General features: G+C 39.8%; 2 protein-coding genes and 2 long non-coding RNA genes across 8 annotated transcripts; 2 read left to right on the top strand and 2 right to left on the bottom strand.

Annotated features, from left to right (window-relative positions):
- Positions 1-48,972: 48,972 nt before the first annotated feature.
- On the bottom strand, positions 48,973-110,384 carry dph1 (diphthamide biosynthesis 1). The gene is made up of 12 exons (XM_044354195.1): positions 110,277-110,384; positions 106,204-106,353; positions 95,343-95,406; positions 72,753-72,874; positions 68,412-68,566; positions 66,065-66,186; positions 62,779-62,847; positions 61,933-62,089; positions 58,818-58,918; positions 52,901-52,979; positions 50,169-50,303; positions 48,973-49,798 (listed from the first exon to the last, which is right to left on the bottom strand). Exons 1-12 carry the CDS (start codon positions 110,347-110,349, stop codon positions 49,718-49,720), a joined length of 1,308 nt encoding a protein of 435 aa, XP_044210130.1. The 5' UTR covers positions 110,350-110,384; the 3' UTR covers positions 48,973-49,717.
- A 1,271-nt stretch (positions 110,385-111,655) lies between these two features.
- Positions 111,656-276,965, top strand: rtn4rl1b (reticulon 4 receptor-like 1b). Its single transcript, XM_044354897.1, has 3 exons — positions 111,656-112,500; positions 272,933-273,384; positions 274,061-276,965. Exons 1-3 carry the CDS (start codon positions 112,488-112,490, stop codon positions 274,952-274,954), a joined length of 1,359 nt encoding a protein of 452 aa, XP_044210832.1. The 5' UTR covers positions 111,656-112,487; the 3' UTR covers positions 274,955-276,965.
- Positions 140,362-142,618, top strand: LOC122984439. Of its 2 annotated transcripts, XR_006403894.1 has the most exons (3): positions 140,362-140,822; positions 141,162-141,559; positions 141,692-142,618. It is a non-coding gene; the product is annotated as an uncharacterized LOC122984439 (long non-coding RNA). The 2 variants fall into 2 exon arrangements; XR_006403893.1 differs by having other exon boundaries at positions 141,162-142,618.
- LOC122984438 lies at positions 199,285-210,136 on the bottom strand. 4 transcript variants are annotated; one of them, XR_006403891.1, is made up of 8 exons: positions 210,058-210,136; positions 209,341-209,354; positions 208,582-208,685; positions 208,201-208,288; positions 207,509-207,616; positions 201,204-201,276; positions 200,824-200,913; positions 199,285-199,867 (listed from the first exon to the last, which is right to left on the bottom strand). It is a non-coding gene; the product is annotated as an uncharacterized LOC122984438 (long non-coding RNA). The 4 variants fall into 4 exon arrangements; XR_006403892.1 differs by lacking the exon at positions 209,341-209,354 and having other exon boundaries at positions 210,058-210,128; XR_006403889.1 differs by lacking the exon at positions 210,058-210,136 and having other exon boundaries at positions 209,341-209,740.
- Positions 276,966-279,814: the final 2,849 nt, after the last annotated feature.

Here is a 279,814-nt window from a genome sequence, read left to right as displayed (position 1 = left end):
GATTTAAACAGCGAGACTACTAAATGAGAGCATACTGTATCAACCTATGTATACAGGTCTTACTGTGTACATATTGTATTTAAATCTACACTATATTTTCTAATTTGCAGGGTAGAGTTAATTTATTACAGGGCACAGCTGTCCAAATCCTGATGGCAAACATCCCCTATGCTGACATGTCCTTGAGCAAGACACCGAATCCCTCTCAGTTTCATGTGTGCTGCTCTATAGATAAAACTGTGCTTTCATTTTGCTGTTGTGGGTGACAAGTAAAAAGAGACTTTTCATGTTGGTTTAAGAAAGTATCAGATAATATATGGATTATACATTTATTTTACATTGTAGAAGTTCAGAACTTTAAGAATTTTACTCCCCTAAACAGCAACTGGAGCTCTGCCGGCTGCCCAGGGACTATCATTGCCCAATTTTAAGCCACATTATCTGATAGAATCAGCCTACAGCCTTCAACTGTTCTGTAAGTGCGTGTCATGGCTCAGTGCCACTTGGTAATTTTGTAGTGAATTTCGTAGGAAGACCAGAGGAGCTATGAGGGCAGCTAAGGAGGACAGCATGAGTGGCCTAATAGGAGTGGACCAACACCCAGCCTAATACATCGAAGCAAAGATACACACACACAGACACACAAACTGGCTGCCAGTAAACACTAACAAGTCCAGCAGTTCTTCCTGGAACAGTACCATGAAGCAGCTGTGAGTCCCAGCAGAGCCTGACGCTCCCACTCACTGGGCCTCTCACACACAAACACACACCCATGCCCTCACACACTGATATGCATACCACACACTCTCGCACAAAACCTCACACGCACTTTTCATGTTGCTCATTGGATTTTCTGCTAGTTCCAGTTATGGTTAAAAATACTTCTTTCATTCTCTGAAATTCATTTGTTTCAGTTTGAAGGACTGTGTAATCACACAATACATGTACCTATTGTAAAGCTGCCTTTCAGACCCGATCAAAAAGACACATGCGAAATTGAAACTTCACATATTACAAAGACCCTACCATAATGATATACATAAATAGATACTGTGTGCAAGTTCTAGCGAGGTGAAAGTAAGTGTGACCTAACACTAACCCTAAAACCAGCAGGCCATGCCAAGAGTCATAAGGTAGTTTCAACAAATCTTAACAATCAAACCAAACCATCACCATCCAAGGAGCCTATCATTAACTCCCGGATCTTCGTTTAGTTGATCTCAACCAAATCTTTTAGTCAACTAGCCTTAACCATAACTTTGCAATACTTTGGTTACCATAATAACCATCTTTCCATAACCTCAACCTTCTCAACCCGGGAGCATTTTAGGATCTTATTCACTCTATCATCTGGATTTATGGCTTACCCCATTTTCAACTTTTTCTTTCACCTCAGCCCTGATGGATATATGTCTAACCATACAGTAACGACTAAAGTCTCAGTGTCTGTATGTGGTTGAGGATCATCACACTGACACATCTATTCTGTAAGTCAGTGTTGGCCAAAGCGTTGCAGATGGCTTGACAAAACTGCAGAGTTGGCAAACAATGTGGGGAGAGTCATAAGTTATAATTGAATTCACATGACTAAAAAGCTTTGACTTTTTAAAAAAAAAATCCTTAAACCTTTTGACCACTAGGGGGCAGCAGAAAAAATCTATGAATGTTCCCTGTTACATATTAACACCTTTTAAGTCGATATGGCGAACTTGTTAGCAACAAGCTATGATGCAACATTAGCATTCATACCTAATGAATGTAAGTTAATATTCGCTCTCATTCCAGCTCTGTTTTTTTAAATTTTTTTTATTTCACATTAACTGAACCATTAGCTAACAACATGACAAACATCTCACATCTGATTTATGCTACTTTCATGTATTGCATCTTGTTGCACAATGCAGCTTCTGGTGCATCAATTATTTTTTTGCACAACATGTAATCGACACGTCAAACTAACTTTGAAAATTTATGCGAACAGAGTTATAAATATGCACCTGATCACACATTGTCCACAAACAGACGTGCATAAACACACTCTGTTAAATTCAGATAATCATGTGAGCAAAGGTGAAGAGGTCGGACAACATACATACAATTCCCTGAACCTGCATCTTACTAGCTGTGAAAATTTTATGCAAAGAATTTTTTTAAACAAAAAGTGAAGTACTGTAAGTTGTATAAAAGTTGAATTGAAGAAGTGTGCCCAATCAACTGTGAAAACACCTAACATCCTGTTTCTGGAACACAAACTTGAAAAAAATGATAGCACACAGTTTACCAGATTTTGTGTTATTTCCAGATCCTGACACTTTCATTGTTGACTCATAGTGATTTGAGTATTCCAAAGAAAACACCCCATAGTTCTGCTGTGTGAACATTTACAGTAGCTTTCTTCTTTGACTTTTCACATGAGCTTTACCAAAATATCTCCTCTGTGCACTTCAGTGTAGGATGAATGCATGAGCCGTATAAGTAATCTGTATGAACCAACCATTTTTTAAATTGCTGAATCAAAGGTTTCTCACGCAAACCTTTATCCTAACCCCTTTAAAAGTTGTGAACTAATACTGTTAATCCAGATGTTATAGTTGAATCATCAAACAAATTAAGCAATTATTCAGCTGCCTTAAATTCCAATATTCTTGTGGTTACATCCTCCTGCTTTTAATAAAAAGTCCCAAATTTCATTATCCTGAGGCAAAGTTAGGGATTTATTTGAAGAAAAACAAATAACAATTGCAACACTGACCTACAGGCAAGCATTATAATGCTACTAGCGCTGAAAATATAGGTTTCATTGGGTGCACAATAGAGAAAAGTAAAGACAGGATCTGTTTAAAAGCAGGGATAAATGTTCAAATGTTTCTTTACAATACACAAACAGTTTTGAAGAGGATGTAGATTGCACTGCTGCACTTTCAGTGACACAGTTTCCCAGGCTTTGCTCCGGCGTGCGTCTTGCGTCACTACTTCTGGTCTCATGTGGTTTTTCTGTGGTTGCAACTGCTCCAGTTCACAGAGCGAGCACTAAGCTTCTAAAACAGACTCATGATCACAGATCCATCCTCACATACTTACTCGCTGTAACACATTAGAAAAGCAGCACTGGTAGAGGCTACCAATCAGAAAAGAAATCCATAACAACTGAGAGAGATGATTCCAGTCCCGACATTCCAATCTGGGAAATCTCCTCCAGATTTCCCTGAATGAAGCCTCGAGCCACTTGGAAGCCTTGGGTTCGGACTTGGGCCCAGTCTGAATGACCTTAGCAGATGCTTCAGTAGGAATGCTGGAGTCACTGTGGTACTGTCTTGTGCTCTGACCCTCCTCCAAACTGATGTGCAGCCGCAGCCATTTCATTACATTCCCTCTATGCCCTGTGGGACGCAGACCTAAGGAGCACATGAGTGATGAAACCTGCTAGGCCCCCAGCGTCTCTGCCCCCTGGCCATACTATGTGTGGATCCAGACCTTCAGGTTAAGACAGTTAGCAGGCAGCGATGAAACAATCCTTTGACTCTGTGGTTCAAGATGGAAGAAAAATGGTAATACTTAAGTCTGCAGGTTCTTAAGTTTCTCCACTGCATTTCTAAATCCAGATCAAGATGTGGAGAGACATTTCAATTTAAAATATGGAACCTACAGCTACAACTTTGGTCTGTTGAACTCTATCTGCTGAAACATTTTATAGATTAATTTTGTGCATGCAGGAAGAGTTACTTCTGAGTATTTTTTTGTCCGCTGACACTGTAGATACATAGATGTACAGTATATTTGTGCGAATACATGTATAGATTACTATGATTGCTTTGGTGCATGTCATATATTAGTTTGTGTGTGGATGGATCTGTACATACTCTAAGATACATGTATCTGTGTATTGTATGTATGTTCACTTTTATTATTTTTTGGCCCATTGACTTGAATGGTGGGTTAAATGGTAGGGTTTTGGAGTTTGAGTAGAAACGATTTGCAGTTGTGGTTACAGCATGATGTAACAAAAGTCCTTAAATACACTTAAGTGGTATACTTAAGTGTACTGTCATGCATCCACTTACTCATACAAAAACTCAATAAAGAAATAATAATAATAATAATAAAAAAACCCGGCATGAATTTACTTTTGGCCATGTGGGGATAGTGAAAACAAGCTGAAACCACAACATTGACATATTATCGCTTTAAAAAAAATATTGAAAATTTTGATTTGTGTAATGTGTTAGAAAACGGTTGCCTATTTAGAAATCCAGCAGACATGGAGCAACAACAGCATCCATTTTGAGTCATGTTTCTGGTCACTTGATGAATGTAAGTCCAAGATTCACTCTCCTTTTACCTTTAACCAACTCTAATATCAGGCTCTTACACCGTTAAATTAATAAAGCCCCCTGAGGCAAATTTGTGCTTTGTGATATTGGGCTATACAAATAAAACTGACTTGACTTGACTAACTATGAGAACTGTGTTCACCTGCTGTGCTCTACTGTTTGGCTCTGGGCAGGTAGCATTCAGTGAGTTTATCAGAGCTTTGCTGTTGAAAAAAAATGCCCACTGGAAGATGCTGATGAGAGTGGTGAGAGTGAACCATATCAGTAAAACCAAAACAATGAGCTGAAAGACTCTTAAATGCTCCATACAGCTGAGAGGAACTACAGAGTAATTCTTTGTAGGTTCATCACTACAAGCAATACCTTCATCACACATATCACACATAGTCATTTGATCCATTGAAAAATATTGATTAAAGCAGCTTTAAAGGAAATATCAAACAATAATTGATTGACTGATGGATAATGAAAAAAAGATGTTTCCTGCAGCCCTGTTATAAATAAATGTTGAGTTAATTTCCTGCAATTTAAATGACTGAGTAGGGATCAAGAGTGGGATGTACTGAGGAAAAAGCTTCTCTCTTGAGGCAGGCTAAACAATAACGCTACTGTACACACACACACACACACACACACACACACACAAATGCACACACACACACACACACACACACACACACACACATACAAATGCACAGAGTCAAGCACCACCTGCTCTGACAGCCAAACACCCATCCAGGATTAACTGTAAACTGTTCACTTGATGAGTTCTCTGCCATACCTATGTGTGCATGACACACACTTCAGATAAACCAAGAATAAACATAATAAAGGTGCACCTCTGTCTTTCGTAAACAGCTCCTCTAACCTGGGCGCCCATTCAGACGCGGCAGTCAGCCAGGATGAGCTATAACTCTGCTGAACGAGCCCATCCACCAACCCATGTGTCTGTCCCGCGCAGTAAAGAGAGCAGTGAGACTACCCAGTGACCGCTGGTTTATAATCAGTCAAACACAGGCGTGTCAGCCCTGCGCCCTGCGACACTGTGCTATGCACACTACACAGGGCTGGCGGCCCAGCGAAAGCCCACTGAGCTCTGACATTCTCCCTTGCCTTTTGCTAAATTGAGTCAATTCATTCTCATGACCCATGGCAAATCAACGTGACCCATTTACGAGGCTGTCTCAGCCGTTCCTGTCAGCGCAGCCCCTCTGGTACATCAGGCAGAGATACAGGTCCTGCAAGAGATGACAGTGTGGAATTTAAACATTTCAAACCATGGAAAGTGTAATATTCATTTTTCTCGTAACTTGGGCCATATGGGATTTGGCACATTCATCACAGGGACAGTAATGCAGCTGTGGCATGGTGCTTATCACAGTTTAGATTATTATTGGATCCTGAGACAAAACCCTGGATTATATTTTAGTTCTCTTCATGCTTGTAATGTAAAACTTTGATTGGATGTTGAAGATCAAATCAACAGCCATTTTCTTACAATGTAGATCATCTGCTTTAGACACCTGCAAGCGCAGATATTAGTATGATCAGGTTACACTCCCTGCAGGCTGTAAATGGTAAAACTGACCTCACTTGACAGCTTAGGGCCTAGTTTAAATATCCAGGCATCAATCAGTGCCTAGCAGAAGGACGAGAGGTGGAGATAGCAGAAAGTGAGTGTGAAAAGGAGTGTGAAAGATAAACACAGTTAATGGGATAGAGCAGAGAGGGATGAGAAGAAGGAAATTGCAAATAGAACAGAGGATGGCGACTGAGGGAGAAGAGGTAATTTATAATGGAAAATCCCTTTCTGTCTCCCAGGTTGATTTTCTGACGTGCTGAAGGGCAGATGCAGATGTGTTTCTCATGTCATAGCTAGAGGTAGCTGCTGCACTTGTTTGTGTGTGCCTGAACGCGTGTCAGACAGGTTATCTGCTTGAATGGAGGGAATTATTTAAAAGGAAAAACTGCACAAAAAAAGTAGCATGTAGCCTGGCCCTGATGTGCTGATAAAAACTATACACGTGTACAACTCCACATCTTGGAATAGAGTTAAGAGACTCTCAAGAGGAAACAGTGTGCACTGTACACACACACACACACACACACACACACACACACACACACACACACACACACACACACACACACATATGCATGTTGCAATGTCTATGAGTGTTGTCTTGTGTGTCTGACTGATTGAGAGAGTTGTGTTGTGCATTCATGTGTGTGTGAATATGTGTGATTAAGAGGGGGAAGGTTTTGCAGGTGGCTTGCTCCGGTGTTCTGCCAAGAAAGCAGAATACCCTGGGGTGGTGTGGAATAAATGAGAGTGGGAGAGGTGAAGGAGTGGAGGAGGAGTGCAGCAGGGGAGGAAAGGAGAACGGAGGGGACTTGATTTAGATGGTGGTTATCATAATCGATTAAAAATTGTTTTCTCTTCAGTCTCAGCGCCCTGTGTCTCTCGTCGGGGCTCGGGTGGGGCTTCCAGAGAAGGGCCAGACCAGATGACTTCATTGCCATATGGTATCTAACCTCCCAGTCACACTCATTTACAACAATACAGTGCATACCCATTCTCCAAACACTCCCTTTGTTATGCAGCACGCAGTAATTCTGATAAAGCCATGCCCATACACACTGATCACTCAACTTAGGGGGAACTTACAGTACAGTAAATGGCCTATAACCACAGTCAGCCTCCCTGCTGTACAACGATTACTGGTACCTCCTATGAGTGAACATGCACAGATGATTCCTCATGAATCAGTTTCCCAGCGCTTTTGCAATCTATTGTTTATGAAGTCATATTATTAGAGGACTGTTTGATCTCATAAGCAAAATATGCTGATAGTCTGAAATATTTTTTTGCTGATGTTGAGCCATGGACAGATTAACCTATTAGAAGGCCCTGCGGCAAAAGTATGCTATTCGGTTCCCCTACTGATCCCTACATATCCTGTCCTCTGTGCATTGCGTTTGTACCCTATAGCTGTCAATTTCCTATTATGTTCAGTACATATAGCCTCAGAAACCACCTAGAACTCCAGTGGTGGAGGAAGTGTGAAAATCAACTGGAAGTGAACAAATCGAGTGACATCACCGCTTGTTGCGCTATGTGTCTCAATGCTGACAAGTTAGCAAGTAGTTTACTTGTTTGCTGACTTAATGTAAATAAGCCATCCTATGATGTTCTCTAACAATTTAAGTGATATCATGACAAGCAGACTTTGATTTTGTTTGTGTCTGCAGTCTTGGAGGAAATATATTTAGGAATATGCACCATGTGAGCAAAATCTAAACTAAAATAATAAACTTCTTACAAATAGACGCAAGGATCCAAGAAATGATGAGGTAAAATTGCAGGTGGTTGGTTGATATTGTACTTCAGTGGCACAGATTATCCAACAAATTTGCAATTAATCAAATTATCAATAGGAAACGGAACTACCAGGGGCTTGGGAGATACAGAGAACTTGCACGTATTGCCTTGTGTAGAGTCCAGGCTGAGTTGACAAGTCAAAAGTCAAAAGTCACTCCTATCCTCAGCGGATTTAATGTCTCTGTTTATTTCGTTAGGACCTCTTACCATCCAGCTGGCTATTGGCATCCATTCAACAGCTGATCCAACAGCGTTATCTTCACCATGCAAGACTGTTTACACCAAAACAAATAAAACCGCATAATTGTACAGCACAAAGTTTACCTGAACGGCTATGACCAAACACAGCGCCACATATCTAACCCAAATTCCAACAACGGCCTCAACTGCAGCCATAACCCCAAACCAAAAGATCCCAGTGTGACTGAGTGTGCAGTTAAGGCATCACATATTTCTGTAATTACTATGTGTTTTAAAGAAAATGTTGCCTCTATAGAAGTCAATAGAATTAGAGGTTACAGTAGGCTGTGGGTATTGACAAGCTTATGGAGAGAAAGAAAAGAAAAGACTCTTTTAAATGCTATAGTGAGCCAGTGAACTCTTGCTGGTGACGGCACAAAATATGGAATGCATTACGGAAGTGACAGAGTTGAGGGCGAAGACAAACAAACACATAAATCCGCCATAGACAGACACATAGACGATTGCGGAGACAGACAGGCACCCTCTGCCATAGCTATCTTTCTACATCTGCTCAGTCTCTCCTTCTTTCTCTGCCTCTATCACACCATCTTGCAACCTTAACCCTCACTTCCTTGGCATTGCTCTCTCTCTCTCCCCTTTGCGCCCCAAATCATCTATCAAGCCGTTCTTCGGTTTCCGTCTCCAGTGCCCAGGGTGGACCGTGTCCCACTCCTCCAGTCCATCTTCCTCCTCTTGTTTTCCAGCCTGAGGCCCAGAGAGAGAGGCAGAGAAAGTATTTGCCCTGTCTCTCCCTCTCTCTGGCTGTGTCTTGGCTGCTCTATAAAGGTTAGTGAGAGCATGGTGTGGGTGTTGGTGTCTCAGGGTGAGTTATGGGTACTACAGCCAGGGGACCCCAGAAAGAACAGAATGAGTGTACTGTTGGGAGAAGGATGAAAGAGAAAAAGAGAGAGGGAGGGATGGAGGGAGGGCAATTTAAGGGTTCAGAATGCCAAGTGCTGATGTGTTTGTTTTCCATCACTGCTGTTCCGGGCAATGACAGAGAGAGAAAACAAACGGCAACACTGATATATTACATACAGACTTTCAACTCTATTCTCAAAGCAATAATTCTACAAAGAACGTGTCTCACTTATCGCCAAACCCCAGTTATCTCTTCATATCAAATCTTCACACGTGGAATCTTGCAAACAGATAACTGACTTCAGAACGATGTCATAAGTTTTGCTCGCATGAAGAAACCAAGAAACATAAACAATGTATGTATTGTATAAGAAAGTAACTCTGGGTGTCTCTTCACAGTGAACTCATCATCACATAAACTCACTGTGCAGCTGCTGAGACGAACATGAACAGAATGGTGGTGTTGGTTACATTAACCATCGCCGTGACTTGACCAGAGTGCGCATATTCACGGGATGGCGTCCGTTCAAAACAGTGACTTTTACTGTATCATTTCAATGGTGTCTGTCAACTTTTACACTGTGCAGTAGCGCTTTATGCTAAGTGTGAATACCTGTCTTTATAAGGTAGTGTGTTGCTCCTGTTGCGTGCAGAGACAGCTCCAGGCACGCTAGATTGTCCAGCCCCGGCACTGTAAGGTAACATATGGGACAGATCGGAGGGCGGAGGAAGAGGTGGAAGAAACACTGGAGTAGGGACGGGGAGAGAAGACGGCGACTTGGCTCCATCAGTCCCTGACAAGCATGCGGACAGAGAGACATGAGCTGTGCAGCTGGATGCAGGAGAGGGTGGAGGTAAAGAAATGAGGGATGAAGGAACAGGAAAGGTAAAAAGGAAGAGAGAAACAAGAAGGTGAGGGTATATAGCCTCTTAAACACATTCTGTGCAGCCAAACATTGTTTACACCCACACAAATTTGTTTTTAATTATAGTGGAAATCCCAAAGTTTCCAAAAACACCAAATATGGCGGGCCTAATTTTGAGATAATGTGTATAAAATGATGCAAAATTGTTGTGTTTGAATATTTCATATGGTGTAAATATTGTATAGTTTTAAAGAAGATTTGGAAGAAAACAGTTTTTATACTGTTTCCAACTTTGAAGCTATTTTAAGGGGGTATTAAAAGGAGAGAACATAGTGTAAAGAGGAAAGAGGAGATGAAAAAGCAGAATAAAAAGTCAATGGGACAAGGAAACAGAGGAAAGGGAAGACCCCCAGCAGCCCACACAGACCTATGTGCTGTCTGACCCACAACATTTCTTATGAATGGAAGGAAATTGTCTCCTTAAAAAGCCCATTTAAAGAGCATGAGTAATAATAATAGAATCAAGCCAGCTTCTGAAAGGACAGGACACAATACAGGAGCAAGAAGAAGGAGAAGGAAGAGAAAGAAAGGACAAGAGATAGAAAGGTAGAAGGACAACAAGAGAGGTTTATTTTATTAGCCTTTAATAAATATCTGACAGCTTTCCTGAGGAAATATCGCAGATCACATGTAAAATAGTTTAAGACTGATGTCAACTGCAGCAACATATGAAATCTATTAGCGAGGAGCCACAGCAGACACAGGGTGAGAGGGAGTGAGAGAGCAACAGAGGAACAGAGTGAGAGAGAGAGAGAGAGAGAGAGAGAGAGAGAGGGAGCACTGCTGAAAGTCATGCAGGAGAAAAAATCTCACAGCCTTTCCAAATTCTTCGAGAGGTAAAAAAGTCAGCCAAGACGCAAAATCAGAAAAAGGAGGAAAAAAAGAAGAAGAACAGAAGCACATGCCCGCGCTCATGCACGCACGCACACACACACACACTCACACACACGCATGCACGTACACACACACACACACACACACATACACACACACACACACTTAAGCACTGATCTCCACATCCTGCTGGGTTCAGGGCCAGCAGTGAAACGAGTGCCCAGACACCGCTGCCAGCCCCAGGGAGGGATGGAGAATGGAGACACACACACACCCACACACAGAAAAACAGAGAAGGGAAGAAAAAGGAAAGAAAAGGGTTGGCAGGAGGGGTAGCCTGCCAAGAGTGCTACCATCTGTAAAATAACATGACTTCAAGGCAACTTCTTGAAACTCACCTCTTCATTCTGGTTAACCTCTTCACCTACTGTTGTTTGCCTGAAAATTAGAGCTCACTGTCATCATCTCAATTTTCTTCCCCTTAGGAACTGATGCATGTCTGTGTTTGTAATTCTGAATGAAGCTTTTTTTAATTGAGGTGTACAATCTATAATAAGTGAATGCAGCATACAAGAGAGGAGGAGTTGTTTTTTGTTTTTTTTTTGTTGCACATGTCTAAGAGATTCAACATGCAAAACACGTAATTATATCTGTGAGAAAGCTCATCAGTTTAAGAGAAAGATACTGAAAGCCACACAGGCAATCGCTAAATCTTATGATGGTTAAGACATACACACAAACAAACACACATGCACACACACACACATACACACACTCACACACATACACACACAAACACACACACACACATACACACGCACAGAGTGGCGGTTCCGTATTTTGGAAAGAGGAACTTGTACTGGCTCAGTGGTGCCAGTATGTCTGTGGCAGTGTGGCAGCCATGGTGTTCCACCACCCTCACCCTCGCTCTCCACCAAGACCCAAACCACAAGCCAATACCCACAAGCCAGAGAGGCCTGGATGAATATACCCACTACCACACACACACACACACACACACACACACACAAGCATGCACACATGCACACATGCACACATGCACACAAACACACACACACACACACACACACCTCACACACACAGCCAACCAACCACACATACCAAGTAAAGAGGTAGAGTTCTGGAAAATGAGAATGAGTGAGGTTTCTGTCTTTCTCTGTCTTCTCTTCCCCCTTTTTAATCATCCAGGCCTGAAAGGGCACAGAGAGTTCAGCGGGGACAAGGAGGCTTGTAGGCGGGGAGGTGCCGCTACAGAGATGAGCAACAGTCTTACTACATACTACACTGCCTAGCCTGGGAAACAGAGGTGATGACTGGTCTGAAATACGTCTATCACAGAACACAAGAGTGAGTGTGTGTTTGTGCGCATGCTCAGTCGTCCTCTTCATCAGAAAGAATTTAGATCTACTTAGAGTAAAAGTAGTAACACCTCAGTGTTACTTCACTGCAAGTTAAAATGAAAGTGCATACATATTTGGCTCTTAAATCCACAATGTGTAAAGTTAATTACTGCAATTTTTAAATAATGCTGATAATTAAAAAGTTTTTATATCAACAAAAGTTTGTGTTGATTTTTGTTGGGGTGTCTCTTCTGACACCACTGGGTGGTGCCAAAGTCAGAAATTTTACCTGACACACATAGTGGCTTTAAGTAAAAGTAAAAATACTTTATAACAAGAAAAAGTCCTGACTTCAAGATTTTTATTTCAAATCATAATCTTTAAGAATGTAATTTAATCAAACCCAATTTTTGATCCTCAACACACTCAATGTACTTGTATTTTTTATTGCCTTTTTACTGGTATGTAGTAGTTTTATTGTTTCAGGAAGATTCAGCAGTGAGATAAATGTAGAGAAAAGTGTCAGTATTTGTCCCTGTCCACTATGGTAAAAAGGGTAAAAGTAAAAAGTATCAATAAACTTAAGTACAATACTTGAGTAAACTTAGTTACTCTGCCACCTCTGCCTCTTGTTTGAATATGTTTATAATAAGCAGAGCAGAGTCAAATCTGCCTGTAGCAAAAGCATCATTTCACTTGAGTGTGGAACAGAGCGTACACTACCCAAGGTGTCCGTTTAAATCTTACACCCAGAGCTCCACATCTCACCACGTAGTGTGTATGTGTGTGTGAGTGTGTAAACCAAGTGTTGAAGGTTAGGGTTCCTGTATGTGTTCCCCCAGTTGTGTAATGGCCCAGCGGAGTAGAAAGTGATGAGAAGCCGGTGTTTGAGCCCAAAGCAGGCCCTTATATGGAGCGCTGGAGCTGTTTTCTCTCCTCTCCGCTGTCTTGCTTCTCTCCAAAAGTGCTACAAGGTCGGAAGAGAAGAGGACATCCTTCCAAGTCAACATATTTACATATTTGCAGCGATGTGGGGATATTCAGCCGAGTGTTGGCAGGCGAGGCAGTGGTCAGCCAGGACAGCTGAGAGTGGACATCTGGGCCTGGGCCTTGGCTGCAGCTCACTCCCTCGCCCTTATCGCCCTATCTCTTGCAGACGAAACATTACACATTTGACAGCTTTGTACAGCTCATTGGACATCTAAAGATTTTATCTTTTATGAAAACTTAGAGTGAACTTGCACATGTAGAACCAGACATAATATATATTTATCATCCATAATATACTGCAGAGATACAGAGGGCATATTTTATGTGTCATCCCATTTGCTGTGATGTAGCAAGTTTTACAACGGCAAAGATTTTCTCTCATGATCAACGCACCAGGTCATGTCATGCCTTGTCATATCTTATACATCTTTTGGCGACGGCCCAGGGAAGTGCCCTAGGGAACCCCTTGTCTTCTTCTTCACCTCCACGCACGCACACACGCACACGCACACACATACACACCTTCTTCCCTCCTCTCTCGCCCCCATAGCTCTTGCAAGGAACACAGTACCATGTTTCTTTTGGCAGAACTCTGCAGGTTGTCCCTGCGTGCCTGAAAACCAACGTTCTCCCCCTCTCTCCCTGCAGCCAACTCGCACATTTCTCACATTTTCTGCCTGCTCTCTGTGAACAGTTCACTTCAGCCTCCTCACATCATCCAGGCTCTCAGGCACAGGACAGGGTGGGACAGATACGTCCTCTCACTTACATTACATCCACATCCTCCCTGTCTCTCTTCCTTTGTCTCTAATGTCTCTCTATAATTCACTCTCACTCTATCCAAATCCCTCTCTCTGGTGGTTACTTGCCCTTTTCGCTCTGTCTGAGCGAGCCAGCTCAGTGCAGGTGTGTGGGTGTATGTGTTACTGTAAAGAGATTCAGGAAAGCTGTTAATATGAAAGTGTCTGAGCTAATGGGGAGGAAACTGGGTGTCTGGCAGGCACTGTCTCACAGACGAGTGTCAGTTAGGGGGCACACAGATGTCACAGCCAGTTAAGAAACTGACTCTAAGATTAGTCCAGCTGCACAGGTGCAAGATAGAATACGAGTCAAATACAGGAAGTGGCGTACCCACTACAATAAAGAGGGTAACCTTATAAGAGTTAAATGAAACACAGAGAGAGGAAGGGTGAATGTGTGGTCGACTCAGACTGCACATATGAACACATTTGAGATGAACTGGGCTTGATTCAAACAGCTGGAATTGAATCCATTTGCCTTCAACTACAGAGGATGGACGTTTAACCTCCATCCCACACACCGGGCTGTTTGGCAGCAGATCACCATTTGTATTTATTATTTAATTTATTTCTTCTAAACTTTAATTTAAACTTTATTTCCTCTGTGAGTCTGGGGTCTGGGCATTGCTACATAAATGAGCGTTCTCAGAAAACAGGGAGGGAAGGGGTGGGGGGGGTTGGGGGGTGGGAGGAGGAGAAGGAGAGGAAAAAAAAAAGAAGAAGAAAAAAAGTGCAGCCTGTCTCTTGGGTGCCCTTTTTGCCATCCCATTTCCTATGCATCTGGTCTGTGTTTGTGCGGAGAGGGAGAGGGGGAGCAAAAGGGGGACTGCCGTCTGGGGCCGATTAATAACCAGTGATTTATAGGAACTTTTATAGAATAATACAATAAAAATGTGTGCGTACGTGTGTGCGAGTGCATATGTGTGTGCATTCATTTTGTATGTGTGCTCGCCTTAGTGAGAGTGTACACAATACTTTTCTAATTCTGGTGAATCAAAAACAAATTATCGGGAAAAAACACAGACCGTGCTCGAGATAAATTGGGCACAGATGGAGGCAGGAAATAAAAACGAGCAAAGAGAAGACACTCAGCGTACAGGAGGACAGGAGGATCACGAGGGAAGAAGGGGGTACCAGAGAGAGTGACACAGTGAGGGCAGGACAGGGTGAGCATGTGATGGAGAGAGGTAGAGAAGAGGGAAGAAAAAGGGAAGGAGAGAGGACAAGAGGAGAGAGGGTGAGCAAAAGGACAGGGATGATGTGGAGGAAGAGAGGAGAGTGGGAGGAGAGAGATCAGGGGAGTTCCCATGCCCTGTGCAAAGGAAATGGGCTTAAGAGAGGGGGTTAGCATGTGTGTATACTCTATGTGTGTGTGTGTGTGTATGTGTTTAAGTGGGCAATGAGATGAGCAGACCCCTCTCTGGCACAGAGCAACATTTCCTTGCCAAAGTGCAATCTGCCCCCCCAAAATCCCTGTTCATCCCCATCCATTCTCATCACTCTGTGACACACACACACACACACACAAACGTGATACTGTACACATTTGCACACACACTCGCACATACCCATAAGACCTCAATAACTGCCTATTGGTGAACTGATGGGTACATTTGTCACACCCACATGGCTTTCGCATAGTTCATTAGACTTGTTATTGCACCGCTAACTGCTAACAACAACGACTGCAGCAGCTCAGTTTGCAGCAGCAGAGCTTGTTGCAAGGATTGTGTCAAAAAAACAATTTACCATTCACTAGTATCATACCCAACGAAATGCCAAACACTCTAGTTAGTGGACTAATGGTGAATATGGTGAACAGTTTTGGACACAGACTGATACCCCCCAAACTGGAGCCTGCGTGCCAGATATTATCAGCTGTTTTTAGCTTATAATAGATTTATTAATATCGATGTATAGGTTTGCAGATTAGTAACAAAAAATGTGTAGCACTTTACTTTAGTCCCCCTATTTAGCATTTATAAGCAGTATATGAACAGCTAACAAATGGTTTATAGCAAGCTATAATGTAGTTGTAAGTAATATAAGTGTTCATTAATGTATTTGTCAACAACTATAACTCATCCTGTCGGCATCCATAAATGGATGCTGGTGTATAAACAGAAAATGAATGACAATATAGTAAAACACAGTTGTAATAATATGAATATGTCGCAGGAGAGGTTAAAAAAATGTTGATAAATACTATACATTAACAAATACTTAAAATGTCCTTATATCTGCTTATAACTAAATTATGGTGTGTTAAAATCCATTTTTTTAATTTATGCTAAAGTGTAATCAGAAATAGATGTACAGAAATGCCACAGATGTTGTATGTTTGAGGTTAATTAGAAACATAAGTTCATCTTCCAACAAATATTCTTTTCAGTACATATCTTGGTCACAATTGTATTATAACCATGTTTTTATGTTGAAAAAAAAAAAGTCATATTTTAAAAAAAATATAGATTTTCATCAGCATCAAAATTCCAGTATTGGTCAGGCTCCACTGGAGTGTAAAAAGAACGAGAAAGGAACTAAAGCCTGCACATTTCGCACTTATTTACAAGTTCATCATGATCTTATCAAAAATGCAGTGTGTATATTCCGTATGTCATATTCAGGCGTTTTTTCTGAGCTCATTTGTCACAGGATCATCCACAGTTGGGTAACTGTAAGCTCTGACTGTGCTCTGGAGTGGACAGTGGGAGCCGGCAACAAGCACTTCCCAATATGAATGACTTCCTGTGCTGTGGGCCTGGACTGTGGCATCTGTCAGCCCTCCACCCCTCCCTGCTCCATCACTCCCTCCGCCTCTCCCCTACGCTCTCTGTGCAGTCCACCAGGACTCCCTCCCCTCATGCTTTCCTCTCCTCCTCTGTGCCCTCTTGCCCACTTCCCCCCCCCTATGACTGGGGCCTGAATCACACAATGTTTCACTCGATTTGCTGGTAAATCCTCCCTTTCCCCAGGCCTCTGGAGTGCCCTCCCACCTTCCTCTTCTTCCTCTCAATTCCTTCGAACCTTCCCTTGGCACTGCCACCCACACACCAGTTCCTGTTGATCCCTCTGACCCCCTCACTGCCCCCTGGGCCTAATTCTGGTTGCCCCCGGGTAGGGGCTAAAGCCAGGAAAGAGAGAGGGGTTGGTGGTTGTTGGCAGGGCAGCAGAAAACTGAGACGACCTTCACTGGAAACTCCATCAGAGGCTGAATCACTCTCAGCTGCGCTTTACTAAGGAGTAAAAAGCTGGCCATGCACTTCAAGAACTGTCTTTCTGTGCAATTTTGATATCTTCATCTTCATCCCAATGAATATATATGGTACAGAGAGAAATACTTTATTCACTTACTTTGAAGAGAATGATCCTGCTTTGGATTGTATTGATCCATTTGGAGTGTGAAAACATTCAGGATGCTCGTACACTCCTAATAATAAAAATACTATTAAGTGTAACACATTCTAGTGTTGTTTTGTGATAAAATGCATCGTCCCTCTCTTGAGAGTGCATATTCCAAAATGAATAAACAATCCCTCCGTTGTTTTTTCCAATCTTTTTAAAAATCAAGAAAGGCAGACATACTGAAAATATCTTGTGACAATATTGTATTGTGGCCAAGATCTCCTGTAAGATTTAATATGGTTGCAAAATGGTAAAGAAGTTTCACTTGGATTCTGAAGTGTGATGTATATTGTCAGTGACAGCTTAAAATGTGAGCAGATTTGCTGTTTTTGTTTCTTTTTATGCACTTATTGCATTTCAAAGTTTAAGGTTCAGTTCCTCATTGACCAAAACTAATTACATAAGACATAAAATTGTTTCAAAAACAATTTGAAACAACAGGAACACTTTCATTTTATCAGACTTCATTGCACCTGTGCTGGAAATATTTTGGGATAATGTCATGCCATCTATATTTGACCAATTAGCTGCAAAAGTAAAAAAAAAAAATGCAAACAAAAAAAATGCCCCTTAATGACAGTTAACAGAGTTAAGGGTGTTCAGGCAAATTTATACTTTCAAATGTCTATGTAGACTGCCCTACAGCATGTGCATGTGTAATTAGATGAATTGAACTTCGGTCAACAATTTCGTAAAATGACTATCAAAATCCGCCATCTCATCTGGTTTCTAAGAGCAACACTGAAAACAAACATTGATGCAAAGGACTTCAATCAACTGTCATATTGCACTTTAGGTTAACTCAGTATTACAGTTTCATAATGAGAATATTTTCTCTTTCGCTCTTCATGACGTGTGAAAAAACTGTCTTCTTTGCTCTCACACTGATAGAAGCCAATGGACATGTCTCATTTCTCCTTGCAAACCACAAAGACACATGACAACTTATCTTTCTGTGAACAAAAGACATGTCAGGCCTAAAAGTGAACTTGCTTTCATAATCGCCTCCACTCACAGTTAGTGTATTTGTGAGTATGTGAAATTGGACACATGTGCCTTCCCATGAAAATGTGACTTCTACGACAAAGTGGCAAAGGACAGAACGTGTACAAATAAGGTTGCATACGTGCCGACCTGCCCTATGTGAAAGTGTTTGCATATGACTTTTGGCCCCAGTGTGACTGCAAAAGAGTGCGTATATGTGACCACACAGAGGTGAACATGCCCGCCACAAATGGAGAACAAAAAGAGAGGCAGGCGTCAGAGGTGCAGTAGAGTGCCGTCTGTACAAATGTGGGTATGAAAAGACACACACATATAGGCACATGTTTAGAAATACACACAGTGAGCTGACACAAAGCCACACACCCACATGTTTCACTTCTGCCTGGTGTGGCAGCACTCTTGAAACACCAGTGCACCAGGGTTAAGGTTCATGTACAGGTCAGGGCACACACACACACACACACACACACACACAAACACACACACACACACACACACACGCCACACACACACACACACACACATGCACGCGCGCACACACAGTTGTGTTTCCATCACTTCAGAGGACATTACATTGACTTACATTCATTTCCTGGAGACTTTCTCAGTACAAGAAATTTATACAAGGTAGCAAATTAACATTACAGTAGGGTACAAGTACTGTAGCTGATATTCTGCAATTATTAGTCATTTTAATGGCATATTATTAAGCATCTGTAAGGTATGATTGAATAAATGTTGGTAAAAGAGAGTGAGAAGGACATCAAAAGAAGTACACACAAAAAAAAGCACACATGAAAACCACCAGAGGAGCGTGTCACTGTGCCAGCGTGTGCACGTCGCTCATTATTCAACAGGAGAGCAGGTCTGTCACATTTAGAGTTTGAGAAACAAAGCTGGTGAGAGTGCTAAAACTTGCCCACATTGCTACAGGGGAAAAAAGCACATGAGAAAATGTGCTGTGGTGACGAACAGAGTTATACTGAGATGGGGAACTTGACCCTGGGAAACGAGCAAGGGCTGTGTTATGTGTCATTTGCATGTTGACACTATCAGACTATTTCTTAATCAATCCACAATGCTTATCTTTAACCCTATAACCTCTAGCTATGGAAATTGATTAAAAAATGTCATAGAATACCTGCCTTTTGCTTTAGATTAGTTGATGACAGTTTGTGTGTACGCGTATGTGCTTCTGTTTGTGTTCAGCGCATGTGACAGACTAAGTGTGTGTGTCAGAGCGACGGCAGGGGTGAGAGCAGCGCTGGTTAGGGGGAGAGGTTGCGGGTGTTGGAGGGGTAGGCAAGTCTTTCTCATGGCCCCTGAGCCCTCTCTGGACCCGGTTCTCGTCTTGTGATTGGTTAACTCCCAGACACTGTCACTGAGATCAGACACAGCACACACACACACACACACACACACACACACACACACACACACACAAGCACACGTATCTTAGAAAGAGTGAGAAGAAGACCAGAGGAAGAGAGAAACAGAAGAGAGAAAAAGCAACAGGCGAACAGGCAGGCAGAAAAGACTGACACAAATGCAAGAAGACAGAAATAGAGAAAGTGAAGCACATAGACAAAGTGGGTTTAAATGAATGTGACACTGAATGTCAATGTGTCAATCAGTGTCACAGTTAATGCAGCAAAGCAGCTTGTTACTGCAAACACCACCAGACAGGCTTTCTGTCGTGTTAAAAGGAAGAGTCTGCCCTCTGCTGACGACATTTTTCAACTACATATGTGAAGTCAATGAAGCTTGATGTTAAACGTGAGACAAGAGAGCCTGTTCTCATGAGTGAAGAAGCTATAAGCAGAAGTAGCAAACACAGGAAGGACTTTGTATCTCAGACATCAAACTCTCTCAGAAAACTGCTTGCTAGACAAGACAGCTCCCCACAAACACACTCACACACGCACACACACACACACACTCCCACATGCACACACACACACACACGCACACACACACACACACACACACACACTATTTTTAAGATTATGTGGAACTATGATGAAAACTAACATTTAAGAACATGAATGCAGCACAATAAGGTCACAATTTGTGATAGAGTTTATCAAGTTATTGAACTATGTGTATGCAAGTCAGTATTTGTTAGGCTGAGTAGTTGTAGTCAATATTTGTTAGTTTTGAGTTTTTATACCCATTTGTGTCACAGGATGAGAAAAACATTTGTTGAAAGACCAAATTTGGTCAGACTTCCACATGGGAAGATTTTTCTTCTGGCTGACGTAGTGCTGTCTGCTACAGCAATTCTGGCGAGAGTGATCAAATCAAATAATACCAGTTGTCACTCTTACACACACACTCTTTAGTAAGGATAGAAAGAGTAGTAAAATATCTAAATGACCACAGCAAAAGTGTTTATAGCTGTTCCGAACAGCCAAACGCGAAGGCATAGGGAAAAGCCAGCCATCACAGAGAGAGACGAGAAGTGATAATCGATTAAAGATGGAGATAACAGCACTTATTTTCATTTTCTCATGGAAGGCATGCGTGGTGTTGCACAAGTGAAAAGTTACAGAAATAGTTGTGCAATGAATTAAACACAAAAGCCTGAGAGAGAAGTTAAATTGTTGCACACTTTCTCACCTCCGCACAGCCAAACACTGTGTGAAGAGGGTGTGAATGTCATACCGTCAGTTTAGTTACCTAGAAATTGCTGGACACAGCCCCCTCCCCTCCCCCCATGATGTTGGGGGAGGGAGCTTCCGAAGATGTTCGATCATCTGACAAGAAGGTCTGATGAAATATACTGTATTGTGAAATAGCAGTAGATTACCCTGTGAATACAGTCTTTCCAAAAGTATTGGAGTACAGTACTTGACCCAAAATAAAAATGTACTTAAACATCTACTTAGACATATTCAAAAAAGCAGCCTCAGCAGTGTAAATACAATGCTAGTCATGTGTCGAAATGCCCTCCTATTAACAAGACAATCTCTCAGTAGACCTAACTACAAGCAGGGCAGTCTTTAGTGATAATACTGCTCCTTTATGTGTGGGACATCACTGAGCCAAAGCTGCGTCAGGAGACAGGAGTCTGTTTAAAGGTAGCCTCGGGCACAAAGAACCAGCCATTAGTCAAAAGCTAATGGTTGTCTTTAATATGCAGAGTCATATAGACAGACATTAACAAGGCACTGACCCAGAGCAGACAGGATTAAAACAATAGTTTATACAGTAGTCTCTGTTGAGCCTCACATAAATCACCTTCAGTATCAACACACCATAAGAGTGTTTCTATAGATTATACACACTCACTTGTAGGTGTGTATACAGACGCCCTCCGGCAGGTCTGCCACTTTAGTGTTAGCACAAGTGATGAGGTTGTTTATCCCACAGTCAGCTGGTAATCCCTCTGTTAGGCTAAGTGCTGCCCTTAGAAGTATGAGATGCACACACGGCCGTGTGGGCGAGTGTTTAAAATATAGTGAGGGGGTGCATTATTCACTTCTAAATACCATTTTGTTTAACATGAGTGGCTTTATCTATATTTCTCTTGTTGTCAGTAAATTCCATGAAAAGATTAAACCAACAATGGTGTAGTCCATCAATGAATACAATAGTTTTTGGCTTTTCCTACCCTGTCTGTGGCTCTCAGCCCCAAGTACATTTGTGTTCCAACTGAAGGCTTAAATCTTTAAAAATAGCTTTTTTAAAGCTAATTTTTAGCTACACTAATGGCTTGGCTCCAAGGATAGCAATGTCAGTCTGTTGGTCAGTTGGTAAATCCATCACTTTGGTTCTGACTGATATATCTCAATACAATTTTGAACATTCATGACACATAGATAATGTATCCACATTTGGTGATCCCCAGGCTTTTCCTAAAGCTCCACGATGAGGTTCACATTTGTGGCTTAGAGTGAGATGTTTACTGGATAGACTGCTATGAACTTTGGTAGACACATTCATTACCCCCTCTCAGGATGATTTATAACAACTTTGGTGCTCGCTTAGCTTTTAATAGTGCTATCATCAGGTCAAAAATTTAACTTGTCCACCCATGTTTAGTAAACTAAAACAGCTGGGTACTGTAGTTTTTAGTAAATATTTTTCTCACACAGAAGTAAATGATGCATTTGTTAGGGACTACTTTATGCAGCAGATTCATACACAGTTGGTTAATATTTACAGAAGCAAGACAGCGTATGTGAGATTGACTCAAAATAAACACTGTTCATATTCATTGTATTGAAGAAATGTGTTGCCCAATGGCTAAACAGATAATACTTGTTTGTAGAATTATTGTTGGTCTTTTCATGACAATGTTGATAATGTTGTTGTTGTTGACAATGAGAAAAATATAGAATATCGTCTACTTCCTTTAAGTGCTGCCCTCGGAAGCATTTGATGCAGACAGACAGACATCTTATCAGGACCTTCCACTGACAATATTCAGCCTAAACCTTTAATTTCTAACAATGACCTCAACTATCACTGCCACAGGCCTAACCTTAACACCTTCATTCTTACCTCAGCCTAATGTTGTGTAATTGTGCACCTCATTTCGCAATTATGTCCTCATTTCAAAGGCATATAACTCAGAAGAATATAAGAAGTACAAACACAAAATTATGTGCAATACAGGCAATGACGCAGCACAACAACAGTACATTAACAGTATTTCAAGGGTTCTCCAGTGTTCAACCTGTACATTTTAAGAAGTGTACTGGCCTTGCCTTTGTAAGTGCACTGCTTCTGTGTGCGTTTGCCAGTGCTGACAAGAGGCGGTAACCGTAGCAACAGCTGCCGAGGTGCTGCTATCTCTTCTCCCTGCCCACTGATACCCATCGCTCGCTCTTGCTCTCTCTACCATTCTCTCTCTCGCCTGTAGTGAGTCATGATGGTGTTCATCAACTTCCTGTGAAAGAACTCACACTGATCACCCATAGTGCGCCAAGGATGTGTTTTGTGTCGGGAACGTTTGTAAACATGTGCTTGTGCCACAGGTTTAAAACTTTGTTTTAGATGAGTTGATATTGTTGTTGTTTTATTTGGGGTTTTTTTTTTTAAAGCAAAAGAACAGTTTGTTTACTTAAACTGGCTCGAACAAGCTTTTTTAAGCTGGAAAAAACACCTTCTTGGTGAATAAAGTCAACCTCAGACGTTGTATGCAACATCACTTTTACTTCTAATGTGGTTTTCATTGTCTGTGACATTTCCTACTAGGTGACAAGTGTTACGTGTCTAGAGGTGTGCGTCTTATATGTTTCCGCTCCCACGCAGGCCAACATATGGTCATAACTGTGATTAAAATAGACCACGTCAAAGCTTGATTTTTTTTATCACAGAAGATGTGATAACAATGGAAAAACGTACTTGTTTGAACATCACAGCTAAACTTAACACTCACCTACACAGCTAATTCCCATGTATGAGTTTTAACACATAAAATATACAAACATGTGTGAACACATATTCTCTGACTCTTAAAGAATACCTGCACGGCTTTAATCGTTTTTTCTACTTACCTTTCCAGGACTTTTCCCTGTTGAGTCCAGCTGTCCGTGTGTGTGTGTGTGATACATGTGTACAGGTGGAAGATTGTTAAATTGTTATGAGCCAATGCTGTGATCCATGGGCTTCCAGCATCCGATATGCAGAGAAGATAAGGTCTGTTTAAAAGGCTAGCCACTATGGTGAGCCAAGACCCATTCATGGCCAACAACAGCTGGCTTGGCATACACACACCTTCATCTGTCTGATCTGGCCCCAGACTCTGACAGCAGATCATAATCACATCCATTCAAGATTCAATCACTGTTTCTGGAACAGTGAGAAGAAGAGTGAATGAATGGGAAGTATGCATCTTGGCTGAAGCATATGTGTTTCATTGACGTTGAATGACTTCTTTGAGCAAAGTGTACTTTTTATTGGATGGATACACGGATACAAATGCAATGAAAGTCATGATCATTGGTGTAAGTATGTGTGTGTGCACGTGTGTGTGAGAGAGAAGCCTACTACCGCGAAGTGTGAGCACAGTTCAGAATAAAAGCAAACCACAGTAAGGCAAAAACAGGTCACCAAATGCAACCAAAGATAAGCGCAACACACAAAACCAGATAGAGATGCCAAATAGCAGAACTGCTTCTCTTTGCTCTAAGACGCCAAGAGATAACAAAGCGCTTGCTGTAAGAATCTAAATCCACACCATGTTCCTGTCAATACTATTTATACGTGAAGAAGTTAGAATTTTTTTTGTTGTTGTTGTTGTAGTTTTAATGGCTTTTATAATGTAATGTTTTGCAAAGTATCAGTCTTGGTATGATTTGCTTTGATTTACTCCTGTTGATTTTCAGTGGTTAAAAAAAAGCAATGTCTGAATCATGAAAATACATAGAAGGGTTGTTATTATTATTTTTGAGTTTTATCCACAGAAAGGAAAAACCTGTCCAGACTTAATTTTCAGAACAAGTTGCTTTTGAAAAATCAACAATAGTTGATGGATGCTGACTGATGTTAGTATTGACAAGTAGGACAAACTTTTCCTATTCACCTAACAAGAGATGGACATTTGATGTTAAATGAGGTAAAAAATTACAAAGCTCCATTAGCTCATTCATTAAGTAAAACCATTGTTTATCTTAGCAGAATCAATGCACTCCAACATGATATAAAATGTTAATAGACCGACTTTCATGTGGACTCAAGCATGAGCGTGTTGCACTTGGAGTGGGAGAAAAGAGGAGGCCTTGCTGTAGGTGGAGTGTAATTTATATTTTGGTCCATGGATGATGTGTTCAACAACTACCTAATACAAACATTAACATTAATTCATCATTTCAAACTATTGCAGTGTCAGCATCATGATTGTCTGATACAGAACATAATCTCCATCTTTTCACAGATATAGAGAACTGAGAAAATGCACATGATACGTTCCTACTTGGACGTAGATTTAGGTATGGACGTTCGTGTGGTAGCCCAATGGGAGGGTTACTTTAACCTTAGGACTGCAGAATTATCATATAGGCCTAGCCTAATTCTTATAATTTTGATTTAATAGAACTGCTATTGAATTACTATTTTAAATGGTTAAAATAGTAATTCTTAGTTTTTCAAAACACACCGCAGTTTTGACAGTATTAACATTACCTTGAATTATGTAACTGTAGCAGCTGAGTGCAGTGCGGTCAGTGCAGGTTCATTTCCTCAATCACATTACCTGCTCCACTCGCAGGTTACACCAAACACCTATAGTAAAAACTATATCTGTAGTCATGTCTCAACTAAAATATTTTGTCACAGAGGTGGCTTGGTCCGGGGATGTATTTTCCGCAGCATAAAATGCTACTGAAAGATCATGGAAATATTATAGGAATATTATAGGAATACCACAGGCAGCAGTGTGTCTCTATGATCATTTGACATTACATCTAATTTCAGGCTTTAGGTGTTGTTGCTCATTTGTGATTGTTGCTCAGACATGCTATTTAATTAAACAACTTTATTAGTGTTGGTGAAAATTCCTCCCCAAAGCAAATTAAGACATCTGGTCCTTTTTAAAGAAGAACCAAAGTGTCAGTAACAGTTGAGCTTAGTTAATAAGAATGTTCTGTAATCAAGCCAAACATTAATCTTTGCAATTAGGTGGAGACATATTTATTATTTAATTCCATCTCTTCCCTTTTCCATGAGTGGATCAGGGGCAGAGTTATTATTGTATATGTGTCATTAAGACATGGATATTATTTATCAGCTAAATTAGCCACAACTTGTCCAGCTGATCTGTTTGTGACTGTCAGGCATAATTTCTTTATGAAAATCCTGTCAGCAGCAGCCTGAGCAGCACACAGACAGATGAGCTCTGATGTCATAGTGAAAGATCTAGCCATAAGTTCGGGAGTTGAATGAAAAATGATACAAATAGAAGTTTTTGAGATGATTTAAAGAAAGGTTTGAGCATCACCGTGGCTCTGTCATGAAATTTTGAGTTGTGTCGCCCAAATCCACAAACTGAAAGACTGACAGAAACTCAGGTGAGGTTTGAAAACCTTCCAGCAGCGAGTTATAGAACAGCACATTGCCTACAGGTTTCTATACATTTATTGTGACAGTCTATGATATGTATTTTTAAATATTAATTTTGGTCTCAGATTTATAGTTAAGTGGTGTATCAATAAAATAAAATTTAAAAATCAGAGAAAAAAAAAACATGATACATGAAGTCCAGTTTCAGGGAAGTAAGGAAATGCATATTCAGTAAAGTAAACATTTTGCAGAGTCAGGCTTTTTATTAGTGCATATGTGTGCATATGTGTGCATATGTGTGCATATGTGTGCGCACACGTGCCTATGAAAGAGAAAAGAGTGATAGAGAGCAAGTACATGTACAAAATTATTTTGGCTGTCCAACAAAAAATGTCCCTACCAAAGTTAAAACCAAACCTACGCTCTTGCATTCCTACCAAACAATACTTGACAAAACTTCAACACAACCTTTTCCACATGACGTGTCAATCTTGCATCTTAAAAAGTTAATAAATATGTATATTTTCTGAAATATAAATATAAAACTGTAATGAACACAAAGTTTACTGTCAATGCGGCATTATTCGCTATTCATTAGAGCTCCCTGATGATCCTCATGTACAAAATGAAAAGGCAAACACATAGAAAGAGGCATAATTCACACAATTTCAAACAGATTCCATCTTAAATATATATGGTCCTGACTACATCCTGTGGAGAAAAAAAAAACATATCACAGAGAGAAAGAAGGTGCAAGAAGATGCTGCTGCTGATTTTAGGTTATCTCATTTGGCTCTTGACTGCAGGTTCATTTATCTTGTGAAAGAGGTCTGTGACATTTACGGCAGGAAGAAGGCCTTCCAAGGGTTTGAGGGCATGGCAGAAGCACAGAGAAGGAGACTGCAACTGAGGCCAGGACAACGCTGGAGTTGACTGGGTTTGGGACCTCTGGGGATTGGTGAAGCCCTGTGGAGCCAGTGGTGGCTTAGGTTTCTGCCCTGACACATTCACAAACACTACACAGACATACACACAGACAGATACACACACACACACACACACACATACACACATGTAGACGTGCAAACAACCTTACCACGTGGTGTCATTGTTGTACTTGCACATGAGTGAATAACACACATAGACAGAAAGAGACACACATATTAAATTTAAACGCACACATGCACACACACACACACACACACACACACAGACAGAGCTCATGTCAATATGTCTAACTGTGAATATATGGATGGGTACAGTCAGGTCTCGATTTAGCTTCTTCACTTCATAGAAAATGAGACCTGTCAGCGATGAGTTACACTTGTGGTGCAGTGTTCCATGGACTGTAATGATGCATAAAACATCCAACAACCACTGATTTACTTTTGCTTTTAATTATTGCTTGGCCCATACAGCATTTGCGTGTGTTTATGTGTGTGTGTGAAAGTGTGGGAGCGAGACCCACAGAGTGCACTGACAGGGCAAAGGTACTTCCACCCTCACTTGTGCAGCGCAACATAACAGCAAACCACAAAGTCACTTCTGCTACTTCTACTGGAACAAAAGGTCAAAAATGATCCTTAACTTACTTTCAGTCATGTCCAGTTCCCTTTTACTACAGCTCTTGTATATTGGATGTATAATTTCCCTTTTATGAGAGGTTTTATTTATAAATTTGTTACTTGCAGATTCTTTGTGATGATTTTAGAAGGATGTAGCATACATGCTCACAAAAACTGCGACAAAGCGAAGCAGCAAGTCCAGCAAAAAACATGACTTTATACACTAGAATTATGCACCCCATTACACTGTTTAAATTATTAACTTCATTACATTTGTTTTCAAGTTTAGCATTAATATTTTAATCCAATTGGGTTGTAATTTATTAAAATTTTACCATGTTTTCCCTATACATATTTCCATTGTATGCTTTCATTTCCTACACATTCATTAACAACCTTGATATTGGTGCAACAAGGTCACAGAAACTTTTAAATTTTAGATCCAGTGACATGAGCAAAGATTTCTCTCATAATAATTCCTGTCTTGGTAAAGCAGGTGAAGTGAAACTGGGTGCAGAGACAGAACACCACAGTCGCCAAAAGCTAAAGGTCCTGACCTCAGGTCAGCTGAGTTGCAGCATGTGTGGGACTGAAAAAAAGCAGCAGTAAGAGAAGCTCCTGACGTTGGCTGCCTGTGTGGCTTCCCCATCGGTCGCTGCTTCCCTGTCTGCAGGGGAAGCAGGACAGTGCCAGGGTGCAGTATTTTATGAGCTGGTCTCAACCGAACTCACCACATTCCCACAAGCATTGCAGTGAAGGACGTGACTCTGGCCACGCAGCTGCAGCAGCCAGACCACAGGGAGCGTGCACTGTGCATCAAAACACATACACACACACATACACACATACATGTACTTACATTTACATGCACACTTCAAACTCTGGCAGAAAGAATGACTCACCAGACTTTCCATAAGAAACATGTGTAATTGGACTACTTCTGTTGAATTAATGACAAATAATCATCAGTTCTTTGAACCACTGGATTGACACTAGATAGCGTCATAAACTAAATCATTTATATATATAGTAAAATATGATTATCTAGCCAGGTAACAGTTGAGATTTCCTATGTTTTCAGAACATTTGTATGCTCATTTTTTGAATCTGCTTTACGGCCTTCTTCTAATTCGGATTATTTTATTTTTTTGTATGGTCGTCACACTTTTCACAGTTTTTCTCAACACCTGCATGTAACTGGTTGCTTTCCAGACTGTTGACTGACTTTCTGTTAACATCAAAAAAACTAAAGGAAGAGAATTATTCCATTTCCTATTAGAGGTTTTTTTTTTTAATTGTACACAGGTGGAAAGAACTCTACAGTAGATCATGTTATGTATTACAGAACTCCATACGTTTGAAAAAGCAAAATATAAACAAAAATATCAATTCTTGAATAGGATATCTGTTTGACTGAAATACGTAATTTCCTATGATCATATGCTGTGCTCTGCTAACAATCAGATGGCAAAAAGTAGATATTCGAGTGAAGTGTCACTTGTCTGTGTGGTTCAACTCTTGCATGATCACTCATTTTTATTCCCAAACTGGACCTCGTCATGAGATTTACATCAAACCACACAATGAACAGCTATAAAATAATTTTCACACTCCTTTGAACAACACCTAAAAACTCTGTGCACATCTTTTTGAAATATTAAATTATTTGATTGACAAACACCTAAACAAAATATGATGCTTATTGAATTCTCTAATTTCTTTGAGCTGTGTTTACTACCTAAAGTTTGCGCCCATGTCTGTGCTCTCTGGTTGAGAAGAAGACCTGGTATTAAGAAAATGTTGGCCCCTTCATCATGTAAGAAACCTCTGAACTCTGAGTCTGGCCAAATAATGTTCCCTACTCACATAAACTAGTCTACAAATCTATGAAGGGTGGACATGTAGGATTCCAGTGGCCTTTCCTAACTGTCACACAGTCAAGTGCCATAAGTACAATAAAACAAAGATTTCCATGTTCTGCTCCAGCATGGCACCCAAAGACAAAGATAAATACTTGATAGTGCTGTGAAAATCACAAGCTCAAATCACCACAATCTTCCCCCCGTGTCTCAGATTGCAGATTATAAAGCAAAATTTGAAAAGGAAGGCATTCAGTGGGTTTCAAGTGTGTGTTGGCATATCCTGTGTGAGGTTGACCAGAGATAGATTACACACCCAGAGTGTGTGGTGACCTGTGTTGCAGCCAACCAGCAGTGGTTAAGATTGTAACACTAAATCATTTCATATCACAGCCATATCTGCTCTTCCCATGGCAGTTAGGAGCCGCAATCTTAACCGAGACAGTTGCTACAGGAATGTACAATGAAACAGACTCAGATTTTAACAAGTTAGCAGATTTAAATGATTCACACATTAGTGCATGATAATGTATGATACCTCCGAATAGCAGTTGGTTACACTGCTGACACTATGACATACTGTAGAAGCATACACCTGTGTATTATTAAACACAGATCAACATGAAAGTGGCATGCTTTGTACTGCAGGTGCTGAGAGAACAGAGGTTTCGAAAGATACAACCATATATTACCCTGCAGTTGTTCATAGTCGAACATACAGTAATACTGAATAATAGATGTGAGCAAGCAGAAGCCAATAGCCTCAATTTATTAAATCTTTATCTCCGAGACGAGTGAGAGGAAAGACTGGAGCTCTCAAAGTCAGGAAGAAGAAGCATGACTTGTGGCAGTGAGTCCCAGTAGAAGAGGGATAAGAAGCTGTATAACTAATTTAAATCGGTTTATGTGTTCCCCTGTTACCTTATTGGGGTATTTGTTTGACAGGAATGTATTGAGGCTCAATGCTCAGTAGCTCAGTAAAATTTTGTCAGACCAACACTGACATCTATTGGTGGTCTGAGTTACATCACGGCTTTTTCATATACAATCAGTCATATTTATTTGGGGAAAGAGCAGTTTTATTCTAAAACACAAAATCTAAATGAGTATAAGAAGAAAAAGACTCACTCAGTGAACTGAGTATCCAAAGTGTTTTTAAAACATGACAGTATTTGACTTATTATATCTGATCTATTTTTAATAAACAATATGTTATGTAAAATATGTTAGAATAATGGATCATTTGTCCAGCGTTTTTCAGCAGTTTAAACAACATGGAATCATGTTTTAGAATAACATTCAGCACATGGGAAACATATTTTTGAGTTTGAATACACATGGTTAAAAAGTACCAGAATTTCATTTGTGGTGAGCAGTGAATATTGAATACAGATGCCCAAACAGACTACACTTAAATAAATGAAACTGTTACCATTTGGAACAATTGACACCTGGTAATGATACTTAATAGCACCTAATCTGACTACGTTCAAAGGATTGCTGGTCTGGAGAAAAGCACATTGTGTGCTGCAATTAAAGGTCTGGATCATCTTACAAAAAGGTTAGATTTTTGAGGACAAAAATGTGCGACATGTCATGCGTCACTGGAGAGAAAAACACTTTTGGTGTAAACATATTGGTTTAATAAAAGGATTCACATTGTGTCATGTTAGATCTTGGTCGCACTGTATATTTGACTACCTAAGCTATTTTTAACAGGGTGATGTTTGCGGATACATTTATAAAAATGCTAATATTTTTTGGGCCTGGTCCACGGGGCACTTATGTAAAACATGGAGGTGGCATAAAGCAGATCCCCAGCTACGTCTTACCAATACCAGCACCTTTCTGTGTTTCTCTGTCAAGGTTAGCCAGGGGAGATAATACAAAGATGTGTGAGCGTGTGCGTGTGGGGGAGGGGGGGGAGGTGGAAAGGGGGGTGAGTCATCTGGATGAGTCATGTGCAGTGTGTGTGGACAGCTCAGGGAAGGATGGATAGGAAGAGGAAGGCTGGGGTGTGGAGGCCAGAGTGGAATAGCTGAGGTGTCACGGTGCTCCATGTGACTGAATTGAACAATAGTTAAGAGAACAGATGTGTTAAGTTTCTGTCTGACACTGTTCCATTGTCATAAATCAACATACTGTAAAAGCTGCTGCTACTGTACGGTATGTATGTCTGATACATTTTTAATGTATTCCTGAGAGACAGAATGACGAATACAGTTTAATATCATTCATGAGCCCCAGTTTGCAGTATGTGTTTATAACCAGCAGGGGGCCCCTCCATGTACAGATTCAAGGCAACATCTCAAAGGGAGCCATACAGTAGAGGAACAAAAAGAGTCTGGGGATTGTGAGAAACTTTGATTTTTTTTTTAAAAAAAGGCAACCATATAAGAAAAACAAAGTTTGTTGGTTTTCAAGAGAAGCTGGAAATGTTCATGGGAGCATTTTATTGAGACCTGTAACACAGTATTTCATTCAGAGCTCATCCTCTCACTCTCACTTCCTCACCCCCCCCCCTCCCTTTTCTCGTCTCTGTCCCTTAGAGAATAGGTTCACATCAAAGACTGCTGCTGTACTTCCTCGATGCCTCTGTTCTCACTTCCCATCTCATCCTTATAACCTACAGTATAGTATACCACTTGCACACACAGCACACTTCAGATTACCTGACATATTTACATTCATGAAAAAGGAGAGTTTCTAATGAATGGCAGGGAAAGCAACAGTACTGAAGTAGCTGCCAAAGTGTGCTACTTCGAAGAATCGTGATCAGCTGAGTCAGACTAACGACTTTGTCCAAATTTATCTGATTTATATGAGTCAGTGGAGGACTTCAGGTCTATACCTAACTATCAAACTGTCCTTTTGCCTTTAAACAGCCAGTGATGAACATACTGTATCTATGCGCACAAGGCAGGGCAGCCTTAACTAAGCTGCATCTGACTGAGGAGAATAAGTGAACATCAGGCATTATGATGCACCGGCTGGTTTTTCGAACGAGCTACAAAGACCTTTTTTTATTTCAGTGCTCACACCTGTACCGGTGAACGAACAGTCACGTCTGGTGGAATCAAACTGCCTTCGGGTGATCCTGTTTAATTAATTCTCACCCACTAACACTGGCTTTCCATCGGGGAGGGGGGTGAGGGAGAGCAGAGGAGAGGGAGGAGGAGGGGGGGGGGGGGGGTAGTTTGTGATGAAAGATTCATGAGCAGTGGTGATGTTAGAATGAAAATCAGGGTTTTATGTCAATGTAAGTGAAAGGGATGCTGTAACCAAATGAGCCTGGGATAAATATGCATGGGCACCAAATATGCATCACAATACATATACCATAATTCAGAGGAATGAGCATGTGAGACAGGAGGTACTGGGGAGAAAACCCTTATTGCTTTGCTTTATTGGTGCACTGAGCAAAGGGTAATTCCCTATTTTGACAATGTACTGTAGCACCACTGTTGACATGGCTCCAGGCCCTCACTTCTAACAAGCTGCAGATTGGAAACCAGGCTGAATCATTGTCGATGTTGCACCTCAGTATATGTAAAACTATGCAGCTGTGGTAGGATGAGGGACAGCAGAGGAAAGAAGGAGAGAGAGTGACTGAGTGGGAAGGAAAGAGGAAGAAAAAAAAGAGAGGGGGGGGGGGGGTGAGCAGGAAGAGTAAGAATGGTAAAGCAGAATACTGATTAGTGGAGAGAGAGAGAGAGAGAGAAAGAGAGAGAGAGAGGATAGGAAAGAGAGGAGGAGAGGTGAGACATGAGCAGCATTCTGCAGGTGAATGCTGCTGAGCCCTGTGGGGTCTTTCTCCTACTCTCCCTATCTGCAAAATGATTCTCATGTAGTCGGCACACAGACAAGATGCAGACCAGATGGGAAGAGATGTGGAAATAGATGGAGACAGAGTGAGAGGGATAGCGAGAGAATTAAAAGATGGTACAGTGGGGAGGATCACTTGCATTTGCAGAATAAAAATGACACAAGGGATCAGACAGTGTGTACAGACATTCCCTGGACATCAAAGCGGCATCCCCCGATCCTCCCCTCCTTCTTTATCTGCAGATATCTGTCTCTTTGCCTTTTTTCTCTCTCTCTGACAGATGCAGCTGCTGCAATGGAGAGCTGATTTTTTTTTTTCTATTATAGAGAAGAAGTTAAAGCAGCAGAGTTGAGGGGGGCTGGAGATGATACTCCTGTACAACGTAAGAAAGAAAGTGTCTGAAGAGAAGAGTTGTGAAATACAGCCTTAGGGTAAGAATGAGGGGTAGAGGGGGGGTGAAATGAGCTTAAGAACATGAGGTGCACTGAGATTTTCAATCCCAGTGACGTATCACTTTTTCATACTTAATTCATGATACCCCTGTGAGAACATTGATAGCTGGATTCTAGCATTTGTGAGAGTAAGAGTACTGACCAACGCTACCTTTGATTCTATATGACTTATTCATGTTTGACTCATTAGTTTGTATAACTCATCGCATCTTTAGGTCTCTCTTCTACTGATGACTTTCTGGACCTCTGAGAGATGTGCTTCAGGATTTAATGAGCATGTGGAGAGAGGTGTGTAGGTGAAGGGATGGTTTATATAAAAACTAAAACTAAATTATTGATACTATTAAATCATTAGTGGGATCTTGAATCATATTTCACTAAGTGTAAGAGAGTTTTTGGTAAACTGCTTATGACGGCGTTACAGGGTTTTAGCAAATCTTTGAAATATTGATTAAAAAAGGTGGAAGTGGAAATTCTGACGGTGAATAGATCACTTTGTGGACACTTGCCTTTGGGAGCCAGTAAAGATCAACAGAGTCTACAAATGTAGCCATGTTAAAGTTGAAAAATAACAGAATAACAGAATGTAACAACTGCAAGTACTACATTACATTTATGGAGCTTATACTATTCAATTTGAGACTGTGTCAGTGAGGCGGTCATTAAACTATAGGCTACTACAGATTTTGAAGCCAAAGATTGTTGTAGGGCACTAATGATAATGTCAGTTGGTTGCTTGATCCACCACTTTGATCCTGACTGAAATATCTCAATAACTTTTAGACAGATTGCCAGGAAATTTCATACAAACATTCCAAAGCGACTAGAGTATTTATCCCACTGACTTTGGTCATCTTCTGTCTTTTCCTGCACCGCCACGAGGGTGACATTTGCATGAGATTTGGTTCAGACATTCATGTGCCCCTCAGGATGAATTGAAACAACTTTGGAGCTCCCTTAACGTTTCTTCTAGTACTATTATCAGATCAAAGTTTTGCTGAAAACTTTGGTTCATGACCTGCAAATGTAATGACACTCATTAGCTTCAGCTGAACCTTGTTTTAGTGCTAATTAGCAAATACTAGCAGAGTAACATGTTAAATTAAGACAGTGGACATGCTTAACATTGTACCTGCTGAGCATCAGTATGTTAGTATTGCCATTGTGAGCATGTTAGTGTGCTGTTTTTTTTATTTTGGCTCAAAGCATTGCCGTACCTGAGTACAGACTCACATGGCTGTAGACTCTTATTGTCATTTTGTAAGGTTACCCATCTCCTGTATATCATGTCACACAAGATAATCCATTTAACTCAGGTGAAGGGACAGCTGCCCTGGACATACTGTTAACATGATTATCTGCAGGCTTAGGAGCTCCATATGATGAACTCATAGACTTCCTGTTAGTCACACAGTGTGCCTATGGCCAGTGTTTTTCTGTCAACCCCACAACTGCTTGTCAAGCAACATGTCTCTCTTTGATATTAAAAAAAAAAAAAGTCTATGTGCTCTTTGGTGATGAGCCCATTCTGTGTATCTCTTTATTCTTCATCCTGTAGATACTTACCTCCCCCTTGTCACTCTCCTGCTTGCACTACACGTGAATCATCACTGTCACGCCCTCCCTCTTCCATTAACTGCAGTTTTCTCACTTGTACACTCACACACGGAAAATCAGCCATCAACAGCCAATCAAAGAATACCACCTATGAGAAGGAAAGATGTTTGTGAGAAAAGCAGAATAAAAGAGAAAAAAAGATATGACAAGGACATAAATGAGAACAAATGATCAGGGATCGTCATACGATTATATACTTTTATACAAGGTTTACCATTTACAAGCTATTTTTAGTGTGAATAATGCCTACCTTGTAACCATCATTAATTCCTATATAACTCCTACATACTTCTAGAGTAAAACAAATTTCAGGAACTTAGTGTTTAAGTTTATATGTCTGACCTGTAATGGTGTTATACTGTATGTTGGTGATATGGTAAAAAAAAAAATATGTTGAAACTGCTATAATTTTAATTATAAACAATATTTTCAAACAAATATCCAACTGCAGAAGATGAAATTATTTGAATGATTTAAATCAGTGAGCCCTTAAAATATGTTAATATCTACTTGTAACCCCTCATGAATTGTGAGAAGAGGGATTTTCCTTCTCTGATTCTTTCATTTGAAGGATTTTAAGAGTTCTGGTGAGGTGACATTATTATTATTATTATTATTATTATTATTATTATTATTATTATTATTATTATTATTATTATTATTATTATTATTATTATTATTATTATTATTATTATATCCAGTATTTCACTAGAAAATGCTTTTTTAAACTAAATTGAACAGTGACACAACAAAGTATGGGCGTTCTCTTGTATCAGAAAACGTCTGCTGCAAAAAAAAGTGTCAAAACAAAAGGACAGATTTTTTGAGGTGATGACAGAGTCTGAGTGTGTCGGAGATGGAGGTGACAGTCAGAGTGAAAAACAGAGACAGAGTAAGAGTGAAAGAGCCAGCAATAAGATCAAAGTTTACCTCTGAGTTTTGGTTCATGTGTCTCTATTTGCTGAATTATATATTTTAAACTACATCCTTCTGGCAGCCCCAAGATTTTGCAATTGAATGTGAAACTATAGCTGAAGAAACTAAAATATTTTATGCAGTTAATATTGTTCCATAACTGCATAAACTATTGAACCCTGGTGAGTTCTAGGTTCTGACTTAATGATGAGTTTCCACAAACAAACAAGACAGAAAACAAATTTAGACAAATTTAAATTAATATTTTTTTAAAAAAATATGAAAAGACCACAGTGGAGAGTTGGACTCATCAAACACAGGTGCAAGTGATAACTTTAATTAGGCTGAAACCCAAGTGGACAAATGGAAAATATCAGAACACTCTGACCTGAAAATAACAAGTCAAACAGTTTACAAAAGTCTTATCAAAATTAGCTGAAGAAAAAATCTCCACTCAAGGCCCACTTACTCTCGCTCGTTCTGAAGCTTTTGACGATGTCTCACCGTGTTAATAAGCAGATAAACTTTGCTCAGTTGGAACTTTCCATTCTGAGCACTTCTCATCCACGTTGACTTAAAGCTTGACGTTTAATTTTTGATTTTGGAAACAGCAAGTGACAAAACTATCTCCACTCAAGGTCCTCTTACTCACTTACTCACCTTTTCTTGGGCTTCTTTTCTCCAGCTTCTGAAGCTCAACTGTAGAAATACAAGAAATACTTACAAAAAATGCCTCCGAAGACCACGAGAGGAAGTTTTTGACTGATCTGGAACTGATCAACCACTGTATCTGCCTACAGGTGAAGTAGATACACTTGGTTTAGTATTTGCTCTCAGCTGCTTCTCACATACATCAGAATTTTAGAGGGGCACTCCTCTCCACTCCAGCTCAATTTACTCATCATGAGAAGTACTACTCAGCCAGGAAAACATCATGTCCTCTGTAGCTCTGGAGGAGCTGTCTAAAGTCTGAGAAAATAATTCTGATGATGATGATGAATACATGAGAATCCAAATTTCTGTCAGAAAGCTTGGCTGGGGTGTGAACTTTAAAAGATGTGGGCAGTTCAGATGCAGTATGGGAAGTGTAAGATCCAGGGTTTTTACTCATAGGGTCTAGAAGTCAGCTGTAGTTGCTTTTAGTTTGACTGTTATTTTTGGTACTGTTTTTCACAACCTTGCCCCCAGACTTTGAGGAGATTTAACACTAAACTGTTGGCCTACAACTTTTAAACCAAGATATGGCCGATACAGTGGAGTCCCACAGCTCCACACTGCCTCCCAGAGATAATCCAAGAAAGACATAGAACTGTTTGATCCACGTAATTATTCTCTGATGAGGAGAGGAGAGGGCACTGATTAGATAACAGGTTAAAAGTAGGAAGTGATACTTGGCTCAAACACACAGTACAGGCTTATACATAGAAGTAGAGTAGACAAACAGTTTAATACGCCAACAACAGGAGGGTCCAGGTGACTAATTTTTCAGTTTACTTTTCTCTGCTTCCTCATCTGAGAATTGTTGCTCGTGTCTCACTTTGGCACACAGGCCTGGACGCCTCTTAAGCATTTTCCTCAGGGACAAGTCATCCACTGGTCTGAGACGTGCTTGTAAAATACAAGTGGGACTACTGGGTAGCATTATTGTACCAGAAAAAAAAAAGAAGCCAAAGACTGTCCCCAACACCCACCATCCACCCCTTTGTCATGCTGCCTTTTCCTCTTCCCACCCCCCTCTTACAACCCCCCCCCCCTCACGGAACCCTGAGCGTCCTCCTGTTGACTAAATCTCTTCGATGACGTAAGAGACGACGTACATCGTCCATGTAGGTGATGCTTCTGAATGAATGAGTGTCCCCTCCCATCTCCATTACTAGTACTACGGGGTGTCTATAAGAGCAGATCACCGGGACAGCCCGCTGAATTTCATGAGATACCGAGGTGCAGGAGCGAGATGCGTGATTTAGAAAATTAAACACAAATCGAGCCGCTTTTTGCTGAAACTTACGCACCAGTGCTGGCGGTGAGGTTAGATAGGATAGGACTGTAATATATGATACATTTTGCCGCCATCAAGTATAATTTAACGAGGTGGAAAATGTTAGAACTATGCTTTCTTTATAGTTTTATCAAGTCGTAAACTGAAGCAATCTCAGCTGGACCGGCGAAGATCAAGAGGTAAGTTTTCCTTTTCATTGTTCCCATTTTTTTGTCTCCTAGAAATGTAGAATGATTACAATAGCTGTCCTGATCCACGTGCAGCAAGAAATTACAACAACGATGGGCTCGTTAAATCAGTCTAAGCTCACTCTTTTCCTGTAAGCGAATTTTCCTCTGCGTGTCATTTCGTGAATCTACGGTAGATTACAGCGGCTGGAAGTTACTGCAGTGTGAGTCACTTTGGCGCACATGGGCAGTGACAACTGTGAAAAAAAAGAGGAGAGAATGTCTTGTTGGGTGTAGGCTACGCTGACTGCATGTTAACCAGGCTGCATCCCCGCAGATAGTAACCGAATCACGACTTGCTGTTGCTTTGGTTGAGGGGAATCAGTCAGCCTATGTGGGACCTAACACAGTTAAGGTATAGTGTAGCCTATGTAGTCAGTCTGTTATGGGACAACTCATGTATTGTATGGCTGAACCAAATCATAAGACACACAGCTCATTATCAACCATAAATCCATCTACTCTGTATACAAGCTGCTGGAGAGACCTACTTTAAATAAAGTGACCCATCATTTCTCGCTTTGGCAGGCAGACATCCTCCCCCTAGTTCGCCAGTTTTTTCTCCCTTTTTTTCATGTTGAAATGACATCGTGACGCGTTCCTGAGATGAAGTCAATTTTGCGTCATTCCTGCGCACATGCAGACGACTCCCAATCACCCATCAGAGGGCTTTAAAGACACAGTGCGAGTCGCCTATATACGTCTATAACCTGCATTGCGATGTGTCTCCATACTAGGTGGAGAAAATGAGGGGGTGGGAAGGCCTGGGGGTCTGATGAAAACTCCCCAAGGTAACTCCTGGAGGGGGTCTCTGACCAGAATCACAATGAGCGTGGTTCAATAACCTCTCCCACTGTTTTTAGCATTGATGTCCGACTGCGCGGGGCAGTATCCACATGGGCTTTAAACGACTTGGCAGAGCCTTGGAAACAATATGAGCCATACAAATGATCGGCAATACTCTTTTGAAGATGTTTCAAAGAACTGAAATAAGCAGGGGCTCCCTGAAGCCGCGTAGCGCTGTCCATGGTGCTGAACGTGGTCTGAAGGCTGACCTGCATGGAGCTGGATTTAGACATTTTGATAAACTGAGAGGTTGCCGATTTTCTGATACACATGTACTAACAACTTAACTCATGTCAGCTACGTTTAAGGGGTCAGTAAAACCTCATTCAAATTTTTTCAAATAATAGATATTGTATATTTTTTTTTGCCTGGTTTTGCCGATGGTTCAATCTATCCCACATGTAAGTTCCTCATGAGTTCGATAGTAACATAGCGAGAATATTTTAAACTCTCTGACCTCTGTCTAACATGTGTATGTCACTTACAAATAGAGAGGCGCATCTCTAGAGATATTTACGGCTCACACAGTAGGGTTTGTCGGTCAGTGGATGATGTTCAGGACCATGGATAGAGACAGTCAAAATACTCCGACACAAAACGAAAAAGCCCACTTACATTTATTTAACATTACAAAGATTGTTGTTTTTTAAAAAAAACAAACAAACAAACAAAAAAAAACAAAACAAAAAAAAAACAACATTTATTCTATAATATGGCCTGGGGCTATGGGTAGATCACTTTTACTAATGTTAGCACTTATGTGAGTAACTGAGAGTAAAAGTACTGGACATACGGACAAAAACATGACAAATCCAAGTCAACTGTACCCTCTGGTGACAATCTGGTGGCAACTTTTGCATTTGTCCACTTAAAACACTCCTTCCGTTGCTTCCTCACCTTCCCAGATTCCTTCAGAAGAAAAACTGAAATGAAAAATGCACAAAGCAATACCATCAAGCACTTTATACAGCTTCAAACAGCATACACAGCCAGTATATAAACATCAGATGAGCGCCTGAGTGTACTCAAATTTCCTGACTGCTGACGTCAGTTCCAGAGTTACTCAGTTGAGCTTGCATAAGCTACCAATCCACCCTGTGCTCCTGTCCGTCCATATCCTGTGGCTGACTCATAGATAATCAGCATGGAAATCAATACTACAAACACAACAAGTGGGCTATATAAGCGCCAGTCTGGCCACATATAGCCTGAGGCCTCTGACAGGAAGGGCTGTGATGTGTGTTACTGTGAGCACTGTGTCATACTATATGATCTAATTTGGCTAAAACTGTAAAGAGCACACAACTCCTCCCTTTCCTTTGCACTTCACGCCTTGATTTGTTTATGTAATGCAATTGTAGATGACATTTAATTGTTGATCAAAGGGAAACGTCACAGTGTCTCTCTCACTCTGCACCTCCCACCTCTCTTTCTGCATGTTGTTATCAGCTTGTATGTTTTCTTACGCTCTGCAGTCAGATTTAATTCTATGCTCCTGCTCTGTCTGATCAGTCAGTGCATCAATACCTTGGCTCTAGACTGCTTACTGCTAAAACTCCTCCAAAGTACAGTAACAGTCTACAGTCATGGCTACTGACGTCTGGCAAATCTCTTCTAAGTATGATAAAATTCACCTCTGTGACTGTAAGAGTTAAGATGAGTGGGAAGATGCTGCTGTACTGTATGAAGTTTCCTTTTCGGAGCCCAGCACTACTGAAGGCTGCATCTCCAACATCATCAAACCACTGAGGACGTCAGTGCTTACCACAGCCAATCATATTCCTCCCACTGTCTCCATGGTGACCGTGGCATTAGATTGTTACTGTAGCAACAGCACCACTGGTAACAGTCTACAGCCATGGTCGCTAGGGGGCAAAACACACATCTGAACCAGAGTGGTGCAAAAGAGCAAAGAGGGGAAAAGTGACTAAAGAAATGATAAAATGATTTCAGCAGGGTAGTTTTTTTTTAAATCCCAGAAATAATTTAATGGCACATTTTACAGCACTTGGAGTGTGTCATTTATGTAAAACTGTACATGTCTGAGATGCTATCCAGAGGACAAAATATTTGAACATCGTTAAAAAAGCCTTCACGTATCTGCTGTACATTTGAGAAGGAATATTTTAGCCATATCCTGGAGGAGGAAAGACTGACTTCTTGGCTCGTGGATCAAAGTCTTGGGCGTTGAAGGAGGTTTATAAGAACAGCAGTGTGAGGCAGAGGCTTCATGTCCACTCTTGATGAAAACTGATCCAATCCTGTCAGGAAAAGAGCTCAGAGAATATTTGGAAACCTCTGTTAATCCTTATTTTTTAATGTTTGGTAGCTCTACCTGTCATTCAGTTTTATTTTCTTATAAAAGTTAGTTTTGTATGCTTGAATTATACCCATGTAATGTATAATTTCCTATCAATAAATGAATTAATCATGCACACGACTTTGTACCTTTGTCAATAATGATGATTTGAAATATTTTTTTAAAATATGTAGTGAAAGCTCAGGGTCAGTCACTCGGCACTGAGCTTGGACGTGGCAAAGATTCAATGTCTTGCTCAAGGACACTTCAGCAGGCTGGTCAATGTGGATCTACTAGTTTGAGAATTTAATTAAATTAAACAAATCAAAACCTCACCATGAGTTTTTAATTGGCAACATCTGGGCGATGAGTCACCTTTGTCTCTGCACTGTAAGATTCTACATGCTGAACTCGATTTCAGCAGCACGTAAACTCTTACTGTTCAGAGACCAAGACTCAGATCATGAAATTGACACAGTTGCTGGTTATAATGATGCTGATTCATTTATCTTTGGGCAACATGGTAACAAAAAGTTCCAATATTATAATACATTAAATTACAAGAGGTAAATACTTAAGAGGTAAGGTATAATGCAAAGGTATAAAAAAAAGTGTGAGAAGAAGTAACATGCAGCAAAGAAGCCTATGTTTCTTTTTTAATTCATAGAGTTAAAAAAAGAAAAGTTAAACAAACGAACAAAGCCTCATGCTGCACATTCAGTGCTAAATCTTATGTGAAAAAACAGATATGATATGTAACTCAATAAATAAAGCTTCTTTCATGGTTTTAAGTGGCCAGATACTTAGGAGAAGTTTCACAATGGTGAGTGTTCTACTTATTATATGGTAGTCTGGAGGTAATAAATATGTTTAGCCTGAGCATTCCCTGTAAAAATGAGGAGGTCTTGAAGACTTAATCCCATATCTACAGTAAACGGCTGTTGCCTTTGAGCCAAGCTGTTCATGGAAATGACAAATGGCTCAGCAAGTTCATATTTTATTTTTACTCAAAAAAAAAAAAAAAAAAAAAGCTGGCATTTCAGACACACCAGTATTCTAGGGAAAGAAAACGTTCATCACTTGCTACCTACAGTATAAACCTGTTGCCCTCAGAGGTTTCATGCATCATAACTTTTATGCCATGACATTTACACAAACTGACCATACCCAGTAAAGACAGGAACTCCCTTTAACAGTGTTTGATTGGAAGTTGGTGGGTGGGCAAGTTCATCAGAATACAAGAGAGAACATTTTACTGAAAAATAACTGAAATTCTGTGATCTTGATTGTCTCCTCTACCTGAGAAGAGAAAGAAAACAAAAATCACATTCAGTATTTGACCCAAAACTTCAGCAACACTTTAAGAATATTAACGAGTACCAAGAAAACAATGACTGATGACTTAATGAGCTCAGAATTAACTATTATTCATATTTATTATCATATTTGAGTAAGCAATTACTGGTATATTATAATAATCTAAAACAGATTAGTACATCAATAATAATGGCATTAGATAATTTTCATTTATAAGTGAAGAAAATCTTAGATAATATATACAATTTAAAACATTAACTGCTGCTGGTAATAAAGTAATGGCTTTTGTCAGAACAACAATAGTTTTGCATAACGTTGACGTAGTGACTGTGTAATGAGTTATATTTACTGCACCTTCAGATTAGGTGTTGTTAGATATTTACACATTTAATGTTATTAAATGTATATTATAATATTTATTTTAGAGTAAATGCATTGCTGCACATTTAAATGTCAAGAGTTAGTGTTGAAAAGATTTGATACAGTACAAAGTTACAGCAAAGTTACAAATTAGGGAACAGATCGGGAAAATAACTGCTTGTAAATATATGAAATAAAATAATAACAAATAACAAACAAATAGTATTGTAGGTACTGATACATTTCTTAAGAACAGCCTGTTACACATTATGTTAATGAGTAGTCCATAATTACCTGTGAATCTGGATGCAGACCACTTTTTTAAATGATTTACTCCTGATTAACTCTGAAGCAGGTGGTTACAAAATGTCACAAAACCTTTAATCATCACTACTGTAGTAGAAGTTTTTCTTGGAAAGGCATCACTAGCTCATGAATGACGCTTAAAATCAATGAATCATGTTCAAAACAAATTTGACTTAATATTCACAATCATATGCCATCTTATGAGCTAACGTCACCACACTAGATGCTGGTAAACTGTCGTGCGGTATATTGTGGTGAGCTATGAGTCCATCATGACTCACATTTCCTCCTCGCTTTCACCAATTTAATTTTTAACAGCTGCATGGTTATAACAGCTTTTTAACAATGAGTCAGTGGCTGCTCATCCCTAATATAAGTCAGCATTATTAAATCTACTCATTCAGAAAGGGTCAATATGCAGAGTCACAAATATCCAGCAACTAATGATTAGATACTGATTCATTAACATACTATAGTCTGCTCTCAAATAGCGTCGTGATTTACAATTACATAAAAGTTAGTATTCAGGAACAAAATTGACATTTGGCAGTGGACTGAGCTGCCTGGATGTGTGGGGAATTCCCAGCAAATACATAGATAATATGTATTATCTGTAAAATACATGAAATCTTCATCATAAAACTACAAATCCCCCATTATTATAACACCTTTAATATATCAGGAAGTAGCAGATCACTACAGCTAATAAACTTTAATTTAAAATTGCTGACCAAAAGATGAATGTCTGGAATTTAGAAAGAATTAGCTATTTAGAAACTTTTATTTTTAGACTGCAGTTTAACAGCCGTCACAGGATGAATTGCATTACAAACAAACAACGATAAAACCTTCAAGTCAAGCAATAAATGAGAATCATTAAGCCCTCAAGTTGACAGGTTTTCCACTTAGCTACGTATCATTAAACTGAGTAAGAGAGGACCAAGATAATTAATAAGAACAGGTAGATGACAGAATGAGAGGAAAACACTGACGATCCACGGCAGGACAGAGTGGGTTGAGGAGGAAGGTGACTTTGTGACAGCCCTGTGCTGGGGTGGCTCTTGGCTGGATGATCAGGGACAGGCTGACCTCCCACGCAGAATTAGTCATCTCTTTACACCACTTATTTTTTTTTTCTCCACTAAAGACTCTTATTCAACCCTCTAGCAACCTTCCTTCACATTGCTGTTTGGCCGCCCAGGCTTCTTCTCTCCCACACACACACAGAGTCAGCAGCCTCTAGACATGATCATTTATTGTTCAAATTTCCACAGGGATCTGGATCAAGGGGTTGTTAAATACATAGCTGCTAATTTCCAGCGATATTAGTATTCCCCTTTCACCTTACTAAATCAAAAAAAAAAACAAAAACACTTCGAATTAGACATTTTTAATATTAATACCAAAGGCTGTTTGGTCACTGTCAAACTTAATTTTCCTCTCTTCAGTCATATTTTCCTCTTAAGAGACTTGCAGCTTATAAAAATGCTTTTATGTACTAAAAAGTCTCATTTGCTTTATTTTTTTTCTTCCATCTAGCCAGGTGTTGCAGCAAATATAATATTGCAGATTAGTGGTACAAAAGCTAGTCAGAAACACCTGTCCAATCACATTTTTCTCAAGAACAGACTACTTTTATTATAGGAAAGATATACGTGACAGTAAACAGTAACAGTGAAACCTGCATGGACCATGCCCCTTCAGAAAATATTCAGTAAAATATCCAAATCATGCAGTAACGACTTGTACAGACATCATGCAGCTCTCCTCAGGCCCTTCTGAAATTGCACATACATTGTCACATCAGACATTCATTATTTTTGCCATAGCGCACTCAAAGAAATCTTGCAAACACCATTCCTATGCAGCTGAGCATTGATTTTTTTTCCCTTCATATTTTCCTCTAAACAGTTTCTCACCCACCTACAGAGTGTCTTGACAGATGTAAATACAGGCGAGTTAAACCCAATCAGTCTTCTTTTGTTGTCATTTCTGTTAACTTATAATGTAATCCAGGGGACATGAAGAAGGAACAAAAAGAGAAAAAACAAGAAAGAAATACAAAACAAGAGAAGCAGACACTGAAATACAGACTTCTGTTGACTCAGTTTTGGATCTTATATACATGTGCTCAACTGCCACTCCTTCCCCTGCACAGCCCCAGTCACATGTGGCTGTCTGAAGTCACACTGCCTCAAAGCTACACAGATGGAGGGGAAAAAAAAAAAAAAGAAGCAAAAACAAACTTGCAAAACAAATCTCCTCCTCTTATGTTTATTTTTGTTATAATGCCATGAGTCATAAAAGATATCTCAAAACTTCTCTTGTGCACTCATGCCTGATTTCCTTTTTGGACTTAAAAGTCCAGTAAACACAGGAAACATATGGAAAGCAAATTAATGCTACAGTAGACTATGATAAAAGCTTGAGATAATGCATTTACTTGGAAGAGGGTAAATGTAAAGTTTCCCAATATGCAGGAAGGTGCACAGATGGGGTCAGTGACAGTGAAAGAGAGGAGGGGACTCAGCTGTGACTCAGCCTTTCCCTGGACAGAGAAACAAACAACTCAATACTTCACGGGTGCGGACACATTTTTCCTGCTCGTAGATACCAGACAAAGCCAAAAAATATGACATATTTACTGAAAATATGTTATTTAAATCAACCTTTTTTTAGATGTTTGATGATGTGTGGTTGTTGAGGGTGCATTAGCTGATGGCTTTTGAGTCATATCACTGCTTACTGCTGTAGGCTATGCAAACAAGCGCTGGGTACTAATAGCAACCAGCTGACCATGCAGTGAGGTTATATCGATATCAGTATGAGCACTACGTGACTGGAGCACCTGTTGTATTTAGCACAGGCTCAAACCTGCCACCTCTGCAGAATCATAACACTCATAAACCTGTCACAAATTCTCTGTGGCCAGCCATACCCTAAGGACAGGAAATTGGGTGTTGGTGGCAGAGGAAATGTGATGGCAAATATTCAGAGCAGGGAGGGTGCGGGGGAGAAGGGAAGAGATGGGATGCCAAGGAGGATGAAGGAACGTGGAGTCAAATTTTCAGCACATCTGGAAACAATTGCTCACACAAGTTACAAAAGTACACCGGGTACTCGCACTCTGCCAAGCACACTCGCTCTAATGCCCAGGCTCTCCACAGTGAGAAGTGAGTGACTTTGAACTCCTTACAGGACTGCAAATAAGCTGTGCAAACAGTGCCACCTAGTGGTCAATCAGCTGTAGGTGTAGCTGGTAATGAAGCTGAAAGAAGAAGACAGACTGACTGGGGTTTACATGACTCACACAGCCGTCTGTCTGCGGCTGGCAGAGTTAAAACAGATCTGTGGATCAGAGCCTCATTAACTTTCAGGTCTGACTCCCCTATTAGTTTGCTTCCATGAGCCAAATCAAGTACCCACAGTACGCTTTGAAATAGTTCCATGCGAGTACTTCAAAAATTCACTTAAAGTTTAGGAGGGTTGGGTGAAACTCTCAATTTGAAACAAACTGGGCTAACTAGACAGATTTTTTCCTCCCCAGTTTCAACAGTAGCTTTACTTTGTCCGCTATCTGAAAGAATTATTCTTATGTAAATGACTTAATTGTTTTATTATTATAATAGGAACAAACACTGCATCATATTTAACAAAGGCAAGGTGGTGTCTAGACTATGCAATAAAAAGTGTGCAGAACCAGGTCTCACTGGGATACTCTGTAATACTTAATATATCAAGAATATTGTAAAAGTTCTTTTAAAAAACAACCACAGGTTTGCATATCTTCCAGAGGTTATTCTTGAAGATATGGTTGCAAAAAATGGCAAAATAAGTATTGTTTGAAGTACAGATGTTCAAATGAATTGGAATATATATATTTTCATTTTCCTTTTTACCAGTCAGTTATTCTATTTATTATTTTGTATGTCATATATTTAGTTTTGGTGTCATTTTATCAGGCTGGGGATATTGTTTTAAAGGTCATTGATCAATGACATAATTATATACTATATATAGTTTAAGTATAAACATTTGGTGATTATCGTGTATATACTGTATTCTTACACTATAGACTTTTCAACATGTATCTATGGATGAGTCGTGGTTGCCGAGATAACAACTAATTGGGATCCAAATAAACAACAATAAAGAATAAAAACGAGTGAGAATAAGAATTATACTACATTGTTCAGAATACATTTACAAAAATTGTTATATTCAACCTGATCATAACTACTATAAAATAAACTATGAATGACTTGTCCAACTGAAAGTCCACAAACATCAGTGATAATAATTTCAATTGGAATTCTTGTCGGTACGTTTAATACATCAGACATACTGACAGGAATATCATTAGTTTTGATTGTGGTATGCATTCCAGACCTATAACGGCCATGTAATAAGGGTTCCCTTTGACTGCAATTATGATATTCAAATATCCATTAGTTCCATCTGTTGTGTCCATAATGGTTAAATTTTAAACTATGTCACACAAAAGGTTTGTCTTGCTAAGCCAGGACATCTTTTAAAAAACATCCACATTTACTGATGTTCAAACCGGTAATTAATATTTAAAGCAAAACAAATCTTTAGGCTGAGAGATTAAAAAACAGCATACTTTAAGATGAGAAGAGGATTTATTAAACTTCTCCCCTGATACAGTGCTCCAAAAAAATAAACATCAGCTGAGAGAGAGAGCTCTGCCGGCCAGTAATTTATTCTTGACACTGTACTGTAGCAAGTACTGAGCTCTTTAATATAACAACCACTAGTGGGACACGTGAGACACATCATGAGAAGACGGACATGTGGCGGGACCGGCTGCATCACGCTGGCCCCTGTTGCCAAGGAGATACGATGGTGCAAAGTAGAGGGAGGATCTGAGTTCCAGGCAAATAACAAAACTCACAGAAGATCATATATGCCTGAGACAATGTACTGCAACCTGGGGAAGGTTCGTAAGTTCTCAGGGTCAGCTGAGGCCACAGCACGCTGCTGTCAATCAGCTTCTGCTGTGGCAGCCAAACTATGAGCAATGAGAGTGTTTATTTATTTATTTATTTATTGACAGACTCCCCTATCAATAAATAATGAGGATGGAGAGCAGTCGTGACTAGCACTGCACGCATCTAGGAACTCATACCCCTCAGCCTTAAAAACATCTCATCGCTTCAGCGTGGTGCTGCATATTTTTTTTTTTTTTGCATTTATCAAAAACACTCAAACAAAGAGGAAAGGTTTCATTTCAGATTTATTTTCTCATAATTTGACTAGAAAAGTGTGAGAGAAACAAGGTTATGTCATGACATCGCATTTTTTTTACTATCTGCATTTCGGTATAATACTCATACTGTACATCAAATAAAGTGCTTCATACAATACACTTGATTTCCACAGGGGACTGTCTCTGGAACACAGTATGAAAGGAAACTCATTTGAAGTGTCCGACAGCATACAGTGTTTTGTCCAAGGACAAGTGGATTGGGTTTGACTAAAGCCACCCACATTAACAGACATTTTAATTCCATACAATGTGCTCAAGGTCATCTCGTGCTGTTTCTCTCTAACAATCACAAAGGCCGTGCCTGCTTTAGAGTAAGACCCACACATGTCCTCTGTGCAGGAAGAGTTCCTTTCTTAGCAGTTCCTTCATTGAAATCTGACTCACATGAACATGCATGAGCTCTAACATATGAGCCGTTCTTTCTGTTGCATATATCCGGAGCTCAGAATACACGCAGAAAATGTGAACGAGAGCGATGAATTTGGTTTTATCTGCTGTGTTGTAAAACGAGGGATTATTTATTGCTGGTAATCTATTTCCAAAGGGGCTGTGGGCTCTTCTGGCTTTACTCGCTGATAGACTGTCTTTCTGGACAAATACCCACTCTCCTTCTCTGGTCTGACCTCCTTCCAGCCGTTAACAGAGGCACTGGCAGGCACGGGGACGAGTCAAAGACAGCACCGGCCGTGGTGTGTCATTCCCCTTTGCAGCCACAGGGGGCGCACTGGCTCTGCCCACACTGCTTGGCAGGGAGGGCTGGCTCCGAGGTTTGCTTCTGCAGGCAGGCAGTGGGATAGAGTTAACTCTTGGAACAGTCACAGTATACTTTAGATAGATTAGTGGTAATATGGTGCCTGTAAGGTTTATTCAAAACAACAATTGGATATCTAATTGTCTTCTTTTTATTTATTTTTTTAATAAATGAGAATATTTGTGATGCACATCAAGGTCAAGGTCACAACCACGCCTTGAGAGTGAGATGTCAAAATACATGTCTTGTTGTCATTGTGCCACTGGGTGTCAGTATGGTGACATACTGATAAAAGCCATCAAACACATGCTAATCACTGTGTGGTTTCACTCTTTACCAGCTTCCCCTCCCCTCTGTCATTCATTCTTTTTATCTCCCAGCCCTGCCTGCTCACCTGGGTCTGTCTGCGAGAAGGCCTCACAGGTTGGTTGTCAGGGTGGTTGGGCGCCCATGGCCCCAGGCTCTGATTGGAGTAGAAGTCCATGGGGTAGACTTCCTTCCAACCAATCTCCTGCAGAGCCACAGCTGCCTGAGAGATACATAACAAGACAGTTAATCACAAGTAACATAAAAACAAAGAAGAAAAACAGCTTAAAGTGCGATATCAGTGCCCTGTTATCTAAAGTAGGACTGTATTCGCAGTTTTTGGGGCAAAACGCACTGCGGGGAACAACAGAGGGATGGGAAGATGCAACAGACTGACTATATAGACAAGACAGGTGTCATAATATTAAGCTTGGATAACAGGCAGAGTTGTCATGTTATCCCTATGCAGCTGCACTGCATGACACAACAGCTGTTAGAGGAGAGCAACAGCACTGGCATGACAGTACTGTGACATAAGTGCAGACTGCTCCATATGGAAGAGAAGTGCCTGTGAATATTGATTGTGAATGAAGGAAAGAGCACTTGAATGACTGAACAGATGAATAAACAAACGGTCTGAATGAAAGAACAAATGATTGCTCATTTATTAATTGATGCAAGTATTCATTCATCTTCCAAACAATTTCCATGCTAATTTGGGCTTATTTAGAACATGTATAACAACATATAACAATAAAGCAAGTCATATTAAATCATAACCACCCCCCCCCTCCCCTAAAGAAAACAGAAGAAGACATGAAAGAAGCAGCTTGAAAGTGATGAATTTTCTCTTTTAGTGAGACATGGTGTGTAACAACGCTGACAAGGGAGTGCTCTCTTACATACCCGCTGTATCTCTAAACAAACCAAAATAGAAACACAAACACAACCCTCCCCTTAAAGTGATTTTTCATGCCTTTACATAAACAAGACACATTAAAGGAAAACAGCAGTAGAGGTTGAGATATGGATTTTCTTGAGGCAAACAAATACTGGAAATGAAGCAAATGTAGTTTATTTGTATTACTTATAGGTTTGTCACAAATACTGTGCTGCGCAATTTGTATCGATGCTTATGTGCTGTAAAACACATATGTTTTGCATTTATTCAAAAAAATATAATAAATAAAAAAACATGCAAAATAATAACTTTCTTCAGTCACATCCAGCTTTCTAAAAAAAAACAATATGTGGGTCAACTGAATTCCTCCTGGACAAACAAACTGAATACTGGAATTCTTCACCATCTTATTTTTTTGCCTCTCCTTCCCCCCAAAGATCCTCCCGCTAGAGTCTTCTTCGTTTTCTCCTTTTCTCTGCCCTTATTCCTCCTCCTCCTCTCGTTCCTCTAGCTGCTACCCGTTGCTCTCCTCCTCTCACACCAACTGCCTCTCTCTATGGAAGCTAGCTTCTCTTGCTAATCCCTGCTCTGACAGGAGAGCCAAGTGTGTCTTATTGACTATAAATATAACATGAGACGCACTGAAAATAAATGCTGCCCCCCTCCCACCCCCCCCACCACTCTCCTCCTTGCTCACTCCACCCTCCCATCTCGCTCCTCTTCATCTTCATTATAAATGCCATAGTGAAAAGCACAGCGCACCCGAGACATATAACACTCACAGGTATGAGATGGCGCTGAATTAAGACTTATCACAAAAGCACACGAGCGCACGTATAGACACGAGTGCAGATGCAAATGATTTAAATGCACAGACATTGTTCCCAAATAGCTACCGGGGGGAGAGCAAAGCCAGCTCTAATACAAAGGGCTTAAGAAAACAGATTGCCACTTTCCTCATTACAGTGGGGCTACTTCACATGCACCGTTACTGTATAGACCTCAGTCAAAAACAATAAAAAGTCGTCATCACTTCGAAGGTGTGTGCGGTCATCGTTCTTAATGGCCTCATTGTGAAGTGTACTGTATGTGCAGCAGGAGCGGCATGCATAAAAACGTGTAGTCAGAGGAAAAACAGCAACCATTTCAAATCACAATCCAATATTCAAGACAGCAATTCCCCCTCGCAGCCATTTCACAAGGATTCAAATCAGCAGCACGTCTTTGAGGGAAAAAATCACTGAGTTAACTAATAGGTGACATCAGATGCAAACCAGCCAAGTCGAATAATAGCACATAACTGCCAAACCCATCACAGAGCAAGCCTGTTTTTAGGTTTGTTCTTTTTTTTTTTTTTTTTTCTTTTTTTTTCAGGCTCACTACACCAGCTGCAGCGGCACACAAACAAACACTCGCTTTGAAATGGATCTTTATGGGTTGCTGACCGATCTATCTCCCTCCATTTAGACAAACAAGACAGCTGCATGGGTGGGAGGAGGAAAGAGGGGAGGGGATGGGGGTGGGTGGGGGGGGGGAACTGTGTGGTCCTGTAGCCAGTAGGGGGTGCTAGTCCGCTGTTGATGCTGATCTGTGTGGCTCTTTATGGCAGGAGAAAAGGGAGAGGCGGAGGAGGAGGAGTATTCCATCTCCAGCACAAGCGGGCCTTGATGAATTCTATACAAATTCGCCTCCTTTTCAAACACTTTCCTATACTTAACATTGTTGTTGTTCCCTTACCTGTGTGCACTTTGATGGAGGTTTCAGCATAACATCTACCGAGGGGTTGGGTGTACTACCTGCTGGAAGGTCTGTGTGTGTTTATGTGTGTGTTTGTGTGTGTGTGCAATGCATTATCAGCCTCCTCCGGTAAGTGAGTGACAGTTGTAATCTTGCTGAGAGACTATAAGGTGCATGTTTACCTCATATGGAGACAGCAGGGGTTTAGAGAAGGCTGTGCCCCAATCGATGGAGAGGCGTGGACAAGCGATCTGGACCCACCTGTGGGAGAAAAGGCACATGTTTTTTTTTTTTGCACAAAATGTACATCCTTGAGTGGGTGCAAATGCGTGTGCAAAACAAACAGCCAGAGAGGGCGAGAGATTGAGATCCTATTAGACAGGCAGGGCACATCTGCGACTGCATGCTGCATGTGGATATGTGATGCAATGGGTTGTGCGGGGGAGCCTCCCTCCACCTGATCTCCAGCATCTGTTGGAGAGATCTGTCCTGATTTGCAACAGCTCTAAAGACAGCCACACTACACTGTCTGAATGCATAGCCAGCCAGTGAAAGAAGGAGGTTGGTAGTGGTGGTGGTGGTGGTGGAGGGGGGAGGGAGAAAGGGGGTGGTTGCAGGAGGCATAAACAGAAAAACAGGGAACGGAGTGAGCAGAGGTGAAAATAGAAGAAATGCAGTGAAAGAAAAGAGGGAGAGGTTAGGTGAGTGTGAATAAAAAAGCCGCACCAGCCCGGTCTCCACGGAGGTAGCCTACATAGCTGGCAGACAGGGTGGTGGAGAGAGGGAGGGTGAGGGATAAGGGGGGGGGGCTGTGTATGAGAGAGAGATTGGGAGGGGGGGTGAGAAAAATAGAGAGGACACAGATATACAGCGATAGGGAGAAAGAGCAATGAAGACAAAAACAGGGGGGGTTTTGGGGAGGTGGGGAAGGGGGGGGGGGGCGCTGGTGAAGAGGCACAAGCAAGAGCAGAAGAGGAGAACAGAGAAGGAAGATTGGCAGGGAGAAAAGTGTTTACTCTGGAAAATGCATGAGAGAGGGATGAGGAGGGCGTGGATGTAAACAACTGGAGGGAAAAATGAACAATGGGAAAATGGAGACGGAGAGAAGCGTCCGGGGCTACTGGGGTTAGCTTTCACAGATCAATGCTATCCACAGCTCCATCTCCACTGAGGCAGCGGACCCTCCCTTGTCCCTAATCCTAATGATGGAGCTCCTTCAGAAATATTGACAAATATGAATTAAGCTGCAGTGCATATCAAAACCCCGGAGATAGTGCTGAATCTAGGTAAATGTCAATAAGAATACATCTGTTTAAGAGTTAAGCAGTAAGTGTACGAGCGAATATAGAGGCATGGATGGAAAACACATGAAAGACAAAAAAAAAAGAAGTTTTATTGTAATTGCTTGAATACTTTCTTGTCAACGCCGCACTGTCAAATTCCCCATCTGTCTATTCTTCATTTTCAAACTTCCACACAGTTTCTCAGCTGCAGAATTGATTGCACTGTTGACTCTCGCTCCACTCTGCTTTCTGTCACAGAAATATTCTACCCCCTCTGGGCAAACGCATGGCATTTTCTCATTTTCAAATAACACTTTAAAAAAAAAAAAAAGAAAAAAAAAAAAAAACAGTTTCCCCCCAAAGACTGAATTCTTATTCATCCTCCTAATTTGAAAGCCAGCTGAGTCAGACATATTTGCACTAAGCACCAATCTCCTCAGACCCAAGTTTGCTGAGTTGAGATGGAGAAGTGGAATCTGAAATATGACCTTTAAGCCCATCAGCTGCTTCTCATAACCGGAGCCCTTTACGTAGCCAAACTCTGCACATGTATCAAAATCGTCTTAGCTGATACACACAGGAAGAAGAAACTAATTACAGAGGGCGAGTTTGACGGTGTGCGTGAGTGTGTGTGTGTGTAGAAATGTATAGGGCGCATAGAATGATGCTGTATCTGTGTCTATGTATGTACACATGTGTAGTATGGGCTGAAAAGAACATTAGGAGTGGTTAAAAAGAGGTAGAGTAATTAATAAGCATACCAACTCTTCCACTAAATCCTTGGGGCTACCGTTGAGAGTAAGGTCTGAGAGGAAAGTAAGACAGAAAGCATGAAAGGGAAGGCAGAGAGAGAACCCCTCCTGAGGAGCGCATAGCTGATTGGTGCATGGTGCCAGAAGGGATTTTTCTAACATTAGCACAGAGTCTGACTGAATGGTGCAGTTCAGTAAAATGCATGGTGTCATGCCAGGTACTGCCCCCTGAACGCGGCCAAAATTGCATTTCCAGGCCATATCTGGCCTTCAATCTACCCGGCAGAGAAGAGATCCCACATCACAGGGGGCAGTAAAACAGAGAGAGAGAGAGCTGGAGGAAAGAGGAGAGGGAGGGATGCAGAGACAAAGGAAAAAGGTGGGCTTTTGTCTTATCTGTAAAGTCTCGTTTCCCAACCTATTGCCAAGAAAAAATTAACTGAAATAAAGAAATAGAAAAGGTGTTTGATGGAAACCGTGTCTCTTCAATTCTTCTGCAAGTAATCTGTGTAAGTCCGTCAGAAAGAAGAACCCTTAAACCCAAAGAGACTAGGATAAGAAGAAAAAGGATGCAGGACTGAGGAGGGAGTTGCTGTGATATATAAAGCTGAGACCACATGACATTTAGTGCTACTATGCAATGTGAGCTCCAGCTCTTGTCTCGCTGCGTTACTTGCTGTGGCCCATTACACCCTGACACTGTTGGGAGAACCTCCACCTGCATGGCTTCTCTTCAATTACACGCGCAGTCTTGACCTGCCGAAAGCAAAAACAATTAACCTTTCAAAGCTGCGGGAGAACAGAATGTGTTCACCTTTAAGGGTAAACTTAATTGGATTAAAACAAACAATTTCATTCCGGTGGTGTCAAAAGTTTTAATTCAAATAGAAAGATAAAAGGCTGCAATGAACTGGGTGGTATTTGCGGTCTGGTTGAGATAAGTGTGTGTGTGGTGCAGATATCTGTACAATAGTTTAAAACCTGCTTGGGGACAGCCTAATTACACACTTAAGAGCATATGCTAATGGTGTCTCTTTCTTTATATGAGTGAGTGTGTGTGTCTAATGACAGAAAAAGCCCAGGGGTGGGCTCTGTACAGTGTGACGTGTCGGCTAGTGTTGAGCACTAATGCGTCCTCCTCCACCCCACTGGCTATCTCTCAATCTATCTCTCTTTGCTTCCATCCCTCCCTCAACACATGTGGATTCAACGCAGCATGAAACACCTGATGGTTTGTAAAGTCTATTGTAGTCTCATGTAGGATGCCTGTGCTGATTAACTATTTGGAGCAGCAAGGGGAAAAAATTAAAGTAAACAGAGGAAAAGTAAAATGGGTGATAAATATACAAAATTACAAGTGGAGCTTATCAGAAAGCCCACAATAATTGCAGACGAGACCCCCCCCCACTGCTGTCCAATCTCAGTCTGAACAAACAAATATAGCTGTCAACAGGTCTTATCTTCCAAAGTGAACCTTCAATTTTCGTATTTCATTTCTAACCTAGATTCATTAAGGAATACAAAAAACAACCGTTTTTAACAAGGACAAAGGGACCGTTATAAAAAATAAATAAATGCAAAGGTCTCCAATTGAGCTGGAAATTGAACTTTAATACTTTTTTGGCATCGACCGAAATCTGACAAGCACCGAGAGCTGGTACTGAATTTTTATTCTTTGATAAGACAGTTTCTGATTACACTATTTTATTTAAGCACCACTCTTGTATGAAGAATATTTGGCTTCTTTTGTGAAATGAAAAAAAAGTATTTTGTACAAAAACATATCCCCTTAAGTAAGATATCGAAAAAAGTTTTGTTTTAGGATCAGTACAGAAACTAAGGTATTGAGTCAACACTAGTATTGATTTTTTTTTCAGAACGATACCCAGCCCAAGTCCTAAATAGTACAAAGACAAAATTATTGCATTGCATTTTGATGTTTATACTCACTTACTAGTTAATTGGGTACATAATGCTAAAACAAATGCAGTATAAAACAGCCCTGCAATAAGTCCTAAGTTAATGAAGGTTATAAATGTTTTTATTGAAGTTTTTATTGAGACCGTTTCAGAGATGTGTTGATTCAACTTACTGGCGTTTTTGGAGGCTATAATTTGTGGCACTGTTGAATTGCAATGGATTGTACTGAAAGGTGTTATATATAATATTAGAAACACTTTTCATTATATGGACTTTTTGCAGCTAGATGCACCTATAGTAATCTGAGTATAAAAGTACATACATGTGGGCCTTAATTTTGTATTCAAACACTTTCCTTTTCCTGACATCCACACCATAAATGCTACTGAAATAGACCTTGTTGAAAAGCCTTTCTTCTGTAATGAGGGTTTGTTTTGGTCGGGTGAATCGTGCCTGACTTACATAATTTTGGAGTTGCACTCATACGTCACTTGGAAGAGGAGAGCCAAAAACAAAGAAAAATATTGCTTTTACCGTGATCGCTCGCTTTGCAACACAGCCCCCTCAACTACCTCTGCATCTCTCTATCTCTCTCTCTCCAACTCACTCTCAATCTCTCTCAGACCTTCTGTCCTCTCACCCACTCCTCCCTCACACATCACACCTCTCATTACTCCACAGTGAGAGGCCAATCTGAGGGAGTGTGAGAAGTGTTGTGTGTGTGTGTGTGACTGTGTGAGTGCCTGTGCGAGTGTGATTGGGACTGTTGCACACCAGTGTCTCACTAACCCCTTGTCAATCTTCACCTCAGTTCTTCTGGTTGGAAGTCAGATAAGACGGGAGAAAGTGCACTCTGAAGCCTGAGCACTTGATATTTCATTGAAGAAACTTGATTTTTTGAAGACATTAATGAGTGCTGCCGGGATGGATAACAGCGTTCGGTGGCAGAGCATGAATCGGCACCTGCCGCTGTGATGATCAGGAACAAGTCATGACAATATCCATGTGTGTATCAATAATGTTGCACTGATCAAATAATTTATTTTGTCTAATGTGTTCACGGTTTCCTTAGGTTCAGGTAAGAAAAAATATTTTTAGACTCATAATAAAATGATTAGAATTAAACTAAAGCTAAAATACCTAAAGGTAAAATATAAAAAACCATCCTGAGCAAGGGCAAGGGTAATTTATTTTTCTAGTTTTGATCGTACTCCGACCTTAATGCGGAAGTAAAAGAGAGAAAAGTTAACACTTAAATAGATTATTCATATATTAATTTCCTATTTCCATGCCTCATGTCTCGAAGCTGTAGAAATTGTCTCAAGCATCGAAGTTGGTTACACTTGACTATTTCTTTTTGCTATGATGGCAAAACTATGGAATCTCACCAAGACATGAATGCCAATTATATTTATGAAGCTACTGTATACACTATAAACTAGCGTTTGTCAGCTCTTGTTATGGTGTGCACTTGGAAATGATGCTGACTCCTCAATTATGTGTGCAACAATGCTTACAGAATACATTTCAAATGTTGTTGATTGCAACTTTTAGGTGTCTATTTGCTGATCATAATAGTTTTGCCAGGTTCCATGATGTGAAAGATAAATAACACATTTTTCATGACAAAGAGACACAGCGGTGATTAAGAATTTGCAAATGAAGAAAACTACGAGCCAAAGGAGAAAAGTCTTTGGTGATGAGTGGAAGACAATGAAATTAATCACAACTTAAATGTTGCAGTCTTCATGCGTTGTGGTATGGCTTAAAAGCATCAGGGGTGTTGTCAGGGGGAAAAGACCAAAATGACACTGCGAACCAGATACAGCCACAAAGTGAATAAGACGCTTAATTCAAAGTCGCCTCAAATTGTCATCATCTTATAAACCACTCATCAATTTTTCGCTCATTGACTGGCTCTCATCTGCTGGCTCTCAAATTATTCTCAATAAATATTTTCTACACTGATGATTTTTAATAAAGACATAGCTTTCAAAATTCGAGCTGGCTCCTGCAAGGCTAGAAGAATATGTGGCCATAGTTGCCACTTTATCTGCTGCGGAGTAGCAATTATGATTCATGAAAAGCATGTGTCCCACTTTGGGTGCACATTAGTGTATGTGTGTGTATATCTTAATACTCACGCATCTACATCTGGCATCAGATCCAGCTTGCTGGGGAAAATCTCAGACAGGAGCACTCGAGTTAAGGACTTGCCCAGTGACTGCAGCCTTGACTCCAGGTGCTACAAAGAGAAGGGAGTAAAATAAAGAGACTGAGGTTTGCAATCCAAACATCAAACACAATTCTCTCTAGGGCTGTGAAACTCTACTATACTACACCATAACAAAGGATAAGTTACAAATCTGACAACCGATGACTTCCACCCACACATACAATTTAAGGTCGTCCAGAAGTTTGTGCTACTGTTAACAATTTCAACAGGAAGACAGTTTTATCCAGCTCTCAGTTTCTGAAGCCTCATCGATCCATCCATCCATTTTCTGCTGCTTATCCAATTCTGTATCGTCTGACAGCAAGTTAAGCAAGATAGCTGACACATCCTTCTTCCCAGCGATGTCCTCCAGCTCCATCTAGCTATCTCGGGCCAAATGGGACGTGAAATCCCTCCAGCATATTCTGGGTCTTCCTCTGGGTGTCCTTCCTGTTGGCACTGCCCAGAGTACCTCCACGGGGACATGTCTTGATTAGGTACCCAAACCATCTCATCTGGCTCTTTTCAAAACAAAAGAGCAGCTGTTCTACTCTTCCTGCTGGCAGATGTCCAATCTCCTCAACCTGTCACTATCTGCCCAGACAAACAGTGAAGAAAACTCAGTTCACGTGTTTGTAGCCATGATCCTTTTCTTTGAGTCTCCACCCAGAGCTCAAAACTGTAGGAGAGGAATGTCCAGCAAAAGACTTGTTTATGCTGCTCCAACCCACGTGTCAATCACACACTAGATCATACACTCACTCACGGACAAGACCAAAGACAACACTTAAACTCCTTCACTTCTGGCAGCAATTCACTCCTAACCCAAAAGAGGGGAATCCAGTGTTTTCCAGCAGAGTATCACACCCTCAGACTTCACACTTAAACTACTAACAATGACTGTTTGTAACAGTCTGATTAAACCAGCAGAACTACATCATCAATAAAAAGCAAAGATGCAATCCTGAGGTCACTGAGCTGGTGTCTCTCCACTCCTTGGGCACACCTACTGTAGAGATTTTGTCACAGAATCAGTGGCACGGTAAAACCATAACACAACTTTACAATATATCTTGAGGGCAACAATCATAAACCTTTTTAAAGTCCACGAGACAAATGCAGACTGAACAGACACACTCCCATGACCCTTCCTGGCAAGCAAATGATCTGAGCCATTGTTCCACAACCAGCTGTAATAAGTAACTCTAGCATTACATATCCCAAGAGCCAGTTTTTATAGGCATAGTTCAGCAAACCACGGCAAACCACAGCTTTTCCTACTGCACAATTCACAATGCACCAGACCCCTACCCTTACCCAGAGGGTAGTGGGCTCAGGTGACACTGATCCCACTTTACTCCCTCAGGCGGAGCTAGATTGGGCCACTTGGGCACAAGACCAGACACCAGGCCTCATATAAGATCAATAAATTAAACTGTTTAGCCAGTGCAAAGAACTCTGCTCCCTTACTTACTCTGCATTTAAAGTTTTGTGCATTGGTATTTGGACTGAGGTGTTATTCAGGGATGCAGAAGGCAGCTAAACCAAGTGAAGAAATCCAGTAAATGTTCTTTTGGTGAGATAAAGGTATGAGTGTTGCTGATATCCACTGTCCTTGGGAGTATCGCAAGACATTTCTATGACTGTGCTCTTATCAGAGATAGTTCTGACCCCTTACTTAAGAGGTTATCTGATACTCCACTTCTTAATCTTGACAGATCGCTATGGGAGAGCTGGTGGGTCTATTCAAATCCCTTTTTAAAAAAAAAATCCATCCTACCCTGGCGCCCTAAAGTGAAACTTTTCCCTCACTGGGTGATATTTTTTACATCAATGCTAATGTCATCAGTCAAGTATGTATACTTATCAACAGTAGAAGTACACCAAAATATGCCTGAGAATGTATACAGAGTGATGAAACGTGGGTGTGATGGTTTTAAACTCTAGCATTCAAGTGGAGGTATGTGTATGCTACCATACTTCGAACACTTATACTAATTCAGATATGATGATGTGAGGAAGGCAATACTACTAAACAAAGTCAATCACACAACTGTACAGCAAAAACAAAACGTGGGCATTTCAAACAAAAGAGAGAATAAAGATAATAATATGGAACATGCAGTGGAGGGGAAAGCAGCAGGAGGAGCAGCTGTGGGTTAAGAGTGACCGAGAGGGCTTCTTAGTCGATCGATTAGTACCCCCAGACAGACTTGTGTGCATGCTAATGCATAATAGCTCGTACTTGCAAAGACTTTCAGTTTCTCACTTATGGGTCTGAACCTAATGGACCAGTATGAGTGTGTGTGCAGATACATAGGATTTGTGAATTCCCAGGACATCAATTCTATCTAAGCTACTCTTTTCAGTGGCTGAACTTAAAGCGAATGTTGATACAGTTGAGATGAGTTGTTTGTCCTGAGAGCAATCTTGATCAGAGCCAATGATGCGGACACGCCAAGAATGGTTTCAATATGACAAGATCAAAGGTGTTCCCTGGTATAACAATGTGCGGGTGGTTTGAATGGGTTAGGATTTATTTTAATTGCACTGAATGGTTATCTGATTTAAAATAATTTGTTTTCATTAATTTTTTTTAATTTACAGATTTACTTCATTTGCGATTCAAGCTCTTAATTTAATGGGGCTATGTTATGTTTTAAAAAACTCTTTGATTGTGGACAAACATGGATTTGTACAATACTTTTGAAGCTTTTAAATATTTATTCATTATTCATAATTTAAGTTGTTGACAATCGATAAAAGAAAGTGCTTAAAATTTACATCCCCACCAATAACACATACAACCAACTTTGAAGCCAGCAGTGGGCTTCAGGATAGGGTTTTCTATGGCTGTTTGACTGCATCATCCTAAATGTGAACTAACAAGCTCTCAGTGTGAAGACTGCTTGTCCTATTAGTACTTCATGTCACCAAACCACTTGTCAGAGAAACTTGCACTGAAAAATATTACAAACCATTGCACAAGTGGCTTCAGAGCATGAGGCCACTGTGACTGTTGAAATGATGATGCAGACTCTCACCTCCAGGACTTTGGGGCTGCCCTGCCGACCCAGCGTGCCCATGATGAGGCCCCATCTCTGGGCCGAACGAGCCTTGTCAATAGCCTGAAGCCTTAAGGAACGCATGGCCTCGTGGTCATAGTGCTCCCTGGAGAACACCTTACTGTAGGGGTCATATCTACAAACAGCATACAGCATGGATTTAATGTATACACAAACGTAACCAGACAAACCATATTACACACATTACCGTCTATTGTTCAGGTATTTATCTTGAGGACAGAAATGCAAGAAAAGATGAAAAAAATCCAATCATGAAAAGCCATCAAGTATGACAGGAGTTAGTGTATCTTAGGGAAAATGGAGGTATTTCTGAGCATCTAATCTCCTTTTCATCGGTACAAGGGCTTCACTTGAGATTAGAATCTTGTTTATGAGAGAGACCTGTGATCTGCGCGGCAGTGCATATGTCTATAACAACACAATTTCACTTTGCATACAAACACTTCATCAAAACAGAACTTTATCCTCACAAAACGTTATCATGACACCGCAATGAGGCGAGTGATCATAACTGCAAGGGATTCTTTAATTTGAATAGCATTGAGTAGCATTATAAAATATATTTTCTATGCTGAAAACATTCTTCTGAGTATTTCAATCATGTATTTAACATATGTACACACACACATATATATTGCTTTCTTTTCTCCTTAGTTTCCCAACTTTTACATACATTTTAACTTCTGTGAATAACATAAGAGCTTTAACACTGATTGACTACAATAAACATTTTATAGATGATTTCTGTACATAAATTACAGAGAGGAGAAAACATTTGATAACAGTTGGTTTCATTTACAATACCTGTAGGCAGGGATGTCTGGGTTTGCGATCATAATTGACTCCAGGTGAAATCTTCCATCTCCCAGATAACTAAAGAAAAACACCAATCAATTCACAGTTAGCGGTAAAGAGAAGAAATGAAGAAAAATAATTTGTGCAAAGGAAACTCCCTCTAGACGATCATACTCAATGTGAAACCACAATAAATAGCATTTCTATTATTCTCCTATTGACTCCGCCGGCTTTCTCTCTCGTTCTCTTTTTAAATCTCTCTGCAGCCTTTTAACATCAGATCAAAGTGTTACCAGGCAGAAGGCCTGAGGCTGGGGTGGAGGGTCTGCCCATCTCTGCTGTCTGGTACATGACCCCAACGATTGCAGCATGCTGTTTACAGAGAATGCAAGCCCTTCCAATTAACCCAGGGTCTGTTGCTGGGGATTCACCGGACCCCGAGCGGAGGCAGAGTTCACAAACCATAAGTACATGGAGGCATGTAGGTGCCTGAAAAGACAAGCTCAGGCAGAACTCTCTAACACAACCCCCTTTCTCAGGGTCGGGCTGAGAGAAGTCCTGCTGTTAGTGTGAGAGGGCTCAGGGCGGTACCCCTGTACCCCTTCATGCACAGTCTAAGTGGGCCTCCTGAGACAGGACATTCAATTAAACCCACTAATTGGTCAGTATTTAGAGCTGCTTGGAACAGGCTGTGGGTGGCTTGCCATATAGGCTACCTGGAGACGTGTCTAGCCAAGACTTCATTTGTAAGTGTGTGTGTTTGTGTAAAAGCACACACAAATGTCTCTCTGTGCGTGTGTGCATCACAAATAACATTGAAAGCAAAATTAATTCAAGCAGAGCCTCTGTTGCACTGCTTCTCTTTGCTTAGCAACATCCAAGGTCCTCATATAATTATGTTCCCAACAATAAGCCTGCTGCACTTCAGCCAAAGTTGTCCTCAGCTCTCTGTAGCTTTAAGAGGCTGGTGTGCTAGACTCACTCTCTATACGATCACAGTCCTTCCATCCACATTCCATTGTTCTTAGTAAAAGTGCTCTCGCTATAATGGTAAATGTTGTGCATCTTTGCGTTATGCAACGCTGTATCTTCACATTCACATCTTCATATTGTTCTCGTGAGCGAGAGTGAGAACAGAGGCGCCAGGCAGAAATGGTCGACTCATCATTTCTTATACAGTGGCTCTTTTCAATGCACTTTACAGCTTTAAAAAATATTTTTCTTCATTTGAGAAATGAGACAGAACAGGTCTTTTCTAAAGCTTTTCTAAAGACAAATCTGGCCTCAAAGACTAATACATCACTGCCCATTCTTCATAATGTTCAAGTAGTTCAAAGCTGAGGTAAAATGTAATTCAAATTTGTGCATATAACATTTTTTGGAGCAGTGAGTCATTACTAATTAATCTAAGATCACCCAATATTAAGTATGAATTTAAATGTATTACACTATTGCAGGTATGAAGATGAATAAAATCATGCATTTTTTAAGAAAAGCTTCTGTTCTGTGCTGTCTTTCTAAGAGATAAAGAACAAAAAATTGTATCAAAGCCTTTATGATAATTCGTAAAGAGAAGCTTGTTAATAAACTATATATTCGGAAATTAAAGTTTGGGTAAGGCTGTCAATTTTTGAGTCTCTGGAACAAAACAATGCATAATAAAAACATTTCCTCAATTTAGGTTTATGATTACAATTGTACACTCTGTGGAGGAATGAGCCTTGTCCTACACCAGTGACAGGGAGGATGGGAGGGATACGGCCCACTTCACGTGGGTTGAAGTCCTCACTACTTCTGCATGTTGTACAGGTGTATTGCATGTACGTGTGTGATGACAGAGAGAGTGAGAGACTGTGAGACAGTGGAAAATAGAGAACACACCCTAAACCTTCCACTTTTTTCACTCGTACAAGAATATAAACACACACACACACACACACTCCGCTTTTGTCTCCCATAGGGCTTGGCTTCTGCATACAGCAAAGGATGTCTGTTATGTGTCATTCTGTGTCCTGTTACTGTTTTGCTTGTGTGTGTGTGTGTCTGTTTTATGTCTTTGTGTTCTAGGTGCAGCTCACTGATGACTGACTGAGGGCACATGTGTGATGATGTGGGCTTGGTCTATATAGGTGGCTTCTTCCTCTGCCTACACTCTCTCTCAATTCCCTGACACAACAACCAGTTTTTCGTTTGTTCTCTTACTTTATCCTTTTTTTCTTTTTAATAAATGTATTCTTTTGCATCTAACCCGGTATCTTGTCCCTCCTTATGTTGCGGCTTTCGATTCGTTGGTCATAACACCGTCCTCGTGCAGCCATTTTAATCTAATGCACCGGGAGATTTTAATCACATGGACTAACGCTAGATCAGACATACTGGGTGATGCACCTAGGCGTAATTATACTCGGGGAATTACCTTATCTCACTGTGCACCACAAAGCATAGGATTCTCTCTACTGTAGAGCGGCGTGAGATGTATAGACACGCAAAGTGGCTGCGAAGGTGTAGGTTGTTGCCTGCACCTGTTATATCGCCAGAACACTCTCCTCCCTGCAGAGCAGGCAGGATAAGCATGCACAGAAATGTCTCACATGAACAGCTATGTTGTTGTAAAAACACTGAAGAGCCAACCTTTTAGGACACATGCTGCTGCCTACCGGATTCATCATTTTTTTCTGGTTTAGAGGAAATGAAGAGGAAAATAAGAACTTAAAACAGGCAATCACACAAAGATGAAGCAAATTTACCAACAAACAGTCACATGTTGCACAGTTTATCATTTGCCACCATGAACGTGCCCGCAGTAGGAGTCATACTTTGTGAAAACATTTTCTTAAAACATGGAAAATTGGTGAGCAGCTGGATGTGTTGTGGTTGGTTTGAAACAGTCAAAAGTGTCTGTGTCTGTCTGGCTTTATAAAATTCAATGCTTTGCACAGTGTGAATGTATTTTTAGTCGTGCCGTTCTGGATCAGCATCTGGCTGTTTCTGGCTGGATATATAATAGAATCCTGATCTGAAGCACACAGACATAGCTACTTGTCACAGCTAGCAATGTCTGATGTGACTGGTGTGATGTCATACTGATTATTCCTCATGTCACATTGGTGGCCATGGCAATGGCAAGGGGTAATTATGGTACCTAACAGGGGGTGTGGGTAGGTGGTGCAGTAACTGGATGAGTCAAGGCTGGATATCTTTGGCTATCTGGATATCTCTGCTAACTACCAGGAAGAAAGGACAGGACCGAGCCTGAAAGTGTGAGATGGAAGACAAGAGATGAGAGGTTTCTTACATTATAGCATTGACATTGCGGTCCAAGCGAGGGGAGGTACAGCCCAGAATTTCTCCCGGTGACAGAGGTCGACACTGTGGGACCAGCACGTCATACTCTGGCTTGAGGGCTGCGCTCACAGCCTGCAGCATGGCAGAAGGGAAAAGGAAGGATAGTTAGAAATTCACAGGTCGTGTCCAGCTCACTCTTAAACCCTTCCTTTGTTTTGACATGGCTCTCCAGAAAGAGAGATATGAAGGATAGTCTTTAAGTAACTTCACTACAGAACTGGATGTCATTCATGACTTGAACACATCATTAGAAGTTTAGAGTGAAATACAGAGACCATGTATTAAAACCAGGAAAAATAAGTTAAATTAACAGCAGATCATATCCAGCAAAGAGCCATACAGAGGAGAAGTAAGAGAAAGAATAGATAATCACGAGAAACAGCTGAAAAAAAACAGATCAAATATAATACAAAGAAAACAAAGTGGAGCTGTAAAATGCAGAAAAGTGAGAAAATTGTATACATTAAATATGTATACAAGAAATAACCAAGAACCACAAATACAATGATAATAAAAAAAATCCCTTAATGGGGGGACTAATGCAGTGCCTCCCCAAAACATGCCAGTCCAGAACAGGCCGATCATCCAAACAACTTCACATTCAACTCTGCACTTCCTTGGGTCCTCAGCAATACATCTGCCAAGTGTGAAGTTGAAGCATGTACACAGAGTTCAGGTATGTTATTGAGTTTTTGTAGCGAGTTCATGTCTGAATACATGAAACTAAGAGTATTATACTATGTAAAACATTATGATGTTGCTGATTCTGTATAGATACAAAAACAACACTTGTTTGGCTGCTGTATGTTGAAGCTATGCGTCTGTGCAGCCGCCATATCAGAGAGGTCAAGTTACGCTAGTGAACGAATGCAGTACCGGTATTTATGCTGGTATTTGCGGCCGCTAAATGTTCTCTTTTAATGATATCTTTAACGTTTCTCATCCAAACAACTTCACACTCAACACTGCATTTCCTTGGGTCCCCAGCAATACACCTGCCAAGTGTGAAGATAGATCAGATGAACGGTTGTTGAGAAAAGCGAAGAACAGACAGACAGAGACTTCTTCCTTTGTAGTTAGATAAGGCAACAACACGGGCAGAAGACACAGATGGGTGCAATTGAGGCAGAATATATGGAATATGTATGCAGAAGGAAAAAAATATGAAGGATTGAAAGAGAGCAATGATGCAAAGAATGAGAAAGGTCACACAAGATTACACTGAACATGTGGCCCTAAAGTGATTCTGAATGGGTCGTGCTAGAGGTATAACTCCCAATGCGGCCCCTCGTGGTTGAATGTATGGATTCATGAATCTGCGAAGAAATAAACTATCATGTGGTATATTATGCTATCAATAAATAATAACAAATATGTGAATAAAAACAATATGAACACAACATTCACAAGGGAAATAAATATTTTCTGACAAGAGTGCTTCAATATCTCAAGAAAAATAAACTCTTCCAAACACCTATATTCATTTAAGCAAAGGGAGAAGATGAGAGAGCAAACAATTACAGCAAAGGGGAAAAAAATGAGATAGCGTGTTAGGAGGTGGAAGGATAAATTGAACGATTAAAAGCTAATTTAAGTGGGTCTATAGGGAATAAGGGTGAACTACCGGCTTCTCTCGCCCATACTGTATGACCTCAACAAGCCTACACACCGTAACATGAGTGAGATGGAGGCACACATGCATACAGTACACAACTACAAACACAGATACATATGCGCACACATGCACACATGGATGCACTCAAACTCCCCAACATAAAATATGACCCACACGGGCAGAGTGTGGTTTAAAAATAGTGGTGGTTACATTAGTGAAGTCCTAGAGTGGTGTTGGTTCAACATAGCAAATGAAAGCTGTAGAAGGCATTATAGAATGGAGGGTGAAAAAAAGGGTGTTAAAGCACAATACTATAGCTGCTGCTTATATAAAGTGAAGAGAGCCGAGCACGACGCTGAACTGAGAGGCCTTCCGAGTTCATTCCACCTTTCAAATCCAAAATAACTTCTGCCGGATTTCTAAAAACCCACACTTGAACTAAGCTTAAGTGCGGAGTGTGAGTTTGTTCATAAAAGCGGCAGGAAACACAAAAAAGTATTCTGTACAAATGCAGAGAAGTATTTATGTTTATGTCTATACCGCACAGACACAAATACTTGGGCAGAATAGTAAATACTAGCACATGGGGGAAAAAAATTATTCAGGTAAAAATACACAGTCACTCCGCTTTAGCTCTATCTGACAAAACAAAAAAATCAGACAGATCCCAATGCTTCATCACCTGTAGTGCTGCCACGAACTGAATAGTGCTGACGAGTGCCAGAGATTGTCCAGGAGGAAAGTTGAACTTGACTGTGTCCAGGAAGTGTGCATTGTCCATCTGGATATCCACAAACACATACAGCATCTTAATACCTGCTGTGGAGTCTATGGGGACTGCAGAGAGACAAAGACAAAAGAAAGACAGATGAATAATTCACTGTGTTATGTCAGGTAAGCCTGCGGTATATACACTATTGATGCTGCCTCAAACATTAGCGCGCAGCACATGTTCAGCAATACAAGCTATATGGGTGCATGTACATATATATAGCTCGCACTCGGTACCCTTGTGATGTGACTGAAACTCATTTGGCGCGTGTCTCCGGCAAACGCAGGAATTGATGCAAAGACCTCAATTATTTAGGGAAGGAGAGGGACACATGCGATTACTATTAATACCATTAATTTCACAGACCATTTACTACGCATCCGGGCCTAGGAGAGGTACCTAGAGATGTGCTGAGCTAGATGCTGAACGAAGTAGGTCCAAGAAAAGAGGGGGAGAGGGCACGGATAAGAAAGAAGAATCATCATTTACGTTGATCATCATAATTATTCTTCCTCTTGTGTTACAATTAATTTGCAGATCAGGATTGAGGGGACTTTGTTGTTATGATTAAGCAAATCGCCCCATTAGGGTGTAGATTTTTTATGAGCGAGTGCAGCTCACTTGATGGCCTAGATTAAAGCAACATTGAGAGAGAGAGATGGGGGGAACAAAGCATGACAAAAGAGCAGAGGGGTGAATAGAGAAAGGGGGACCGGGAGAGTCCAAAGTGCAGTAAGATATACATCTTTACAAAGGACTGGAGGCAGATGGGATGGAAACCGGGAATGAGGCAGGAGAAATTCCTATGAAGGTGGGTTGGAAAACACTGGAATTCAATTTGAGGGTTAGGGTGGACGATTTAATAATGTACTGTATAAATTCCAAAAGATAGGGCATGGAAGAAAGGAGTGGAAAAAGTAATGGGATACTGTGTGAATGTGGATGTGTGTTCGAGGGCTGGGGGTGGGTTGTCAATTAACTGGCAGCAGAAGTGATGAATGGGCTCACATCTCAGCAGAGAGGGAAGGGAAGGAGATGGATCGGGATTGAAAGAGGTGGGCTTTGCTGCAGGCCACATGTTGAGTGGGAAACCAAGGAGTTAAATATATCATGAGGCTAAAAAGAATTGGAGCGGTTGAGTAAAATCCAGACTGAGACTTACAGCTGTCTGTTGCTTGTTTATAGCCACTCCCAAAACATAAAGGGCAAAGAAAAGTGACATCGATCCGTGTTCACATTAGCATGGTAGCCCGAGAGCACTTAGACGCTGCAATTAGAGAAACAGTCAATGAGATGGACAGGACTCACTTACTCCATCAGTGTTTTTATTCATCTATGTGTTATAACTATAAGGTCACCCGCCACAGCTGCTTATTAGTGCCCCTGTAAACAAATACGCAGAAATATCCATGGTGAGTGGGACTGAGAAAAGGTTTGAATTCATGGTATCCTGGCTTCTTTACAAATGGCTTGGTTAACAAATCAATACGTAGAAATAGCTTTCATTCTAAATTGTGCTTGCAGACAATTTAGTAAAAAATACAGTAGACTATTGCAACAAATGCTTGTTTTCATTATCAATTAATCTGCTGATAATTCTCTTGATTAACCGATTGATCTATGAAGAGTCAGAAAATAGTGGAAATGCCTGTTACAATTTCCCAAAGTCAAAGGTAACGTCTTCAGATGTCTGTTGTTTTGTCCGACCAACAGTCCAAAACCAGAGGATATTCAATTTACTATCATTTATGACAAAGAAAAGCATTATATCATCACATTTGAAAAGCTGGAACCAGTAATTTTTAAAAAAAAAATTTCTTAAAAAATAACTAGTTGCCAATTAATTTTCTGTTGATCAACTAATCATTGCAGCACTAAAGGAGTCATTTGGGCCTTTTAATATGTTGTCCTGAATTGATTCCTGTGTGATTTATGGCAGTAAAACCTCAACAGTCAATATTAGAAGTCATGAAAATTTTACTTCATTCTAATGTAACATTTGTAGTAAGGCTGAGCTGGCACTTGAGAGATGATAGAGGACAGTGGTAATGGAGGTGTTCAGTGAACAGAAACAAGATGTTACACCCCAAAACTATTGAACTTTTTTATATAGAAACTGGATCATACACACAAACTCTGCAGACTAAGTATTGAAGTAAGTGATAATGCAAACTGAGATGTTCTGATATAAGACATTTATAGTCATTGTTATTATTATTATTATTATCATTATTAATATATGATGAGAAAGCAATTAGCAGTGTTTTGTGACAGCACTACCTGTAAAGGAGTGTGACTGTATTTCATTAATGTCACGCTGTACACATTCTGATCTTTTTCATCTTCAAGAGTTTAAATCTGTAGAAATTCAATTTATCAAACAATAAAAATCCAGATTCAGATCCAGATTCATGTGACCGTAATATTAGATTATAAATTATTCTCACATCTGATGGGGGGTTTTACTGGATGGCCAATTCATTTCTTTTAGACAATTAAATATAATGACATCATCATTGAGCTGTAGTGCTATAGATCATTTGATGTGATAAACACCGCTTTGAGCCAGTGAAGCAGTGTCATGACATAATTTGTAATTATTTAATTCAGTGCAGCTGTAATTTTATTTGTATGTTCTGCATGAGAATTCCAGATATTATGTCTGTTACTGCTCTTTTAGCCAGTTTAGAGGGTTAGGGTTAAATCTGAATAGTATTAACAAATAATAATCTGGTCACAAATATCTAGAGATGGAACTGTCAACTGACCTGTTATTTAAACTCAAATTTCCTGGTCGACACTAGCTGAAACTAAAATTGGTGTGTTAGGTAACCTCTGCTCAAAAAAGCACTTCTCAAATGAGTTTTGTCCCCAAATTAATGAGAATCTGCTTGTGATGTGAAAGAAGGTCCACTAATACTTACAGCCACGGCAGCTGGCCTGGAATTATCTAAGCAAGGCTGCTCTGTCTGTGCCAACAGTTTTTTTCTGGTGCAGTTTTTTTTTGCTTTCATAAATACAACAACAACAATGCGAACAAACCGAATAAAGTGAAACTTCATTTTGGTTTCTCTAATTTGCTCAGCCTCTTGCCTTAGTCATTCTTTCTTTCTTTTTTGGCTTTTTTTGTTATCTTTTTCCAAAAATCCTGTTACAAAACCATTTAACCATCAATAATGTTAAATAAAAATTGGATCCCTCACATCAGCAAATATCATTATAACATTAAAACATGCAAAAACATGGTTTTATGATACTGTCTAGATGGAGGAGCTTTATGATGACAAAATACAAGATGACATCAGTATTCAAAAGGAGATTCAGGAGAGAGTATAAAAGGGAAATAAAGGAGAGCAGGAGAGATGGTTTCTCTAAGAGTCAGTCAGAGCAGTGTCTTTACTCTTCCACAGGTGTCTGACATCTTGGCAAACAGTGCAGAGGATGTCCTCATGATTGAATGATGAAGGTCAGGAACAAATACACACTGTCACCTGTACACGCGCATTCTTTGGGAATCTTTAGTTCAGCCAATTTCTTTGAAAATATCTTCCGTTAATTAATATCTGATCTAACTTCACGACCCACGAAGAAGTGATCTTTGGTGCCTTTATTGGGTTCTTCTGCGCTTAAATGGAAAATGTATAGAGATCCTATCTCTTTTGTAAACATACAAGCCTGCATTCACATATAATTCCATGTATATCATGTGCACACAAACCATACACGCAAAGACAAACAAGACACGAAAAGAGCATTTCAGTGTATTGAAATTCTGTTGGTCATTTCTGGTATTTGGAATAGGTGAGGTTGTTCTGGCAGGGATATATCAAAACTATCGATTTAGCATTTCCTCCCATGTTCAGCAAGAGACAAACAATGGGGGCGAGGGTGAAGGTCCTAAGGAACTGCTTGAGGTTTTCAAAGGACGGCTCTAATGCATGTTCCCCATTGATCTGCTGGGTAAATGTGATGTCCAGGCTCCAAAGGTCTGATATGCCTTCCATACTAGATCTGGGGCAGGGTGCACTAGTTGCATTTTCCGTTGATCAATAGCCGTGTCTGTTTGTCTGTCTGTCTGTGCTCTGCCTTCATTTTCATGCAGCCCACTCTTAAGTAGGTGGGAGTCCTTGATGCTTGCTCACTTCACGCTTCTGTGAGGCACCATCTGCATGCAGAGAGATGGAGAGACAGACAAACACACATGCACGTGCACATACACACACACACGCACACACTGGTAAAGAGACTCACTCAGACAACTGTGGCCATAGTGCACCATGAAATCAGCTCCAAGGGCTCGGGCGGTGAAGTCGTCCACACAGCAAGCCCCGTACGTCACGTCCCCCATCACAATGGTATCTGCCTCTGTGAACCTGGGATGCACGCACACACAGACACTAATCAGTGCAGTCACAGAACATATGCACCTCCTGTTGTTCGTTACCATAGCGATCAATACACATAGCATGCCAGGCACGGTGTGATTATGAGAGAGCTGAATAAGATCAATCCCCATTCACTTGCTCCAGATAGAGTACACTATATAGTATGTGACAGAAGTCAATGACTGACTCACAGCGTATCAGGGTGACACACTGCTGTTCTCTCTCCAATGGCTCGAGTGCAGCACAAGCTGACTGGTAGTTAAAGCCCTGCTAGACGAGGGATAATAGGTCATCAGTCAGCCTGACCCAAAGAGCAGGGGAAGAAGAGGAAGGCTAGGACTGGTACAAGTAAGCAGATTAGAGTTTGCAGGGGTCTTGGCCAGTCTATCTACAGCCTGGATTTACAGCACATCTGCCTGGGAAACAGAGGACACAGCCTCAGTGAGAGTTAGTATGTGCAGCATTACAATAAACTATTCAGACTAGATGCTTTATGCCACGAGCAGGTGGTGAGAGTGCAGTGCAGACCGTGTGGGCCTAAGTTCCACTTTGAGACTGTATTAGAAAAAAAAAAATCATGGCCATCTTGAGAGAAAAAAAACTACCAAATTACACAAGCATCTGTGGACCTCGATCTGTTAGAATGAATTGCTGATCTCGCTACAGAAAAACAAGCTTTCTTTTATCGCCCTTTATGGGCAAATAAAATTCTAAGTAAACCCATAAAGGCTAAGTAAAATGAATAAAGGCTGAGAGTAACAGGGTGGAAGTGCAAATGAACAGAAGCTCGGGGCCCTGTAGGAGAGGAAAGATGGGTAGACGAGGGGGTGGTTGTAAACGGAGGTTGTTGCCAGGTATTTGTGGCTGTATTCTGACAGATTTAGGCTAGACAGAAGGGGTAGAATAGAGATGAGACGGAGGGCTAAGGGAGAGGAGAAAAGTGATAAACAGACATGGCTGCACACAGAACAGCATCTGTAGCAAGTTACAGACTCTTAGTAATATGTCTCCTGCTGCCCAATCTTTCAAGCCACATCCACTCTGTTTATTCCAGGGTCTCCTCCTCACAAGAGGCTTCAGAGCGAAGTTTCTATTTAGCCTTTCCCCCCCTCATTTTCTCTGATGTAATCTTTGACTTGCACTCTCTCTGGGCTCCTCATCATCGTCTGCTAGTTTTCCCTGTCTCTCTTTCTCTCTCTCTCTCTTTCTCTCTCTCCATTTCCCTTTCCCCTCTCCTCTAATGGCTGCTCTCAAGTGAAGGGCAGCACAGGCCAGCTGAGCCCAGGAAAACATAGACAGAGCAACTCATCTGGTAAATAAATATTTGCCTTTGAAGATTTGAATCAATTACTCCCTCCCCTGTCAAGGTTTTTGGTTTTGTCTGTGTGTTTCTGTTTGTACTGTGTACACGTGCACATGAAGCTGACAGCAGGACGCTGATTATGGGTTACAAAAAATGATATAATCACACAGGTAGTTTGAGGTTTGTGGACTCCTGCACTAGTTTGCTCATTCACTGCGGACCATTGTTTTTTCATCACAGTCCGCTGACTTTGTTTTGGAGTTGCATAAACGTGCACCAACCTTTCAGCTAAAAATACACAGCCTGCCCACCAGAATATAGAGAGACTATTCCCTGCAATCCACGGCAGACCACGCAGAACAATCTACAATGCAAAACACAGCACTACAGAAGATTATTGTATCTAATCAGCCATCTATCTGCCAGAAATACCATTATCACACTATCTCCATTGGCAGTGCAGTGCATATCTAGTTATTTCCAGAGTGCCTATACTGAAATTGCATGGTAATAAATGCTAAGAATCCGATTAAGAGGCCCATATGAGACATGTGATGCTACTGGGACATGGGCAGAGTAATTACTGGGCCACATATAGTCCCATCCCACTGGGAGAGAGGAAGAGAGGGAGGTAAGAAGACAGAACGAAAGAACGTTAGAGAGGACGATCAAATGAAACGTGTATCAGCGTTAATCAAATCCTTCCCCTTACACACACCATCTAACGCAGAGCATACTGTATGATTGGTGGGTACATATAAAGCATAAATGTACAAATTCAATCCCTCCTCCATTTATTCCTCTTTCCATCTCCTCATCTATTCTTCCTTCCTTCCATTCCTCGTCTCTAACGTCAGCCGCTTTCCAGTTTCCCCTCTGTATATCAGCACTGGTTTTGCCTCATCTCAGTTCAGCCATTCCAACTGAAATGTCATTAAGATCTAATTAAGATGTCAGAGAAGCTTGTGAACTCCGTAACAGCCCTTGTTAATTAGCTCTTTAGCATACGGCTCAATATGTGTGAGAAATTGCTGACTGATTTGAATCTTTGTTATAAAATCCACCGCGCTGGTGTATGCCACAAACACAAGTCTGGGACCAGACTGGAATATATATATATATATGCACACACAAGCGCCAGCATGAGGGCAGACACACGACTGTGGATTTAGTGCAAGCTGATTGTATTACTGTTTATCAACAGGTTAAGTAGCTGATATGTTGTATATAAATAGCATTCCACTCAGCTCCATTATTGTCCTATAGCGTGGTAGGATAGGCATGAAAGCAGATTAATCTTTTTGCTCCTGTCTTCTAGATATGATATCCTTCTCTGACTTTGACTGAAATTTCTTCTGATGCCGGCATAAAACAGGAACTTGTTGGCGCCAGAGCCTCACAGCTCGAAGATGTTGCAGCAGACAAAGAGAATGGGAAAACTTCTCCTGTCTCCAAACCATCCCATTAGCACTGCCATTCTGTCACAGTGGCACTTATCTGTTGATGAAACTAACTACACTGAGTAAAACAGGCTTCCGCCATCTTTGGGTTTCTGTCTGTTTGGATAACTGTTGATTGAAGGTTCGCTGTGTTTTTCACTCTGACACTCAACTGTGCTTTTGGGCAATCAGCTAGACAAACCATTGGAGTTTAAAAAGGACTCTTTGTTTGACATCTATATTATCAACATGGCATGGAAAACTACAGCTATGGAATAAGGCAATTATGCATTTTACTGCACTTACATTTTTTCAGTTGTGTGTGAGTGTCTGTGGGGACATTCCTGTGAATAATAGATTTTTTTTTGTTCAGGGAAAGTGGACTGACTAGACTTCAACAGCAATGCAAACACGTATTACCTGGAAGGTATCAATATCAAACAATGGTTGTAATTTAGAGATTCCCCAAGTAATAAAAATCATGAATAAATGAATGAATTTACTGATGATGTGTTAGTCTACCAACTAAAGTTGCCTCTGCAACACACTGTTGCTGCAAGAAGTAAGATGATCGTCCTCATATACACAAGCCATCCTCTTCAATGTCTGGATTATCTTCTAAATAAGATTGTCATTGCACTCCATGCTAATTTGTTTGAATAGTTAATCAGTCTACCTGTTTGGCTATACTGTATCTACAAAACTCTTCTCAAACTTCACCCCTAAGATTAAATACTGTGTGAATACACAGACTACAAAAGCCATATTCAAAACATTGTGACACAACAATCAAATCAGTATTAAAGTACTAAGTCAAAAATATTGCGATTGTGATGTCATGTTTAGTCTTAGGTTCATGTATGCTTATATTTTCATTTTTCTCTATATTTTCGTTAACTGCCTTGCTCAATGGCACTGCAATAATGATTGTTGGGAGAGGATGAATGTTACTGCTTGATTTCCCGACCACCATATTTTCCTGCTAGTTTGCTAATGTAAAGGAAGCAGCTGTAAAAAATCTCTTATGACTCTGATGATGCTTCACTGTACTCATGTGCAGAATGTAATCAAGCCTATTTAAGAATAAAATGCTTTCAATGAGCTGCATTAGTACTGCTTCTCCTGTTTTTATGCATTTATGAGGCAAGTGTATAGATGGTCAACAAGCCTGAGACAGACCAAAATAAACCTATTCATAAAACCTGGTAACAATTGAACTTTTCACACTCATCTGCTATCATCAGGTAGGCTAATCCAATTTGCAAATTTGCATGCTTCCTTATTTCCCTACTGATGTGATTTAATTTGTTCAGCAGTAACTTTGCTAACCAAGTGCAAAATAGGTGAGAAAATGATCATGATCCTTTTCAAAGCTTTCAGGTTTTTAAAGCTTTGCATCCTTTGGTGTCAACCGTAGCCATCACAGCACTTTTATGTCTTTTTAAATGGTATTTTTCATGGTTTCTAACAAGCGTTGGCATCTAATTGAGTCATTAAATAATATAAAGCTGTGACAGGGAATACCAGCATAGGAAAAACACATTATTTGTCTGTTGAAATGATACAACTGCATAGCTGAACTTAGATCCTCTCACATCAACCACATGTTATTCTGGTAGTTTTGCACTGTTTTCTCACAAAAGAGAGGTCTGGGTTTGATCCTCAGCCAAAGCCCTTTCTATATTAGGTTTACATGTTGTCTCAGTGGGTGTGTGGGTTTCCTCCAGGGACTCTGAGTTTTCTCTCATACTCCAAACACATGCAAATGGTTTTGTGACTCTAAATTGCCTTGTACGATTGTGAATGTGTTGACCCTGATGAATTGGAAATCTATCCTGGCGGTTTCACTGCCTTTCACTCAGTGCATGCTGGGATGGACTCCTGCCTGCCTCAGCTTTCTCTGGAATGTACAATACATAGTGCTACCATGTGTTGCTTCACATATCAGGCCAGCCTTTTTCATTATCCCAGTTCTGTTATCTACACTAAGACTTAATAACATAAATCTCACTTTATATAGGATTCAATTCTTGATACCTATATGAGAATATCCTGCAAAATACATCTGGATTTTCACATTATAGCTCATCAACAGCTGGTAGTAGGCAACAGGTGACTTTCACATGCAGATATTAGTATTTACAATATATCATCAGTGGAAGTAATTACAGTGAGGTGTCTGCTGATGAAGGTGGCAAACAGGCATATGTTAGATAATTTGCTAACACTAGCTGTACATAAAACACAGGTGCACATTACATCAAACAGTATGGTCTGAGCTTTCACAGGTTTCTTGAACAACAGTAAGTAGCAGTCTTTCATTCCAGGTTAATATTATTTCCAACATTATCCAGCACTCATCTGGCTTGCAATTACAGCATCTTACAATTCAATCTTTCATACATCTTTTGGTATTTATACCCTATATTGCAAAAAGTTCTTTGTAATTAATTAGAAGCCAATACCAATCAGTGCCTAATTTATCAGAGTATATGTTGTTGCGTTTTTTTATGTGTCACCCTAACCCAAACTAGTAAATATGTCTTTTTATTTTCATTATCTCCATCAGCTGTAAGCCTGGAGGGGATCATGCATTACGTCGTGTGTGTGCATGTGTCCATTTGTGTATCTCACATACTACGGGACCCATCAGCCTAATATTTTTGTGCACATTTCCAGCTGTATGCTCAAGGACATCTTTCGGTTGTAGTGATTCACAATTTTTGAAAAAAATATTTTATAATACTATTGACTGCTCTGTTTTAAACCGCCATTGACTGCTGACTTCTCACTCCTCTCGACTGGTAGGGGCTGAAAGTGATCAACAACTGCCTCAGTTTGGAATCTTGTTTCCGATAGGGACAACCATTCCAATAAATATCGATAATATTACTTATGCACCTATCGTAAAGCTTGGACTTTCATCACTTCAGCAGTCCTCGCCATTTTACGGTATGTGTTACAACATAGAAAAAGGCATTTCTGGCAATTGGCTAGGCTAAAAACAAGGCTTACCTTGTCTGTTGCAGGCCACATTTTGGCTCATTTTTCCTTTTTCAGGTTCTGACGATAGCCTGCCAGAACTTCCTGTAATTGGTCTGAAAGTCCTAAACATCCAAAAAATGTTTTCACACTAGAAACAAACCGAACCATGGTTCAGTTTGATCTGGACCGAGACCATCTCTTTTCGTTGGACCAAGGTTTGGCTGTTTGGTCCGGGGGAAGTTTCACACCTGTAATTTTGGTTTGGATCAAACTGAAAAGTCCGAAAGTCTAGACCAAACAAGGTAGGAGTGAAAGGGCCCTTAGAGCAGGATATGGGATTTTTTTTAAATATGTCACTATGCATCATAATGTGAACATTCTTTTACCACTGACATTGAGTCCAATTTATTTCCTTATACTTTAAACTTTATTCACTGTTTATACATAGCAGGACCTTAGACAGCTTCATGTGTTATGTTAGGGAGACCTCAGTGAGCATCGCAGCTCATTTTTGGTGTAAGCTGATTGCTACAGCAGGGCAGGAAAATGTGAACTCTTGAGATGGGGAGAATCTGATGTGCCAAACTTATGTGGGCAGAGTTAGATTATTACTTTAGCTGCTCCTCCTGCGCTTATTAATGATATCATGAGCAAAGTCAGAAGTTTCCAAAAGATCTACAGAGCTACTCTGAACCAGTTGGCTGAACTTCAGAGAATTTTGATCCTCTCTGCCAATGCTGGGAACCCATAATAAAACCGATATCTTAATTATATGTTTTTAACTATGGCATTACTAAAGATCCGGGCAAATCCTTATGCTAAGCATCCATGAGGATTCTTACTGCCATGTTCATTTATGTTAGGAAAAAAAATGTTTAGCTGTAAGACGTAACACAGTGGGACAGCTGGGGTTACTCAAGCTACCTTTTAGTGTGTTTGTGTGTACAAATTTGTGTAAATGAATGGGGCAGAAAGAAAATAAGGGAGTGCAGTGATTAACAAGGGAAGTAGCTGTTTTTGTGTTTCTTGTGTTTTTAGTTCTTGAGGATTTCATATATTGTCTATGCATTTGTGCATTCATTGTTTCAAATTGATACTGTCTGGTTTGATGTACATTGACTAACCCTGGTAAATATACAGACAGGAAGGATTAAACTAGACTAGACCAGAGGCACTGTTCTTATTCCAAAGGAACAAGGACAGTCTTACTGTCTCCTGTCAGTCTAAGAAGAAGGCTGCAGTACACTCTACAATAGGTTGTTTGTCTATATGACTGTGCTGCCAGTGAAACTTTTACATTTGAAGTCTAATAATAGCAGAGGTAGCAGACTGGTCTCATAGGAAACAAAGTGACAAGCGGGTCAGCAAGGTGGCTACAGGTGCAGCAGCGCTGCTCTTGCACAGTTGCCACTGATACACTGTGGGCAGACAGCTCAAATGAGCATATGTGGTGCGATTGCATACCAAGTTAAACCATGCACACACACAGACACACAAACACATACACAAGGACACAAGATCACCATTCCCTGTACACAATATATGTCTGTGGAATATTTCCTACATCTAGTGAAGGCTCATCTTTTATTCCATTACATTTCAGACATCAGCCCCTATCAGCCCATCATGTGTCTGTGAGTGGGCTTTGTCACAGGGCAGAACAGATTTGTCCAGGAAGAGAGGATTCTCCCATAGTAGCAGGGTAGCTCAGTTGAGATGAACCATTGTTATTACCGTACTTAAATGAGTTTAGTTTAGGTAGATGAGAGGAAAAAAAAAAATCAGAAAGAGAAGAGCACAATTTAAGTTTGGTGAACGAGCAAATGTAAGGATTGGGAGATGATACAGAGGGGAAAACAGACAGAACAGGAGAGCTTCAGGTGTGTTTCTTACATAAATAAGACTAGAAGAGAAAAAGAAGGAAAGGGGCAGACAGAGAGGGAGAAAGGGAGAGAGGGGTGAGGATGACAACGAGGAGAGGACAGCCTACGTGAGACAGATGAGCTGTTTGCTGCTGGGTTTGTAATATTAGCAAATCTGATATCTATAATCTGCTTTCCGCGCACATAACATAGAAAATATCCTGACAAAGTACCCCCCCTCCAAAAATAAATTTGGCAAGGGGCACTGGGCAGGAGGATTAAATGATCTCCACTCCTTCTCATGTTGTATATATATCTTCCACTCGGTGTATCTCCCTGACTATTTCACATCACTTCGTTGTCATATTGACACAGGAATCCTGGGCTGCCCGTCTTCCACTGTGAACATTTGGAGACAAAAACCCCTGTAAAATATGACAGTCTAACTGCAGTCACTGAACATCTGCCAAGAATGAGTAAACAGAGAGACGTGAGGCAGCGAGTACGGGATGATGCTTAGACAGATGTTTTCAGTAATACCATTAGATAATCCTTTAACTCCCCAAAAAACAAGATCATTACTGCTATTTCTGTGAGTGTATCTCATCTATTTGTCATGGCATTTATTCAAAAGCCCATTATAGAAAAGCCTACAGCTTTATCAAGATAGAGCCCCAAACTGCACAGCATAGCAGAGGATGCGTAAAAGAGCCGCAATCCAATTTACTAAACAAAACAAAATGGTGATATGGCAACAGTTATTACAAGTGACTGATATTGTGCTGATATTGCACTTGGAGGTGAAAACTAAGGGCTAGGCCCACAACCAGGAACAGATCTAATCTCTACGGATCTCAAAAAATAATAATAATACAGAACTAAATCTACTTTGGCACAGTGGTTATCAGATCTGTAAGGGTGTAAAGACAGGCATCACGATAAGGGACCAAAGGGGACGGATCATGGGGGTAATAAGAGCTTTTGTGCCACAATAAAGACCAGAACACTTAAGTTTCCTTGAAGCTGCTGCTGCTGCTGGGGTAAACCATGTATTCACTATTTATTCACTTCTTGTTCAGCCTTAGATAAATTAATTATACCATAAGGGGTCATGGAAAGCTCACGTGAATTCTAGTTCAAGTTTAACTTTATTTTCATGTTTATTAAAAATACAATGAAATACTTGTGCCCTGGCTCTCTGCCTCAACACCAAGGACACACCATCCCGAAAACAACAACAAAAAAATACTATAGACCTACATAGACTATGCACACAGTGCATTCATACGTGTTCATTGTAAACACAATATACAGTACACAATAACATTGCAACAACAATGTGAGGTGCACATGGGTGTCTCAGTTGTTTAGCAACCTGACTGCCTGTGGAAAGAAGCCGTTAATACTATTCTTAGGGACTACATTAAGCTAGCTAATGAAAACTAGGTCTTATGTAGCATACTATGTCTCTACATCATCAGATATTCATGACTAAATAAGCAACAATCTGAGTGTGATTTAGGACAAAAAACATCCTTAGTTATTATTTTTTAGAGTAGCTGTGATTAATCTTTTTTATAATGAATCATGTGTAAAGTAAAAGGGGACACTCATACTGATGAACCCACAGAGAATTATCCCCTGACTCAGCAGTACCCGGAGGTGTTTTGAATCTCTTAGCTCATTGTTTTGGTTTTTACGGCTCATAACGTTACTGTTTTGGTTCACTCTCATGGCTCTCATTATGTTGTTTTTGGCCACAGCAGCATGGCTTTATGGATGGCAATGTCAGTCTGTTAGTTGGTCCATCAATTTGGTCCAGATGGAAAGACAATCTCAACAACTACTGGATGGATTGTCATGAAATTTTGTACAGACATTCAGGGTGGCCAGAAGATTAATCTTACGTTGTCTGTCTTCATCAAGACAGCGCGAGTGCGGTTGATCAGATTTGACTGACACTGCTGGCAACATTAGGGGAAAATCCCACAATTGTCATCAGATTTTGCATCAAATGTTGCAGAACTCTGGTTTTAGGAAGCATGTGAGGTCAACCTTTTCCAACTAGGCTTCATCGATCTCAAACTAGTGAGAAAAGCAAAGACAAAAAAAAACATTACATAAATCTCATGTGAAATTACATCAACTCTTTGGCAGAAACTCTAACTTTGGCATGAATTGTACATTGGACCTCATCACTAATAGCATGACGCTGACTGAGAAAATTGGTGTTGAGAGCCTTTAAATTTTTCCAGGTACGATTAAAAAAAAAAAGAGCCAGAAGTAAAAATTTACATGCTGCCTGCACATTCCGGTTTGGACAACAATATTAATCAAACACAGTACTTTGCCGCCTTTCTAGCCACAATCCTCGACATAAAAGTCAACTCTGAAAAATAACGATAATAAAAATCTTTTCTTGTAGCGATTGATGAGGTCACATCTATCTAATCCGTCTTTCATTCACCCCTAAGGCTTCTCTCCATCATCTGTCATTTGGCGCCCTCCAGTCATTTCACAGTCCCTCTCCTCTCTCTTTATTTTCTCAAGCTTTTTGACTCCTTTTCTCTCGTCTTATGCTCCTTGTCATAATTTCTCTGAGCTGCTGTCTATCATTACATTTATCACTTAATTTTTGGGAACGCCCACTCATTAGGATTTCTCTCAATGCTTGATGAATCTAGGTGAGTCCCCTTGATTGAGTTGTCCTTTATTTATCCTCTAACGAAAAAGGACATCTCTGTGCTGCTGTTCTCTCTCCGTTTCTCTTAACAGGAGTATACAGCATCTACGTATAGCTACAGTAATCCACTGTAGAAAATGATTAACAAAATGAGAAAATAAGATAATTATGACTTAAAAGACATGTTCGTATTTTCAAAATAGGATTAGAAAAGTGTTGACCTATCTCTAGTCATAGGCTGAGCTGTGTTCACAATCCACAATGTTGTTTCACAAAAGACAGTGAAACACAAATTGCAGTTCTCGATCCTATAAAACAGAAACACAAAAACACAAATTACCCTTTCATATGTTTTTTTTTTTGTTGTTTTTGTTCTTTCCAATTTGCGTATTGTGGAACCCCAATTTGTGTCCTTCAACTGCCACAGCAATGTCAGTGGAATTACTGTGAAAGGACATTTTAAAAGCATATGTAATATTCATCCAATACGTTCTTTCCTTGCATAATATTACACGGCTTTCTGTGAGTGCAATTACATGGACATGTGCCTGGGACTGTGCCATCCAAAATCAGAGTGATTATGGCAGGTTGAGTGGTGGTGTTGGAGAAAGAACAGAGGGGAAAAGGGGGGCTGTAACCTTCAGTATTAAGCATTGCTTATCTCTTCTACACACTGCTGAGAAGAGGGAAAATGTGTTTGTATCAGTGCTTCATAAATAAGAAGTATCCAGCCTGAGATAACACCGGTGGTCTCTTCAGCAGTGGAATGAGCAACTACTGCTTCACCCATGTGTTCTCATTACCATCCACATTTTTCCTTTAGAAGTCAAAGGCCAGGCATTAAGATGATTAATGCAGATAAACACACAAAACCTCCATCTGGCTTTCCAAGTCTTGTCCAAGTTGCAGCCAAAGTGACAGTTTTTTTCTTACTGTATCTCTAAAGGGAATCAATTGTACTTTCACGTAAGCTCAGGCAATTTCCAAGGTGCTATCTGTCAAGATATCATATTACACAGTGTCAGCAGCTATCAGGATTTCCAGTCTGCCTGGATATGATGTCCCCCTAGATGAGATGTGATTAAGATTAGCAAAGACAGAACCGATAGGTACCTTGGTGGTCCTCCAGGCCTTTGTCTGTGACATGCTGTGGGACAAAGGTGTGGCTGATTCACTTTACACTCTCCTGTATCACTACCTGACACTACAATCTAATTCACCTGAGAAAGCACTAGTGTATCGTCATTGCCAGGGGGTCACCAGTAACTACTCTGACAAAACTACCTGGGGTAGTTATGATTGTAGCCTGACTGATACAGGATTTTTGAGGCTGACAGAGAGATTCATATTTAAGATTTTATAAAACACAACCAACCTAACCCATAACATAAAATAGCATTTTTGATAAGGTTCCCTTAAATTTGTTTTTTTAATACTTCCGACCAAGAAGCATACTGAACAGGATGTTTTACAGCTGAAAAATAAACTTGTCAGTATTCTCTGGTGGTCAAACTATAGAATTGTGACACTGTTTCAAAACATATCTTTGGCATTTATGTGATTCAATTTCCTGTCACTTCTCGGCCGACATATACACTGATACAGATAGATCTCTAATGAGCCAATATGGGCCTGGCCAATTTATCGGTCGTGCTCTAGTTAGGATGACAGTCTTGAGTTTCATTCTTGAATATTTGCCTTCTCTTTTCCTGCTCCTGACTTATATATCACATTTAAAAGGAGGAGGATGAGCGGAGGATCAAATATGTAAGTCAGAGGGAAATATATCTCGACAAAGTGCTCAACTCCAAATACAAATTTGGCAAGTGGAGCTGGGCAGGTATTAAATGTTTCTCGTTCTCTCTCAATTTAACTTACATTTCATGTCTCCGTTTCCATCTGTATAAACGGTACGAGACGACACATAGAAACAGGAAACATGACTGACAGTGACAAGTCTTTACAGGGTTGGAGGGTGGTCGCTGATGAGATGTTGAATTCAACATAAGCTTCAGGTAGGCAGTAAGCGTGCGCCTGGTAGAGCTAATTAGACAGCCCATGGCTGTATGGTTGAGCTGGAAGCCCATATATGAGGATCTCATATAGCCGAATTAAGAGACAGCACAGACACATAACCCTGCAGCAAAGTGCTCATATGCACGAAACACTCACATAGGCTTATACATACATGCTGGCTCATAGATATTCAGTCACACTCAGATCTGTTGCTACAGCTCAGCTGTGCTGTGGGCGCTGTGAAGACTGTGACGATGTAAGGGCAAGGAGGCGTTGCAGGTTCCTACAAGGCTTCTTCCTAATGGTAGAGTTGACATTTACCCTGGGAAGCTGTGGCTGCTGCTCCCACAGAAATGATTCAACCTGCCGTGAAGAATATAGAGAAATCTATTCTGATGGATGAGACGACTGCGGTGCCGGTGACGGACCCGGAGATGTCTGGGGGCCATGTGTGCATTCTGTACCTTAATTTACCAACACACTGCATCTGACATGCCTGTTACTTGAGTCACCCAGGGTCTATGTTGACAGTTATCTAGAATAGTACATGATGGAGCGAGACAGAAAACAGGTACAGCAGGTCAATGGGATCGTTAAGTGAGCATCTTCCATCACAGGTTTTGTTGAATCATACATATGAGCACACGACTCCTCCAGAAGGCTCGACAATGAGCATTTCAGAACCAACTGCCTCCACACCAGCTCTCGTCACCGATAAGACCTGACTGAATCCTGCTCTTGTTCTGACAGTCATGTTATTGCTGGTCACACGTTTTTTCCAGACATTCATCCTTTTTTTTTTTTTTTTTACCTTTATCCTTTTTTTTTTTAGTTTTTCAAAAGGTCCACAGAGTGTTAAAAACCTGCATCACAGAAAGTCTGCCAGTCCTGATAAACTGCAAAAACCTTGATAAAGCTTGTTAAAACACTGTAGTCATAAACAAAGTCTTGCACATTTGAAAATCTACCTTTATGATCTCTTTTAAGAAATAAAACAAGTAATTATTGACATAACCTGAAAATGTCCTTGCTAAGCTAATTTAAAACCACCAAGGATTTGACTGAAGAAAGGCATTTAAGAAGGTTTATCGTCTAATCATCGTTCAAGGCAGTTGACAAAGACTATGCAAATATAAATGAAAGACATTTAAGCATACAACAACAACTAAACAGAATGTAGACTGGAGCTGGTGTCTGGTTTCAGACATTGTAATGGATGGCTACCATTTGTTTAGACTTGTCAAGCTAAGACTAAAGCTGGAGTGTTCTTTCACAAAGAAGTTTTTTTTTTTAGCCTAAGGAAGTGTTTTTGCCACAATTTACTATTATGGTGATTTGGTGTGACTCCATCAGCTCAGTGTCTTTGGATGTTAGACACCATTTATTATGGTGTTTTCAGACTGCTACAAATAGCAAATCCCTGACTCATCCCTGTATATTGAATGCTGTGGCTGAATGGCCATCCCTGTCAATGGCTATCTCTGTCAATACAGCTTAGTCACTGGTGTATCTTTACATATATATAAGGCCATTTTTAGGAAAGCTTCCTTCCTACTCTTGCTTCTATATTAATCAGAAATGTGGGCCTCATTATACTTTAGTTTGAAGACCTATGATATTTCTTGTCTGTTATTTTGCAGAAAGACTTGAAATTAAAAGGAATTGGTAACTGGTGAAAGGGTTTAGGGTAACATAAAAATATTCTGGTGACTGTCAATGCTTTCAGTAAGATATTACTCATACTTTTTAATGGACCAATCTCTACTTGTCTGTGACCTGCTAGCCTCCTCTCATTCCTACTTCACTACTTTTTAGTACATGATGTTTTATTATATTCATTATATTGAATGCTTTTTTGAGGTTCTGACCTGTCTATGACACTCAGCGCCACTATCATCTTGACGAGGTCTCAATTGACATTCTAAACATAAAAGCTATATAAAATAAATACAAAAACACCATGAAGTGACACCTATGACACTCTAAATGTATCATCCAGTCATTTTAGATATCACCCTAATCTTTAATGTTATACTAGTGCAACACTTGAGCTGTCTGATCTGAAGTAACCGACCAAACAGCCCTTAATCACATTGGTTATCGATCTAAAAGTAGTTAAAATATATATAAAAAAAAAAATTATGTTTGTTGTTGCCTTTATTTGGTTTTAATCCTTAATAATTGTCACTATGGTTGTGCAGTCATTCTGTATTTTTTCAAATCATCAAATGAATTCAATAATCACCACAGATGTGTCAATTATGGTAATTTAGTACTTTGGTGTAAAGGCTCTATTCCCTGAGAAACACCACCAGTAACAGTAGAAATAGAGTGAATGTAGCCACATTTAACACATGTTGTTATCCGTACATATATGACAATAATGAAAATATATTAAGACTGCATTTCCCAATTTTAATTCATTTTAGACCAGAAAGTGCAACCTTCTCTAAAACTACCAATTAACTGCCAGTTAGATAATCTCTGAAGGTGCTAATTCATGTAATTTTTTGTATAAATTTCATCTGTGCTTCGTTAACTGCAGTGCAAGTTTTGTTTTATAATAAAACGTCTATTCAATCCACTTTAATTCACCAATACTGCAATTCAGGGAGTCCTGTATACATATATTAAGAACAAACAATTAGACAGTTATAACATGTATACTGTCTGTTACTGTATGATCTATGATGAATCAAGAATCAGTCACTCCTTTCAGTCAGAGGAAAGAATGTTTCATTTTTCACTATTGTCTTTTGCTTCAATACCAGGAGCTCTTTGGCATTGTGTGCTCAGTGAATTTGTCATTCAACCACCAAACATCAGAGAACAAGAGCTCGGATTAGGTTACAGGCCAGCATCTCCATGCAGAGGCCCTGGGTTTCTGTGCCAGGAAAACAGTGACAGAACATTAAATGCTAGTGCTGTCCTCAGGATTAGGACATTCAGGCAGCTTCACACACCCTGCTCTCTGCTACTCGCATTGTATTGCTCCATTGTCACAAAAACAGCAGCAGCAGCAGCAGCAGTTGTAAATACTGAAATAAATTCATGAAAGTATTTCTGTAACACTTGCTATGATGCCCATGTCTATAATGCATTGTTAACATACTTATGTGTTAAAATCTGCTTATAGCATCGCATAATTATAATTATAAACACTCATAAATACCCATAATGCTTTATAACAATAATCATAACACATAAAGAATTTCATAATGACTTGTAAAGGTCAAGTGTCATAGTACTTAATAATTGCTGACATTTTTTGCAAGGATCATAGAGTATCATAATTTTCATAATGCATTATAATCACTTACAAAGTTTTTTTAAGGAGTCACTTTTGTTGATTATACATTTACATAAAAGTAAAATATACAGCTGCAGGTAAAGTAGAAATTGTTTCAGGAATTATATATAATTTGAGTCAATTTAGTGTTTGGAGTGAGTTTTTTGGGTAACGAAACATTAATGAAATGTAAATGTCCATCATTCAGTTGTTTTAAATTGGAGTACCTTACCAGTGCTCAGTTTATTGTATATTATGACCTGTTATATACAGCTACAGGTAAAGTAGTAGTAGTCATTGTCTATTATGACCTGTTAAACAAATAAATTAATTTTACAACATTTTGTGTTGTTCTTGCATAGATTTAATGATATTTTTTTCACTTTACTTAAAGCAAACAATGACCACTTAGAGTAACTTATAATCACATTATAATGCATTATAACAGTGATTATAATGCATTATAAAACCATTATTATGTATTGCAACTACGAGAATTATATTACACTATGATCCTTGCAAAAACATTGTCAGTGAGTGACCAGCAATTATTAAGTATTATGACACCTGACCTTATAAGTCATTATAAAATGCTTTATAATGTGTTATGATTATTGTTATAAAGCTAATGAATATTTACAGGTACTATAACTATAGAGTGCTACAAGGAGATTATATCACATTATAAGTTTGTTTATAATGCATTATAGACATAGGCGTCATAGAAAGTGTTACCAGTATTTCTTAAAGCTAAAACAAGAAAGCTGGAATGCCATCAAAAACAATAAAACATATGGTACAGTGACAGCTAGGGGTGCAATGGATAGCGAACTCACTGTTCAGATCGTATCACGGTTTTGAGTAATGGACCGGATCATTTTTCAGATCAGCAAAAAAAAAAAAAAAGGAGACAAATATAACTATGCTTTCCATTTATTCTGTAAAACACTTAAAGCAAGGAATTTTTGCTTAGATGAAAACAACATTCCAGATGTCCAATGTTTGAATAACATCTTAAAATATATAAAATATTCAATACTCCATTGTTATATTAAACTGCATTATGAGGCACTATATCTTCTTCTTTTAAACAAGCTAGTGAGTGAAACAATATCATACCATATATACCATATCACCAAAACTTGATGATAACTTACAAACATGAACACACGTCTTGTCCTGCAGCTTAGCTTGTTGAACGAGCCACCAAACAAACATTCAGTTAGTAGCTAGATAGCCGATTAGCTGCAGCACATTACACAGTGTGTAAACATACATGCAGATGTCACTTCAGACCCGTCAGATGCTGGTTTGGTCAATGCTTCAAAACCCCTGTTAGCCACACACTGTCTGTCCATGACTTGTACTTAAAGCCGTTTGTTTACTTTGTCTCCAAGGAGACATTAAATTATGCAGTTATCTGCGGTTCACATGCGTGCTGAACTGTGGGGGGGCGATCTGTACAGATCAGGGATCAACTACGTTCCATTACACCATTAGTGACAGCACATACATCATTGCTTGCCTTTATCAATTATTTCCTTTATTCTGAAAGCTTTTTCTCTTTTGTTTACATGTAAAAGCGGAATTCATGAATCTTTGAATTACTATGACAATATCAACGGTGGGAGAATAAAAGAAAGGAATAAAAAGGTGTAAAGGGAATCAGATGAAGGGTTGGCAGTGAAATAAATTGACTTTATACATTAGAGCGGTTTAGTGTACAGACCAATCTAATTTAAAGCACAAGAAGGACTTCCATCTGACAGTGCTCAGGTTTCTGTAGCATCAATCAAAAAGCACTATATAAACTGACATGATATGGGTGAAATAATACATGTGCATACACTCATTTGCAAGTCCTTAGATACATCTACCTTAATATAATGCACTTTAATACATTTATAAACAACTTCATGGAGAATATCATATATGGTGTTTGTTGAGAGTGTGTCAGAGAAGTGTTAATTCAACTTCATGGTCATGTTGGTGGATATAGTTTGTGGTGTAGTGGAATTGTGTGTATGTGTGAATCAGGATTTCCTCCTGGTTGTTGGTGTGAATGGAAATGAAATAGAAAGATAGGAAGAAAGAGGGAGGGACAGATAGAAAGATGGACAAGCAGAGGGACAGACAAACAGAGAGAGAGAAAACATCAAATAGCACTGCATTGCCTGCATCACATTAAAGATGGTGACTGTTTGAGAGTGACTATATATGGGGTGTGTGTTTTAGCCTTAGTGTATTAACTGCAGCGTGGCCATAATTCGGACCAGCTTGTCCTCATTAAGACTTAGCAGTCTATCCCACTGAAGCTCCTTACTTTGAGGGCAGCTTAGCCCTTTCATCCCCATTTTGATATGGACCTCAGCCCTGTCTCCTGGGTACACGGGACTGTGGTAGTGGCGGTGATGGCAGCCCAACTCCCGTGACCTCTGATAGCCCTCAATATAAGCTGGGTGACACAAGGTCAGATGCCTGCTATGCCAACACCCAAAGGTTACTGTCATTCACTCTGTCCAAACTCTACTCTCCGATCCCATGCTAGATGCACTGCTTCCTCCATTTGCTAGATTTTCATCAATGCAACAGCTGGCTGGGTTGTTGCCACAAAAAGACTGTTCTGAAATGTCAGCTGCTGTAAAGTCTGGTTTAAATATTTCTCATTCTCTATCTTGATGGTCATTGTTAAGTTTTACATGTGATACCTACTGGGAGTTATCTTATTTACTAATTTTCCAATGTTTGTTAGATAGAACTGTTAAAAGCCTTCTCAGCACAACAGTCTGGTTTCTCTCCAACAAGCATACCTTATGTTTCATCTGAGGGTAGGTTAAACTTGCAGACATCAACACCTTTCATGCAAGTTAAGCCTTTGAAGTGATAAACTGAATTCTGAGCACTTGTGTTGAGATTGTTATCAAGAATATTCTGACAGTACAGTATGAAGTGTAAACAGGCTTAAACCAAGACCTTTAAGGTTCCTTTAGTTCTTCCTTACAAATGCTGCAATTTTATCTCCACTTCAGCATCAAAGATCATACAGTGAAGGGCCACCAGATGGTGTTGACCTTATATTCACTGTTTGTTCCTGTAAGCCCTTACCAAAGGCATACGTGATGTGACTGTCAACTAAAACTGACATTCTTGTTGCCATCAAATAAGCAAAGTGTCTCTCAGCAGATTCTCACGCATCCAGGTCACAATATCTACACAAAGTAAGTCGAAGGCAACTGGAGTTTTTGGGGCCATTAAATGCAGGCTCTTGGGCTTTAGCATACACATCAGCTTCCCTAAAGTATGTAAACTTTGACCAAGACCTTCTGCTTTGTGTCTGAGGCACAAATACTCACTGTGACCCTGTTTTAATGAATCAACCATTGTCTTACATTCTCTATGGTGATCAGGAAGGATGAAGTTTAAGAATTCTTGTTATCAGAACTTGCATATTTGGTAGTTTTGGCTATTATTTGCATGGGTAATAACATTTTTTAAACAAATTATTGCGCAGATCTGAGAACATGTTGACATTGCGTAAAATGGCCAAAAATCTGACAGGCAAGAGAAACATTTTACAGGTGTATAAACACAGGCAAACCTATGTAGAAAAGAAAATGAAAGTGAATCTTAAATGATTACCAAAATTGCCCATTGTGAACATCCATCCTAGTTCATAGACCTGCAAACAGACCATCCTGGATTAACGTTGAACAACTGTACTTACCATAAATGTGCACATACACTGTTTTCCCTTGAAATGAGGGATTATTGATGACAGTTCTGTTATACCTCCAAACAAACTGGTTTAGATAAAATGGCAAAACAGTTGATTACGACCTGTTTGATCACCTGACTGCTTCTTTCTTGCCACGAGACTTTGTTGTAGCCATGTCAGAGCAAAGTGTTATACCGACAAGAACGATGGCCAACATCCAAAAATAAGACTCAAGTGGTACTAAAATGTTGACTGCCCTTTGTATGATTCTGGATGACCGACAGGTTTGTTGATCATCGAGAATAACACAAAATTTGTTATTTTTTTTAGGGTGACAACAGTAGCCATACTCAGCTTTCATTCAAGGCCTTGAATAGCTTCACTGTGTTCAGTTTTAATACTCAACTTGCCTGTGCAAAACATATTCATAGCTACACAGAGACTCTGATGTTCATCCAGGATTCAAAGAACCCATCTGTTAGTCTGAAAAGACTGGGATTGCAAAGAATGTTTTTACATAGTAAGGAAGCACAGACTGAAGCAATATGGCTTAAGGGAATCTATATAGCAGGAGCTAATAAAGGGAAACCGTGAGAACCATCGTCTCTGCCGCAGTCTGGGGGAGAAATCATGCGGATGGTGAAAAATACAGAGACATGGGCGATATAGGACAAGGTTTGAAGGCAGTGAGAAAAGCAATTGGTGTCCACTAATTGTTCTCATTAGAAGAGATGGGACTGATTTAGCAGCCTCCATGATGGACATGGCAAATTTAAACATATAAATGTGGACTGCATGGGTGTGTGGTTTGAAAGCAATGGAGCACATAGTGGTGGCTCTCACTCTGATAGCAGCAGGACTGATAAGACCAGACCCTATCATCAAATCTTCACTAACATCTTTCTTGTGATAAAAAGTAGTTAAGATGAAGAAATGAGTGTAAAGAGAGTGACAGAGATAAAGCGATAGAGGTGTGACACAGCTGGAGTAAATGATGAACAAAATGGTGGAGTAAAAAGAGAAGACAGATAAAACAGTTGAGGCAAGGGAGCAATACAAGCCCCTGCCCGTCACCAAAGTTTTATCTTTTAAAAATACATGTCTTGACATAGTAACCCATTGTTTGCCATGCAAAGACTCTACTTGGGCGGCCCGCCCAGGTAGATTAAGACCTGGTAGATAAAATAAGAATTCAAAGCAACACAGATTTGTACTTCTGTCTTGGTATTTACTGCTGTATTAGTTGGATTCAATGAATGAACGAAAAGGAGAAAGGCAGAGGAGGAAAAAAAACTAATAACTGTTTCCACAGTTAATCGTCTGTTGAGTGTTTGATGGCTATTCATTTCTGCTTTAGAACGTAACCGCAATGAAACAATCAGAAAAAAAAAAACGTTTTATTTCTCATTCACAGGTTCTTGCTACTGCCACTCCCTTTCCTCGCTTGACCACCGTCAGGCTGTCTCTCTCTCGCTCACGCTCTCAGCTCGGTCGTGCTCTCTCTTTTTCTCTCATCTTTTTTAAAACTCATCAGGAATCAATACTGAAGCACTTCCTTGTTTTGTGAATGAAGAGGTACACAAGTTGAAGCAGCCGCGCTGTGTGTGTTTGACAAATCAGTGATGATCATCCCTGCAAATCCTCCCCCTGAAGTTCATGTACTTTTGGAAAGTACTACCCCTAGAGCAGGGATTTTTTAGTGGGTAAAACAATCTCTCTAGACCTTGGTCCCTCCAGTGGAAACACAGGTAGAGATACTGAGTTCCTCAAAAGGTTCTTAGTCCTTGGGGAAAGTTCCTGCGGTTGAAACGCAGCTACAGTGGGAATCTCTTACATGGTTGAACTGTCAGAACATCTAACCAGAGTGTTCAAGTCTCAAGGAATCAGCATTTACCACAAACCATTCAATACCATAACGTTTCTGCTGGTACTCTAAAGACAAAACTCTCCTGAGACGAAGACTGGAGTGGTGTATGACATCATCATGACATCACATATGACAGCTCTGGGGAGCACTACATCAGTGAAACAGCAAGAACCCTCAACAAGAGGCTGAAGGAACATCACAAACAGACATCAGCTGTCTGAACAAACTCTATCCACTAATGAAGGCCAAAATATGTGGATAAAAGCTCTAAAAATGTCCCTAATAAGATGACTTTGAGTGCTTTTTAATTTTTTCTATTTTCCTACAAAGAACTCTGTAACCTTTGTTTGACTAGCTTATTACTGAACATGCTTGTCACACGTCGCTCCACCAAGCACCACAAGTCAATTTTCAATCTGTGGGAAGTACTGTAATGTCAATCACACTAATACAGTCAAACTGATGTGTTGCAAAGTTCCTGTGCGAAATCAAATATCTGCCCACGCTGAAAAGTTTATGGCAGCTCCCGCCACTCTATTCTTCATCTTGTCCATCTCATAAGCGGGTTAGTATTGACTAAACACCTATGAGAGGAATCCACTTTGGGTGTTTAATGACGGCATCAATTTTCTTTGAGAAAACACTTAGCAGATGGTACTCCAGAGAAACAGAAACCAACTTAAGGTGAATTAAGAATACTGAGACAACAGCCAGGGAGAAAAATGGTGGAAAATAGAGCAGATTTTTTATTTTACCTCATAGCGGCCCTAAGTGTTTTTTCAGAATGTGTGTTTCTATTTACTAAACACTAAAGTACATTTTTTTCATTTAGCACAGTGTAGACCAAACCACAGTGTAGCATAAAAGACAAACTATTAGGTCTAGACCACATTAATGCTGAAGCACTTCTCACTGCAGGAAGAAAAAAAACAAAAAAACTTTGTGGTGTCTGTGTGATGGAGTGCTGGTGTGCAATAGGGCATATGCAGACTGAAACAAGATGTAATTAACAAGAATAATATCTCTTCCCTCCTCCAACTGTGAGCAAGAGAAGCTGTGAAATCTGCTCTGTCCTAAAACAGCATAATTGTGTCTCATTTTCTGCTGAACCCCTGATTGAATCGGAGGCGGGGAATTACGATAAAGCTCTTGCTCTCCTAATGAGTACCAAGTGGCCACGGCAGTTAAAGTTCGTCCGCTGCTGGCTTGACTTCTACGCCTGCTACTCACTCACAGACTCTCAAATACCTTAAGCCATCAAAATACAAACTCTCTCTCTTTCTCAGTTGCATCTTACCTCTCAATGATGTCAGCGATGACACAGGCAAACATCTGCAGGCCCTCTGGAAGCTGCAGAGCCACTGAAAGGAGTAGAAAATGCAAACAGAAAAGTTACACACTTGTTTTTGAGTGACGGCAACATGTTCTTTAATAAGTCCAAGGCTGCAAAGCTATACATATTCCAGAGTGCTTCAACGACAGCAAATGGTGACGTTTCAGGTCAATTTCCCCCCTGCCACAGAAGTGCTGTTGGTTTATTTTAGCGGGTGACGGGCTGTTGGAAATATAGTGGAAACCAATCACTACAGGTCTATCTCTACAGCTCATGGCTTGTACAGAGCCATTAAACTGTCTCTTTTTCCTGTCACTCTCCATTCCTGCCACTGGCTCTATGAGTCAAACTTTTACTCTCTCTCTCTCTGCCACTGAAACAAACAAAAACTCCCCTTGCCTCATGCAAGTTCATGTCTCAAAGCTAGAATTAAATATGGGCAAACTGAGGGAGCTACTAGAAATTTTAATCAAGCAGCCAATTAACAAGCATTGATTCTGCTGATGGTGTTGCATGTTGACAACATGAGACCTACTGATCTATTGATATGTGACACCGACTGAGATGAACTGATGGAAAAACCTTGTTTAGGGTGAGATTTACTAAGTAGTTTGTGCCTCGTTTCAGAATCTGCATTAAGAGATAGCCATTTTTTTTTTTTTTTTATCAAACAGGCAGAAGGACCTGGAAGCACAGTTTGCCTGTCATCTCCACTGCACCCTGCCTGCAGTCAGTGAAGTGCCGCTCTTTCTGTTATGCATATTAATTTAAGGAAAGATCACACAATCATGTGTGGTTGCACATTCTGCTGGATTTACTAATGTAAATGCAGAGGTCAGTGTTGCATGAAAGATTCTCCACCTGTCAAAAGCAGGTGCCACTTTACTCAGGTATATTAAATGGTAGGTTGTAGTGGGGGAAAAATGAATTTTAACTAACCTGATTTGTATGTAAACCTCAGTGGGTCTCATTCACAAACAGTACGGACACACAAATCTGTGCTTAAACCATGTGTACAAATGTTTTAAGCACAAATCCGGGATTCATCAATATGTTCCTACCTGAATTTGTTCTTACTCTGCAAACAAATTTAGAACTGCCTTAGACATGCATATGCACGAATCATAATGTCCCATGGTCTTAAAAAAGACCAAAAGACCACCAAAGGGGGAGCAGAGTTGTGGCTATGTGGCCTGAACCTTAAAATAGCAGCAGTTTAAATTCTTCTTTAAAACTAAGTTTTGTCCTTTGAATCTTTATTCCATCAATTTGATATTTAAACCATACTGAACTGCTTTGAACTGCTCTATAAATAAAAAGGTATAAGGCAGCAATTAATGCTTACTTTTCTTATTGATTAATCTGACGATTATTTTTATGATTAATCCTTTAGGCTAAAAAATTTTGAAAAATAGTGATCCCAACCCACAGCCTAAGGCGACATGTTTAAACTTCTTGTTTTGTTTAAACAAACCAGAAAAACTCAAATATATTAAGTGTTTGATATTAATTAGAGCAAAACATGAAAGTCTTGCATTTGAAAGGCTGGTAAATGTTTGGCATTTTTCAATGATAAATGACTTCAACGATTAGCCTAATTTATCATCAAAACTGTTGACAACTACTTTTCTGTTGATCAACTAATTGATTACCTGACTAAACATATCAGTGCTAAAATGTATAATGAGGCACTAAAATTACCTTTTTAATACATAAACAAATGTGCATATTGCATCCACATGTGGGATTCCAGGGATACATTATTCCTGTGAAAACCATCTCCAACCTTGTCCTATTGTGGTCTGAGTATCTGCTGAGCCCGTAGCTTCTTCTTGATCAGGTAAACCAGATTGTGATGTCTTGTATTTCTTTATAAATAACCTTTTGATGTACATCATTCCATCTGTTGTTTTCCTTTCCTTAGCAGATCATTTAATGTGACTTTGCTTGCTTTAATTTCACATTTCTATAAATAAATATAATTAAGTTTTACATTTGTTCAATTGCAGCCAAAATATTACTTCACTACTTTTTTTTAGCTTTGTATTCTCAAACAAACTGAACTGCAGCTTTTAAGACGTCCTCTCAAGATAATATCATCATGTTTTCTTAGAATTCATAGTTAGATGAAAATCCAAATGTCCTTTAGGGATTTCTTAAGATATAAGTCTTGTGGTTTTTGCATTAAAGACCTTATTTTATTTGGTAGATCAAGAATCTGTGATTTAGTATACATTAATCCCGTCAACTCGTCATCAAATAAACATGATGACATCTTGGTATCAGAGACTACTAAGATATTGATGATGTCAAGTATAAGCCCTAAAGGAATAATAGAGCAGGCATCAGAGTATGAAGTGGATGAGAAGGGAATGACAGGGGTGACAGAGAGATTAGGAAGGAAAACAAATATGGTGCTGTAAAAAGGCACAACCTTTAAAAATAAAAAATAATACAAAACAATTAGCCTATTGAACATTTTTCCTCATTTTGGAATTTAAAAATGCATAGAGTGAAAAATGTCATACCAATTAGGGTTGAAACAGATGATTATTTCATTATGAATTAATCACTTGATTATTCTTTCAGTAAACCAATTCCTCAATTGTTGACTGATTGATAAAATAATAATAATAATAATAGAAAAATGTTCATCACAATTTCACAGTGCCCAATGCTTGGTTAATATGACAAACAGTCCAAAATCAATTGACTTAAATGACCAATCAATTATCGAACAACACAGTTGGTTTATTATTTCCTGTTGATCGACTAATCGACTGACACATCAATTCATAACTGATTCCAATGAACAAATATGTTTTTCAAGAGAAAAAAGTAGGGTAATAATATATATAACAATAAATAAATTTAGCTTTCTAGCAACAAGTGTCAATATTTAAAGCTTAATCAAAAAATAAAATTAGACATAATATGAACATCACTTGTACCAAGATAATTAGTCATTTTAATCAGGAAAACATGTTTATCTGCATTGGAAACAAATGATACCTTTTACAGATTCCTTTCAAATCCTTTGAGATATCAAGATGTTAAATGAATCACTTGTTTCCAATGCAAACAAACATATTTTTGGTATAGAAAACTAAAAAATTAACAGGTTATGAAAATAGTTGACTCATGTTTCACAAAAACTCAAAATTCTGTTTCATGGCAGACTTAAGACAGGATTTTTTGATTTGTTTTTGATTGACTAGAATGAGTGTCAGTATGTTTTTGTTGGTTTGGAATTGTGTGAAATGTGGGGATTATATTGTTCATTGTTTTTGCTGTTTGATGTTTCAGACTACAGCCTTTGTGAGGCAGTAATTTACTTATGCTTCATGTAGATTTGAGATGATCCGTTTACAAGGTGTTGTGAAGTCCCTGCCACAAAGTCAGACACACAGAGATAGAACCTGGCTTTGTGCCTTTGTTTCAATCAACCATGACATTTTCTCCCAGTCCAACTCTGTCACACCTTACTTCAATAAATCCATCAATGTCTCAGTGGACACTTAAAATTCAGAGACATCGAATTCGGCACACCAACGTTTCTACATGACTACGCCTGAAACAATTTCAAGACTGCAGTGCCCGACAGCATTAAGCAATAAAAGCTGGGACAGACAAAAGGCCAAGAAGGTTGAGGCAGGATGGTCATGAGATTGAGTGATAGATGGAGCGGTACGAAGAGGAGGAGCGAAAGCACCTCTTACTGATGAAAGGTTAAGGGATCACCGAGCTCCCCTGCAGACAGTGAGAGACAGGTCATTACCTAGAAAAGGGCAAGTTTATTAACAGAGAAAGGTTTCAGAGCACACCTCTGCCACAGCTGACAGAGGCAAAGAGCTTTCTCCATCTACTGCCCGTGGCGAAAGGTGAGTCAGATGCTGGAAGTAGGACCGGCTGTTTGAATGCACGTTTGCACGTAAGCATTAGAAGCTACCTTTGGAAGTGCACGCATGCCCTCCAAAAAACAGAGCACCTAAACCACATGGACATAAAGAGAGATAAAAAGAGTTCATTTAATTGCTTCGGCTTTTTAAAATTTGCAGTGCCAAAAAGTTTAATTTCGGTTTACGTGAACTATCAATCATCAATCTAATCATGCTGTTATATGAGCCTATTATTGTATTGCTAATGGCTGTACAGGTAACAAAAAGCTACATGTGGGATTATGTTAACAATCAAAAACAAGAGGTAAACTAAGAAAGTGCTGGAAAGACCAATTTATCAGTGGACAGCAGACAGAACAGGCAAAGCCAGGGGATTTCTCAGAATTTACAACAGGGTTATGGTTAGGAAAACTAAAATAAGCCTATAGACAGATTTCAGGCTGTAGTCAAATACATTTCTGGTGTGAATGCACAACATTTAGGGCTAGACGTGGCGAATTGTCAACTGCACTGTGATAACAAAAGTAGGAGTAGTATGTGTGCGTGTGATGCATGTCTGAAACTGTTTTAGAGGTGTGGATTCAACTTTAGGAGACTATTCAGTGCGGTGCACATTTGTAATTTTAAGTCCAACCTCATTTACATCAAAGCAGATCAATTAAATATATATTAAATATATAAATTAACCAATTAATTCTGAGATAACTGAACCTTTTTTTTTTTAAACTCAACTCATTATCATGACTTAATATTCAATATTTTGGAATTGTCTCTATATTTGGAAAAGTTTGTACAGTATGTGTTCACATATCACAAGCAAATGATATACAGACTATGAATATAGACATGATACATGCACCCACTGTGTATGTTAATGTATGTATGTATGTATGTCTTTTAATGAGGCTGAATTCAGCTAACACATACATGTCCAGTCTGTAGATACTACTGACTATGATCTGCTTGAACTTTACACTGGCAGCCAGCGCTCTCACTACTGTCATGTTTTCTATAAAAGGAACACGCTGTTCAGACAGAGGAGAAAAGGCCATCTTGGACTGCTTATAGAGGACTCATTTTTGTATTTTGGGGATGAATGAAAACAGCAGCTCTATTATTGTGAGGTACACAAAGAGAAAAAAAACTTAAAAGTACTTCTAGGTCACCATCAATGGTAGACTAGAATTTACTGTCAAACCGAACTTGTTATGATTTTCTTTTTTAAATTTGTGGTCTGAAGATTGTGTAGTTAACATTGGTACAATTTGCAGCTATTCTTTTTTTTTTTTCGATTTTTCTACTTTTATGCCCTATGGAGCATGAAAGTATCATAGAAAAACTTTGGAGCAACTAAAAGGAGGAACTGAAAGCTCAACATGGCGCTTATTTTCTTGCAGGCCAAGGAAATATCTAACGAGAAATTGTCAACTGCACTAATCTTTTGATTGTCTGTAGATTAGTTGTGAGAAGACCTTGGAAAACAGAACAACTCCCCAACCATTTCACAATCCCCGCAAGGAAGCACTTTCATGGATTCAAGGATCCTTGAGACACTCAAGGCCGTACTGTTCTTTATCTCCATGTCTTGTCTCATTTTTTTTGTGTTTTTCCGAGTGAGATACTGTAGTCGAATGCAAAGTTGAACAACTGTTGTAGGCTAGATTAAAATGGTAGGAATGAATGTGACCTGAGCTCAAAAACAGCTCAGACTGTACATGATTTCAAATCCAAACTAGTGGCCATAACTCTACATATGGCTGTAAAAGCTTTTATTTTAAACTAAACACCACAATCTTTACGTGGAAACACAAATGCTAGTTTCAATTAAAGCTTAACTGATAAATCTGGGTCACAATTCTTTAAAAAACAAATTTAGGATTATTTAAGCAAGTCTAGAAAAAGCAAACCTGCCTGTATGTTCTGCATTTGCCATCACCTGGAAAGCTAAACAGTCGTTTTGATGATATGACTTCTAACTCTGCGAATAGACCGGAACAGACTGATGGGAGACTCAATGCAAAAAAAGTGCAAAAAAAACACTGGTATCTACCAAAGGTACATAATGTTGTAAGTTAACATAAGCCATATGTTCACCGAAACGTGGATAAATACACTACTTCCATCTCAACTGTCACTGGCTAGCCTTGTGAACCCACTTCTGGCTCATTTGTTGGTCTGCATTACAGTTTACTGATTGGCTCACAGGCATGTTACTCGAACGGTTTCTTCCTCTGTAAACAAAACACTTGACTAACGGCAGCTCGTTCTTGTCACCTAATTAAATTTTCGTTCACTTGTCTTTATCTGCACTACATGTGCAATGCACACAAGACAGCAGACAGCCAACAGCAGTTACCAAAACTCTGAAAAACTGAGTTGCTCTTGAAAACATTTGAGATCCACATCACAGTATATCAAAACATTCAATTAGATTAAAATGAGAAAATGAGGCAAAACAACGATGCACTGCTCGTGACTATTTATAAACTCAGATACAAATGATGGGCAGCCAAAAATTCTACTGTATGTTCCTCAGTCCTCTATTTCAAAGGCACAGTGTCTGAGATTCAAGAGGAGTTCAAAGGATGACAAAGAAACAGATGGACACAAAGAGGAACAGAGAGAGACGGAGGTGATAAGGTGAGTGATGCTCTCAGTTCAGAGAAAGAGGGTGAGCTCTGATAAAAAAAAAAATGTTACACAACAAAAAAGCGAAGGCATCAGGCTGTGGTAAACCACATGCTCCCAATAGGGACATCTAAAAAAAAAAAAAAAAAAAAAAAGATTTCCTTTTGGCATGTTATCTGAATATTTACACCCAAGGCAGGAGCAACTGAAAGATTAGACATTTTTACATTTACATTTGTGATTTTTCTTAGACTGAAGCACACCATTGAAGCATTAAACCATGAGCTGTTTCATGAGGAACTCCAAATATACGGAAGAGTCTAAATAAACATTAACAATGTTTTAGTTGTCAGTTTCTTTCAAAATAAAAACTGACAATTGACATGTAAAATTAGCACGGTTGATAAGTTTTGAAGTGTTAAAAGACACACAGAACTCATTTTTGTATAATTTTATTACACCAAAAGACAAAAAAAAAACATTTGTAACTAATTTACTTAATTGTTAATTTCATGTAAATGAGAGCATCACACGGACACAGAATAATTAACACCTGAAGAGATAAACCAAAAGTGGTCTTTGCTCACTTGTACTTTGTAAATAGAAGAAACAAAAATCTCTGACGCACAGTAAGTATCATTTAGATTTTTCTAAATGGGTAGGGTACAGTACAACAGCATTTCAGTTATTTGAAATGGGTTGGCTATATGAAAAGACAAACAAGACGATACATGAATACTGATTCAGGGATGCGTGTTTATTACAAGGTCATGTAATGAGAAGTTAGAAGAGGTGCAGAGGAACTCTACAGACTAAGTCTAAGCAGTGCACATGTTATAGAAGGAGAAGCGGAGGTGTTACAAACATTAACAATGGCACTGTTCAAGTGTCCCAGGAAGTCGTGACAGTGTAACAGTGAGCCAGCATGCACAATACCAGGACCCTGACACTGAAGAAGCCAAATGAAATTCAGCCTCTTTAACATTATTCACAGCTGTGCTTTTCTGCTGTGATGTGTAAAAACACCATTGTTGAAAGAAGCCTGATGGTCAACATAGTTAAACAGACAAAAAAAGTGTGCAACCAATAGAAAAAATAGGTAATCTGTGACTGGTGCAGGAAAATACACCGCAGCAATGACTACGTATTACAGAAGAAGTTGCCATAATTTGAAAAAAAGACCTATTCAATTTAAATGGATTAATGGATTAATTGATTTATTGTTAAATGGATTAACAATAAATACTGACTTGAAATAAGTTGCAGGGATACATTAGCAGCATTTTTCCTATGGTGCATGCACACAGGTGTTTTCACTTTACATGCTTGATTAGACCTCCTCTGAGGACTGTGTGGGCATGCTGAGACTATGATTGACATTTCTCTTACCCCCCCCAATTAGTTTTGTTGTACCTGTTTGAGGTTAAAAGTTCATCTTTATCATTTTTAGCGGTTCATGTAGTTTAGTGAGCTCTTCCCTCTGCCAACATGAGCAAAAGTCTAATCAGCCAAATGAAGTGCAAACACCTGTGTGGGTGTGCAGGGCCTTTAAGGAACAGTTTTTGTCATCCAGACAGCTTTTAAGTGATATGTTTTTGAACCCTAGTCACTTTATAAAGACGCTTGTGAGCATCTGTTCTGTGTGTGAAGCCATGCATAAATACATAATTGTATGCATTTTAATTAACAGGTTTTTTTTAATTCATGCTACTCCTGGTAAGTCATTTACAGTGTTTTTACACTGGAGGCAGCCATCCCTTGCTTATTAAGGGTGAAATTTCATCTCAAGCTACTAGAAATTCTGTAGACAAATGTTAAAGTATGTAAGAAAATACATATTACATATTTAGAAAATGTATTGTATGTTATTGCAATCTCTTCCAAACAGTCAGACTTTTGCTGATCTCTGTTAACCAGGTGCAAAATGGAAGTAACACTACTGATACAGGCATGAAATACTACCATACACACTCAGCCTTGCTAACAGGATAGTCAAACAATGTAATATTAACTAATGTTAAGAAAGGCTATTCTGAAACAACCTTATGCTTTGCCTGTTGCCATATACCACTACATATTGACGTCGGTGAAGCCTCTTACTCTGCACACACTGCAGGCTTTTGCTACTCTATTCAACGCTTTTGCTCAGATCTGATTATTCTGTTTGACTCTACGTTTTTTTTTTTAAAGTAACACATATCCTTTATCAGTTTTAATAACCTCCATCCTGAAATAACACAGATGAACAAAAGATATCACAACAAAAGATATGACGTCTGAACAGTCTGTCAGAGAGACAGCCAAAATTGCTGCTTAATTGTGTTTTGATAAATTGATTTTTTTTTTCCCCCTCTTGTGTTTGCTGATTATGAGTTCTGCTTTCAATATGGGTCAAATAAAAACAGAAAAAAAAAAATCATCTAATTTCTTGCATTTGTTTTTACACAGACATCTGTTTTGCATCAATGGGGAGAAATTATTAGTTTGGCCACTCTCACAGCTGTAGTGTGAGTGTAGCCTTCCATCTCTGTCTATGACACATAAGCACGATTCCTGAGGGAATTGTCTCCCCCCCCCCGAAGATCAAAGAAGGCTAATACATCCACCTCATAAATTGAGTGTTAACCGGCTCAAAACACACTAGACATGAAGTGCTTGTGGAGAGCATCTTGAGTACGCGACAAGGAAAACACAATATATATTTGTTATTTCTGAATCACGTCACTACAGAGGCACAAATAAATTTAATCTTACTGCTTTATTTACGGTTGTTGCTGCTAGTTATTTTTTGCACACAGAGTTCTAAATGTTACAGTCATTGTAGGATGACCTGAATTTTAGACAGCAAACCTTTTGTAAACTGGGTCTGTTTTTTGATATGTCACAGTGCTGAATAAACCTGCGTGGTTTGCACAGGTTTTTTTTGTACAATAAAGTCGTCAAAGTAGGTCAAAGCACAGATGCACAGCATCTTGAATGAATACTAACAGACATTGTTTTTGAGTACATGATTCTTAATACTTTGTAGCCTGAGTGATCATATATTCACTGCGAACTGATAATCAGTTGTTAATGAGGTCTTAGTAAAAAATTAAAGGAAGATGCTTCAATGCAGAGTTGCTTTATAAAGCTTTAGCTTATATTAGTTGCAACTTTGGGGGAAAATTCAGGACATATAATAAATATGTTTTCTCATACAAGCTAACCAAGGGCATGGTATCACAGTGTCTCTGGGTTTATGGATGAAGATCATTTAAAGGGGACATATCATGCATATTTCCAGGTCTATATTTATGTTCTGGGGCTCTACTGGAATATCTTTGCATGATTTACAGTTAAAAAAAACTTCTTATTTATCTTATACTAGCCCTTAATGCAGCCCCTCAGTTCAGCCTCTGTCTGAAACAGGTTGTTTTAGCTCTCATCTCTTTAAAGTCCCCCTTTCAATGAGCCTGCTCTCTTCTGATTGGCCAGCTCCTGGAAGCTGCATCTTGGCAGACTTCCTGCAGCTCAGGAGGCTACAAACAAAGAGTAGTGGTAGGATTTCACTTCCTTTTCTCCTTATTTACCTAAAATGGAAACTTCTCAAATACATCCGTACATGTTCGAACCCAAATCAAATCTGAAATATGCGAGTGGACAATGCAAACAACCCATGGAACAACTTAAGCAACGAAGACTACAGAACGGACGGCCATTTGTGGGCATGAGCGAACAATCTGATGTCATCACAAGGAGGAAGCAGAGGTAACATTGCAAACGAAGCGTTCAAAGCAGACTGAAGCCTGACTTTTGACTTGCAGGGAACCCTTTTTTCATACGTACTTTGACCATGTTTAACATAAGACATCCAACATCATGACAGTTTTAAATTGACAGAAAATCACAAAAAGAATATGTCCCCCTGTCCAAAAAGCGTACTTTGTACTCAGGAGAGTGGTATAGCATAGTGTGTAAAATACTGTAGTCCAGTCCCTGTTCAAGTACACTTAATATAACTTTCTTCAAAAGTAAGTTGTACCTCCACCACAAGCACTATAGATTTCTGTGCATCTGTGTGTGGACTTCAGAGTTCACATGATATCCATGTGGTTTTGTTGAACAACCGATTTTCCTAATGGAGTGCCACCCAGACTCTATTTTGTCCTTTCCATACAGTTTATTCTGTCATTTGAAATCTGTCATTTAATTAGTTCAAATTCTAATTATATGAGTGACTGTCTCTGTTAAAAGCCTAAATATGAGGTTCCTATTCATGTGCCAAATGAATCATGAGCTGTAAAAACATTTGAGCTCACCTCTCGTAGCCTTTGCCTGTCTCACTCGCCAAACTGTCTTGGGGATCTCAAAGTTGTAATTTGCAGGCAGGGCTTTGATCGCCTCCTTTAATTCTGGGTCTTGCAGGATCTCATCTGGAATTTGATTGGCTACCCGCCGTGGTCCTCGGACTAAAGAGAAAGTTAAATTACAAAACTGTTAGCAATGCAGTGAACACAGATTGAGGTATAAACACAAGATCCAACAAACTAAGTCTATATTCTTCAGACAAGCTGGTCACACATGTGAAACGATTATGCAAAAGGTCACAGTCAGATAAAATTGTGAATACGTTATCAGCGGGGTTATTCAGCTGTATTCAGCCAACTCCCAGGAGTGCTGATGGGAGCAGTCTGAATCACAAGTCACTCTGCACCAAATCAAGCTGAACGTATGCTTTAAAACAAGCTTCACATGTTTTGCAGATCAGACTGGCCCTTGGAGTGTGGAGGGGAGAGAGGACAATTCAGAAAATTCGCTCTACATCCTCTTCAAATGTGTCTCCCACATCTGCAGTGGTAGACCACGTGTTATGATGTATGAGAAGTGGGGGACTTCTGGGAGCACCAAAGATCTGTCTTTGTAGCATCCTCTCAAATAAGTTTCTACAAGCTACTGGGTAGCTTGAAATGGCAGCTGAAATAGGAGAAAAAGTGACAGAGATCTCACTGGCAGAGTTTAAGCTCAATGTAGCACCATTTGTTTTCAAGTAAAGGCAAAATTTCAGTGACAACCACAATGTATCTACCTTTAAATGGGGACTCCACCAGCAATTTACCTCCCTTGGTTACTGGCCATAAATTGTATTTTCAGTACAACATTCACCTTTTCAGGTAAAGTATGTGAACCTCTTGAGCATATTGGAATTTTCTATTGTTTTACCATTATTTCTTTATCAATTCAGAACCAGTATTTTTTATATGAAATGACATCAATTCCATATTCTTTTTTTTAGGAAACTAATAGTGTAGTCAAAAGAATAAGTAAAAAAAAAATGTGTAAACTTTTGTAGGTGCAAAAGTTTGTGAACCCTGAGCTGCATTGCTTAAAACAAGCAGGTAAAGGTAAGGTAAATTAACCAATGAAATGGACCGATGAAATGAGAGATCTTTAGGGAAGAAATTGGGCAGCACTGATTTGAAACGGAGATCAAATCAGGTCAGTTTAGTCTTGGCAAAGTGAGCCCATACAGGACAATCATGCCGAAAGGAAAATAAATCTCAGAGGATCTCAGGAAGAGGGTAGTGACAGAACATCTGTCTGGGGGAAAGCTATAAATTCATCTAAAAAAAAAAAAATTGTGCTCTATCGGTGCACCATGAGACAGATTATCTACAAACGGAGAGCACTGAAATGACTGCAATTCTGCCTAGAAGTGGATGACTTTCTAAAATATCTGCAAGAGCTGCAAGAAAAGTGATGATTCAGGTAGAAGCCAATCCAAACATAACATCTAGGGATTTGAAGACCTCTCTTGTTGTATCTGGGACACATGTGCATGCTTCCACAATAAGAAGACAACTCAGTCAGCATGGCTTATATGGGAGGGTTGTTAGGAGGAGGCCTCTGCTCTCAAAAAAGAACTGCTGCCTGTCTCAACTTTGCCAGAGAGCACCTGGAGAAACCTGAAGCTTTCTGGAAGTCCATTCTGTGGACAGATGAGTCCAAAATTGAACTAGTCACAACCAAAACTGCAATGTTTGGCGAAAAGTCAACACTGCATACCACCAAAACAACCTTCTCCCAACAGTGAAGCATGGTGGTTGGAACATTAAGATCTGGCCCTGCTTTATGTCCTCGGGACCTGGACAACTCCACATAGTCCAGAGAATCATGAATTTGGAGGAATATCGTAAAATCCTGGAACATAACCTCAAGCTGTTAGTTGTGAAGTTCAAGCTTGGCTGAAAATGGATCATACAACATGATAATGATCAAAGGCATTCCAGCAAAACATTCAAGGAATGGCAAAGGAAGAAGAGGATTTGTGTTCTGGATTGGCCAAGTCAAAATCCGGATCTGAATCCAATTGAAATGCTATGGCAGGGTCTGAAGCAGGCGGTTTATGCCAGACGCCCATCCAAACTCACTCGACCGGCTGCGTTCTGCAAGGAGGAGAGGGAAAAAATCCCCCCATGATTAGTTGCTACAGAAACCATTTGGTTGTGGTTATTGCTGCGAAAGGGAGTGCAATACCCTATTACCTGAAGGGGTTCATATATTTTTGTACCCATGAAATCTGAGTTTTTGTTAAATCAAGTTAAATCAACCACTTTTGCTGAATAAACAATGGCAATATATAATTTTCTTTTGTTTGAGTCAGTATTATGAATATGGGTATAGATTCACATTTAATAAGTTTTTTTTGTTTGTTTTTTTTAAAGAAATACTGATTATTTCTAGAGTTCATAAACTTTCAAGCAGCACTGTATATATAATACTCTGCTTGGAATAATAATGTGTCTTATATGCTTTTACTCCTCAAACAATATAATTACCTCATTAAAAACCTTAACATTCAACCTATTCCTTCTCCCTCACTGAAAATTCCAGAAACAATGAAAACAAATATTGTTCATTTCAAAAGTTTAACTGCTGGACAAAAGACGACTCCTACTTCACTGAAAAGTCCATTCTCAGTGTACGTGCACTGAAGGTTTCAAGTTTCACTCACACACTCGTGTAAGCTGCATACTGGACCACGATTAGCCTTCAAACTAGTTGTGATATCACAAGTGATGTCTCAAATCACGCTCATAGGGCCACCGCTTATATTCAGATTTTCACTGAGCACACAGAAACTTTCTTCAGCAAATTAATGTAAAAACAACTTCCTAATTTCAGACTCTGCACATACATCAATCTGCACAGTGAAGCTCAAACATCCAAGTGAAGTAACAATATGCAAAATGCATTTTTGACTGGAGGGGAACTTTAAATTAACTTTTTAATAAGCTTACAACCCCGCTGTTTGCTGAAAGAATGTGCAATAGTTTACTTTGCACCACTTATATTGCCCTGACTGGCTTGGTGTAGAGTTCAATAAATAACTTAGACTTTTAAAATAATATTATATTCAATTTGTAAGATTATTTATTCCTAAAAAAAATGCAACTGTTAAGCTTGTTTAACAGTCAAGAACTGCAATAGTCACAATTCACGTAGTCACTGAATTACTTGTACAAATCTTTGCCAGTGTATTTTACTTTTCCTCCATAAAAGCTGTTTAAACTGGAAGTTATTCATTTTTGCAGCATAATCCAAGTAGCCTAAATCGTGTGTTTGAATCATAAATTAAATTAAGACAAGTATTTCAAAATTGCTGGTCTTGCTCCATCTGTCATTATTTGTGCATCGTGTCTTCCAACTTAATAGAAAATAGTAGACACAATTTCAGGCCGTAATCCTCAATATATTCACTTTCCTTGAGTCAGGTTGTGTAATAAGCTCACAAAAGTGAAATTCCATTACTATTCGTCAATAAGCCAAAGGTGGTAGGGGCATTGCGAGGATCTCTAGGTCCAATGAAATAATATTGCTCAAAGTTTACCTTTCAAATAATCATAGTATTAACATAAACATGTTTACATGAATCCACTGCAATTCAGTTAGCCTATGTAAAACATTATTGCATTACCTGAGATGTTCAACAGAGCTGAACAGGCATCTCATTGATCAAACTGAAACATGCTATCTGTCATAAACACATGCACACACCAATAACTGTCATGTTTGTCAGACTCATGAACTCGGGTGACTCGTCGCGAAAAGGCCGAAAAATGAACGTTGTCTGCATTAAGCTCACAAACACCGTATCATGTAAGTTGCTTATGATGTACACAATCTATTATTTATTAAACGACATGCACATATGGCATCAACGTAACGTTACATCACATTAGCTTAACGTTACATCACCGCCTGACTGTTGTGCTGTGTTTAAAACAACCCTGGTGTCTGTATCTGTCCGTAAAAGCGTCACAGACGTGAAATAAGAATTCACACAACTCGAGAGGCTTCTTTGTTAAATATTTCATTCGACGTTAATATTTACCTGTTGGCTTTTTGGCAGGAGCAAGTACAACTTCACTCGAGGGCGCTGCCATGTTTTCTTTTCTCCCAAACATGAAATGCACGAGGAACAAGGAAGGCAAAGCCAATCGAACGCAGAGATCAGTGGAGAAAGTCGAGCGCCGATGTGACTGATGTCGCTTAACGGGACCATGAGGACAGATTAGCAGTGGACAGGTGGACGTGGGTTACAATAGGTGAGCTGTCCGCAGTGGCAATAATTAAATGAAATCAAATAGAATATCATAAAATAAAATATTGTATAGCCCAATGTATACACTGAGACAGTTTCAAAGTTTTGTTTGTTTACATACACTATAAAAATAAGAAGAGCAATAGAAATAGCAATAAAAACTAATGTAAAAAAAAATAAAGTAATACCAAATAAAACATGAAATCAATTTTTAATAAAACGTGAAATAAAATAAAATATTATACACCCCATTTTATATGCTGAAGCAGTTTCAAAGTGCTTTATACTTACACTTTAAATAAAATCTTAAAAAACAATAAATAAATAAAATTAAATATGATAAAACAAAAAATAATCAATTAAAATGAAATGTATACAAATAGCAAAATTCACGAAGTACTTTAATTAAGTTTAAAATAAAAATGATAAAATAAAAATTATATAAAATATCAAATTAAAATAATTTTGTTTAATAAGTAGGCCTATTGCCTAATTTGCGAATCAATTAAATATTGGACAAATTATATAATAATATGTATTATTATTATGGTCTGTAATAGGCTACTTTTGGAGACAAGTTTCAGACTTAAGACCAGTTAATTGGGGACAGCTTGTCCAATTAGGGACAAAAGCTGTGTCCCTAGTTGGGAAAAAAGCTGATATTTGGGTCAGTGGTTAAGGTTAGGGGAGGGTTAGGCAAGTTATGGTCTCCAGGAAATGAATGTAAGTCTATGTAATGTCCCCAAAAGTGACCATGACCAGATGTGTGTGTGTGTGTGTGTGTGTGTGTGTGTGTGTGTGTGGGAGAGAGAGAGAGAGAGAGAGAGAGAGAGAGAGAGAGAGAGAGAGAGAGAGAGAGTGAGAGAGAGAGAGAGTCAGTCAGTTTATCAATTAGTCCATTATCTATAAGGTAACCTATATATTTGGGTGTGGGCTATTTGATCAGCAGATTGGTAGCTTTTATATTAAAAAAAACATTCTCCCACTGCAGAACGAGAATCATCACAGATTTCTCCTGACGTTTTATCTTCTTGTTAATAGATTCTTGTGATGTGTAAGTTTAGTCCTGTGTCATATCATATTGATTATGAAGACCTCTGGTGTCAGGGAGCAGCTTGCCTGTGCCTGGCGCAGACAGGGACAGAGGCAGTGAGAGGGATGGAGCAGGATGCTGCCCGGTGGAGGGGCTGAGGCAGTACAACATACTTTCTCCCTCCTTGAGCGCACCAGCGTGCTCTGATCCATAGGTGGAAAGCAGAGACAGATCTTCACAGACAAGATCACAGAAATGTCACAATTACGAGTGGAGAGGAGAGCTGAAAAGAGAGGATTTTAAGGAAGGCATCAAAGTCTACATTATTAAGGAGGATTTGAGGAGTCTGCGTTTATAATCCGACATCAGAGGCGGAATGTGAATCCAAATAACTTATGTTAATTAGAGATTTTAACGAATATGATGCGATTTGAACGGCTCTGAAGCACCGGGAGAAGAATTTAAGATTGGCCACTTGAATTTAAACATCTGTGGTTTTTTGGAGACCGCCTGTGCTCTCCGTCGACTTTCCCCCTGAACTGATTTGCAGCCTCTACGTTCATTTGCGTCTAAAAAGGAGTTGGCTATCAAAGGTTGCATCGGACTACTGCGTGTTTGTGCTCACCACACACTGGAGTTATCATTGTTTCGGACAGAGGGGATGATTTTAGTGCGTCTGTTTTGCAATGATTGCCGCGTAATTTCCCAGGTCCGACTGAGGTCTGCCAGACTTTGTGGAGAAGGAGAATATTGTTTGTTGTCAATGTTTATCAAAATCACGGCAGTCTGCAGCGCAACTCAATACTGTGGATCGCAAGAAAATCCAGAGGAGTGACAACTGACATTCACACGACGATCCACGAAAGCTCCGGATCAACTTCAAAACTAAAGCGCACAAGTTTAAGTCTGGAATATAAGAATAGATGATTCTCAGAGGACAGAAGACGAAATACACCTAGGCCTACAAAATGTTCAAAAGGGGTGAGTAAGTCTCAACTTTAGCACACAAATTAATGACGGGATAATGCATTTTTGCCTATTTTTAGTAGCCTTCAGCCCGATATGTCCTATCAGGCAAAGGCTTCCTTCTCATAATATGTATGCACCTAATGCTGGTACTTTTTTACGGTTATGAAACGGACGTTTAAATATGACACATTCATAATGCACCACGTTGCTCTGTAGATGTGTTATTACAGACGATGCGCCATTTGAAGCGCATCTTTAATTTGCACCACACGCACTGAAGGTTTCTGGGAATCAAATATTCATCTGTGTAAGGAAACATGGGGACGACTATGTGATATTAATACAGCTGATGCCGCACTGCAGTTTATGAGTTGTACCCGGGTCACAGGGCTATCTCTCCGAGCATTGCACTCTGCTGAAGCATTAATATTTTCTGTGTGTCAGAACATCTAGATGTGATGGATCAAACCGCAGTTCACAAGGTTATTCACCGCTGGCCACACACTATATGAACACTCAACACCTTTAGCACCTCATATAAAAGGGTAGAGCTTCCCAAACTTTTAATATCAAGATCCCCCAGATAGATTCACATTAGACCTCAATTTTCTAATCTTTCATCCCAAGGAACAATAGCTTTTATTTCTGGGCTTTAATTAGCTATATAGCTGCATAAGTGTCTCCACTGGATGGATGACAACATAGAGAGAGTAAAACCTTTAATGAGAATAAATTACAGTAATACATGCTCCCATTGTGCTATTATCTAGGGAGTAAAATAACAGTGAAATTCTGCATTTTGCTGGGGCCCCTAGAGCCCCTTCAGGGACCTCTGGAGGTCCCTAGACCCCACTTTAGAAACCACTGCATTAGATTTTATTTTGCACATCACTTTGTCATGGGTTAGAGCTGTTCTTTTAGTATTTAATGTAACTCACTTTAGACCAAGTAGTGTAAGAGATCCTCAAACCTTTTAAAAAACTTCACACACACACATTAACACTTATACAAATACTCAGTGGGGGTCACCACTGCTCACTGCTTGTGTTATAATAATTGTATTTAGTCTGTATCATGAAAACCATCTGTTTTGAGTGTATGCGTTTCTGCTGTGTGCCTCAGGGGCAGAGAAAAACAACATGTTTTTCTTGCTGCCATCAGATCGATTATTGCTGTTCCAACAGTGGAGATGAAACACACCATGGTGATGAGTGCTTATAGCTGTAACAGCTATGAGGGAAGGCCTATTGTCTAAACCTGCTTGCTGACAGCTTCTCATAACTGATTAGGCTCTACAAGAAGTGCACAGCCGCATCATTTACGAGAAGTGTTTGGTTTAGATTTTTTGGGGAGAACTAGCGTGAGTCACGATGTGCATTCCAGAAAATGCTCCTTAGAGTTTAATGTATGAGTAAACATGTCTGTCTCTGTATTATGTCAAAGTAATGGGCATGCTGGTAAAAGCTATTACAATTGTTAATATATTGTTATCATCAACAGATCATTTTAGGAGATGATGTCCCACAGCACACATTCATTTTCCATTTATATTCAGGGTTAAATGGAGAGCTGAAGTCAGAGTGATTGGCATCTGAGAATTTTGTGCTCCAAGCATGCTCTATCCCTGCTCTGCCCAAGGTTTTTGTATGCGAATTAGCTGTCTTACTTCTGCACAGTGCCGGACAGAAAATCACTTAATTCAAGACAAATGACTTCAAAGTACAGATTTCACCAGTCTGCCAAAAGTGCTCAGTATACCAGCATGTCTGAGTCCACAATAGTAAGCCAGAGATGCGTCAGCGTTGGCAGGCACGGCGCAGAACTTCTCTGGTGAATTTGAATTTTTTTGCACCTAAAATAACACATTCTAGGGAGCCTGGCTGATGCATCAGGCACAGCACTTACTGTGACAGGCTCACCATTCACAAGCACATACAGTAGAAGCAAAGTGTCTTAGCTGACACATACTTGCAACACCTCTCAGGTTGACTTCACATTGTGGCTGGCTGTGCCTAATTACCATGTTAATGTAGTGGACACGTAGATTTTATGATGGCCTTTTGTTTCACACTTTGTCTGGCAGTCTCTGCTGATCTCTTCGTCGGTGGGCGATGCCTTTGCACAGGTTGATCATTGCTGTGACAAGTTATGGTCATGTCCGTACAATCCACAAATATGTCTAGACATGTATAACATTTGTGGTGTGAATTCAACTGCAGGTGAGACAACATAGTCTTCATATCATTGTTTGAACAGTCAGAATGGTGTTTGGGATTCTGCTTGCGTGCGTGTACGTCTTTTCTAAGGCTTATACAACAACTACATGTGTATGTGAGTGGGTGTCTGGGTACATATGTACATTAATGTAGTCATGCAAGCATACATATCACTCTAACTCTGTCTTGGCTTTTCTGTATATATCTCTGTCTCGCTCTCACGATCTCTCTTTTTCTCAAAAGCAGTCAGCCATAGAGAAGGCACAAGGGATGATCTGTCAGAACAGCTCTGAGATGGAAAGGACGAGATGTCCATTGAATATACCATGCTTTGACGTGCTGTAATTGCTGGTACATGTTAGGGGATTATTGGAGGAGGCTCGACTAAGGTTTTCTCTGTGTTATGCCGTGTTTTTTGCACAGTTTTAAGCAAATGATCCATGCAGTCAAGCACAAAGGTATGCAACTCACATAACTCCTGAAAAAGAAACAAGTGCGTCAATATGCAAACCCCAAACCCAAACATTTATCATCACAAGGATGCTCTGCTGACTTCATTTATTCCATATCATCTCATGGTTTTACATGTTATAGCCCATTTACCGCAAATTGTGTATACTTTACATTATTGCTGACCTTTATATCATAGATTTTCTCTCACACATAAGCCACTGGTTTCTATTAATTTCACAGCATGAAAATCAATTTGCAAAGACTTGAAACATGCTTGAGAATGATCAATATAAAAGACAACATAAAGTCACCTATATTTTTTTATAACTGAATTTGGAGGACTTTCTGAAAATCTTGTCTCCTAAATTCGATTTTCTGAAAAGATTAGTCACAGATGCAATGGTTTTTAGACTCCAACTCTATTATATGAGATGTCTGAGCACCCTTGAATAAACTACAGTTGTCAAAATTGTCTCTTACTGCATCTGTGTTCACCACACAGTGACAATGTAATCTGTAATAAAAAATCATAAAAGCAAATAAATGTACAGTGTGATGGATTACTGTCTGAAGTAGTCTTTGAAGTACTGGCATGAACTGATACTGATAGCTTCCTGGGAGCTAGGAAAGCACCCACAACGTATGTCATGCTCTGGAAAACTGGTACATTTTGGCTGTAATGTAACATATACATAATTTGTACTTAACAGGCTAAAACATGCAAAACCACTGATAAGCAGCTTTAAGCATCAGCAGTGCTGTACATACCTCAACTCAACCCTTAAACCTGAACTTAAAGCTAATCCATCATCAACCATAAATCCAACTTCTTAACCTAAAGTACGTCTAACATTTGCAGGATCTCACACAAGCAGAGGAGCGTATGGACACACACACGCACACAAATGTGCACAGTAAGATTTTCTTTTTCCAAGTGTCAGACTTGCAAGATAAGACTAATTGGGAAATGCATCTACTTCATTTAATGTGATGAGCATTTTTAATGGAATTTAGCACAGAGCGAACAATGGGGATTGTAAGAATACTACAAATCATGCAAGTTTTATTTCTACGAACGCTGGCAGATACATCCGCCATTGTATGAATACAAATAAAAATTTAAATTTTGAACATTCATCTAAAAGATATCATCTAAAAAGGAAAACACCACAGTTTGCTCCTTAATCTTCCATCGCCAGTGATTGACAATATGCAGGGATAATTGCTTGTAGCAATTATGAAAGGCTGTAACATTTAGCAATCATATTTTGTAAATAAACAGCAATTAGGAGCAATGACTTTAAAGTAGTATATTACTCATGTTGTTTTTGAGTGCTAGAAGACAGAGTTCTAGGACTTGCCATCGATGAGTTCAGCATAATGAATCCAGCACAAGAGAAACACCTTTGGCCTCTGCTCTTCAGCTTTTCCAGCTCTGCTCACTTGTGCAGGCCATATCTCATGGACCTGTGTTATTGGCGTCATAGCAGCTCTTCAGCCAGCACAGCTCCAATTCTGCTCTCTACAATATCAAATAGCCACAGACGTCAAGGGGCTCCTCTCTCCTGTCAGGGAGATGGTTTTAACCAAAGGATGATATGACTCACAAACACCAAGTGCTATGTTGATGATCATACAGCAAGAGATTGGAGTAATGAAAACAATGGGTATCTCTTTATTAGCAAAGGACAAACAGAGGCTTTGCCAGAGTGGAGACTCAAACAGCACCCTAAAGCCATCCCTATGCAAGTGATTTGACATGACGACATTAATTTTCACAAGAGCAATAAATGCCCATCTGTCAATGTAATATGTTGCAAACTTTGCTAGAGAGAGTTCTATTTAAAGAGAATAGATTCCCTGCCCATATTATCATCTTCCTAATCCTCTCACAGTGTCAGCCTTCTGCTATCACTCCTTGTCAACTCTGCATTGTTGTACTTTTTCAGCCTGGCTTGTGTTTCCATGAGGATGAGAGGCTGTGTGGACTGATGACTGAGGGTTTGGAGGAGCGGAGGGTTTGAAGAGAAGTGGAAGAGGATAATGTGTAGAGGAGCAAAAATATAAACCTCAAACTGATCCCCTAAATCTTTCTAAGCCGCCTGAAAAATAGAAAGCAAATCTGAGAGGAGAAAATTTTTGTCTCCTATCTGACACTTGTTTAAGAATGTAAATTCTAAGGCTTTCTACACTTCCTCTGTTTATAATGGTAGAATCAGCTAATCGAAGCGAGTAGGAACAGGCAACTGAAGCAAATGCTTTCTTTTTTGTGAGTTTTTGCATAAATGCTGATTTAATCAAAGAAGGCGACCAAAAACTTGAACAAATTGACCCATTGGTAGTCTGTAGATCTCGCCTAGAAAATACAGCGACAAGGGTAATTGACAGAGGAACATTACCAATTACTGCATAGCTGAGTCACATTTATTATACAGCCACACAATGCACCTCTGGCTCTGTCAGTGCATTCCAAACATCTTATTTAGCCAAAGGAGATTGTTCAAATCCAAAAGCCATGTATTTAGCGGCCAATACTCAGGAGTGTTTCCATGGAAGCCTCTGGCACTGTTTCACCACGTGAGTCCTAACAGAAGATGACAAATAATTAGCATGAGTGTGTTTGTGGAGTAGACAACACTGACTGGTGTGCATGTCACTTTTTTACCATGAACTGTTTTTTTTTTCCAGGAGCCATTTTCACACTTCCCTGTCAACCATTTCACACCAAATTAGGGCATGAGGGTTCTGAGTTCAGAGGTGGATGCGGTGCTCTTAAGCAGCTGAGGACTCTCTTATTAATGCAGTCTGAAGAGACATCTGAATGATTAAATCCATGGTACACTCCAACTTGTAAGAGGAGTTAGAGATGAAAATTACAGCACATGCATGGAAAAATCTGTCCATCTTAGTTTGCCCTTTAAAAAAATCACCAGATTCTCGTGCAAACGCCATCTCCTCAGCCTTTGTTGTGGAAATGAGATGCAAGGATGGTCATTAGCAGATGATAATGAGGTGAAAGAGACAAACAACCTAAGCCCTGTTGGTTTTTCTAATATTAATAATTAATTTCTGATTAAGTGGCTAATTGGAGTTTAAAGGTCAATGTCAACGAGAATGCCATAGATCTGAGGAGACAGGAGGGAGGTGGAGGAGAGGCAGAGGAAGACAGTCCAGGAGACTGTTGACAGTAATCCCAGGTGCTCTCCTGTTACTCTGACAGCTCTCCCCCTTCCTGAGCCATCCTCCCCAGGCGACATTGCCTTTGTGTGCTGAGGACAGCAATTCAGCTACACCAGCACCTGGGCATCTGCCCTTTTGGCATTGAGAGTTTGCAAGTCCTCAAGATGGACTGGCATATCATCACAAGATAGAGGAGAGGTGAAGAAAAGGGGAAAAGGGAACGTCTGTCACGTGCATTTGTGCTCCTCATTATCAGCGAGAGGTTTTGTACGCACATAATTTGATTTGTATGTGAGCACACAAGCACAAGCATGTACTGGATATGTACGCAGTGGCATACATAGTCTCCTATATGACATAAAGTCTGAACTGATCTGACTCCTGGCATTGATTCATCTCGTTTATTATGCTTCAGATTAATCTTACACTCCATCCATGTGACAGTCAGAACTCATTCATTTCGAGAAGTTTAAAATCAAAACAGCAGCTAATTCAGTATCTGGAGTATGCAGGTTTAAAGTAAGGGTGGACCCAAATCCAAAAGCACAAATAGTGGGTTTTTACAAATATTTATTCTGTACAAATATTTTAAAAAATATTTGTTTTCAGGAAGAAAAAAAACCAAACAAGTCAAATAGCTGGTTTTCCTCATGTGAGCGTGGTGGGTTTTCGTGCTCTGCCTGCTTCTGCTGATCGCTGCTAATTTGTATATGATAAGCAAAAATGTAAAAACAATATGGGATATTTTCAGAATGCAAGGCAGTCTTGAACTTGGAAGTATACCACAAATCGTCCCTCTGGTAAATCCTCCAGCAAAACTGCAAAGGTGTCCGTGTTTGAAAGCATTGTTGTTGGCTTTGTTGGTTTAGTTTGCTGCTAACTGAGCAGTTTATCTTGATGTGTTGACGCCAGTGATATATTGGTGATTTCAACTTGCTTTTCCATCACAAGCTCAGTGTGACACATTTCCTGGAGTGCAGAGCAAATTGTGTTTTGCTCTGCTATTTCACTAATTGCAGGCTCCTCCCTGGAATTTTTTTGAGACAAAGGTGACAAAGGCTGGAGAACGTACGTGGTGCAGCGTACACAGTTTGAGCGCGCACCTTTTTGTTGGGCACTTACGTGAAAAAATCACAATTTGACAGATGAAAGTGTCCATAGGGATTTCAATGTTATAACAAGATGGAACAAAGAAATGAAAAATAATGTTTGTGACAAGTGACAGTTTGCTTATCTCCTGATTCGACACTATCACGATACTTGGGTGCGATTCGATTCAAAATTATTCTTGATTCAAAACCAATTCTTGATTGAATGAATAGAGTAGGGGGCGCTATTTAAATCAAAACATGTTTGCAACCACTGCCTTTTTTGAAGATGAATTACAAGATAATTCAAGCGTGTGCACGCTGTAAACTGTCTGGGTGCTGCACTGCCCTGCTGGTTGAAATTAAAATACTCAGGGGCAAATTCACAAAAGGATTGTGTGGCTTTTGCGGCCGCTAAACCTGCACAAATAAGACAAAAAGAAACCGTGTAATCCACAAAGCACCTGCAAAGAGTGAAATGCATCCCTAATTGCGCTGCCAAGCAAATAGCGTCTCGGTGCTCCTTTGCTATTTGCACATTTTAAAATAAAATAATATGCATACATTTGGTGCAAAATTTGGCCCTTTCCATGCAAATGAGCCTCATTGCAAAAACAGTCCAAAGCACAAAGACCAGCACTAATAGCCACACACAAAGTGAAATGATTTGTTTCATCAGAGAGTTGGTGGTAACTGAAGCACATTTCCTCAATGCAATTTAAAGGCTGCTCTTGAGGTTGATCTCAGCCCGTTTGAAAAGCTTGTGAGGCATTGAATGATATTTCTTTCGTTTGTCCTCCTCTTCAAATCATGCCATCTTCTTTTGCAGTCTGAAGGTGTGCATTTAGAAAAACCAACAGCACTTACAGACTGGGATATTAAATCCCAAATACTGTTTCTCTCTGTCATGTTTAAATTTCTTGCCTGAAGTTTTGAGGAATGCCTCTGCAGTTCATTGGTTAGGACTTGTAGCTCTTGGTCTGAAAATTTAATTTTTCTCTTTCTCTCTGCTTTTGTCTTGCCTACTGTGTTCTTGGCGCAAAGGCAACATTTATACTTTTCCACATGGATGACTTCAATCAGACACAAAACGAGGGCAAATTGCACTCAGCTGCAAAACTTTATGGGCATGTTTGCGCTCTAATATCAGCGCAATATCTTTTGTGAATCAGACCTTGAGACAGGGCAGATAGTGGTTGCAAGTAATGCAAAATTCATGGTGCATTCATCAGCAGCCAAAATCCATTCTTTGTGAATCCGCCCCTCAGTGGGGAATGTGATGAAGAAAAAGAACAAATATCTTTCTATTTTCCAAAGCTCCTGACTTTGGCTCTGTTGCTCCACTCACCTCCAGCTCAACAGCTCCACCAGAGCCGGCTCCCTTGTCCCTGGCTTTAATGAGACAGGCTACTGTCACAGTCACATCTTAGCTTAGTGCTTGTAATATCTGCCGTGTTTGTTCTGGCAAATGTTATCTGTACTCATACATCTGTCATGGCTCATACTGACTCTTAGGAACAATCAGGTTTCAGGTAATTGCTGCAACCAGTAGATTAATGCTGTTCTGCTATGTTAATGCTTAGGCCTGTCCTCCCAAGAAAAAAATTTCCATATTCGGAGGTGGTGGTTTGCATTGCTGGTTAGATCCTAACTTGCAAAAAGTGGACTCAGTGGACTTTGATGCAGGAGATCACTGTTCGCCTCCCATTTCCAACCAGAGTCGGAACAGTTGTTTTAAAAACTGTAACTACAATTGTTGTGGTGTTTACTGTTGTCATGATGACGAAGGTCACCTAACTGTACGGAAGTAGTAAATTTAACCCACACCATGTTTCTGGTGATCATTTTAACCAAAACCACGATCTTTCACTGAACCTAACCAAGTGGGTTTTGTGCCTAAACCTAACAAGACCTTAACCACAGTGTTGTCACATCATAAAACATCATTTTTAACAGTGATGTGTAACAGTTTTGGAAAGCATGTTGTCATGCCGATTACTGCCGATTACTGCCAATAGGGGCGCCATATTGGAAAACGCTCCTATGGGTCATTCTGGAGTGCATGGTCAAACAACGTATTTGGTTTTTTAATCTGGAGGGATTGTTCTGATGCACGCTGTGACCTGTGATATTGTAACTTCAGAACCATTTAAAACTCAATCCCCCTTATTCAACTGCAAGGTGATTAGGCTAATTGTTGGGTGCCTTTGCAAACTTGTTGGGTTTTCGTCCAGATCATGGAAAAACTCCCCTGAAACAGTTAGACTTTTCCTTACATTTGTCTCTTTTTTGAGAAGAATGACTCTACTGTATATACAAGTATTCTTTGAAAGCAGCACGATTTGTGTTTCATTGTATTAAATATTTCAAGAGTGAATTGATGAGATACAGGCTGGCACCAGATGTTGTCTGGCATAATGGCTTGAAGAAGAGGATTTACTACAGAATACAAAAGATAGTTGGAGAAAGATGTGGATGAATATTATTTAAAAGGCAGGACTGAGAGACAGATGGAGTTGTAGTAATTACAGAATATAGGCCAAGGTCTTTTCAACAATCACACATCTTTTTATATGTAAATCCCTCACAATTGTCTTAGAATGGTCTTAAATTCAGTCATTTACAGCAGCAGAACCATGTTTTGACCTTATTAAGGCTTGTACAATAGGGATAAGAATGGATTGGAATTACCAGTTTCAATTTGTCCTCTATTTTTTCCCACATCTGCCTAAATCAGAGTCGGAAATGTCCTGCTGTGTTCCCAGCCTGCCTTCATCAAATTGAAATCTATTTCTGGCGCAGAAAGGACCTCTCTCACACTCTCTCCTTATGTATTTCAGTGCTCTGAATGAGAGTGAAGTCCTTGACATTTGTCTGTTTTTCTTCTCTAACAAGCACTGCTCTTCAGCGTTGGCCCTCACTCATAGAAACCATTCGCACCATTAAGACCTTGCATCATAAACACTAGGCATCTTACTCACAAAAGAGGTGCAAGGTGCTGTTTTGTGTGCCAGAGATAATAAGTGTGTTAATTATTCCAGCACTCAGTGAAGAGTACAGAGTTCTTGCTGGACTAAAATGACAAGCTGAGGTGGACTGTGATACATGGTGCATGTGGTAAAATTGTTTGCAGTGTGTTAGTATTGTACTGCATTCCATCCCCAGGGCTCCTTAACTGATGTTGCGGTGTCTTTTTTCTTTTTTTTTGCAAGTGGTGTAGCTGGGGAGACCCTGCTTCAGGATGGAGGAGTAGAGATAGTAGTGAGAGGTAGTGAAACTGGTAGCTGGTTGTTTTACATTCCAATCACCTTGATCCTGCAGGGTTTCAGTTGTGCATCTTAATGAAGCGCTTTCCTTCGCACGTTGCTCAGGTGAAAATCCAGGTGCCTCTGTTTGAGATGAAACTGCTCACAAGGCAAACTACTCTCAGAGGGTTTTGTCATCTTTTTCTCGGGCATCCTTTTGGGACAACGAAGGGACAGATGTCACAACATTGTGGTCTAAATTGAAGTAAGTATGAAGATATGGATTTTCTTCTCTTGCTAATGCAGGAGTAGTTTTTTGGTTAGGGTTTTAATGGTGAGCAAAAGGGGAAAGCTCAGAGCTGTTTTTATTCCAAAGAGAGGTTTCCACCCATCTGCTGTGGTTGGCAAAAGACCTTGAAGAGAAAGCTGCATCCTGCCTCGCCTGCAGTCAAAAAAAAAAGAGAAAAGAAGCAAGAAAAAAAACTGTCAAGCTAATAGATAGTCACTACCATGTATGCTGTGTCTCGTAGCTGCTGCTCCCAGTCAAGGCCTCTATCACATACTTCTGAATTCCCACGGGAGGCAGGGAACACAGAGATGCCACAGTCTGACAGTGAACACTGCCACTGCTCTGCCCCAACACTCCAGTATAGATCACTGTCTGAGCCATGTGCATCCCTCAACTTTTACTAAAACTACAAGTCTCTTTATTCCCCAGATGCCCGGGAACAGCCTACAGTTTGCCCTCAGCAATCACACTAATACATCCCCAGCCCCAATGCAGAGACCTGCCTGACTTTAAAGTGTTGTTTGGAAATGGAACGTAATCTAGAGGGTAAATATAGCAGATGTCATCCGCTGCGAGCTCTCCAGCGAAACAATAAACAGAACACGCTGGCGGAATACTGACTTGTTATATCGCTGAGCTGGGGTTACATAAGATTTATGAACTGCCATGGCGGTAACAATTCTATGTAGGGGGGATTGATAGTGTTTGGTGCTAAAACTCGTCTGGCTGGGACATTAACTCAGCAGATTTGTCCCTGTCTTCGCAAGCACAGCCTTGTCAATTATTTAAAAGAGCAAAACAACAGCCCAGAAAAGACAGCACTTGGTGTGTGGAGCTCATTTACACATCTCTATTCCCAGAAGTGTGCTCATGTGTTTAGGCCATAATAAGAGCTGGTCTTTCATCCCAATGTGTCTGTGTTCTAATTCACACTGCCGCCAACGTGAGTCTCCTCATCTCTCAAAGACGAGGGCATCAAGGGAAAACAAAGAGGCACTGAGGAGAAGGTAACCAAAAAGTATTATTAAAGACTTGTTTAGTTGTTCACTTCATAGGAGCAGAAAGAGGCAGAAGACTTCATTATTGTAACACAGAGGTACAGGTACGAGAGAGAGAGAGAGAGAGAGAGTGCAAGGACATGCATTAGGCTCTAATGGAAGAAGCAGGTTTTTTGTGCCATGGCTGCTCTCTCCACTGATGGATGGGAAGGTTAACAGTTGCTGTGAGTTAGGTAGCCGAGTACACAACATCCTCTGGAGCCACTTTTCAGACCGGTCCCTTCTGTAGCTGCTGATCAGTCAGTCAACCAATCTGAGAAAGCTGTTGACTTTAACTTTTAACCCAGCTCACGTTATTTTTTTACTTGGCAGGCTGCGTTGTTTACTCTGCTTACATCTCTTTACATATTCGTTCCAGTCTCTCTGGGGAATGTAACGTTCTCTTTGAAAGACCAAAAAGTATACCAAAGAGGTAAAAGTTAAATGTCTGCATGCATGCTGTTGGTATTGAACTTGATCTCTTTCTAAGAACATCACAGATTGTGTCGCAGAGAGATTGCCTGTGCTGCACTGGTCAAAGAGAAGTTAATAGATTCAATGACATTGTCAACAAAGAAAAAAAAAACAAGTACAAAGAGTTGTTAAAATGGAGAGGGAGGAAAGGAGGAGTGAGTGACAGAGGAGAAGAAGGGATGGGAGGGCAGGGGAAGGAGATAACGTGTGCTGTAATGATGTCGGGGGGATACATGTGTGCTTGCGACATTGTCATTGACATGAAAAGCCCATTGACCCCTTAGACTAGCCCTTTCCATGGGCCAGTGCAGATGAGGCATCTCTACTTCTTCAAGGCACACATATGCATTTATTATGAGCACATACTGCCTATGTGTACAAGCTCTGCTGAACCAGTACATGCACCCTCACACCCCTTCACACACACTAAAACATGCAGACATGCTTGTTAACCATGGCAATGAGACAAAGGTATTAAGCTAATGCGACACCAGCAGACGGAGAAAGAGATTGATTGGTGGCTGCAAGAAAGGCTTTTACTTTCTAGGCTGATACGTTAGCTTGATTGGTTGAGAGTAAAATAATATAGGGGTACCCACCAGAGACTCTGTGCCCGTCTCACAAGCATTGCACAGGCAGCGTCAGTCTCCGGTACAATCTTAAAATCTTAAGAAAATAGTTCTTAAAATGCTTCACCTGAAAAATCTTGAAGCAAGGCCATAGTTTCATTTTATGACTGAAAAGATAAAGATGTTTACAATTTCCAAATAATTTCTTTGCAACAAATGCAGGGTGCTTCAAACACTGCATTGCTTTAAAGGTGTGATGTATTGCATACAGCTGTAATACCCGTTTTTAGTTATGTAAGATAATTGCGATTCTTCCAAGAAACAGAGAAAGAAAACAGAAAGGTTGTAAGAAATAGAGAAGGAAATACAGACAGACATAAATGATGAGTGAATATGGAGGAGCTGAGAAAAAGCCCCATCAGTTTCCCCTCCCCTTCCTTAGAAGACGAGCACTTCAGCAAGCTGTGTTTATTTCCTGATTTCACACCTTGTTTATGATGTAAACATCATCCTTTTCCCAAAGTCTCCATGCAGTACAAGCTACATGATGTGGCAGTGAGAAGAAGGCGCGTGTACAGCCCAATCTGTCAGGGCCCCTCACAGCAGGCCCCGCCACACACACACACACTGCACTGGTTTGCAGCTGTCCAGTGTTGCCAGGTCTGTGTGAAACCAGCCCAATACCAGAACTGAAGATATGCCTCTGCAAAACCATATACACTGCTTTTAAAGTCCAACAGCATTGCTATCATTGCCAAACGTATTGTAATATCTACTAAGTAACACCATAAATGTTTAGTGTGCCGGCATTAAAAGCAGTTTTCCCTAAACATTTCTTTCACCTAGGTCTTAAAATGGCCTTGTGTAATTAGATACAGTATATTATCATAAAAAAAATACAGCTCTGTGGTGTAGACCAGTGGTTCTCAACCTTTATGTAGTCTCAGGGATCCCTCTGATAAGATTTAGTTATTCCATAACTGTCTATACTGTCGATTGGCAGATTAACAATGAAGAGTGGAAACCTATGAACAGAATGGTCATTATTATACATTCACTCATTGGGCTAACTTCTCAATTCGTCAATGAAATAACAGTGAAATTAAAATATTGCCCATTTTTTGGACCCCAGGTTGAGAACCGCTGGTGTAGACCAATTCACTGACACACAAACTAACCTCTTGCTTTGTCTTTTCGCTTTCTCTTCCCTCTTCCCCTCTTCCTCCCTGCCTGGAAAACATAAATAATGTACTGTTTTTACTTCATATGCATTTATTTAATTAATGCAATACCTTATTTCAACTAACACTTTATCATGTTGCTTCACTACATTTTAATCATATACTAATAGTAAATACATGTGTAAATAGGCCATGTATTTACTGAATGAAAATAATTTCAGCTTACGTGTTTGACTTGTAGAAGGTTGACTGCCTTACAGTAAAAAAAAAAAAAAAAGAAGGAAGAGAAAAATTTCTTTTGTTGAGATGCTTTGAGATCCCTCACCCTCTTGGTCCTTGTCATACATGTCTGTATTGAACAAGGCCAGCATCTCTCCGGTTGGCTCAAACTGGTGGCAGCAGATTCCATACCTCTGCATGGAGGCCCGAATGTGAAGGATGTTCTCCAGAAGGCTGTCTTTCATTCGATTACCCAATTTGGTCTTGATCAAATTCATCTCCGAGAATGTGCATTCTACAGCTGCATTGCTGAATGGCGATGCCAGAAGTGAGATAGCAAATGATCCAAGCTTAGCAAAGTCCTCATCACTGACAGCATCCTTGTGATTTTTTACTTCAATCCAGACCTGTTCAGTTTTGCAGTCTTCTGTATTCTCCCGCTTAAGCATGTCCAGCACTCTCCACTGTTGATCAAGCTTGCCGAGGTCTCCTGTGTACAGTCCGAGAAATGAAAGAGATGCTAGCTTGTTTGTATTTTTTGAGTATTGAGCACCGTAGACATACTGGAGGTCCCGAGAGACTGGAGTTGCTGTATGTTGGTGGGTAGACGTTTCAGTTGATTCAAGCAGGTATTCTTTGCAAAGTTGTTTGATGTTCTCTGCTGCTGGTGTGGGGAAATTAATTTCATAATTAACCGCGGAAAGACACAGCTGATTGGTTTCAATGGCCCTGTCAAAGTCTCTTTTCTGTGACCACCGGGAGATGTCCACGACCTTGGTGCTGATTTTTGACTCTTCGTAGTAGGCTCAGATAGAACTTGATGAGTTTGTGGAAAAGCCTGCATGGATTTTTATTTTCCAGCTGAAACATCTTGTTCACTCGGTTTGCCTCTTTTATGATAGGCTGAAGGAACTGTCAGTAAAGTTTGTTGACTGGATCTGTGTACGTCTGAAACAAAATCTCCGCACTGTAGTTTCCTTTGCCAACTGGGAGTGCAGTTTGAGCTGGCATTTTAAGCTTGTTTACCTTGACAGAGTGGTCAATTTTCACTGTGGTTATGCCATTGTCAAACAAGGTATGCACTCCACTACTGGAGAAGGGAGCAGCATTTTGAATGTGTTTCTGCGTTTTGCTTTGGTGGAGATCACTGTGGTGCTCCCGAATCTTGGTTTTGCAGTACTGACAAAAAGCTTCAGTATCATCCCCAGCACAGGTTCTATCCATTCTTTAATTCCGTCTTCACTTTCCCATGTTTTTGTATATTTCTTCCCGTATTTTGCCCAATTACCAGGTGTCATGTTTCTCCTCGGGGTTGCTAGCTAGCTAGCTAGTTGTTTTGCTTCACTTCACTAACTAGCAGACTTGGGATCAAGAGGCAGGAGCTCGGCGGCGGAGAGCATTCCAGCATGTTGTGTTTGCGTGTGTGTGTGTGTGTACGTGTGTGGCGTGTGTGTACGTGCTAAACTGTAGTCAGTTTGGTAGGGTTTTGGGTATAAATAAGTGATTTCATTTAAAATATGGATTTTTATTTATAGATATTATTCATGTCATTTGCATGCAGATTACTAGAACATGGGTCTACCCAACCAATGGACAAAAAATAAAACCCGCGGCAACACTTCAAAAGTAACCCAATTCCACGGGAAAACCACGGACCTGGCAACCCTGCAGCTGTCTGTTAGAATGCATACATTTGGCCAGTTTCTCATCTCTGTACGGAGTATCTCGGTTATGAAACCATGTGATGATGGCACTATTATCCTGCTGATCGGAATAGCTCTTGGAGCTGTGTGGGAGCAGCTGGGGCGATCTGGCTGCAGGTGTACACATACACACACACACACACACACACGCACACACACACAGAGACACACTCAGTGTCTCTCTCTCTCTGTTGGAGATTCACACCATTGTTGTTACATCTGTGTATGTATCAGCCCTCTTCAGCTCTCTGCCTCCCACCCAGCAGGTGCAAGCACTTCTATAGAACCAAAAGGCTCCAGCTTTGTCTCTCTCCATACACTACTCATCTACTCATCATGGCCCACATAATCCTCCTGAAAAATGTGATATTATGATCACGTACTGTATGTGAAAAACAAAACAGTTTGTACTATAAAGTTTCTGTTTACTGTATGATGTATACTAAACTGTTGTTTTAAATGATGAGTTTCTACTGTAGCAGCACTACTTTCAATGAATGACGACAATCCTGTAATGACTCACAGGACTGTTCGTACTTGTGGTTTACCGGATGTTGAAGATATAGCGTTTAATTAGTTTCAAAACCTGCAAACATAAAAACCAGGAACGTGCATGAGCAGTATCCGCGAGTGCAAAAACATCCTCGCGAAGGAGCATTTCTGCTCTGCGTGCACAAATGTGGTCCCACGAGCGCGGTGCTGTGACGAGTGCAAGTTCGACCCTTCCTAGGCTCTTGCAACTGCTCAACACTCGCTTGCTCACTTGTCAAATTGACTTTTGAAACTTTGGAGGCGGGGATGGAATAGACAGTGGCTGTCTTACTAGTGTTGATGCTGCTATTTTGGTAACGCTAGCGGACATTTGCTAACTTTCTAAAGCTACATTACTGTTCTATTCTGGGTACATAAAGCAGCCTTCCTGACCTTGAAAATATGCATTTGGACAACTATGTTGCCTTACGACAGCAAACTAACTGCAAGCTAAATACACAACACATTACGATTACCATTATGATTACCATTAATATCTACAGCATCCTCAAGTAGGCTACAATTAAACCCACTTGGGTCGCAGGAGAGCCCGCACCATCGTCCATCTTAATTTTCAGGATCTGCAGGAGGGTGAATGCAACAGAACCACCTGCCCTCTGCTTGGACAGATTGACCCTGTGTTTTACCAATCGAATTCACCTGTGAAAACAGGGTCAAAATTCGTACTCCTAACTTGTAGTTTGTAGCTTATAACTTCAGTGTCACATAAACATGTAGGAAATTTGTTTCTGTCTCTCATGTAACTTCACTGTCTCAAACAAACATTGGAGATTTGTGTGTCTGTCTATCAGACTTTGGGAAACCTCACTGTTGAAAATATTCCTGCACAGATTTTAATTACACATACACAAAATATTTCTACAGCTGCAAAACATTTTTACTCATGTGCAAATTATATCTGTGTGCATAAAACTTTATCACACATTCACAAACCATTTAACGAGTTTAAAATATTAATGACCATTATTTGATTCCATAGAGCTTGCACTTGTCACAGCCCTGTGCTCATGGGACTGCATTTGTGCACACAGAGCAGAAATGCCTTCTTGTGAGGATGCTTTTCTGCTCGCAGATATTATTCTGTGCACTCATTTCATGTGCAAGCACCTGGTTTTTATGTGTGCCTGTGATGAAACTAATTAAACACCATATGAAGACCCACAGCTGTACTTGAACATCTTCAGTTTTGATCTACGATGTTTGCTGCACATCTTGACATTACAGCCCAAAGGTCATTTTTAAAGTGGAAAATGTGCTGACTGAGGTAAGATCCCCTCAGCATTCTGCCATGTCGTTGCCATTGGTGTCACACCAGCAGACCTGCCAACACTCCAGTTTTTCACGGTTTCTCCCGCATTTCAAGGGCACCTCCCAGCACCCTCCTGTTTTCTTTTTTCTCCTGGAAAGTCATTTACATGGCACTTAAACTTTATCATGAATAATTGTCATACACTGATCCATAAGTTTTGTATATTTGTCTGACGTTACTCAAGTTGCCAGATCGTCTATGAAACACAATCTACATGCACAACCCACAAACTACATACAACTTCAACCCATCTGTCACCACAACCCGACAACCTGGCAACCCACAACCGGATTAAATGGGCGTGTGAACACCTGCTGTCTGCACAGGTAGAGAGCAGCTAACCATTCCACCTAAAGAATCCAAATACACCTGCAAAGTTAAAAAGAATTGGACTGAACACTTTCTATGAATATAAATTGATATGTGATAAATTGATGTTGATGTTTTGTCATAACATTGTTTATTTATTCACTTATTTATTTACTATCCACAACAGCCCCCCACCCCCTCACTGAAAAAAACGTATTTTGAAACCTAAATGTTGGCAGGTATGCACCAGACAATATGCATGTTTACAGAAAACCTCTGTCAGAATGAATTCCTTGATTATTGTGTTATCTAGCCTGGAAGGTGTATCTGAGCAGCTGAGTTGACACTGCAGAAAATGAGAGACATGGCAGATGTCAAAATAAATAGATATGCTGACATAAAAGACAGCTCCGAAAAACCAACCAAAACTAGTAAAATATTTTGCTTGTTTGTGTGTTAAAGATTACATCATGTAGAATAAGACAGTAAGAGTAGAGTTGGAGTTCATGCACTGAATATATGAATAGTGCAAAAATAGGATTAGACCTTATTTCATTTACAACAAGGAAAACGAGAAATCAAAAAAGTTTTTCTTTCTTTCATGGGTAATTTCCACTCAGTTGCCGATGTAAATCAGCACTAATATGTCAAATTCACAAAAAAAACCTTAAAAAAAGATGTCAAACCAAGTCTTGCTGATTAGTAATAGAGCTTAAAAATAAAACCAAACAAGGCTTGTCAGACTAATTTCAAAGTTCACATCCCAGAAAATCTCATTCATCAATTAACGTTAGGATTTTCTTTTGATTAAAAAATTGTTTGCAGCTGTTGTATAACTAACTCATGGACTTCTTCCACCCCTAATTGTGCAAATGAGTCTCCTGTCTGGAGAAGCAACAAGTATGCAACATCTGTCCAGGTTTGGTGCTGATTCACAGCCAGGTCTGCTCCCTCAGCCTGCAGTCAGCTCGATCCTGCTGTGTGCATTCCAACTTTCTCCCTCTTCCTTGGCTTATGATTAATAAGACACGTCTAAGGAGTGAGTGTGTGCTAGCATTTGTGTTTAGACTTACGCTGGGTGAAGAAAGTGGTTTTCCCTGAAGAGGATGTTTGAACATAAAGGCCGTGACCTCTCAGCACCAGTCCCATGACCCCTCAGCTCAGCATGTTCGGCCCCTGCAGCCCTGTAAACACTCACAGAGCTCCAGCTTATCTCCAGTCACAACAGTAAACAAGGCACTGTTGAAAGGAGATAGAGGTATGAACAATGAGCCAAGGTGTTTTCAGTCTGATCTGCCGCCTCTTGTCGAGACTGCAGGATGACTGGCGCAGTTTCTTTTTGAATGCAGATTTGTAAGGACAGACTTCAGAGGGAACAAAGGTCACAGAAAAATATGATCCCTAGCAGCACACAATATACAGACAAAAACACATTCTGCAGACAGACAGGAACCATTTTTAAAAGCATCCAGTTTGTTTTCTACATATTGAAGATACGAACTATGGTCCAATTTGAGAGGAGACAATGAATTTCAACATGGTACCTATATAGACCATTAGCAACATACAATAATCAGACATAGGAAAGACAGGACAACAGACATGCTAAGTGGTGATATTTGAAACAGAACAGCGTCAACACAAACGATTAGATCTCACCGCAGCACTTCCTCTCTTTCAAGCCCTTCTGGCAGGGACAGCTGTGTGTGCGGCCTCAAAATGAATAATTAATGTAAATTGGAATTGTTAGCAAGAGTGGCAAAATCACAAGGGCTCAGACTAATTGGCAAATGTTTTTTTTCGCTCACTACCTTGTTGCCACTGGTAAGAAATTAAGAATAGTCGAACATTGAGATGTGGTTTGGGCTAGGGTCGGAAGAAGTAGAACAACCAAATGAACAGATTCATTTGAGACAGAATTCAATTAGAATAATAATAACTCTAAAAGGAAAGTATTGTCTGAGAAACTGTACAGGAGCCTTGACAAATTGAAAAATCGAACCACGATAATTGTACAAACTCTCATTTGTTTGGTACTTGAAAATGTGTCCTTAGGTACAGGCAGAACTTAGTCTACCACCCACAAAGAGTATTTTGATTACATGTTTACAATGTGAAATCCAGTTAATGTTTAACTTGGCATGTTAATTTAAGAATCTTAAGCATAGCTGTACGTCAAAATGAAGACATCATGGTGAGATAGACTGTTGCTAGAGAATATGTCGGTGAAACAAGGTCATTAATAACAAGAACCACAGCGATTCTCTATGCTAAAAGAATTTTCTATACACTGATACTGTATATAGCGTAACCCGATAGCAGTCATTCAGACATGTCTCCAGACTGGGAGATTTTGCACAGAGAGTGTTGTTGGATTCTTTTCCTCCTTGTCATTTCCTTTGCTTCCTTGCTTGCTGCAGAATTTTTTCTCCTCTATTCATCCTGAATTATTAAAAAGTGTTGTGATTCCCAGTATGATTGTGAATCTGGGGCTGCAGCTCTCAACTGCGCAGTCACATTTGCTTGTTTTTCTCTCTCCTCACGGTGTTCACCCGGTCTTTTCTCGTGCTTTCTCACTTGGTTCACAAGCCAGAGCATGATGCTGCAGTCCTCACACCCAAAATCTCACCTTGAAGGGGTAAGAGGGGGAATTTTAGATGATGAATACTCAGAAAGTCGTGTCTGCCCTCGTCTACAGAGCAAGTATTATTCGTCTGAATCTGTATTCAGGTCAGGGTGCTTTTCACAGGGGAGGGGAAAAGGAGGGAGGGATATTTTTTTTTCCCCATCGTGCACCAGCAGCAGGACCCAAATTGGCACAAAGGCTTGGGCAGTTTCTCCAGGGATAAGCATCCTGTCTGTAGCCTGACTCCCTAAGAGGGAAACCTGCCAGGGACATCCATTCACCACAACACACGCCCGTTGTCTTCTCAAACATAACCAAAGACCCAAGAGACCAACACATTCGTCCCCCCCGCAGCTGACCTGCCACCATGGCCAACGACCCCACCTCTTCTGTTTTTCGCACTCCTTCAGATTCCCATGGCTGCCAAGCTTGACGTGCCAATGACTCTCTGGCACTACAGAAACCACAGAGGCTGCCCCGAGAAAAGGTTATGAAAACAGCTGCTGGCAGATGAAAAATTCATGCAGTGTTACTATATATTTGAGTATCCCCGCCTCATCTCAACCCCCCTCCCACCCCTCTCTCTTTCCTTCTCTCTTTCTGGATGATGCACGGATGACACAACAGTCAGTACAGCACATGGGTCTGGGGCTCTTTTGTCTCTGATCTGTGGGAGAATATTAATGTGGTGTGTGCTGTCTGAGATGGATCAAACTATTCAGTAAAAAGAGGGATCTTTATCTAAGTCCACAAGCACTGGGTTGTAGTGATTTTAATGTGGCACTGGCTGGATGTACACTCTAATAGGCCAGTGCAGAAAACATGAGAGGGATCCTCAGAGAGGCACGATAGAGGAAGATATGGAGTGAGGGAGGGGAGCGATAGAGCGATACAGATGGCTAAAGAAGCTCTTTCTATAGCTTGCTGAACTACTGTGGTTGCAGCTGTATTTCTTTAGTCCTCACTTGCCGAGTTACTTCCAGTGCACATGTATCTCTTGACCATCCTGCCTCCACACTGATGTATTTTTGTTCTCCATTTTTTTCTTAACTGACCCGTGGCAGGCTTGAAGTGTACTTGATGTTCACTATTTAATGAGTTCAGTAACTTGTATCTGGGCAGAACTTTAAGTGGAAACATGTGAACTCATAAAACATTGTGATACAAAACAAATAAAAAACAGATGAATCGCTTTATTACTGTAAGATGATACTGAGAAAGTAATTTATTTTATCTAAGTTTAGGAAGCCTGTGTGGAATACATTGGAAAGCTCTGTAACACACAACAATGATAATGTTGCACTATCCTTTAAGATGTGTTATAATACGCTTCAGACAGATGCTTGAACAATCATACACAGATTTCTTCATGATACTCAGCACCCAGTCCTTGGAAATATGACATTTCATTGAAAGCACAGAAAGTTCAGGTTGGCAATTTCATTCCCTTCTAAATTTGATTGTGTTAAAGTTTTTAGGAGAACTATCTCCCTCCCTTAGGCACACAAAGCATGAATGAGCCCAACTCACTATGCTTAGGCATACTGTGGTGGGGTTATCTCAGTCCAATAAACAGTTTCACCTGTGTGTGCGAAGGCAGTGCATATAGATAGATACTGTATACAAGATATGTAAGGGTGAACATCTGCCAGATCTAGTCAAGAGAGGAGATTAAAATAAATAAAGTTTAATTTTTATAATCAAATGATAATATCAGCTTAACAATTTGAGTGAAAAGTTGAATCCTTGAAAAATGCACATGAATATCAGAATATCTTTGTATTTGGTATGTCCCCGTTTTGCTTTAATGACACCGTGCACTCGAGTTGGCATGATCTCCACAAGTTTGTGCAAAACCTGATGACCCATGTTATTCCAACATGATTTGACAATGTTCCAACGAGCTTCTTGTTATGTCACAGAATACTTGGCTTTCTCAGTCAAGTGTCCCCATAAATGGTCAGTGGGGTTGAGGTCAGGTGACTGTGGAGGAAAGTCCATGACAGTCAGGACTCCTTGGTCTTCTTTGGTCTTCAAGTAGTTCTTGCAAAGCTTTGAGATGTGTTTGGGGTCATTATTCTGCTGCAGTATGAATCCTTCTCCACAAAGATACAAACCATAGAGTGTAGCATGTCTCTGAGGAATGGAGTGGTACTACTCCATGGTCAGGATGTAGTCAATTCAAAGCAAGTGTCCAACTCCAGAGAAGGCAAAAGACCCCCAGACTTCAATATTCCTATCACCATGTATCACTTGCAGTTTGATACACTGTGGTATAACTCTTCTGTTCATCTCCTTACATACATCCTTCTGTTACTGCCAGAAATCTCAGACTTGGATTCATCAGTAAATAGGACTTTTCCCAGTCATCCACTGTGAAATGCTGGTATTTCATAGCCCACCCCAAGCGTTTGGCCCTATTTCCCCTCTTGAGAAGTGGTTTAGAATCTGCTACTTGTCCTCTGAGATACTACAAGACAGCCTTCTCTTGACAGTACTTTTGCTGATTGGAGTCCTGCGTTCTTTATTTAGCAAATTCTGTATCTGTGATGAAGTAGGTTTTCTGTCTCTCAGGGAACTAAGCTTGATGTATTGATCTTCTGATGTTGTGGTCACTTTTGGTCTGCCTGATCGTGCTTTGGATACAACTGATCCAGTTTCTGCAAAGCGTTTCAGAGTACAAGTATAATAACTCAAAAAAGAAGCAGAGTAATGGACAGCGCAGACATTGGAGTGAAGTGTACACTTAATTCTGTGAGCTTTGACACCAACATGCTTTCTTCATAGTTTCAGTGTTATAAATGGGTTTTCAATATTGTGTGCTATAAACACGCAACACACTTCAGAAGAAATGGTGCCATTATTTCCACCGCTAGCAATGGAAATCACATTTGCTTTAAGTATTAACTTGTTCAAGTGTTCGGTAATGGGTGGTATTCTACAAAAAACACAGAGGGGATGAATTTAGCATTAAAGGCCACAGGGATTATGAATAGTAGTTTAATGAGGCAGTAGGTGGATGTCGTGGGACTGTGCAGCCCAGAGCAACTCAGAGTGGAGTCCTTTATTCCGATCAATGTATGCTAATGAGGGAGCAACGGAGGTTGTCCAAGAGAAGGATTGGAAAATGAACCAGCGCTACAGCTACAGTAAGGAATTGGCAACATAATGATAATGCTTTTAAATGAGCATTGAAAGACTCAGGCTCCTTGTGGCACTAAATGTATTCATCTGGACTATTAGTTATGATGCAGTAATCGGGTCTTGGCTACAGGATATGATAATAGACCTGTCAACTCTCCTGTTTTTCCCGGGTTTCTCCTGTATTTTCATCCCCTTTCCCGCTGTGCTCCCATTTCGTAATTTTTCCTGTAAATCTCCCATTTTGCCCTTTTTTTTATTTTTACATTTATACCCAGGGCTATAGTCGAGACTAAACGCACATAAAGACCGTTTACCCTCCTCTCAAATTCTTAAATAGCCTTTGTGCAAACTTTCATTACGTCACAGCTGTTAGCTCAGACTGGCTTTCTATCGCACTTTCTGTTGTAGATTCTAAGAGTGCTTGTTTTGTTTTCCATTTGAACATTGTATCCCCATATGAGACACTAAAACAGCTGTTACTGTTAACAAGGAACGACAAACAAAGCACCGCCCACTCCTGCTACGTGGGTGTTTAAACCAGTCTGCATGCTGAAGCTAGCAGGCAGTCTGGAGCCGCTTTCATGGGACAGATGAATGAATCAGAGTTCAGAGGATGAAATATGACATTAACACGTGTGGCATCAAATAATAATCTGTTAGGGAAAATACAACAAAGTAAGTAGCTTGCAAGAACTCTTCAGTGAAGCTTAAGTTTTTTTAATTGACATTAGTGTTGTTTTAATTGTCCACTTTAGCTGGCGCTGCTGCTTTACATGACAGTAATGTTAATGTAGCTTGATAGTTTGGATAGCTTGACTGCTGATGCATTCCTACTGTGTTGTTTGTCCACAATTACTGTAATTAAGACCACACAAGTTAAAGTTCTGCTTCATGCTCTGTCAAAATTTTAAAAGGAAGGCTTTTTAAATTTCTGGAGAGTGAGTGAAGGAATTGGGAGGGAGGAGTCAGAAGTGAGGAAGAATTGCAGGATGTAATGGTGTGGAAAGAAAAACAAGGAGAAAGTAAAGAAGACACAACTGATTCAAGATTGAAAGAAAAAGTTTAAGGAGGAAAGAGAAACACAGAAGCAGCTCATGTGTCAGGTGATGGAGAGACACATGAACACATTCAAAGCAAGAAATTTTAAGGATCTTACACCTGTATCTAGATGAATTACTGTTCTGGTAAATATTTTTGAAGGCACATTCTGTTTGCAAAATGACCAAATGCAAATTCAAATGTAAACTAAGGGGCATGCCCACCAACAAAAATCAAAGTACAAGATTGAAACCTGCTATAAAAGGACTTACAGATCTTTTAATACAGGCACAGATACTATATAACAACTCTAATAACTTGATATTTTCTTAAGCTGTTAAAAGGTTGTTGAGCTCAGTAACTGTACCTTAATGAAATAGGTGAGATGCTAGCAAAAAAAGGATCTCTGTGTAAATATTTAAATACTTGGGAAACTATTTTCCCATTCCTGACATGCATGGTTGCATATTAGCAACCATGCGTTTCGTAACGTGTGTAGGGTGGACTTTAGTGTTAGGTCTGTTAAACATAAGTGTGCCCAAGAAGCCACGAAGAACACGTCAACCGTCCATTCGATTACAGCAGGGAAGGCAGAAAAGGCACCAGGTGATTAGATCTCTGGAGCTGAGAGAGGAAACCCTTTTTACTAATGTCAAAATTATGATTAGGTGAGGTCCTGGAAAATCTCCCTTATTTTCAAAGCCCGGTGTTGACAGGTATGTGAAACAGGATAGCATTTAGAGCTGTGTTCTGTCATTAAACACTTCCATCTTGCTCTGGAGATAGCCTGTGGCTTCACTTCTCTGAATGATAATCAGGCTTCTCAGACACGTCTGTGCATTTACTGTAGTCTTTCAGAGAAATATTATATTGCATCTATCTGTGCTGGTTACCAACAGTATGTTAATGCAAACACAAGCTGTCTATGTGCACCTAATCACAACCCAACATGGAGCAGAGAATACAGAGTTAGAGCATCAGAGGAGCAGCTAAATCAGAGCTCTGCAATGAAATCCAGAGGCCTCTCCTCCCCAGGGCATGCCTCCAGGGCTGGATGTATCCACAGTGAGGCACTCTGTGATCAGCCTCAGTTCAGAGAAGACTACTGTACAGAGGTTATCATGCGGTGGTTGGAGTGGAGGTAATGTTGGATGGGTGTGGTATTACAATGGTGAAGGATAGAAAGTTAACGGCAGAGATACAGAGGCTGTTTTCAGTGCTTTAAAGTTTCCTTATGTGCAACTCTGTCAGATGATTTAAATATTGTTTGATCTTTCCTTTCTCTCTGTTTATCATTCAAGCTTCTCTCCACCTCATAGATTACCACTCTGGGCTTCCTCTTCTCCACTTATCTCCCCTCCCTTCCTCCCTCTTTGTTTGTCTCCCACGCCATCAGCTACTGCGCTTTGCAGAGTGGAGAAAACACTTGTTTTGACAGCTATGATAACTGACTAAATGTCATATGTCTGGAAGAAAGGGATCTGCAGTGTAGGATTGGAATTCATTGCACCCGCTTTCTTTCTCCCTATCCATCCTTTCTGCTGTTTTTTTATGTATGTGTGTATGTGTGGGTGAAACAGCTAGGGGTGGGCCCTGCACAGTGTGCTGTGTTGGCTAGCTATGTGTATGTGTGTGAATGTTTGTCCCTTAATGGTTTGCCTGTGTCTGTTACTCAGGCAGAGTGAATATATGAGCGATCATGTGCGTGTTTGAATTTGCAGTTGTGTGTGTAAATGGAGCTCAACTACAAATGGTTTCTTGTTGAGAAAGATAAATGAGGTCTCTATGCTTTGACTTCAGCTTGGGCCGTTACTTGTTTCCACTGTTTACTCACATGCAAATGTAAGCTTTACCTACAAAATAATAGAATAACACAATCAAAAAGCACTCCATAGTGAGTGTCATAAACCCAGGCTTAGTATGAGGATAATAGCCGTTTAAAATTCACGCTCTTTGATGTCTCATGAGAGACAAGCTTAATAGGAAAGGCCAACTGTAGAATACATTATTTCACTTACGTAGAATTACTGGCATATAAACATGTCCTGCTTGTTATTAAAACCACCATCAGATCTGTCAGACATCAGGAATTCAGGAAGCAGTGGAGAAACATATTTTCTGACACTAATGTAGAAGAGATATGTGGCATGTATGTTGGAAATTGCCTCAGCCTTTTAAAATATTGAATTAATGTGCTCCAATATTCATCATGTACCTAAATATGGTGTTACAGAAGGCAACTTCAAGTCCAAAGAGCCTTGGGTTATCATATCTGATGTCTTTTCTGCGCAGACTCACCAGGCTGGAGGGGGAGGGCTATGCACTGTTAACTGGCATCTAAGACTCCCTTAATGTATACTTAATGGCATCCTGGTGGTCAGAGATGCAAGAAAAAAATCATTCGGTACAGAACTAATTGCAGCGCCAAGTTTTGTTTTGATTCACTTACAATGTGCTGATTTTATGGCTATTAATCCAAGACCGCATAATGATCTTGTATTCAGGGATGTTGTTGGAAATGAAAGAACAAGCGGTCCTTGAAGAGACTATCCCGCCCTGCTCCACACACACATACACACTTGCTTTTGATACTTGTGAAGAGATTGTACTGACTTACATTCATTACTCGGAGGCTTACTCCTAACCTTAACCTGAACAACTACATGCCTAATTCCATCCCTAAAGGCCACAGTATGCTTTAAACAAAGGAGTCTAAAGAGGAAATAACTAATCTGAATGGTCACACTGAAAGGTGGGGCAAAAAACCCTGCCATCATAATGTCATCAAGGCCAAAGGAAAAGGGAAAAGGTTTTTTCTGACGCCCTCACTGTCACCACGCAGAATTCAAATGCAAAACCTTGTGGGGGTCAGGTTTTTGTCCCCAGATGGGAAGTGAGTTTCTCCCCACACCGTGATTAATACAATTTCCCACACACATAAACATGCAGAATGGATGCAAGACCCCACGATATCAGTTGGCTACCACATGTCCCCAAAATGTCGTAGAAAAACATACACAAACATAGACACACACCCTGTCATTTCTATTTCACAACTTTACACTGTCTGATCCTTGTAGAAATCTGCCTTTTTCCTTGTTAGCTCACAAGTTTTAACAGGTGTTGGTAAGAATGACAGTGAGGTGACATCACATTATCAGTGTGCAAAAACACTTCTATTTTTGAATCTGGCAATGCCTTCTATTTTTAAAATGTGCCTCTTCACTAAACAGATAAAAAGAGAGGTGTTGCAAAACAAGATGATGGGAAGAGGGAAACCAAGCATATCCATCGTCTTCAGTGCAGCACTGGGTACGGATATTAAAAACATTCAGCCCTGTGAGATGAGTTGGAACTCTATCTTAACTGCACTACACAGCTCGCTGCCACAGAGAACAAACTTTCTGCTCTTTTCATGACTCACTGGAGTTCAAAGCTGAATCAGTTTTTCTGGGTTGTACCTCTTTATTTTTTTGCTTTAAGTAGATTTTGACCTAACTAGTCATGATTCAACACTAAAGCACCTTGGGATATGATTATACATCATCAGCGGTGTGCTTTGTTAGACCTGTAACCACACCCAACAATGATTTCATGGTGTAGCGGGGTGTACTGGAAAAGAAATTCAGCCCTTGACTGATGGCCAGGACACCTCTGTGTACTGACACAACCTGGAGTACACTTTGACATCACTGCAGCAAGGTAAGAAATCAAATCACTGGAGTTCAGAATAAACAGGATTTTCAGCTGGTGTCAAATTGCTCTTTAAGATTATATTATTGGAAAGCTGTAAATTGCATTTTTAAAATATGGATTCAGCTCACAGATCCAGCAAACAGGCTACCAGGTGAGATGTGTTTATTTAAAAGCTGGCATAACTAGCTTTTAATACTTTATCATTATCAAGTAAATGGGATTATGCTGTACGCTGTTCTACAGATATGGCTGCAAAATGGGGAAGATTTTACAATCAGAAACCATAAATGCAGAATGTTGAGAAAGACACTAATATCAAGTGGCCCCATGTCTCATCCTCTCCAGATGGACTGGTCAGTTGGCTCTGTTGTGGGATATTGGAGATCAAGTGCCCCTTCACAGCCAAAGATGACACTGGAGGACAATACAAGAACCAAAGGAAGTAGTGTTACCATGACTACTACCATCAAGTGCAGTGTCAGTTGCATGTCTGCAATATGAAACACTGTGACTTCATAGTTACTGTCCTCAGGATGTTGTCATTGACAGCTCCTAGACGGATAGTGAGTTTTGGGATCATGTTGCCAGCGCAACACATTTTTTTTCCAGACATGTGTTCTGCCAGAGCTGCTGAGGAGATGGTTCAGGTCCCGTCATGGCAACACCCACCTGAAGATATGACTGTAAATCCCTCCTGTCCTAATCTCTGCTTGAAGTGGACTGCAGTTTGAAGATATGACTTGGTGTGTGCATTTAGTTTTGGTTTAACATTGTCTATAAATTTACATATGCTGCCATACGTAACTTTTATCATTTTAGATTTAGTGCGATATTTAAGTTTAAATTTCATTAACATTATCCTTTTTTGACATCAGGTGCTTTATTTCAGGTTTATTTAAGGTCAGGAGGAAGACGGAGTGACTGTCTGGAAGAGAGTGATGTGTCTCTCTTTCTCTGCAGTCTGTGTTATTGTGCCATCCAGTCTCATTACTTTGAAGCCTCTGTTGCCCAGGATGCGTTCCATGATGTCAAGCACCTTCTTGTAAAGAGTGAAGACGAGTGTGCAGTGGCCTTCTTGTCTGAGCTGTTCGAGAAGGGCCAACAGAAAGACAAGTTACTCCACCTCTACAGTAACTTTTGGTTACTGTAGAGGTGCTATATTAAATTTTCCTTTGGTACAATATGTAATTTTTTCTTCAGCTGATATTTATTTACATTTTGCTACAACAGGTAACTTAATCACTAGTAAATAAACCAATTTTTATTAGACAAATATTTGATAACAATTGATTACAGCTATTTCTAAATGTAAGGTTACACAAAATATTCACACTTTTATGGAGTTACTTTTGCGTCTTTATTATGCAATCAAACAGAATAGGCTTGCTATGAAAAAACAGATTTGACACTGCAATCAAAAAATGACACTGCAATCAAAAAATGTTTTATCGCAAGTACAATAAATTTGTGATTAAAATGCCAATCAAAAAGTTTTGTTTGCGAATCCAAAAGTTTTGCTTGCTGTTGAGCTGAATTTTGTGGGCAGGACCTGTGCTGAAAGATGTAAAACACATCCCTATTGGCCAGTCTTGAACAGAGTGACAGCTTGGCAACATCCACAGTAAGTAAACGAGAGAAGGAGTTTTGAAGTCCATGGAGAAGACAGAGTGGGAGCGGAGACAGATATTTAATGTGCAGGTACATTTACACATAACTTCTGTTTAAGTAATAGCAAGAACGTTATGTTTGAACTGGTGCATGTAGATTTCTTTTGCTTAACAATCTGTGATGTTGTAATGGGCTAAAAAATATATATTCTTTTGTCAGCCTGTAGCTGCCAGCTTAGCTCAATTAGCTAGTCACTTGCTTGTAACCCATTACAACATCACAGATCGTTAAAATAAATCTACATGCACCACTTTAAATATAACATTCTTGCTATTACTAAGACGTAAGTTATGTGTAAACATACCTCTGCGTTGATGTTCTGTCTTTGCTCCTGCCCTGTCTTCTCCGTGGACTTCAAAATTTCCACTCTCGTTTACTAATGTGGATGTTGCCAAGCTGTCACCCCATTCGAGACTGGCCAATAGAGGCGTGTCTTACATTTTTCAGCATAGATCCCGCCCACAAAATGCAGCTCAACAGCAAGCAAAACAAAAGTTTTTGATTTGCATTTTAATCACAAATTTAATTTACTTGCAATAAAACATTTTTTGATTGCAGTGTCAATAGTTTTACTTTCAAATCTTGTTTTTGATTGCAAACAAGACGCAAAAGTAACCCCATACCCTTTGGTCTACAATTATGGACCAAAGCAAATGGTACAATTTGGTCTCACTATTCTTTACGTTTAGTATATTCACTGATAAAGTACTATGCAAAAAATAATACTTTCAAAAGCCCTTTCACTCTTTCCAAGAAGATCCAAAGATTTGCAGGGTTTCTGGTGTCCTTCACATTTTTGGCAGGCATTTTCCTCTTGTGAAGGCCAGTATTTAAGACATTCTTATAAAAGCCAACTGTGTCAACAATATTAAACCTCCTGTCAGCAAGGACTTTGTCCCCTGGTCGTATTTTTTCACAACACATTGTCCAGCAATATATTTGTCAATAACCCACTACATTCTTCCACATGCTTTAGATATGAAGGAAACAACACCTGAGTTTCATAGATCCAAAACTAAACAATATTGTGGTGCTTGTAAATCCACCAGGTCATATCAAGCAAGCAAGCAAACTACATTGTCTGTTGATAAATACTTTAACAGCCACTCTAAATTAATATCTTCCATCTCAACTGCTTACTTTTCTGGCCATTCAATAAACAAGTCTGCATTTAGGGTGTCAATTCACATGTCAAATATTCTGATAACATTAGGTTATTGACTGTTGTAAGTGTTAAATAAACTGTTAGATAACAATGAACTAATCATTAGCAAACACATATTTATGTACAAATTAATTTTGTTATATTCATCATCATTCTTTGAAAGTATTTTTTATGAAACATTTAAGGAAGATTTTGGCCCATTCCAGTGGTTGCTCAAGTACCCCCAACCCACTGCATTTGTATATGGAATAACCAGGAAAATGAAAATGCTTCCCCACCAACTGACATTGCCAGGCTCCACTGGACTACCTGGTTGACCCGGACGAGGCACTCTCTCCGTAGGACATAAGAGACCAGATGGTATATGTGGCAGCCAACTCTGTGTCTGGCTATAACACCACAGGAGGCAATGTGTTGCCACCACAGAGAACTGTAGAGGATACCAGGAAGGAGAAAAGGGTAGTGTCCAAATTCAAGCATGTCTAGACAACCCTCAAGGAGTGTGATTGTGGGTGGTGGATATGAAACATGGCAGCTGTGTTAAATTCACAGACAGACATAAAAAAAAGTAAAAGTGGCAGACAATTGAAGCAGAACAAGACAAAAAGCGTCTCTAGGTCTTCGTCACTTCTCTCTATACTCTCACTTTTAAGTACAATCTCAGGGTCATTTCAACGAGAGGATAAATATAGACATAATATAAGGTTATACAAACAGTGCATGGCTATGTATAGCACAACTACAGAAAACCCTATGGGGATGTGGATATGGATTTTTCTGTGGAGAAGTAAAAATAGATGTAATGACTGTCAGACTTCGCACTTTTCTGGAGGAGTGGAGAATTTAAACACCCTACTAAGACTAAGTGCTGTCAATGTCACTTCTAACATTACTCAAGTAGAAGTAGGATGACTTGTACTGATAATAACTCAGGTAAAATCACAAAAGTTGCTGCTTTAAGGACATTTCTGAGTAAAAACTATTACATATAGTCATTGAAAGGGGCCAATATGGCATTCTGATAGCACCGATACAGAGTAGGGGTGTGCCCGAATACAAATATATTATTCGGCAAAGCACAAATAGTGGGTTTTATACGAATATTTCTTTCATATAAAAATTTTAAAAATTATTTGTTTTTGGGAAGAAAAAACAAAAACATGTCAAATACCAGTTTGCAGGTCGGTTACATCGTTATCTCAGTCTCTCTCCTCTGCTCCACTGTTACATCTATCAGGGGTAAGTCCCAAATGGACTCTCCATAACCTGTTGTTCCTCTACTCCTTTCCACAAAGGTTGTAGGTTGTAAAAAATAGACAATAAATGAAAAGTGCAAAGCAAGAATTACCTTTGAAGTTCTTCTACATGTTACATGGTGTGCTGTCTCTGTGTTATGGGTGTATAAATTGTCAGAGGTCTGTCTGCAGTGAGTCGATGAGTAAAGTTTTAGCTCAGTAGTCAGCGCAGTCATCTTCGATCGGGGAGACTCCAGTTCGAGACCTGGTGTGGGGACCTCCTTCGTAAAGTAGATTATTCACGAACAGTTATTGTAACACTTAAATTTTCTCAAATTAAAAGCGTAATAAATACAAAAACAGGATTTATAAGCCTTTTTCCAATTTTATTCGAACACAAATACAAATGCAAATAATTTTGCTGCCTTAACAAATACAGATACAAATACAAATACTGGGCTCTCTGCACATCGCTAATACAGAGTACCAATCATTTACTTCAATGTTAGTGATTCTCTTGAAACTGATGACCATCTGTTATTGTTTGGGGGTTTTTTTTCTCAATAAGAACACATTCACAAAGACTGCCTTACCTGGGAAAAAAGAATTTAAGGCAGATGTACTGTAGGAAAAATGTACTTGTGAACTGTAGTAGAAATCAGGTGGGACAGGAAATAGTATGGGCAGAGTGAGACAGAGAGTCTGTGAGGCAATTTTTATGAGGGTCACAAATACCTTGAGGATAAAAAAGGAAGTAAGGAAACAGACACTCAGTGAGCAACTTCTGTCTCGTCAATACATCCATATACTGTATATCCATGGGGCAGAATTTGCAAGCATGGCAAAGAGTAGAATCCACAGACAGTTTTTTTCTACTTCCCTAATGTTTTTTATTCACTGTTGCTATGCAACATTTAATCAATCAGATCTTCATCAGGCACAGGTTTTTAAACATAAAGTGCAGGAGCTAGTGTACAAAAGTATTTCACAAAATGAAGCCTGACCACACCTTAACTGTGCTCTAACAGGATACCTGTAGACTATTCTATAGTTCTTGCCATCCCAAAAGTAGTTTTATTTTGGGAGTCAATAAATATTTATAATGAGTTACTTGCTACCCCTGCACTGCAGAATGTTTGACAGTACAATGTGTCATTGATACTGAATTAGAATGGAGTGAGGAGGAGCTGAAACACTAAGCCACAAAGTGCTGTTGTTCTCTTGTCTAATCAGGCATGCTTGTGTACTAATACACTTCAAACACTGCTTCTCACCCCTTGTCCCCTCCTCCCACCCCGACTCTCCCTCTGCTTTGCAACAAGAGAGCACAGAAACAAAGAGAGAGACGCCTGAGCAATCCCTGAACCTGTTTACCTCTCTGTCCTCTTTGACACTCCTACAGAGACAACAGAGTTTCTGCTGATGTATAGTTACATCCAAGCCATTCAGTGTAGAAATATTGCCTTTGCACTTGAAAGAAGTGTGGGCGATAAGAGACCCACAACAGCTTGTGTGAAAAGGCCATGCCAGCAGGGGTGATACATTACAGCTCCATATCCTTTCCCCCTCCTGGAGATTGTCTGTATGTGTATCTGTGATTATGTGTTAGTTTGTGCATATATGTGTTTTGCCTATGTGAGCTTTAACAGCAGAAGTCCGGACATAGCCGCACAGAAGTGAAATAACACTGCGATAACAGATTCAGTCCACTGTGGGGAAAGCATGGCCTCTTGTGACTCTGGGCTGACTAATAGGTTTTGAAGTATAAACAGGGTAAGGTTGTGAGCTGTTATGAATGGTGGGATGTCAGGGCACAGATTGTTGAGAGGAAAGGAAAGCAATCATGACTGACATTAATAGGAAATGGCAGCAGCGCAACAACTAAATAAACCTAGAACTGCAGCAAACATGTAAGTGTATGATATCAGCAGGAGTAGGGGAATATTAAACAAAACAAAACTCTTTTTTGGATTGAACTAAACTACTTAGTGAACACATAACTCCTGAACTAAATTGTGGGTTTAGAGATGTATCAAAAGCATTGAAGCACTAGCAGTTAAAACCCATGCTTTAAACAAGCTGAAGCTCTTTTCATATTTGTACATTTGTCTTTATGTACTTTTTGATTCCGATTAGCAGGATATAATTTGCATCCATTACTAAAAGCACTTCTTAGAGCGTGCTCTTTTTTGTTTCTCTTGCTTTATCTCAACCCCTATGCTGACCCTTTTCATATGGTCTGCTCTAAGTGTCTCAGCAACCGCACATTTTGCATTGCAACATATAATTCACAAGCCATTTTAGAATCAGATGATATGACATACAGGCTCAGACAGCTAAAAGGGTTTGTGAGATAGCATGGCCTTTGCGCAGTAATTTCCCCGCAATCACAGGTAATCAGACAGGTGGAGTACACAGAAAAGCTCTTGTCATTGCTCTACTTGACCCAGAGCCCAGCATGACATCTTTACATATCCTCTCTTTTTTCCCACATCCTTTAGAAATATTGCTGCCTGAGAAACTGTTTTTGCTGTGCTGACCCACCAGCTCCTCTGAGCACAGAGCATCAACAACATAACATATATTCAGAAGGAATGTTTCAATTTTGAGGCCTCATTACAAACATTTCTGACATTCCAGTCATTATCTCAAATTATTGCTATCCTTTTTCAGAGGGTACCATACAGTTTTAGATTTCCTACCTTCCAGGGAGCCACTAGACTTTTCTGAAAACCATCTTTGGTGGTGCATTCAAGGATGCTGAATCATTAGATATTTGACAGTTGGGCAACTTTTTAAATTCAGGAACATTCAAATGATCTCTTTCACAATGTCCATGCTTGCTTACTTTTTGTCCTCTGGGCTTGCCTTTTCAACAACCTAGCTAATGAATGCAATGCTTTTTGGCAGACGACTTTGAAATATCTAATGTGGGAAGTCCCTGAATGCACCAACAAAGCAAGTTTCATAGCAAACCCTGACTGCAGTTGTATTAAAGTTGATTTCTGGGTGGAAGGAAAGAAATCATATCTTATCTTCAGAAAAAAAATCTTATAAAATAGTTTTGAATATGGTTAGCAGTAATGTTATGTATACATGTTTTGTGGTTAATTGGTTAGAAAAATGAAAAACCACTTACTGTCCTTCAAACCTTATTTATGAAAGCAAAACAGATCAATTAGACAGTGCTTTTCTCAGTAGTGATCGGGATAAAAACAACAATTAATACACAATAGAGAGTTATGACAGTAACTGACAGACGTGACGGTCTCTAACCAAACAGAACAAAAGGCAACAGATGGGGGTAAATACTGCAGTGGTTGTGAATGCCATTAATAACACTTAAATAAATATTTCTGACACAGTCATCCACCAGATTAATTGCTTACTGAAGTTAAAATTGTCATGTAGCCAATGCTTTTGCTAAAACATACCAGCTACCAGCTGCACACATCTGAGTGAAGACACATGTGCACACATAGACGCACACAAGCTTCACAATAACAAACTTTGAATCAGTTTACAGGATCATTTTCCTGCTACCTTATCATGATAGATATGGCATTCAGTATGCCTCAAGCTCTGAAATACTGTGATTGCAATCTCAAATAGACAGCCCTTTATTCCCCAGTTGTTGTTTTTTTTCTGATACACCCTTTTTCCTGGATTTATTATCGTTCACTTCCAGCCACCTATCCGTCATGACCATGAGAAGAAAAATGAACCCCTTACCTTTTTCTTTGCCCCTTACACTCTACTCAACAGCAGCCACTCATTTGCGTTTTTCTTTTTTTTTTTTTTTTGAAATGGAAAAGGAAACCAATTAATTTCAAGGCAAGAAATACAGGTTCTCACTATTCTTGATCTGTGTCCAAGTGATTGAATGAGTCTGCTTCCCAGCTGAGCTGACCTCAAGACACAGTCTCTCCCGTCTGCTCCTTCATAACCATACTAACTCTCATGCTCTTTACTCTCCAAATGGCTTCTCCATTGTAAGCAAACGCTAGCTAGGAGTAAAAATACTGTGTCTGTCTTCATGAGATAAAGGCCTAATGAAGTAAACATTCCCCACACTAGAAACAAACGCACAAAAGTGTACAAAAAATAATGTATGCATCGGTGCCAATTAGTTCTTAGTTTAGAATATTAAGCCTGTTTTCCTCTTGAAGGGTGATAATGTAGGGGTGCTTCACATTTATTCTCTCTTAATGCTCTTTATGAGTATTATATAACTGAAACACAGACAAATCAAAGCTTGTAGCTTGAATTTTAAGCAAAATAACATGAGCTGTTGCTGTCAGTGAATCACAATGTCCAGATGAAATGCCTGGATTTTAAACTCCATTGTGCACATTGTTAAACCCACACAGGTTTGTTAAAATAGGAGTGCTATGGTACAGACTGCCTTTAGGGGTTGAGGGTGTGGGATGGAGCTCAGCTCTTTGTAATAGTGGGATCAGTGGTGTGTCGACCGTGGATGGCTGCCTGCCCTGCAACAGGCATCCATGTCTGTGCCTTGGAAATGGGATCATGTGGTGCAAGCTTTTCTTTTCTTTTTTCTCTCTCTCTGTTTTCTTCATTGTCTCTCTCTCTCTTTTCTTCATTGTCTCTCTCTCTCTCTTTCTTTTTTCTCTCTCCTTACATTGCTACGCTATTAATAGAGAGTTCAGCCTCTAGAGGATGCAAACTGGGAAGCGGGGGATAGAAAGAGCGACAGCATATAAGGGTGGAAGTGATGTGGATGGAGGGACCAGAGCAAAGAGAGAAATGAGGGAGGGGTTGATGAAGTGAGGGTGGAGAAAAGGGCAAAGAGCTGGAACAACGAGGCGAGGATGAATAGCTGAGCAGTGCAGACAACATGGAGCTGAAAAAAAAGAATGTTGCAAAAAGGAAACAAAACAGACAGATAAAGTGAAGTTAAACAGTGTCATATTGAAAAACTGCAGCAAGAGGAAGAGAGTGAGGGGAGAGAGAAGACTTAAAACTCAGGTTCAAATTCATTTGTCATTTGCTGGCAGGCAAGAAGGCGAAAACATAGGTAGGATAGACCAACTAGAGCCTTCAATGTCACCCTGAGACTTTAACCATTTTATTTCATAGTTCTAAGGCATTTACTGTGGTAGTCACCAAAATGAGCTGAATGATTTTTCCATGGACATTTCCATAAAATTGCACACATTTTGAGCAAATTTTTTGAAAATTCAGCAAAATGAAATGAGAATCAGTGTGAGTTTTCATTAACTCCCTTTATGCAAATATATTCAAGAAGATGTGACAAGAATACCAAATTAACAGAAACAACCTCGCTCTTTTTTTTTTTTTTTTGTAACTCTCTGGCTGAGTTGAAGAAGGTAACAGTGGGTGGCAACATGACATGAATGCTTAATCTACAATAGAAGAATCAGAAGCATAAATACATCAAGGTGTATTTGAAAAATCTGTTTCCATCGTTTTAGCACATCTTCTCTTTTCTGATATTCTAACACTTCCACTATGCATTAAAAACCTTTTTGCAATGCATTCTCTTTTGTCATCTATTCAGATTTTTCTTTTCATTTGCTCAAATTGAAAATACACACAAACTAGGACAATGGAAACCTGTTGTTGCCAATATTATCTAACTGGGAGGCTGCAAGGCTTTTACATTTACACAGTTGTGACTATACAGCCATCAGTGCTTGGGGTCCATTTTCCAAATGAACAGATTTAAGCACATCAGCAGGCTTTTTTTCTGAACTCCTCCATTGCTCAATTTCATGGCATTCGAACACTTGGGTCTGCAGGTAATTGAAAATAGCCTGTTGTTTGACAAGCTATAAAACCATTCACAGTCATTACCCAGCCAATGAAAGGCATGTTTTCCCAATTAGGCTGCTGATAATAAAATCACCTGACTGGAAGCTCAGATTTTTCTGTGGCACAGTGGAAGGCAGGCAGGCAGGCCACATGTGAAGGCAGTGATTGTAGTCTGACCTAAGAGACCTTGCTTCCCTCCAGGGCCACAACTCCCACTGAGCCTTAATTACAACCACACGAGGCCCTCAAATGCAGCCATATCTGATTCTAGATTAAACCACTTTGACACACTTAATTGAAATGAGAATTTTCTGTGAAAATGAGCCTGGCTTATAGACCAACTCCAAGGAAAATTTAATGCCAGAAAATCACAATGGATGTGTGGACTGAATTCATGATTGTAGACCTGATTGGATGCTTACACTAGCTGCTGCAGTAGCTTAACCAATTACCTGCTAAATGCAGGATGGATCATAGCAAGATAACCTGCAGAGCCTGTGGGTATACAAGAGATTGAGGGAGGGAGGTGGAAGAGGCTGTTGTCCTATTTTAGCTGTCAGAAACATTGGCACATCTGTGGCCAGTTAGCAGTGTTGTTATTCTCATCAGACTGGGTCACCACAGGGACAGTGCTCAACTTATTTCACCTCCCTGAGCCTTTTCTACCTTATTGAGCCTTTTCTCTCAAAGTTGTCCCCCATGCAGACCTTTCGATGGATGGCTTCCTCCATCTTCCACCTTTTATCCCCCAACAGTGAGACGTGACACAGCTGTGTCACAGTCGGATCAGTTGAAGAGATCCTGCACTGAATAAAACAAGACAGAGAGCGTCAGCATGCGACGGGGTACAAATTGCATTACTAGCACGATATTTGCTCTGCTACAGGTGCTGTGTCAGAAACATGCGTTGTACCTTGAGGTTATTGTGAGCTATAATTCACCACGGCACTTGATTTCCCTTGATAATAGTAGCAGCTCATGTCGGATGGTTGGAATTTTTTATTTGCTCTTAAATAGTGGCAGCAGAAGAGATAATATATTCCTGCTCTACAAAGTGTTTTTCTCCTTTGCTGTCATGCTTTAGCTCCTCGTCTTTTAAATGACCTTGAAGGGCTTTGGCCCCTTGGATCCACGTGGAAGCGCTTGAAACATGGGCTTATTTTATATGCAATGCAAAACATAATGAATATTGTATGTAGAGACCATTTCTTTCAATAAATGAAGACAAGTCTCACAGAAGATTTAGGGCACTGTGGTGTGGCAGTTAAGAATTTAAAAAAAAATTGATTTTTCAGAAAACATAATTTTATTCCTTTTAGAGTTATGCAATTATATTCCTTGTGTTCCATTTTCATAACACATCATTTCATTGTTATTTTTGGCTATGTTGCTAAGGTTATTACTGTGGAGAATATGTAGCCAGAGTATAGATAGTACAAATCCGTAATGCAGTTTCTTGTCTGGGTTGAGCTATTGGTAATGCCATAGGGCTCCAGTAGGGAGAATCGTGTTCCTCTCCCTCACTCAATACAGAGGAGTGAACATAGATGTATTATAAGAGCTGAATACTGAAACTCAGCCTTACAGCCAATTTTCCAAGTGGCTACTTGCGGTATTGCAGTGAAAAATCCCCCTGTGGCCCAAAAAGCATTTTCTCCATAGACCACCATTATAAAAGAGACATCTGTAAAACTGTTGACAGGACACCTCCAACTTCAAACAAGGTCAATTATGACTCTTTCTATTATGAGTTTTTGATCCATTGAGGCTTTATATTTGTAAAACTTTCCTTGAGCCGAGAAAGCTCAATCTGAAAGGAAAATCTGTGACGTCATTACAATGTAGAGTCTATTGGCTGAGTGGGAACTCATGGGCGGGGCCAGCGGGGGAAATACCACTGCACATATCCAGTGGGCTGCACAACATGGAAGCAAACCTGGAAGCTAGAAACTTTTTTTGGCATATGTGCCACCTGAGCAATTCTTATTGGACTGAATGGGTCCAGTTCTTAAAATACATCCATGCAAGTGAAGGTGAGAGCAGTGTGCTGTTTTCTTCATCCCTCTCCCCTATTTTCCCTGTTTCAAAGTAATTACTGTGCACAAAGCACTATGAACTTAGCAACACATGTTGTTGATAATTGTTATTTTGTCACTGCTGTTCATCGCGAAGGAAAGAGGTGATTTTTATACTTTTATGTTGTTAAAGAGTTTCTGGCTAACTCTGTCACTGTGTGAGCTAGCTTAGCATCCAACTGTTGTTCCGCCATTGTTTGCATTTAAGTTTGTCACTAAGATACTTTCTCTAAGCTGCTTAAAAATGTTATTTTATCACCATAAGAAGTCAAGTCATGTGTCAGCTAAAATACATAACTTAAAAATGTATTTCTTGTAAGTTACAGTCCATGTTGTACACTGGTTAAAAATATAATTTACATTATTTAGAAGAACATAGGAGGATAACTTAGTTGTGGAAACCTGTGGTCCTGAAACTGAGTGTATTCATACAGAAAATTGTGTGAATTTGGTTGCACTGTATATCATTAAGGTTTAATACAGATGAGTGAAGGTGAGAGCAGTGTGCTGTCTTCATCCCACTCCCCTAACTATATTTTCCCTGTTTTAAGGGCATAACAGTAGCACCTGGGGAAACAGATACATGCTAAAACCTAATTTAACCCATCACATACAGTAATTCAGCATTATGTGAGGCTACTCAGTGATGCCCTGCTGGCACAGCTGCCCACATAACAAATCAGATTAGGAACTGGAGCCTCAAAGTAGGGTCAGCCTCTCCTGGCCCTCTGCAACCTGTATTTTCTCAGTCTGTGTCCTTACTTTTGGTGTTGTTCAGACTAAGTCTAAGACTAAGACTGAGTAAAGCCCATAGGATTAGGACCCCACCACCCTAACCATGGACTGTTTCAGCTGCTGCTGTCTGGCAAATGGTGCACAGCCTCAAGGCCTGGACCAGCAGGCTCTGGGACAGTTTTTTTTCCACCAAGCAACCAGGTTTATGAATAATGGACATTAATGGCTTGTTGCCTGTCTGTGACACACACACACACACACACACACACACACACACACACACACACACACACACACACACACACACACACACACACACACACAGGGTCATGTTTCCATCACTTCAGAGGACATTACATTGACATACATTCATTCTATTTTACTGCTATTTCTATTTTATTTTATTGCTATTGTTGCTGCAATGTTGCGGAGCCGAAACCCAAGAATATTTTACTCTCTCATACTTGTATAATGGGATGTAACAATAAAAGAATCTTGAATCTTGAATCTTGACTTCAAAACATAATGCCCCATTAATTTGTAGTTTTGAATTATTGTGTTCTCATATCTTGCTTAGTAAAACCAATTAAACTTTATTTTATTCTTTAAATGGAGATTTAAGAAATGGAATCTGATAAGCATATTTTAATGTAGTAGGAATTGTTCTTTTTTATATACAAATGGAATATTTCAGTGCCAAGGTCACTGTTTGTCATAGATTTCAGTCCTGTGTTCCCACATTTTAATGTTCCTCCAGGATAGATTTTTTTTTAAATCTTGTGCCTCATTTTACCTGAACTTGAAAAACACCTCACATCCATGTTCTCTCAATCCAATTTTACATGGAAAATTGAAAGTATAATAATAGTTACCCAAGCAGAAATGATGTTCGAATATGCTCCTAAACCTCTGACATTTGAGGCAGTATTAAATATCTTGAGTGCCCTTTTTTAGTGAGCAGTAGTAATTTGCTAATTTGGTCGAAGGTCTCTTCTTACAAAACTCTGTTGCAGCCTTCAACGCTTCCCTCAATGCTCTCGTTCGCCTTTCTCGTTGAGTTATGGCGGCTCATGAATGGCTTAAACAGCTTAGGAATAAGGGAGCTAGCTAGTTAGATGAAATGTAAAAGATGAAGAATTGAAGAGATGCAAGATATTCATATGCAAATTGGTGAATACATTTAGCCTTGCATGCTAAAATATCTTGCATTGCTGGTTGCTCAGTTGTAGTGCTATCCTCCACTGAACACCAGTTAAAAATGCAGAGTGAGTTAGGGAAGAGAACAAACTTCAAAAACTTCCAAAAATGAGAATATGGGCTGGAATGTGATTTTTTCCCTGTCTGCACTTGGCAAATTCATCCTTGAGTCACTAATATTTATCACTGACCTCGCATTAGATATATTATTGTTATTTTGTGCTGTTGGGCAGGTAAATACTGAATAAAAGAAAAACTGACTGTGACAGGAAATGCTGCCCAGTAAGGCAGAGCCTACATTAAGGAATGGGTTTATAATGCAAAATGTGTTGCAGTGGGTGTGTTTTGACTCCAGCATCCAATCTATCTTCTCTATGTATCTGAAAAACTAATGAAATACTAAAATAAAATGGCCTGCCCTTTCTAATTTGAAAAAATAGTGCAGTGGATGCTGATTCAAGGAGTGAAGGAGCACAGCGCAGAGGGAAGATAGAGCAATGCAAAGAAGAGATGATCCCTATTGAAGCTAGATTTTCAACGTGTGGAACAAGTACAAACACAACAAAAAAGTCACCAAAGCGAATGAAATAGCTAACGCATGCACAATCCGACAGTAATTAATCTCCTTTTGGGTTACAAATGGTTGGCCTGCTCCTGCATTAACCTCCGTCAGGGTTGACACTGTGCTAATCTCTTCTCCTCTCTGACATTCACGCTACTGCTGATGAATATAGGACAGCATGGCTTTGAGTCCGGCAGAGATTGAAGAGGAGTGCCCATCCTCAGCCCTTTACTCCTTCACCCTTGTGCCATTGCCTCCTTACTGACAGAGTAATTGAATAGCTGAGACTGTCTCATCTGTACTAGGAGAGCAGGTAGAGAAGAGTTGTTGGCAGACCCCAGTGCATTGACCTAAATGCAGCAAATTAAGCAGTCTGTGACTGCAAGTCGTGCATGTCTAAATGTGTGTTTAGACAGAGGCAAAAATCACCTCGTTATTTGCACTGTATTTACAGTCTGTATTTATTCACCCCAAATAGCCGGTGTGTAGACTGTGCAGATGTTAGCTGGAGCTAGTTGGCGACATAAACACCAACTGTGTGTGTAGCAAATGTCTCTGTGCTGTGTTTGACTGACAGCTCAAAAAACGTACCATTTTCCTCCAGACTACTCTCCTTTTTTTCTTGTATCTGTATGTTTATGCATTGCAGTCATGAAGACATATATTAAGCAAAAGCTGAACGATTTTCAACTCACATGGATGCACCACTCTCGGTGAATCTGCCTTTTTGCATCCACTTTTGTCTTCGCATGGACTTTATATCATGCTGCATCTAAAATTTGATTCATGTGCAGTCTGAACAATAAGTACATTAAATAAATAAATTGGTTTTCTGTTCAGAAACCATTAACAGCTCATGTTGAAATTTCTCCCCCAGCAAAAAAAAAAAAAAAAAAAAAAAAATCCTATCCCATTGCACCATTCTGGGCTGGTTCTGCTCTGCATCCTAATAACATCTCATATAAATGTACAACCATTTTTTTTTCCAAAACAAGATTCACTAACAAGAATTTTAAGTAATGGACATATGATAAAAATAACTACACCAAAGGCATATCTGAAAGAAAAGTCACTTCTGATTTTTTTATACATATATATTGTGGAATCTAAATAAAATATAATTATATTTCAGATAACTAAAAAAGCATCATTATCATGCATATAACTCTGTGTTTTGTCAGTAAAAGTGGAATTATAATGGAAAACGTGGAAATGAAATGCACTATGTTATATGAACAATGAAAAAGGCTGTACTGAGGTAACTAATAGAAAAGTAAAAAGCGTCACAAAGTCTGGAAGAAGGTAGGTGAACGTCATGACAGTCAAAACAGGATGTTCAGAATCTGTGAATATATTGTATTATATATACAGGATGCAAGCTGTCAAGTTTGAGTAAATGAGATGATTCGAGGGCTATATTTGAGAGATACAGTTTGCAAAACAGGCAGATCATGGGACACAGGATTAAGGGTTACAATGGCCCTGAGGCCATGCGTGGTAGACAGGCCAAATAGAGGAAGAGTGAGGAGAGGTCTGGTCATGTGCATGGGACGGTCTTATGACAGTATATAAGAACTGTGAAGGATCCGAGAACTCAGTTGCTCTTGAGACCATCTCTGCTAAGACTTCAATAAATCTTCCAGTGGACTGGAAAAGAGCCCGACTCCTGATTCTTCTTTATTGAAGGTGATAGTTCTTGTGGAGTTAACAAGTCAGCACGCAGTACAGATTAGATGGGGTAAGAGAAAAACTTCCACAATATATCAGCACTCATGTATGAAAGGGAAGGAAAATAGTGGGCATCTCTTCTGAAGGCAGAGTTCAGCAGATGTTGGGATGCTTGTGGAATGTAAAGAGCTGGACGGAGAGCTAAAAGATTAACTGTATGTGTTTGTGTGTGTGTATATGAAGGGGGATTTCTTCTCTTTATACCTCCTCTTAGGAAAGATCTATCCATTCACAAACCCTGTGGGACATTCAACATGGCAAAAGCAGTGCAGGACTCACTTCTGCAAAATCCATTTCCTTTAAAGAAGAGTGGTATGGCCTATGCATGTCAATACGACAATGTGTGTGGATAGAGGAGGGAAGAAAGAGCGCAAGGCACGTCACTGGATTATAAAGGGAGAGAAAGGTAGTGAGGGGTAACAGGGAGGGGGAGCATCAGTGAGAGAAAGCCCTTTCATCTCTCTCTGACGTCTTCAAAGACAATGAGCCTCACCCACTGCACTCTGTGTTGACATTAACACCCTGTACACGCACCCGCACACACTAAGTCAAAGATTTGAAAGCACATACACAGTGCACACACATGTACCTCCCCTGACATGCAAGCTTCCTTACCACATGTCTTCTGTGTGGATGAATGTCAATGAGGACACTATTAATAACCTAAAAGGTATTCGCACCATTGCTCCCCTCCCTCTGGCATATGGTTGTACACGTGCATGCGAGCAGTTGAGTGTATTTACAAGCCGTGAAGAGACACCAGATTGCAAACATACATGTCAGAGTTTCTCTTCCTGTCTCCATCACTCCAATACTGACTTCACTGATGAGAGAGTACATCAAAAGAGGAAATGTTTTGATGCAAACACAGGATGTGGGCGGGCGGCAACACAAAGCTCCACTTGATGATGACTTGACAGACAGAGAAAGTATTTTATCAGTGTTATATTGTCGTATTCACTGTTTTCATTTGCAGTAAAACAACATAATATTAGGTCTTTAGCTTTGTTGACATAGACAGTTATTCACACTGATCCCGCCATGCAGCATTTAGAGTAACTGCTATTTTGCAGGGCCAGCCACACGGTGCAGGGTTGACTTTATGTGGGTGGAAACAATAACACAGTAAACCAAGTTTAAAGCAGAAATAACTTTTTTCTTTAACCACTTGGTGGCTGCAGAACAAACACAACAATGACCTTTATAAAGCATAAATGCTTAACTGCACACCCCAAAGACGCACTCATTTAGAGTCATGTCTCTGGTCAACTGAGGAATGCAAGTTCAATATTCACTCTCCTTGTAGCTCTTTTATGGAAAAATCTGGATCTTTAGCTGCTAAATGTTACTCTGTGTTAACCAGCTGGTTGCTAACTTTGTGTGTGTGCAATTTGGTGTTTGGCAGGTACATCAGAGCTTTCTTGCTGAAAACAGCTGCTTGCTGCAGAGTTAAAAATTGAACCAAACAGTCAAGATGTAGGTTGTAAAACCAAAACAATGAGCTAAAAAACCCCCAAACGCTCTATAGCGCTGAAGGGAGCTGAGCTGGTGATTATTCTCTATGAGTTTGTCAATAAAAGCAACCCCTTTCACATTATAGTAACTTGATCTGTTGTTAATGTAGAAACATTGATTAGTGCAGGGCGTGGTGATTCAAATCTGGCTCCAAAGCCTGTGAGCATATAGCTTCATCAGTGGCAGATTTCAGTGCAATTCACAACCACAGTTAAAACTAATTGTTGTGTACACTCATCACAAAGTGACAGAATCACGTCTGGTTCTGTCAGACTACACCCTGCTGCAAACAGACTAATTAGAGCCTGATGAATCCCAACATATGGCAAGAAAGATTTCACATCATACATGGATATTACAAATCTAAAGAAGTACCACAACATCTATTTAATCAATTTCTGTTCTACATCTGCATTAAATAATGCATATGTATCAGTGCATGTTGAGGCTCTCTGTGTTTCGCAACATTCAAGCAGTATTTTCCACAGACCCTTTTTTTCTTTCTAGTGGCTGCACATGTGTATGTAGCATTTTATTTGGTGTTTATCTTGGCTGGAGGCTGCTTACAGTTAGTGCTTAGAGCAAATCTTCTAGTTACATATCTCACTCTCCCTCTCTTTCTTTGTCTCTCTCTCTCACTCCACTGCTGCGAATCAGCAGATGAAAATGCTGCAGGGTGCAGGGTTAGTATGTGTTTGTGTGTCCATATGTTTGACTATGTGTATGCATCCTTTGAGGAGGTGTTTTACTGCATTTGACAGACACAAAGGACGTGGTGGTGTGATGGGCAGGGAGGAGGCGAGTGGGTGACAAGAGTAGTTTGGATTTTCAGAAGAGCAAGCACAGCATTTGTCGACATAAACTCCAATTTGCTTGCAAGGTTTTTTTCTCCTGCAGTAATGATAAAGCAGATAATTACGCCGCAGGCATATGACTGACTGTGACTGTTGCTCCTCTGATCACTAGCAAAGTATCACAACACAAAGTACTGATCTTAAACAAGTCAACCTTATAAAGGTAGTGTTTTCACTTGCATATATATACCCTTAGGAATTCATATTCACTACCCACTCTAAATCAATTTGATTGATTGTGATTATTTTGTCCACAATTTAAATCTTTTATTTTAATCAAGGTCTCTTTTTCAAGAGAGACCTATGCAGAAGAATAAATGGTTACACAACAGTACAGAAACAGAAACATTTTTAAAACACCCAACCTAAACACACATTAGACATTAGTTCTACATTAAAGAAAACAATTACAAGTCCTTATTGTTTTAAAATTGTCAAAAAGAATACGAATTTTCAGTTTCCATTTGTAAGAAGCAGTTCTTCAAGGCTGCATGTGAACATGCAGTACAGCTATAGTTTAAATGTCCAGTGACCTGACATCATAATCGCTGTGTTTAGACATGATTCGAGCAGGGGTAATGAGGCAGGTATTAAATACCACCCAACCTTTTCATATAAGATACAATAGTGAGCCAAGAATTTATCCCCTGTGATAAAGCGCAGTGCACTGTGATAAACAGAGTCAAGTGTTTTAAAGTGGAGGGATAGGCATGCATAGTGTTTACAATATTGCAATTAAGCTCAGACATAATTGTAGACTGTAAAATGGTCCTCCTTCTAGCAGATGAGCAACATGATTTGTTTCCATGCAAAAATCTCAATATGCTAGTAGGTATTTCACATACAGTAGGTCTTAAATGTGCATTACAAATAGTCATAGGTGTGGATTATTTGCGGTACACAATTAAAGCTAGCCTACATTTGCATTTGAGGAAGTCGGAAGTGTATTAACCGAGAGATTTCTCAAAGGAGTTGTATAAGAGCTTCCCCAGCTGCACTGAGGTGTGCCTAGGGCTGTTGGGCACACGCCAGCTCTTACCTCTGTCAGTTGGCTATGTGACTGGTGTGTGTGAGTTAGGGGTAACAAGGTGACAGCAACGGTACCTGGGTGAGCAATGAGCAGCGAGGCACATGCAGGCCATCTGTAGTGAATACTGTGTTAACGCTCAGAGGTCAAACGCAGAGAGGGATGCTAACCACAGGGCTGCTTTTATTTCTTTGGGCTTAAATGACCTGCAGTATCTCCTCTCATATAACTCCCCATATCCCATTGAGAACAGGACCATTTGTCCATGTGATCCTGCATCTTATCAGCATCTCAACATCCATGGAGACTAACTAAATTCAACCTCTTAAAACGGACTCAGAGAGAGTCTCAGCTTACATAAAAGGGCCTATGGCTTAGTTTGACCAGGCAGCTTTAAAAAATATTACAGAGTTCAATGTAACCCTGTCCTCCGTTATTGCTTAGAAAATCATAGACTCATAGATTTGACAGAGGGCACAGTGAAATTCATATAAATAGAAATTAATGTCTAACAAATAAATTGTTGTCCACAGTCCTTCATGTTGATACACAGACACATACAGACTTCATGTTGATAAATGACTGTGATAACCAAGAGCCATTAATTCTCCAATTTCACTGTCATTGTAATCAATGCTGAGCAAGTTTTCTTCAGCTGTATTCCAGTGTAATATCTTCAGATATCTGTAATCGCTGACGGTAATGAACAATGATGCTTAGGATCAGGAGGTTCTTGTGTACAGTACATGGAATTTGATACTTAGCTGAAGCAGTGGTGCTGCTAATGTTTCAGGAAGAGAGAGAGAGAGAGACGGTGATTCTCTCTTTTACAGGAATGCCGGGAGGTTAGCAGATTGGGGCAGGTGCTCAAGATAGGGTGCTGCCATCAAAGCAGAGATCTGTGTCTGCTGTTGTCACAAGCAGGGTTCCAAAACCTTTCATCTGTCCGTGCCCATGCGTGATCTCCCACATGCGCCCTGCCCTGGCTAAGTCTATTTGCTGTGCAACCCACCCATACCAGCCATGTCAGACAAGAGAGACTTCAAAAGGCAGAAACGCAAATGCAGGATTATCTGCTTCCAAAAGCCCACCACCAAATCCTACAATTGTTCCTGTGACCCCAAGCGGAACAATGATGGAATACCAGCATCTTACAGCTGATATGTTTGTTCAGTAAATCAGAGCACAGCAAAACAAATAACATACAAAACAGTATAACAATAGATGTAATGATAGCTCCAGGTCAGATCTTGTGCCCACGTACCTTTAGCTTTGCACCAGCTGCCAGCGCGACAAAAGCCTTGTCTGGATCTAATGGGAAATTCAGGTTGATTGCAAATTTCAAACCCTTAGTCTGCACGGCTGAGTGTGTGACATATATTTCCCATTACCACTTTGAATCCTGTAATTACTTTCTGGGCCTTCTGAGAGGCTGGCACAGAAGTATGTGCACACCAGGCAGCCTGAGCAGCCCCGCTCAAGTACACTTTCACTCTTGTCTGCCCTCGCTGGCATGCAACATTGTTCATATCCCATGGAGAAGTACAGTATCTCAGTGCTACATGATTGTTAATTTCAATCTCTTGTAAGGTTTATGGAGGTCTGGAGAAAATCTCATAACAAAATGTGATAGTGAGACCTTTGGTAATTCTTAGACAGCTACTAGATTGGCTGTGAGTTTGAAATGTTAGCTTTAGGAAATGGCTTCTATGGTTGAGTGCAAACAAGTTCTCTGCAGGGAAGCATCATTAGTAATAATATAAGCATCCCACTGTGCCTTCACATTTTTTTTGAACACCACGTGCTTGAAAGTCTCCAAACCTCCACAAACTTGACATGACAGAGGCCTGTCTAGGAAAGATAACATGATAGACACCTATAATTTTCCCTGCTGCTGTACATCCAAATCCATCCATTATGAACTCTGTCTACTGTGTATTCTTGCATGTGCGGTGCTTTACTCTCCTCTTATGGTAAACACTGCTGCTTATGTTTGTTTTGAGAAGGCAAACATTCAGCTCCTTCTGTAGCAATAGATCTCCCCGCCTCTTCAGTACTCTCCTAGTGATGCCCCCAATAAGCACAGATAAGCCCTGCCCATCAGCGGTCCGTTTCCAACAGGTCAGAGCCAAGGGGCTCCACTATCCCGCTTTGGACTCCATATGGCCGAGTTTGGAGTCTCACTTGTCCTGGAGGGGGGTAAACGGAGCGGAACTGACCCCAAAATGGACTCATCATAGGTGTGATGGCAACAGATGAGGGAGTTTAGTCCACATGGCCTCCCTTTGCTCATTAAACCAGCCTGCACCTGTGTTCCTGCTGCACAGCACATCTGCCGGCCATACCCCGGCTCCTCCTTTACTTCTCCCTCTGAAACCCTCTCATGGGGTGATGCACCATAATTCATAAATATAGACGCATGAATATAGACGATATATCTCAGTTTTAATCCCCTCTATCAGACCTTTAGTGCCACAGCTCCTCATCAACATCTGTGCATGTGTAAAGTCACAATTATTTGGTATGCAGTATAGTGTATGGTGTGTAATCATACCAGAGTCTTTTTTTTTCTTTCTTTTTTTTTTTTTTTTTAGATATTTCTGTTATATTGCATGTGGTAATACTGTGGTGCCATCATACACATTCACAAATTTAAAGCCAAACTGTGCCATATTTCATTTAAAAAATGCAAAATCACAAGTGTCTCTAAAGAAGGGGCACATTTACTTGAACACTGAGCTGCATAGTTAATGCTATAAAAATCATGAACATGTTTTTGAATCCCACAATTATTGTAATTTTGTCTGATCAGCTGCAATGCTGTCTCTTTATGTTTTAAGTGTCTGATCTGGTGGATCGAGTAGATTGTCTGACCTGTCGCAGTCATTTGTTTGGAGCATGCTGTGATTAACTGGTCTGTGTTTCCCAGACATTGCTACAGCAGGTGAGAGCATTCACACTACATGAGCAACCTGCACGTTATAACCACATTTTCTATTTCGGGATGAATCCTTTTATTTGGTAGCATGCTGTGAAGGAATGCTTACCGAGACTAGTTGTGTTTATATTTAGTTTGAAGAGGATGCACTGTTTTAATGTGAAGACATGTAAAGAGACACACATTTGCAGCAAGTTTTCTTTATGTGTGTTTAAAGGAAAATATGAGACTGATTGCAGTATTATTATGTCAATTAAATAATCACAATCTCTTTGAGGTTGTTATAATTTTAGCAGATCATGCAGCCCAACTTGAACATATCCCATTTGTGTCACACATGCTATATCTCTACAAGGAATGATTCAACTATAGAGTATAATGTTAAATAAAACTGCCCTGTGCCAAGTACAATGCTTTTTGCTATGTTGATGCTCTAATGAAAGGATGTGGGCACTGAGAATATCTCTAAAAAATATTATTCACTATTATTCAATCAGTCATTATTGTTTGGAAACTCTTTGGTGTGGGTCAGCCCACTCCAAGCCACTCATCTTCCCGTCTCTCTGAACTTGTCCCTTACTACTCCAGGAAGAAAGCCATTCTGAGCTTCAGAGCTTAAATTAAATGCATGTCCAATATGTTTTTCAAAGAATAGCCCAGCAGTAGCTCAATAAGCTATTCAAGCTGCTTTTCGTGCATCAAAGAGAGTGCTGTCTGCAGCAGCTATGTCCTTGTTGAGCATTAAAGAATACTTTTGAACATTATTCCTGGTCCTTAAATACTTCTTTAATGCTCCTGTGCTTGTTTAACCACATCACTGTAATCAGACAAAGCTAGAATCATCTGCTCTGAGCACTGGACAACACTGGGGATACATTTAAAATCCCTCACTCTATTTGTTTTTATCTTCTATTGTTAATTTCACAGTTTGCACGCTTGAAATGCTTTCCAGCCAATAGTGGTGTGTTTTCCAACTGTTTGCATGTTTTCTACCTGGTGAGCCTGTCTTTCTTCTGTATTTGTGTTGAGCTCAGTGGCATTTGTTTTTCAGCCCCTCTGTGTTTGGATGCACAGGACAGAGCTTTGTAGAGTCACACATGATCTTCAGACAACTGCTTTTTGTGCGACTGAAGGCAAACAGCAATGCACGGTTCAATTGCCACAGACATGTCAAGAGGAGCTAATTTTCTTTTTCTCCCTTTTTCCATGGGGCTTTGTAGTTGATGTCAGAACTGCATGAAGAAAGCCAGACAGACATGTTTATTTTTCATTTATGGCGGCAAGCCTAATCAAGGGCACCGAACAACACATAGTCTGCATTCTTCTTTCCTTTCTTGCACGTGGGCAGAGAGATACTAATGAGATGAGAAAAATGCTACATGAAAACGGCGGCTGTAGTTTGGCCTATTAAAAATGTGCATTTTCTTAACATCATTAGGAGAAAAACTGTGAGTGCGTACGTGTATGCTGGTCGTCATGGTGATGGTGGCAGTATGAGGCCATGTATGTGCATGTTCATGTGTATTTGAGAGACTGAGAAATCTATGGAGGGTGAACGAGTGAGATAAGAGAAACAGGGAGGGTAAAGTTAGAGAAGAGAGGGAGCTACAACATCGTATAAGCTGCTGTTATGACACTACTGGCCTCTGTTGAACAATTAGAAATAATGTGAAAACATACAGTGACATGAAGCTGGAAAATCACAATATTTCTTCACATTTGAGGAGATGCGAACAGATACAAAATAGGGGACTGAGACTTTATCTGCTCCGAGGAGGAAACATGATTCCACTATGAATATGAGAATGAAATTACTCTAAATGTGACAGTGAGGATAATAGTAGTAAAGTGTGCGCAATATGTGTGTCGAGTCAATATTTATGAGCCTGGGCGTTATTTTGTGTGCTTGCTACAGCTGACATTTTCTAATAGCTCTTAAATGTGTGTTTAGGCAACAGGGGGATGGAGAAGAAAACGAGGGAGATAGGGAGAGAAAAGCACTAGAACAATCTGAGAGGACATGGTGTACATAGCTGCCTCTCAGACTCCATTAAGGCTGATGGCGCCCCCATAAAGCTTCTCTGTGCTTTGCCTGCTTATGCTCTATTCCTCATTCAATACACAAAGTGACGTTTGAACCTGACACATTCAGGCCACAGCTGGTTTAGGTTTTCACAGACTCATATTTCTGTCGTACATATTTTTTTCAAAACTGACTCATTGAAATAAAGACTGAAGCATTGCAAGTCTTATTCAGCACTATGACAGGACAGGGGCCCAGATCCTCTGTGGAGCTGTCCATGGTACCGACAAAGACAATGAAGCTCCTGCATGAAGCTTTTCTTACCCCATTCAGCCATCAGTATGTCTTGTGTCCATAGCCTGCCTGGTCCAAGATGGCTGCTTATGCAGACGCTGGAGAGATGGCAGGGCCCTGATCTCTGTTAGTTAAGACTGTCCCAGCCTGACAGCGGAGTTTGCATGACACACACACACACACAGCAACACGTAACATAACGACATTAAGTCGCTTTGCCAACAAGGTTCTTTTTGCCTAAGCAAGCACACATTTTACAGCAGCTCTTAGACAGGACGAGGAAAGCAAGTGTGATCATATGCACAGGCATCCACATGAATGAACATTGGAGAAGAAATCAATGTTAGTTATTCAGCTTGTCTGGAGAGGAGAGGAGAGGAGAGGAGAGGGACAGCACCGGCAGAAATAAGTCAAGTCAAGTTTATTTGTATAATTCAATATCACAGTGTCTCAATGGGCTTAATAGACTTGTTCAGCCTAAGCTCTCAAAGAAGGCATGCATTTGTGTGTTTGTGCTCATTTGCAGTATGCATAGGTGTTTCAATTACAGCTGCAATCAACAGTTCTTTTCCCAATCTATTCGGTTGTTGGTTGTTGTTTTTCTTTTTTTGAATAATGTCAAGAATTTGTGAAAAAATGCAAACTTGAAATTACTAGCTTTGGCAGGTCCCAATGGTCCAAAAAATGAAAACCTTGAATTTACAGTGATATTAAGCAGCAAATCTTCACATTTGAAAAGCTGGGACCAGAAAATGTTGAGCATTATGCTTAACAATCAATGAAACCACTGTTTGATGTACAAAAATATAACTTTCTAGTCAAGTCTTTATTGTCTTACATGAAAGCATTTATTCTGGATCCAGGAAGGAAAGTGTACATTCAAATGAAACATAAAGAATGCTTAGCGTTCACAGTGAATCTTCTCACTTTATACAGACTTCCACCCCGCTAACCTCACTGTCTCAGAGCTGCCTCCAAGTGTGAGACAGCCCTCACCAATACAAGAAGATTCCTTGCAAGGACACGTCTTACATTTCTGGCTAGGTATGTAGAAGTATAGAGAAAACACATGACTATCATGAATGACCCTGACCTAACAGAGACTAAGCTTCTTAGTACACAACTTCAGCATCTCAGTAAATTTCCATCACAGTCAGTAAATTTCCACGACACTGATGATCTAAATTGTTGTCAAAAAATGAACTGATAAATTGACTAATCATGAAAGCGCTAGTATTCATACCCCTAAAATTTAAAAGAATCCAGTCAAAAGTTTTCTTGCCTGTCCGACAGGCAAAATTAATGCTGATATAGAATATAAAACTTACACTGCCAAAAAGAACATTGGGCTCATTTCTATAGGGGAGCAGGGTGCTCAGCAGGGGGAAAAAAAGGACATGAGCAAGAAACAAAAGGATAAAAATACCCATTGCCCTTGAGGAGAATGAAAGAGATGAAAAAATGACAGATGGACAAGAAATTTCTTTTAAAGATATTAGGGAGGGACACAGGCATGCAGTAAGTAAATGTCAGGGAGGAGAGGAGTGGAGGAGATGAGCAGTGGTCCAACGGGACATGTACCACATGGCTGGTAGGTCTTTACTCGACACAGTCTTCTATCACTGTTGCAGTGAGCTTCATTTGCTGTTTCACAGCCCTGCAGGTCTACTATTTCAATAGCTGTTATCTGCAGCAGGGGCAAGCAGGACTAGTCAGTGTCAAGGCAAATTGTACATGTTTATGCCAAAAGACATATAGCAGCTTTTGTTTATTTGAAGCTATAGCCACAAGGACAAATAATAAAAGAATAACATAAGTACTGTTTCTATTAAAATTTGTGATTTTGTTTCAAACTTTGGCTTGTCTGTGCATAGGCAGTTTTGATTGGTTGTCTTCTTGCTGATGGTGAGTCCCAGTCTCTGTAATGCCTGTCACCATAAACACCATCACAACCTCTCAGCAGAATGAGTGAGCCTCCATGACTGATGCCCATTATGCAGCAAAGTGCAGCCTTGCCCTCTCTGGGGTTGCAGAAGAGTGGACAGAGAAGGACAGAGACATGTATCAAGTCCCAGGGGGTTGATTCTCCATCTATGGTCACAGACCGTAGAGTGGGGTAGGTACTGCTGACATTTATTGCGCTCTGTAGATGAGGCAATAGGGGCAAGAGATGCAGTGGTAGGTTGGTGCAGGGTGATGATGAAGTGACCCTGGTGCAAAACGCCGCTTCTTCTCCTCCCTGCCCCTTTGCCACCCGCTGTAGCCAGGATTGATGAGCATGGGCCAGCGAGGAGACACTGGGCTAGATTACAAACATACCGCTTTGTCTTGTGTGCAGCAGTTCTTCAAAGTGTAGCACTGCTCCCTTTAATTGGTTGCAATCCTTCCAAAGCCATTCTCTCTCTGCGACCAGCACATGTTCTGTATTGCTCTGAGGCGAAAGGGTCGGAAGAAGGGGGGAAAGGAGGAACTGTGGTGGGTAGCAAAGTAAAGGAAGAGAGGAAGGAAGCGTGGCAAGAGAGAGGGAGAAGAAGGAGGATCTGAACAACTAACAGCTGCAAGAGTTGCTTGAGTGTCTTAATTTTCTTTATCACATCCTCACCACTGGTTATGCGCGTGTGTGTGTGTTTTCCAAAAGCAGAATATGAAACATTCAGACTTTGCATGGCCTAGATTCAATGTTTTTTTCTCTTCTTTTTTTCCAAGTTTGTCCAGAAACATGAAAGGTTGAGCGAAAACTGCTTAAACTCAGCTTGTTTTGTAGCACTGGGATTGATAGGACTGTTTTTTTTTTTTTTTTTTTTTTTTTTTTTTTTTTGAAGGAGGAAGGATTGACTGTGTTAACCAAGCATTTGAATTACTGCAAAGATGGAACCTTTTCTCATCAAAGGAGGATGAATAGGAGTGAAAGATTAGAGGAGAGGTGCTGGCATAGATTTTAATAATTCCTCCCTTAGAGTAGCAGGTGCAAGTCATACACAGGTGCTCACTTTTATTAGATCCAAGTCTTGTATCCTAGCAACCCGGCTGTGGGAATAGGCTGGTGCCCCGCCCAGGCCCCAGGGGCTGCTGGGATTGAGATTCTGATTAAGGCTTTAGGCCAGTCAGAGAGGGGATTGCAAATCATCAGTGCAGCTCTTCAGAGTTGTGGGAACCTGGCAGCCCTCAAGCCTTGAGGGTCCAAAACCAAACACAGCGACGATTCAAGAGAAACCTTGATGACTCAGCAGGATACATACTTATAGCCTTGTGGCCTGATGATCACGCACTCTGAGGAGGATTTGCAAAGTCAGGAGAGAGAACTCAGAGCATGTTGGAGCATACTCTCACACAGTGGGGGAGGAAGTTTCATTGTTAAAAGTCCATGAACTTGTGTTTGTTGAAAAGCCTTTGAGCATGGGACTTTGTTTGTATTTGTGTGTATTTCAGTGTGCGAGGGTGAGCCTATGTATGTGAGCATGTACTCTCCTGTGAGCACTGCGCATTTATTATTTTTAATATGATTCCTGAATCGCAATGGAAGGCTGCTAATGACGCTCATTGGGTGTGCGGGCTGCAGTAGTCTACTCCTGCTGTTTACTTGCTAACTCCACTCATTTTCCTCTCTCTCTCCATGGCTTGCTCTACGAGGGTACATGGGGAAAACTACAGAGACGCACCAAAGATGAGGGGACGGTCAGGGGACAGCCAGGGAAAGAGGGATTGGAGTGATAATAGAAGGAATTAGATTGGTGTGAAGAAAGAGAGCCAAGTTTGAGGAAACAAAAGAGGCCAAATGGGTAGGGATGAGAGGGAAACAGAGAGAAGATGTGTGATATGTAGTGAAACAGATGTCAGACGGACTCAGCGTTAGTGAAAGGGCTGCATGATGAGGAATGTGAGATAGTGACTGAGGACAGGAAGCAAAGGAGGGAGGGAGTAAAGGAGGGAGGTAGATAATATGCTGACCCACTTTGCAGACACCATGCTGAGATCCTAACCAGTCCTGCAATAAATAACACACGGCAGGCCAGCAGAACCAATTGGTGGCAGCCTGTCCCCCCACTGCCCCCCTTGTCCCCTGCCACCGCCTGCCCTGCAGCCTCCACCCATAACCTCATAACTCTGCCCATTACTTCTGCCAAATAAATATTATATATTGATACACCCTAGAGCAAAGGTGTTTTTTGTATTTGCATGTGTACAATCCAAATATGCCTTCAGGCATGCAAGTGGTTGTGGGGTTTAGCAGAGGGTGGGATTGGTTTTAGATATGTGCAGGCTTAGTTGCAGCAATGTAGATTGCTGGACATATTCATGGAAATACAGTGAGAGATATCCTCCCTTTTGTACTGTAATAGATAATGATACAGTAGAATTAAGGAGAGAGTCAAAAGAGGAAAAAAAAAAGAAAAAGTGAAGTTTCAGCACACACAGTTACACATACACATACAGGAGTCAAGGCCTTCCTATTAAAGCGATTATGTCCATTGGATATATGTACACCACATTTTTCAGTGTGAAATAAATGCTGCTTGACAATACAAAAATAAAATGTATTAATACAGTGTACCATGAAAAATGGCTCTGTTGTTTGCTTGTCAGGAAAGAAAGTTAGTTATTGGCTCTAGCTCTTCTGGGCTAACTTAATTCTACATTCCACATTGTTGCTTTTGGAAATCGTTGCTTTGCACTGTTTCATGCACCTGAGTCATGTCCCTCCCATACACAAAGGCACATTCAACAGTGTCTATGAAAGAAGACCACGTGGATTACTTGTGTTTACTGGTAACATTTACACTGCAAAAGCATGTCAACACCAGAACTGAACTGAAACTTGAACATGTCATTTCAAAACCATGGTGCATTAATATTCTGCTTTAAGAGCCCTCACTTTTCTCTAAAGGCTTTCCATAAGATGTCTGTTTCCCCAAAATAAATTCAGAAAAAAAATGTGTCACTTTAGAAACTGCTGATGCATTTGCACTTGAAGCCTCCATCAGAGCATTTGAAGACTTATAAAGGCTTTCCATAAGATTTTGGAACCTGGTTGCAGGGATTTATTCCCAAGAGTATTAGTGAGGTTAGACACTGATGTTGGGTGATAACGGCTGGTTCGCAGTCGGCGAGTTAATCAAAAAGATGTCTGATGGGGGTGAAGTCAGGGCAGTCCTCCACACTAAACTGGGAAAAAAAAATCTTGGACATATAGAAACTGGACAGAGCCATCCCCAAACTGTTGCAATAAAGTTGGAAGCACACTTTTGTCTAAAATATAATTGTATGCTCTTCCATTAAAGTTCACATGAAAACATGCATTAGGATGTACTTCTCCCAGCAGCAATAGGCTGTGACTTTGTCGAGTCATCTTTCAGGATGTGGGGAGACTCGGTGTTTGCAGCTTCTCCTGTACTGAATTTGTCATCAAACACACAGGCGAGCATAGTTTACTTTAGAGACCTGTTCAAAGAAAAAGCTTTGAGCAGGCCTGTATGTGTGCTGGATGGGTGTGTAAAGCCACTTGTCCTTGGAAGGGGGTTTAACCCTGGTGCTGGCAATCAATCAATAAGCAGTATTGTGTGAAGGGGTCATGGAGATGTGGACCTCTCTCTCTTCCTCTCTCTCTCTCCCTCTCTCTCTCTCCATCTACAAAAGAAGGCTGCCCTTTTCCCAGAACACACAGAGGTGGTTCTGCCAGAACAAGTTATACTGTTCTTATGGGGCTTTCATAGCATAAAAACTAGCAAAAAAATAGCACAAAGACTTATGACTAATTTAATGACACGTTCTCCCCTGTAAAAATAAACCTCACTATGATATATAATATTTTATAGTTGATTTCATAGTAAGACTCCTATAAAAGTAACAGTGTGTTTGAGTTGAATGAGTTCCTTCTCTATAGAAAAACAAGTCATCCCTTGTTTGCAGAATGAACATATGCTGGCACTTGGATACACCTTCATCATTTAAACTAAAGGTCACATGCATAAAAGATAAACCCTAAAATACATGAATTATAGGCACATTAGCTAAAGATTCTATTTTTTCTCCTAGTATTATGAAATAAATTCTTGTTACAGTACATATCACATAAACAAGCTGTTGTAAACTGTGATTGTCCACTCATTTATATGTCATGAGCCTTTCATGAACGTACCATACAAACAACTCAAAGGGACAATGGTATCTAGATTACAGGATTTCAAGTCAGACACGCTATCATCCATTTAATCTATGAGGTAATTAATTACCTCTGCAATTACAATAACACAATGCGTAGAATACAGTAGGCAATCTGAAACACTGTAATGCCATACAGAAGTGCTGATGAACATAATCTCTGTGTTATTAGAGACCCTTTATTGTCAGACATGAAAAATGTGAACAGAAAGAAGAATCTGGGGTTCTGGAAAGAGAAAAGAAGAAGCAGAGATTGGAGTGGGGTTTCTGTGAAATGTCAAGCATTTGTTGTTGATGTGAGAACTGTTGTCAGTGACCCACACACAGCATCTTCAAACACAAATCCACTCCATGATGATTGAATGGACTGATGAGGTCACACAAATGCAGAGTGTTAAATCAATACCATGTGTTAATTTGCTAAAAACTTTGCTTACAACTCCTCGCTTAAGGACCTTAACTAGTGGTCTTTGATGCTTAGAATGGGATTCTTGTCAGAGCTCATCTTTGCTGTGATAATATTTGATCTTCTTTTGCGTGTGTGTGAGAGAGAGAGACAAACAAGCATTACAGCTTTATGTAACAGCACTCTTAGTTGTGCTCTTTTGCAGCTGCAGTGGCTACAAAAAATCAAACTGATTTCACCATAACAACTGTGGCACCATAAGTAAGAAATTTCCATGTTTCATGTAAATGAAAAAAATAAAGCCTTCAAGCTCACATTTTTATAGTGCACCATTTATTATTTGGGCTCAGGGAGGATAAAAAAAGAGTGGCATGTCTTACTTCTCTCAGCAGTGTTGTGGAGACAACATAAATCATCCAGTGTGTCTACACTTCAGTGATGGATGGCCAGAAAAACGTAAGGCAGCCTACATCACTTGTGATCTGTACCGTCACACTGAATCTAAGAAGTTATATATAGACAGATTCTTCTCCAGTTTCCCCTCGCTCTTACTATTCATCGAAGGAGATACAGGTATTTCTGCGACTGTATATACCTTGTGACATGCTGTCCTGATGGACTGGCTCAAGGCTGGAGATAAAGTGGATACAGATGACATGGCTGACTGTGCTGCAGGTGAAACACTGAGCGAAAGTGATGTCAGGCAACCTAAAGTCATCAGAAGGCCATTGATCTAGAAATGAACCATATGGGAGAGGGTATGCAGAGAACGAGAAGTGATTTGGACAGGTTTATTGTTTACACAAAATGAAAATGATGCAGCCCCCAACACCCCCCCAATCAATCAGTAAAAAGATGCCTCATCCTGTGAGTTGTGAAATGTGAAATCCTGACCTTTTACTGTACCGCCAATCAGTGTTTTTTTCTTTCTTAAATGCCAGAATGCATTGCTAAAAGGTATCATCCTAACTTTTATCAAAAGTAGTGTAAATGTTAAGCCTCAGATTGTTTTTTTAAGTGACAGTGCTTAGAAATTGAACATTTTTGACTTTAGCGCACCAAATCAAAACAAGGATTGTCTCATTTTACTACTTGAGAGCTTTCCTCCAAATTTTGTTGATGGTTTTGAGGTGTCTTGTTCATGTGAAAGTGAGTATTAATATAAACATGTGAAATTTGCCAGTTTTTTCCACTGCTTGGATGTAATTTTGTCACTATGACATACCAGTACCACGTTATAATAAGTCACCCTGAATTGGGTTTGTAATACTTAACTAGTGGCCTTTCTAATGTTTAATAAATCATCTACTCATACTTTATAGATCACATAAAAACCATGAACAAGAACAACTTTTGGCTGGTATTCCTCCTCCACAGGACACTTTTATTGCTTTACTTCATTAGGTAGACTCTCCAATAGACCACTTCTGGAAAAACTTGCAGAGAATCTGGACGGAAATCAATTTATTAACAATTTATTAACATATACAGTATGTCCACAGATTTGATAGATTATTAGAAAGTTTGAATCCCAAAATTATTTATTAATGGGTTACCAACATTTATAACATGAATCATATTCATATCAAAGTTGTTCTTATGTTGTTCTTGCGTGAAAATACAGCATGAGCCTGCAAAAGCCCCTTTGCAGCCACCAACCAGTAGATAGCAACACAGTGAGAAAAGGTTTATTCATTGAGCAGCAGCTCAGCACTAAAAGATGGCTTCAATGATTACTCTTAGTTTCTTATTTCATTGTTGTACAGTGGTGCTAAATGAAGCTAAACAGAGAAGTGACTCCTGATTCACATAATTGTCTAAATTTAGCACTGCTGATTGTGATCATATAACTAATAGTTTTCCAATAAATGAGCCTTAGTCCACCTGAAGAGAAGTGAATCATTGGTTGTTTTTGTTGTGAGATGCTGTTCTTGGACAGCTGGTTAAAGTCATTCTGGGAAGTCACTGATTGAAGGAGAAGTTGTTGAAGCAAGATGAAACAAAATGGACACAGCCAGAGGATGAAAATTACCATTTCTTATGTTTGTTTTTTTATTGAGTGAGTAAGGGTCTGAATACAATACATTCAATATTTCAACTTATTACAAATTTCTTGTTTTGACCCTGTTTGAGATGCTCAACCCCAAGTACTATACAGTCACATAGGGTTGTCATCACAGAAAATATTGCATCCTCACCCACACAAACATAAACATACTTACCACACACACACAACAAAACAGAGCAAAATAAAGACAAAACACAGGGTTCCTTAAAATGTGTGGATGCTGGGTGATTTTACGGCTCCACTCAATCTACAGAGTTTCATAAATTGAGCACCATATCTTTGAAATTGTTTCTCTTTGTTGCTGTCCTCCGACATTGTCCTTTCAATACACAAGTAATATTTCTTTAATATTTTATTTTTTCCAAAAGAATGCAAATGACCACATTTCATCACGAGTTGATGATGTCGATCAGTGTAAGAGCATCTGAGGATGAATTTCTCTTTTTACTTTAAGATGGTGTTGAAAGGGAGAAAGACAGAGCGAAAAGACACACAAGACAGAGACAAAGCTTGTCCCTGTCAATCTCATTGTCACCAATGAAATAAAACAAACCACCCTCCTCTCACATTGTTTCTACAGACCTCCACTGATTAAAACACAGCTGCATTTTGTCATGAATAAATTATCTTTGCTTTTTTACTCCCAACTGCTGACCATGGCCAGTTTAAATAATTGAGAAAGATACTCAAATAAACCTTTAATGCCCTAAAATAACATGAGGAGAAGGTGTATAGCACTACACCACTGTGAACTAAATACTAAATACAATATACTGAGTCAGAGAGAATGAACCAGAAGGGGAGCTACTCCTCTTCAGTTGGTGAGGCCAGTACACGTACGCCCAGTGCCTCAGGGTTTGCTGGATGAAGTCTGGTTTTTCCTCCTCATACTGGAGGCTATTCACCCTCTCACTGACTTTAGAGGTTACCTCTGCTTCATCAGTGTGGGTGGAGATGTTTGGAAAGAAATCACAGCTGTTTCACTCTGAAAAATAAAGGCTCTAATCAATATTCCCCATGTCAGTATTACTTACACTTCTTGATTGTAATGTTATGATCTTGTGAGAAAGACTGGGTAGGTGTGGGCTAAAAGAATCTCAAATCTTAAAAAAATAAAAAAATATAATTATTACTGTAAATGAGTGAAATCAAACAAAGTCACTGGCATGGTCCTTCGACTCACATTAATATCTAGTCTCCACATGTTGATACTCTCATATTTTACAGACATGTAAAATCAGTGCCATCTCCAGTTGCATACATATAGTTTATATACTACCATAAATACAAATGAATATACTGTAAACCCACCGATGCAATTGTGACAACAAAATCCACCTTACTATGTTTTTACCTGCATGTTTTCCTTTACTTACCGATATCACAGACTCCTATTGTTGTCCAAAATCCACCAAAAGCATCTCACAGAGACATACAGCAGCCTGAACTAATGTAATTTGTCACGATGGAAAACACATGCAAGGGATATTTTTCTTTGCATGATTACAACTTCAAAATCACTGCAGTTGTATTGAAACTGGTTCTGACAGAGTTGAACTGAAGCACACATGCTTTTCAACATGATATGTTACATCAGTCCAGGCTGCAGTATGTGTCTGTGAGCTGTTTCTAATTAATTTTTGACAACAATCGAAGCCTGTGACTGGCAGGGCTGCAGTGCAAGTCAAGAGCCAACATTCCATATACTGCGATTTGCACTCCTACAGTAAATACTTTAAAGGGGTCCTATCTTTTCATGACTTTGCACAAACACTGGTGGACTCTGTGGTCAGTGGGTTGTGAACATTTTGAAAGTGTAAAGCTCTCTTCTGGGAACAAGAAGAAAAAGCCTGTGGTATCTGCAATGCCCCTCTCCTTTTGTAATGGACTTGTGGGAGTGCAGGCAGGCGTAAGGGTGGCAGAGTTTAAGGCTCAATGTAGACCACTTAATGGCCTTTCACCCCTTGAGACCTCCCAGAGATTTTTATGGTGGATTTTTGCTTGCGCAATGTGCAAAGGTTAATGTAGCGGGTGGTGAAGTGAGAGTGGACTGAGAATGCATGATATGACATGATACATAGTTATGGAATGGGGATAAGGGACAAAAAGCAGTGCCATCAGCAAGAGAGAAAGAGCAGAGTGAAAAAAAGAGAGTAAAAGGTTGCATCTACAGTCATTAATGCTTTCTATCGTTTCCGCTGCATGATAGTGTTAATGTGAGTCTTAATGAGAAGCATTAGGCAGATAGCAAATACTGATTAATGTCTTAGGTGACCCAGAGCAGACTAAAACTTATCAGATGTGGAGAGAATAATTGAAAGAAATTTGTGGTTGGGTGGTAAAAATAGAGATAAAAGTGAAGAAAGTATAGAATATCAGAGATTGTGCTGTCAATTAAAAATTTGATGGTCAAAGTATGAGGTGGCCGAGCAGCTACAGAGGAAGATTTGTGACCGAAAGGAAGTTAATGCCCCCTGACCAACTGATAAAAGATTAAAGGAGAAAGCAGTGAATCAAGTGCATTGCTCCCTGCCCTAACAATCACCATTAATGATCCTTTGAGAAAAGCAGTGAACCCACAATCGCCTCAAAGTGGCGTAGTGACTAATAGCAGAGGTCTGTTGTTGTACTGTGCAGGTCCCAGGTGTAAATATGTGTAGCTCCATGACTGTTTAGCAGGGCAGTGTAGAGAAAGGGCAGGCAGGCTCAGTCAACTCTCTCTTTGGTAAATAAATGTTTAAAGATGGCAGGAGGTACAGTAAGAGCAACAAAGAAATGGAGCACATCAATGCCTACAGCTCCAAATAATACACTAGATCACCTTGTAAAGAGGCAGTGTTGAGAATTCAACTTTAAATTCACATATAACTCAAACCTACAGTCTGCAAAAATAACCACAAGTGACACAGACATTAAATGTATGCATCAGTATATGTATATATTAAATAATAAAAGTTTTTTGAAATTTTGAAAATTGTCCAAATGGGTATCAGTCATATAGCAATTTATTTATAATGTAAATTTCATGAAAAGAGAACAACTCTGCATCTTTGAAAAAAAAAAGATTGACAACAAAAAAAAACCCATATTTCCAGGTTTGATAAAAAAAAAAAATTCTGAACTCGCTATTTTCACCCTTTGGAGCCCTTTCTGAACAAGCTACAGTAACCACTGTCTTCATGGATGAAGGAACATGTGTTCACCCAGTGCAGTGGTGTGGCTCATTGACATGTTTTTAATCGTTTTTGGACAAGAATGGAGCTCTACGGCAGAGAGGAATACGATATATCAGGCTTTTGATACACGCACAGTATTTGTAAGTAGGATGAGTTCATTGTACGTTTGGCTCTGTACATGAGATTTGCTTAGAATAAGAAAAATATAGAAAATCGCCAGCCAAATCCTTTGAGATTTTCCTTTCTGCTTTGTCAGAAATACAACAGGAAGAGCAACCAGTGTATCGGTTTACGATGCAGCCAAACAAATGCTGTTTTAATAAAGAAGTCAGTCAATAAAAGGCCTTTTCCATCATGCAAACACAATTTGATTTCATGCTGCACAGTAGTTTTCTACACAACAGCAGGCACAGTTGTCGCCTACAGCTCTTCATCTAACAGCTCACTACACTGGCTGCTCCTTCTTATTCCATTACCCCATTGCAAAAAATTTAAATGATCTGTTGGGCAAAAATGCCAAAAATGACCATTGACCTTGTTTTTTAGATGCATATTTAATGAACAACAAATACATTGATACAGCACAAACAATTACATTGCATGTATTATTATATGCCAGTTGAATGCTTTTAATGTGAAGCAGCAGCAGTAGGAAATGTTCTGTTTGAATTCAACAGCAACTTAATACAGCTCTTATACAGACTTAGGTGAGTTCAAGTAAACAGTGAGGCTGATACTGATTACAGTAAGGCAGGATTACACACAGTACATAAATCTTTTCCTGTGAATCCCTTGTGTGTGTGAAGGAAATTTAAATCTAGCACGGGAATGGCGGACACCACCAGTAACAATGTAAACTACTGTATAGAGAGGTAATTACAGAATGTAAATACATCAAAAAATGCAGACAATACAGTAAATAGTGTCAAAGAGAGCGTTTGATTTTATGTAAATCTTTGGGATTATAACTTTATGTAAATTATGTCGGCAACAAAGAAAATTGGTGCATCTTTGATTCTTGAAATATGAAACTATATACAGTAGTTGCAAAGAAAATATATTGTATAAAGCATTTTTTAAATCCATTTTATGCATAAAAGTGTTAAACAGCTCAATTTCAGACCTAGAGATGCTCTAGATATGTGTTATCAGTCTGTGGAATTATGATCTGACCATGTTTTCCTGAACATCTCACAATTTTTAAACCTTTGATAGAAAAATCTCTTATTTATGGCTCAGGTAATCATAACTGATAACTAGGCACGGTGTTCCCATTTGACACTTGAGAAATGAAATGTTGAAGTTGTGTCAACTTGAGACATGGGATATGAGAATAAGCCAGAGTGGACCACCAGTGTATCTAAATGTAAATATTTCAATGTCCTCCCCATGTGTTCATACATTTATGTATGTATTCAAGGTCACTTGCAGGCCCAGCAAAAGCTGTGTGACTGAGCAGAAGGGATTCTGACAGCAGTATTTTGTAGCTTTAACTAATTCCAGCTCCACTGTCATGCTTAAATACCTTTTCCATGTACCTTCTCTTCGTTCTGGAAACACTTCAGAGGGAAGAACAGAGAGCCATAGATGGAAGACAATCAAATTCACTCTGTTTTTTTTCTTTTCAGTCCACTAATCTGAAGTGTTACCCTCATATAATTCAGACTTATTTCCTCCTCTTTGAATGTATGAGTGTAAAAATAATGACTATTTGCCGAGCTGCATTTTAATGTGGCCTCATACCATTTGATTTCTTGCCTCTTCATACCTTTTAAAAAAAAAATATATATATATATATTACTGAGTAATCAGTGTACATTCAAGAAAATCATTTGTACAAAAAAAAAACAATTACAACTTTAAGTTCTCGTGTGTATTTTCTTCAAACTGCAGCTGACAGCTTGTGCACTTAAGCTGCTGTTAGCCTACAGTTACACTACAGATGCCCAGTCGGCTCATTAATAATTTTTCTTCACTTTGGTCGTAGGAATCCCCTGTGTATGCATGCGTCTGCATTTGTGTTGGTTTCAAAATGGCAAGGTCATGCTGTTAACCTCAGTCAGTTTAATTTGTTCATGAAATGTCTTTCTTTTCCCCTGGACGCTATATACATCTCTTGTTTACGCTGATAAGGATTTGTTCACCATATGAGCTCATTCAGGCAAAACAGCATACTGTGAGGATGTTGCCATGGATTGTCCAGTGGATAAGTGACATACTGTAAACTTGTGTCCTCTCCACTCTCTCACTGTCTCTACAGAGTAAGAACTCTACAAACCTCTGAATGCTGCCCTACTGCCCTCACTGCAGCACACTGTTACTGCAGTAACAGTTTCAGTCAAGGGCTCTGTCAGCAGTCTTGGATAGTTACAGTAGGAAATATAGTGTGTGGCAGTGGAAAATGTCTCGCTCAGCTATGAGCAGCATCCTCTCGCTCCAATCAAGGGCTCACCCATTGTAATTACCCAACATTCAGAGCTATTCAACACAGCTTATATTCAAACCATCCAGTTTGTTCTATCTTGTTGCTTTTTTTTTTGCCACCCCCACCACTCGTCCCTGCTTTATGATTCAGAGGTAGTTGGCAGGGTGACCATCCATCTTTATCACCTCCCCATCAAACAGGACTCCCCCTGCAGGCTCAGGCTCTTTGTAGCTCGGTGCCAAGCGCTGTGCCTGTTTTAGCTGTCCTGATAGCCGAGTGGCCTTGCTGGAGCTGGACGTGCAGCCTCCCACCCCCTGGGCAGCTGCTGGCTCTGATGCACTGCTGTTGGTCTGGCTGAATGTGGATCTTGGTCTGGATTCTCTCTCTGATCTTTCTTACTGTAGTTTGGAGCAGACACACATAAGTACATATTTATTCTTAAGCTCCTAGCCTCGGCCAAACTTTTCAAAACAGAGCACGGCTTGCAAACATCACACTCACATGGGCTCACTTTGCTCATCCCTGTGGCAAAAACTCTTTTTCTGTAAGGCAATGAATGAATGTGTGTAAATGTTGTGAGAGCAGGCTTCATTTCTTGGGGAAGTTTTTCTTTCTGTTGCTCTCTGACCTCTGTTTGTCTTGGCATTTGCTTTGCCCATATGCAGAGAAACCCGCCAAAAACACTGCGCCAGGGAAATGCCGAATTAATGATGCAAGAAACTTTGGCCGGAGCCACAAGCCTACCACAGTGGACACGGCATGGACAGATTGTGACATGTAGACCAAGCCACCATATCCATACGGCTCAACAAACGCTGTCATATTTCATACCTCAGCAGCGAAGCCTTATGGCTTATCTGGCAATGCAGGCTTTTCATTTCATTGAATTAATTCCTCCATTTGCCTTTTGTTTTGCAGCGTGCTCACATATTCATTTATTCACAATGGAATGTGTATCGTGGTAAGCGGATGCCTCGCCATTGTCATTCAGCTGGAGACACAGCACGTACTTAACAAGCAAAAGCTCGTTAGATTAATTTTGTTTTTCCTTTTTTCAAGCACGCCGCTCTCTCCCCATCCAATTGTGAAATATGAACACAAAATGACTCTGATTCACCATATCATGGCTTTTGAGCTGACACCATGTCACCAATAATAATAGCATTACACTAAAGATTAGGGAGTTGAGCCATTTGTTGCCATTTCAAAGTCTTCATGTTGACATTTTTCAGTCTTGCTGTCGCAGTTGTGGAAGTGGTTGTGTGGATGTTTCCAGCTATTTTTTCCATTCTACATTTTTGTATCCATTAATCCATCCATCTTCTACCTGCTTATCTGGTTTGGAGTTGTGGTGCAAGGATGTTCTTTGCTCCAGGAACTTCTTTTTCTTTTTCTATTTCTTACTGTGGTTCTTTTAGCTGATGTCCTCATCTTATCATGCAGAGCGAGGCCAGTCAGTGTGCAGAGAAACCTTATCACTGCATGATTCTTTTTACCTAAATCTCATGACCACATGACCAATGCCAACCAAAAGCAGTAAATTAAGAGACTTCATCTGTCATACACTCTTTTCTTTCATCACTATATTCCAACATACAGTAACACCTGCAATAACTGCAGCCAGAGCTTCCCATTAATCTCATGATCCTTCTTACTGTCATGCATTTATAAGTCTTTGAAGACATGTTATCCCCTCTCATGTGGATGGAGAAACCAGAAAAACCTCACACTTTTCAGTAGAGTTGCTCATCCTCACTTATGCCCAAGCAGGATGGCATCATCAGCAAAGAGCAACTCCAGTGAACACTGTCACATAACAGGACAACAGGTCCAAGAGTATCACAAATCACATTACTCCCTGCATCAATCTAAACTAATCCCAAAGGATTTTGACTTTTAAAAAATCCACAAATTGCATGAAGTCAGATAGCAAACACATTCTCATGACTCTTCCATTTCCAAAAGAGGGTTACAGTAAAAGCTGGTCCTCTGTCCTTGGGTCTCCTAACAGTCAGACATGCCCTCTAAACAGAGGCATCTGTGAGGATTTCTAATCAGATGCCTGAATCACCTCAATTGGTGCTTTTTTAATGCTAAGGAGCAGCGGTTCTACTCTGAGCTCCTCTCCCTGAGGATCAATCTTGTCCTTTCAGTCACTAACCAGAGCTTGTGGCAAAAGGTAAGGGGTGGAATATAGATTACCTGGCGAATTGAGAGCTTCACCTCCAGGCCTTTTTTACTGCAAACTTGTTAGGTTGTCTGCATGACTGCAGTTGCTGCACCATTCCTCCAACTGTGTTTATCAAATTCTTCATTTTACCCTCATTCATGAACATGATATTCTCTTGGTCTCCTTTATATAAAAATTGGGACAATCAGCTCTGTCTGCAGGCCAAAGGCACTGCTCCCAAAATCCAAAAGTCATTTGCGGAAGTTGTTTTTCTTTCTTCAAAGCGAAAGTTTTCTATCTTCTCTTGCTTTAATTGGTATAACTGTGCACTACTGATCTCGATTGCAGGATCACCTAGCTATTCTTAACACAGTTATGCTCCCTAATATAGTGGAGCTTCTAAGATTTCCCCACAGAGGAAAGTGAGTGCTGAGGTGGATACTGATGTATCCTGTAATTGAAATTAACAATCTCATACACATGGACTCTCAGAATCACAGCCTAATTGCCTTCCTCATTAAAAAACATGTGTTGCGTCTTTGTGATCTGCACCAGGTTTCATATTAAACTGGATTATTGCTCCTGCCACATACAGTACAGTATATCATTCTTTTTTTTGTCAGGTCATTTGGCAACTACATGGTGAAAGTGAGATAGCACTGCTTGGTGGCAAGCTATATGCTTTAAATGAATAAGCTTCATTATAGAGGTCTCGCTCCTCTGAACTTCAATTCCATTCAGTGTCCAATCCCCCTCCGTTATAGTGCCTCGATCGTTAGGAAATTTAATTACAGCTCCTGAAAAAACTTGAATCAGATGGATTATCCACAGTGGCTGTGAAGCTTTGTTTCAGAGTGGGGGGCTTCCAGGACATTTCCAGAACACTGTTAAGGCTTGCTAGCTCCCATTTAGAGACATGATATAGACAAAAATGCACCATTAAACAAGTCCATTTAATGCAGTAGTGGAATACAGAATACAGTCTACAGTAGTGGAATCATAGTTATTCTGCAGCTATCGTGCTTAATTGAAGTACCACATGTAAGCGTGGTAACTTTCTTATAAATAAAATAGCTTTTCTAAAATCTGAACATTGTATATCAGTTCAAAGGGCTAAAATAGGAGCACACTGATACACCTAAATAAACTTTACAGTTTATATTTTATTAATAGATGTCTTGAATAAATGTCAGCTATGTTAGCACTTGAATGGACATGAACTGTTTTCATGGAAAAGCTAAAAGGTTAAATTGTCTCATCACGGTGCTTATATGATACAAACAAGTGTCAAAAGAGAGTTATATTTTGTCTTTGTTACAGGTCATTGAGTTCATTTTTTAGATTTTCAGTAGTTTTTTTGTTTTTGTCACACGAACACTGGTCACACAAGTTTAGACACATACACCCACACACCCAGGAAATGGAAGATACATGTTGATAATAATGCATCATTCAACTGAAGTGTTGAAACAGGTGTCAAAAAGAAATGGGTCATCAGTGTTTGCAGGTTCAAATGTGTTGATGGATTATCTCACTTTCAAGTAGGCTATTCACAATCACAGTCTGACAGTTCCGTTTGAAATGCTGCTCAATGTTTGATGAAGCCACCTTAGATCTCGGTAAGCACCCATTGTACTAAGCTGCACAATCTGTGTGAGATTCTGGTCTGTCATTATAAATACTAGTGCAGTGCCAGTTCAAAACGTGCCTGTTCGGAACGGGCCGATTGCTTGGCCTCTGGTATTGCTGCTTCAACGCATAGAAAATTTAATACTGTTGATGTGAGGTATGAATGAGTATATACACCAACAAAATGAAAGAAACTAACATTCTATTATACACAGATGTTAATAATGTTAATAGTGAAATATTTCTCATTTCAAGTATAATGAGGGCTGCATTTAAAAATAAAATACATAGCAATAAAAGATTTGTGTTATATGAAACATTCTGGTTTTGACCTGCCCATGGGAAGTAGCCTAAGAGTCTGTCCATTCTTGATTAAAATCTGTATTTTCACTGAATACTTTTCTCTTTTTAGAGTATGCCATGTGAAAAATCTTTTTCTCAAGCTGAGCTGATACTTAAAGGTTACGTGAAAACATTTATCTCATTCAAAGGCTCTGTGTTGCAGAGAAAGCTTTCCACTGCTCCCTCTCCTCGCTCTGCTGCTCTCTCTCTCTCTCTCTCTCTCTCTCTCTCTCTCTCTCTCTCTCTCTCTCGTGTGTGCGCTCCTCTGCTGTCGTGCTCGAAACACAGCATTCAAACATGAGGAAAAAACGACAGATTTGTCCTGTTCTTTGTATTTACTGCTGCATTAGTTGGATGTAATGAATAAATGAAAAGAATAATTGATTAGGAGGAAAATGAAACAGAAACCAAGAGCATCTGTCCCCACAGTAAATCATCTGTTGAGTGTTTGATGGTTATTTATTCATGCTTTAGAACGTAGCTGCCATGAAATAATCAGAAAATAACATTTTATTTCTGTCATTCAAGGGCTTTTTCTCTCTCAGAGAAAGCTTTCCACCACTGTCTCTCCTCACCATCATCGCTGTTTAGTTTATTCAAAGTTTATTAATATTGAACATGTTGCGTGTCCAAATTGCACCACATTGGACACTGCAGGTCCTTGGGTCCAGAGCAACACACCCGCCAAGTGTGAAGTAGATCGGATGAACGGTTCTCAAGATATGCAAAGGACGTACACACATACATACATACATACATAGTTAGTTAGATGAACTCCAGTGCCTGTTAAAAACATGTCTGTGGCATCCTGCAGTAAATCTTGAACGTACATGCCAAGTTTCATTCACAATACACAGTTCAATAGTAGAGCTTAAGTCTCTTAAACTTAAGTAATTTCAAGTCATTAACACTATGGATGTAATCCCATCTCCAACCACAATGTGGGTTGCAATGGCAGAGTGGTGCTGTCCGAATTTCCACTTGTTGACTCCACGGGAAGAAGAAATAGCAAATCAATGTTGTTTATTAGTTATTTTTATATATTACTCGAGAACTGCTCATCCAAACAACTTCATACTCAACACTGCACATTCTTGGATCCTCAGCAATACATCCGCCAAGTGTGAAGTTGATAGGATGTCGATTGTCGAAGGACACACATACATACAGACAGAGATTCCTTCCTTTAGTAGAGAGATAAGAAGTAATACAAACAATAAAACAACTGTTGAACTGATCTAATTTAATACTTAATATATTTTACTATGTTATGATGTTCATCTTTTTCAGTGTGTGTCAAGTGAGTAAATGCTTTGATAAGAAACTGAAGTCAGGTTCACTATAACTTATCAGTTCGTAAATCCTCTTCTCAGCATTCAGGAATTTGCCTTGTGTTGACTCATTGACAGGCTTAGCCATCAAGGAACATTATTTTATGAGCTTGACAGAAAACACTACAAATCCTGCAGAATGAAAAATCTGACCAATGATGATGAGGCTAGGCTTGAGGCATATAATCCATTTATTCCCCAAATATTCTGTAAAGATGCTGTTTCATAGTTTTGCTGACACTTGACTTGACACAGTTGACTGCAACATTTATAAGGTTGCTGCTGAAGAACAGAGAGGGTTGTCACTTATTAAAAAAGTTTCAGGTGTTGGAGGATTCAAAGGTTTATTTGACAAGATTCTGAAGATAGCGCTGATACTGTATCTTCAACTTTTATCACCTTGTATCTGATGAAACTGATGTCATTTTCAATAGTAGAGAGTTCAATTCTATGTCTTATACTCTTATCCAAGTTTTCTTTTTTCTTATGCGACAATAAATAGAACTGAATAACATTGAAGTCATTATAATTGAAGTTGTTATAATTATTATAATTATAACATGAGATAATTAAAACATGAGATATTTCAATGTTAATGTTGCCTACATCATTATCAGCGTTATTGGCTTTATTTGATCCAGGGTTATTTAATTACTGCCCCAGCTTTGTAAGTCTTCCTGCCCTCCGGCTTCTCTAAAACACAGACTTTCACTCACACAGCTTCAAAAGGGAATATATTGACAGTCATTCTATGATATTGTCCTTTCTGATCTTAAAAGGAATGATGTATAAAGACACCTTAGTTGCAACCTGTCTGCCATTAATTACATTCTCATGTAACTGTTTTGTGATTGAAAATTACATTCAATTTCAATACTGCCGATGCGTGGCCAACGACAACCTCTTGATGTTGTACTGCATTATAAATTTCTCAAAGAACTTCAGTACAAAATCAAGTTGAGGAATAGGTGTTATGTAGCACAACAAGTTAGTGAAGCTCTGTAAATGGAATTGTGTCTCCACGCATGTGTAGTGGCGAGTTAACATTTTATTGCTATTTTTACTCTTTGGAGCCATTTCTAAACAAGCTATGGTAGCCACCGTCTTCAGGAACAAAAGTCACCCAGTGCAGTCGTGTGGCTCACTGATGTGTTTTTGGACGATGGAGGTCTACGGCACAGAGGAATACGATATATCAGGCACTGGATACACACAAAATACTTGTAAGTAGGATGAGTTCATTGTTGGTTTGGCTTTGCACATGAGATTTGTTGACAATAAGAACATTTTAGAAAATCGCCAGCCAAATCCTTTTAATCTGGATGGCCTTACATTTTCCCCAAAATGTATTTGTATTTAGCTTATGGCAAATAGTTACATATGAATGTAAGTCTTATGATCAACAGCTGTCCTTTGAAAGAGTCTGTCACTCTGAGAGAATATCAATGCCTTTGATGGTTCAACAGGGTGGGGAGCCGCTTCTGTACTCTGTAGCATCTCCCCTAAATTATCTTTTGTTTGCAGTCAGACACAGAGTTTGGTCAGTTTTCTTTTTCTTTCTACCTAGCAAATCCAAACCTCCCCATCTGTCTGTTTTACATATACCTACTGTTTATCATCTCATCTTGCAGCACAAGACCATATTTACCTTTCTAGGTTTCATCATTTTGAAGGCTCAGGTTATTGTCATGGTGTACCCCCCTCTCTGCTTTTTCATTCCTCCTCTCTACATCTGTTACTTCCTGCATCCTGCCATTGGGATTCTGCTCACACTGGTCTGTCTAATTAGAGTGAGGCAGAGAGAAAGAAAAACAAAGGCCTCTCCTTTTTTGCCTCCCTCCACATGTCCTCTCCCTCCTTCCAGCGCCTGTAGTTTCTCTCACCTCCCTCTCACTCCTCAGTCAGCTGGATCATGTGGAGATAGTGCTAATTCATTTGTTGAGAAAGCAACTCGCTTTCTCATGGTATTTTAAGGACTTCTCTGTCACAAGACAGAGTTTTATTTTGTCAAACGATCTGAGGCCCAAACAGCACAGCATGTCCTCCATCTTTGTTCCTACCTGCAGTGTGTGTGCATTGTTGCAGAGATTGTGAGTTGATTGTAAGCTGAATAATTTATTTGTTTGGAGTAGCTGGACTAGCTGCTACATTTCCCTTTACAGCACAGTGGTTTGCCTATCTGTTTATTTATTTAAAATTATACTACATATCAGGACCCTCCATATATGAGTTGTCAACACTGAATCGATCAGAATAAATTATGCAGCAGCTATATTGACATGCCTGCAAATTATCAGTGTAGGGTTCAAAGTATAGGGAAGAAAACATGTTTATGTAATTCTGCACTCTGCCAGGAGATTTTGTTGAGAAACCTATTGTCTCATATCTGCATTACTCTGTAGTTCATCTATCTATCTTTGTGTCTTTCTGTACTCTGTGCATTCTCCCTGTGCTGCGGAGGATGATCAATATTTCAGTGAAGTGTCATTTCAGTTCCAGGCCTGTTTATTCCCCCTGTCTACATCAATGATTTGAGATGAGCTGCCCTCGGTGCTTCGTCCTTCGCAGAAGCATGCACAAACATGCACAGCAGTGGACATATACGTATGGACACACACACTCTGTCATGCGACCCAGACCCATTTTACCACCTCAGCTAACACAGCTGGGCCAACAAACCACTCTCCACAACTCTCCAAATTGCCCACCTGCCCCATGCGTGGTCCAGCTGCCCTAGTGAGCCATGCTCATTTATAATGGAGACTATGTGACAGGCACACTCCACTGTCCACACACACACACACACACACACGAACACACATTCCACACCACAGGAAAGCATGCATTCCTCCATATGTTTGTCTGTCCTGCTGGTGACTTCCCAGCAGTGAGGCTGTGTCTCAGCTGAGTTGGTTCTTCCTCAAAGCCGGCCGCCTGCTGCCACATACCCATCCTGATCAGTCACTGTTAATAGGAAAATTCATTCACCAGCTTTTCACACATGGCATAGCCCCCCATCTCCCACTATCTACAAAAAGGAATGAAGTAAAGAGAAGGGACATGTACAGTCCTTAAAACAGTTGGCAAAAATATATATCTTGGATCCATTCCCTACATTATATGCATCCAAACAGTCTGCCAAACATACTTAGCGAGGGCTGTAGATGAGAGAATTGTTTTGCTTTGTTAAAGAAAACAGATTTACTGATGTTTTTATGCTTGCCTTGTTTTGGTTGTACAGGGGCTTCCGCCTAATGATCTGCGTCAGATTAGCCAGATAAATCATTAAACACAGTGGTTTGCTGCCATGTTTAAATTGACCTCCTTAGCCTTGCTTTGGAAAGTAAACTGTCTTTTTTTTAAATGTTCACTTCTTACGTTATATTCTCAATTCAAACCATTCTCCTTTACCAAGAGCGCTATCATAATCTTATCTCCTGCTCCTGATCCTTCCTCACCTCTCACGTACCCTCCTCTGCTCCTCTCCACCCCTCCTCCCTCTCTCATTAATTGATATTGTCTCACTTCATTAGAGACATTTTGCACTGGTAGAGAATTTCATGTTCATTTTCTCAGCATGTTTCAACATTGTTCCTTTCAACCTTTACTGTCACCCATAAAAACCTGCTGCAGTTCCATCTCATGATCGGCATTCTCTCCTGTCTTTTGGATCAGAGTCTAACCTTTCGCTGGCTTGTAGCTTGAATTTGAGATGATGAGATGAGGCAGGCACTGTACTTCTCTGGTTAAGACACCTTCTGTCGTAACAATTACCATCACCTCTTGAGACATTTTCATTTGTTTCCACAGGACAAAGTGTTCAGGAATGGAGACAAATTTGTTTTTAGCAAATGACCGTACAAAGCCTTTGAATGTGTTTCTTTCGCTTGATTTGGATTTTCCTTGTAAGTCTTTTCTCTATGTCGGAGTGTGGGCTGGCTTTCCTCACACAAGATAAATGAACCGCTTTAAAAAGACTCTGCTTTCAAATTTCACTCTGCTGTTGCTGGTTGGAATATTAACCAGGCCTCCACATTCCCAGGCACACTGTGGGTACACCATGATGTTTTGTACAAGGCCATTTGAATTGGAACTCACACACTTTGGAGTGCCCAAGTCATTGAAATGCTGGAATGACTCAGGGGCTAAATTGAGGCACAATAGCAAACCAGGAGAAGCAAACAGTTATCAATAAATAGATTTCTAACAACAGATGGGTCTCTTGGAGAAGGGGATAGCATGGTGAGAGGAGGACAGGGATGAGTGGCCACCTGTTGTCACTGATCTTCTGCACTGGAAGGAATAATTTGCCTCTCCCAATACATGAAAGTTTTCCATAAACCTATAGGCAAGAAACTGTCAGTGCTGTAGGGCCAACAGGGCATAATTTTTGTCCAGTGGTTAGTGGCTCTGAGATGGACAGTACAGCTCAAGTTGTTGTCTCACTGACTGCACTGCAGCTGACAGGCAATAGGGCTCTTATGATGGCAAGTGCTCTTATGATGCCATAGAGCATTTCAGACAGTTGACGGTAGTTTGGAGCTCATCTATGAAACCAATTCAGTAAGAAAATTCAAGTTGATTCAAGAAAAGTGGAGTTTCTTTTTTCCATGTTTAAGGCAATCATAGCTTCGCCTTAAGGCAAAGGAGAAATGGATTCATCTTATTATTATTTTTAACCTTAATGTTCTGTTTGAGGTCCTGGAGAACCCTGGAGCCTTTTTAAAGTAAAAAAAAAACACTTAATGTTTTGTCACATTGATACTCGACTTTACTTCATGACTGATTTTATGATTATTGCTTATAGGCCTAACTTTGAACTTTGAGGTTTAACAGGGAGTCCAACCTTTGTGGATTAACTGACCTCAAGTAGGATGTATGAAAACATGCAGTACATTTCTTTGTCTGTGACTGACTTTTTGTCAAACAAAAGGAATATAGAAATGTATTCATGGATAGCCCATATAACTTATAAAACATAAAATATTTCCTTTGTCACCTTCATCAATTGTGCAAACTCAGTTTATGGCAAAGGGAAGCATTAGCACTTAAATACTTTTAAACATATTGCGCTTTTAGGGGATCAGAAGAGAAGAAAAAATACATTTAGTGTTAAATATTGAATATATTTAGTATTAAGTGTTAAATGGTTGATTTGACAATAATTATTAGATGCATACAGCAGTGGGCTCTGTGAGACCCAAAATAATGAGGAAGTAAAGCCAATGTCAACAAAACATAAGAGTTCATTTTTAGTCACATAGATTTAGCATTTATAGCAGTTTATTTATCATAAATAATAAGAAGTTCACATTAAAGCCATCATATAAAAAGACTACTAGATTTAAATAGACATATATTTTGTGTAAAGTATTTACCATTTTGCTATCTCACAGGTAAATTACATGAACCTGTGTTGTTGGCATGTTAACGCGAGTGTGGAGAAAAACTTGATAAATGTCTCCCCTTTTAAACAGCAAATCCAATTCTAATCAGAAGAATTATTGACTCCGGCAAACAAACACATGAAGTGAATTAGCTGGCTGACGGGGCGAAGTCAAGTACATTCACCAGACAATAATTATTGGATTAACAATGGATTCCAATGTGTCTTTGAGTGCAATCACTAAAAAGGTTAATTGAAGCCACTCTGAAATGCAAAGGCTTAATAGCACTCCACGATGCAATCCCCATTTAACTTTGTAAAAATCAACATATTAATGCAGAGAGCATTATTATTAGGACATACAATGCATCATAATGGTTTCTGGAACAAAACATCTCCAGTTAAATGCTGCCGTGTTATTCTTAAAATCTACATATGAGTAGAGCCATGTTTTGTACAGGCCAGACTTCTCTATAAAAAAGCAAATGCTTTTTTCTTTTTTTTGATGGTGAGCACAACCTAAAAAGCAAACCTCAGATCATTTATGCTCTGTGGCTGCCCACAATATTCTGACTGTGCCCTAGGGACACTCAACTTCATCAAACAGGAGAAACAAACAGAATCAGTGTGTCTGCTCCTGCTGTGTAGTAGATTATGTCCTCAGCTGGGGGAGCTGAAGATTTGATGTGTGTGTATGTGTCGTGAAAAGTGATGAATGAGAATTGATGCTCATTAGTTAGTTGTTTTTTCCTGACATTAACATTGAAGGGTTACACCTGTAACAGATTTTTGACAGAAAATAACTTTCCTGCTTTTGTGGAGTGACGGGCTTTGTAAAAGAAAAAAAGACAGCGCTCAGTTGAAGTGTATTCTCTGACAGTTGACAGACAGTCTGAGATAGCCTCAGTGTTTGTGTGTATTGGGATAGATGAGTAAAAAAAGGATCAAAGTGTTATGTGGTTTCACTGGCAGAAAGAAACGTACTTGACCCAGCATGGTTGGTGTTCTTGGAGTCTTCTTAACTCCCCACATTCCCTGTTGTTACTGAAGCATCCGACACACATGCATGCATTGACTGTGGCCAAAATGTCGGCGCTGACTGTGCTGGGCCGGACTGTTTTGTTACTGTGCAGACAGACAAACAGGCTGAGTTCCTCTGGTGTGCCCATCCACCAGACTGGAACGAAACAGCCAAGCCCAGCCAGCTGATGTAGCTTGTCTGTGCTTGTTTGGACCAGCTCAGAATCTGGCAGTGCTACATCTGGCAGTGACCCAGCTCCAGAGCCACCTTCCTGAGCCATAGGCCTGAAAGATTGATGAGCAGCCTGAGTGTGGGGCAGTCTCGCAGGTGCAGGGAACCACTAATGGAACCCCTAGACACACTGACTAGACCAGTCTCGTCCTGACTCAACAGATCCGGTTCCGATATCATTCAGTCTTCTAATTTTTCCTTTTTTCCTCCTCATCCACTCTGAATGCTGTGAAATGTGATGCCCTACCTTGTCAGCATGTGTTTCATAACGATTATTCTAACTTCGATCCACAATTTCCCCTGTGTCCTCTTTACGGATTTGAACAGACTTGAACTTTGATTAACCCTAATTCAACCACAAAAGGTCACTGTGGAGGATGTGAGAGATGTCAGTCAGCTTGAATAAATGCATTTATTAAAATTTGTTAGTGATTTCTCAGCTTAATTGTTGACATGGGGAATAAATAAGGCTAGTTAGGCTATTTTGTTTGCCTCATATAGGCTTTCATCGATTTTAGATTTATAGTGCATCTTGTTTATGCATGCATGTTAATGTGTAATTGAATCTGCACATGTTTGCACCATTTGGTAATAGGGAAAAAAATGAACATCTTGATGTGACACTTGTTTTAGACATTTTTGCATGTAACGGTATGTGGATATCCAGATTATGTCCAATAGTACCACAGAGGAGCACATTTTCATGCTTTCTGATGATAGTATAATTGCTCTACAACTAAAAAGCTATCAAAATCAAGGCCACCCTGAAATAATGGAAAAAGCATGCCACATTACACACTGTTCCTGACTCACAGAGGAATGGATGATGTGGGTCAATTTTTACCAGACTTGATTGAGTAGAGAACCAACCATCCATGCAAAGTGCAGCGTGTATGCAAAGCTCACTTTAATGAATTTCAATCTGCCACCCTGTTTCTTTAACCACCCACCCTCCTTAAAAATGTAGCCAAAATGGCTAAAGTAAGTGTTACGGAGAGAAATCACAAAACTGCCAGATACGGCAATGATTTTGATGTATTTCCTCATCAAAGACTTGTCACGCCATATGGCAGATCTCTATTTTGCATCTGACCTTCTCCTGTTAAATACCTTGTTTCATAGCAGCAAGGTAAGCAGATAACAGCCTTCACTATTGCTGCTGGGGCAAGAAAGGTCTTATAAACCAGTTCTCACACGAAAAACAACAGTATAGGTCGTAAATTCAGTCATGAAAAACAACCTATAGTTACATTTGAGTGACAGACGCCATCTAGCAGCTGTAGTAATTATGACCCGGAGAAGTGATACAGTTCAGATGACGTGTATATGAGGTGACAAATTCCAAATTCATGCACTTGGCCATGACAGGCTGTGACTGGGCCGACTGGGCCTATGTCTCTGAGCCTGCCCAATGGTATATAAACTATCACAGACTGTACAACTTCCTCTTGCTTATTCAGCTCTCCGCTGGGAAGCAAGCCCTTACCATTATCAAGCTAGCTAGCTAAATTAGATTCGTCAACAAAGAAAGTTTGCTAGCCATTGAAGAGTTTACGCGGTGTTTCGACCGTGGTTCACACATGATGAGGAGGACAACCACACCCACTTCATCTGGTGCCTGGAGCAGGGACATGCTGAAGCAGCCCTATCAGATCCCTTCTTCTGCATAGACTACACAAAATTCCTGCTTGCAGTAATTCGACATCAGGCAGACTTATTTAGCCCGGTTCCTGGACCTTCTTGTACTGAGAAACCTATAAATGGTGGGGATGTTACAGGAGAGGACAGAGCTGCCATCTTGCTGTCAGCAACTCCTACCCCTCACCAACTTTCCCCATATCACTCTCAGCTTTCATGCCAAAGAGAGCGGGAGGAGCTAGTGTATGCCCACCACAGGGAACTGAGGGACTTCCATGCAGCTCAGTGGGGTTCAAACGAGGAAGACTACGGGGAGAAGAGTGTGCCTGATGAGCATCTGGTGGCAACCAATCCTGCTTCAATGAAGGGTCCATACCATCAGGAGCTCATTCATCTCCTCAAAAGGGCCTTTTGATGGCAAAGGGAGCAGCCGAAAACACAGCACATGTGATGGGGTTTTTGGTCATCAGTCATTGGCATTTGTGGCTAAATATGACACAATGTCGGAGAAAGGAAAAACAGGCTTCTAAACGTTCCCCCATGTATGGTCTTGTTGTGGATTCAATAACCCTCAAGTTCGAGTGGCAACAGAAGGACTCGGTTGCTGTGCGAAATGTCACACCTCATATGGCCTGCTCTCCAAGGCCTCATCAAGACCCCAGTCCCTCCTGCTGCAACTTGTCTTCTCAAAGACACCCATCCAGCACTGTGTAGTATGTCACAGTCAAAAAGTGTAGTAACTACAGTCCACTGCCCAGTCCCACAAGAAACCATCAGGGCCAGAAATGAAAATATGAGCCTGGAGCTTCAAATGAGGCCAGAACTTTTGCTGATAAATTTCCAAACTGTGTCTCTCTTGCTACTTGCAACGTGGTTTCCATAAACACAGCGCCATGCCTGCCCGCACCGATCAGCCTTGGAAGAGCACATGTGCACTATCCCTCTGGCTAGAACGGACCCTGAAAAAGGGTTATGCATAGCAGATCAATTGGCCACCACCAGAGTTTGGTGGTGTCACACAAACGATAGTTTCAGACCATAAAGTTCCAACTCTCAGGCAGGACATCCTTTCTATGTTGGAGAAGGGCGCCATCTGCCAGGTGGTGGGTGGGGAGATGAATTGCAACTTTTATTCCAGGTATTTCCTTGTTCCCAAAAAAGACAGCTGTTGAGACTGCTGTGGCTCAGGAAGTAGAGCGGGTCGTCAATAATAATTGGAAGATTAGTGATTCAATCCCCAACTCCTCTAGTCCACATGTCAACAAGTGTTCTGGGAAATCTACTGAGTCCCATATTGCTCCCGAAGGCTGTGCCATCAAGTGTGTGACTCTGTACGTGAATGATTAGAAGTTCCTCCTGATGAGCAGTTTGGCACCTTGTATGGCAGCCTCTTCCATCAGTGTATGAATGTAGGTGTGAACGGGTGAATGTGGCATGTAGTGTAAAGGGCTTTGAGTAGTCGGAAGACTGGAAAGGCGCTATATAAATGCAGTCATTTACCAATTACCACTCTCTACATCCAATACTGGATCAGGGGGCAGTAAGCAAAACATTACGGAAACTTCCACTCCAAATGTTAACACACAGTTGCCTGTTCAGGTCTGTATGGAAAGGAGACTGGTTCACTTCAGTGGATTTGAGAAATGCTTACTTTCACATTCCAATAGTGCAGAATCACAGGAAATATTTGAAATTTGCCTTTCAGGGCAAGGTATACAAGTTTTGTGTTCTCCCATTTGCACCAGGGCGTTATGGTGCCCTAATCAATTATTTGTTTGTTATGGATCCCAGACAGGAGGCAAAGCCCTGTCTAAAGAGCTTTTGTCAAACTGAATAGTGGAGGCTATCACCTTGGCTTACTCCGTCACAGGACAGGTGTCCCCGGAGGGCCTGAGGGCAAACTCTACTAGGAGTGTGGCTACTTCCTGGGCATTGTTACAAATTGTCACAGTGGAGGATGTGTGTGCTGCTGCCTCTTGGGCCACCCACACACCTTTGTTAGGTTTTATATCCTTGATACGACAGAGTCTTCGGTAGCTCATTCAGTTTTGAATGCTGCCAGACATTAGTTACTATGATTTGCCATATTTCAATTATTAATAGCACAGTATTGAGTAAGCCATATAGGTGTTTTTCCATTATTTACTAAGGTCTGGCCATGTAAAGTCTATTCAGTCAGTGATAGGGGTTTATAAGCAGAGATGCACTGCATTCGGGCCTGCAGATATCTCCAGTGGTCCTGACCTTTTATGACCTTTTATTTTTTATTAGTAAGAACCTGAGTTCGAAATGAAGTAAAATGTTACGGTTAGTAAATGTAAGGTTTTATGAATAAGAACGAGAGGTCATACAATCAGGCCTCGCTGACACCCGTTCAGGAGCTGAATTATGGGCACAAGAGGAAGTTGTACAGTCTTTGATACACATGAGTGACAAATTAAAAGAAAAACTGGTACAACTGGTGGCTCTGTGGGGGGGCATTTTGCTGGCATGGTTTGGGTCCACTTGTCCCCTCAGAGAGAAGGGTCGCTGCAAATCAATACAAAGTTGTTTTGAGTGAAACATTTCTATCCTTATGGGAGTGGTCACTTCCAGGATGACAATGCCCCCATCCACAGGACACAAGGGGTCACTGAATGGTTTGATGAATATGAAAATGTTGTGAGTCATATGCTATGGCCTTCGCAGTCACCAGATCTAAACCCAACTGAACATCTATGGGAGATTTTGGATGGACATGTTCATTTAAGACAGTGCTCTCTACCACCATCATCAAAACACCAAATGAGGGAGTATTTTTTGAAGAATGGTGTTCATCCCTCTAGAAGGGTTCCAGAGACTTGTAGAATCAATGCCAAGGTGCATTTAAGCTGTTCTGGTGGCACGTGGTGGCCCAACACCTTACTAAGACATTTTATGTTGGTTTTTCCTTTCATTTGTCACCATTCTGTAGTTTATGTACTGCCGGACAGGCTCAGTGACGGAGGCCCAATCACAGCCTGTCATGGCCAAGTGCAGACTTGGTTGGGTGGAAAGGGCTATTGCTTTAATCAGTGGATGCTGCCTAGAGACAGTATAAGACATTAATACAAACTCTTGTTCTCATTCATAAAATCAGGGTTGTAGCACAACCCTAACATTCTTTAAGCCAAACCGTTTTGTGTCCTTGCTCTATGATGTGTGTTGCACTACTGATGTTCCTTGCTGTAAGCTATTAACCATTGTAATTACAATTGTAGCGATATAGGGGTTGGAATGAGATGCGTATTCAAACAGATATTGTAGTCAGGAGTAAGTTATTAAAAGCTGCAGCAGGAAATGGGGATCTTTTGATTGTCTCAGAGCTGATTCCTGTCTGGTGTATTGGTCAGCGCTGAGCACTTTTTAATTCAAGATGTAATCTTTTTCCATTAGAATAAATCGTACCCTGAAGACACCTAGCTAGGAGGAGATCATTTTCCCAATTGAAAAAAAAAAAAAGCTGGGAAATGAACCCCGCTAGGTTTAAATGAAAACCCATTTAGGAACATTTCACTGGCAGTTTTGTTCCTTTTTCCAGCTGTTAGATGGCTTCAGATTTCTGAGGTTCTAATACCAGTTGCTACATTTTCCATAACAATATCTCCTCCCTTTATCATGGAGATAAAGGGTAATGAATGTGGCGTATTGGTATATTGATTCAGGAAAACGCACATGGGCATGATCTGCCTTACTGGAGTATTCGAGGGACAAATAACTGTCGAGTGCTGGCATGTGCAAAAGCTCTTTCCCCTGAACTTGTAATGAAACATGGTAATGGTTATTATTTGATATGAGATCAGGCTCCCACGATAATTTCCTCCTTCATGAAGGGACCACAGGCTGCACATAACCTGCACAGAGTATTGGGGACCATGGCTGGACTGGACAGGCTGGGGTGTGCATGGGTGGCTTTGGAGAAGTGGTGTTTACTAGAGTGGGCTTTGAGAAGAGGGATTAGTCATCTTCCACTTAAGCAGTGGGCAGTGGGCTCTGGCTCTGCTGCTGGAGCAGCCAACACTCCACTCACCCAGATAAGGCTGGCAGAAAAGGCTCCTGAAGCAACTCACAGCATATGCTAATACACACACTGGGATACACTCTTATAAACACACACATGTTGGCAAAAAACTCGCACATGCATAGATACAAGCATGCACAAATGTTTTGTTATTTGCAACATGCCATACATTCTCAAAAAAGCAGTGTAACACTTGCTGTTTTCTATTACTCTTGAATTTTAAATACCTGATTACAGTTTACATTGTATTTCAGTGTGGCGCTGAGATGCACAAGGAATAATGACGACGAAACACAGACACTCATAAGTGTGCATTAAATGGCTTACTTGTGGGTGGGATTAGAGACAACAAGTGGAGTCATAAATGAAGTAAGAATACAGGGATAAGGAGAAATGAAGAAAAGAGGAGTGGAGGCGCCAGACGTGCAGAGGAGGCAGAAACGGGTTCCCACAGAGTAATGTGAGAGCAGAGGAGGTAGTGAGAGGTATGATGCAAGGAATTGGATCTTTCAAACGGTAATCGCTTAGCTACCCAAAGGGGACAACTCCCTCTTTCCTGCTCTCTCTCTCTCTCTGCTCACTCCCCTGTCAGGACGAGGAAGAACAGGCAGAGGATTGAAATGTAAAAGAGTCAGAGGATCAGAGACAGGTGGAAAATGAGAGGAGCAAAGGGCAGAGTGGGGTAGAGATGAGACAGAAACGGTGCCAGTCCCTGTGCTTGAACAGGGTAGAGGTAGAGCGTTTGTGCATGTGTGTGGTTGTGTGCTTGGTCCTGTGTGCCTGTATGTGCATGTGTGTATTCTTGTTTATGAGCAAGTCTCAAGAGACAGTGTGTGGATTGTTGTTAGAGTAGACCTATCCTATCGAATCACTCCACAGGACCCCTTTAGGAATTGACACTTAGGTGAGCATCTCCCAGGAATGAGAGAGAAGCAGAATGAGTAAAAAGTAGAATGATATCCGTCGATAATGTAAACAGCTAGAGGTAATGCTGGGACCAGGATGTATTCAGTACTCTGACTCCCCTGACGGTCTGCTCAAGGGAGTTTCACCATGTTGCAAATGTGTGAATCTTATGCCCTTAAAACACAGCCAGAGATTATGGATTTGATAGGAATTAGACTGCTCAAGGTTTACGATAAGTAACCAGTTACATTAAAACAATGAGATTGAAAATTAGAGTTAAGGGAGGAGTTGCATTTTACAACGACTACTGAGGTTGTAGACTGCTGTAGCCTGGGCCAAGTAAACTATTAAATGGTCAAATGTCAAGGAATTGCATTATTATTAACATGCGATAAGAATAACTTTTTTCTCTAAAGTAAACCAGAAATTGCCGGCTATTTGGCCCCATTTGAAAAGAAAACCATGCTAAAGCCCTGACAATCAGCGCTCATTACATCCTTTTATCGCGCTATTGTAATCCAAATCGTGCATAAGGACACATTCCATCTCATGTGTTTGATGCATGTATCGTGTACAGGCATACATTTTTGAATACTAACAATATGAATTATTCATTGTTCTAATTACAGCCATGACTCACTAATATACATGTGGAGTCTATTTGATGATATTCAAAGAAAGAATGGCTATGAATCATAGATTGCCCACTGTGAACAGACATCAATCAGGAATGTATTGTTCAATAAATAGATGGTAATTGGGCCCAAAGAAAGTTACCGTAGTTATTTGCAGGCAGGCCTTATTAAATTTAGAAACAGGTTCTAGTTGGTCCCCAACTGGAAATGATACTTTTTATGTACCAAATCAGTGCTTTTACATATTCAGACATATTTAGAACAATAATAAAATATTCTCAGTAAAGTATACGTACCAATAAGCATTAAGTTTATCCAAGAAATACTTAAGTTGAAATAAATAAGTTTACTAGCAACATTCTGTTTTCATAAGAAAATTTTACTCATTATTCATCACTAAATTTTACTCAGACTTAAGTGTGGTCCAAGACCAGTTTTTAATAGCTACTCATCATAGTAGTATTTCCTTGGAGCTGCCAGTGAAACTAAATGGTTCAGACACATGAACAGAGGGCAAATGTTTACCACACCTCTAGAATCATCAAGAGCCCTGTTCACTCAGTGATGATGGATACGTCGGCAGGAGTGGGGCCTTCTTGTGTTGCATGTCCATGGTGGACAATAATCTTCATGACATGCTTAGTGTAGTCCTCTTTGACACTTTCTTTGCTGACATCCTGTGGAACACATATAAACTAGTGATAGGAGGTCAATATATACAGTACAGTATGTAATGTGTTCTCCTGATCATATGAACATCGGTTAATCAGTGGTCTAAGGTGACATTGAATGCAGTATGCAATATATGCACCCAATGATGCAACAGAGTTTGTTAGTAAAGATTAATTTTTGACACAGTGGCATGAGTGACTTAAAGCTGCTATAATGAAAGTTGGCAACTAATGGGTGAATATAGTGAAGCATTTAGTAGCTTAAGAGACGGATATTTCCCCTAGGAGTTAGTGGGGACCAAAACAGAGATAAAAGAGTGAATATTGGGCATACATTCAGAAACCACTCCAAATAAAAACTAACGTATTTTTGCTGGATGTAATATGCAATGTGTTCACTGTAACAACTTTATAAAAAGGCAATAATATTTCAAGTGGCCAAAACTTTTTTTGAGGATGAAATTTAACTGTAGTAATAAGTCCATTAATAGAAATGACAGATATTTGTAACTTCTATGGTTGAAGAACCTCCAGTCAATCATATGCTTTTAATAAATAAGGAATTTGCCAAGTACTGCACAAAACAAAACATCTAATGTCACAATGGAATTAGTACAAAGCTGGGGATCAAACAGCAAAATAGTACAAATTGATATATTTTTCATGGAAATAGAATTTATATGAGCAGGTTGTGCTTAGCATTTTTTAGGTGTCCTGGTGCAATTATTCACCTTTGATTGAGGGTTCTTCAACTACATGAGTTGTTTGCTGTGCTAGCAATAGAATTAAAATAAATACATGCTAGTTCATGTTTTTGAGTTGACCAACTCATGATAATTGTTTCCCTCTTTTTCACACTTTGAGGACCCACTGATACCATGTTAATAAGGATACATAATTTAAAATCAATAATATTTTAAGAAATATTTTGAGAAAGAGTGGGTGCAATTTTCAATATTTACCTGGTAATCCTTGATAAGCTCCACTCGAAAATCTCCAAGGAACTCCAGGCAGCTGGTAACAGCATCTCATCTACCTTCAACATGTTGCTGCTACAAAAGACCAAAGTGAATTGTTATAGAGAACAATAAGTAACTATGCACCAGCACCTACAAAAAAAGAAAAATCCCTAACAAAAATAAAAAAAACAGGAACCATTCAGAGATGATGAATGAGAACAAATCTGGATACAGATATATACAGAAAGTTATCTGAGATAACTGCATTGTTCAGCTATATTTGAGATAAATTACACCAAACATTACACTGAAAACTATATTGCAATCTAAACAAATCACATACTGAATCTGCCATAGCAATACTGTGTTATCTTTACTGTTACCTGCATATTTTCTTGTTGCTGTTGCACATGGAAAACTGGGAGGGCTCCTTTATGTCTGCATTCTGCCGAGACTCTTGGTAAGGGCCAAAAGAGACAATATGATCAAACAGCTAATAAACCAAAAAAAGGTAAGCTAAGGGAAGAGTAGAAACAGTGTAAAAAGAGGAATGTATTATCCATAACATACTGTAACGTTATGCTAGCAGATCCAATTGCAATGTCTGTCAGGTCACTTAAAAAGTGACAGAAATCCATCAGCACTGGCTAAAATTCTGACTTTTACATATTACAAAATTATTAACTCTTACTCTTACCAAGTTCATTAGCCTGGTAACATTAGCCAGCTAACAGTAATCAGATAATATGAACATTTAAGAAACAAAAATTAGCATTAGCTGGAAAGCTACATGGGCGGTGAAATAGTTAACCAAGCATGTAAACCTACCCATATCATACAAATGAGCTAGAACTTACTGCCCTTGTAGCGTAAAGCCTGGCTTAGACATATCCAGGCCTGAGCAGGTAACTTCTGTGGTAGCAAACTAGGTTGTGTCTAGATGATAACCCTAGATTTGTGAGATTGATCATTTTAACCTAAACCTAACCAGACCTTAACCACAGTGTTGTCACATTATAGAACATAATTATTTTGTGCAATGACAACGCACACAATGAAGAAACAATGTGTACAAATCTCTGTCACAAATCTAGGGTTACCATCTAGACACATCCAGTGCAAATTCTCTGACGTCACCCAGAGAGTGCAGTGTGCACACGGCATGGATCTATAAAGATAACTGGACACAGTGTTGGAGGCAGGGCTCCGTTCATTCCAATGAAAGTTACTCAGTGGCGCATGAAGCCAAAAAGCCAATTTCCACTGTAAAGAAATTATCCAGCAAATGCATACTACGCACGCTCTGCAAGCCCAATGCACCCATAGAGCATGGGCACCAGAGACTTCTGCTGGCCGAAACGGCTAACTTCCAGTTTAGCCCTCTGGCTAACTTGAATGGGGTCAAAACAATTCAATTGTGCAGCTCTTCTAGACTAAAGTTATCAGACTGAATGGATCAAATTCTGATAATTTTGCTGGGGTTATGATGCTCAAAAAAACGTATCTACCATTTTGCATCCACTTCTTTTCCCATGATTGTGTGTGGGAAAAATGCTCTTTGGGCCCCTGTCATACCCAGAAGTTGTAATTCCACAGTTTGGCCACTATGCCAATTTGACATAGTGACACAGCACTTTTTTGCAATCAATTCTTTTCATCAGATGACTCTTAATTCTCCAATGTGGGTTTTCATAGTAAATTCCTAAAATTGCACCTTGCACCTGCACAGTCACACAACAAGAACGCAAAACAGTAATGGAAGGGAGTTGATCACAGTGATGATTCTCAAGCTGAAGATGTGATAGATCTCAAGTATCATGTCTGTTCACACTGATTTTAATAGCTCTCTGTAATAAACCAGAGTGCTGCCTGTAAGCTAAGAAAACAGTCAGGAAACCTATGGTATTCTTTGTAACTTGTTCACGGTAATATAATGCTTCTTCTGTGCATCACTTTAAACTTTGAGTAGAGGCAGTTACCGATAATGGGCCATGCTCTCTTCATCTCTTTATCACTCTAGCTACCGTCTTACATACATCTGGTGAGAGGATAGAGGCTTCTCCTCTAGGCTCATCATTAGCTCCAAACATGGGGATTGGCTCATTTGATCAGATTTCCCCCTCTCACCACTACACATGTTCTCACCCATCTCTTTTCCAGCATTACCAGCGCAACCATGCTCTCCTCTGTCTGCCTTTTCTCGCCTGGCAGCCGCTGAACAAGGGAGTTCTATTTTCAGAGGAATGCCTGAGAGAAGTCATCAAAAATAATGACAGGAACATTTAATAATGTAGAGAGGAGGAAGGCTAAATGCTTTGTAGCAGCTTCAGGGAGATACATAAACCCAATCATAGGTCTGATGTAGTAAATACACAATAAGGAGATGTGTAGATTGTGTTCAAAAGGCTGAGTGTCTTCCCTCTATTATTATGCGGTCTTTTATGGAATGAGTGTGGGAGGGACTGAAGATGGCAGAGGGTCTTGTGATTTCTAATGAACAGTCTGAAGCAAGGTATATTTCCTGGGGTGAGAAAGACAGAGAGTGTGTTTGTGTGTATGTGTCGGGCATGTATCCCGTGTATACTTGCTCACTTTTATTGATCAATAGCCTTGGACTTCCTGACCCCTTTTAGCACTGTCAGTCAGGCGGCTTATTCTCACCCAAACGCCCACTCAGAACTGATTGAATGTCAGTGCTGAGGTCGTGCAGCGCGGCGGTTCTACTTGACTTACCAGGGCAGCATATCTTGGAAGTATTTTATACTACTAATTTCCTGCCTGTGTCATGCAATAAAAGACACTGGAGGCTGCATGATGAAACAAGTTGTGCATGTGACCATGCATTTGGGATGTGATATGTTCCTCTATTTCTAAGATTCAACTTAACCTATTGATTGATGCTACCTGAGGAAGAAGAGCTCTAAGGCTGAAACATGTTGCTTCTGCTCCATGTTAAATTTGCCTTTTGTGTTCTGTTTTGTTCTTAACTGATTTATGGTGCCTGTCAGTAAATAAAACTGTCACAGTTTCATCAAGTGGCTTCCAGTCTTGTTTATTTTATTGAACCTAATGGGCCTGCTTGGAAGCCCTATTCCCCACTGCTCATGAGTGGAAGCCTACATGTTGAAAAGTAATTTTATTGCTTAGTTGCTATGAGCCTTCATTTCCAAGACAGCTCATTTATATCTATCAGTATAACAGTTTCATTTGTCATATTTGAGAAAATATCAAATAGAAGAAAAGGCTGCTTAACAGTTAGCTTTCTGCTTATTTTTTGTAGATAAATCATGTAAATATATTAATGCTAGTCTTCAGCTAACACTGCAAATCATTTGTGAACCCATGCAGAATGGGCATATTATATCCCTTCTGTCTTAGAGTAGGTTCATACTGTACATACAGTATTAAACATTGATAATCAGATGTGTAGCTTTAATTGCTTTTTAACACTATTTAGCATCATTTAGCCACTTGTGTCAACCACTTGATTTCAGTGTCAAAGGAATGCATCGTGTCCTGTTCATGATGAAACTTTAAAGTAAATGGTGAAATCCCTTTCAGAACTGAGGCAACTGTGACTATGAGCTGGCAAGTGCACATATCCACTGTCAATATGTCTTTTGGGAACCAAAAAAGTGTGTAGAACGTAGAAGCTATCACATTCCTACCCTATCTGAATTGAAAGACTATAACAACCTTATCGGAACGATCTAGATTAGTCTAGATTAGAGTGAGAAGTAACTGTATTCTCTTGTATTGATGTGACCCAATTCTGTCAGATCCCACTTAGCTACATAGCAACATATACTACATAACTGTAAACTGCCACAACCACACTAATTGGCACACAGAGTAATTAGAGAGAAAGTGGGTGGCTGTTTTATGAAAAGCAACACAACAGATTATGGGAGTAATGGGAAAATAGTGATCAATGTAACATTAACTGCTTATATGTGTGTGGCACACCTACTTTTGTGTGTGTGACCCAGTATTGATGGAGGGACTGAAGACCTGCCCCTTTGGAGCCTGTTTGTGGTTTGCTCAGCTCTTAGTGAAAGCCTCAACGGTTCTTATCATCTCTTTCTCTCTGTCTCCCTCTTTCTCTCACTGACTCAGGTTTGATTCATACCTCCTACTCCATCAAAACCACTAATGAACTTGACTCCCCCATGAACTTCATAAGAAAGCCCTTTATCCCTTTCAAATAGGCTTTGACTTACACAATAGCTGAATGTAGAAGTCATTTTGTTCAAACTACAATGCAGTTATGAGGACCAAAGAGCTTAGACATTATGGACATTTTGGGATTCAAATTCCAATGTGGCTGCATTATTACTCATGTAATCGGATAACTTCTAAAACAGTCGTTTTAATGCTGAATATTGCTTTGTCTCTGTGTGCACGTTCTTGTCTGTTGCTCAGTAGGAAAGCATTAAATCAGTTTTGACTGTCCCTGTACGATGTCTGGTTCCAGACTTTTTAGCTGCAGTTCCTAAGGGATCCTTCCAATGGCTGAGGCCTTTCAGGTTTAATTCTGTTTGGATGAGCAATGTTATTAGTGCATCTCAGTGGCTGTGTCAGCCTGATCGGTGAGGGGGACTGCAAAGGAGCCAAAGGGAGCAGTTGATAAAGGGTGATTAACCAAGCCACTCCTTAATTCTAATATCTCACAAATTCTCATGCACACACACACACACACATACGAAGACATACACACACACATACACACAAACACACACACACGTACACAGCTGCTGCATACAGAGAAGGCTTTTAGCTTAGCCCCTAGCTCCATGTCACACTGGCCAGTTTTTAATGGAAAAACACAAGACAAGATAAGAGATAGTCCCCTGAATTTTCACCAAGGACAAGATTGTAAATTGTTTTATATTCAGAGGAAATAGTGGCTATACCATCAGTGTAAGACAGTGTGTGTAATTTATTTTTACTCTGACAGTATCCACTAGCAGACCTTGGAGGACATCAGCACACATACTTAACATGGTTTTTGAGGTGCCCTTGCTGCAGTTATGTTGGGCACTACCAGTGCCAAGGACAAACCAGCAACTGTTCAAGTCAGACTTCCTACCCAAAGAGCTGATCTGCCTTGTGCTGGCTGGCTGCGCTGAGTAAAGGCTGTCATAAAGAAAAACAGCAGACAGACTTTTAGATGCAAAGCCTTTGCTGTTTTATTCCCCCGTTATCAGTAGGAGGTTTGTGTTCATGGATGGATGCAGCAGAGGTCACAATCACAGAAGGAAACAAAGTACAAATGGATGACTGGAGAGGCGGGTCTTTTAAATATTGGGATTAACTTGATAAAGACAATCACAGTGAGGAATTAACAGAGTGTGTAAGAACACATATGGAGCAACTGAAAACGCAAACAGAATGTGAAATACAATTAATTCTATTAGCTGTACTTTCCCAGTGGATCAGTGATAAAGCCGCACACTTACGGTTGTGTCAACACTTAGCGTCAGCAGAAACAGAGAGGACACAGGATCCACAATGTCCAAGGCCTCTGAACTTAACTATTGTTTTTTAAATAGCATCTGACAAGATAGACACTTTCAAATGCTTTTAAAGAAAAAAATCAATCATTAGGTTTTTCTTTCAAATTTAGACAAGATGATAAAGGCATGTATGCTGCAGTGCAGGTGGAGAGTGATAGCTCTGAAGGACGTGTTCCATTTGCTCGGATCAAAGTGACAGAAACAGCACAAAGAGTGGTCACTGTACACAGTTTCATGTATCTACTGTGGGTGAGTTAGTGGAGGCCACATCTTTGTACCTACTCCTCACAATTATTTGCTTTAAGTAAAGAGCTAAATTTCAATTGCAAATCATCTTGGCACAAAATCACAGTTTTATTTACTATCCTTTTTTATTTGTCCTTCATTTACTTGCAACTCCAATGTAATTTCGTTTTCCTGTTTGCTATCCCTCTCCTCTTTGTCTCCTCTTTGACTATAACAGCAGAATATTTTCTTGTGTACAAAGGCCACATCTGTTTCAAACACAAATGTGCAGAACCAATGAGTAAATGTCCCTGAGTACTTGTATCTGCATGGATCTCTTGTTCTGTATTGATCTTTATTTAGCAACAAATAGCCCTGTGGCTGTGAAGAGGCATGGCAAAGACTGTGGAAAACTGCACATTCGTCACTGTTGGCTGATTTAAAGCAACAACTAATTTCATTCTGTGTAGGTAAAGCAACAGAGCGGCTTGGTGTTGAGTGGCAGCAAATAATTGTGAGCTCTGGCTTTTACAGTGGTCAATCAAAGCTGGAAAATGACCCTCCATCACCTCATCTGAAGCCAGTCATGCACGCTAACTGGCTGGGATATGTTTATTCAAGTACCGAGAGCAGAATATTGGCTGCTGTCCTTGCAGCCTAGTTGAAGTGCTGTTGGAGTGAACTGTAAAAGAAAGCACAGTAACATTTCCACAATGTTAGCTATGAATAATCATCTTTCAGACTTGTTCAAGGATCTTGTAGAAATAGCCTGTCCCGATGCTGTGACACAGCTGCATTATCCAAGGTAACCGATGGCACTGTCTAGAGGCATGCCAAGTAAGTCGGCATAAACTGGGTTTTGAACACAGCAAGCACATTGCTCTTGACCCAGCCAGCCTATTGACCACTGAGAAGAATAGAACTGTGATTGGAAAGCTCTCCATTACCTGACCCGGGTCTTTGAGGAAAGGCGTAGAGGTGGACTCTGTTAAATCTTCCAATAGGGCTGAAGAAAAAGCCCCTGTCAAATCCTCTGATATAGGCTGAGCTTGCACCTAGAGGGAAGTGAGGGAATGATGAATGTTTTAGAAGCTGGCGCTCCAGGAACTGGGATTTTACAGGCCATCAGCACTGGGTTGAAATGGACCAGACAGTCGCCGGGGAGACACCAATCTCGGGAGGAGGAAATCTAGGCTGCACACAGAACGAGAGATGCAAGGCTCTGCTTGCACCACCGTTGCCTTGCCATTCTCGAGGGCTTTTAAAAGCTGAGAGTTGACGAAATTATTAATTATGGCCTTTTCTCTTGGAAGAAATACTAAGAAAAATATGTTCATATAATAAGTGCTAGTGAAGAGGACTGAAGGTCTGTAGTGAACTTTATCTGAATCAAGGGTGTAGGTTTGATTTAGAAAGTGGTGGGGACATAAATTTGGCAGGGGGTCCTCCCTCAGAAAATGTAGGAATTTTTCATTGCATTTCCTGCAATTCTCTGCCTGGCCTGGGCTCTGTCGCTCTCTCTCTCTGTCTGCCTCTATCTCTCTCTGATGCCTCCATGGACACTATGTAATACACTGTCACTGACAACCATATTGTGGCTCTACAAGATAACATTACAGCTCACAGTTAAAATGCTTACCTGGTCACCTCTTTCTCCTTTCTCTGCCTGGCCAGGGCTCTGTCGCTCTCTCTCTCTCTTTATGTCTGCCTCTATCGCTCTCTGATGCCTGTATGAACAACCACTATGTGATAAACTGTCAATGACAACCATATTTGTCCATTTTTGGTCTTGCACATGGGAGATAAATTGTTTTTTAACAATTACATCAGAAGGATGTGCTCAGTAAGATAACATTACAGCACACAGGTCTCTCTCTGTCTCTCTGATACCTGTATTGACAACCACTGAACCAAGGGATAGACCTTAAGTTAAAAAACAAAAAAAGGTCACTCTGTTCATGCAATTAGAGTGTGCGATGGGAGAAATTGGTTTAAGACAACTCATAGTGCAAATTCTTACCTGTTCACTCCCCTTTTCTTTCCCTGTCTGGCCTGGGCTTTCTCGTTTTCTTTTTCTGCTAAGAAAACTCTTTTTCTTGATGTCCATGATGCTAATCCAGGCCGCTGAGTTAAGAGGAAATATTGCAGGAGGTTCACTCAGTCATCAGAAAATAATTAACTGTAATGTTAATTACAGTAACCCTGTAGCCACACAGATGGGTTTTGAAAATGGGGAAGACAGAATAGCAAACTAGCAATCCTGGAAGAATTACTAATTCTCTCCTTGGTTGGTCAATGAGTATAATGCCAACACGAGAAGAACAAGAACACTTAAAGGTTCTATTTGTAAGAATTTATGAAGCAATTTACCTTTATGAAACATTTTTTATTGCCATTGAGTGACCGTTGCCTTTGTTGGTTGGTTATATCAGTCTGTGGTCTAATTTCTATGTGATGGACCCGAACCGGATTTTTCGCAAAATTCCAACAGAGATAACGTTTTTGTGCACTCAGTGCCTTGCCTCTCTCCAGCTAACGTGAACAAATGACCAGCATCTACCACAACAAAAACAGTGCTATCTGAGTAGAAACACCCTGCAGATATTAGCTTTCCAGCTAATGAGACAGCTAGCTGCCTCTGTCAACCACTACACATTTCATAACAAAACGCCCCTGCAATGACAAGTCGCCCACTCCTAAAACACACACAACTAAAACATTATTTCCTCAACAAAGGAGCAGAAAACAAGCTCCAGAGCAATAGCAGAACATAGCTTACCCCTCTTGTTTTTCCTGTTGGTTGTCCAAAGGAGGTAATAAGCACACATTTCACAACAAAACAACAGTGTGTTGCTCCCTAGCCACAGCTCACTGAGCCTACTGGTGTTTAGTAAACACAATTGGTAAAAAAAAAAAGTTGGCAGTTAGCGTGTTGGGTCAGGTTTGGGTGGTTGATTAACAGCGGGTTGGGCAATGTGGATTGGCTCTACCAGCCAGAAGCCACAGCGCAACAGGAGCCTCTGTGTTTGTGTTTATGCAAAAAGACATCTGCAATAGTCTTGCACTGCTGCTCACTCATTAGCGAGCATGTGCGCAAGTGCGAGCAACAGGCTGACTGTAAGGGCCAGTGGTGTCACTTATGAGAAGAAATTTCTGATTCCTACATAGAGAACTTTTAAAAGTATTATTAAAAGTAATATTAATTAATATTAGCCAAGTCAAAACTGTGGCACAAAATCACCCCTGTCACAACATTTAGCTTGCTAGCTAATCACGATATCTGTTAATGTCAGCTAAATATACTAGCTATGAGTATAATGTCAATATGCCTAACTATTTTTGTTTGTACAGTGCTAACCATAGTAAGACTATTACAATTCCTGGTCTGTAGTGAGTTAGCCAGCCCAGGAAAGCTATGTCTTTCATATCACTGAACAATCAACCTGTTTAATTTGATACTAGTACAATAATGTTATGATCACAGAAGGCAAAGCACCTGCGACACGACAGCCTGGATTATCTTGTGCTCTAGCCCCAAGCTCTCTCCTCTGACTAAGTACACTGTGCTGTTTCTGATTCATCCAAAATGCACTCCAGCAATCACACTGCTGCATGTAAAAGAGGCGGGAACAAAGTGAACAAACACCAATAGAAACTCTGTTTCTCATCCAGCAGGAACAAGAGGGAGTTAACCCTTTATAGAGCTGATGGAAATTATACTTGATTTGCAATTATGATATGCAATTAATATCAAATTAGTGGTGGCTGCAATTTTAGGTAATCAGAAAAGTGGTAGGGACACATCCCCAACATCCCTACCATAAATTATGCCCATGATTTGAATTAGGCAGTTTTGTCCTCAGTTTAAACTGATCTACTAATCAAAAAATAAAATGTAAATTGCCGAACAGTTAGAAGAGAAGAGATATTCAGATACAGTATTTAAAGTTTGAAATTATTCCTGTTTTACTGTCTCTCAGCTAGTTATAGTCATTTTGTATATAAAAACCAAGCTTTTATATTGCAAACTACCTGACTATACAATACAATAAACAGGACAATATATTTTTCTCCATCTAAAGCACATCAGTGCCATTGTCTCACTTTAATAGAAATCTGATAAATTGATGTCTCATTTGCTGAAAATCATGCCAACTCCTTAGAAATAGCAGATCATCTGCTGCTTGTGTAACCCCTACAAATGTCCAAGAAATATAACTGTGATTCAAGACTGTATGATACAAAGCGGTGATGCTCTGAAAAGGCTGTCGTGAGAGGAGAGGAGAAAAGAAAAAATGAATGACCTTGAGCAAGTCCTTGATCTTCGATGTATTTTCTTTCCCTTGGTGAAATTGCTCCACTGCACATCCTTCTTAAATTTTTCAAGGGGGACATGATTATGGCTGCCACATATTCACTGAGTATATGCACTGCACAGTATATTGGCCCATGCCTCTTTATTAAATAGGCCTAATTTCCTAAGGTATGGCTGAGCTAAGACATCCTTGTACCCTTAGGTCATTCTTTCTGAGAAAGGAAACAAAAACATATAGACTTGTTCTTTCTATTTACACTCTCTTCCCTCTCACTCAGTTTTCCCATGTTCCATTGTCTTGTCACATTTTGCCTCTCCATCTATCTGTCTCTCCCCCTCGCTCGTACATTCTTCACTCACTCACTTCTTCACGCACAAAAAAGCATGTCTTGGCTCTCAAAAAATTGTGCCCATGCTCTAAAACTGAAACTGTCCTCAGCCTTTCTTTCACTTGGCTGATGAAATATTTAGACAACATTTCTGTTCCTATTTAATTGCATGTCAACATGTCCTCCATGCAGACTCAAACTGGTCTGTGGGGTTAGAAAGGAAGGCTACAGTCTGTCTGGGGTCAGTGGTGTTTTACAATACCCAGTAGAGACTGGGAAAGGATGGGTTAAGCATGAGAATGTTGAGTGTGGGCATGTCAGTTGCAACAACACCATAAGAAATTCATAGGTTGTGTTTTAGCCTACTGGGATAAAGTTGCCCTTCAGATGCCCTTTTCCTTGAAAGTCCATCCAACCATCTTGCCATTTTTCACATACAATAATAACATTGTAGCAGGATGTTTTGCATGTGGTGCATTGATTGATAAGCAGAGATGCTGCAGGGATGACATTCATCTATTACAGTATATGTAGACTCAGTCGGGGGCTATGTACGTACAGTATGTGTGTTTTTTTGTGCTTGTGGCTTCTAGAAAAATGAACCTGCCCAGCTGTGCAGCATGTGTTACCCCAGGTGATTCATCGATCAGTGATATGGCAAAGTCTGCCTCACCGGTGACTGTCTAGACATGGCAGGGTGGTGAAGAATACAGAGATAGACAGATTAAAGAAATAAGATTGAAGAGAGGTGATGAATGTGCAAAAGGGCAACACAGCAAAGTCTGGTGTTTGAGGTGAGTCTAGACAGTCCACATGTAAACTCTATGTGCATTACTGAGACAGACAGGCTGACTGATACATGCCTATATAATTATTCACAATCACTGCAGTTCCTCACCTCCCACTGTGTGGCCCTTTTCTCACACAACCTCCTGCTGCACTGGTGAAATCCTGAGTACTAGCAAACTATGAAACATGTAATCTCAACACACGATCACAGAGTGCACCAATGTCTGCTGTGGAGTGGTCTGATCTGCTCGATACGAGGCAGGGAGGGGAAAAGGGAGTCAGAGGAGAGGAGAGAAGAGAAGAGAAGAGGAGAGGAGAGGAGAGGAGAAGAGAGGAGAGGAGAGGTGGGGAGAGCTGTCAGAATCAAAGGAGGTTTTGTTGTAATTATTTGCCCCATCAGGAACATGGCTGATATGTGCTTTAGAAATCTGACCTGGGACCTGAATCACACTGCTCTTGCCCTCCAGGCAGTCTTGCTGGCTTGGAGAGTGTTTAAGATCCTGAGTAGCCCACCAGAGGATGAGTGGGATGCACCCATCTATGGACTCATCTCTGTAAATGTCAAATCATCACCTTCACACATCATTCTGAACCATAGGTCACCCACCATCCATTCCCATTACCCTCCTATATTAGATTCCCATTTGATTTGATGGGAGCTTTTTTGAGAAGAGAGAAAGATCCACTCTCCAGACACCAATTTAAAGAGGCAAAGCAAAGAAATCAATTCACAAACCGGAGACTGCAAACTGAATTATTGGAATGGTGAGCCTGGTGGTGGTAGGGATCAGCAATGAGAGCCGGTTTCACACCTATCCATATCAAAGGCTTTCAGGGCAGGAGAAGGAGCTGTGAGCTCCTGAATAGTAGCGAGGGGATCAGTGATGATTAAAGCTAACCTGGGCATAGCAAGACAGCCATACAAGAGAACCTTGTGGAACTCACGCTTACGTTCCTGATTGATTTTCCAAGCTTCAGGCTCTGGAATGTCCACTTGCTTCTTGGGTGCTTTAAAGGCAAAGTGAAATGAGATTTTGATGACTATCATTCTTGTCTTGACCAGTATAGAAGAGAGGGGCTACTTTCTTTTCACTGTCTTTTTTAATATTTATAATAAGTTATAGGCGAGTTGCACTTGGCCCATTTTCTGGACTGATTTCATTCTGACTATAAAAACACTTAGTATGCACCAATCTTTTATTTAAAGCTGCATTTACTGATTTTTTTGGCCACCTGGGGCGGCAGAAGCAAGCTGTAAATGCAACACAGACATATTATCACCTTTTAAGTTGATATGATAAATGAAAAAAAAAAGAGCAACTCTGTAGAGCTGAGGGGAACTGCAGAGTCGCCCTTTTCACACAAACTGTCATGTGATCCAATGCTAATAGAGGCTAAGGTTAGGTTTAGAAACAAATAGTCTTGTTTGGCATTTTTAAAACTGCAACTGTATCTGATATTTATTTATGTATTTGCAAGCACTGGGTATTGGTGTATTAATCACCATTATATCATGTGTGATGTTTGCACTTGATGTGCTTCATGAATCTGACAGTTATAATCATCTGCCCAAAATTATTTCACACAGGAATATATGTGTGCATATTAATGGAGCGTCATGCCTGCTGGAGAACCTCAAAGCTCTTAGTTGCCCTCCCTCCTCACTCTCCTTCCACTGGTGGCAGGCTACCCGTTGCGTTATGTAAATCATCTATGATTTGACACCGCCAGCCATAAATCTTCATTAGTGGGTAAAAATAAGAGAAAGAGAAAAGATATTTTCTGATTCTTTAGAGCTGTTTTGTTGTGTAGAGGGATAGGTCTGAAGTCATGGTGCAAGCACTAATCTGCACCTTGGAACCAAATAAAGAGTATTATTGATGGCTTTTACCCTAATTTAAATAAAAATGCAACCCCAACCCACCCCCCCAACCCCCACCCCCCCACCCCATTCATTTCTCTCCTAGACATTGTTAGATGCTCAGAGCTCATTAGCTACCAGGCTAGGGTAGGAAAACAGACTCAAAATAATTTCTCATTTTTCTCTCATTTCTCATTATGTAGCTCACTGGGCTTTAGAAGAAGTCTTTTGAAAAAAAGCACTGGATGTATTTACTTAGCTCTTAATAAGATAACAAGCATCGTCAAAGGTCCACTTATTGATATTATTACAGCATATTTAGGCACTCGGGGTAAAATGCTATAAAAATAGATCACATGTATATTTTATTTATTTGCAATGAGAAAGAAATGCACTCTGACTGAGTGTGACATCCATCACTGCATATTTTAAAAGTCATAACACATTCAAAAAGAAATTAGCTGGCCGTGCATTAAAATTGTCTGGTAGATGCTTAAAAATAGGCACGCTGAATCATCCTATTGACACTGTTGTCCCACCAAGTTAGATAGAGCCTGGATCGGGTGTAGACATTCTAAAATGCCAGCCTATCTCCTTTTCCATCTTTCGGAGTCCTTATTCAGTGCACACCAGAGGAAGTCGATTACCCACTGATACAGTGTGAGGATGTGTAGCCTATCACAGAAATTTTTTCAAGGCATCCATGATTTGAGAACTGACGACGTATTATGTCAGCACATTCCCTTCACACTGTATATCAGTGAATACTATTCGTCTAAGTTTCACTCTATCTCTCTTGAAACATTTAAAAGTGGAGACACTGCAGAAATAGCTCCGTGCCGAATGATGTTTATCACGAGCAAGCGTTTCAGTGCATAATCCATAGGGCCATTCTTGAGAGTATTGTGTGAGTGTATGTGTGTGTGTGAGTGTGTGTGACATTTCCATCCTCTGAGTATCAGATTCATCTCATCTCTCTTCATTACCATTACACATCCATCCACAGTGAGCTGAACCCCTGGCTGTGGTACTTCACAGAGTATTACTCCACAGTCCCCCATCTGCCATGGCAACTTCTCCGTGCCACTCAGGCCCAATCTACCCATATTACTTCCCCTCAGGCTTCATTTAAGTGTGACTGATAGGGCCAACACAGGGAAACAAACAGCAGGCCTAACTTCCAATAGGATTAGGGGCTGCGAATCACCAGCACAGTCTCTCTCTCTCTCCTTTCCTCTCTCAACAATAGTCCAGCTCAGCCCATCTGCATGCATGTAGGAGTGACTTGAGGGAAGCTGCTGTGGCTGAAATAGACTTGAATAAATATGGGTTAGAATGAAAATCTCAGAGCCAAAGCAGATTTTTATTAGCTGGTCAACAATGCTAGTGGGTCAACAGCAGACATGGGGGATACTGTAACAAATGTAGTAAAACTGTTAGTGTGGAGGGAGGAGGACCACTTGCTCGCTCCTCTGTTATTCACTCACACCAGTGATGCCATGTTACAGAGGAAGAGCATGCTGTTACAAAACGAGATTGGGGTTAGATTTCACAAGGCTCCTGAGTGGTCTCACTGTACAGCCCAGTGCTGCTCAGTTATGGGTCATTAGGAAGGACTGCTCCTGACGTGCGCCTCACCAGCCCATTAGCTGGCCGCCTGGTGCAGGCTGCTGGCTAGTTGAGCCTAAACACTGGTGGAGAGGTTCCTAGCCTACACAAGGTACTGTATGCTATAGAAAACACAGCTGTGAGCAATGAAAGAGAATTATTTTTACATGGGCAGGAGATAAAGATATGATGAGGGAGGTGGCTTTTACCCTCTCTGGCACTTCTAGTTTACATAAATCATAATAATTGTCATTGTAATTTAATAAATGATACTTTATTGATCTGCATTGTGAAAGTTAGAAATAGAGCAGCGCCTGTGGAGGTGGTAGAAAGTCAGTCTATTGCTCAAGGTCACTTTCACAGGGCAGCTACTGGCTTACAGTTGGGCTCGAACTGAAAAACTGAAGGAAAACAGGTACACAGTGTCTGTGATGTCACCTAGAAGTCTTGTCATTTGGAGTCATGCTCTTTGTCGCTCACTTTGTCAGTGATCTCAAAATTTTGCTCAATGGTCAAGTCTAGATGGAGCTGAGGAAAGTGGATTGACAAAGTGATAACCAGGGAGACTTTTTACATGAACCAACACACTGATAAAAGGGTACAAAGTTTACCATAAAAGAAAGAGACAGTATTCATTTACATGTATGAAACCTTAATGGTTATTTGGGTGACCAAGTGCATCATGTAAAGTCAGCATGATTTCTCTTTTACTAGTTTTAAGTATTTTGATAATTTTTACTCCCTTATTCCTCAAAAAGAGTCGATATTTTTACCCAATTTTGGTAAAATATTACATCTATATATCGTTATACTTATATATTAGTTACTCACCGAGGAAATAGGGATTTGAACCTTTTAGTAATTGCTCATACAGTAACACTTAGTAAAGAACATTTACATTTTAACAAAGTTGCTGTTTAGTGGGATTTATAGTCCTTTCATCTGAGTACTTTCTTTGCTCTCCGTTATAGTGCCTACAGTCACAAACTCTTCTTCAGGGGCAGCATAGACAACAGGGATCTGCATGATGTGTGCTGAGTGTGATTATCTCAGACAGGCTCCCCATGAAGCATAACAGAAAATGTAATAGGTGAGAAAAATAATGCTTTCTCATCGTCGAGATTCCTACGTGTATTTTATGGTGAGAAAAGTGTGCAAATGCTGAGAGAACAAAGGTTTTGTTCGCTGTAGGTGTACCAGTAGGAGTTGCATGAGGGGAGTAGAATTACTAGTTGTATTTTGAGCACAGGATGGCACAACTTTATAAATATTGTAAAAAAAAAAGAAATGTGTACAACATATGGCTTATCTTTACACCAGCGAACTAATCCATGTGAGTAAATCTATGAACTGAGAATAATATTTATCAGAGAAAAAACGTACTTTACAAACTGAGTGCAGTTTGATGGGTGGATTCTATCAACTGCATCCAAATGAAGTCTCTCCATGGGGGCAACTGTTAGTAAGTGTGGGTTTCAGGGCTCCACCTCTCCTCCCCTGCTGAGTTCATGCATGATTGAGGTTAGTTTTCTTCCCAATTCTGTATTTTCTATTTTCATTATTGAGAGAAAACAAATCCAAAAACAGCGAGTGAAATTTTTGTCTGTCCTGACAGCTTATAAAAACTGGTGTATGGACTTCACCCAATTTACAATAATCAGTTGCAAACCAAGTATAGTGTTTATTTTATGTATAGTGATCCATATTTACCACATTTACCAACTCAGAAACATTTAAAAAAATATATTATTTTGTTGGAGCCAGACTTTAGGAGCCTTCAGATGAAGAAATGCATTTTGCAATTTGTATTTCCTTTAATATTCAGAAGTAACAGTTATTGGTTACTCTCTACACCACCTGCCTAAACATCCCTTTGCCTCATACAGCCCATTCAGATATGCACTATATTACTTTTTAATGAATTGTTTTTCCATCCCAGTGACTTGCACAAGCACCTTTTTGGACAGAAAGAGCTCTGAGCTGATGATGATGAACTATCCATTAATAGGAGGTCAGCAAGCAGGAAATGAGCCTTAATATAAACCAGATTCAAATGAAGCTTTGCAGTTAATGCACTGGACAGACTGTTTAATGTCTTTTATTGACACTGTTATTGTCATCAATTATTTATTTATTGAGAGCAATCTGGCTTCAGAGTGTGGGTTCAAACATCGAACACTGAAATGCAGTCTGGACAACAAATTATGCACTACATGCTTAACATTATAATCGCTAATGTAACTGAATCACTTGAGCTTTTAAATTAGCTTTCAATTTTATGTTTCTGCCTACAAAAACTACTGGAACACTGTGACAATTTATTCAGATTCAGAAATAATAGAGTGAATAGACAAATAGAAACCTTTATGGATAAAATGAATAAATGTCATGAATTGAATTTAATTTCCGTTATCTTAACACGTTATAGCTCTCACTAAAATGTTCACATGTGGAGTCAGCTCACAAATTAGACTAGAATTAATGAGACAGACACTGCAATAAAATATAAACTGGGCAACACTTTGGTATGGAATGTGTGGCAACCTACGGGCCATTAGAGGCAATTATGACCAGCCTTAAACATATTATATCTCCTCATCAGCAAATTATATTACTGCATTATTGATGGCTGGATGATTGGATGGACAAATAGGCGGGTGGGTATATGTAATATCTGCATTGTTGTAGGTTTCCATGTTTCTTTTTCAATGAGGCCTGTATACAAATATAAGAAAAATGAAACTGACCATCACTCAGCTGGAATATTAATATTTCCTTATACTCCTTTTTCCTCACATCACACACCAAAAATATTGCCTTTGCGATACATGCTGTTAAGAGCCGCTTTCCGCTGACATACGTCATGCTATCATGCTTTAAGGCTTCAGCTCTATCCTCTTGACCCTCATACTATGCAGCCTGGAACTGACTACACTGGTTCAGTGTCTCTGGTGCAGTTTGAGGATTATCTTTGAATTATTGTACTGTGTAACAACAATGAGGCTAGGTATTAAGTGGGTTCATGAGATTCCTGCATCTCATATACTTTCTGATTAAAGTAGTGTGAAGATGCAGTGCAGAGACTTCAGTATCACTCTGTCTAAAAAGAGGAGAGGGTGGAGGGACCGGATAATATGCAATACTTGTCAGACACTAAATTATTATTTGTCCCTGTCTTTGCATTTTAATTTCATGTATAATGTATTTCGACAAGGAAAGTGATTAAATTTGACATTGCACATGTGCCAAAGGTTATGAGAAAATTCTTTCTGATTTGACGAAAGTAGGAAGAAAAAAAAAATCCAATAAAGCTTAGCCGTGCCCCAGAAAGAGAAGATGTTAAACCGAGGCTGGTTTTTCATTTAGACTCTACCTCTTTCTCTCCCTCCCTTTTCCTGTTCCCTTATTACCCTGCAGCTCAGAAAGGAAGGGAAATGATTTGGCTTGAGCCAGCAGAGTAGTAAGGACAGGCAGACTGAGACCTATAGCAGGGGTTGTGTCTGTGTTTGAGGCTGAGCTAGAACAGGAAGATCTAAAATGGAGGGAAATATTTTTGTATTCATAATTCATTTCAAGCGTCCCTCTAGCCTCAAATTCAACTGCAGCATCACTGCATAGTATGTTTGTTTCACTCTAGCAGCACGCTCATAAAGATGTTGCTGTGTGTGTGGTTATGTGTGTGGCCTCACGTGTGCACACGGCTGTGGATGCTTGCAAATGTCCTGTCCCTTGCGGGTGATGTGAGGACTGTTTCCAGATGGCTGCCAGTGAAACTCAGTCTTAATCGTGGTCCACACCTGTCCACTCAGGGGTAATGAAAGCATCCCACTTCTCTCTCTCCCATTTGATGTCTCCTTCCACTATCCCCCTTGTCTCTCCCCCACACCTCTGTCCTCTGTCACTCCCCATGTTTTTCTCTTCCCCCACTGGTGCAGGTGAATTTTTTCCGGTTCTCGCCCCAACCCCAACGTCCCGACGGACACCTATTTGCCTCCGCCGTGACAGGATTGCGACCATAACTATTCATCACCTTATTAGCGCTGACATTAAACTGCATTTGTTTACCAAGTCCCTGTCTATACCATCTTAATTATGTGAATGAAAATGTCACACAGTGGTTGTTCTTCAATGGTGTTGCAGAGGGAAAATACTACACCTTCCGAGAAGCATTAGCGCAGACTGAAGGTGTGAAATGAGCACAGAGTCTCCATGGAACCCCAAAGATGACAAACATCACAAACAGGCTTCTCTGATTAATCAAAAGTTTAATCACATACATAAATAAATAATGGAATGAGTTAAATAATGCAAACAGATAGAGCTTTTATGCCTCCAGTCACTCGACAAAAAAATGAAAGGGGACACACACTTTTTGTGTTTTTTTGTTATTTTTATACTGTTATGATGTTGGATGTCTATGTTAAACATGGTCAAAGGTCCAAAACTGGAGCTGAACGTATGTAAAAATGCTCCCTGCAAGTCAAAAGCCAGGGCTTCAGCCTGTACTAAACACTTTGCAATGCTACCTCTACTTCCTCCTCAAGATGACATCAGATTTTTCGCGCTAAGGTTTGTTGCTAAGATTGTTCCATAGGTTGTTCGCATCGTCTACCCACATATTTCAGATCAGATTCAGGTTTGAACATGTATGGATGTATAAGACAAGTTTCCATTTCGAGTAAAGAACGAGAAAGAGAAGTGAAATTCTGCTACTACTGTTTGTTAACATAGCCTCCACAAGTTGGCCGAGACACAGCTTTCAGAAACTAACCAATCAGAATAGAGTGGGATTATTGGTAGGCGGGCCTTAAAGAGACAGTAGCTAAAGCAACCTGTTTCACACAGAAATTGAACTGAGGGGCTGCATAAAGAGCCATTATAAGATAAATAGGAAGTTTTTTGAACTGTAAATCATCCAAAGATATTCCAGTAGAGCCCCGGAACATAAATATAGACCTGGAAATGTTCATGATATCTCTCTTTTAAGAAATAATCTGTTTAACTTTTGCATGTATTACTTACAGATATTTTTTACTTCTCCTAATGCTCAGCACTCTGTAATTTCTTAGAACTCATCCATTTATTTATGTGACTTTTCCCCCATGCAACATTTCACAATTTCTTATCATACAACCAACAAGTGAGGCAGGTCTAAAATGCCTGGGCAGTATTAGCAATAAGCTTGATTTATGCAGCAGTAAAGCAACCAAAAAGCTGTTTTGGCAAATGATAATGCCCCACAAACTGCTGGAAAGCTTTTACTGTGACACATCTGCAACTACCGAGCTTAGCCACTGACAGCTTACTCATTGCTTGAGAAAACTAAGAAAGTGTAAATCTATATTTGGACTTTTTTTTGGTGCATCTTCCTCCAACAGATCTGCTGGAAATATTACATTTATGAAGTACTGTAAAGGGTAATGGTTCAGAAAACAGCAAGGCTTCTGTGTTTTGGATAAATGTAAAAGCAGGAAGCAAAACTCCTAATGACAGCACACTATACTTTACACATGAGCTATAACTGCCTATGCATTTTAGACAGGCAGACTCCTCTTATTACCTCAAAGACTGAGATGAAGATAATATGATAAAGTTATGTGAGAGACAATGGGAAATAGAAAACTGATTTAAATGCAGGCAGTAAATGTTAATTAATTTATGCTATGGACTGTTTTGGGGCAAATAATTAAGAGAATTAAAAGCATTTTTCACAAACCATTTGCATTATTTAAATCTCCCATTATGTATTTATTCAATTATGCTTTCAATTCATTATTGCCTTAGAGAGACATCTGCCATTTTAGAGATTGCAAAAATCTCACCTGGGATTTTTATTGATAATTCATTCATTGTAATAAATTTTCTTCTAGGTAGCACCTTTTAGTGTATATCAAGGTTGGTATTTCTAGTCCCTTGAAGGACATCATTTGAATTTCAATTTGACTGCTCTACTGCATAGCCAATTATAAGATGTTATTACCATTTTTTTATTTGATGGCACATGCTCTACATGTAAATCATGGTTCTACAAACAAGACATTGCCATCTGACAAGACAGTGTGTCCAAGAACATCTTGAATAGCACAGCATAAAAATAATTTAAACGGCTGTTTCCTGTGACCATATGCATTTGTCCACAGTCATTTCTGCCCCATTTATATTCAATAATCAGGTTTCCATTATGATCAAAGACAATCGCTTCTTCCCACATATAACCATATCATCTGCCTGCGGACGTGAGCGGAGCACCAATTACCCCCAGGAGCTATACATAGAGGGATCCAAATGTATGTTAAACCAATTTTGACATGTCTTTGAGCTTCAGTGTGTATCAAGGTGGTTAATACCGTGACAATAATGACTGATTCCTTTCTAAACGAGAACTAAATGAGCTGGTGTGCTTGGCTGATCCGCTGAAGAGAAAAGAGCAGGTTGGCGGCTGAAAGGTACTGTAGCTCCTGGTGTCTGGGGACCAGCTGTAAAACTTTTTGGCTGTGGTGGTCCTCTGGGGCTCTGCATGCATTACTGAGCACTACTGTGACCTTTATGTTCACTGTAAAAGGCATCTAACCAGTACTGTAAATCAAGTGAATTACACACTTGTCTATATATCCCTGAATTATTCTCTCTTCTCTGTTGCTGTAGCATTGTCTTCAGGTCAGAAAAAAAGGAAAGGCCTGTTTGTTATTTTATGAGGGCTTTGAAAAGCTCCTTCTAATGAGCAATATTGACCCCCTTTAGCTTGAGACTATATCTGTCTAGAAATGTGACTGGCCTTCACCTCGTGTGAGCAAGCTGTGTTTTAATAGTGTTAATAAGCGGAGAGTGAAATGCCATCTGTAAAGTAGCCATTAGTAAGGCTGTCAGCTCCAGTCCAGCAGGCCTGCACCAGCCTTAGTTTAAATGTCATCTGTTGGCTGTACACACAGCCCACGACAGACTGAATAAAATCTCTGCCAGTCCAATGAGGGCATGGGATAATATGGCCTCTGACACAGCAATCAATAGGCCTTGTCTGTGGAGGGAATACTGTGTTCCTCCCACTGCCCAGGTGGGACAAGCAGAGCCATAACCAGAATGCTGTGCCAGGCAGGGTGGATTACAATAGGCAGGTTGGGAAGGAAGCACAATAGAAGCCAAGGCCATACTGAGTCACAGCTTACTGAAACAGCAAGGCCCGTTATGGCCTGTCTCGCATTTACTCTCTCTCTCACAGACCACACACCCATAATGCTGACACATGTATGTAGGGATTTCCAGGCATAATCTGCCCTGCTTTCTGCAGTGCTTCATTGTCAGTCCCATCTTTTCTGGTTTCCTCCCTTACACTACTGAAAATATGCAGCCGTACACAAGCATATGCACGCTCATGCTCATACTGTCGTCCTAACTCTTTCATCACTTGGTTCATCCCTTGTCAGTGTTGTTTCGCCACTGTCACCACTTGTACCCATCTCTCCAGCTGGGACCCATCCATCCCGACAATCCCTCCCATCCATCTCAGCCTCTGACTGGGAGCCAGGAGGGATGAGTTGCCTGTCAGCAGAGGACTTGGTACAGGGATTCATAACCTCTTCAATGCCCTCTCAATTTCCCCTCACTGTCTTGTTTCAGACAGGACCTCTAAAGTTTCTGTCAGAGCTCCATGGCCAAAGCACAGTCAGACTCAAAAGGCTGTCCATGTGGAGGACTAGGTCTCTTGGCTCGGGCCCACATACACAGAGAGAAAAAGACAGACAGACAGACAGACAGACACAACACGAACTCATCTTGATAGATAGATCCTGAAAGACAGAGATAAAGCATATGGACTTTATGACAGCATATATATATATACACGTTGAAGATCTAAGTTGGGGGTGACTGGGAGAAGGACATTGCAGAGGAGCATGAGGACAGCTACGATGGAGGATGAGTGGCAGGATAGAGACAAGGCTAGTAAACAGACAGAGACAGATGAACAGATGATGATAGATGACGGACAGCAAGATACAAGAGGGAGTGCTTACCCTGTCCTAGCCTGTCTCTGCCCTGTCTGAGAGGGTTAATGTAAGCTGCACACCAGCACTTTAATAATACACCAGCCATGGAGTTAAAATGGATAAACATATAAAAGATTCATCAACCTGTCATAGAAGAAGGCAGTCGTGTGTGTGCATGTGTATGTGTGCGAGGGCAACCTTGCATAGTGACCTGCAAAGTGTGTCCTTTGATGTTAAACATCGCAGAAACTACAACATAGATATCACAGTGTTCATTCCATACAAACAAGTTCCTCTCTAAGTCTCAAATTGACATAGGCTTAATAAAGTCAGCTTTTTCAGCTTTTGGGCCTGCTGATAAATAGCAAATGTAACATAACATTGATTAAAACTAGAGCTGTCAATGGTGAAGCATGGGGCCTCGGAACAGCTTGTCAAAAACAATTCACAGCAACAAAGAAAAATCTCAATCAAGGGATTCTTTCTTTATGGCAAACACAAACTACATCCATGCTTTGTCATCAACCCTGACAGAATGCAGAGCCATTAATAAAGATACAAATGCACAAACACATATGCAGGGTACAAACACACAAACACACACACACACACACACACACACACACACACAGATGCCTTAACATATACTAAGTGAAAATAGTGCTCAGTCTGGCTCCTTTGAAAGCTTCAGTGCTCTTACAGTTCAATTAGTGGGGCCGAATCCATCTCTTGTCCAACTCCCAGGAGGCCTGTCAATCTCACAGTCAGGACCTGTCACTGCCCTGCTTTCAGCCTGACAGCCCACTACACACATATGCACATACTCACATCAAACATATAAGTCAAACACACACATATACATGTGCGCCAAGGCTCACATGTTACTCTCCTCCCTACTACTACTACTACTACTACTACTACTACTACTACTACTACTACTACTACACACACACACATATACACACACACACACAAACAGGCTAACTGGTAACACTTTACAGTAAGGGTATATTAATTAACATTAGGTAATGCAGTAATAAAAAACAACTAACCATTAATTAATACAATAATAAGCATTAAGTAACTGTTAACAAATGTCTCTTGTTAACATTTATTTAGGGTTTACATGTTAATGAAGGTATTAACTAATATTAGTAAATAGTTTATAAAGATGTTAATTAACATGTATGTCATGAGGAAACTGTTTAAATAAAATTTTTATTTATAAATGTTTATTTAAGGGTAATGATTGTCCACTTACTTGTTCATCCTCCAACTTGTGACTTATTTTGGGTAAAAGTTGAGATCAGTGGACACACTCCATGGTCTTCATGTAGATGTTTTCTTGTTCCTTTATCTTCATGTAGAAAATTAAATTATAGCCGAACCTATAAATTATTTTGCATGTTATACTGTGTAAGCATTACTTAACCATAGTTGGCCATTAATGAATGCTCCTTGTGACCCTTATAGTAAAGTTGAAACATGTATCTCTTAAGTAACCCTTTATATATGCATGAGTGCTGAAAAAGCATTACTTAATCATAATTAACCATTTATCAATGCTCTTTGTGACTCTTGTTAATTTGAAACAATCACACAGCTATTAAACATTACTGAAACATTTCCAACTGGAAAACAGTTCATCATGACAACCATCTGCTATCAACATGAGTCATTCCAAATTTAAAAAGATGAAGACTTGATGCTACAGGTTAAAAGAAAATGCAATTATATTATGTAGACAATTTAACAATTTTGGTGTTCTCAGAAATGAATAACGCAAAAGTGATTTAACAATTTCACTGTTCTATGAAAATAACAGAAAAAATGCCACTTGCATGTTATTTTGAAAACTACATTTTCAACTAAAATTGAAGAGCCTCCAAGTGGATTTAACCATGAAAAACGTTTTGAGTAGAGGGGATCTCTAAAAATGGGGACCATACATTTTACCATATATGTTCTACAGTGTTACTAAGTAAGACATTACAATTTACAGAGTAAGTAAACTGAAACTGTACTGTAAAAGAAAGCAATGTTTAATCCCATGGTATTACAAAGTCCTTACCACATCCTTTCATCAAAATGGATGGTTTCCTTTCCCATGCAATATAGATAAACTTGTACCATATATTCCATAGTGTTACTAACTAAAACATGACATTATCTTGAATAACTACACTGAAACAAGAGAACTGTCAAAGAAAGTTACACTTAATGACATGGTAGTTAGATTGTACTAAAAAAAAGTGTGCTTGTAATGTAAGGATCATCAAATAAATGTGATAATACAATGTAACAATATGTACTAACAAAAAGCTTACATTGTTATTAACATGTCAATATATAGATCTTTTATACACTTAAATGAAACTGGGTTCAAAGAGACAACTCCCTACTGTATTACTTGTATTCAACTTAGGCTATGAAACTACTTTGTTCACCTGGGCTCTGAGGAGTTCAAAGATCAAGTGGTTAACAAAACAGTTGGCAGGTTTACAGTGCATTCAACATTTCTCTTACAGTTTACTAAAATTAAAAAAAAAAACACAATGAAAAAAGCTCTTGTAACTAGAAATAAAATAAAATAAAATAAAATGTCCTTAGTGTCTCTCTTTTTTTTTCCTGAAATGTCTCTCAATCCGGGTAGGATAAATTGGTGTGTGATGATCATTCTTTATCTGCCAATTTTCTACAAATCCATTGTGTCAATCCTGTAGAATGGAATCCAGAGGCAGCTGGCTTCTGATAGTGTGTGCATATATATATATATATATATATATATATGTGTGTGTGTGTGTGTGTGTGTGGATATCTCCAGACGGGTGACAAATTAAAGGAAAAACCTGAATAAATGAATGGAGAAACATAACAAATACAGATGCGTCCACACAGGTGCACTGCATCATACAGTAAAGCAATTAACAATCATGCATTGTGGCATGTATAAAAATGCTGAACAGGCCCAGTCTGAACACCTATGGGAGATTTTGGACTGATGTGTTATACAGCACTCTCCACCGCCATCATCAAAACACCAAATGAGGGAATATCTTTTTGAAGAAAGGTGTTCATCCCTCCAGTAGAGTTCCAGAGATTTGTAGAATCAATAGCACATTGAAACTGTTCTGGCGGCATATGGTGGCCAAATACCTTACTGAGACACTTTATGTTGGTTTCCAACATAAAGTTTCACATGTCACCCATCTGTATATATACACACACACACACCCACACACGTATGTGTGAATAGTTTCCTCGCATGTACATATAAAAACATTGCACCTCCACTATCACTGAAGCAGTGGGAGGCCTGGGCTCCCCGCTGTTTTCCTGCATCAAGACAGTCCCATCGAGGGGTGATGGAAAACAGCGACACATGAAGTGTGTTCCTTATGTCCAGTCTATTCCGCAATTTAGTTTTCATTGCATTCATTGCAGAAAACCCTGCTTTGCAGAGATATGATGTTGTAAATGGAAGTAATATTTTTAGTGATTTCGTGGCTATTTGAGGATATTCAACTTTGACTTTGATCCAGAATGCCAGTAGAGATGTTACGTCAAACATACTTTTCAGCCCACTGTCATTTGCAAGCTCGAGGAGTTGATCTTCTTCTGGCACTGACATGGACGATTTGCCGGGGACATTCACAAAAGGGTCACGGATCCATTCCTTTGCACGTCTTGAGTCATCTGCGGTTGGGAAGTAATGGTCAAATTCTGTCAAAAGTGAAGCAAGGTGACTGTACACCAGCTGGGATAAGGGCGGTCCAGCCTCAGTCTCTCTCAAAATCCCAACTAATGTTGGGAACATGTCAGATATGCCCCTGTGCATATGCACTAGCCATCCCCACAGTCCCAGTTTGGCTTTGAATGCAGACACCAATCTGCCAACTTGAAGACAGTTGTCATTCTCCCCTGACGTGACAAATTGAGTTCATTGAGCAGGTTGAAGATGCCACACAGGTAAGCGAGTTTTGCTATAAACTCCTTGTCACTAAAGTGTGCTGCCAGTGGTGACTTTTTTTCTGAAAGAAATCTCTGTAGCGGCTCTTTTGGCTCAAAAACACTGGCCAGGGACCTCCCCCTGATAGCCACCTGACTCAGTGTGTAAGAAGGCATTTCCTCACACAGCTGGTCAAACAGAAAGGAATTAAGGGCGTATGCTTTGATGTAATTGATAACTTTCGTAATGTCACTCAATACACTGTTAAGGTCAAGTGACAATTTTCAGCTAGCCAGTACTTCTCTGTGTATGACACAGTGTGTAGACTGTATTCAGGCAGCAACCTCTTTGACTCAAGAAGTGAAACCAGACAGCAGTCCAGTGATAGCTGCAGCCCCATCTGTGCATATTCCCACACACAATGACCTGACATGTAGTCATTCAAAGACTTGAATAGTTCTGCATCGGTTGTGTTAGTTGGCGGCGACAGTGCACACAACATATCCTCATGCACATCATCTTGAAAAATATATCGCACATAAACCAGCAGTATTGCCTTGTTTTTGACATTGGTAGATTCATCGACCGGAATAGCATACCATGGTGACTCATTAAGCCGCTCCAACAACTGTGCTTCAATGTCCTCCACTATTTCACCAATTCTCCTTGAAACTGTGGTATCTGTAAGAGGAACCTGTGCCATCTTGTTAGCTGCAGCTTCTCCCAACAGTTCACGGCACATGCCCTTGGCAGCAGACAGAATCAATTCTTCGCTGATAGTGAAAGGCTTCTTAGCCTTAGCAGTACCCCTAGCCACTAAATTCGACACTCTCAGGGCAGTAGCATTTGTAGAGGTGGTGGCTCCCACTTGCTTCTATCCTGCTTGCTCGTGCTTTTTTCGCTCAAAAAAATCAACAGGTTTGTCTGTAAGTGCAAAGTGCTTGGACTCATTTTGCCAAAGCAGTTTTGAGGGTTTCATTGCCTCATTAGACAGCTTGTCATACAAAAAGGTATGTAAAAGTATACGGGCACTAAAGGGTCAACTCCTCACAAGTCAGGCTGTTTTGACCCTTGGTACATCCTGTCAGCTCATCTAGAGAGTGTGGCCCTGTTAGCGCCAGATTTCACCAACTAAGAAAGAAAGGGAAGTGTGCGAAACTGCTAAAAACTCTGTTTGATAAATAAGCCTAAGTGAAGAAACACGTTATAAAACTCAGCTAGACTGTCAGTCTTGTTTCTTGAATGTTTAGAACTGTTTTGTCATATACCAAGGAGGATTGTGTTTTTTTTTTTTTTTTTTACTCTGGAAATTTTGAATGCCTGCACTAGTGGCATAGTTAATAGCACAGCTGGCTTTGCTAGCTTAAGAAAATATGAGCAATTCAGTTAATTTGTGTGAAATTAAAGTAAAGTATTTTGAACAGTACTACAAAATATTTTTGATGTATACAGTGTGTCCAAATGTAATTTTATTGGTTGTATTCATGATGAAGACAAATATTTGAATGTAGTTATGCTAACATTAGTCTAATATCTGCAAAAGTTATTGTTTTATCAGATCAGATTTAAAGGGATTATAACCTCATGTTAAATGAAAGATGTGGGAAATGTATTTCATTTATACAGTATGAGTAATGTCTTCCTTAACTGATACCAGATGAAGTTAATTTTTGGTGGAATACTATAAAATTAAGTCCCTAGACAATAGGATTGTGAAATTGTGTTTTGAGGAAGTGGATGAAATCTAATTTGAAAGTAGACTGTGCGATGATTTATATGATTTATTCTGTACTGTATATGCAGATGGGTTTTTTGATGACCCTGGATTTGTAGCTTGCTGGGACATGATGGTGAGCCAGGCCCAGTGGTGAAACGTTCTGAGGGAAACCTGGAAGTGGTTTACAGCTGCTTCAGATCCCATTCTACAGGATTGACACAATGGATTTGCAGAAAATTGCCAGATAAGAAATGATCATAACACACCAATTTATCCTACCTGGATAGAGAGACATTTAAGGAAAAAAAAGAGAGACACTAAGGGCATTTTATTTTATTTCACTTTATTTCTGGTTACAAGAGCTTTTTTCATTGTGGGTTTTTTTTTCAATTTTTGGAAAATGTAAGTGAAATGTCGAATGTGCTATAATAAACCTGCCAACTGTTTTGTTAACCACTCCATCTTTCAATATTTACTCCTCAGAGCCCAGGTAAACAAAGTAGCATCATAGCCTAAGTTGCGTACAAGTGCTACAGTAGGAGGTTGCCTCTTTGAACCCAGTTTCTATTAAGTGTATAGTAGATATATATTAACATGTTAACAACAATTTAAGCTTTGTGTTGGTACATATTGTTACATTGTATTATCATGTTTATTTTATGAACCTTACATCACAAACACACTGTTTTAGTACAATGTAACTACCATGTCATTAAGTGTTACTTCATGAGGGTATTATTGTAGCAAAACAACTGAGTGACAGTGGAATTTGTAGTTGTAGAAAATAGTCACACACATGTATCAGTAAATTTGAAGTCACAGAGAAAAATAGTCACAGAGAGTTGCAACCTTACAGATTTTTTTTGAACTCCCACAAACACAACACAACACCTTCTCAAATAATTCATTGCAAGTGCACAAATCCTCTTCTACAAATCATAAATTAAGAAACTGATATGCTCACATTTTTGCTGCAGTTGCTGCAGTGAATGTGGTGCAAAACGCATTCACACACCCATATCTAATAATGTGAAGTCATGGACAAAATTTGCACATTCGTAAATCAATATGTGAATGAATGCAATGAGAGCTGCACACCTGTAGAATATTTCCTTACAAATAGATATTTTTTCTTGGATATTTTCCTTGAACAAACACAATTCAATAACTACAGCTGCTTGAATCTGCTGTTACAAGTCTCAAATGCTGTTTTCTGGTTCTGTGCACTCACACGTTTGCACCGCATATTTCAGTTAAATGTGGAGCAAAAGTGATTTATGCACCTGTAAAGCCAGGGGCAGGCAGAGATCAGAGAACTTTTCTGGCCAATCAAAGGAACTCATTTGAGAAGGGTCCGGCAGCCGGACCTTATTGGTTTGTTTGGGTTCCTGTCCTTTCCCTTGGCACCCAAACAGAAAAAAATCCCAAAACTCCAGCCTCAAATCTCGTTTCTAATGTTACTCGACCGTTCCGACTCAGCAGAGTAGGCACCTGATGTCTAAGGCAACATGAGATTAATGGTGTTTTCTAACTCAGTGAGTGATTGGTCATATTTATTGGAGATTCCTGGAGCTGTGCAGTTATTTTATTTTCACTTCAGGTTTGTTTTATGCAAAACGGATAAATTATTAAATCAGGGTGCCGTGGGCTTCAATGTATTGTGGCTTGTTTACTAATGCTGGCTTTGTTTTTCCACCCATATGAGTTTTGCAATGCTGTTCGTGAGAACTGTTTATTGCAGTGTTTTTCAATCCTGGTCCTGGGGCACCCCTGCCCTGCATGTCTTAGATGTTTCTCTCTTCCAACACACCTGTTTCAAATAAATGGGTTGTTATCAGGCTTCTGCAGAGCTTGATGACGAGATTATCATTTGAATTTTATTGCTGCACTTTTCATGTATTTTTTTTAATCTTTTTTCTGGAATTAAAACTTGAATAATGTGTATTTAAGAAATTGTGATGATCCTGACTGATTATTGTGGGGTGGAGCTGAGGTCAATCTTATCGTTGATACCAGATACCCAATGCTATAGAGAAGGTACACCCAGTAACATCTAAAAGTAGACTGTTGCTATTGATTTAATGAAAAGAAAAATCATGATGATTTTCAAATTCTCACTTTCTACAATATCTGTACATGGTAAAGGTTAGGGACAGGTCATGGCTATGGTAAATATATTATGATTAAGGGCAGATAAGGGTTAGGAAACAAAAAAAAGCTGGTTAAGGTTTGGGAAAAATTGCACTTAATGTCTCCTGCATGAAAGACTGATGCTGTGCACACCCATCCACCACCCTGACCTCCACACTCTTACTTTGTTCTTGAGCGTTGGCATTTGATAGAAATCATGAGGAGCAGAATCTTCAAATATAGAAAAGTGCATGTTCTTGCCCTACTTATTAGTGAATTTAGTAGATTTTTGTTCCCAGCTGATAGCACCCTAAAGGAGATTGAATATAAAGGCGTCGCATAGAGCCCATTTCTTTCTTCATTTTCAGACTTTCAACCCCCTCACATATTCATAGTGCCTTCTCATCCTTCATAGAACCCTATATTAAGTCTATGTGCAGGGCCAGTCTTAAGCAAAAAAGATAAAGAGCCTGGCAAGTGAATTTCCTGTACTGCTTTCATCATGCCATCCTCCTCTCACACCAACAAAGACACAAAAGTAAAATATGTGTGGGTAAGACGGAAGAGAGTTCAGGGGGACACATTTGAGGGACAATAAACTGGATGGTGGCTGTAAACGTTATTGTCCCATTAATCAAAGCGACATCTCTCTTGCCCATCACACATGCTCATCTCCGGTGACATAAGTAGGTGGAACAGACTTCGAATGAACAGTTCCTATCAGCGGATGACAAAAGTGTAACTGACCCCTTGTCTCTCATCTATTTTAGGAAGCAGCAGTTGAGCCCGCGAGCTGTAATTTAGCCAGAGTAATGCATCTGCAATTTCACGCTGGCTTTTGCTGTATTTTGAGGACAATGAAGGCAGCATGTAAAAAATTAAATAGATAGACTCTTGTGTCATCATGGATTTGTTTAGGATTGTGGCTGTATTTAGAGGCTATTCAGGAGGATTGTGTTTAACAATGCTGCACAAGCCCTCTGCTGTTTTTCCAGTGAGAGGAGTTGCCAGAAAATCAATCAAGGGAAGCATGACTACAAATAAATATTTACATTGAACAGCAATCTGCCTGCATAAACACCACTTAATGGCCCAGAAGTAGAAGGCAGACATTATTTATTCCTAAATTACTTTTCCAATCTTGCAGACAGCAAAATTGTTATGTATATGTTCGCCGGTGTCATTTTCTTGGTTGCTGTGATGCACATTTTCGGTTTGATGCATTTTGAGAGAGCAAGGGAAGAGAGAGCCTGCAGACAAGTTATCCCTGATATTTTAAAATAAGCAATTAATGAACAAGTTGGCTTTCTGCAAGCCAGTGTGAAAGTGGTCAATTCTTCATATTAGTGCAGTTCCATGGTTGATGTAGGGCAGTGCTGCAGTCAGTTTTCTAAAGGGCTCTGTCCTCCAGGGATTTACCAAATACCAAACACATGCATCAGAAAGAGGAGAGGCCCAGTGAAAAATCTGAAAAATACTCATTAAAGATAGACTGGGAAAAAAAGCACATTCATCAGCAGGAGCAAGGCTTTCACACGGCAACTCCACAGAGCAACATTTTGTGTATTTTTCTGACTTAAACACGTTAGCAGCTCTTCTGACAAACCTTTCCTGCCCTGTGATTTGTTTCTCCTCTCATCCTCGCGGTCTGCCACCAACAATTGCACGCTCCCTCCTGGGGAGAAGTTCAAAGGGCTTTTCTGTCTGCCTTAGGGGCAACCTGGTACCCCATAGAAGCACCCTGTTATTTTGCCTCCTCCTGCTTTTATTGTGCCACCATGCAACAAACAAAAAGATAAATTAAAGCTGCATGCAGTGGTGAATGGGCCCTGGCACGTCTGAGGGAATGGCAGTCGTGGGATCACTACTGGAGGTCGGTTGGCATGGCTCTGAATTTTCAGACACTGTGTGAATGGGGAAAATATTATTTCCTGTGTGCAGTTTGTGGCATTGGAGATGACATATTGGAAATTGTGTATACATTTGATGAACTATGTGTCATTTAGGCTTCACTTCCTGTTGCCCGTGGGCAATGGCAACTTACATAGATATACATTTTCATGAGTATTGGACATTGCATGTCGGAGATAACTATCAGAGAACACCCACTAATTATACATCATGTTGCTGTATATCATATGTAGACCACATAAATCAGATGATGTTTTTCACATAGGGCTGACTTCTATGTACTATGGAGCCCGCTGGCCACGCCCAGGCCCAATCACCACAGAATTTTGCAATTTTCACCAGTTCTGATGTGTTTGCCAATTTTCAGTCCCTTCAAAAATGCAGTGGCATAGGGGAATAATATAATCTTTACAAAAACAATAGATTCTTTGTACTTTAAGTGCCAGGGCCCAATGGCCCCTGGCACTTAAAGTGCCAGGCCCTAAATATCGGGCCCTAAATATCGATCAGGTGAAATGACAAACCACCTGCTCCCACAGTAATACAAAAAACCTATGCACTGCACAGCTCTCTAATAAAAGAGGTTGATTACAAGAGCAGACTCTGACACAAGTACAAACACACACACACACAAGGGCTCATTCACACACACACACACACAAGCACTCATTCACACACACACACACATACGTAAGCAAACCACAACACAAGACAGAAGAGGTCTTGGAGGAATACTTGTCTCAGACTAATCAGCTGTCGTCACAGAGTTCAAATATGCTGGAAAACAGCACACCATCAAGACTGGGAAATTCACAATTATCCACACTCCTAATGCTGTTCCCACGTTAATTGTGCATGTTAAAACTGCACAAAAATGACATGTCCTGAATGAGCACAGGGACTCTGTGTTATCACCACTCACACATTGAAAAGAAATCAGTGCATTAAATGGAATTAATTCATACAGTTCAGTGATTCTGTAGAGTGCAAGATATGTGAACAAAAGTGGCACTTCATCAAAAATATATCTTTGAGTATCAAACACCCACTGCAGGCTTTGATTGTGGATATGTTGTAGTGCCCCTCTTCAGGAAGAGCAGAGGCTGTGATCAGCTGAATTTTTGTTGATTATAATGGTGACTAGCCTTTATAGCAAAAAAAGTGTCAAAACAGTGTTCAATACTTTAAAAATACACTGCACTGTAGATTTGGGGTCTGATATTGCAGTCACATTAGTGTCCTCTGATGGCTGCAATATTTGGTACCTCACAATACAAAAGTGTTTGACTGAACCAGACATTGGCATGATCACTATTCTAAAAACTATACCAGCACTGAGGCTAAAAGTTTGCCCTGGTGGTGGCGCTAGAGGAAAGACCACAAGATCATTAAACTGAAATGATTTTATCTCCTTAAGAGCATGAGTGCTCACCAAATGTCATAATTATCAGTTCATTACATTATGAGATTTCTTGTGTATGAAGTTTAAATTTTAGCTCAAGGCATGTTCAAAATATAAGCTGTTTATCCTCAGGGTAGCATGAATGTGCTCAGAAAATTTCACAGCAAGCTGCCCAAGTGGAAATTTGGGCCTAATAATGATGAAAGTGAAAAGGTCAGAGAGTTACCAGAGAGCATCATATCACTGAATAATTTATTTAGATCCCTAGCTTATACCTTCCAACTGCACCCCAAAAGGTCATGGTGGGAACCTTTTCCTGAACTAATTTTGCATTTCCTCACAATGTTTGGCAGAAGACCCTGGATTTACAAGATTTACAAGCAATTAATCTATTTTTACGTGCTGTAAAGAGTTTCTAGTCAGTCACAATAACCTGCCATAAACCATAGTGATCATAGACACAAATATAGGCCTAGCTATAGGTTTAACCATGCACGACCATAGCCATAGCAGTAAGTAGTGTTTTAAGGCCTTACCTGCAGCTATACATGGCAAGCCAGAGCAAAGCGCTCATTCATTCTGGTGTCACTGTCTGGAAACATGGGAGAAAAAGCAACAAGTATTAGGAGGTAAAATGCAAAAGCCCCACTGTGACCACCATCACCAGATAAAACAACTTTAGTCCCAATGTTTCTGTTACCTGGTATCCAGCAATTCAACATGTGCATCTCACAGCTACAATGAAAATACAGCTGTTAATGTGTATTTTGTCACAGTATTTGCAGTAAATATTAAAAGTGACCACTTTCTATGTACTGTACAGTAAAAGCAGTGAAACCAATAGATGCTGCTGACATGTCATTCTAATTTTTCAAGGTGACATGAATTTCCGCATTACTACCATTCACTCTTCTTGACCTCAGCTCAAGTATAATTGCACCAGCCAGGCCTGTCCATTCAGTGTATATTGAAGCCAGCTAGTTTCAGTTTTACTTCCTTCTCTCCCCTCCCCTCACACTCACTCCTTTCCATTATCTCCTCAAGCTATCTCAACCTTGCATTATACTCAATGTATCCACAAACACTAAGCCATTTCAGCAAACAATACCGGGCTGCATTTCAGCACGCCATTTACAAATATTAGCATTAATGCAAAATGTATTAGGGATAGATAAATGGAGATGAAGGTGGGTGAGTGTTATTCTCACTCACTGAACTCTTGCCAGTTAAACTATCTCTACAGTGTGTCAGGTTGAGTGGAAAGAACGAGCACAGAGAATTTTTATAAGGTGGAGTAATTAGGAAATTGGAATCTGGCTTGTATGGACTTGTATGCAGGCTGAATAAAATAAACTGTGTGTCAGTGTGTGTTGCGCTGCCGTTGAAGTGGGCCGTGTCACTGACAGTAATTGTGATGAAGCTGAGTTAGAGATAGGGATGAAAGAGGTGGCTGTTCCTAAATGCCACTGCAGAGGATAACTTCAAGTTATGCAACCCATTTTCACTTAAGAAGATGTCACTATGGGACACATCCTCTCATGGGGGTCCCTCTGAGTCCAATCCTGTCTTGAAGGCATATCAGGGCAGTGCAGGTCTCTGTCTCAGAATCTTATTATCACCTGAAAAGTCCCAAATCCTTGTTCTACTGAAAAACTAATCTTGCAAAATATCTTTCTTTGCCCTTGGAGCATTAGGATTACATGTTTAATCTATAATTATCTTCTACTTAAATCAGTCACAATCTCATTATGGGACAAAATGCCTTGCTTGTCTGCGACTAGTTTCCCAAGGAGCCTGTATCTTATTCATGTCCCACACATTGAGCGAGTCTCAGTGATATCTCCTATTTAAATCCCAACAAATCAATTTGGAGAGGTGTACCTAGCCACTGCACAAATCTTTGAGACAGAAAACAAAACAATTGACACAAGTGGAGTAAGCACACAGGCGGCTCCAGCATAAACCTTAACTACTGCTTTCACAGTCAACCCGGGGCCTGAAGCAAGAAAACACAATCCATTTTTGTGAGAGGTGTCCAACAGGAGGGATGGAGACATTCTCAAGAGGCAGCAAGATAAATTTTTCCAAGAAAAGATCATCATCAAATGGTGTTTATTTTTTTTCTGAATTTCCTCTAATCATTGCTTTTTTTCATGTAATTACTGTATTCATGTACTGCAACATGCTGCTAAAAACGCCTACACAGATTGCCTGCACTGATGATGTGATGAGGGGTCTCAAGTAGACATTGGTTTATATTTATAGGGGTCAAAAAACATCAAAAATAAACTAAGAGCAAGAAAAAAGAACAGATATTACCATGGAAGTGATAGATGATCTATCACTGGCCACTGCTGATGAACAGTTTTTATTTTGTGGAGCTTCTCTAAAATGAAATTCTCTGAAATTTTGCATTCTCAGACACAGAATAAAAACTTTTCTTGTTGTTGTTTTAGATGTAACTTTGTTCTAATTTCCTGTGTATAGAGTTTTTGAGGGAGTCTTCCTGTGCCTTCAGCTTGTGGCTCTGATGGTGCAAATTTCCTGAAGGAGCATCAAAAACGATTCATCCACCATGCCTGAATCATCCATCACACAATAGTTTTATCAGTAGTTTTAGCACCAACACAGTTTCCTGAAGGAAAGGCCATGGATCTAGAGGGGGCCAGAGTTGGTACACCAGGGGAATGCATTGCAATAGAAAGTTTGGGATGCAAAGTAAATGTTATGATTATGTTGCAGAGGAAGATATGTTATAGTCATATCTTTCAGTCTTGCACCTCCTTGTACCTTCTTGTTAAACATGTAACGTGTTCATGAAATTATTCTGGTTACTTTGTATGGGGAGGTTTACCGTATATTCTTAAAGATGAAGGCCTTCAGATGATTGAAATATATTAAAGTAAAGGGGACTAAATTCATGAAAGCAGTGCCATCTCTTTTAAAGTGCCTAGTTTAATGAAATGCATTTGAAATGCATGCTTCAAATAATATATGAAATGTATATCCTTCATTATTTCAGTTCTACAGGCTAAGCAAAAACCAAAGTTAATGTAAGCAAGGTTCAATTTAGTTTTAGTCTGAAGTAGTTCATGTTGATGCCTTTACTGTCAAGAATACTCTAAAAAGTCTGTGACATTTAGGATATGATCCTCGGTAATTTGCACTGGGATAGTGTATGTCGGCATATCACAAAGCATTGATGGAAAATCTCCCTCAAATCCATGAAATCTGACATCACTGTTGGAATAGATGATGCAAACCTGGAGTATGAAAGTGAATCAAAAAAATCTTACTCTCCTTCTTCAGACATGTGCAATTCACCTTGTCACATTGCCACTATTTTTCTTTTTCTCCATTCTGAATCTTGTCAAAGTGTTTGCAGTTGTGAGTTGTGGGGATTGAAGAGTGAAAACAGTGTTATCAAGAAGCAATCTTGGCTCGATGGAGTGGGGATCTAGGCCACAGAAAAATGGGTTGGTGGCAAATAGTTGTCTGGGGAGACAGACAAACACTGTGTTGTCTGCTTGTATACAATGTGTAGAGTCAAATGTCTTTCACCTCTTGGGCAATTATATGGCTACACAACTGCTTCACTTCTGCCAGTGATGAAATTAAAGTGTTATTTGATGGCCAGCAACAGTATCGCCACTCTATTAAATCAAAGCAAAACAGGGAATTGGCTGCTTTTCATCACAGGTTGCAATATCACCTCAAATCATTTGTTTTCTTTACTTTAGCCTTTATGTCATTTATGGGGTGACTTTGAGTCCTGGATAGACATTCTACAGTTGCAGTGGGCAATTTTGGAATTATATCCCCTCTAAACTGCAATCCAATGTCAGTGAGAATGGCACTTAATATTCTCAAACAGTTCATTACATTTCTGTCAATCTTCATTCTTTTCCCACTCAGCTATCAAGGTCACTGTGTTGCTGGCAGTGCACAGGTCCACTGATCACAGTCGGCCCCATTTGGCAGATAGTCAGGTGGCCAACAAAGGTGGCACTAGGACCTGTGGTGGCTGTTTAATGTCGGTAAACCCCCATGTAAATATTCCTGTTGCAAAGATAATTCATCCAGTCATACTGTATATTGCAAGATGTGCAGCAGTGTTTTTCGAAACACCAGCTACCATCGTCATGTATACTAATTTTAAAACATGTTCATTATATCTCAATTGCACTGTCAGTGCGCAGCAAAATAGAAATCCCTGTACAGTTTTATGCAATACACTGATAGTTAATGATAAGTTTCAATGTCTGTGTCAGAGAGGAATTGTCACAAATCTACAGTAATTTGTACCGCATTATGTTGAAAGTAGTGGTGTAAGGTAACTAAGTACATTTATTCAGGTATTTTACTTGACTACAATTTTGAGATACTTGTACTTTATTTGATGCTAATATATACTCCTACTCCACTACATTTGAGAGGGAAATACTGTATGTTTCACTCCACTAACTTTAGTTGCTAGTTAGTCACTAAATATTTTAGATCAAATCAAATAGATCAAACTACCCACCAGTTTATAAAGTAATTATAAAGTAATTAAAATGAGCTCCACTTTGACCAGTGCAACATTAACATTTTCATGTGTTTATGCATCAGTAATAATGATCCAGTAATGTCTCTAACAGTAGCATGATGAATGCAAGACTTTTAATTTGTAATTGAGTATTTTTAAATAGTTGTAATGCTACATATTCAGTATTTAATTAAAGATTTGAATACTTCATCCAGCACTGATTGGAAGATGTTTGTGTTATATTTGTTCCCGCATATAGGTAAAAAGAAGTGGAGTATTAGAATAGACCTTAATTTAAATTTCATGCACATGTTTGTATGTTTTTTAGGGTTGTAAATAAGCTCTAGCAAAAGTGAACCAATTTTTCTTCATATTGTTAAGTCACCACAGAAACCACAATTCACTTTACATATGAAAAGACAGAAAATAATCTGTTAATTATCCGTTATTGTGAGAAAAACTATGAATAAACATTCCAGTTTATAATTTAGCAGCGATTTTCCCTCAGATAAAACAAACTGGGGATTAGTGGGAAAACTGAATGAAATGAGGCATAAGAAAATGCTGCTTTAAAGATGTTAAATTAATACATTATAAGACATTACAGTAAGACAAATTTAGAGGAACTATAGATGAGTTAATGAAATATACAAAATCCATGCTGATATAGAGAAGCGTAGCAGGTTGGTTATGTCATTATGCATATACAATATGCAAAGCACAGAATATTTTGCTAACACAGCACCAAAGTATGCTACATTCTCCCACACTAGAGAAAGATCCAGGAAGTGTTTTAGCACATACTTGAACAGCTAGATTACCAAGAGGGAAAAGTTGGAAAAACCCTGGGGCCACAGACCACCAGGGGCCCCAAAACATCCTGGTTCACTGCATGCCACTTGGTCGTTAGTAGCTGAATTAATTGCAACTTTGTTTGAGAATCTGGTTTTGCATTACTTAATCTTGTGGCCCTGTCTTGTATAAGGGCCCCAGGTGAAAATTTAGTTTTATCTTCTTTAGTATGTACTTTATAATGTGCTCACATGTTACATAATACTAAATTAGTGCTTAAATTATCATAAACTAACTGACCTGAACTAATATATTGTTCCAGCATAGAAGTACTACTGTGTGCCCTGTAAATGTTTGGTCCTTAATAGTTTAATCTAATCAAATATCAACCAAAGCAAACTGCAGTACCTACTAACAACCCTACACTACGCTTGCAGTCGGCTGAAATAAATTACCTCCTTGTTTACCTTGATGTTAGTTTGTCAGACAAACTCTTTTGCCATCCGACACTTTGTGCCATATGTGTTGGGTGAAATATCATTCTCACACCCCCACCCAGACCCCATGCCAAACCCATCTGGCTTCTTTTGCACACAAGCACTGTGGAAGTTGAAGTAGGGAATAGTCCACAGATACGATATATTACATGTTGCATTAACATCTTTCATCTAATCAGATAAAAATGTATGTAAACACATGTTGCAGTGCAATAGCTCCTTTTTCAGCCTCTATTTCAAGCTCTTGGGTACTTATAGGCCTCTCTGTGTGCAATGCGAGCAGGCAGAGTCAATACTGTGAAATGTAATGTGAAAGCTATTGTGAAGCCATGCAAGTTATATTAATCATCAGAATGACACATTATGGAAAGAAGCAATTGCACTTTGAAGAATTTGAACCATAGTCTCTCAGAAAGTCATATAAAAGAAGGAGGAACATTTACTACTGTACTTATGTAACTGCTTAAATCAAAGACTGAGACCAGGAACATAATGCCAGGTTAATAGCAGTCTTGTGTGGGCCTGCGGAGGCTGCTGCTTTTTATATTCGTGCTGACCTCCGGACTCCTCTGCGTAGTAATGTAATCACAAATGAGTGCGATCCTTATTTTATGTTGGAAGATTGAATTGGACAGAATTTGAATGATTGAATTTGATATTTCATTTGATGAATGTTCAATACTGTCATCAAACATGGAAGCTAAAGCTTCTGGGAGCAGAAAATCATTGTCAAAATCATCTTTAGAGGGCTTGTGTGTGGCAGACACATGGATATGAACAGTTCAGATAAGATAATGAAGAAGTAAGACTGGAAGAGAAACAGATCGTAACCATTAATGCAAATTTAAACTAATTCTGAAGCCAAACATGGAACATTATTCAAGCCCTTTATGTATTATTTTGTAACTTGTACAAATTGTGGAGCTGAAAAGCTAAATTTAAGTTAAGGTACAGTATTGTGATGACGCTTTTGCTGTGATATCCAGCCAAACATTGTTCAGACCCACAGAACTTTATTTTACTGTAAATTCTAGTGGAGATCACAGTTTCCAAAAATACCATATACGTCAAGCTGAAGAGCTGAAACAAGCAGATGAACATAATCATGTGAAATAAGATTTCAACTTTAAAGGAGAAATAAAAGAGGACAACTGTTTGTCAAGGGGTTAAAGTAAAGCAAACTGTGACATTTTGTTCTCGTCTGGTGTGCACCTTATATAGATTTTGTAGATATTAAAAGTAATCATGACATTGAAGCACAATCCTATCACTGCCAGTATCTATTCTGTGTGGACACACAAGTCCATGCATCTGTGTGCTTGTGTGTTTTTCTGCACACCGTGCTCCAGGAGGCCGGCTTCCAGCTGTCAGGGAGTGCAGCCTGCAGTCATTCAGGGGGAACAGGTCCATGTAAGCTGCCAGTCAGGCCCAGCACTGCAACCCCTGTCTCTACAGTAATGATGATGGGGGAGCACATCTACCACTACAGGAGCTCATTAAGGGAAAATAATTGGAGTTTGTTAAAAACAACAGTCCTCAGGCTGGGGAGACAGGTGTTTGTCCACATTTGGGAAGACACAGTCCCCTTCCTTTGTGGGCTTCTCACCTGCCAACTACCAGAGGAGACTGCAGAGATAGATAGATAGATAGATAGATAGATAGATAGATAGATAGATAGATAGATAGATAGATAGATAGATAGATAGATAGATAGATAGATAGATAGATAGACAGTCAGACAAGCTAGCATTGCTGTTCTGGACTAAAACTGTCAGTCTGCCACCTCATTCAGCTCCCAACCCCTCATCTGCTATCAGAAGCAGCAGTAAAACAGGAAATACAGCCTCTCATACACATAATACTGAGAGCCTCTTCCCTGCTTTTACCCAACGCTGACAATCACCATAATTATTGCTGCTCTCACAAATAAGTGAGAGTTGGGAATCGTTTAATGGTGCGATCTAAAATTAAACACAACACATGTAAACACTGGCATGCAAGGAGAAACATGTAATTACTGGTAATCACAGAGCGGGATTCTACCATGGCAAAGTCAATCAACCTCCAGTACTGAAGAGGAAACTGCAGATCGCAAGAGCTTAGATAAATAAGATTTTGTCACTGTAGCTATGCCAAGAAAGTTAGTGTTGTACATGCTGTAGAGTTTTGAGTTGAAACTCCCTGGGTCATTATTAAATATTAATCTGCTGACAAATCTGCCCATAAAGAATACGAAAAAAGTGCTTTTTTGATACCACAAAACGACACAAAATCTCCCAACAGTGCCATGAAGATGCTATTAAATTGGCATGAAGGACCCTAATCCGCCTTAATGTCTGGCAGTGGAGTTGCATGCCATGTGGTGATTATGCTGCCTGCTTCCGTGTTTCACATGTTCCTCCCTGAGCAGGATGAGGTTAGAGCCTCTGGCTGCCTGACTCAACTGTTAGAAGCCAAGCTCAAACGTTTACCTTGACTCATCAGAGAAGAATTAGGCAGACATCGCTCACATTTGACATAAATCACCTTAGTGACATGTGACAGAGGATTTACCTGAGCTGGGCACCAGAACATATTGTATATAAATCAGTACGTCCTGTTTAGCTAGGTAAAACTCAACTTACCTAGGAGAAAACATATAATTTTGAGAGGATGCTACAGCATACGGTGATAACTTGCAATTCCTGTGTGTTTATTTTGACACAGGACAAAAAACAAAAAACAGTCAGCAGCCATTTTTTTAAGTTCTGCACGCTTGTGACACACAAACAATCTTGTGCAAAGGTTTTGAATGCAGAAAGCATGTGGTCATATTTGACTCTGTCAGTAGTGCCCATAGATCGGTGGTGAGAAGTCTGCAGTCAGTTGTACCTAAGAAATGGCTAATGTACTGCAAGGTCTTGCTCTGTTTCTCCGCTTTTTTGAGAGGACCCTGTGGAGTTTATTTTGTAAACAAACAAAAGTTATGTTGTTGTGTGTATCCTTGACATCTAACAAGAGGATTGAATGCGTTTCCTTCCTCATAAAACATTTGCAAAGCCGATTTTTTAAAGTATTTTAAATCCTGCACTGTTTACATCAGCGTTTTAGCATGCAGTCTTCTTACTCCATGACTTTGCTGGCGCATTGCTGCATTTCTTGGCAGATTACAGCCACCCATTGGAATAGTGTGAAACCATTGGCAGGACTGTTTATCAAGTCACCCACTTGCAAATGAGACAAACAAAACGGGGACCCACTTGAAAAAAAAAAACTGCCCATAGCGCTACTAGAGGTCAGAAACTCCACAGGGGACCTTTAATTAGAGCTATTATGGTATTGTGGTATTGTAAACATGACAAAATGTTCAGCCAGAGTTTGTGTAGTAGTTTTGTTCAGTTGCAAACAAAAATAAAAGTATCTAAATGTTTGTGTGTGTATGATTGTGTGATAATAGCAATTTTAAAGATGAGCTGAAAAAGCCATTGTCTAGTATACTTAGCTGTAATGGACCATGGCAGAGCCACTGGCACTTTCTCAGCTCAGACAGTCTAATTTATAAAAAGAAATACAAATATAATGGTTTGCGGAATAAAAATGAAAAAAAAAAAAAAAAACATCAAGGGACATTGCATTTACAGTCTTTCATCGGGCATGTGGAAGCTGTTCCTAGTGTTGATTGCTTCTGATAAGATTAAACATCCAACTTCTGGCAAATGATCATAGCTATGAGACTGTAATTACTGCAGCAGTGTAGCTTTTAAGTGTTTTGGGGGATGTGAGAGGCACCCGGGTTGAAACAGAATATGGGCTTTGTGTCCACTCAATTTTGACCACATCATATTCTAAAAAAGAATGAGCCTGGCTCAAAGAGAGCTGCTGTCCAGAGATAATGATAGCCTGTCACATTTTAGGGCAGCAATTATGCAAATTCTTTTTTTTTCTGAAATGGCTTCTAGAGCAGAATGTCACTCAATAACAGACTCTCAATCAAACATGGGTAGACAGTCCCTCCCTTAGTTCTCTCTGATTGGTGGTTAGTTCAAAATATAGCCCTGCATCACCAAGTGAGTCTTTGTAACAGGCCCAGAAAATAGACCACTCCATGGAGAGAAATACTGGTAAAAAAAAAAAAAAAAAAAAAAAAAAAATCCATCAAAAATACCTGCACTAACTCATGCATGACATTGCAACAGATGGTACATTTAATACATGTTATGAGTTCATTACCTCAATGTCATGCAGGGTGTTCTCTCCTCAGAGTGACAGTATACTTCCTCCTCTGGCTTCATTTCTTTTCTAATTGTGGCAAAGTTCACCAGTTTATCAAGTGTAATTGGCTGACTTCATTAAGTTTGTTCAGCTCCTGCCATCCACAACACGTCTGGAATATTTGAAAATGAAAATGTTCACAATGCCTCAAATAAGAAAAAATATCTCAGATATTTAATGTGTTCAACTGTTACTTCAAGGAAAAAATCACTGCTGTGAATATGATGGTTTCTTAAAACTAGGTCACCTATGCAGTAGGAAATGTGCAATTATTTTTTTAAATTTGTGCCCCGTGACTAGAGAAAACTGTGAAAAAAGCTCAAGATTCCCCACTACAACAACCAGAATGCATTGCGTGCAGTCACGATGTGTTTACAGGATGCAGGCAGCAAGCACAGGGACAAAGTTTCAGAGACAAAGTTAGTGAGCAGCATTATATCTCTTTACTGAGGCTTATTTTATATTTACAAAATGTTATCGTCATCGAGTCTGGATATATGTACCGGTGCTGCCGGTGACGGTGGACAGTCAAAAACCTGCGATCTACATTTTAGCTTGGTTTGGGAAACAATTGTGGAAGAAGGTTACACACAGGTAACACAGTCGCTGCTATTCTGTTCAATATTCAGAGTTAAAGTCCAATATGATATTCTGTGAGAAAACATAGTCAGCCAAAGCACTGCGAAGTTTGTTGAAACACAGAGTTTTCTGTCCATCTCCATTCTTTCTGGGTGGGGAGACCGCCATTTTACCATCCTTGAAAATGAAATCAAAATGAAGAAACGTAGTTTATTGTCAAAGGATGATCTCCATTGGCCGCCAGATGACGCGTTTTACATCCCCTGGCAGATATTTGCAGACAAATGAGCTGGGAGGTCTGGGTGAAGGCAACATAGAGGGAAGTTGGACATTGTTCATTTGCATACACTACCCACATTATAATGAGTAAAATGCTGGTTGAAAATCGGCAAAGTTTCCCTTTAACTTTTTGATGTATAAACTTACTCTCAAACTGACCTGTCTGCTCCCTCTTCAATTACTGATTCCTGAAATGTCTTTCAACAACCCTCAGAGACAGAAAAAGTGATGCATTCAGCCCAGTTATGTGCACCGACATCAATAGCAACTATTATGTGAGAATTTTTCCAGCTGAGAAGAAGTGAGTGTCACACCTGTAACTCCAAAGGTGACGTGTTTTGTGGCTGCATTGCATTTTGTTTTTTTTTAGGCCACTGCTGTGAGCAAATTGGCATCTCTGCCAGTTGTATGACACATTTCTCTCTGTATGAGCACTGAACATCAATGCAAATGGTGAGTCTAGAGAGGATAATTTGTTGTTTGACTCTGTGAGGCTGACACTAAAATCTTTAGCAATATAAATATTCTGCTGTCAAGCTCTGAAATCATTGAAGCTGTGCTATCAATGAGGTTTAAGATGGCTGAAAACATTGCATAGCTTCTACCTTTGGCCACCTAAGTAGGGGAATAAATTAAGGGAACAAAGTGGACCTGGAAATGTTCCGAAATTTATATTTTCTGATTTTTGGCATAATTGTTGTAGTTTTATTTTAAGCTTTACAATTTTAATAATGAATCTAAAGTTTGTAAATGAATCTATGTATTTTAAAGTGTGTGCTTGATATATATTCTGCAAGGATAAAACATATATTTCCTTGACTGAAATTTTGATGAAGATAACAGATTTATTAAAAATATGTCTATTAACTTTAATCTGTGGGAATGTTTTATAAAGGCATTGCCTGCTTAAAACTTCCATGGCATTCTTATCAGTAAGAAATAACCCCCAGCGTAACCAGTGGAAGGTCTGGAACAACTTCCAATAGACCACCAGTCTGATTATTGATGTGACCAGCAGCTGTAGCTTGTGATCAAATCACAATAAAGCAACCAAGTGGCCAGTTGAACTAAGCAGAGAAATCAGCTATCGGTTCGCACAGCTGAGCAGATATAATCTTTGGGATTTGATAAGTCTCCCCTACATTTGACACAGTTTTGCCTGTCATGAATCGTGAGTGGGAAATTGGTAAAAATGCCATCAATCAGTGTCTAGTGTGACAGGAGCGGCTTGTTAGTTTTGCCAGTGGAAGTATTACTGATTTTTCTATAACAGGTGACACCACCAGAGTGAATGAAAATGGACAGTCATAGGAAGAGAAGAGGAAATGTAGAGTTATAAAATAAATACTAAAAAGGAGAGGCCCTTCAGGAGGAGGCTCATAAATGCTTAAAAATAAGAGATACGGGATGTTTAGAGCTGCTACAGGGTTCAGGGCAGATCAGTCAGAACATAATGACGCCGCTCGGGGGGAAGTCACTTCCTAGTCATGCGATGTTTTAACAGCAGGGCACATGGAGCTACCCTCAAATTTGTCTGAAATTATTTCTTGCAGAATAGTTCACATGGGATCGTTTTTATGTTCACAGAGGTGACTGGCCAGCTTATCTGTGATTTCATCTGTGAACAGCCAATTTTGAGTCCATATGTGAGGTCATGCTGTTAACACTGACAGTCACTGTTGTGTTGTCGTCGACAGTGGTTATGCCAGCTGTGCAGAGTGTAAGTGCTAAGAGGTTGAGCAACATGAATGTAAACTACCATGGAGAGTAAGCTCTAATGTAACTATAATGTAAGATAATGCTGTGTTGAGGCTCAGGATCAATTCAGTAATGTCTCAGTGGAGGAAGCTGGAATAGAGGAAACATTTTAAAATGTGCTTGTAATATAAATATTTATAATTATGTGGAGTTTGCACTAAGCTCTCATAGTGCCCTTCTTCTCTGCACAGTGACAAGTCAATAAAAGTCATTTTGTGAGGATGAGATGAGGTGGAAAGAGAATGCAAAGCTTAGTATGACATGTAACTTGTAACACACTAAGTTAAGACATCAAGCATTCATTAAAGTTAACAAATTTGGCTTTTTTCCAGGGTTTAAGCTCTTGCATGGAAACCAGGTTGCTTGTGCAATTTATTCATCACATCTATTTAAAATGTCAACAAAAAGCAAATGTCAGTGAAAGTTTTTTAAAAAATGACATTTTGAATAAGTTGTTGAACTTTAAATGCACTGGATCAGATGTCAGTGTGATATTTAGAAAGGATAAATGAACCTGAACTCCTACCAGCCACATGAATAATCTATTCTGCACAAATACTGTGGATAAGCAGAGGACCGAGTGTGAGTCTGAGACGATGCAGACACAATGTGAGTGATGTAGCAGAGAAAATAGCAGTCACCAAAGACAGAGAGGTAGGACAGATGGCAACATAGTCATCGACTGGTTTCTCAGGCTGGAAAGAAGCACCTTGGCAAGTCATAACAGCACAAAGTAGCAGTGGGCAGCTGCAAAACGAAGCATTTATGAAGGTAAACAAGACAGACTTCTGTCTACACTAACACTGCAGGAGGGAGGTAGTATTGTCTGTACAGGAGAGAGGCAGTGTGTTAAATAGGCTTGTACAGTGTTACCAGTTAACACCATTTTATTACATATCATGGTGGGAAGAGGCATATAAAAAATACCATGTATGCTAGCTGAACAATTACCAGAAAAACAGTTGGCTTCACATATGTGGAAAGATTTGTCAAGAGACCAATGAAAACCAAGTTTATATGAGAGACCTTACGTGTTATTTACTCTTCCAACAGCATCATAATCTTACACAAACACTGTAATGCTCTCAAACACACACAACTGTACCCTTTTACTGTTCATACACAAACATACTCTCTTATACACGCTGTCACAGTTTCCTCCTGCACATTGTACTATCTCTCCAACACACTTATACCATGCATCACCATGCACGCTCAGATTAACCTGCTAGGGGCCTTGGTGCATAAATGAGCTGCGGGATCTCCATCGACTATGTGTCTGTGGTAATTTGGTCAAGAACAAATGTATTTAGGAATTTGCACCTTGTAGATTTTGAAACAAGGCCCCTCAAGACAAGCCAGGTAATAATGCAAGACTTAAGGAATAGTGTAGCATTTTAGATATGCTTATTCTCTTTCATGCTGACAGTTAGATGAGAAATTTGATACCACTCTCATATCGGCCCATTGTCTTATAGCTTTATAAGTCATGTTGATTTGTTAGAATTGAAAGTTGCTCTAGCTGCACATCGAGAAGTGTTTACCACCAACTGGTCTTTTACACAGCCTGTTCAAGGCGAGAATGTTGCACCATTATTCCTCCTCGCCATTCTGTATAAAAGGTACAAACATGGAATGGGGGACATTGTTGTTCCACCATTAAGCTGACAGTGGAGGTAGTCACATTGCCATTCAGTGACGTCAGTGTAAAAGGAACAGCTGGCATGGCAGGACTACACACACTAGATGCCGGCGCTGTTGTGTTACACATCACACCCCTGATTCCAGAAGGCCGGTGTGCTATGTAAAATCACACACAGGGGTGGCATTATGCTGGCTTTGTTTGGTTCAGTGTAAAAAAGCAAAGCCGGCATAATGACGGGTCTTCTTTACAGCAATATTGTGGGATCTCGGCATAAAAGGGGTCAATGATGCTTCAGAATTTTGAATTGACAGAAAATGTGCAGTTTGTGAGCACTGCACAAACACACAAGCAGCAAGCTATGTCAAGTTCATAATTCCAAATCTACAAAATGGTCCATAAAAGATTCTATTCCTGCGGCTAGTGGGATCTCGAAAAGAGGTACTACTGCTTTTACAGCATTTAATATGAATGAGTTCATCAGTCTCACACACATTATTGCCAATATAATGTCTGTGGGGCAGGTGGACTGTAAAAATCTGAAATGCTCTTAACGCCATATCGTGCCTCACTCTCCATCCCTCAATGCATTGGCAGCATTCCTCTCACTCCAAAGCCCCCAGCTCAGTTATTTCTGTAAGAGAAATATGCTTCCAATTTCTGTTTTGTCATTTCGAACTGGAGCAATCCACTGAATGAATTCCCGGAGTACCAAAGTACATGTCAGAAAGAGAGAGGCAGGTAGAATAGGGGAAAGGACAGAAAAAATCTCTAACACTTAACTGGAAATAATTCTTCTCGACTGAGAAGCATTCGTTGCACGATTTTTTTCACTATCACTATTTCTCAAGCTCCCCTGGTGTCATTGGTCTCTGGTGAGATTAAAAGAAAGGTTCGTTTTTTCTTTTTCCTCCAAGTACAGGGCGCAGGGCATTATCTCACTGCAGATTTACACTTTCAAACATGTCGGCTGTCATTGGTGGAGGGGCAGCCTGGGGATAAGAACGCTGGGGTGGTGAAATGTAATGAAAGTAATCCCATTTGTCTCTCACTCACACTTGCACTCACTCACTTGATCCCTGTGTGTGGTAGTTACGATCATATAATTAGTATACCAAGTTCATACTACATGCTTCATTCTTTTGATTCATGATGATTGCAAAAAAATTGACCCATGCACAATTTCACATTGGTACCTTATTCCATGATTATTTTGTCATCTCACAGTAGCACCATCACAATAACAATACATTTTTTGGAATATCATTTTTTATTTATATTAATCCCTCCATTAACAACAAATTATGTGTGCTTTACTTCTGACCATTTTCTGAAGCATACAATTTCATCTCAATGTAATGTAAGCTTTGAAAACATGTTGGTGTGTTCAAGGAAGCTCTGACTTCCGACATGAGAGTTAGTTCCTGAAAATAATCACATTCACAAGCTATGTTTTTGGAAAATCACACCTAGAGGACAAACAATGACTGCTGCTGGAAGGATAATTTAAATTCAAGCTTCTTGCTTGTTTTCTAGCCAACTCTCAAGTGTCACATTGTTTAGTTTTCTATCGGTACTGAAGTGTACTAGTAAGGGTTTTCAAACCGTTTCTTGCTCACAACTGCATTAACACATTGAATTGGAATAAGTGAAACTACGGTATTGTCTCTAAAAACTTCACCTGTTAGTAACACATGCAGCCTGGTTTGTGATTGCACACACTGTATTTCTCTTAGGAAGGTTCTCACTGTAACACCTTTAAAAAGCCTGCATCTTAAAAAGCTTTACACATGAACAGACAGACACATACACACTTACTCTTGAAATATCGCACAGCCTGGCTCTTGTGGCTGTGCTTCAACAGCACACAAAAAATCTTGAGATGTTGGAAGGAACGCCGCAAAAATTTTGAACTCGAGAACTTGAAAATGAAATAAAAATGTGTCATATGCAAATGACTTGAAGGCAGTTGCAAACTAAGAGGGGAGAGGAGAGCAGTGTACAAGGTATGTTACCTTATTTAAACTGATCACATTCTCCTGGAGATAATCATCTGCTGTGCTTTTCTATATCAAGTAGGCAGGCAGGCAGGAATAGAGAGATTCCAGTGCTTCAAGCCAGCCAAGTTGGGCTGAATGTGGCTGAGTGTCAGTTATGTTCTGGCACCAGATGACCAACTGTGATTTGGGTCTGTCACATATGTACATGACACCAAGATCAGCGCCAGTTTGTCGCAGTTAACTTGCTATGTAAAAAAAAAAAAATGACTTGGTGTGAAAGTTTATTTTCCTTGTTTTATGGAATGTTAATTTGCTTTGGACTTGGACTGAAAAGGTCTTTTGGCCTGCTGCAGTTATGACAAACATTTTTTGGCTATCTGAGTTTAAGAACTGACCACTAAATCACATCTTAAAGGGATCATGCACATTTCCAGGTCTATATTTTTTATTCTGGGGCTCTACTGGAATATCTTTGCATGATTTACAGTTCAAAGAACTCCTTATTTATCTAATACTGGCTCTTTTATGCAGCCCTTCAGTTCAGTTCTTTCTGAAACAGGCTGTTTTAGCTCCTGTGTCTTTAAGGCTCCCCTCCCGAGAAGCCCACTCTGTTCTGATTGGCCAGCTCCCAGAAGCTGCCCCTCCGCGGACTTCTGCCAGCTCAGGAGGCTACGTAAACAAACAGTAGTAGCAGGATTTCACTTATTTTTCTCATTTTTACCCAAAATGTCAACTTCTCAATAAAATATGCAAGTGGAAAATGCCATGGAACAACCTTAGCAACAACCTTATAGACTATGCAATGGGTGGCCGTTTGTGGGCAAGTGCAAACAATATGAAGTCAGTTCAGTGGGGAAGTAAAGGTAAATTTGCAATCGGAGCATTCAGACCAGGTTGAAGCCTGCGCTTTGGACTTTCAGGGAGCATTTTTTCATACATTCACCGAAAATTTTGGAACTTTGACTATGTTTAACATAGATATCTGTCATTATAACAGTATACAAATAACAGAATATCACAAAAACCAGGTTATGCCCCTTTAAATGCCTTGAAAAACTTTTTTTTTTCCAATCAGCTTATCATGGGTTCCTACATGAAGCCAAACTTCCCATCAAATATGGTAGAATTTCTTTCTGTGTTGTTGCTGATTTTTGAGTTTTTGATTGTTTAACTCTCAATAAATAAAACCTCTTAAAAATACTGTTATTATCTCAGTACACCGATTTTACTGGAACTTGTCACACATGGGTTAGCAGCAGACAACCACCTAGTGCTAAATAGAGGTGTCTAATAAATTCTTTATGAGTGTCTGTAGCAGAGAAAGCAGAGAAGGAAGATCACATTATGACTCTGTGGAAGTAAGATTCATTACATTCATTGCAACAGTCAAAATATGAGTGCAGTATGATAGATTTCAAATAATGAGGAATTAGAATTAATACAGTGGATATAAAGTATTGAATGCTGAAAGTGATAGCCATTAATATAACATGTATCAAGTTTTATTATAATTTTGTCTATAAGGAGTATGAGACACTGTAGTGGTGTACACAATTTACAGAGAAAAAATGAGCTGCTCATTTACTCACTGTTTGTTAACTCACTTTCTACACATACATATCACAATTATGGGATGTAGTACTTTAACTGTTGTTGCATTGGTGTTTGAAATCAGTCAACACATCACAAAAAGTATATATATACATAAATACCAATAAAACTTCATTTCAAGCCTCGGTTGTGAAATGCCAGTCATATTCAACAAAGAGCACAAAATGTGCATTATGTCTGATATTCCCATAAGATTATATCATACCATGAAATGTTCCCATTCCTTTACCTCTAATTATCTTTAACACTGTACTAAACCCTGTTTCTCTAGACAAGATAACTTCATACTGCATACTAATCAGCCCCGCCATCACTTTAGGCAAAACCACTGTACAGACCCCCCACCTCTCTACCCCCAACCCGCCTACGCACCCACCCACACATCCCATTTTCAATGCAGCCAAACGTTGCTTTTTTCACTCAAGAAAATTCTCTATAAAGAATTGTGGGTATTTCCACAAGGGAAGTAGAAAGAAGAACATCCAGAATCAGCTCCAAGAACATCAAGTATTGGCTGATTTGCTACATAACTTTGTTTCATGCCATTTCATGGCCCTGAGAGGTTTTAATAACTGAACTCCATCTCCTTTATGTCTGACAGTCTCGCTTGTTCTTTTTTGTTCACCATGTAAAAAGAAAAAACATTTTTTTATAGATAGTAGGCGGGTGTTCTATCATTTGCTTCTTTTAATGAAAATTGTAGTCCCTATGATGTTTTTTGCCAAATGCCAAGGTGGATGGTTGGGTCATAGCACGCATATCAAAAAAAAAAAAAAAAAAATTCAGGTGTTTGACAAAAACAAGCAAACTGAATGCAGAGATCAGACAAAATGTCCACACATTATACGGATATTTGAAGATGTCTGTACAGTCTGAATATTTTTTGTCTGACTTTCACATGAAACTCTGCAGTTCAAGGTCTGTTTCATCCTATCGGTCATCATTGTTTTCATGTAGTAATAGCCATGTTCTTCCACAAAAGTACTTCACAAAGATATATATATATATGTATACACATACAAGCATAAAGACATATACACTACACTAACCTTGAAGGATAAGGCTGGAGTTTTTTTTTAATTTATTGTCAACAATTCCCATGACTAAACCAAAACTGTTTTAATCAGTCTAACAATACTTTCTGACTCACGTAACCTGTCTGTAGCCCATTTGTTTTGCTTTGAATACAAAGCTAATACTTGTTAGTCGAATACATTTATTGTTGATCTTGCTCTTCTCATGGGTTTTGTTGACAATAAGAAAAATATATAATATTGCCTTATCCTTAACAAAGTAATTTTAGTTGCCAAATTTAATCTTATCCCAGCCTTAATCATTATGACAGATCAGAAAATATCTTATGAGTTATTTTGGAAGACACTGACAAGTGACCTATCTTGACTTTTAGACAGAATGATGTTATTTAATTGGATTTTTGTACTTTTGTACTGTAACCTTGTGTTTGATCAGTACCAAGACATTTTCATTATTCATCTTAATGGTTTTGTTCTTGTCTGTTATTTGCTTGCCACAAAGTACATTTTATCCTCTTTAAAAGTACTATGCACACACATCAAGTTTGTTATTTTGTCAACAGTGTGAGTTCAACTGAAAGAATCACTTTGGCAAACTTGATATGTTTGAGTTTGGGCTTTCGCCATTACAGCCTCCCCATGGTTGACTGGGGCCCAGTTTAACCTCTGAAACGGCCCAACCAACAATGCTGCCTGAGGGTAGAGCAAAATGGGCGGGTGAGAGAGGGTGACATGGTGAGGAGGTAACGTTTGTGGTGGTGAGGGCAGAGAGGTGTGAAGATAATAGCCCCAATGGGGAGATATGCAAGGCAGGGGTGCTTTATGAGGCTTGGTCAGTCTGGTGTGAAGGAGTCCTGCGTTGCACACAGAAACTGAAAGAGTAATCTTCAACTTATTCAGTTTTTTTATTTTTTATTTGCAGTGGCTTTGGATCTCTCTTTTTCTCTCTCCTCTTCTCTCTCATACACTCTCATTGTCTCTCTTCTCCCATCTAAAACTTGCATTATTTTCAGAACTATAATTAAGTACCATATGGCCAAATCATGTTGTATAAGGTTTACAATGCAAGTATAATAATTCACAATGTATGAAAAAGACAAGTGATTTGCAAATCACAACATTATGTACAGCTACATTACCATAAGATAAAACACTGCTGTTTGATCATATTCTTACTGATTCATCTTTTTCTCTTCTTGTCTTTACCTTTATTTTGTGTCTTTGTTGTCTTTGCAAATACAACCCAGTCTATATATCTACAGTACATTTTTATGTGAATATTTTGTGTATATAAGTGTATATCTGTGCAAATGTGTTCCATAAAAATCTGAATCAATATACTGTGTAATATATCGTGCAATGAAAAAGAATAAGGAAGAAGGAAGAACTCATGAAAAATAAACGATAAGATGTATAAGATGAGATGTACTTTGCACAAAGAGCACAAAGAGGAAACAGCACAGTACAGTTTCACATGTTGCTCTTTGAGTTTTCCTTCTGTCTGTGACCTCTGACAACATGCTGCTGTTTCTGTGTCTGTGCCATTTTTTTCCTCAAGCAAATATTGAATTTTGTTTTGGTCTGTGACTGTGTCAAATTTGAGTTTTCTTTCGGTAAAGAACTTATGTCTTTATGCAGGCTGCAGTGTCACAGGAAGAATTTTGTTGTGCCTTTTGTTAATTGCAGAATTGACACAGTCTGTTATCTCTGGGTAGGCAGGTTTGTGTCAATGGCCAGACTGTGGACACTCAGTCAGTGTTTACTTAATGTCTTTAGGTCCAGATTGTGTGAGGGCCATGCCGAGGCTGAGCTGAGGCTCATGGCCATCTGACTGACGGGAATTTTGGCCTCCAGGACTCCTCTTGGCAACACAAAGCTTTGGTGGGAGACTGGGCTTTAACCTCGATGTGGAGTTTGTCCAGTTTTACATTTTTACTAAAAGGAAAACTACATTAAAAATTGGTTCTTACTTATGAAACTCCATGTCTTTAGTTCATTATTTGTAAAAAATAAGAAATTATTGCCAGCAGGTTGGTAGATTTGCTCTCTTGGAAAGCTCCAGAAGAGACTAATCTTTCTCAATGAAGGTTAACATCTCACGTTCAGAGAAGACATGTGCCTTAACACAAAACAAATGAAAATTTAATTGTTGCAGAAAATGTAACTTTTGAACAATCAATTGTATACAGACAAAGTATGCAAAGTATATACATGTAAGTTTTTGTTTCTGTCAATTTCAAATACCATTAATGGGTCCAAAAAGTGAATACAACAAAAACATTTAGGTGTTATCAAATTTTATTGCTCTTTTCGGATCCTAAGAAAAAGTGGTAATTGGTTTAATTTAGCTAAGCATCCATTGTTTGTCTTTCTTCTTTTTCCATCTCTTTCTAACCTGACATGCCAGATGGTTTGTTGCACACAGCCATCTGAGAAGTTGTCCTTATAAACTGTTTGGAAAAGAGCAGGCACTTTCAAAAATTACTTGGCAGGTGATTGGATGAACCATCTGTCTATCACCGTCTATCACCATCTTACCTTGCGAGGCAGCTGGATTAGCGAGACCACGTGAGATCACGCGAGATCATGCGAGAATCCTCACAGGACTCTGATTGGTCTGAACCACAAGCCTGACGAGATGGATTCTTGCGTGATCTTGTGATCTCGCAAATCCAGCAGCCTTGCAAGGTAAATCCCTTTCTACATCTCCCCTCCACTTTAACTCTCCCTCTCTATCTCTCTATTCTCCCTCCCTCTCTCCTCTTTTTCTGCCTCTCCCCCTGCCTTTTGAAATACCACACTCACAATTTCTTGTGTAAACAAACCCCTCACTGGCTCTCTCTCTCTCTCTGTCCTTGACTTTACGTCTCGTTATCCATCTTCAAGGAGAGAAGGGGGGGAAAGTGGCTGGAGGGAATCATGTTTCATCATCCAGCCATATGAACTGAGATGGTGCCTGACATCTCCTTTTGCAGCTGCTTGTCTGAATATCACTGTTGTTTATGTCTTGGTGCAATATTCAGTGGAAGGCTCTCTTTTTGGTCATACGTCAAAAAAGTTCAAGGGACCAAGTCATTACATGCAACGAAAATTAGTCTCAGGCCATCACTGTGGAGGGAAAAAAATAAACCACTTATCTGTGGAACGTCTGCAGCAAGGCACTTGGCTTTATAAGGAGAGAGGGGATTGGGAGCACTCACTAGTGAGTGGTAGTTGCATGTAGACAAGCGTCTGAGAGGGAGGGGGAAACACTCACAAAAGCTGAGTAGTTTGTGTGGTTCTCCTCCAGAGGGTTCAGGTTTACAATGGCGAGGAGGAAAGCAAAATAGAAACTTCAAATGGCAGAGCTGTAGCAAAAGCAGCAGCCCTCATGACACAATAAAATACCAGTCTTGTGAAAAGATCAAGTGATTTGTCATGATCCTCAAATTCGCCTTCATGGATAAAACACAAGCAAATAAGCAAAGTAATAAGAGTAAGAAATTCATTATTGGGTTGGATGTTTGAAGGTTTTGGTGATGGAACACTTTGAAGTGAGTCTTTGGTTTGGTGTTGTGCTTTTCAGTGACTCACTAAATCCCATAAGCTGCTATAGTATCTCTAACGGCCAGACCGGGTTTTCTTTAATCACAACTAGACAGTGACTGTTTTTTATCCAGCGAAGCCTCCTGCTTTGTAGTTTTGGGAAACAACAACAGAATCAATTAAACAGCAAGGGGGACATGGCATGAGGGAGGAGAGGAGTAAATAATGGCAGAGACAGGTCATACAGAGGAACAGTCATGGGAAGAGAGACATTAACTGTATCCATTACAGAAATGTAACAGGTAACATTCATGAACTATCGATGTTCAGACTGTAAAATGAAGAGATTTCACAATGGAAGCTGGTAAATTTCTCAGGAGTGTAGACTCAATAAGCAGACGCAGGTATGTGTGCATTTGCTAGATGGAGACACAACAGTGACTCAAGGGCAACTCTAATACACTGCAGAGAATTGAACGAATGAAATGATGATAAGTTATCATCCTCCGCTGGAGCTAGACTATATGAAACCGAAAATGGACTGAATGAAGACAGAACAGTGGGGCTAAAAAAGTGGAAAGACCAAGATGGAATCCAATCGGGAGCAAAACAGATCTAAATTCGATTTGATGAGAATTGAACGTACAGTAGTCTTTTGTTTTTTTCCCCCTCATTGTGAGAAAAAGTTCATGCTGAGTATGTTTGTTGGGAGAGAGAGTGTTGCAGGCCTTCAAGGTGATAAGCCCTGTAGAGGCCAAGTACATTAATGAATTGACATTACACCAGAATCAATGTTGAAGCTCTCAGGGTCTTAAAAACTACACTTAATGAAAAGGGATTACTCTCTTAAGATCAAGGTCTTCCACTTCCCTTTTTCCCCATGTTCTTTTTCTTTTGCTCTTTTGTATTCTGTTGTCTTTTCTTTCCACTCTCCCCCACCCTCTCTGAAGAAAACACACACATACATACATACATTCTAATTTTGTCCACAGTTTCACAAAGTATCACCAATCTAAAAAAAAAAAAGCTGAAGTTACTATAATACAGACTTAACTCTAGTCTTCATGTTGGGGTATGCTTGAATCAGACACTGGCAATCTGACAAGCACTTTGTTTGGTGCATAAAGACCCCTTTAGACCTGATTACTGTGAGACTTGACCTACTTGAGACATCCTTAAAGACTTGACTGACTTGAGACTTGAAAGCAAAAACATTTAGGGTTTGAGACAGTGAAATACCAAGAAGCAATTAAGAAACACAGCAACAGGCCGCCCTTGTATTGCTGCATTAGACCTGAAACATTTGCAATTACCTTATGAAGCCTTGACATTTGTCTTGGATTTGCTCCAAAACACTCCAGAACATCCCTGGTAAAATGTACTTATGTATACACACACTTTGTTAATTTGTAGGAATTTGATGCACTTTAAGGCTTAATCTGCTTATGTGTACATATTAGTAAAGTTGACCTGCAGCATACTGTTTACTGAATGTGGTTTTAAGTGAGCACAAGTACCGTATATGCATGTGTGCAGTGTATGGGTTGATGCATGTAACACTCTTCTGCCCATGTGTTGGGTGCTTTGTGCTCCCCTCGAGGCTGTCTTTCAGCTCTGACTTCCACCTAGCGAGTCCTCTTCGTTTCTTGGTCAGCCTACTGTCTCTTGAACTAATGAGCCACAATGCATTGCTGTTCCCTCACACACTTTTCTGCTTGATTTCACATTTCTTCTTGCCTCTTTGAAGCCATTAGTTGAGACTGTTGAAACTCAGTGTGTGTGTGTGTGTGTGTGCCTTAACGTACATGGAGCATCCAACTCTCACCTGCTATGAATAATTGATCTGTTTGAATCTAGGGCGCATGAGGTTTGTATGCAAGGAGGCAGCTGCTGCAGCAGGAAAGTACCTTACAGTTTGTTTTAAGAGAAACACCAGGAGGTAGAGGCCGATGAACTGGAAAATACCCCCTTTCAGCGCAGGTATAGGTCTATACTGACCTGATGCTTCCAAAGAAAAGCTTTGGAACCAATCATTACACTAAAAAAGCTTTTAGTGGCATGTACTGGAGTCCCGGATGTGCTCTGTGTGTGTGTGTGTGTGTGTCTCCAGGGTTAATGAATGTCATATCTACACATGTTAACAGGATGTACTTTTAATCAGCAGTTTCAAGTATTCAGATTATGACCTTGAATCGCAACAATGAATAATATTTTAAAAAAACTAAAGGAAATTTGAGGAGGAGATAGTGGAATGAAGGTTGTTGACTATAGGGAAAATATGCCTAAATATGTTTAACACACAAAAACACTCAGCCACATAATTTACTTCTCTTGATAACCAAGCAGCAACACAATAACAGTTCAGAAGCTACAACAAATTTAATGTTTGTCTGGTAAATAACGTGAAATTATTCATGTTAGTACATGGTCACTGTTAAGTCATGCATTTAACTGCTCTCTGGCCATCCTCAAAAGGATTCAAGCCAGTATCACAGCAGTTTGTGAAGTTTGTATTTTCATCATTGTCAAAGATTTTCTTTTAATGATATCCTTCACATTTCTTAACACTAAAACACGAACATGTCCTTGATAACTCAACAATACAATAGGTTCATTTGAGACATAATTGCATAATGGAAGGCTATACCCATGATGCTCAGCCACCGTTGCTATGGAGGTTTGTTACCAGTTACAAAACTTTTATTTACTATTATGTCTACTATTTACTTTTAATTACTGAATTTATTCCAAACTGATTAAGATTTTGTGTGTGTTCATGAAATCCCCCACTTCACACACAACAGAGATAGTGGCGTTTGGATTCAGATAGTTGTGATTGTGGCTGACCGGCGGCATTTTGAAATGGAATGAAACCCACCCACGGCAGACAACCCAAAACAGTAGTCGAATGCGCCAAGTCCACCCACAACACAACGCCCTTCCCTAACCCTAACCTGCCTTTGCACTAAATTGCATCATATCTTGTAACACGGCCACATAAACAGGATGAAGACGGGTTATCAAACTGAACTTACATACACATCCCTCATTTAATCCTTGTACTTGTCACTTTTGTATATTTCATCAAACTGGATTTTAAATTGTGCATTGCATTCAACCTCCACTGTTACATAATTTAATTATTTATGCACATGTCACGTTCAATCGTTGCTCTTGTCACCTTCATATATTTAGTACACTTAATTTCTTTATCCATAGCACCATATTTCCTTTTTAGAGCACATATTTAATTTCTAGCTTTTTATCCCATTTCAAAACTATTACTAGTCCATTCTGTAAATAGATTTTAAAATTTCAATTTCATTTCAATTTTACTTTGTTTCATTATTAGTATTACTACCTCACTTTTGTCTATTTTTATTCTTCTGTGTTGAATTTTTTTGGGGAGCAAACGCCAAGACATATGCTTGCATTGGCTAATAAAAGAGATTCTGGTTGAATGGGCTATATGTCATGCTGACATAATATCCCAAAACCAAGAACCATAAAGATACAAAAAATCTTCAGGGTTGCGTAAATAGCCTGTGCGTTCTGTCAGAAGCCTACTGGATATGCTTATATGCCTCGGCATCTTTGCAGCCCGGTTTCTTCCCTTAACAATAATTAAATGAAATGATTAAATTAATAATAATTAAAGTGATCATAACACCTTATACACTGACACATATTTGATTCATATTTGATAACATTTTGTCAACAAGTGGCCATGGTATAGGTGAAGTGGGATAATAAAGTTCATAATAATAAATAATAAAAGTAAAGTTCATGCACAAATCATTCAATCACACTGCTTGCTTTTCTTTATTTGCACACAATCAGTTACACAAAGAGACAAATCATATATAAATATAATGACTTTAGATCCTTGTGTTGCAAGGTTACAGATAAATGTAGTATATTGCTCATGGAACAATATTTAAGAAGTACATTTGTATCTTCATTGCACATATTGTGTTCCAGATCTTTATGAACTTGTAGCCCCACAACTGAAGGTCCTCAGCCAATAAAGTGATGACAGCTAGTTAGGTTGTTTGTAATTTGTTGTTTATAGCCTGTGTGCTCTGTGAGGTCACCTGAGCCAGAGGGTCAAAGGGCTTTCCAAGCATGCAGTATCCTGCCAAAACCAGAAGAGGTCTGTTTATTGGGTACATATTGCATACTAAACATTATTATTGTCATTCATTTAATTGACTATTATTACTTCCATGTACATTAATAGAGAATACAAGTCAGCAACCATACCAACATGTACCCTGTTTTTGCTGAGTGACTGAAGCTAAGCAGGCGCTGGCTTGGCTAGTAATTGGATGGGGGACCTCCTGGGAAAACCTAAGTTGCTGCTGGAAGTGGTGTTGGTGGATCAGTAGGGGGCAGTCTAGCCTCTGGTCCTAATAAATCCCAATGCCCCAGTGCAGTGACGGGAACACTGTGCTGTAGGAGATTCCGTCCCTTGGATGAGACGTTAATCCAAGGTCCTGACTCACTCATCCCATGGCACTTATTGCAAAGAGTAGGGGGTTCCCCAGTGTCCTGGCAAAATTCCCAACCTGGCTCTCTTCACTTGGCCACCTAATCATCCCCAAGTTTAACTGGCTCAATGATTCCCTCCCTCTCCACCTCAAACTGATGTGTGGTGAGTGTTCTGGCACAAAATGACTGCTGTGCATCAGCCAAGTGGATGCTTCACATTGGGTATCAAGATAAAGCACTATATAAATGTAATTGATTATAATTATTTGATTAAGGATTTTGCTTAAGTCATGATTTAAGAAGAAATGTCATTGTATAACAAAAGGAATTCAAAAGGTAGATAGATAGATGACATGTTTATTTGGCTACGGTACAAGTTGCTCATTTAATTGTATATTTCCAAGAATATGTTTCTGAGGATATTTTATACATATTTAATATTCTTAATATATTCAATAATATAATTATTTTTAAAACAAGACAGTGCAACAGTCAAGCCTTCCAGCAGCACAGTGGGTCAACCACCACCTTGGATCATGATCAACTATATATGACCTATGACCTTAGACTGTTATTGCATAATGCTCATTTTGTCCAAAACGACAGGTCTTACACATGCATTACCCTTCAGTAGTGGACTTATCTAAAGATATAATATATAAAATGCCCACATACTTAGTTGTGAGAAGTCCCATCCATATCATACATAATCACATCAAGGAAACTGCAATTACTTCAACCATTTACCAGATCATTTCTGGCCCTACAATGAGCAATCACGTTAGCGAATAATAAGCAAATGAAATGACAGCAATAAAACATGTCCCAGCCTTGCAGCTAGATTTTGGCCTAAATGCACACACTCAGCTGAACCACGCTGGTTTTGAAATGCCCACATAGCTGCGAGGCTTACAGCCCTGCATATCAAACAATTAACAATTATTTTTAGATACTCAACACAACATGCGCACTTGCCTACATATTTAACTGTGGGACACGTAGGTGCGCACTCTGAACAATTTCTGTTTTGCAATCATATATGCAAATATTTATTCAGATCTTCTTGTTCCAGCACAGAAAAGCAATAGAATTACAGAATATGCTGACACATTTACAAACAAAACTCATGCTTACCTTGTCTAATTTTTAAAAATAGTCCAGACAACGGCCATGTCCTCCTGTCTATCCATTTTGCTCTGCTTATCTGTGGCGGTTGAGTCTTTTGGAACTCCAGCAGTTAGCCTGCAGCTGGTTATTCTCCACTTGAAGTGCCACCCTAACATTAGCCTGTTTAATGTCATTTTGGCAACCATGTTGGTTTTCTGGTGGTTTAGATTCGAAGTTTATCATAACATTCTCAACTTTGCAGAGCAGTTCACTGGGTGCATGACGTGTTTTCTATGCTCTTGCCGTCATCGCAGAAATGGGATGCCAAATTGGCACCGATAAGCACTGATTGGCTGAGCGTTGTATCATAGTAACTCTGTCACTCATGACCTATGAGAAGCACATTCTCTGTTTGGGTAGTAGAACATAACATGACAGACAGGCTGATTGCCCTGTCTTACACATACACACACACACACACACACACACACATACACACACATACACACACTTTTTGGCCCTGCCCTGAAATGAATCTGGTGCCTCTGGTTGAGAGCATCATTAAAAGGAAACCTTAACATAGGAATTGACAGTGAGGAAAGGAAAATACTTCCCGGCAGCAGGTCCTCCGATCCACCCACCGGACTAATGCGGACTGATAAAATTAAAATGAAGAGACAAAAACAAGGATAAAATCTTATGATAAAATATTGAGTAATGGAGTAGTAATGTAGTGGCTATAGTTTAAAAAAATGAATAACAAATGAGAAAAAAACAATACAGCATCTGTGCTCCTGAGTCCCAACTGACAGAAAAAAACATGGTGCAGGCACAAAAGATATTTCCAACTGAAAAACATTAGTTTGAAATTCGTGCTGAGTGTCATGAAAAAAAATGGAAAATTCATGTCCATGTACAGGAAACTATAGATTAAATTTTGTGACTATTTCACAAGCTGCTGTAAGACTGGTGTGGAGGATTATAGTGTTTGAGCTGACAGGCACCTGAAATGAAGGACACTGAGATAAAAATGCAGAGCAGATTGAGATAAATTGAGGGGTACATCATCATGCTATTGCACTGGCTGGAATGTTATATAACACATTATATTTTTGTGTCACTGCATGAATCTCAAAAAGATACGTAAATCTTTTTTTTTTTTTTTACATTTGGCTGCATGCAGCCCTACTTTGGTCATTTCACCCTGCTTTTCTAAACACAGTGTTAATTTATTAACTCCACAGGGGAATTTCACAATTTGTTTGGCCCCTTCCACAGAAACATCAAAGCACAGGGTCAGTTAAAGAGCAGCAGCCCTGAAGCTGGTAATGATTCAATGGCTCAGATTCTTCATAAAGGAGATACTCACTGACATGAGGTTTAAAAACAAGTCCTGTGGTTCATGGACTAACCACAGTAACAGTGCTATAGACACGTATCCCCCAGTGTACAATGAACTGATCGTCACCTCTTCCTCCCTTTACTTATGAATTGAGTCAGGTTTCTTCAACAGTAAAAACCTATTTCTGAACAAAAAGTTTATTTGTCATTCGCTACTTTTCTTTCTTTTCTGTGTGCTCGCTGTCACAGCATCGCCACAACTCAGCTGTCACTCTGACAGAGACACACCATGGCTGGATGTTGCATTCTGTCATTGACATACATGTGCATGATTGAACAAGATGCAGCAACTGGATGATCCAGGCAGACTGACAACAATCCAGCCTGCTGCTGAGAGCTATAAACTCCACTCAAACTCTGCCCAACAGAATAACAGCAGAATATCACTCAAGTGTATGAGGCAGGAGGCAGAATGCTAGTGTGTGTGATTAGAGTCCTTTGTGCAAATCTTATGCTCAGTGTGTGTGTGTGGCAGCCTTTGATGGGCTTGATCCAACTACAAAAAGACAATTTAATTAACAGTTGAGCATTAATTTATATACATATTTCTTTCATTGAAAACAAAATCAGAGTTTATTCATAATTTAATTCATTTTTTTCCCCCTTCTAATTCAGAATTTCTGTGACACTCATATTTATAAGTAGCAGACCAGTCAGAGTTTAACAGTCAGTCATTTAAAATGTAGCTGGTGTTTTGGAAAAATGATGGTGTCAAAAAAGCCTAATGTAATAGCTTTGCCTTTGTCTAAATAAAACATATTCATTCTGGAGGCGGTCAACAATTCAGTAGGGAAATAAATAGCTGTACTCCTACCCAAAGAGTAGTTTCACTATATGTACTCAAACATTTTGGCAGTAAGTATCATTTTAGAGTTTATCAGTAGTTTATCACTTTTGTGCCATCTTGATAAATAGTTCAAACTTGCCCTAGAAAAGTATTAAGAAATTGAAACTGAACTGAAATCTTGTCCTAATATTGTCAGAGCTGCATGCACAAGTGTTACAAAGACACAACTTCCACTTGTGTGATAAAAAAAAAAAAAAGTTAAACAAGCACCCTAATTGTTTGGTTTCTATTCACAACACTATTATGATGGAGTGTTTTGTTGCCTCAGTGACCCTGGCAGCAATGTTGCTCGACTCCCTTTACTGACACTTAAGGTAAGTTGGTCTCAGGCAAAGTGGCCAAAAGAATTTTAAAAAATACTGTGACTGAATACCCTGGTTACAAATTCTACAAGACATAACATAACCTTCCCCAGAATGGTCACACCAAGGCAAGTTAACAATCTGACATGTATTAGTCCTCTAATTCAGGATAAAATGTAAATTATACTTTGCGTATGCTGTGAATACATACTCACCACTCGCATGTTCTTTAAGTCAAGGATTCATCTGTGTATTTTTAACAAAATGGTGTTAAGATTTCTCAACATTTGAAGAGTAAAAGCTCCTACATCATATCAAACACCTCTGAGAGCCACAGACCATCAAGCATGAAAGATAATTATTAACCACTCTACCGACGGGAGTTGCATTAAAAATGCTCTCTATCACTTTAATGGAACTACAGTATATGAACTACATATGGATACACTTTGGATGATTTATATAGGTTTGGCAGAACCATTTACCAATTCAGTTTGGTCAGTGTAGTGCAATAACGCCACAGGGAGTGCAATATATTTGAATCATTTGGCTTTGTGCTGTCATGATGAATGAATGTAGTTGGTGGCTGATAGTGTTGCTCCCCCAACAGCGGTGACTTGACTAGTGTGCCTGTGTACATTTCTGTGTGTGTATGTATATTTTCATCCATGTGTGTGCGCACCGTATGGCATCTTTCAACATGCAACAGAATGTTGTGAGGGCGTGAAGAGTGAAAGACCAGCGGGTACAGATGCGCCTGCGGATGTAAGCAAGTGGAATTAGCACCTACTAAACATCCATTAAGTCTGTTAATTAAAATGTAGATATTAAACATCTGTGCATAGCTCAGCCACCAGCCATCCGCCTCTCTGCCTGGCTTCTCAGCATCTTCAAATTCCATCTTTGAAATAAATGAGCTTTATTTACCTGCACACTCTCCACAAATCTGCCCTTTTATTCTGTACATGCTCCATATGGTGCCGCTTGTTTGGAAGAGTTATTTTTAGGCACTCTGATTCCTCAACCTGAGAAACACTGCTGTCACTCACATCGTCTCTGCCTTTTTTATATTCAGCTTCCCTCTGGTTTACTTGCTTGCTTTTATATGTGTCTGTGTGTTGAGAAGCGCTTTAACCAATGCGATCCTCGTCTCCCTGCAGATGCAACTGTCTGTTCAGGTGAGAGAGACCTCTGTCATAGTTTTCTACACAAACTTAATATTCTTTCTCAATCTGCAGTTATATATACATATCTTTTTCACGTTCTTCACTGAGCCAAACTTTCACTTCATCCATTCCAAAATTGTGAATCTAAAGAGATTTATCGACAGGGCCACCTCATTGACCGGCCACTGCTGCTCACAATATCAAACAGCCATAAAATAGCACTTAGCAGAGATAAATATCAATAATGTGGGAGGCATGCTGGTCCATTTAACCCTGACATAACTTGGCACTCTGAATGGTAAACTGCTATGTTACTGGGCTCCAGGTCTCACCTTTTCTTTTAACTTTAACCATCCTTCTGGCTCAGCAGGGATGCAATCAGAAACATGAGACACTTGGATCCCTTGAGGTAAACCTGACCTGACAGAAAAATGATCAAACCATAATTAATGTACAGGAAATGGTGCCACCATCGAAGAGTGTTGACAATTTACAGTTTCACAGCACATACTGTGCCGGCACACATGGCATGATCAAACAAATCAAATATAGAACAGAAATGTAAATCAATTGCACAAGCCCTGCTGTTCCGGGAGCAGCTTGTGCATTATAATATGGGCCTCTGAACATTGTTATAATATCCTGGACATACATAGAATGTCTAAAATATTAAAGTATTTTATGAAGTGCAGTGATGAAGTGAAAGCTGATTCATCTCTCTCCTAAAATCTATATCAGTCATGAGAGAGAAGATAGAGAAAAAGAAAAAAGATGAGGTTGAGTCATGTTTTGGCAACTTAAATGAGGATTTTTCCAAAGGGGCTCCCATCCATTATGAGAAAGATATCCCTAATATTTTGTAAATTCATGGTATATACTAATTAGTTTAGCAGCTCAGTGTGACCTAATTTGTAGTGTGCAAGCAGAAGATAAGAGATGAGACCAGTTATGATGCTGCCCCAGTACAGACAAAAACACACACATTTGCTTGAAAGCAATCACTCAGTTCGCTGATGCCTCTGCACCAAAAGAATATCACAGCGACGCGCTATATTTCTGAAATATTTCTCTTCTGCTGCATTTCTCAGAGAACTCACAGTTGTCATTGTTTCTCTCCTATTTTGCTTTCATTCACTAGAAGAATAGTCAGGCAACCCTATGAGGCAATATCGCCTGCAGTGGGACTGGGGAATAACAAATGAGACAAAATCTATAACATTCTGCAGTAGGCTGTAAAAAAACAAATATGCCTGCGCAGAAGTGTCGCCGGTCACAGCTGTTGGCAAGAGTGTTCATGTGAGAATTTGCCGTTCAGTCAGAAAATAATGGCAGTAATCAGTGCTTTTTTTCTTATTTTATCCTTTAAGAATAAATACTCACATTTGTGTTTTTTTTCCAACCTTTCTAATCAAAATAAATATGCAATCATTGACCCATACTAGAAATGTCAGAAGCTAATGTTCTATTCAAAGCATTGTTTTCCCTGCTGTGAAACCAAGGCGTATGTAAACTAATATACATAGAAAATTATTTTATGTAAAACCTGTGATTTATAGATGTTGCTTCCTACTGTAGCAATCAGTGTTGTTATGTTTTTTTTCCTGTAAGATGCTTGAAATTAAACAGTGTACTATAATCAAGAGCTTGAAATGTAAACACATATAGATATGAACAGATAATGCACTCTGAAGTGATACAAACAGCATCTGAATGGTAGTTAACAGAGTCATTTTTACCTCATGATCTGATATTGAAACCTGTCATGACTTGACAGTAGATTAGAAAATTAGGAGCTGAAGTTAGGGAAGAGATCTTTTCAGATTTTTGTCAATAGCTTCAGGTCAACTTCACATTCATCTAAGCCTTCTACCATTATATACACAACCACCAGTTTTTAAAGAAAAATCATGCAATATGGCCGCTGTTCACCTCCACCAAGACCCAGTTTAGTTTTACTTTTGTTTTATTATTTGAGTCATTTATGTGCATGGTTAACATATTAACTATACAAATACATTGCATTATACCTCTACATGAATATAATATTACATAGTATTTACTATAGTATATAGTAAAACCTTATTTAACTCCACAGAGTAATAGAGACGCTGCGCATATTTTCTCAGCCAGGTTTTAAGGCACGCTCCTCAGAAGAATGGACCCATTTAATCAATAATCTAATATACCGCTTTACTTTTATTAACCATTGTGTGCATGAAAATGACTGAAAACACCTTTTGAGTGTGGAGTGAATCGAGACATTATTTAGAACCAGTCAATAGCAGCAGCGAAAACACCGGGGTGCTTATCAGGGTCTTTGGAGAGACACAGGAAATTGAGTTTGTCCAGTCTAATGATGGGCAGAGTCACGCAGCTCTACAGACGTACCATTTCCCTCCTATTAGCAGAGATGTGTTATTCATGAGGGCAAATCTAGTGTGAACTATGTTTCATTGATATTCCACACAGTCACTTCTCATTGCCTGTCAAGGGACCAGAGCCATTCTGTTTTATTCATTTATTTATCTATTTCCGTTTCTACACCCCCAAAGAAAAAAGGGAACTTGGTGATGATGGGGTCACAGGGCCAAACGTGATCCTCCCTGCAAAGAGCTATCAATAGCATCTGTCTTCAGTAACCAGTTGGGGTGAGGAGAAGCTGCATGGGGAGAGACTTGGAGGTGAAAGACTTGTGACGAGAGTGTTAATACACAGCCCAGATTCGCACCAGAAATAGCTGTGCCTTTTCTTTTCCAAAAACACACTATCTCCCTTTCAAAGCCTGTCCTTTATTCTGCCAAATTCCAATGGGCACTATTGGTGTATATTATATATGCTCTGTCATGTCCAAAGCTATTTATTCAATACAATTTGATCTGAGTGGCTCATTGTTCAATCACACAATGCAGTTATGACACACATTAATTTCTTACATTTTCATTTAAGGACAGCTTTCCCACACAATACTTATTTTTTCCCTCTGTGCTGAAAACCAGTCTCTCTATTCAAAGCTCTGTAAGCAAGCATCATTCAGCCTTTTATGCTTGTCACACTGACATGATCTGCCTCATTCATTCCTAAACCTGATGCATGTGTTTATGCTTGAAAATGATATTGAAAATATGTCTCATGTGCATCCATATGCAGTTTATACATATCATATACAACGCATACACTAACTGGTGTGCACGTTGAGGTTTATGTATGCATTTAAAGTAGTGTTTGGCAAGTGTTACGGTCTCCAGTGGCAGTCCAGTTTATGCCAGATGCATTAGAGAAAACAGCATGGCTGAAAACAGGAAATGGTGCGAATACATCTCCCTTGTCACTCTATCTACATGCAGAGGATAGATACTCACTAAATACTTTGAGCACCCACATTGTCAGTTTACATCTTTTAAAGCCTCATCAGGGATGACGTTAAAAAAAATGCACTTCACAAGAAAGGAAGAAAGGGAGATTTTCTGCTCCATATGTACCATGTTTTTTTCTCAATGACTTTCCCTGCAAATGCAGGCACCTTGCAAAGCAGTAAGAAAAAAAAACTGCTGTTTTAGAGGAACAGATTAAGCAGGGTAAAGAATCTATTACTTTGTCCTGACAAGCTGAGGGGAGCGAGAAGAGAGGAGGCACATCCTTAGGTGTCCAACATGATTAGCAGATCACTGATTCAAATTGTCTCACTATCTAGGCAGCATCTACATTCTCGTTCCCTCGCCTTCCCTTCGTATCACGCTTATCACTGTCTGTCTCTCGCCTGCTCAGATCATTTTCCTGTTAGAAATCTGGAACCTAATTCTATTGAAGACATGCATGAAGTAAAGTGTTAATGGAAGTAGTTTTTAAAAATATAATCACTCGAGTGAGAAGAGATCAGTTAAATTATGGAATCTCTCGGATCAATTCCTGCTAAGCAGGTGATTGAAGCGATTATCATTTTATCTGAGAACAAATGTAAAAGCAAAAAACAGATAAGGTGTATTTCATATGGTTTTTATGTTTATAATAATGCTTCCGCTGTGAAGGTCAGTAGTCTAATGAAATGTGAACCAATTTCAAATGAAATGACAAGAAAGCTGCATCTCAAGCACCTTGTGGCTGCTGCATAATGCAAATGTTCCTCAAACAGCAGCTGTAAAATTTATTGTGTCTTGTCTCGCTTATTTGTCTGATAAATAAAGTAAACCTTTATTTCCCAAGAGCAATGCAAAACGTTTTCACCTATTCACTCAGTCAGTAGGTGCCATACTTGATACATCTTCATGAAAATGGTGAGGAGAGGAGAGAGAAAGATTGAGATAGAAGAGCTGCAGAGTGACAAAGGGGAGAAACAGCTTTCTTGTTTGGTCCTGACAGTGTGACAAATCAGGATTTAGCCAGTAATATACTGGATCCATGTCCTGATACAGGTCATGATATTTTAGTCAACGTCTAAGTAAAGCTGAGGCCTGTTGTTAGGCTCTCGTAGCATATCATTGGTCTCTTCAACAAAAGATTTCACCTGCATACTAGCACACGGGAACACACAGTCACATTCAACCTTTTGACAGTTTTCAACCGTGAAGAATCACCTCATTTAGTGGGCACATTTCTGGTTTAGGAGGATGCATGCATTTCCATTGTTGCCCAGTGGCTGGGCTTAACAAATAGGATTAGAGCCATGCCCAAGAGAGCACACTCCTGTTCAGGTGACACACAGCACTGTGCTCCAGCAGTGCAACTAGACATAGAGAATTACTTTTAAAGGTCAGTGGAGTCAGACACTGAATGTCACAGCTTAGCCACAGTATGACGAGAAAATACATTCAGATAAATATGCCTATCCCTTGGTGGAGAGTAATTCTGCAGCTCCTGAATTCCTGCATAAAAGACCCAGGATTACAGGGTGAGTTAAAAGGAAACAGAGGCATATCGATTAGAGGCAGTGAATCAGGCCTCCGCTATGCTGTGAATAATAAATTGAGGAGAAGACAGCCAGGGGTTGTCGGATGGAACTTTCATGATGGGCTGTGAGTTGTGCTCATTTAAGATGAGATTGTGGATAAGTCACACCTCCTGTCCTCAGGATCTGGGGAATCATGTCACCGATCAGAAAGCGCCTCAAAGCAGCTTACTACAAGTTTAAAAAAAGCATTCCATGCCCCATTTCACAACACAAACGGACTGATCGCACCCTATGCTCTCTGCAAAATAGTGCCAATGGACTCAGGGAAGAGACTGGACAGTTTTTCTCGATTTTTTACACACTATAACTGGGCCCATTAACTAAACATCCCAAACCATGATGCCATCTACCAAAAGACAAACCCATTTCCCAAAACTATAAACACTTTTCCCCTGTCTTCACTCATGTGGTCATTTAGGAAGCACTGGCATTCACTATCATTAACTCAAGTCATCACAGCCAGAGCCCAATTAACACACAATTCCCCAGGTGGAAACACTAAGAGTCAAAATTGTTCACACACCAATGATAACCTCAAAGGGCCATGGGTCAGTTTACTTCTTTTGGAAAAATGTGATTTCTTTCTTTATGTACAAACTGTCTTTTTTTTCTCATTGGTTTATACTGGCAAATACGTGGAAATTATTTAGTTTTACTAGTACATTTACTTTTTCAGTCAATTGCAGTTTATTTTATTACAGTACATTGAGAAATTAGAAATTTTGAAAATGTTTACATGTCTTTATATTGTGTTCATCGTGTAAAGAGGTTGTTCTGGGGGGAAAACCATAAGCACCATTATTCATTGCAGTAACAGTTTTTTACAGTAGTGTTTTGTATTGATCTCAACAGTGTGCGTGATTTTTGTAGTGTATGTATATTTAATGGCTTTTTTATGATGTCTGAAGGCAAAGTTTGGTTTAGATGTAAGATTACATGGTTTTAAGTGGAGAGTTTGGTTTTGACATGGAAGTCTGAAGTTTGTGAAGATGAGTGTGCAGTTAAACATTTGTGTTAAGAGTTTCTTGGTAATGGAGCATGATTTCAAGAAATGTGTCTTAGCAATCGAGAAAAAACTGTAATAGTGCATATCCCTAAGGTGACAGAATATTAGAAAGGAGAATTTCTGAAATAGCTGCATATGTGTCAAATCAGACAAGAGTGTTTCACCCGGGATCCAGTCAGCTTCACTGAGACATCTTGTGACTCACTGGAGCAGGTGTTATTGTTTGCTCTCTTCTACAGTCTCCTCATTGTGAGCTTAAATACACTCAGTGGATTGGGGCTATAAACTGTGACAGAGGAGGTCCATATGTGTTGCCTGTGGCACAAGTTGAACCAACCACACTGGACCTATGACGGACAACACATGTCCCCATTTGGCACATAATCAGGCCCAAGTTCATTTGCAAATCGTGACTGAATCCCTCTTGAATTCTGCATAGTGTTCTCGTTTCCTGACCAGTGTTGCGCTCCAGTGTTAGTGTTTTATGTATTTTTCTCCTTTTCATGTCTTGAACTAATTAAGAAAGCACTAAGACTAAATTTTAAGTGAAAATGAACTCTTGTTTCTTTTTCTTTTCTGTCTTTCTTTGTGTATGTGTGTGTGTGTGTTCACTGCAGGCTGTGGGCTGGAGTTCCTGCTGATTCTCTGTGGGCTTGAGCTTTCCTGGTCCTGCCCCCGTCACTGTATCTGCTACACTGCACCCAGCACCGTCTCCTGCCAAGCCCACAACTTCCTGTCGGTCCCTGAAGGCATTCCTCCTGACAGTGAGCGCATCTTCTTACAGAACAATAAGATCCACCGCTTACTTCGGGGTCACTTCAGTTCCAACACGGTCACTCTTTGGATATACTCCAACAACATCACATACATTGAGCCCTCCACCTTCCACGGCTTCACGCTGCTCGAGGAGCTGGATCTGGGAGACAACCGCCACCTGCGCGCCTTGGCAGAAGACACCTTTCACGGGCTGAATCGCCTCAATGCGCTACACCTGTACCGTTGTGGACTCAGTTCACTTCCTAATAACATTTTCCAAGGACTCAGAAACCTGCAGTATCTCTACTTGCAGGTATACCTGGCAATATGCTTCTGGTTCATTTTACCATCAAGACAGGGTTTTTTTTTTTTTTTTTAATGAAGTTTGAACAAATTTGAACACACACATATTTAATTTGAATTAATTCAAAAGCAAACCTTGTAGCCTAATCCTAAACTATGTTGTAGTTCACTATGTTGTTCAGTTAATTTGCTGTGCTTCTGCTGCCTCACTTGAATGATGTGTTAATACAGCTGTGGGGCATTTTACAACTTCCAGAAACACAAATTTTCCATCAATGGTTTTTTCCATCTTTTCACCTATGTTGCCTCAAGTTTCTCTTCTCAGATTGTTTGGTGTCATGATTATCCTTCCAGCACAGCTTGCTAGTTTTCTTTATTTTGCATTTGTTCAGATACAACTATACAAGAATAGCCTAGTTTACTGAGGCCATTCCTGCTGGAGTACATGGTACAACCTGTTGTAGAATTTTGAATTAGAACAGATGATTGCAGATGGAATTATACATTTTTTTCCTCACATTTGAACAGTAGTTTGAATTTAAATAAAAAGTGAGAGCCCTAAGATTCACAAAATGTATTAGTAGCATGTAGACACATTTTAGCTTGCAGTAAACTAAAACAATTTTTGACTGAAAATATTGCATGAGATGTAATCTTGTAATTGTATCTTCTCTGTATCTCTTCAGGATAATCATCTGAAGTTCCTGCAGGATGACACCTTTGCAGACCTCCACAACCTGAGCCACCTATTTCTGCATGGAAACCGTCTGAAGAGCCTCAACCAGAACACCTTCAGAGGCCTTCGGGCTTTGGACCGTCTGCTTCTGCACCAAAATCAGATCGAGTGGGTTGATCGCCTGGCTTTCCATGACCTGAAACGTCTCACCACCCTCTACCTGTTCAACAACTCCCTGATACAGCTGTCTGGGCAGTGTCTGGAAACCCTGCCTGCCCTGGAGTACCTGCGCCTCAACGACAACCCCTGGTCATGTGACTGCAAGGCCCTGGCACTATGGGAATGGTTGAAGCGTTTCCGAGGTTCAACATCTTCTGTGGGTTGCCAGACACCGGCTGATATGATTGGGAGAGACCTCAAGGAGCTTCGCAAGGAGGACTTCCCCAACTGCTCACCAACTGTTCCTAATTCTGAGTCCAGAGCCCAGACTTACAATTTATCTGGCACGGTGAACCCGTCTATGAATCGTGGCGTAGCAGTGGGCTCTGGGGGGCAGACCCACATAGTGCACCCCTCGAGGCCTGGTCGTCCTCGGAACTGCACAAAGCCTCGTAATAGGGTGAGCAAGGGAAAAGGTGACAATGAGGTTCACCACTCAAAGGAGGTCATGGCAGACAAGGAGGATTCCTCCCCAGATTTCACAGATGGGGGGAAACATGACCATACTTCCCCGGATGGCACCGTCACACGGAGGAAGCACAAGTGCATTCCCCGGACCACTGTTCGTCCCCCTAGTGGGGTTCAGCAAGCCAACAATAGGGCAACCTTATCCCAGTCCTTACTACAAGTCTACGCCCTCTTGGTGGCCTTGATAACGACAAATATTGACTTCATTCTCCGTTGACCTACAGAGGGTTTGGCAAACGCTAATCACAAAAAACACAGCCCTCAGACCCTCTCTTGCTCCTGCACTACAAGGCCTGTGTGTCTTTTATGTATGTGTGTGAGTGTGATTATATGTGTAAATGTTGTGTAGGGAGCTTTACTGTTCAGACAGAAGAAACAGGCATCAAAGCATCAAACATCTACAGTACAACAGAAAGACTCACGGCACAAAAATTGGAGGGACTGCAAGTCAAAGAATGATAAAAGGTTAATGCAGACAAAGCTTGCACTGCCACTTATGCCAGTATGATTTCATCTTCATATGTCTTGGTATCTTCTATATATTTTTAGGTCTGTTTTTTCACTTAACTGGAGCTCAAATAACCAAAATTTGGTGAGAAGAGAGCAAAGAAGAAGGAGAGAACAGGGCAGTGAGGTAAAACTCAAGTTTGCTAGTTAGCTCTGAGACGGATAAACTCAATCTACAAGTGTTCCATCCAGCTTTAATTTTCATTTCACAGTTTGTAAATTGTTATCAAGAAGGCACAAATGGAAAGTCGATGAGTGACCCTATAAACAGTTGTCCGCCTTATTTTGCTTTCATCCTTTTTGCCAAATGTATTTTTCTGTTGCATCCTTTGCTAACAACAGGTCCAAAACTGGGTGTAAGTGTTTCTTATGATGAGAGAGATCAGGTGTGAGCATGGCAATAAATTGTCAGTCAGTATCAGACCTTGGAATGTGCCATTCTTTCTACAGAATGGAAGTCTATAGCCACAGATGTTTTAAGGTCATAAGCAGAGTAACCTGTTAGCTCACACACCGTAACAAATTGTAACAACTACTACTAACTAAATAATGCTGTCTTTTTCAGGTACTGTACCAACCTTCTGCCTATTTAACAGTATTTCACACTGGTATTATTTTTTACAAACATTACTCTTCTTCCATCTTCATTTACACCATTTATCTCCTTCTGTGCAACCGAATATTAAGCTGCTAATTGTTTGGAGATGACAAGGACTGCCATTTGCTAATTTCATTTGCTTGGAAAACAATGTGTGTCTCTGGGAGATCAAGCTGTGAATATTGAAGAGTCTGTCTATATCTTGTGTCAGATGTTGTTCATTTGATTTTTCTAAGACACAAAATGGACCTACTGATGGATCCCTGCTGCAGGGCCAACAGGAGCCTTAGAGGTCGAGGGTCAAACGGGGCTTTCTCAGTTTCCCAGTGAGGTTGTGCTGAACTGATCCCTCGTCAATGAGGGCATCCCTCCCTCACTGAGAATATGAGGAACACATTTTTTTTCTTAATCACTTAACTTCAAAGGAATACAAGAACAAGACTCAAGAAAAAAAATGTGTGTGCATACCTTAAATGGCTCATGTGATCAATAAAAGATTAAAAAAAAAAAAACATTTTCAATGGAGCATGGCAAAACAGGGATCATGCAGAGAGCATTATGCCTCTTTATTAACTGATTGTGATTGTTCATGGATGTGGGGATCCAAGACCGAGACAATCGCTTCTGAAGTAACAAAGGGATGCAGTACAATACAGATTGACCGATGGACAATTACAGGACATCTTGCTGTACTTCTGGAGCTTTTGTGACTCCCTATCTACTGATAAGATGGTGTTTGTATCAATGATGTGAACTGTAACAATGGAGACGAGAGGACTTCTTGCAGTGCTGATATTAATCATTTACTGTATTACTATGAGAAAAACAATATCAGTGACATCAATGATGATAACAGGGTTTTTCACTTCTCCTGTCAGGAGGAGGCTTTCATTTTTGTTTTCTTTTTTTAATTTTCTGGTGATTTGTTTATTTACATATTTTTCATGTTATATTTTTAGAACCTTTATTTCTTAATGCACAATTTGTCACCTCCCTCTCTCTTGTTCTACTGTATACCTATTCATCTTCTTTCTTTGCCATAATTCAATTGTTCAGTAAGTTATCATCAAAGAACAACAGTACAAAAATGTTTATAAAGATATTAAAATCTATATCTTCTTATGTCTACCGTTGCAGTCTGAGTCTGTTTATTCCTGCATTCGCGTTTTACTGGCTTGTTTTGAGAATGCTAAATGCAAGCTGGATCTCCTTTTCTTGCCTTTCTTTCTTTTTAATTCATTTAAAAAAAGAAATCGATTCTGTCAGCAATTTTAGCATTTTTCCACCCCGTTTCCCCCTCTATCTTTGCTCTAGTTTGCAAACTGTCTCCCCTGATCAAAACCCCGCTGGCTAAACTATAGCTGCATCCTACAAACAGATACTCTTCCTGTGCACATCTGGGATTTATAGAGTATACTCAGTGCAATATAAATATTAATGGAATTTTTGACTGCTAGACAAAGCCCATTTTATTGATAAAATACAGAAGTTGAAGTAAGTTCCTGGCCAACAGAAAAACGAAAATTCAAAGGCGACATGGAGACTGTGGCATGATATAGTGCAGTTCAATAAATCATTTAAAAGCACTAAGGATATTAATGAAAGTGTCACATGGAATCTGTAGATATTCCAGACTATTATTATTATTAATGGGCCTTTAGAACATAAATTCTATTTCCTCTTCTCTAAAGTCCTCTCACCGTGATAGAAATTGATCCACAAGTAAGTGTTCAATTTAATTTTTTTTCCATATTCTGTTAAATGATAAATGAGCACAGAAGGAGTGGTTATATGCATGGATGAGGTTGCTCTGTAATTATATTTAAATTGATAGTAGGTCTGGCATCTGGTGTTGATGCTCATCTACTCAACAGCTATCACCCCCTCCCAGCTTATTTGCATTGTAGCTGGTCTTACTCTGCATCTCCTTTAGCTAATTTTGTTCACATAACTCACTGAAATCCCTATATTTGGTTGCAACATAGCAAGTGCATGATTAAACCTTTAAGGAACATTTAACTGGAATTATTAGAGCTAGGTTCATTTTATCCCACATGTTTGTATACTTTGGCCAGAACCCATTTTCAAAATGTTGCCAGTTTTGTGGTTTTAATGATGATGTGTACAGTTAAGACTCTTCTCATGAAGCGAAACATCTTTAAGTTTTAATGTCACCAAATGCTTTCAAATAGATCATGTATATATGCAGAATTTTCTAGACTCCAATTTAATATAATCCATAATGATTAACTCCGTAGTCAGCAAAAGGTGATTTTTTATTTTTCCGTGTTCATGTTTGAGTGAGCTGAATGAGATGTTAAATGATAAACTGGGAAAAACATGAAGCATCCCTGCATCCATTTGTAACTATTTGCAGGAGCTGATGGGGTGTGGATTCTCTAATAAGCGTGTTCACATGCACATAAACATCCATCACTGTAATTTAGGGGGGAAAAAGGAAAAGGAAACATGCACTCACTAAAATAGTGTAAACAGAATTTCATAAATATGAGAATAAATGTGTTTATTTTATGTGTCTGCAAATGAATGTTGGGCCTAAATGAAATGGTTTATATTTTATATAAACTTTATACTTTACAATGACTGGGTCACGTTAAAGGCAAGACTAAGTCTTCATTTTATATGGAAGTTGATCTTTTAAGAAATACTTAAGAATAGATTTCATTTGCATAGACCATGAGATGTGGCTGAAACTGCCAAAAAAGCTAGTAAGTGGATATTGAGTTCAGTGTTCATTTTGGCACCTGATTTTGATTTAGTCTTGGATAAAAATGTATATTAGTTTTACTTGAATGTTAGTAATTTTGTGTTTTGTTTTGGTCAACAACACCAAAGACATTTTAGTCTGATATCTGTCTTTTTTTATTAATTTAGTACATTTATTGACAAAACTGAATTTATAACAAAGATACAGAGAAAACAAGACAAAATCTAACCGATTCATCACAAAAAGTAAAAATAAAAGAGTGGTGCTCGAGGGTTTAGCTCATACAGATGTAGTTTTTATGGCCTTACAGTTCTAAGTTTCAGGCAATCCAAATACATACTAAAAATGGCTTTTAATACTTTGAAGTTTGTTTTTTTTGTTTGAGAAATTGGAAGCGTCAATACTTCCCAAAAATCAAGAGCAGGTTTACGATGTATACAATATCACAGACTTTGAAATATTAATTTCTTACTCCAAACAGTACAAGTCCTTCTAAAATCACGTAATGTTAATGTTAAATCCATATCCAAATCACTTGATTATGTTACATTAGCTTATCTTTTCATATATGTCAGCATGCTGTTCTGCATGTTTCTTAATTTGTTGTTTTTGTTGCGGCTGTTTCAGTGAGATTATAGACAAATTTAGTCCATTAATCTGTCAGTCTTATCCTTCCAAGAACTGGTGATGTTGGCTAACATTACTGGCAGGACATTACTGAAACACAAGATGCTGATTATGAGTGCAATGGGTCAAGCAGAAGGATTTTTTGGGATGACAGAGGAGGATACGTTGTGTGTTTTTACAGATGTATGCTACATGCAGGTTGTTGAATAAGAATTTACTTTAAATAGTAACTAGTTCATTTATCCATTCGTCCATCTTTCACATTATCAGTTTTTATTCAGTGATGAAAAATGTAACACATTTTGTCATTGCTCTTGTTTTCAAAGGCTTACTTTTAGTTTTCATCGACAAAATTAAAACTGGTTGAGTAGAGATCATGTTATTTGACTGTTTCTACCTGCAAATATAACTATTAATATCTGTTCATATTTTGAGATTAAAAAAAAATGAAACCTCAAGGTCAAATTTTAACCTTGATGTTCGACTACTCTGCAAATTCGGCTGACTCATAAGAGCAGAACGGGCAAATTTTACAATCTGCTTCAATAAAGTAATAACTGCTAACATTAAATATTAAGCTCAGCCAGCTTTTTCCAAAACAAGTGTAACACCTGAAA

Source organism: Thunnus albacares, chromosome 6 (genome assembly GCF_914725855.1).
Source record: "Thunnus albacares chromosome 6, fThuAlb1.1, whole genome shotgun sequence".
NCBI classification, from domain to species: domain Eukaryota; kingdom Metazoa; phylum Chordata; class Actinopteri; order Scombriformes; family Scombridae; genus Thunnus; species Thunnus albacares.
This window is presented reverse-complemented; position numbering and strand designations above follow the sequence as displayed.

Bases quoted from the DNA above. Each gene is read 5' to 3' on its own strand.
- dph1 (XM_044354195.1), bottom strand. From the start codon at position 110,349: ATGTTTGGGAGAAAAGAAAACATGGCAGCGCCCTCGAGTGAAGTTGTA. The intron at 72,875-95,342 runs GTAAGATGCAAC...CGTGCATCCCAG, and splicing joins ATCGCTGACATCATTGAGAG to GTTCACAGAGGCAGATACCA. The intron at 50,304-52,900 runs GTAAACATGCAC...TGTATCTCTCAG, and splicing joins CCCTGCTGTCTCCATATGAG to GCAGCTGTGGCTCTGCAGGA.
- rtn4rl1b (XM_044354897.1), top strand. The intron at 273,385-274,060 runs GTATACCTGGCA...GTATCTCTTCAG, and splicing joins TGCAGTATCTCTACTTGCAG to GATAATCATCTGAAGTTCCT.